Source organism: Marmota flaviventris, chromosome 4 (assembly GCF_047511675.1).
Source record: "Marmota flaviventris isolate mMarFla1 chromosome 4, mMarFla1.hap1, whole genome shotgun sequence".
Taxonomy (NCBI): domain Eukaryota; kingdom Metazoa; phylum Chordata; class Mammalia; order Rodentia; family Sciuridae; genus Marmota; species Marmota flaviventris.
In genome coordinates, this window is record NC_092501.1 from 39,939,421 (window position 1) to 40,197,293 (window position 257,873).

General features: G+C 35.8%; 1 protein-coding gene and 1 pseudogene across 6 annotated transcripts; both read right to left on the reverse strand.

The window, feature by feature from the left end:
• Positions 1–46,032: 46,032 nt before the first annotated feature.
• Positions 46,033–47,087, reverse strand: LOC114096390 (ribonucleoside-diphosphate reductase subunit M2 B pseudogene; annotated as a pseudogene).
• Positions 47,088–55,105: 8,018 nt separating this feature from the next.
• Positions 55,106–204,672, reverse strand: Ccser2 (coiled-coil serine rich protein 2). 6 transcript variants are annotated; one of them, XM_027939968.2, is made up of 11 exons: positions 204,450–204,672; positions 174,410–175,859; positions 172,730–172,926; positions 135,098–135,188; positions 128,398–128,560; positions 118,117–118,312; positions 96,699–96,782; positions 86,987–87,073; positions 81,072–81,161; positions 71,741–71,822; positions 59,701–59,889 (listed from the first exon to the last, which is right to left on the reverse strand). In XM_027939968.2, the coding sequence occupies exons 2-11, from the start codon at positions 175,818–175,820 to the stop codon at positions 59,795–59,797; spliced, it is 2,496 nt and encodes an 831-aa protein (XP_027795769.2). In that variant the 5' UTR covers positions 175,821–175,859; positions 204,450–204,672; the 3' UTR covers positions 59,701–59,794. The 6 variants fall into 6 exon arrangements, with proteins under 6 accessions (XP_027795768.2, XP_071467223.1, XP_071467222.1 ...); XM_071611123.1 differs by having other exon boundaries at positions 71,693–71,822; XM_027939967.2 differs by lacking the exon at positions 71,741–71,822 and having other exon boundaries at positions 55,106–59,889.
• Between the last annotated feature and the right edge of the window lie 53,201 nt (positions 204,673–257,873).

The following is a 257,873-nucleotide window of genomic DNA, read 5'->3' on the forward strand; positions in this document are numbered from 1 at the left end:
GGCCCATCTCACTGGGCAGGCAGAGGCAGGGAGGGGAGCGAGGAGTGGATCCTGGCCTGCCCCTGGGCTGAATGCAGCTCTGCTCAAGGCTGCATCCTGACCCTCAGGGATGGTGCTCAGGGGAAGGCCTGGCCCCAGGCAGTCTCCTCAAAGAGACAAAGCTCAGCGAGATCACCCTGTGAGAACCCTCTTCCCCAAAACATAGTTGGGCTTCCCCCAAAAGGTGGAGGCACAGCCTCTGAGGCTCTCACTGCCTCTCCCACTTGTGCATTTTCCAGTTCACTCAAGTTCACACTTCCCCTTTCTCCTCTGGACCTTGGGCTGGGACTGGACTGTGGCCAAGGGATGAACAGGGCATCTGCAGGAGCTGCCTCGGTCATTCTCGGCATGGTGCTACGTCACAATAAGGCCATTGCCTACCCTGGTCCTGTTAATCCTTTTGATTCATCATCCTCCAGGGAGTCCCTTGGGGTTCTGTGTAAAACCTCGAATGGACTCAGACAGGTCTGGGTTTGACCATGTCCCCGCTCCACAAGGGACATCAGCAACCCCTCTCAGAGTGCTGGTACTTAGACTTTCAAATTCAGCTGAGTTATTTGAGCAAAGAAAAATAAAATTAAAAACAATTCACAAGCCGGGAAGCCCCCAGAACCAAAACAGGACGCCAGCCAACAACGTGATCTGACAATATTTATGGGAAATGGAAATGAGGCACAAACACAGCTTAAATGGTCCCAGCTTAATTGGTTAATTGGTTACAGAGCCCCCTACAATTAACTAACTCTCAGCTACTGTGATTAAATTCTATATTGGTTAGGTCTGCTGGGCTTAGTGCAAGCTCTTAGTCCAAGTCAATGGTCACTTATACAATTTTATTTAACAGTCCCAACCTCACCTTGCTCCCAAGAACCAGACAAGATGGTGCACAGTGTTGTCCTTGTCCACGTTTGAGGGTTTTTCAGGGACAGAGGATTGCTTTGAGGTTTCTTGGTGGGGGCTGAGGTCTGAGAATCAGGGCAGCCACCTTCTTCAGGGCCAGGTAAGAAGCCTCAGAGTTGCTGCCTGGGACAAGATGTCCTGGTGTCACTAGAGGTCGAAGGCAGACTCCCTCGCCCTTGTCCTGCCTGGCACAGGGATGGGTGGTGTAGACTCAGACTCTCAGCATGTGTTGTTCTTTTCTTCTTCTCCTTTGCTTCCAGCTTAGTCTGGGAGCCAGTTGGGAGCCCATGCTGCATAATGGAATGCAAAAGTGGGTCAGCTCGGCCTTGAACACTTGGCTCCACCCCCTCTACCCTGGTCTCTGACATGACAGTAGTGGAGGAGGGGGAGGCCACCATCGGAGTCAGGGCCCAGGCTGGGCACCCAATGCCAATTCTGCTGCATCTTCAGACAGGGATCCCTGGAGACGCACATGACCCAAAGCTCCATCTACTCATCTCCGCAGTCTAGGAGCCTCAGTCTGGCCACATCTAACAACACACTCAGGCCCTGCCGCGCTTGTGGGCCCCAGATGAATCATAATGACCATCAGAATGTAGCAAAGGACTTCTGAGTGGGGAAGCTGGCCACTGCCCCTAACCACCAGGGTCTGTGCCCTGTTTCCAGGGTGGCAGGCAGTGAGGTGGGGAGGCCTTTGATGGAGGAAATTCCAGGAGTTTCTCGGTCATACAGAGCTGGAGGAAGATTGCCCTGCACAAATTTGTGCAGGGGCGAAAGGGAGCAGAAGCCATTGGAGACACAGAAACCTCGCAGTGTGGATGCTGGAGGGAAACATCCTCCTAGAGCTCACAGGGTGCGGGGACAAGCTCGGAGCCCAGTGCCCTGAATGCAGTGTGGCGAGAGCCAGGGGCAAACCCAGGGCTCTGTCAGAGAGCATGGCTCAAGATACACTCCCTGGAGGGCTGGGGTTGTGGCTCGCCTTGCACGCCTTGAGACCCTGGGTTCGATCCTCAGCACCACATAAAAATAAATAAACAAAATAAAGATATTGTGCCCATATATAACTAATATATATATTTTTAAAACGATACACTTCCTGGAGGAGATGATGCCCAAGCAGACTGAGAAGGATGCCTCAGAGGACAAGGTCCTGGAGGAGAAGGGGGTAAAAGTAACTTGCAAGAGCAACAGAGCAGAGGTGTTCCCAGGAAGACAGGCCAGCACATCCTGATGCACTTTATCATCATGAGAATCTTGAGGCTCAGAGAAGTGAAGTCACTTCCAGAAGATCACACAATAGTTTTGAACTGAGATTTGTCAGTCTACAAAATCACCCCCAAATCAATCCAGGAGTGGGGCTTGCTTTCAGCTGAGTACAGCCTACTGCATGGCCCTTGCAGAAACACAGCATCCAACTGAGTGTTCTCAGGGGTTGTGCACAGGCTACATATAGGGAGGCAGGCAGGGGCCCAGGCCAGGAGGTTGGTCACCTCAGGGTCCCCCCAAGATCACCAAGCAACAGGCAACCAACATTCCATGTTTCCCCGGGACTGAGGAGCTGCCTGGACATGGAACTTCCAGTGATAGAACAAGGAAAAATGGGGCCAAATTGGAACAAAATGGTCCACCTCCAGGTGCTTAATGGAGGCCTAATCTGGGCTGCTGGATCTGATCACGCAATCAGACACTTGTGCTTGTAAGGCATCAGAGCAGACAGTGAGAGCCATCCTGGCTGGGAGCCCTGACTTTCAGGGATGTCCAGGGTGCTGCTTCAGGTCCAACTAGGGGACAGCTAACAGGTTCTTGCAGCAGGAATTCCAGGTGGGACCCTGTGGTGCACCTGGGGACATCATGGTCCTGGCCTCCTCAGCTGACGAAACTCCTCAAGCTTTTAAATGAAACACTATTTGAAGTTCAAGTTTATTTCTGCCTGCTCTCCAGACTTTTAGATTCTGGGTGCCATCTTGTCAAATATATTATTATTGTAACCCGCAGTTCCTCCTGAAGACATTCGCCTTTCTGTAGCTGCTCATCTCCATGCAAGGTTGACCTTGGTTTTATAGGAATCTCTGCCCTAAACCTTTGAGAGGCATTTTTCTGCTGATGCCAGCTATGAGAACTATGAGGACCCCAGCTACACCATCACCTGTAAGTGTGCTTGTCCAGCCCTGGCTACGACAGATCACAGGGGCGACCTCAGGAATCCAATGCAATGGCACCTTCTCCCTGAGGGCTATCCTGGCCCCTGGATCACAGACAGAATCTTTGCACAGACACACATGCAGACACACACACACACACACACACACACACACACACACACACACACTACTTCTCTCCTGTTTGGGGTTTTATTTTTTGGATAGCTCCCATTACCGTTTAACAATCCATCTACTTAACACATTCATCTTATTCTCTGTACCAATGCAAGTTTCATGGAGGTAGGGATTGGTGTCCTTTTCCTCCCTGACCCCTTTCCTGCTGCCAGCATATCCCTAGCACTGGAATGGGGTCTGATACTGAGCAAGTGCTTTATAAAATAATTGTTGATTATGTAAACAACAGAACTTCACCTTCACTTATAAAACAGAAAAATCCCCCATGTAGCTGCAAGACTCCTGCCCCTCTGGCCCCTCACTGGCCCTTCCTAACTGGAACCCCAAGCACTGGGTCTGCAAGCCTTTGTCAGCAGCCTGTAGTTTCTGGACAGTGAGGGGAAGGGAAAGGAAGCCTATTTCCTGAGACCCCTTTGAGCCTGCCCTGCCCTGGGTGCCTTGAAAGAAGCTCACGCCACCCAGCAATGCTGCCAGGCCTAGGTGACATGGAAGACAAAGATATGGAACTGAGACAAGAAATCAGAGAGGCTGCAGCTTCTCAGAGAGCTGGACCTTTGAGCCTCTAGGTCCCAGAGCTGCAGAAGGGCAGCACTGTGGTGGTCCCAGACTTACAGCAAGCTGCTCCTGGGCTCCAGAGCCTGCTCTGCCCCCTTCAGCTGGTAGTGAAGGCATCTTCCCCAAGTGTCCAGTTTCCTCACCTGCAAAATGAGAGACAGGCAAGCACATGTGTCCCTGAGTTAGTTGGGTCAGAGGAGGCATCATGTGAAGCAAGGAGAATGCCCATCAAGATTAAATCAAGGGCTGTGGGTCCTTTCATTGTCCAAGACCCATGAGCCTGCCAACGGCCCTTAGTCCCAAAGTCACCTGTTAAAGCCCTAGCCTTTACTGTGAGATGTCTGGAAGCAGGTTCCCTTCCCTGTGACGACCAGGACAAAATGGAGGCTTAGCGATCCTTGCTTCCAATAGAAATGCTTCCTTCCAAAAGACAGGTGAAAAGTAAAACTGTTGGGACAGGAACACTGGGAGAATGTGGCTAGTCCATCACTCTGGCGCCAGCTGGGGCAAATTTGGAGCCCCCCCTCATTCCAGAAGATACTCCAAAGACCCCTGCTTTGGAGAAGGACTAAGAGGGGCATGTTCAGTGCTGGAATCTTCAGCATCTCCACAGCCCTACAAGGAGGGTAGTGGTTTTTTTTTAGATGATCGGCTGGAATCAGGATGAGCTACTGATCAGGAGGATGAGCTGTCCACACTGGGGCGACCTTAGAAACAAAGCCATGAGTTGGGGAACAGGGATGGGGATAGGAGATAGGAGTACTCTGCTCAGGCAGCCTTCCAGGGAGGAAAGCCCAGGAATCACACAACTCTAAGGAACCATCAAATCTGCCTGCCTCTCTCCCATGTCTCTGACCCTGACCCAAGAGCAGGAGCCAGATGCCCCCGTGTGGCCGTTTCTGGGAATGCAGGTCCTGAAAAAAAACGTGGCCCACCCTGGGCTCTGGGATGACTAGGGACCACCCTAGGACAGGAGGACTCCAGAAGGAGAGAGCAAGGCCCCGGAGCCCCTGGACAGTCTTTCCTAAAACTCTGCATAATTGGAACTCATGATGGCCACGCCTCCTAGGGGAGAGCTGCAAATGTCACAACTTCCACTCTAGTAACCCAAGGTTCCCCTTCCTTTGGGAGGTTTGTAGAGCACCTAGTAACTCAGAGGCTTTGCTCTCCCATGAGACTGTGGCCAGATGTAAGGCCCTTTGGGGGCTTCCCTGAAGATTTGGGGACAGCCCAAGGTAACAGGGAACAAGACAGAGCCAGCCCATTCTGCTGGATTCATTCATTTATTCACAGACTTGAGGAGAGTACCCGGCCCTGGCCCGCCCAGTCCCTGGCCCGGCCAGTTACCCTGGGAGGTTTCAGGGGCTGTGTCCTCTGCACCTAAAGGAGACTTTCAAATTCAACCACTGAAATTCAGATCTGCCACAGGGCCAGACCCCACAGTGAGCCCTACGGGCCTCAGTGAGGTGCTTTATATTGTTCCCTTCCCTGTTTTGAGCCCCAGGAAAAGATCTCACCTGGCTCTGACCCTCAAATGCCTCTGTTATGATAGCTCATATTGAAAAAGAGGTACAGTGTGGGAGGCCCACAGGCACCTCTGATTTTTTTGGAGGGGGGAGGGGATGGACACTGATGGGACCTAATCTTACCCAAGAATTGGAGTATATCCTCAGATGCATTAAGAATAAACTGGAAGGTCGGTATGTAGCTCAGCAGCAGAGCATTTGCTAGCATATGCAAGGCCCTGAGTTGAATCTCAAGCACCACAAATAATAATAATATTAATAATTAATTAAAGATAAAAACCGGAAAATGAAGAAGCCCATCCGGTCAAGTTCCTTCATGTTTTGGCCAGCTGCAGAGGAGCTTGATGTTTTGCTTCTTTTGGACTTAGCCAAAGATTCTTAAACTTGTGATCTGTTATACTCCAAGGAGTTTCTAAAGGAATTTTGCTTCACTTAGTCATTATGCAGAGTATGTCACACTGGGATCGTTGACATTCATTTGATGTGATTGTGAGAGTTTGTTATTGATATAATTGGTGCAGCCAGAGAAAAGCAGCCAAAACTCCTGGGAAATCGACCCGTGATATTGTAACACATGATGCAGGGAGAAAATATGAAATCCCAGGAACGATGAGCTCAGTTAACGTGATTGGGGGCTTGTGGTTTCTGTGTGCTTGAAAACGTATGTGCTTGGGATTTGGGTAATTTACAAAAAGCTCTATGCTCTAATCTCCCTGCCTCTAGGCTTTTCAAGTCCAAAAGGAAATCTGCAAAGATTGGCCTGTGAAAGCTTAGGGCCTGAAACAGCAAAGCAGAGCCTGCCTCAGTGAATAAAGTGCAACTCTGGCACCAGATCCAACCCCCTGATGCAGTGTTAGTCCACACCCAGAGACTGGAGAGCCCTTTTCAAAAGACAGACCCACTTCAGGCAGCTGGAGTGGCTCATTCTGGACTCCAGAAATACAAACTTGTGTTCTCTTTCCCCCTCTCACATTTTGACTCCCTCTCTGTTAACTCTTTCACCTCTGCACTGTTTATACAGAGAACAATGTTTGAACTGACAGAGAAAGGTTGTTTGGGACACTGAGCATTTTATCCAAGTTTTCCCAAGGGTAACCCAGGTTTGATGTAGTTCCTATCACACTTGAACCCACCCCCACCAGTCCCCCAAGCCAGCCTGATTCTGGAGGACAGACCAAGGTCCTCCCATGGATAGCACAGAAGATTATTGGGGTTCCTGGGCTTTGCACATGGTGACCACAGTGCCCCTCTCTGAGGCCAGAAAGAGGTAGGTAAATGGCCTGAACTAGCACTCTCTTATAGAAATTCAGGGCCAGCCACATATACAATTTTATATTCTTTAGAATTCACATTTTAAAACATCAAAAGAAATTAGCAAAAATGATTTTTAATAACACTTTATTTAATCCATCAGGAAATAAACTGTCAAAATATCATGAGTACAAAAATAATAAAGGAGATGTTTTAATTTTATTTTTATATGAAATCTGGTGTGGATTTCACCCCTCCAGAACATCTTAGCTGCAGACCAGCTATGCAATTCGAGTGCTCAGCAGTCACATGTGGCTTTTGGCTACTTTATTGTGCAGCACAGGTTTGGGGTTCATCTCTGGAATTCACCCCACAATAGAGCACCATTGTTGTCACCCCCAGAATCCGAGCCAAAGAATCACCTTATACGCTGTCTCTGAAACATAACTGAGCCAAAAATACCTTAAATGTGGATGCCTGGGCCTGAAGAGCCTGATGGATAGTTTGCAGAAGCCTGGACAGGGGATTCCCATCTTGGAAAGGACCGTGCAGGGAGAGGACAAGGCGGACACAGGGCTCCTATATAAATAGCAGAGGGCACCTCCAGTGTTTTCAATGCTGTTGTTAAATTATTAATGAATTTCAAAACCAGGAAAAGTACTGTGATGAATCAACATAGTTTATGTTGGGCTTTAAGATCAAGAGGACAGGTAAGTTTTCCTCTTTGACTTGGCTGCCAGGAAACTCAGAGCTCAGTCTTTTCTCACTTAAAATATCTTTCCTTGGACACACTTCAATTATTATCTAGATATTTTCTTTTCACTCTTATTTTAATATTTTGGGGATTTTCTGGGGGAAAACTGAAATTTTAAGAAACCACAAATCACTTTTGGAAACAGGTTATGGATGTGTAAGGACATATACAGATTTAGCCACCAGGTGGCAGCATTATATAATAGAAGACACTTAAACCCCATCAGTGCTTTCTTTTGCTATTTGATAGTTGTGTGACTTAGGGCTGCTGACCTTTAGCACCCTGAGACTTAGTTTTCAGTGAGAAAAAAAGAAGAGCTATTGTAAAAATGAACTGAGATTAAATATACCTTCAGAAGTGGCAACAGCCTTGTGATCAAGTGCATGGATTGGCGCAGATGGCCTTGTTTCAAACTCTGTCATGTTAGACAGGTGATTTAACTTCTGTGAGCCTTAGCTGCTTCCTTGCAAAATGGAGATGCCATTGCCTGTTCTGTAGGATTGTTGCAAGAATTAGGGCTGGGGTTGTGGATCCTCAGCACCACACAAAAATGAATAAATAAAGATACGTGTCCATCTACAACTAAAAAAAGTATTTTTAAAAAAAAGAATTAGAAAATGGTATATAAAGCGCTTAGAACAATGCTTGGCACCCACAGAACCTCCAGGGTGATTAGCTGTTGGCATCCCAAGGAACACATAAGGCGCTCATCACAGTTCACAGTTGCATGTACATCAGATACTGTATTTTCTAATGTGCCTGTGAGGTGTTTGAAATGGGGCATCCACATGGCCCAGGGGCTCTTCAGTGTGCTAAGGTGACAGGGTTGACTCCTGGCCTGCTGATCCCTGGGATGAGAGACTGGGTGGGGAAAGAAGAAAAGTATCTGAACAGGGAAAAAAGATGCCTCCCAGCAGGCTGCTCTCTGACTTCTCCCCAGATCCCATGTGATCTTTATCAAAGTTCCAGCATTTTTTTTTTTTTAAACCAGGGATGAACCCTGGGGTGCTTTTCAATTTTTTTTTCATTTGAGACCAAGTCTTGATAAGTTGCTTAGGGCCTCACTAAGTGGCTCAGACTCACCTCAAACCTGTGATGCTCCTGCCTCAGTCTCCCAAGCTGCTGGGATTACAGGCATGGGCCATCACACCTGGTCCAGCATGCTTTCTTGTAGTAGTTGACAAAATAATCCTACCATGTATATGGAGTTAGATTTTGAGAAAAGCCAAAATAATTTTTGAAAATTTTTTTTCAGAAGTAAGCTACAGAATGAAACAGATGTCTCTATGAACAACACTTTGTGGACTGTGCTTTTGGATCTATCAAAGTTTTTGACAAAGCAAATAAAGGATTTACACTATTTTGAAATTACTTTTGGCTGCCAGCCATTTTTTTTTTCTTTTTTGTCTCCAGTGAACCCTGCATCAACATTGAACAAGATGGGTCCTTCATTTCCAATGTTTGCATTCACAAGCAAACATTTAATTCTGTCCTGGGCAAATAGACCTCAGTGGACACGGACAGTTAGGTAGCGAAGCTCTGCCATTAAGCTACAACCTGGGCCATCACAGTGGTATTTCTCCAGTGCAGTCTCCATCCACAGGACTGTAGAATACCCCCAAGGTCACATTTCCTTTGAGACTCACTGTATTTACTGAAGTTTTCAACAATAAAGATGACTTTGTTGAATTTAATTGTTTAACTTATATTGCAACAAAAGAAGTTCAGGGTTGGAAAACAAAATTAAAATTACAGTATCGAATAGTCTTTCTTTAAACTCCACTTCCTCAGATATTCTAATTCATCCCAGTGAAGGCAACTTAGCCTTGGTTCCCATGAAAAATCATTCCCTCTCATCCCTAAATCTCTTTCTGTGCTAAAAATAAGAAGTATCAGACAGGAGGCCCTGAACTCTGTTTGAGGAAACATTTATCTAAAGCCACAAGCCTTGCAGTCTGTTATTCTGAGCTCCCCCAAAGCCTCTGTGCTGTGTTCTAAGATTTCCACTAATTCTCTCAGTGTTAAGGAATAACAAACCATGAATTTATTAAAACAATTTGGGACCACCATTTGGAGCACAGCAGTCAGCTCCTGCTGGAATCAATATGTGCTTGGAGAAACAAGGTAGTGAGAGCAAGATATTAAATTCTTCAGCAAGATCCTGAGAACTAGGGGATCCCCAACTAGGTTCCCGAGACCTCACGGGATGCCCCTGACCACAGAGATGGGCCTCTGTCAGTGAACTTGGCTTTTCCTTCCCCGCCCTTTAGCTGGAAGGCTGCTTTGGCTCAGTGTGGTATCCTCCTGAGCCACCGAAGGACACAATAGGGGTCCATGGCCAGAGGTAGTTGGTCCCAAAGGGTATTCAGCTTCAGCAGCATCAGCCTTGGGATAAAAATGGGGCTATGCAATCAGACAAGTAAAAGGAACAAGGCGGCAGGTGTCCAGGTTGGAAAGGAAAAGCCTGTCTTTATTTGAAGGTATCATGTTCCTTCATAACAAAACTCCCAGAAATCCATGAAAGCACTATAAAAACTGATTAGTAAACACAATCCCAGAATATATTGTATTTCTATATACAAATGCTGAATGATCTAAAAAAATAAATTTAAAATAGGATTCCCTTCACATTAGCATCAAAAAGAATGAATGCTTAGGAATAAATTTAACAAGTATAAGATTTATACACCAATTAGGTAGAGGGGCGTGAAGAGAGGGGAGGGGTATGGGGGCAGGAAGAATAGTAGAATTAGTCAGACATTATTACCCTATGTATATATATGACTACACAACTGGTGGGAATAGCTAAAATAATTTTAAAAAATAAGAGCAGAGATGGAGGACTTTACCTTAACTTCAAAACTTACCATAACACTACGATTATGAATGAAGTTTGGTACCAACACTGGGGTCCTATAACAGAAAAGACTCTCCAGAAAAGAGAAGAAATCTTGTATTTGCAGTCAATTTATTTATTTTCAACAAAAGTGCTAAGACAATTATCTTTCTATCAAATGGTATTGGGACAACTGGATATTCATATGCAAAATGGACTTAAACCATCACCTTACACACACACACACACACACACACACACAAAATAACTCAAAATGGATCACAGACTTAAATTTGAGAAATATAGTCATACAACTACTAGAAGATGACATAGGAGAAAAACTTTAAGACTTTGGGCGTGGCAAAGATTTCTTAGATATGACATCAAAAGCACAACATAAAATGTAAAAATTTTAAAAAGCTATTAAATTTACCTCATCAAAATTGAAAACAAGTTTCAAGTTCCTTAAGATATGAAGCCAATCGACAGACCAGGAGAAAATAACTGCCAAACACAATCTGGTAAGTAACTTGTATCTAAAATGTACAAAGAATCCTCACACCTCAGTAAGAGAAGTAAGCCCATCCCAAAACATGGATGACCATCTGAATGGACATTTCACCAATATGAGTAGCTAATAAGCACACAAAAAGATGCTCACCATCGTTTTGGAAAATTCAAAGCAAAAACCACAATAAAATACTATTCCACACCCAGTAGAATGGCTGTAATAAAAAAAGAGTAACAGAGTAACAAATACTGGCAAGGATATAGAGAAATGAGGACCATGATATATTGCTGGTTAGAAACATCAAATAGTTCAGATTCCTTGGGAAACAGTTTGGCAGCTTCTTGAAAAGTTAAACAAGTTTGTCATATAATGGAATGATTCTACTCTTAGCTATCTGCCCAAAAGACTTACACATGGCTGTTGTTAGCTCTATTCCACAATAGCCAAAAGTGAATGCAACTAAATGTCTGTCAACTGATGAATGATAAGGAAAATGTTGGATGTCCATACAGTGGAATACTATTCAGCAATAAAAGGAATGAACAGATTCGTGCTATGACTTGGGGAAACCTTGAAACAATGTGGTAAGTGGAAGAAATTGGATATAAGAGGCTATAGCTTGCATGATGCAATCCACATGAAAAGACCAGAAAAGGCAAATTTACAGAGACAAAAGGAGATTCATGATGCCTGGCACAGTTGGGAGTGAGCAGGGATTCACAGTAAATGAGGTAGAGTGCTGAGGTAGAGCTCAGTGGCAGAGTGCTTGCCTGACGTATGAAGCACTGGGTTTGATCCTTAGCACCACATAAAAATAAATAAATAAAATAAAGGTAGTGTGTTCCATCTACAACTCTAAATATTTTTCAAAAATCAGTAAATGAGCATATGGATTCTTACTGCAGGGGATAGAAATGTTCACAAACTGATTGATGCTGCTGGTTGCATACCTGGCAAATTTACTAAAAACAACCTTTGAACTGCACGCTCAGACTGCTAAATTACACATAAAATAGGCCCCAATAAAGTTCAGTCATCCTTCAGTTTCCACAAGAAATTGGTTCTAGGAGCCCCACACATACCAAAATCTGCAGATGCTCAAGTGTTTTATATAAAATAACATAATATTTGCATATTCCCTACCCACAAGTACAATAAAAATGCTGTATAAATAACTCACAGTATTAGGAAATAATGACAAGAAAAAAAAAAAAGTCTGCTCATGTTCAGTGCAAACCTCTTCTCTCTGGTCCAGCTGAGAACCAGACAGTGAATGTGCACGGTGCAGAGGTACTTCTTGCTTTTGACAGATTCTCAACTTGTCCCATTTGATTTCCAAGGGTTGAGAGGCGGAAAAGAAAAATGGTTAAGTATGTGGGGCTTAGAACAAAGGGAAATCTTCAGAACAAAGGGAAAACTCCCCTTTTCTCAGGCAGAGAAAAATAACCACCTGTGTTTGTGTCTTTCTTTAAAACTATTAGAAAAGTGGTGGTAAGGTTTGGCCACTAGTCAGTAATTACAGAAAACTAAACATTGATAAGAAAAGAAATACAGCTGTCATGGGAAAAATTTTATTTCTTTGTACAAAATAAGTCAATAGCTGCTTGAATTTTAATAAGATTGCTTGCCTTAGGATTCTTTCCCATTTATTTCCTTATAATCCACAGACCGTGTGTCTGGTCCTTAGGGGAGGAAGCTCTAGCCAGGCTTGGGCTGTTGAGATCCAGACAGTTGACTCTAGTCAGTAATCTCCCCTCACCCCAAACCAGAGTATCATTAGCTTAGCATGAAGGAAACCCTATGAAGTATAGTGAAAGGCTGGGCTCACCCACCTTGGCTCAAAACCAGGCAGCAGAATTGAGTGGACTGTTCTTCAGCTCATTCAACCTGCAGAGGCCCCAGAGCAGCCACTGAACAAATCAGAGGATCTTCGAGTCTGGAGCCAAAGAGAGGGTGAGCAAAAGCTCTCAGGATTGGCCTGTTTTGGTTTCTAGAACCTAAAAAATCCATTCTATTGCCAGGTATAGAGGTGCACACCTATGATCCCAGCTACTCCAGAGGCTGAGGCAGGAGGATTTTAAGTTCCAAGCCTCCTGAGCAACTTAGACACTGTCTCAAAATAAAAATATCAGAAGGACTGGGGATGTAGCTCCGTGGTACAGAACCCCTGGGTTCAACCCAAAGGAAGGAAAGTAGGAAGGAGGGAGGGAGGGAAGGGAGGGAAGAAGGAAAATTTTAAAGAAAAAAAAAATCTACTCAATCTCATGATGCATTCTTCCATCATGCTAGGCACCAAGGTGTAGTTAATATAAAAGAGTTGACATCCCACAGCAAGGAGCCCTCCTGCAATAGGACCCAAGAAAGGATTGTTCAATTAAGTAAAGATTTTCCTTTTTGCTACTCCTGATTGGGAGGGTGTAAGCGGAATCAACAACAAATAAGAAACTACTATGTGGAGAACAAGGAGAAGGTCTAGCACAGTTAAAAAGAATCTTTCCAGGCATGGCTAGTACATGATAAGGGCACAAACTATTCAGGTTTAGGAGAAATTGATTTTGTCCCCAATGGTTGATCAGTTGTACAAGGTAGTAAAGTCCTAATGGGGGCTTTGCCTAAATGAAAACTAGAGTGAATGTGAGGCAGTAGTGTTAGATTTGAGGTGAGGGGATATGCCATTAGCTGTGTCTTTGCATAAGTGACAAAATATCCCGAAACATCATCCTATGATGGGACATTAGGACAGAGACCACTGGGGAGATCAATTATCGAGTGCCTGCGTGCCGAGGAGTGCTTTACAAATGTTGCCTAGGCAACAGAAATGGCCCAATTATTAAAAAAAAACAACTAACTTTCTGCTGTGAGAATACAGCCCACAATTTTTAAAAACAGAAAAGGTGAATTTAGGAAAAAAAAAAAACCACCTAGAATACCAGCATTATCAACATGTCATTCTTTTATATAAGTATTTCTAAGTACATGCATACTGAGGTTGTGCTGCAATCATGGCTTTGTTGTTTTGCTTTTGTTCCCACTTATAATATGAATATTTTTGAATAAATATTTTTATAATGTGAATAGTCTGAGTAAAATATTCAAGAGCCCTAGCTGACTATAGAATTGTTTTGTTATAAGGACGAAATAATTTTATCATCCTTCCACTGTCAAACATTTGGGTCGTTCCTAATTTTCCACTCTTTTAAATAGTTCTTGGCCTATAAATGTATGTAATAAATAGCAGGTTATTCTGTTGTGTGGCTCTTTGACAACTAGTAATGGTCAATATTTTTTCACATTTTATTGACCCTTTTGTACTTCCGTGGTCAATTCATTCTGTGAGTTAAGTAATGCAGTATTCACCGATGATTCTCCTTTACTTCCCCCTTAAATTCCTGAGGAGCTCTGAAAGGCTCAGAATACAATACTCTGCTTCCTCTCAGCCCACGTTCCCTTGTTACAGTTTAGATATGAAATATTCTCTCAGTGACTCATGTGTTGAGGTTTTGGTACCAAAGGCAAAATTATTATGAGGTGGGGCTTTGGGGAAATGATTCTATTATGAGGGATCTGACTTCATGGTAGATTAATCCATTGATAGCTGAATGGATTCTGGTAGGTGGTGGAAACTGTAGGCAGGTGGGGCATGGTTGAGAAAGTAGGTCATGGTGGGGGCATGCCCTTGGGAACTCTATCTTGTTCTTGCCCCTCTGCCCCAACCCCCCTCTCCTTCCTGGCTGTCATGAGGTGAAGAGATGAATAGCTTTCCTCTGTTACACCCTTCTGACCAGATGTTCTGCCCTACCTCAGGCCCAGAGCAATGGACTCAGCTGACCATGGACTAAATCCTGAAACCATGACTCAAAATAAATCTTTCCTTCTCTAAACTGTTTCTCCCAGGTATTTGTCACAGGGACAAAAAGTTGACTAATCCACTTCCTTTAGAATGAAAAGTGGTCAGACCAAGATCCAGGGTTCTCAGAGTGCCCAAGCTGGTCCATCCCCTTTCCTGAGCACCTCTTCCTAAGCTCTGTCTAGCTCTAGACCTTTGAACTTACTTGAGGCAGCCCTCAGGCAGCCAAGAACTTGGAAGGCCTGTATTTATACCTCACTATTAGGGATATAATTTAAGAAACAACTTGTATTAATAATTCATCACAGATCCTATTTTCTTCTTGCAATTCACATTTGCACTTGACCTTCCTTTAATTTATGTTATATAAGGACAAAAACCTCAGATAACATTTGTCATGGAAACTTTTTAAAAAGTTCCCCATAACTCAGATACAGCCTGAACTTGATCTGTGCAAACAAAGGTCTCAGGTTGGTTAATGGTTTGTTAGGTGATACATTATCTAATTTTTATTTAGCTGTAATGTTCTTATCTTAATAGAAATGCACATTTGCCAGACAACAACTGGTTTGGAAGTGAGTTCACCTGTGATCCCATACACTGTTTTATTTTTCACTTGCCCACTTATGGACCTTTGGGGATTTGTCTTTCCTGTTGGCATTTGATCTCTTCCATCACAGGGACTCTGTCTTGCTCATCTTCTACCACAAGATCAAATAGGGCTTGGTTCACAGTGAGCAGTTCAATGAGGACATTTCTTGTGGGGAATGAAAGAAGTACAGTTAACCTTTCACTTTAGCAAATTGACATTTTCAGATGTGCTTTTGCTACAGAAGATATCCATTCTGTACTCACTTAAAATATTACCTACCAAAGAACTCCCATACTCATAATGGGTGTGTGAATGAACCTAGATGAGGGTGAAATAACAGGTCGTGTTTTGGGGGTCTGGAAAATAGCAATACCCCTTTTATGAGAAATCAGAGAAGTACCTATGGGGAAGTTTCTCTGTGTGTGTGTCTCTCATTTTTGCACAGAATAGATGCCAACATGAGGGTTGTGGAGGCGGTGGTTTATGTGGGGGGGGATACTCTCCAATAAAGGGAAGGCTCCTGTGCATGACCTAAGTCTCTCTTCTGAGACCTAATGGCATAAAATAGCAAATATTCCAAAATTTCTGGGTTTTTTTTCTATAGAAGAGAATGGGGTAGAAAGAAACAAAGCTTGGAAATAAATCTGAATGTTAAAGGTAGATTTCAGGAAGTAAGAACATATGAGCTAAGACTGTAAAAGGGAAGGTGGCTTAGCATAGTTGAGAATCCTCAAATTAAATTCTAAGAACCTAAAGTAGAAAGCAGATTTAATAATATCTTATATGGCTAGAGGAGTTCTTGCATAAAATTAGATTACAGAAGGCCAGGTTTTCAGAGGAAGATGAAGGCATGCAACCAACCAAGAATAAACACTGTAAAACCAAAGATGAGAAAAGCACAAGGGAATTCAAGCCTAAAATAAAATGAAAATGAATGCAGAAAGTTAGCAAAAGAGTTTTACTGTTGCATTCAAAGGAAAATGATGAGCAGGGAACACATGGGAAAGGCTAGGTTCTGAAGAAAATGGTGTCTTTTAAAACCAGTTGTGGGGCTGGTATGTTTCCCAGTGATAGAGAGCTCCCCTAGCATGGGCCGGCCCTCACTCCATCTCTAGCACTACAACAACCAAAACCAATCAAACAAAAACACTAGTGGTTCATAAGCTCCAAGGCCAGGACTCCACCATTTTCACTTCTATACACCCCTGAGTGGCATACATAAGCCATCTCACCGAAACTACTTACACCCAATTAGCAAAGGAAGAAGCCAGAATTATTAACTTTTGCTCAACTGACTTTTCTGTGGGGGAAAAGATTTTCAGGATGAAAAATGTGGAATTAACAGCATATGAAGAAATGAAAATGATTGCACTCGGTGAACAAATAAAAAGGGAAAACGTAGATCACTAAAAAGGTTAGGCTTAAAAGGAATTGTGAAAAAGAAAACTTGATGAATTAGAGTTAGGATTCCTAAATCAGTTTGAGTAAAATGTCCCAAGAATGGTGTGGGGAAGAAAGGTTGAGGGAAAACAAAGTCTGAGTTGATATTATAGTTTCTTCCTCCTCTGGACTTCTCCAGAAATCTCAGATGGATACTAGGCTCCATTTTCCAGAGAAGCTCTGAGAAAAAGCAGGACCCCAAGAGAGAAAAAAAAAAAAACAACAAAAAACCTTCATTTGTAGCTAATCATGCAAAAATTGAGAAAAACTTCAAAGTTCCCCACTCCATATTCTGGTTCAAGATAAGCAGAACCCCCTCTGTGATCCTTAACAGCACATAGCCAGATATGGCCTCACCATTTTTGTGGAGGCCAATATGGATAAGCTCAAGTGCATCCTACACAGTTCTTCAAGCCATGCATTAGTGTAGGAGAAAGAATCCCAGAACAAAATGAGTTGGCAATTAAGATCTGGAGTGATTGAGCCTCACCTGTCCTGGGTGAATACAGTGCAAGTCCAAGATCTGTTCAGGGAAAATGCCTGTCTAGGAGACCTACATGGAAAGAGAGTGGACCAAAGAAAAGACACCTTCCCAGATGTGTTGGCCTGTGTAAGTTCCCATAGTTTAATTGCATAATACCATTATGTGATTGTTATGGTTCAGATCTGGAATGTCCCCCAAAGTCTCATGTGTTGAAGGCTTGGTCCCCAATGCAGCATTGTTCAAAGGTGTTGGCTTTTGGGAAGTGCTTGGATCATGAGAGCTCTGACCTCATCAGTGGGTTAATCCATTGATAATTCATAGCTGAATGGACTACTGGGCAGTGGTAGAAACTATAGGAGGTAGGGGTCTAGATGAAGGGAGAGAATTCTTGGGGGTATGACCTTGGGGAATATACCTGTCCTGGCCCCCTTTCTCTCCATCCCTCTTTCTCTTCTTCCTGACTACCATGAGCTGAGCACCTTTCTTCCAAGATGCCCTTCCACCATTACGGTTTTGCCTCATCTCAGGCTCAGAGCAATGGAGCCAGCTGACCAGGAACTGAAACTGTGAGCCAAAATAAATCTTTCCTCCTTTAAGCTGATTTTATCAGGTATTTTGTCACACCAATGGAAAGCTAATATAATAATAAATATGAAACTGCTATTTCTGTAGGTTAGTAAACAATCAAATATCAGTAATTTCATTTACTGGCATGCTACAGAAAAAAACGCTGTTTTTAAAGATAAAACATCTTTAACTTTTTATTTCACAATAATTATAGATTCACAGGAAGTTGCAGAAGGGTATATGTTTTCATGAATCCTTCACTGGGCTTCTCTCAGGATTAACATGTTATATAATTCTAGTACAATATCAAAACAGGGTTACAAATAATACACTTGGAATAAATTTAAGAGTACATTGTTTTTAAAATAAATTTTAAAACTGTTTTAAGACGTACAGAAAAGTTGCAAAAGTAGTACAGTTTTCATACCCAGGCTTCTCTATTGTTAACATCTCACATTAGCATGGTACATTTGTCACAAATAATTGATACTGGTACAATGTGTTTATTAATGCTCATACTTTGTACAGATTTTCTTACCTTTCGCCAATGTCCTTTTCCCTTTTCAGAATTTCATCCAGGACACTGTATTGTGTTTAGTCCTCATTTCTTAGGCTCTTCTGGATTGTGACTGTTTCTCAGACTTTCCTTGTTTTTCTTGAACTTAGAAATTTACAGAGTACTGGTCACATATTTTATAAAAAGTCCCTCAATTTGGGTTTGTGTTAAGGTTTTATCCCAACTATAGTGAGGTAATGGACTCTTTAGAAAAAAAGATCGCAGTGGTGCCATTGCAAGATGCAGATTTGGGAGTAGGCAGGGACCACAGAACCATAGCATCATTCTCATCATGCACTCAGCGAGTGTATCAGGGCACATACTGTGGACATGCTCATCAATGTTAATGTTAACTCTGATCTTCTGGAAAAAAACAATATTTGCCATGTTTTTCCACCATAAAGTTGCTCTTCTCCCCAATTTTCCTAATGTAGCTTTTGAAGAGACATTACAATGTGGAGCCTACAGTTTAGGGGAATCATGCCCTATCTCTTTTAAGACCAAGTGTCTGCATAAATTATTTGGACTGTCTCTACACAAGAAATGGAAAATTTGTTCATTCCCTCCTACTTAGTTCTTTATTCATTCATTTACAACAATGTGGATGAATGTATTTATTTTATACTCTGAGTCTATTATCCAATACTACTATATTTATTTTGATTCTCAAATTGTTCCATCTTTGGTCATGAGAAGCTCTTATATTTAGCTCCTGTATATTTTAACAGAGTCCTATCATCATGGAATTCCTAAAGCACTTCTTTAGTTTTTTTCTAAAAAAAATGTATAAGATTCTCTGGACTCATTTAGTTTATGTTTTTGCCCTAGCCCTAGAATGCTTCTTCATTTCTTCAAGAAATTCTGATTCTTTTACTGAAAAACAATGTTAGAAACTAAGGTGCTGGGTGTGCTAGTTGTTAGCAGGTTGTCGTTGTTTCTAAGACCTCTCACCTCACAGAGCAAGAAAATATACGTGTGTGTGTGTGTGTGTGAGAGAGAGAGAGAGAGAGAGAGAGAGAGAGAGAGAGAGGGTGTGTGTGTTCTGATTGCCTCTATTCATTCCATTAGTGATAGGGATCTCCCAACCATAAATAGTGTGATATGTCCAATATGTGAGACTCCACACTGAACAAATGTCATTGGTGGGCATTTATTATTTGCATATGATAGTCTGGAGGAGGAGGACAGTGTACAGAATTCAGGGCCACCCAGCAATGGCACTCAGGAGCAGTGAAGAAGCAGGGGCTGTGGGAAGCAGGCTTTGCAGGGTTAAGAAGGTTGGATGCTCACTGTCCCTGAAGGAGCTTTGTTTAAATCATTCCATAAGCTGGTCAGCAGATAAAAACTGTTACATAGAACAGGGAGATGAGGAGGAGGGGAGGGAAAGAACAAGTTACAGGGGATGGAAATTGAGCAAATTTTATTCAGTGCATATATGATTATGTAAAAATGAACCCCACTACCATGTACAACTATAATACACTAATAGTTTAATGTTTTAAAAATATTGAAACGAAACTGTTACATTGAGGACCAGGTGACATACAACTGATCTTACTGATAAAGGAACTAGCCAGTAACCAGGTGAAAAGCATTTCCCTGCCGATGGCAGGTCATACAGGATTGGAACAGAGGGCCTCATAATGAGGCCATTGGGGCTCTGGGAAAGCATCAAAGATGTGAAGAAAGCACTTAAAATTTTAGGTCTTGTAATACAGTGCATCTTTACTAATCAGTGTGTGTACACATATCTACAAAAATCTGAAGTTGTATCACTTGCAAAAATAAAACAATGCATATTATTGAAGATAAATCTACCTTCAAATAATGTAAAATTGTCTCAATAATTTAATAAATATGGAATTGTGGGGTCAACTGAATGTATATCATAAATCATTAGATTCATAATGCCAACTATGTCTCTGAAAAACTTATCCATGTTAACTTTGTTGCTAGAATATCTGACATACACTTTTACAATGTCTTAGAAATATTGTCCATTAAATGTAAATGTTTTAAAATTTTACGCCCTAGATTTTCACTTGAAAATTATAGCATTTGCACTCTTCTGTGATTGTAAAGTGTTTCTGGATAATTTCTAATACAATAATTGTCTTGGAAACTTTTTTTTACTGCAGTAAGAACACTGAACAAGAGATTCACTCTCTTAATCAACATCTTTCATCAATGTTTTGTTCAAGATCCTCTCAATCTGCTGTTGAATGGAGTTTGCTAGAATTTTATTGAGGATTTTTGCATTCATGTTCATCAGTGATATTGATCTATAGTTTTCTTTTAGTGTCTTTGTGTTGCTTTGGTATCAGGGTAATACTGTCTTCATAAAACGAGTTTGAAAGTACATTTGGAAAAAAATTGAAAAGAGAAGTGTTAATTCCTCTTTAAATAGTTGATAGAAACCATTTGGTGTTGACCTTCTTTTATTGTTGGGATTTATGAGTATTAATATTATCAGTAGCAGAGATTTCTCACTTATTACCTTTCACCTAGAACCAAGTATTCAACCAAACAATCTTTTTTTTAATTTTTTTTATTTCTATATGACAGTGGAATGCATTACAATTCTTACTACATATATAGAGCACAATTTTTCATATCTCTGGTTGTATACAAATTCACACCAATTCATGTCTTCATACATAAACTTTGTATAATAATGATCATCACATTCCACCATCATTAATAACCCCATGCCCCCTCCCTTCCCCTCCAACCCCTCTGCCCTATCTAGAGTTCGTCTATACCTCCCATGCTCCCTATCCCTATCCCACTATGAATCAGCCTCCTTATATTAAAGAAAACATTCAGCATTTGTTTTTTGGGGGGATTGGCTAACTCACTTAGCATTATCTTCTCTAACTCCATCCATTTACCTTCTTTTATATTGCTGAGTAATATTCCATTGTGTATATATGCCACATTTTTTTACCCATTTATCTATTGAAGGGCATCTAGGTTGGTTCCACAGTTTAGCTATTGTGAATTGTGCTGGTATAAACATTGATGTGGCTGTGTCCCTGTAGTGTGCTGTTTTTAAGTCCTTTGGGTATAGATCAAGGAGAGGGATAGCTGGGTCAAATGGTGGTTTCATTCCCAATTTTCCTAGAAATCTCCATGTTGCTTTCTATATTGGCTGCACCAATTTGCAGTCCCACCAGCAGTGTATGAGTGTACCTCTTCCCCCACATCCTCACCAACACTTATTGTTGTTTGTATGCATAATAGCTGCCATTCTGACTGGAGTGAGATGAAATCTAGAGTAGTTTTGTTGAATTTCTCTAACTGCTAATGATGATGAACATTTTTTCATGTATTTATACTACAGAGCAATAGCAACAAAAAACAGCATGGTATTGGCACCAAAACAGACTGGCAAACCAATGGTACAGTGTAGAGGACACAAACACTAACACACAAAACTACAATTATCTTATATTAGACAAAGGTGCCAAGAACATGCACTGGAGAAAAGATAGCCTTTTCAACAAATGGTGCTGGGAAAACTGGAAATCCATATGCAACAAAATGAAATTAAACCCCTATCTCTCACCGTGCACAAAACTCAACTCAAAATGGATCAAGGACTTAGGAATACAACCAGAGACCCCGTGTCTAATAGAAGAAAAAGTAGACTCTAATCTCCATCATGTGGAATTAGGCCCCAATTTCCTTAATAAGACTTCCGTGGCGCAAGAATTAAAATCAAGAATCAATAAATGGGATGAACTCAAATTAAAGAGTGTCTTTTCAGCAAAAGAAACAATCTGTGAGGTGATTAGAGAGCCTACATCTTGGGAGCAAATCTTTACCCCTCACAAATCAGATAAAGCACTAATCTGTAGGGTATATAAAGAACTCAAAAAGCTAAGCACCAAAAAAACAAATAACCCAATCAATAAATGGGCCAAGGACCTGAAGAGACACTTCACAGAAAATGATGTACAATCAACTAAACTGTCTTTACTAACTTTTCTTTCAAAGTATATTTGCATCTGATTCGCCTTTCTGTGGTCTTGGTTTTGTGATAGGCATTTCCTTTTAATTATGCCAACTTGGGCTGGGTCCTGGCTTTTCCTGTTTCCTCTGGCCTGCCAAACAGTGGAAACCAAAGCTAAATATTGATCAGATGCACACTTTCCTTCAAGACATGAGTTTTGGTAAGACTTTCCTCTTTAGTTTGGTCATTTCAATTGTAACCTCATAATACCTACAATTCAAGTTTAATTTCTTGGGTTACAAACCAACCCCAGCCTTTGGCTTTGAACAATAAAGAGGGCTCACATGGAAACTTTCTGGTGCTAATTATTCATTAGATGCTCTACTCACTTGGCTTAGAACCTGCATCTGGGAAAACCCCTAGATTCTATGCTGTTTTTAAAAAGGATGTTTTTGTTTATCTCTTCATGGCCTATTGATGTTTTGTTTTCTGTATATTGAGGCCAAATATACATCAGACAGATCTAGGACATATTTTAAATAATATTTTTGTAACTTGATGGCCTAGCTGAAAAGCTAAAATGTATAGCCTAAGAATAAAAAAAAATTAACAACAACAAAAAAGAACTCCAACAACCACCAAAACAACAAAACTCTGTTTTAAAAGTATATTTCAAAATTCTATCACATTATTATTCACATAATTTGAATCATAAAATTCTTATTTAAGTTATAGAAACTTTAAGACAATAACAATACTGAGTAACAATCATTTTAACAATGATTTAAATAAACATTCTTTTTTAGCTCATACGAGGTTTTGTCTTGTGTTCACTGAGAAATAAATATAAAGGGAATCTGTTGATATCCTTTACAGGACTTGAATTAAAATAGGGTAGTATAGGAAATAAGTATTAGGTAGACATGCTGTAAATATTGGTACTATTTCAGAAAGAATGTGTCTTATTAATTTGATAAGCTACATAAATCAAATCAGAAACAGCTCTTACATTCTCTTAGTAGGAACCTTCCTCCTCCACCCTTGTTATCAACCCCAAATTACCACATACACATTTGGAAAAAAATGCATCATGAATATGTTTTGTTCTCCAATAAAGTATAGAGAGTTATGGGCAAGAGATTGGGAGGAAGAAAGTCATGATGCAGGCACATGTGCTAGGGTGAATTACCCAGGAGGATTACAGAGCTTCTCTATGGACACAGCCTTCAATATTCTCTGCCTTTGAGAAAACACTAGTTCTTTTCTGATGGTGTGAACATGGAGCCCACGGATTCCAATCAGTGCTCTGCAGTTGCTGAATACATGCAAAGGAGAAAATAAAAATCCTCACTGCATAATTTATTGCTTGTTTCTTTTGGATTCTGAAAATTATCATCCACAATTGTGACAACATGATTAATAACAAAATATGAAAAATTATTTCTCAATATATGAAAGCTTTGTTATAGAGTTCATTACTATAATTGAAGACAGACAATAACTCTTTAAAAAGTAAGTTGGAAAAATATTGAGTCAGTTAATTTGTCAAAATGTCATCAGCTTTATTACTATATATAGTATATTTGTAAAAGGGTAAACTTTTTATGAAGCTTTTTTCTAAATAAATTGTTAGGGATGAAATAGAACCGGTAAGCAACAACTGAATGGTAAGTGGTTAAAAGACCCAGAAACATTACTTTTTAAAGAGTGTATAAAATATTGAGTTGCTACAAGAATTGTATGTTATGTGTTGGTTTGCAATAATAAAAATATAAATTAAATCCATGTACCACTATGCATTTAAAGAAAATATTTCATTTAAATTAAAGCCATTTTTATGCCCTTATCTTATCTGATGCTAGAGGCACTCCTAGAGGCAAAGCTGCTTTTCTTTGTTTCATGATGTGTATTTGTTCTGCTAAACAATATATTCTTTACATGGCCTCCAAATGGAGTCTTTTGCTCTAACAGTATGTTCTTGAAATTTGTCTATGATGCAACAATTTATTTCCTTTACTTCTTATTGTTTCATTTTTATGAATATAATTTAAACTATCCTTCTTACACTAGGCATTTTCTTGCTTGTAAATATGAGCTATTTTAATCAGTCAAAAAATATATGAAAAAAATGTTCAGCATCACTAGAAATTAGAGAAATACAAATTAAAACTACACTGAGATTTCATCTCACTTTAGTCAGAATGGCAATTATCAAGAATATAAGTAATAATTAATGTAGGCAAGGATATGGGGGGAAAGGTACACTCATACATTGCTGGTGGGACTGCAAGTTGATGCAACCACTCTGGAAAGCAGTACGGAGATTCCTCAGAAAATTTGGAATGACCTAGTTATCCCACTCCTTGGTATATACCCAAAGGACTTAAAATCAGCATACTATAGTGACACAACCACATCAATGTTTGTAGCATCAATTCACAATAGTTAAGCTATGAAACCAATCTACGTGCCCTTCAACAGATGAATGGATAAAAAAAGTGTTACACAAGAGAATATTACTCATCCATAAAAAAGAATCAAATAATGGCAATTACCAGTAAATGGATGAAACTGGAGACTATCATGATGAGTGAAATAAGCCAATCCCCCCAAAACCAAAGGTCAAATGTTCTCTCTGATATGTGGATGCTGACTCACAATTAGGGGAGGTTGGGGTGGGGGGTTCACTGTGGACAGGGTGGAGTGGGGGGAAGGCGGGGGTTGGGAATGGGAAAGACAGTAGAATGAATTAGACATAACTTTCCTATGTTCATGTATGAATATGTGACCAGTATAACTCCACATCATGTTCAACCACAAAAATGGCAAGTTATACTCCATGTATATATGATGTCAAAATAATTCTTCTGTCATGTATATCTAAAAATATACAAAATACATTCTTCTGAAATGTATATCTAAAAATAACAAATTAAAAATACAAAATAAATAAATATGAACTATTAGAAAGTCCTGTTATTACCATGATTATGCATGTTTCTATTTAAAATAAGCAAGTTTCTTTGATGTATATACCTTAAAGAGAAACTGATAGGTCATAGACTACCAACATCTTTATCACCTAATGACAAGGTTGTACCAACTCTAATAATAAAAATTCCATGTGTTTGACAAAATCTACTACAGTCAGCCTTCATATTTATAGTCATGCCTGTGTTTCAATAATGACGTCATAATGTGGCTTTAATTTGCCACCCCCTTAAACCTGTTAGGTTTATCTCTTTTATTGGCCATAGATATTTTCCTATGTAAATTATTTTTAAAATTTCATTCAACTTGTCATTTCATACTAATTTGTATGAGTTTTTATTATTTTTTTAGATCTAGCAAATAAATATCTTTTTGACATTCTTAGTTTTAACATAACCCAGTGTCTCAGTCTTAAAGCTTCCAATAGTCACAATTTGTTCATTTTTTAAGAAAAATTTTAACCATAGAGGTCATGAACAAAGACTTCTACAGTCTTTTCTAGTCAAATTATATTTAAAAGTTAGAGCTACATTCCACTTGAGATAAACTTTTGTGCATGATGTAAGGCAACAGACACATTTTAATTTCTAGATCCTTAATTATACTAATTTTTACAATTGTCCTAGCATTATTTAAAGTGCTATTCTTTTTTCCACTTTCTACAGTATCCAAATGTCGTAAGAGACCCTTTACATAGTGCTTGTTTTTGATGCCCTATTTCTTTCTATTTTTATATGCATCTGTCCTTCCTTCAATAACTTTGTAACTTCTCACCTTGTTATTCTTTGTTGTGCCACTATAATTCCCTATTAAAAAGCTTCCAAATATTCACACCAAAAAAGATACTATAATATTTGAACTGCGATGTCATTAAATATACGAATTAATTTTAAAAGGTGTCCTGTTTAAAATATTTGTCATCAAATCTATGAGCAGTTTTTGTTTTGTATCTTCTTTTCCTGAGAGTCTGGGTAGGTCAACTCCATGAACCTGCTTTTGTTGTCAATGATTATTTTGTTGTTGCCCTCTTTGTGTGTGTGTATATCACTATTCGGCTCTTATTACTACTGTTTCCTCCTTTCTGCTTCTTTTGGGTTTAATTTGCTTTTTTTTTTTTTTTTATAGCTTTTAAAGGTGAAGCTTAGATAATTTATCTGAGGTGTTTCTCCTTTTTCATAAAAAAAAATCAAGGTCTGAATTTCCATCTAAGCATTTCTTTAGCTGCCTTCTGCATTTTATGTTGCACTTTCATGACATTTAGCTCTGTTTCAGAAATTCTCTTGATTTTTTTTTCATGGACTGATGGATTATTTAGAAGTGTCTTGTTTAATTTTCAACTACTGGGGAATTTTCCAAATAGCTTTGTCAAATCTTAATTTAGTTCTGTTCTAGTACCAGAATATGTTAAAATATAACCTTTTAAATTTTATTATATACCGTAATATAGTTTATCTTGATAAATGTTCTGTTTGCAGTTGGAAAGAAAGTTTATTCTGTTATCATGAGGTGGAGATTCCTGAAAATGGCAAGTAGGTCAGACTAGTTGATACTGTTGTCCAAGTCTTCTCCATGTTTCGCTTATTTTGTGTCAACTTCTCATCTGTTAATGAGAGAGGAATGTTGAAGTTTGAACATAGATGCAGATTTTTCTATCATCTGTATCATTTCCTTTAGTTTTTGTTTCATGAATTCTGAAGTTTTATCCTCTTATTGTATTTACTGTGAAATGTATATCTTCGTTCCTGGGAATATGTCTTTTGGTGAAATCTCCTTTGATATTCATTGAGGCATTCCACCTTTATTTTTATTGGTATTTTTATTAGTGATTTCACCTTATGACGGATTTATGCCATTTTGTTTAATGTTTTTGTTGTTGTTGTTATTGTTATTTGGGCATATATGGTAGAGGTCTGCCTTTTAATTGGAATGTTTTCCCATTTTCTTTGACTATGGTTAATTCATATAAATGGCTTTAACCTACCAGCTTGCTATTTGTTTTCTCTTTGCCCCATCTGTTCTTTGCTATTTCTTCTACATTTTATGTCTACTTTTGTATTTTAAAATCGTTTCAACTACATTATTGGCCCATTACATATACTAGCTTGTTCTTCAAAAAAAAAAAAAAAAAAACAACAGTTTCTCTAGTGCCTACATGTTTTGATTATCATGATGTACTTTCAAATAACAATATGAAATAAGAGAATGTTAAAACTATCCAACAATTTCTCTTTTTCCAGCTTTCATGTCAGTTGTATCATATATTTTGTTTCTACATTTTTAAATCTTTTAAAAGATCTAGAAATTTCATACTTGAGTCAATTTCTCTCTTCTAATGTTCTTTTTTTATAATCCAAAATTCATTCTACCGGTATTTTTCTTATACATGAAGAATTTCTTTAACATTTCCTTTAGTAGTAGTTGAACAATGATTAATTTCTTTCAACTTTAGATTATCTAGGAAAAAAGTAATTTTTCTTCACTTTGAAAGTTAATTGTAGGGGGTAGAGAGAGAAGAGGGGAGGGGAGGGGAGGGGAGGGGGATAGTAGAGGATAGGAAAGGCAGCAGAATACAACAGACACTAGTATGGCAACATGTAAATCAATGGATGTGTAACTGATATGATTCTGCAATCTGTATACGGGGTAAAAATGGGAGTTCATAACCCACTTGAATCAAAGTGTGAAATATGATATATCAAGAACTATGTAATGTTTTGAACAACCAACAATAAAAAATTTTAAAAAAAGCTGATGAAAAAAAAATAAAAGTGTATTTTAAAAACACATGGCACACATAAAAAACTATATCCCATGTGTAAGCGCCAAAGCTAAATTTTGCAAAATAAATAAAATAAAAAATAAAAAAAGAAAGTTAATTGTGCTGGTTAATGTGTTCTAGATTTTATTCTCTAATTAGTGAAAGGATCTTAATCTAATTCTTAAAATTGTGTGATTTAAATAATTTTTAAAATAATGTATAGAATAATTGAAAATACAATATAGAATATGTGAATACTATTTTCTATTTTCTGGATAAATTTTTAAAATTAAATTTAAGCTTTGTTCCTCCTGAGAATTCTTAAAAGTATTAAACTGGGGCTGCTGTTTTCTTAGAAGATTTTTAACTTGTAATTTTAAAACACTGTTTGATCAATGCAAAAAGTAAATTCTGAATCCCTTTTATCTGGCACTGTCCTAAATTCTAGATGTATACCAGGTATAGAACAAGAAATCACTGCCCTGAGGAGTTCGTTCCAGTGGAGATATATTCAGATATGAAAACAAAGAGTTCAACAGAGAAGTGAGTTGGACTTTAGAGGAAATGAAATTACTCATGAGTTGATCATTTTTTAATCTATGTGATGAGTACTTGGGATACCTTCTATTATTTCTCTCTTTTTGTTTGTATTTAAAATGGTTAGTTCTCGAAACACTGGCCAGAGCAATTAGACGAAAGAAATTAAAGGCATAAAAATAGGAAAGGAAGAACTTAAATTATCACTATTTGCAGATGACATGATTCTATACCTAGAAGACCAAAAAGGGTCTACAAAAAAACTACTAGAACTAATAAATGAATTCAGCAAAGTGGCAGGATATAAAATCAACATGCATAAATCAAAGGCATTTCTGTATATCAGCGACAAAACTTCTGAAACGGAAATGAGGAAAAACACTCCATTCACAATATCCTCAAAAAAAATAAAATACTTGGGAATCAACCTAACAAAAGAGGTGAAAGATTTATACAATGAAAACTACAAAACCCTAAAAAGAGAAGTAGAAGAAGATCTTAGAAGTTGGAAAAATATACCCTGTTCATGGATAGGCAGAACTAACATCATCAAAATGGCGATATTACCAAAAGTACTCTATAGGTTTAATGCAATGCCAATCAAAATCCCAACGGCATTTCTTGTAGAAATGGATAAAGCAATCATGAAATTCATATGGAAAAATAAAAGACCCAGAATAGCAAAAGCAATTCTAAGCAGGAAGTGCGAATCAGGTGGTATAGCGATACCAGACTTAAAACTATATTACAGAGCAATAGTAACAAAAACAGCATGGTACTGGTACCAAAACAGAAGGGTGGACCAATGGTACAGAATAGAGGACACAGAGACTAATCCACAAAGCTACAACTATCTTATATTTGATAAAGGAGCTAAAAGCATGCAATGGAGGGAGGATAGCATCTTCAACAAATGGTGCTGGAAAAACTGGAAATCCATATGCAACAAAATGAAACTGAATCCCCTCCTCTCGCCATGCACAAAAGTTAACTCAAAGTGGATCAAGGAGCTAGATATCAAATCAGAGACTCTACGTCTGATAGAAGAAAAAGTTGGCTCCGATCTACATATTGTAGGGTCGGGCTCCAAATTCCTTAATAGGACACCCATAGTACAAAAGTTGATAACAAGAATCAACAAATGGGACTTACTTAAACTGAAAAGTTTTCTCTCAGCAAGAGAAACAATAAAAGAGGTAAATAGGGAGCCTACATCATGGGAACAAATTTTTACTCCTCACACTTCAGATAGAGCCCTAATATCCAGAGTATACAAAGAACTCAAAAAATTAAACAATAAGAAAACAAATAACCCAATCAACAAATGGGCCAAGGACCTAAACAGACACTTCTCAGAGGAGGACATACAATCAATCAACAAGTACATGAAAAAATGCTCACCATCTCTAGCAGTCAGAGAAATGCAAATCAAAACCACCCTAAGATACCATCTCACTCCAGTAAGATTGGCAGCCATTATGAAGTCAAACAACAACAAGTGCTGGAGAGGATGTGGGGAAAAGGGTACTCTTGTACATTGCTGGTGGGACTGCAAACTGGTGCGGCCAATCTGGAAAGCAGTATGGAGATTCCTGGGAAAGCTGGGAATGGAACCACCATTTGACCCAGCTATTGCCCTTCTTGGACTATTCCCTGAAGACCTTAAAAGAGCGTACTACAGGGATACTGCTACATCGATGTTCATAGCAGCACAATTCACAATTGCTAGACTGTGGAACCAACCCAGATGCCCTTCAATAGATGAATGGATAAAAAAAAAATGTAGCATTTATACACCATGGAGTATTACGCAGCACTAAAAAATGACAAAATCATAGAATTTGCAGGGGAATGGATGGCACTAGAGCAGATTATGCTTAGTGAAGCTAGCCAATCCCTAAAAAACAAATACCAAATGTCTTCTTTGATATAATGAGAGCAACTAAGAACAGAGCAGGGAGGAAGAGCAGGAAGAAAAGATTAACATTGAACAGATACATGAGGTGGGAGGGAAAGGGAGAGAAAAGGGAAATTGCATGGTAATGGAGGTAGACCCTCATTGTTATACAAAATTACATATAAGAGGTTGTGAGGGGAATGGGAAAATAAACAAGGAGAGAAATGAATTACAGTGGATGGGGTAGAGAGAGAAGATGAGAGGGGAGGGAGGGGGGATAGTAGAGGATAGGAAAGGTAGCAGAATACAACAGTTACTAATATGGCATTATGTAAAAATGTGGATGTGTAACCGATGTGATTCTGCAATCTGTATTTGGGGTAAAATTGGGAGTTCATAACCAACTTGAATCTAATGTATGAAATATGATATGTCAAGAGCTTTATAATGTTTTGAACAACCAATAAAAAAAATAAATTAAAAAAAAAGAAAATAAAAAAAATAAAATGGTCTATGTTATCAATCTTTTTAAGTATCAAAAGAATGAATGCAGAGCTTGAAATTCAATGTTCTGAACATACACATCAAAAATAGTAATCATATGAGGTGATGGATATGCTAATTGTGATGTTTATTTCATAATATATGCATTTTCCAACATTGTACACTCTAAAACATTTTTATGTGTCAAAAATTAGCTTTTTAGGGCTGGGGATGTGGCTCAAGTGGTAGCGCGCTCGCCTGGCATGCGTGCTGCCTGGGTTCGATCCTCAGCACCACACACAAACAAAGATGTTGTGTCCGCCGAGAACTAAAAAATAAATATTAAAAAATTCTGTCTCTCTCTCTCTCTCCCACTCTCTCTTTAACAAAAAAATTAGCTTTTTAATTAAACTGAATGAATTAAACAAAGCTAGGTTGTGATAAAATATTTCAGAAGTGAAAAGTAAACTTAAAAAATTGAGTCACCTAATAGAAAAAAGTCAAGCTTGTTTGGGGCTTCTTGGTTGCACTCTATAAACAGTGGATTTTGCCTAGGAATCTTCAAAAAATAGATGATCAAGATTTTTAAAATGAAACAACTAAACACTCAAGTCTTAATGCTAAACAAGTAATTATTTATCTCCATGAATGTACAGGATATTGTTGTCACAAACTCATCTTAAAAAAATAGTGTAAGGATTTCTTCATCCTCCAAAAGCAAAGAATTGAGGGATTGGATTTTAATATAGAAAATTCAGCTCTAGAATGTATTTTATTGTTGTAGAAATTACATAAATAAGAAAATGGAAAGACAGTGTCATATAATTCAAGTGTACCAATTTATTTTTTATAATGTTCTAAAAATATCAATTGAATATGAAGAAAACATTGTAAAGTAATGTGAGTTTTAAAGTGTTTAAATATTTTAGTGATAAGAGCAAGAATATGTTAAAATGTAATAGAAATTAATAAATTCAGTTAGTGGATGAGAAACATCAGAAATATGTTATCAGAAACAAAAAAAATATACTTAAATTCTAATATTTTTCTTGTTTAAAAATTCACTTTATTTTTTTCTGAAGAAAAAATCTGTAAGAAAAAGTCTGTACATGTTCAATAAAGACAAAATTTTTCCTAATATTTTTGATCCATAGTTGATCAAAACCACAGAAATAGAATCATGAATACAGAAGGCTGACTGGATTCTTGTTAGCCATTTGTATGTATCAAATCTATGTTGATCCTTCTCTTTTTACTTCTGATATTGGTAATAATTAATTTTATATATTTCTTGGATTCTGAATTACCCCAACTTTATTTGTCCCTCTCCCATATAATTATTGACATGTATTTTTACTTCTAATTTAGTCACCACAAAGTATTATTTTTCAATTTTCTGTGAACTTCCATGTAACCATATTCAAATGTCCCAATTATTTTTGGTCTTCATCTCTCTCTCAATTAAGGAAGGGGGGATAATATGGGCTCATTTAAAAAATTTTTGTAATGGGTTAAGTACTGTGCCATTAATATTTGATTCAAATTTATTGCTGCTTTATAGATGATACTCTACCCCTTTTTAAAATTCCTTTTATGGTTTTATAGTTCCTCAGTGATATTTTAACTTTAATTATGGAGAATATTTTCAATGGCCATAGAATTCTAGGTTGAAACATAATATATGCTTTCATCCTCTTAAAGTTGTTTCACCATCATATTATTTTCCTTTCATTCTCTTGACAAGATCTTTTAGTTGAATGTCAGTGTAAACAGTAATTACAGGGCTGGGGTTGTGGCTCAGCAATAGAGCGCTCACCTAGCATGTGTGAGTCTCTGGGTTTGATCCTCAGCACCACATAAAAATAAATAAATAAAGCTATTGTGTCCAACTACAACTAAATATATATATATATATGCAATTACAAGTATTTTAAAGTCCATATCTAATATCTCCAATAACTGGATCATCTAAAGGTATGTTTCTATTGTCTGTTTTTTTCTCTTTCTCTTAATGAGCTATTTTTAATAAGCTCCTATTGCAATATAAGCAACCCCAAAATGAGTTTGTACTATTGTTCTTGAGTCTCTTAATCATCTCATTTGTAGTATTTATCTCAGTTGGGCTCCCACACTCCCACCAGCAGTCAGCTTGTTGTAAGGTTGGTGTTATCTGGTGATTACGGCTTAATTCTTTCATATATTTATAGTAAACCTAACACTAATCTGTATGGCCTTAACCAAGACATATGGTGTATCATTCCCCCAACATTTTAGCCCAGTCTATTCAGTTGGTGCTGACAGAGATCAGAGAGATAGAAAGAGAGAAATGCATAAATTTTCTTGACTTCTAAACTTGTAACAGAAACATCACTTCTGCCATTTTTATCAACTGCATCTATAAACAATGCCAGTCATTGTGTATAAAACAATATGGGGTTATTGATGTTATCTTCTTGCAGAAAGTCTTCTTACAGAAGAAAAGAAGTTAGAAGCCAGTAGAAAATATTTGCATTCATACCTTATAAAGGACTTGTATCCAGAATATACAAAAGAACCCTCAAAACTTAACCATAATAAAAGCAACCCAACCTGTACTCTCAGAAAAATGAGAAATTATACCCCATTTGATTCAAATTGTATTGTCATGTGCAACTAATAAAAAAAGTAAAAATAAATAGATAAATAAATAAATGCAACCCAGTTTTTTGTATTGTTTTGTTTTTAATGAGTGAAAGACTTAAGAAGGAGATGCTTCATCACCAAAGAAGATACTGACATGGTTGGCAGGTAAACAAGCCCTTGAAAAGATGTCAATCACAGCGAGGATAACTCTTCAATTTAACCCTTCGACTCCAGGTTAAATCTTCTGGCTCAAGGTAACCTAGTGCAATCCAAGACTCCCAGGCCCACATCATTCTAGCCCCAAATAATCATTTCCTCCCAAAGGTGCTCAGCAGGAACCTGTAAACAAGGAAGTTCAAGGAGATGAAGCCACTTACAGGTCCATTTCAAAAAGTTGGAAACAAAGATTTCCAAATTGACTAATCACCTGAGGAAAGCAGGACCATCCCACCAATCAGCAGTCAGGTTTTGTTCCAGTCAGCCAATAGAAGTAGAAGTACAGGATGAGAGGCGGTGCCTGTCTGGTCTCCATGGCAATTCCTGGTTGCTGGTGATTGTTGATAATCCAAGAGTCAGTCCCACCAGTAATACTAGAGGTGGACAGGGAGTAGGAGGAAGAGGGGTAGAGGGGAAGTGGTGGGGCACATAGGGTGTCATGGGGGGCAGAGAGGATGCTAACAAGTGGACAGAAAAGTATTTAGAGGGGCACGTGTGTAGGAGAATAGGGAGGCTATTCTAAGTGGACAGAAGAGTTGAAAGAGGTTTGAGGGGTAGAAACAAGGGGTTAGAGGAAGTCATGGTCAGATTTATAAGGAAGCAGAAAAGAGGCTATGGATAGAAAGGGAGAGGAGTCATAGTTTACAGGTGGTTGAGAAATGTCTTAGAGAAGCCAAGTAAGGGGCTTGGTGGGGAGTGGAGGAATTTATGGGTAAACAGTAATGGGTTGGAGCAGAATCGTGACAGATTTATAGGGAAAAGTGGGGGGTGGGTATTATAAGAGAGTCATGAGAGTGTGATTGTGAACTTAGAAGTTTTATAGGGTGAGAATTTCAGAAGGGAAAAATGAGTTTATAATGGAGATTTTTACAGATGAAAAGTGATAATATAAGGGTCTTATTTGTAGGGTGTGTTATGGGGCAAAGAGAAGGCTTTTTTGGGGGGGACAATAGTGGTGTTATAGAAACAAAATTTTTATAAGTGGAGGTTTTAGGGAGTAAGGGTCCTCATAGTCAGAGATTTGGGCAGGGGTAATAGCAGAGGCCATCTAAGAAATGCTGGAGGAGATCTTCAAAGCAATTGCAGAGGACAAGGAGGAAGTCTTAGAATACAGGGAAAGGGTTAAGGGAAAGAGCAGGACTATAGGGCACAGAAGGTGGAGAGTTCTAATGGAGAGGGAGGTTCTAAATGGGATAGAGAAAAGTTGGAGGTGATGTGGTTACAGTTAGATGGAGCCGAAGATTTTAAAGGGAGTCAATGAAGATGGTATAGGAGGCAAGGAAAAATGAGTTAAGGTGAAATGTGAGGGAGCAGGAAGGGGTAGTAGAGTAGAGAAGCCATACTCAACCTAACCCACTCTCTGCTCCCAGGTGTTTGAGCAAATGACTACAAATGAGGCCAATAAAGACAAGGACGAGGAAGAGGAAGAGAGAGAGTCTGACTCCTACATGTGGATGTCCATCTTGTCCCTCTTGTTTTGCCTCCCCTTAGGCGCAGCAGCTGTAATCTCATCTAGGCAGGTGGGAATCTGAATAGTACCAATCCTTATTTTCCCTCTACATCCTGGTCCTGACCCTGACTCAGCTTCTTCCTTGTTTTTCCCTCGTTGCTAGGAGCCTGAGAGATGGCACTTCCTATAGGTTCAGACACCTAGGCTGGGTCCTTACAGACGCACAGCCCACCCCAAACCAGTATCTCTTTTAAACTCATCTTTTCCTGTTTCTTGTCTCCCCTGAAACTCAGGTGAAATGCTACAATCAATTGAGATACTATGACAAGGCAGCGGAGTCCTCCAGTCAAGCCTTTTGTTTGGCTGTCACAGGCATTATTTTGGGTACGTTCCCGATCCCCTTGTTAGTGTTTACACTGCATTTCTTTAATTGACCTCTGTTCCAGTACATGAACAACCAACTAAATACATGCTATATTGTAACTTTGTCCTGGCTGTAAATATCTCTTTGGACAGAGTAGGGCCCCTGCTTCAATGTCCAGAATACCAGGTTATTTGAGATCAGGAAAAAAACAAAAGCTAAGATTTCTATTTTAGTCAGCTTTTCATTGCTGTGACCAAAAGACACAACAAAGAACAACTTAGCAGAGGAAAAGTTTATTTTGCCTCCAGTTTCAGAGGTTCATTTCAACTCTAGAGCTCTGGGCTTGAGGTGAGGCAGAACATCATGATGGAAGGGTGTGGCAAAGAAAAGCAGCTCAGAACATGGCAACCATAAACAAAGTGTATTCTGCTCACCAGGAACAAAATACTAACCACAAAGTCATGCCCTAATGACCTACTTCCCCCAGCCACAACATAATTGCTTATAGTTACCACCCAGTTAATCCTTATCAGTATATTAACCCACTGATTAGGTCACATTTCTCATAATCTAATCATTTCACCTGTGAAAATTCTTGAATGGTCTCATACATGAGTTTTGGGGATACCTCATAGCTAAACCATAATGTTCAACCCCAGGCTTCCAAGACCTCATGCTCATCTTACAATGCAAAATGCATTTAGTCATTTTTCAAGAGTTCCAGCATTACCCAAAACTTTAAATTCAAAAATCTCACCTAAGACTCAAGGCAAATTCATGGATGTTTTTACATATAAAGATCATGTTTTTTCCTGTAGATAGGCAAGTCACATATACCAAATATATACTGGTACAGAGTAAATATTTCCATTCCACAAAGGAGAAACTGAGACATAGAAAGAAGGGATGGGACCAAAGCAAGACACAGATTCAGCTAGGCAAACACATCCCATAGATCAATATACAGCATCTGGGACACATGACATATTCTCCAAAAGGCTTGTGTAACTCTGCCCCTATGACCTTGTTGATTACAGTCCACATGGCCTTGCTCTTGGCTTGCCTGCTCCATTGCTGTAACCATCCTCAGTAGGTGTTCCACATTACTGGCAACTTTTAATCTCAGTGTTCTCCACTGCCACTTTGATTTCCTTTTCATATCTTTATACATCACTCTCTCAGGGGCTTCCTACAGAGATTCTGATCCTGCTACATTTCACCTTGCCACCCAGGCCTTCCTTTGAAATCTTAATGGATGCTTCCATGACCCTCTAACTCCAGCATCCTGCATTCCTGTAAAATCAGAATCATGTGGTCAGTCCCAAGGTCTGCCACCATCATGAGCTGTAGCCAAGCTTCCTTGGATCACAGCTGCAGAAGCCTCTGTGTGATTCCACACAGTGAAACAACGTCCTAGGCACCTGATATGCAAAGAGGGTGCCCCCATGGTCTCTCCTCAACAAAATTTTTACTTTTACACCCTTGAGCCTAAAATAGGCGTGGTCTTGTCAGTTCCTGAGATGCCTTCAAATCATCTTTCCTATTGTCTTTTTATAAAATACTTAGCATCTCTTTAGTCCCTATGATCTCTTTCCAAATATTTCTGGTCTGCGCTTTGCTCCTGATTATCACAACAAACTTGGCAAAAAGCTGACAAGCAATATCCATGCCACCCCTGAATGCTGTGCTATCTTGAAATTTCCTCTGCCAGATTAATCAGTCAATCATTTTTAAATTCAGACTCACAGATATTCTCAGGCCATAGGCAAAATGTAGACAACTTATTTGCCAGATTGGAATATAAATGACCTCTAGTCCAATTTCCAACAGAGTTGTCTTCCTTCTCTGAAACTTCATGAGCCAATCTTTACTGTTCATAGTCCTATCAGTATTTTGGTCTTCTGAGCTCCCATCAGAATTTCCCATTAAGCCCCATTTATAACATCTAAAGCTTTTCCAGCTTGTTTCTCTAAATTTTGAAAAATTCCTGCTAACCAGCTCCAAAAGCTTTTGAGTCACATGATCAGGTTAGTCACAGCAATGATCCCACTTCTCAGTAACAATTTCTGTTTTAGTCACCTTTGCATTGCTGTGACCAAAAGACCTGACAAGAAAAATTAGTGGAGGAAAAGTTTATTTTGGCTCAGAAGTTCAGTCCCTGGTTGGCTGACACCATAGCTCTGGGCCTGAGGTGAGGCAGAATATCGTGGCAGAAGGTAAATGAAAGCAAATCAGGACATGGCAACCAGGAAGTAGAGAGTGAGCTGTACTCACCAGGGACAAAATATAAACCCCAAATGCACACCTCCTAATGACCTACTTCCTCTGGCTACATCATACCTTCCTAAAATTACCATATAATTAATCTATAACAATGAATTAATCCACTCATTAGGTTACATCCTTCACAGTCAAATCATTTCATCTCTGAAGTAAATTCTCTCACACATGAGAGTTTGAGGGACATATCATATCTAAATCATAACATTTTCTAAATTATTAATGAAGAGTCTTCTTAAAACAGAGGGCTTTAATTACTTTTGATTAAATTATTACTTTTGCTTCTAATCATTTCTGTACTAGTTCTCTAAACAGTTGCTAGTGCTTCATTATTATATTGTAGAGAACAGGAAACTGCAGAAAAATAGAAAGTATCTAACTCAAATTTGTGAATGTTTGCAATTATATACTCACATGTTAAAATTTCTGCCAAAGTATATAGAAGATTTTAATTAATGGGAATACATATCATAATAACAGATGATTTGACTTATGATAAACATTATGATGATATCTTAATCTACAGTTCATCATTTTAAAACCTTGTAATTTATGAACCAAATGTAAATTTTTGAAAGAATAATGCATGTGGTTAAGATAATTGGAAAAGGAAGAGTAAAGAGCTAGGATTTGTCCCATCAGATGATACAACTCATTACAGATTATAACCTTACCCTTCCCCCTGAAAAATGTGATTCCATCATTGAAAGGTGCCTAAAATAAATAGTAGGTAGTGTTGAAACAAAATAATCTATGCTAAACATTAGATATATGACAGAAGTTGTAGCAATTATCACTGGAGTAATGTTAGTTTTTTTTACTGTTTTTTTTTAAATTTGGGTCACAATAGAAGAAAAATAGTTATGTTCCCTCATGCTATAGGTAGAAAAAAATGAAAGTTACAACTACAAAGTTAAGAGAAGAAAAACTAGGGAACCACCTTTAAAATACATGGGAAAGAGAAAGCTTTTTTTTAAACAAATAGAATGTTAAATTTAACTACAACAAATTAGAAGCATTTAATTAAATAACAAATTTCTAAAGAGTTAAACATAGAATGATAAATTTAGAGATACCTCCCTAGGTGAAACTAACATGAAACAAAGTAATAAATATTTGATGGCTCTTGACAAAGCAGGCAAAGGTAATAACTGGTAATAAGAATAAAATAAACTATAATAAGACTAATAAGAATAAAAACAAACTCCAAGTGAGGAAGTCCAAAAGCTTATAATCATGTGACTCTTTTGTCTTTATTGGAAGAAACATAAAATAAGAATGAGAATATATAACCTTGGTATTGGCAAAAATTAAAATCAAAATAACATGGTGATTAAAATCAAAATCAAAATACTAAAATTTATTATTCTATAGTTTGATTGGTAAATGTCCCCAAAGGCCCATGTGTTAATGGCTTGGTCCCCAGCTTGCACTTTTGAAAGATGGTGCAACTTTTAAGAGGTAGGGCCTTGAGGGTGGCCATTCAGTCACTGGGTATGTGCTCTCCAAGGAGATAGTACAGTCCTACCTCCTTCTTCCTCTTTTTTAACTTCCTGGCTGTAGGGTGAGTGCTTTTGCTCTAGCGTGTGTTCTGTCTGAGGTGCTGCTTCACTACAGGCCCAGAGCAATGGGGCCAAGTGATCACAGATTGAAACCTCTAAAATTGTGAGTCAACATAAACATTTTATTTTCATAAGTTGATTATCTCAGGTATTTTTTTTTTGCAGTAGCACAAAACTAACACAAATTATTAGTCAAAATGTGAGGAAATAGGAATTCATATGCACCTTGATAGGAGTATACACCAACACAGAGCAGAGCAGTGTTTACTAGTGACAGCTGTCCCAATCCTGTTCTGGGAAGCATTTTAGGCCTAAGAAACTTTCTCAAGGATCCATTAAGGAAGAGGCACCAAGAGGTGAATTGCAGCAAGGTAGTATCTAAAATGTGGTGTGTTTATTCATTATTAAACTACAGAAGATGCAGAGTGGATTTACATTGTTCTATAAAAGCTAAAGTTGAGTTTATCAAAGAAAACAAAAGAAAAATATCTAAAAATTAATACCACTAGTGAAGTTAAACACCTATGGATACATAAAGAACCACCCTAAAAGGGAAAAATAAAACAAAAGCAAATACAAGGAAGTAAATAAATGAAATGAAAATATAAAATCAACATAGGTCAAAGTTGCTTCATTTGAAAAAGCAACAAAATTGGCCAATCTTTAGGCAGATTGACTTAAGGAAAAGAAAAAAAATTCAAATTAGTAAAATAACGACTAAGAAAGGAGCTGCTATAAACAACATTATATAAATAAAAGGATTATAAGGTAATACTATGAACACTTAAATGCTAACAGATTGAGTGATGTGACTACCACAAGTTTAATCACCTGAATATTACGTGACTCTGTTCTTCCAATGAAGAAAGACATATTCCTACAATAATAGAAAACATCAAAATGAACTCACGAGAAAAAAGAAAATCTGAATATACCTAAGACAACAAAAATGTCACTCAAAGTCCAGGACTAGATGGCATCACTGATGAGTTCTACCAAATATTCAAAAATTAAACAAATACTTCACCAGACACTGTAAAACAGAAGAGCAGAAAACACCTTTCAGTTTCTAAGAGACCATTTTTATCCTAAGACTAAAATCAGACTAAATTCATGAAAGGAAAAAAATTTGCAGACAAACATTCATTATGAAAAATCCCAATAAAATACTAGCAAATGGAATGTGACAACAAACCAAAAGGATTGTACACTGTGACCAAGAGGAATATATCCTAGGATTACAACATCCAAAAATCAATCAAGATAGTATCACCTTAATAAAATAAATAATAAATATCTTCACATGACATCTAAGTAGATGCAGAGAAAGCACTTACTAAAATGCTTTCAAGATAAAACCACTTACCAAATTAAGAGAGAACAATGTCTTCAAATTGATAGGGAGGACAATAATTAAAACAAAACAAACAAACAAACAAACAAACAAAAAAAACCCAACGAACAACACTGTCAACATAATTAATGGTGAAAACATCCCAAGATGGAGAATAAGACAAGAATGCCTACTCTTACTACTATATCTATTCATTGTATTGAAGGTTGTATCCAGGGCAATAAATAGAGGGGGAAAAAACAACAACAACAAAGAAACAACAAGCATCCTGAAAAAGTAGCAGTAAAATAATCTGTATTTGCAGATGACATGGTAGTGTATATAGAAAATCTTGAAACATTTTTAAAAGAAACCATTAGAGCTAGCAAATGAGTTCAACAAAGTGGCAAAACACAAAGTCAGTACACAAAAATCAGTTGTATTTCTGTATACTAGTAATAATTCAAAAATGAAATTAACAATGACTAAACTATTGAGGGATAAATTTAACAAAAGAAGTGCAAAACTTGTGCATGAAAAACCATGAGGCAGTGAAGAAAGGGGAGACAGTCTGTTTTCATGGATAAGAGGATGCAATGTGGTTAAGAGAACAATCACACTAAATGGGTCAACAGATGCAACACAATCACAATGACGGTCTCACCTGGTGTTTGTCCAGACATTTGCAAGCTGATCTTAAAATCCATAGGGAAATGCAAGGGTTTAACAACAGGCCAAAATAACTGAACAAACAAGGTTGAAGGGTATATACTTCCTGATTTTAAAAACTTACTACAAGCTACATTAATGAGGACTATGTGGGGATACCATAAGATCAGAAATATGGAATAGAATTTAGAGTTCAGAAATAAACATATCTACTTCTTCACATCTCATGTTCAACAAGGGTATTCAAACAATTCAATGGGAAGAGGAATTTTTTCCATCAAACAGTGTTGAGAAAGCTGGATCTCCAATGCAAATAATAAAGCTGACTTGTTACCCAGCATATGTGCAAGAATAGATTACAAATGAAAATGGTTCATATATCTAAATGTAAGAGTTGCCAATCACCATAACCATTAAGTAAATGAAGAAACTAATTAAAAATAAATGTAAGCGCGAACACTACAAAACTCTTAAACATACATATAAATCTTTGTGATCTTGCTTTAAAACAAAAGAGATAAAAAATTTTGAAAAAAAATATACACATATATCCAGAATATGTAAATAACATTTACAACTTTTGTTTTTTAAAAAAACAAAAATAACCTACTTTAAAAATGGACCAAGAGGCCAGGTGCAGTGGCACACTCCTGTAAATCTGAGGCAGGAGGAGGATCATGAGTTCAAAGCCAGCCTCAGCAATTTAGTGAGTCACTAAGCAACTCAATAAGACCCTGTCTCTAAATATAATACAAAATAGGGCTGGAGATGTGGCTCAGTGGTAGAGTGCACCTGAGTTCAATCCCCAGTATCTCCCATCCCTCCAAAATGGACCAAGAATTTCACTAGACATTTCTCCAAAGAAGATAGAACGATGGCCAATAAGCACTTGAGAGCACTTTACATCATTAGTTATTATGAAAATGCAAATCAAAACCACAATGAGATAATATCTTCCCTCCCACTCACTAGTATGGCTCTAATCAAAAAGACAGACAATAACATGTTGACAAAGTTTGGAGAAATTAGAAGCCTAAGACATTGTTGGTGGGAATGTAAAAATATGCAGCCACTGTGGAAAACAGGCAGTTCCTGAAAAAGTGAAACATACACTTACTATATGACCTGAAACTTCAACTTCTAGGTAGTGTCCAAGAAAATAAAAAACATACGCACATAAAACGTGTGAGCATTTCTAATAGCAGTATCTTATAATAGCCAGAAAGTAGAAATAATCTAAATGTCTATTAAGCGACAAATGGATGAACATGTATAGTACAGCCAACCAATAGAACACGATTCATTCCTAAAAATGAAGAGAGAGATGATACATACAAAGTATGGATGAGTCTTGAAATCATTATGCTAAAATGTTTATGAAAGAGGCCAAGTGCCAACATGCCACTCTAATCTGATTCTATTCGAATAAACTGTTCAGGACAGGCAAACCTGTGGAAACAAAAAGTAAAATAGTGGAAACCCAGATACAAGCAGGAAGGAGAAATACAGAATGACTGCTAACGCCTACAGGATGCTCCTTGGAGGTGCTGATTGAACAACCCTGTGAATATCTTTCAAAACACTCAATAGTGAATTTTTAAAAGAAAGTTCTAAAGTATGTGATGTATATCTGAAGAGATAAAAACAAAACTATATATCTTTTTTTCACACTTTAAACTGGCAGAAGTTAGATTCAAAGTGGAGATAATAAACCACTAGGATGGATACTCATTTGGGGGAAGAGAAATATAGTATGTAGGCAGGAAGTAGAAAATTTTTGCTTTTCAAATGATAATCCCCACATCAGAAAGACTACACAGCCACTTAGGATGCTTTATTCAATTAACCAGTCAATGTTCAGTCTACTTATTTATTTCTGTTTTAATTTTATCACATCTATACTTATTCATAGTAATTTCATTTGTTATCTTCAGCTGCTTTTTAAAAAATTACATTTCCCAATTCTTGGATTTCAACTTTAGCCCATTTATTAAATTTATTTTAATTTATAAAAGAAGAGTTTAATACTATTAGTTTGCCTCATCAAACACTTGGGCTTCATTTAATAATCATCAGCAGTGTCTGTTCTTATAAACCTTTCAATTAAAATTTTTTTGTTATAATCTCCTTGATATGAGTATTATTTTCTAGTTCTGTCATAATCAGTATAATTTTTATATTTTTATTCTATTCTCTTTTTAGCACTATAGTCAGATATGCCTTATAAATTATAGTAATTCAATAGTTATACCTCTACAGTCAGATAATATAGCTTATATACTTTTATTTTTTTTTTTGTACTGGGGATTGAACTCAGGGGCATCGACCACTGAGCCACATCCCCAGCCCTATTTTGTATTTTATTCAGAGACAGGGTCTCACTGAGTTGCTTAATACCTCACTTTTGCTGAGGCTGGTTTCAAACTCACAATCCTCTTGCCTCAGTCTCCTGAGTCACTAGGATTACAGGCATGTGCCACCTTGCCCAGTGCTTATGTGATTTTTTATGTTTTACTTAACAGCTGAATTTTAGAAATCTCTAAATTACTTCATTTTTTGTCTTGAAAATAAGACCTTTTTGGTTCATAGAATCCAAAAATCAATGTTGTAGTAAATAAATCTACTATATTGTTCAGATATCCTTTATTTCTAGTTCATGTTCATGTGTTTGGTCTATTCAACTTGGATGCTGACATTATGACTATATTTAAATCAATTTTTGTATTTTTAATTTCTTATAAAAATATATTTTTTTCAGACAACCAAAAAACTAATGAATTGCTCATTTTACTTGTCAACAGATAGAACACAGACCCACATCCCCCCTCTCTGTTAATTTATGTAATGAATAAGTCCTCTCTTCAGGTCAGGATCAGAGGTCCAACTCCCACTAGCATCTAGATTTGACCACATATACACAAGTATTCATAGTGTTGTCTCTTGACCCACTGAATGAGCCTCTTATATACTCAGCTGTTCATATTTAATAGAAAGTGAAGCACACATAGTGATTCTATTGCTTTACTTTTTAAAAGTGGGACAAAAGCACGGTTTTGTTCATAATCTCTAAATGTGAGTATTCCTGTAAATGTGAATGTTCTATGCAAAACTTGATTTGCTGTACTTCTACTACACCCTGCTATGCACAATAGTGACTTAGCAAACATAAGTAAATTATAAAAACAACAAACCGGAAACACAACTTCCAGCATTCTGGTTTTTAATGAGTTTGGAAGAGATTAATCCTTACATGTACTTAGAATGCCAAGATTGAAAATGCCATTAAATGGGGACATCAAAAGTATAGGTGAGGGTATATCTGCAGGATACACTGCAGGACCTCACAGACTGGAAAAAGCTTACATTAATTCCATTTTATTCTGTATTGAAGCAAATACAAATGACTAATGCAATCTTCACCAAGTTTATCCTAGACTTCACATGGCTCACTTCTATTTATTTTTTTAATAGCATAAAAGAATTTTAAGAATATTAAGAAATGAAGCTGAAATCAGTCTTGGGTACCTTCCTCAGCTTGATACAAATCTGAAATGATTCAATAATCCCTACCAAAATTTCCCTGTCTTAGTCCATTTCCTGTTTGTAGAAATGATTCTAGGCAGCTTTTCCCACGGTATGTTTTGAGGAAAACTAGCTGAGGGGATCTTAACAGGTGAAAAACAGATCTGTGTTGAGTATGTTTGGAATGTACAAGGAGAGATTAGTGTCTGGACTGTAGACTTTCTCAGTCTTTGAGGTACTAAATGCACATTCTAGAAAGATGCAGTGTACAGCATTTCCCAAATTCATCTGACCTCCGAATTCTTTTTTCTTGCGCGCGTGTGTGTGTGTGCGCGCACACACACACACACACATACACACACACACATCTAGAGGGGCTAATGGCTCTGAGAATATTCTTTGGGAAATGCTATTCTAGCCAATACATCCTGGTTCTAAACATTCCAGGACTAAATTTAGCAACAGTTACCATTTTAATTCTGAAGTAGAAGAATCATTTTGCTTATACGGTCAACTGCCATGATAACCTCCAGATTCTACTCCATGAGTATCCTTCCTAAAGCGACTAAGAACTAAATTTCATTTCTACTGAGAAATTCAAGGAAGTTATTCTCATGTGGATGATAATTATGATCTTTCTAAGGTAATTCTTACATTCTTCCCCAAAATAGTAAAAATATAGGGATCTAATTATTTCTAGATCTTAGGATCTAGAATCATAATTATTTGGGGGAGAGGACATGTTATAATATCACTACAATTAACCCTATCAATAACGATAATAATAATGATAGTCGTGGTGGTAGTGGTGGTAGTACTAACTAAGCACTTAATCCTCATATTACTCTATGAATTTAGGATCTATCATTATACCTATTTTTAAAATAAGTACTCTGAGGTTTACAGAGATTAATTGATTTGCCAAGAGTGACAAAAAGGAGTAAGGGTAGAACCTGAAACCCATATCTGGCCCTACATCCCAATATATTCTATTAACAACACAAAAAGCAACTCTTACTGTACAGGAAAATTAGAGTGTATTTATACGAATTCAATGTAATTAAAATTTGTTTTTAGATTTCCTTTTGATAAAATTCCCATGTCTTTAGAGTAAATATGTTGTTGTTGTTTGTAAGTAGAGAAAAATAGACTTTCATTTACCAATTACAGGTTATAAGGCCTTTCAGTGGGGGAGGATTTTAAAAATCTGCATCCAAGGTAAAGACATTCTTTGTAGTTTCTAAACTGCAGAATGCTGATACTCTGAAACTTGTTCTCAAAGAAATTTGTTTTCCCATCTAAAGAAATGTTTTCCATAAAATCAAAGGGATTTTCTGCCTGAAAACCTTTGAGAATCCAAGTTCCACAAGTAATCTTTCAGCTACAAATTCAATATACTGGCTCATCAAAACACAGTTCATCCTAATGAGGCCAACTGGCAAGTCTTCTGTTAAAAACTCCTGCTCAATTTTGACAGCATTAACAATGATCTCCCTCACCCTTTTCTTCTGAAGTCTTATTTACTAAGTACTGAAACATTAGGCAAGCAAAGTCATAGAGAAGTTCTTCATCTCTGTTGATCAGCTCATTGAAAAATGTGAGTCCAGGGATGGGACCTCTCTTCTTTAACCAGAAAATAGCAGCAAAAGATCCTGAGAAGAAAATTCCTTCCACAGCACTGATGGCCACCACTCTTTCCCCAAAAGTAGACTTTCTATCTGCTATCCATCACAGGGCCCAGTCTGCTTTTTTCTTAACATATGGCATTGTTTTAATTGCATTAAATAAAAATTCCCCTTTCTTGGGATCTCTGATTCAAGTATCTATTAGCAAACTGTATATCTTTGAGTGAACATTCTTTATGAGAATTTGAAAACCATAGAAACAGCAAGCCTCTGAAACTTGCACCTCCTGACTAAAGCTCTCCACCAAATTTTCATTTCCATTTCCATCACTGGTTGCAAAAAAAAAAAACTAAGATATGAGAGAGAAAATAATTCTCATCTGATTTAAGCTTGTTCTAGTGAAGGAGATCCTTTGATAAGTCAACCTCTTCTGCTGTCCAGAAGGATGCCTGTGCCTGTTCATACATTTTCCAAATATCGGGGTACTGAATTGGAAATATGACAAATTGGCAAGCACTCTTTCCTAACAACGGCTCTTCATTAGACTTCACTTCCTTTTCGTTGTTATCTGATGGTAACCTCTCATCCTGCTAGGACATGGCTGTTTCCAGTCTTTCCAGGTCGCTCATCGCAGAGCTACTAGAGCGTAGCAGGTCAGCACTCAACTAGGACAGGCTCCAGGTGGCCTCATGGCTCACTTTTAATTTTGAAAAAAAAATAGTTTAACTCGAACCTTTCTCCACTGAGAAAATTAAGTTCGTAAGAAAAAAAAAAAGAAAGTTTTTTTGTTTTTTTTTTCAAATGGACAATGTGGTATAAAAATGTCAGTCCTGCTCTTCTGTATTTACTTAACTAGGCAATTTTTTTTCATAATTTTCTCATTTGCCGTGCTACAAATGTCCCTTCTTGCCCATGACAATGAAGAGAACCCTCTTACTAGAGCTATCTATGCTAGCTAGTTCTTTTATTAACTCCATTCCCTCATATCTTCTCTGGAAGATCCCTGCCTGAAGTAGCCTAACTTTTCAAAGTCTTCTTGATTATTCTATTAGTTGATGTTTTCACAATAGCCTGCAATAGGGTAACTGTATTTTAGAAAAAGAGCAAGACTTTCTCTCTACATGCAATCTGGTGATCTTTCCAGAGTCCTGGAAAAATAGATTTCTTACAAGTTTTATATGCCATTAATGCAAAGTGGCAAAGAAGAAAAAAATCATATATCAATCAATGTTGGAGTCATTTTCCCTATAATTCCCTTAACAATTATCCCCCTTAAGAGAAACATACCCAAGGTACTGCTAAGTTTAGGTTAGACATTACATATATTTTGGGTTAAACTGCACCAAAAATAATTTAAAAATTTACCAATTATTTATGTACAATGTATGTAGATACTAAGTAAAAATATAACTCTTAGATTAATATGCAAAATATACATAGATGTTCAGTGCGCATATACAGTCTGCCCTCCATATCCTTGGTTTCTGCATATGAACATTCAACTACCCTATAATTGAAAATATTAGAGATGTTAGGTTGTTGCTGACTTGTACTGTGTAGTTAGGTTGGCTGGCTGTATCTGTCCTGAACTTGTACAGGTTTTTGTTGTTGTTGTTCATTATTCCCTAAACAATATCATGTAACTACTCTTTCAGTAATGTTTATATAGCATTAGGCATTAGCAATATTGTGTAACTACTTTCGATAACGTTTACATTATTTTAGGTTTTATACATAATCTAGATATGACAACCTACACAGGAACATACATGTAGGTTATATGTAAGTACTATGCCATTTTACATAAAGACTTGGACATCTGAGGATATTGATAGCAATGGGGGTACCGAGATCAATCCCTCATGATATCAAGGGACCATTATGTAGGAACACACATATATCCACATGTGTAGGCAGTATACACAATTTTCAGTACTATCTACTTCTGTTCACTTATTCTTTTAAATATTTACCAAATGTCTTCTATGTGCTATGTGCTATTTCAAGTGAACAAAACTAACAAAAATCCTGCCCTTATAATGCTTATGAATTAATGAAAGAGGAAACATATTAAACATTACACACACTAAATGAATTAATAGTAAGTTAAAAAGAGATAAATTTGGGATAAGCAGAATGGTTTTACAATTTTAAATATGGGAAACAAGGCAGATTTGTTGAGGGGGGTGACATTTGATATAGCTATTATTAGACCCTTAATCTTTGGAGAGAAAAAGGAAATATTAATACAATGAATGATAAAAGTCACTTCCCTCTTTTTCATTCTGTCTCCTTAGGAGTTTATGGATCAGATTGGTATTGTACCCACATTTTAAACATGTAAGTCATTGCCTACCTGTAATTATGTATTCCCTTGTCTTCCATATAAGTGGGATGCTGAGAGTGGCAACTTGATAAGCAGTGACAGGCACACCTGGGTCACTTTTGATTAGCCATACATGAACAAGCTCATCCCGACCCCACTGCTGAGTAGAAGGTCACCTCATATAAGAAGGCTTCTCTGTGTGGACAAAACTGACACTCCTGTTTGAAAACCAAGATTCAGCCAAGGAAGAAACAAGGAAAACAATCCTATTCATAATAATCTCAAAACAAAACAAAAACAACCACCACCAGGGGAATTAATCTAACCAAGGAGGCAAAAGAGCTCTACAATGAAAATTATAGAACATTGAAGAAAAAAATCGAAGAACTTAGAAGATGAAAACATGCCATGTTCTTGGATAGGAAGAATTAAGATTGTCAAAATAGCCATACTACTCAAAAGCAGTATATCTGTATTCCAAGCAATCTGCATCAAAATACCAATGATATTCTTCACGAAATTAGAGAAAATAATTTTTAAATTCGTTTGGAAGAATAAGAGACTCAGAATAGCCAAAGCAATACTAAGAAAGAAAAGCAAAGTAGGAGGTATAATAATACCTGATCTGAAAATCATACTACAGAGCTGTAGTAACAAAAACAGCATAGTATTGACATCAAAATAGACATGAATATTAATGGAACTGAATAGAAGATACAAGAGACAAATCCACATACCTATAGCTATCTGATAATTGACAAAGATGCCAATTTACATTTTGGAGAAAAGACAGCCTTTCAAACAAATGGTGTTGGGAAAATTGGAAAGCTATAGGTAGAAAAATAAAACTAGACCCCTATCTCTCACCCTGCATACAACTCAAATAGAAATGGATCAAAGACTTAGGAATTAGACCAGAAATTTTACTACTACTAGAAGAAAACATAGGGCCAACGCTCCATCATACAGGTTCTGGTGCCAACTTCCTTAACAAGACTCCCAAAACACAAGAAATAAAACCAAGAATCAATGAGTTGGATGTCATCAAACTAAAAAACTTCTGTGCAGCAAAGGAAATGATGAGAGTATGAAGAGAGCGCCTATAGAATGGGAGAAAATCTTGGCCAGCTACTCTCCTGATAGATTAATATCCAGAATACATGAAGAATTCAGAGTTAACACCAAAAAAACAAAAACAAACAAAAAAAAACCCAACAACCCAATAACCCAATCAATAAATGGGCAAACAAACTAAACAGAAACTTCTGAAGAGAAAAAACACAAATGGCCAACAAATATATGAAAAAATGTTCAACATATCTAACAATCAGGGAAATGCAAATCAAAACTACACTAAGATTTCATCTCATCCCAGTCAGAAGGGCAATGACCAAGAGTATGAGTAGTAAATGCTGTACAAGTTCTGGGGGAAAAGGTACATTTATGCATTGTTGGTGGGCCTGAAGAATAGTACAACCACTCTGAAAAGCAGTGTGGAGATTCCTCAAAAAACTAGGGATGAACTACCGTATGACTCAGTTATCCCACTCCTTAGTATTTTCCCCAAAGATCTACAACAAGCATACTATAGCGATATAGCTGCCTCTGTTTATAGCAGCCCAATTCACAATAGCTTAATTATGGAACCAAACCAGATACTTGAACTCATAAGGCCATGTTTTATCTCATATAAGGAAGAAGAGTAAAAGAAAGGAAAGGGAGAGAGAAGGATAGTATGTAGAGATCAAGAGGCAGAGTAAAGCCATGGGTGAGGGAAGAAAATGCAGTATGAACTCTTATAAAATGTTCTGTACATATATGACAGGGAACTTCATCTTTATGCATAGGTAGAAATAACCAAATATAAATTAATAGGCCAGCAGAAGGAAGTCCAGAAGAGTGGAGGAAAGAGAATGGGAAAAAGGAGGGAGGCTGGGAAGAAAAGCAGGGAGGGAAATGAGAGGGTTCATGAACTGAAATCAAACTCCATGCATGTATGAGTTTGTGGAAATGAACCCTACTACTAGGTATAACAATAAAGCTCTAATAAAAAAAAAAATCTGATGTGGTTCCTCCCCAGGATTTCCAAGTGTGGGAAACCTTTCCAATGCCCACCAATCTAGTAAACAGAGTGACTGGCCAGCGCCCAGAGAGAGAAAGGACAAATAATGTCCTCAGTAAGAGACAAGATTCTGGGCTGGGGATGTGGCTCAAGCGGTAGCGCGCTCGCCTGGCATGCGTGCGGCCCGGGTTCGATCCTCAGCACCACATACAAACAAAGATGTTGTGTCCGCCAATAACTAAAAGAAATAAATATTAAAAAAAAAAAGAGAGACAAGATTCTTCCCCCAATCCTGAACCTTAGTCTTGATTGCTTCATGAAACTAAATACTTAAACAAACAAAAAAGCATATTCAAGAAATTCAATATACTTTATTGAGAGAAAATGTAGTCATATAATTCATCCCATCAAAGTGCTAAGGGGCCAGGCGCTGTGGCCCACACCTGAATCCCAGTGGCTTAGGAGGCTGACACAGGAGGATCTCAAGTTCAAAGCCAGCCTCAGCAAAAAGTGAGGCGCTAAACAACTCAGTGAGACCCTGTCTCTAAATAAAATACAAAATAGGGCTGGGGATGTGGCTTAGCGGTTGAGAGCCCCTGAGTTCAATCTCTGGTAACCCCCCAAAAATAATTTTAAAAAGTGCTAAGGTAGGGCTGGGGTTGTGGCTCAGCGGTAGCGCGCTTGCTTAGCATGTGTGACACACTGGCTTCGATTCTCAGCACCACATACAGATGAATAAAATAAAGGTCCAACAACAACTAAAAAATATTTTTTTTAAAAGTGCTAAGGTAAGAAAAACTTATGATCAAAACCATAATATTGTGAAGAGATATGATAAAATTCAACATCCCTTACTAATTTATAACTCTTGTCAATATAGGACATTTAGAAAATTAAATATGGAAGAATTCTTCCATAAAAATAGCTATTTACAAGTAATAACCAATGTCTGTATTTAAAGGAAAGCATGGCTACAACTACCATCATTGAAACATATTTGGAGAATTCTAATTAGTAGGTTAAGAAGAAAAAAATAGAATTTCAATAATTGGTAAAAGTAAATCATAGTGTTTCATAATTGCACGTGATAGTTATATAAAAATGCTCAAATGGCAAAAAGATAAACTAATTAAACTATTAAAATTTTAAGATTGTTATTATATAATCAGTATGCAAAAACAAAATTTGAAATTGTATTTCCCTACATCATCTCTGCTTCTTGTGTCTTTATTCTATATTCTTTCAAATGCCTTAACTTTATTTTCCAGGCTTCTTTGATTGTTGGGAATCAGATGATTAGTTTTATAATTCCTCCCCTTTAAAACCTTTTTTTCCTTTTCAGTCTATCTGCATCTGTTGATTTTCTACAAATACATTGTTATCCTGACCTACCTCTCTTTACGTTTAGAAGAACTAGGCCCTTTAGGTGCATTAGCTCCCTGACATTTTTACTTCTTTGTTTGAATAAGGTCTCTTTTCCAAAACAGTAGTACTCTTTCTTATTGAGAATGTTGGCTGGAACATTCCAGTAGGCAGAAGGATTGCTTTGACTTTCAGGTTTTTGTTTAGAACTCATAGTGGAGGAGCACAAAGACAGAACATCTACACTATGGCATGCCCCACTGCGTGGGCCACATGGGCATGTGCCCGTGTGAACCCCCCCCCCACCACCACCACCATACCCCCCGGTATACTTCATTCATGAAAGGAATTTTGTTCCCTTCATTTACAGGAAGTCTCCCATGTTTGTCTGGGAAAGGTACCTCCCGCAGCATCTGATGAGGGAATAATGGAGGAAAGCACTTGTGGTGTATCTATTCTTTCATTTAATCAAAGTGTGTATTCTACCACTATGAATTCCAAGTCTGTGTGTGTCTAATTTGACTTGTGTTTCAGATGCAATCAGTAGTTTCTAATTTCCACTTCATGCTTTTGGTTCACTTGCTTTCTTGGTTAAAAGGCTGCATCCTCTGAGATTCTTGACTTCAGATATCATTGGTAAACTCACCTACCTATAGTTGTATAGTTTTATAATTCCTGGTCCTCAGTATTTTGTGATGGTGCTTTTCTTTCATTAAACTTTTATGAGCTGTGTCAACATCTATAAACAAGGCAGTGAGTTTCGCCCAATTTGAACACTATATGAAGGGAATAGTCCCTAGTTTTTTTGACTTTCTTTTTGACTCAATATTGATCACACTTTTGATTTTATCTGTTTTTCACTTATTTTACTTGTAGTATTCCACACTCAGCAACTTATTTACACATTTTAACGTGTAGGATACTTTAATTCTTTCTAGTTTGGTGATAAGAGAAATAGTGCTATGGACATTTTCCAGTGAAAATGTGCATGCAGTTTCTTTATAGGATCTGATAGAAATGGCATTAATGACATTTCTTGTGGGAAACGAAAGTAGTACAGTTAACCTTTCTTTCACTTTAGCAGATCGACATTTGAGATGTGCTTTTGCTACAGAAGATATCCATTCTATACTCAAAATATTACCTACCAAAGAATTCACATAGAACAGGTGTGAATTTACCCAGATAAGGGTAAAACAACAGGTCATGTTTTGAGACCTGGAAATTAGCAATATCACTTTTATGAGAAATCAGGAAAGTGCCTACGGGGAAGTTTCTGAGTTCGTCCCATTTTTGCACAGAACAGATGCCAACATGAGGGTTGTGGAGGTGGTAGTATAGGGGGTGGGGATACTCCTCGATAAAGGAAAGCCTCCTGTGCAAGACCTAAGAATCTCTTCAGGGATCCAATGGCACAAAACACCAGATATTTCAAAATATTTGGATTTTGTCTATAGAAGAGAATGGGGTAGAAAGAAACAAAGCTTGGAAGTAAGAACATATGAGCTAAGACTGTAAAAGGGAAGGTGGCTTAGCATAGTTGAGAATCCTCAAATTAAATTCTAAGAACCTAAAGTAGAAAGCAGATTTAATAATATCTTATATGGCTAGAGGAGTTCTTGCATAAAATTAGATTACAGAAGGCCAGGTTTTCAGAGGAAGATGAAGGCATGCAACCAACCAAGAATAAACACTGTAAAACCAAAGATGAGAAAAGCACAAGGGAATTCAAGCCTAAAATAAAATGAAAATGAATGCAGAAAGTTAGCAAAAGAGTTTTACTGTTGCATTCAAAGGAAAATGATGAGCAGGGAACACATGGGAAAGGCTAGGTTCTGAAGAAAATGGTGTCATTTAAAACCAATTGTGGGGCTGGTGTGTTTCCCAGTGATAGAGAGCTCCCCTAGCATGGGCAGGCCCTGGGTTCCATCCGCAGCACTGCAAAAACAACCAAAACCAATCAAACAAAAACACTGGTGGGTTCATAAGCTCCAAGGCCAGGACTCTACCATTTTCACTTCTGTACACCCCCCAAGTGGCACATTTAAGCCATCTCACCCAAACTACTTACACCCAATTAGCAAAGGAAGAAGCCAGAATCATTAACTTTCACTCAACTGACTTTTCTGTGGGGGAAAAAGATTTTCAGAATGTTATATGTAGAATCAATAACAATATGAAGAAACTAAAATGGTCACACTTGATGAGCAAAAAAAAAAAAAAAAAGGAAAAAAATCTGACTCACTATAAGTAAGACTTACTAATAACTTACATGGTCTTAGTTTTGGATATAGATATTTTAAGAGGCAGTTAATGCCATTATGGAATTTATTACTCATGCACGTTCAATCACACTTTTTCCAGCACGTATGTAACCATTTTCCCAGTACACGTGTATCCACCTTTTATATTTTATTATTACATTTGATTAAATAGGAAAATTTAAAAAATAGATTTCCTACCTGCCTCCCCTCCCCAATTATGTAAAACTTCATTAAACACCTTTCTTGCTTCAGGGTATTCTATACATGTGATGTTTAAAAATAGTAAAACAAAATAATTAAAATGAAAATGTTTCCCCCTTTCTACTGCATTCTAATCCAAGGCACTGGTTTTTCAAATATTCAATACCCATTGTCTAAATATTTTCCTAAGATAAAGCAGATATTTTATTAAAGTAAAAACTGAAGCACTAGATCACTGACTGAAACTGTGAAAACAGAAGAAGAAAACGTTCCTCAATTCCTACTCACCCATCAGGGCTGGAGGTGTGGTGTGTATGTGAAGGGGAGTATGTAAAACAAAATTAACTAAATAAACAGTATTTATATCTTTGTGGAAAGAAAACATTGAGAAAATATAAACTAAAGAAGGCAACGTTGAGAAGGACAAGAGAATTTTTATAATTATGAAGTTTATTTTTTATTTACTATGCCAACTTTTTCAGGAAAGGACTTTACATTGGTTTTTATAATCCATTTTACAAGCAAATTCTAATATACAGTATGACTTGAATTGGTTTTTTAAATCAATGGAAACCACAATAGTAGATATTATTTTTGTTTTAGTTAGTCTTGATTTAGAGACTTTAAATTCTCAAGGTCAGTATAATCTTGTTATGGCAATGCTTTACCAAAAAGAAAGTGGGAAGTTTTTTCCCAAATAGGTTAAGACATATATCTTTAATTAATAACATAATTTTAGATTGGTGTCCACCATCATAATCATTTATCCAAATGTATTCTCTCAAATTGCTGCAGCAGAAAACTTTAAGGAACATATGGAAAGACAAAAGCAAAATAGAATTCAAGTGAATCAGAATTAAGAAAAATTGTGAGGCCATCATCCCCAAGGAAAAACATCAGATAATCATTTGTATTACAACTATAAATAATTTTCAGATGTGTGCATAAGCATGCAAACATAACTACCCAAACTAATTTACCAACATGAAAACTACAGTCAGCTGGAATGTAAACTGAAAACTGAAATGGTGCCGCAGTCTTATTGACCCTTCATTGCAGGCCTGATTGGTAATTTGAAAGTGCATCCCTAGGGCCGGGGAGGCCAGGAAACCAGCAGGACAACTGCTTGGAAACTGAGAGTGCACCTCTGTGTCTGTAACACCATCTACTCCACAGGAACTTTTGGAAGTGACAGCTATGGGGGTTATAATCTCTTTGATGCACTGAATAAAATACTAAAAGGGAGAATGGAACATCTGAAGAAAACATAGTGCTTTAATGGGAAAAGTGACATGCTGTGAATATAATTCTGTGAAAGGCTGTAGTGATATCTTCAAACAGCAACAATTACAGAGAGATTCATTTCACTAAACAAAGCCACACCCAAGAGGAGGCATTTTGATATTTCAGGCACAACTCCAAGCAATTAAGCTCATTTAAAGTGCAAATCTGAAATTTAGTTTCATATTCAGATTTTTACTTGTTAAAATACTTAGTAAGTTCCCTAATATCTATATAAACTACAATGAACAGTAGTCTATTTGCCTGGAAATATTGCACAAATGAAAATGAGACTCCAAAAGAAAAATACCAGGTGGTCTCAGTGATTAAGAAACATTCTAAATGATATAACTCTATAATCCTTTGCTTAAAGTCTTAAAATCATCTGCACCTATAACAATAATATACGCTTTATTTTAAAAAAATCAATATGCATCCATTAACAGCCAAATATATAATTCTGCATACTTTTTGCTCTTACACAAATATGATATTTAACCAACCCTACAGAACTTCTTCCACAGGACTCAAAATTCATTACTCCCATCATCTTCACCAATACCAAAAGTAAAAGTGACCTAAGTTCCTTCGAAGGAGTACTTGGCACAGAGTTGATTTACAGAAGCAATAAACAAAGGTCAAGCCAAATCTGAGAAGGTGATCTCTGATTATTCAGTAGAGCTACACTCATTTCCATTTCTGACATAACATTTTCTAAGGAGCAGACAAGCATAATATTCTTGCAGCTTTTAAGGAAAACTGCAGATATATACTTTGTTATTTGTGTAAGCATCCTAGATATTTTTCTCTTAAATGTATTATGCTTCATAATTATATTGATGAGCCTCTTTTGTCAAGATGAAGCTCAACCAAGGTACATAGAAGCTGAACTAGTAAGTTAAGATTATGCAAATACATCAGGGAGGAAGAAAAAAGAGTGGAAAAAATATTAGAATAAACAAATAAGTGGAGTCAACATTTTTATGTATAAAGACATTTCCTTCAGACTACAGCATGAAAAATAAATTAAAAACTTTCCCCCTAGGAATAAGACCAACTTGTAAATAATATTTCATAAGGGTCTTCTAGTAACACCAACTTCTAATAATAAACCAAAAACCTACTAATTCATTAATATGCTTTACTTTAGGGAAATACAGTATGATAGCATCCTATTTGCAATATATGAAATCAGTTTTCTCCTTCAAAATGTGTCCATCTATAGCTGTGGTCATTATAGCTCACCTTCACACAAAAAAAGTACTTTGCTTATATGTAGGATGACTGTGTACCAATAATATCGGGACCATGCAAAGCATTTTCTAAACTCCAGCACTTTTCTGGCAGAAGTGCTGTGGTATAAGAGTATGATACTAGATTTGTGATGCTCAACTGTTATAGATATAATCTCTGTATACTGGAATGGAAAATTCACTTAATGGTTCTCTGATAAGAAAGGGAAGACTGCATCAAATGGTAAGGAACACCTCTTTGGAAATTTCCACTAACGCACTTGCTGTTGTTTCTCTTATAAAGTGGCATATAATTTAACCAAAGTACATTTTTAGAAGGAATCCCTAGAAGTTGAGTGACTTATCTTTTTTGGCCATCATTCCATTTGGTATACTTTTGGTCAGCTGATCAAAATAAAAATTGGCCTTGTAAGGTTATTTGTCTGAAAAGTATTAATTCCAATTAAATTAGCTACACATGACCAGCCTAAAGATGACATGATTTGGGAGAACAGAATGCAAATGAACTGAATTGTCTGACAAGTGGCCTGCAGCATGATTGGGTTCATGCACATGGTTGCTTGGGGGTTTAACAGACACCTTTTGTAGCACATTAAAATAAATAAGCATACTCCCTTTGAAATACTCTTTAACGAAACACTATTTCCCATCTACAATTCTATTTTTCTTCCGAAATCTAACTTTCAAGAAATTGTCAAATGTACAACAACAGAAAAGAGAAACCTAAGAAACTCAGAAATGTGAAACTATTATGAATTCCAACTTTCTCAAGATAGTCTTACTTAAATTTATAACTTTTCTCAAAATATTTAACTTGTTTTGCTATAGAAAATAAGTTTTAAATCCCTATGCATGGGACATTTATATACCATCAAAGTTTTGTGCAAATATTTCAAGTCCACTATTCCAGTCTTCAGATATTAACATAAGTCAATAAATATAAATAATTATAATAAAGACTTACTTAAAATAAATGCTGTGGAACCTTAAAAAAAAGTTATGATGGATCCATAAGTCCTGTGTTATTCAAAACCGAATTGCCAGCAAAATTCTAGCACCAACATATGTTACAAATGGATATACCTTAGGTACAAGTTTCAAGGTATATCTCAAGCTCTTCAAATTTACCAGTAGCAATACAAGCACAAATTATATATGTATGTATGAAAAACAAGATGTTAAAGCAACATATAATTGGTTTATATATAATACTGAACATTTTCAGTCTGGGGAATTTAGTAAACAAATAAACAGTAAGACTAGCTTGCTGATTCCAGTAAGAAAAAAATAAAACTTACATAGTCTTCCCATTAAAAGTCTGATCTCCTTCTCCTTTATTCATCACAAGCTTTTGCATAGACCTTTAAATATATAAAACACTGGCCAGAACTCTACAGATTACCAACTTCCATCATCACCACATCTTGAGTTAAATTAGTAGCCATAGTCACAGGAGGAACAAGTGAAAGGAGCTGGGGTTCGGATAACCACAATTAATACAGATACAACAGGTCTAAATCAGCAAAGCCTACTTCTTGCCTGCTGAGGGAAATATTATTACTTTGCTGATGTGCAGAGGGATGGTTAGCATGATTAGAGTCTTCTGTAGGCTTCTGAGATGGGAAAGCAAACTTCTGTGTTTACCTGAGACGAGTATGCTCAAATGGTATATACTTCAACCAGGATATAAAATGGAAGAGCCAAACTAGTAGAAGCTTCCACGTTTTAATTTTAAGAGTTGCAGGCTTTCAGTGGAACCTCCAACATGGTAGCAAATTGCACATAAAGCTATTACAGAACAGATTGTTTTTTTTTTTTTCTTTAAAAAAAAAAAAAACAAATTGGCAGGTAATGGCTATGTACTTAATGTATCTTTGGTTTAGGAAGACGAGAATATCGATTAGAGGCCAAACAATCCCCAGAATGCAAATTGCCATTTGGATTCTGCATGATTTCTTTTTGTCGTGCTAGTGGCCTTGGGATACTTGTCTTGGACTGGAAGTTTTGAGGTTCTAGTTGGGGGCTGCTTATTTGTTTTTGTTTGAAAGAGCTGGAAGGGGGACGGAGCTTAGATGTTTTCAGATTCAGATTATTTGCCAGATTTGTTTGACTAGATGTTGGCTGAAGTTTTGCTGAATTACATGGTGTGATTGTCGGTGACTTCTTAGAAGTGGGAGTCCTACTTGGAGATGATTCAGAATCTGGAGGGGGTGCCAAAGAACTTAAGGTAGATGGCTTTAACAGCTTTAAGGATTTGGGCTGAGACGGGTAGCCCACCGGTGGAGACTGATCTCTTCCAACTCTCTTAGCTTGGTCTACTATACTTAACTGGGGAGGTGTCTGTAGAGAAGTAGGTATAAACTGCATGTCACTAATCTGATTCTTTGTCAAACGATAAGGCTCTTGAACATTCATGGTCATGTTCAAGTTCGCTTCAGAAGGTGCACTCTTAGTTACATCCATTTTGAACTGTGGGCTTGATGAAGAAGGCCGGTTTTCCAAATCATAATTGTTTTCTTGTTGCAAGCCATGTGTAAAGCCTCCATCTGGAAGGGCACTGCTCTGGTGCATGCCCCAGACTGCACATTCACTGTGGGCCTCGATATGTTGTGGCTTTATTAGTTTTCCCTGGGCGTGGTCTGTGGGTCTGGGCAGGTTGCTGGAAGGCTGTAGTACTTGAGGCTGTTAAAATTAAAAAAACATTAGCAGCAGTTTATCTTAGAAATGTCACACAGAAATAATGCAAGTTAAATTCCAATTAGGGTCTGTAGATATTCATTATGCATTAAAATGGAAAGTATATGTTTTTTTTAAAGTAAAAATGAATTGCAATATTCAAGTGAATTCATAAGACACATATACAAGTGAAAATGGAAACAAAAAAATGATACAGGCAATAAACACTAAACAAGATCCAAAATTAAATGGGGGAAATAAAATTTTAAAGTAGTAAAACTCATTATAGAAAAAAAAAAAACCAAAACTCCTGCCTTAATAGATTAAGGATTTACAACCTTCTCTGCAAGAGAAAATGAGAATGATTTCTATAGCACTTTGGTTTAATCTTCACGAAACACTTAACTATGACCTTCAGAATATTACCCATTTTAAAGGTATTTTTAATGTAAAGTTGTGTATCATGTTACCAAGCACTGTACCATTGTCAAGAATCAAAATTACCAGTAGACAGACAAAATTCAGAATAAAGATTATACTGTCAGCTTATGTGAAATTCTAATTATCTGAACAAAAGTAAGTTAATACACTTAATTATTAATACACTTAATAATGCTAACCTGCTTTTCAATATTCTTTTTGAGAATAAAATGTTTTCATTTTGTTCTGTCTCACTGTCACTATGGCTGACATGTAGAAAGCATATAGACCATATCCAAGAGTGAACATTCATTTAGTAAAATTAAAAATTGTCAGCTTTGTGATTGAAGCTCACGGCAGAGTACTCATCTAGCATATGTGAGGTCCTGGGTTCAATCCCCAGCAACATTAAAAAGAAAAAAACAGGCCTGTGAATGACTGGCTGAGAAAAAAACAAATGTGAAATTGTCTCTGACAGAACTAAAATAACAAGCTGACAATGGCAAAGTTCTTAAGGTTCACATGCCTCATGTGTATTTCTCTGTGCTAACTGCATAGTTACGTTCCAAAAAATCAGAAGAAATGTGCAACTATCATATAAATATGGAAAAAAAATATAAATCTTAACAGTTATCTTTCAATAGCCCAAAATACTTAAAATATATAGAGCAGGACTGCGCCTGCATTTATACAGGGGTGGCTTGTAACAAACTGTCCTTTCTTACATGTACCTCCTATTAAGTAATGTGGGCTAAATGTCAAAATTGTTTGGAAAAAGACTTTGAAACATGAACTTTTTTACTGATGCAATAATTTTTTTACTATGCCAATCTACAAATAATCTACCCAATATATCTAATTTCTCCCATAGAAAGGGGGAACCTACTTCACTACACCATTTGTGCTCTTTTACCTCCCTGACTAGCACTAGACAATAGCTGCCAAGGATCAGTGGTCAGGGATTAGATTATGTCATGGCTGGAAGTGAGTGAGAACAATGATTCAATGAACGAAAGCCAGCCCTGATGATATAGGACTGATGTGCTACTTTAAAATTAAAAAAATCAAGACAATGACTACCTAAATTAATCCATTCAGAGATATGTTTAATCTTACTGCAGAATGTTTAAACAAGCCAATTAGATTGTTGCTAAATATTCCAGACTTTAAAGACATTGGGCATTTTCACAATCACCACAGAGATGGTTAAACTATCTTTCAACATGGAAGGTCCTAAAATCAACAAAAAAGTTAATTCAATAGGTTCTCCTTGAGATTCCCTAGAAAACAACCATCATGTTAAAGTGATTATGAGTCTTATAAATATTAAAGGAAAAATAGAGAAGGACCATATTAAGGAAACCAAACTCTACCAAAAGCAGAAGGTGGGTAGAAAGGAAGAAAGAGAATGGGGCAACAATAAATGGCTGCATGAGGATTTGTTTTCTCTCTTTACCTTCAAACACAAAGTATTTTTGTCTGGAAGTTAAAAATCTTAAAACAATTTCAGGTTTTGAAAATATGAGTGACAATTTAAAAATGACTTTACTGCAATGTCTTTTGTAAAAAGTTATAAACATATACTATCAGCTCAAAGCATAAAAAGGTATGATTTCTAATTAAAGACAAAGTAATAAACTGATTATTAGGAAAACCAAACCTCCAGAAAAGGTATTGTGGATTGTAAATTATGTATTTGAACTGTCCTGATTCCCCAACTGATCATTCCTATCAGAAAAATAAATGGTGACACAATAGAGAGTTAGAGCCGCTTGTATTAAGTGTAATAAAGCACCATTTCAAATATTAAAGAATTAGAAAATGGCCAGGGTTTTAAAGAGTAATAAAATGTCAGGTTTTACTGAGAGGAGTCAGATTGAACAGTTACATAAAGTCTAAATTATCATCTAATTATATTAAATAAATCAGGGATTTTTATATGCTAAAAATAATGCAGGCTTTATATTTTTATTAAAAATAATTTTAGTCATATAATTACCCTATCCCAAAATAAATGTCATGTTTTATTATTTACTTGAAAATTACAATGTGGGAAATCTATTCCACTTGAAGCAAAAAAAAAGTCTTTTTCAAACAGGATAAGAAATGACTATAATATGAGCACTAAGGAGACAACTTGCTCCATGTGTGTGTGTGTGTGTGTGTGTGTGTGTGTGTGTGAGAGAGAGAGAGAGAGAGAGAATGTATATGTACATATGTATGTATGACTGTGGAAATGGTTACCCACTAATGACTGAGTTGATATTAATCACCTGCCAGCAAGCTACTTCTACTACCTCTAGCAAGCAAAAAAGTGTTTTAATGGGTTGGTGTTTACACTATAAGTACCCCAAATTCTAAACATTCATATAAAGGCAAGATATTAACAGTTCATCTTGTGTTTCTATGACCATAAAAGGTACACTTTCATATTTTTCAAATTAATTAAACTATAAAGATCCCACATCCTCATGTAAATGAAGCAGGAATATTAAAGAATATTGTTTTTAAAATGTCTATTATGTACCAGGTAATGTACAAGGTATGGGAAAATCTGGAGCCTATCATTATGTAGTTCTTGTGCTTGATAGACCTTCTGAAATAGTCAGGTAAACAAATGATGAAACCTCTTCTCAAGCATAACATCAAATGGGAGCAAAAAGGTAACATCTATCTAACTGGAAACATTACAAAAGGCATCCCAAAATTGCAAACTATCTATACTGAGTTTTTAAAGGGTTAGTAGGAATTTGCCAAGCAGAAAAGACAGAAAGAAAAGAAAACTCTGATTTTTTTTTTTATTTTGGCACATAGTGGGGATTAAATTTATACTTGCTAGAAAAATAAATAAATAAATGAATGAATGTTAGCTATATGGTCAAGAACTATTTCTTTGGTTGTAAATTATCAAAGTGATATTTTCTGAAAAGGTCAATGATGAAGCATTAATGATTAAAGAAAAACCAATTTTTAAAAGATCATGAGAAAAAGATATCTGATAATAGGAAAAATGGTTTTATTTTCCCCAATTTGGGATTAACTTAATAATTCATGTTTACTAGGCTAGAAGGAAAGATTAATTACATGTTAATTAGAACACAAATGCCTGTCATACTGACCTATAGGCTAAGTCATCAAACTGATCTGAAGACTAGCCATTTCTGGACCAAGAAGGATGGGAACACTAAACATTCAACTGTTTTCTATTTTTAACTCTAACAATTAAATATGACTGCACATGTAAAACAATTAGCATAGCTAACATATAGTAAGTGCTCAATAAATGCCACCCATGATTATTAAAGATACAATAATGATGAATTCAAGTTATGGATTTTAATATAACAGTCTTGATTGAGGGGGAAGCAAGTTCTTTAGAAGGATAATAATAAATTAGTTGCTAAAAAAATGAGGTTTTTACAATAGCAGGTACATCTGATATGGCATGAAACATGATTCCTTTACTGTCTTCCTAGAGATAAGAACTGGAGCTAGGACTGCAAAGCACTTGGAAGTTTAAAAAGAACTTTCATATGGTTCTATGAGGAGCTAGTCACAGAATTGGATCTCTTAGCTTCTGGAGTCAGCCTCATCTCAAGTTTGAGTCCTGAATCTATCCCTTACTATTGGGGAAATACTGGGCAAATGACTTCACTGTCCTGAAATGGAATTCATAATTTATAAAGCAAGGATGTACACCCAGTATATATACCTCCTAAAACTGTTTTAAACAATAAACAGTAAAATGCACAGAAAGTGCTTAAGACAATGTCTGGCACATTACAAATACTTGAGAAATGTTATACTCTGAGCTCTGAAAGATCAGGGTTCCATTCTTCCCAAGGGTAGCAATTCAAACTCCAAGTTTACATGCATAGTCTCTAACTTTCATAAAACTGTAGGTAGAAGGTATTGTCTTTTTCCTTTTGAAATGAGTAACTGAGGTTTAAAGAAGTTGAGTACCATGTCCAAATGTCACACACTTTAGCAAATGGCAAAGCTGAAATCTGAACCATCAGAGAATTAAAAGGTAACACTAGAACTCTGTAATTCTGCTATTTCAAATTTTCATGAGTTCACAGGCTTTTAGAATATCAATACAGCCAGAAGTTCTAATATATTTAAGAACTCTGAAGACAAATTCAATAGTATCATTCAGGTTACTAACTTTACTAGATATACCCTATTTTCTTCTTTGCTGATTTCACTCGTTCAGAATAAGTCTCAGACATCAAAATCAAGCCACATTGTGGAACAGTATTTCTGGAAAGAGGTGGTTCCACAGTGACTCCATGGAGAAATACTGAACACTGAGAAAAGGCAAATCAGCACTCACCACTGAGAAAAATTCTTCACCTTCACTGTCTCATTTTGCCTCAAAGATTTCTAGTATGAGCTGAAGGAAAAGTTATCAAGTTTTGTAAGCATTCTTGTCTAGGTCATTACCAAAAACAAGGTACCTATAAATGTCAAGTCCCCACTGAGCAAAAATATGCCAAAGTGTGCAAAGTAGAAATCAGGAAATGTTCTAAAGTATAAATACTACTATGTAACACACATAGGAATTACCTAAAATTATTTTCTGAATATATACAAATTTATTGTTATTATTAAATATGCTTTAAAGGTTAAAATGGAAATGGAGCCATCTGTAACATGCCTGTAATCTCATGCAGGCTCTGACATGCATCATGCAAACTGGAAAAAAAAAAAAGCAAAAAAAAAATGATTATGAGGGAGGCGGTAGGAAAAAATCTGAAATTGTACTGTACCACGCTTTGTCAGAGAAGTAATGGACTAACTTCTCAACTCCTTGCCAATGGCACAATAGGAGAGCATAGACGAGAAAAAGACAGGACAATGGCGTCAGAGACCACACACAACACCAAGGATTGCAGTGACTGGGTAGCAGCCAAAAGTATTCGCTTTGCTATTGTTGTTTCTCTAGGCATTATTTGTTATTTTACGTACTATATCTGGATCTGATAAAAACATTTCTTAAAGTGAGTTATACCTTCTTACTAAGGTGGTTTGCATGTTAGTACAAATATTCATGTCCATTGACATCTAAAAGTTCTCACACTTATAGGAAACCACATGAACCTTACTAAACAGAACACTAAAGAGAAATCTGACACAAATTAATATTCATACTCCAAAGATCTAAAAAGGTTTGGCCCCATGTAATCCCTCATAAATAAAGTAGAAATTATAACAAAAATATTTTAAGAATTTCTTGCAGATTATAGAACTAAGTAAACTTCAGTATTTGTTAGTTTACATTTACTGCTACTGCACTAAATATCATTAAAGGTATAATCTAATCTTAACATAAATATGAAGTAATAAACTACATATGAGATTCTGCACATCACTATGAAGATGGAAGATTTAACCAGGTCCCTAGTATAACAAGATTCAAAGACTTTTGCTCTAAAGTTCACACAAAGTCAGTTGTGCCTTCTAATTTTTCTGGAAACGAGGAATGCTCTTATTCTTCTAGATCTGACAATGGTGCCTCTACAGCTCAGAAAACTTAAGAGAATAATATTTCGATAAATATAAATTTATAAATTCAGAAATGAAGAGTTCAATGGCTTTTCTAAGTTCACGATTAATTAACTGCTTTAAAAAAGTATCAAAATGATTTAAGAGTGACTTAAAAGTATTTACTATGGGTGGGGCATGGTGGCACTTGCTCGTAATCCCAGCTGCTAGGGAGGTGGAGGCAGGAAGACCATGAGTTCAAAGCCAGACTTAGCAACTGAGTGAGGACCTAAGCAACTCAAATGAGACCCTATTTCTACATTAAATATAAATATATAAATATAATATTTTTAAAGGGCTGGGATATGGCTTAGTGGTTAAGTGCCCCTGGGTTCAATATTCCGGATACCAAAAAAAAAGAAAAGAAAAAAGTATTTACTACAAATGCATAAGTGTGAAATGATTAAAATGGTTAATTTAATGGATCTATATTTTAAAGACACAAAAATACAAAATCCATCAGCATCTAGCTCAGATGCAAATTAGTTCAGGGGCTAAAAAAAAAAAACCTAAATAGTTTCATAATAGTACAAATTCTACTGGTATAACCAATATGCATGGCAGAATACGACACTGAAAGCACTATGGACAGCAGTAAATACTGGCTAAAGAAACAATCCCACTCTAAATAACCAATTATTATAAAAACTTTAATACAGAAACACATAAACACCAATTGCTGTCTTTCCCATAATTGCAAGTACTGAGAGAAACTAATGTATGCTAGGTTTATGGGAAGGCCTATTAGACCATGAATCAGGTACACATTTCTAGTCAATTAATCAATGGCTATACTGGTAGCATTTGAAATTAGCTGCAAAAAATGTATACAATATTTCACATTCTATGTTAACCAGTTTTTTTTTTAAATCAGCTTAATTCCACAATTGAATTAATTCAGTTTCTATCAACTTATATTAGTTTCAATTTCATTCAAAAATATTTTATTTTTGTGAAAAGTCACTCCAAGCTTATTTATCATTAAAGCACTAAGGCTGAAGCAATCTTTACATGTAATATTGATTACAGTCACATGTTGCAGTCAATCCGATTGAACTATGTAAACTTACACCTTATAAGCATGTTTGACAACATCACATACCAAATATCCTTATAAAGTGCATACTCTATAATCAAATAATGTATAAGAAATTTAACTAAGAAAATGTGCCAAAACTGATTTATATATAAAATAGATTGCTCTGCAATAATACATCTGTAACTAGAAACAACAATGTCAAACAATAAGAAAAGATTAAGTTAAATTATATCCACATGATATAGCATTAGCATTCATCAAACAAGGATTTGAAGAAATATTTACTGGGAGAAATATTTTATATAATGATGGTATGTATAAAAAAGCAAACAAAAAAAATGAAAATACATAAGATTCTAACTTTATAAAATAGAATAAAAAAGAGTAAAAGGAAATAAACCAAAATGTGTCTGTTCTTTTAATTCCTCCATACTGAGCCACTGCTATATATAATAAAAAGGGGAAATGTTGATTTTAATAATATAATAAATATATAAGGCTCAGGCTCTGGATGTAGAATTTATTTATTTAATTTAATTCTGGTTTGTTCACTTAACCTGAGCAAACTACTACATTATTCTGATTTATTTGCTTATATTTTCCATATTATAAAATTGGTATAATTGCTTTGACTCTGAGTTATCATAAGAATCAAGTGATAATTTAAATAAAATGACAAGAAAAGTACTTAACACATTAAAAACCAATAACTCAACTAATAATATATAATAACTCAATAACTCAATAATAATAACTAATAATAACTCAATTAATTAATATTAGTCTTTCCTCCTTTCTTAAATATACAGCTAATTTAAAAATATATACATAATAGTTTTTCTACATGAATAATTTGGGAATACGATTTTTAAATAGTTCTTACAAAGACTAACCAGAGGATATGAACCCTAAAGAGAACAATTCTCCAGCCAAAAGGACTGAAAGAATAAATAAAAAGCTAAGGAAAAACTTAAGAGAGGAAGTATATGGGCTGGAGATGTGGCTTAAGCGGTCGCGCGCTCGCCTGGCAAGCGCTCGCCTGGTTCGATCCTCAGCACCACATACAAACAAAGATGTTGTGTCCGCCGAATACTAAAAAATAAATATTAAAAAAATTATCTCTCTCTCTCTCTCTAAAAAAAAAAAAAAGTGTAGTGGAGGACAAGCAGAATTCAATATTACTATTTGGATGAATAGCTGGATTTTGCACAGGGCTTATCATCCACTTAAGCTATTCCATTTTCCAATAACAAAACTTTTTCATGGCATAGACTTAATCCTTTGGAGGCACCATTTAAAAATAAAGATGTTTCTATATAAATAAGAAAGCTTTACTATGATCAGATACACAAAATCTATGCATACTAAGTTATCTAAGCTTTTTCCTTCATATTTGGTTCATTAAAACCAAAATGCTCAGACTTATATGGGCAAAAGAGACCAGTGCTTTTTCTACACACAGGCTGCTGGCTGCATTTTAAAAAATTAAATAAAGAGGAGAAAACATGAGGATATCATATGTCCTAATGAAAAGTACTATTTCATGGATCTTTTATCAAAATTAAAATATATACAAATGTATTGAGTTGTAAATACACACTTTCATTCAATAAATACATAATGGGTGGTGACATAAAATGAATTTAGAATCGCTTGTCAAAATGGTTTGTAAAATATTCCCTGAAGGTTACAAGGAGGAGAAGGATACAAGACAATAAATCTGCAATTCTTAATATAATGCTGGTGAAGACAATTTTATTACAATATAAATTTAGAGATCAGGCAAGGTTTCATCAAGAAACTGCCAGGCTACTAACATATGTATAAATACATTTATGTGAGTTTCATTGTTTTAAAACCATTTTTTGCCCCTTCCCATCTAAGCCTCTAGGCTAAGATAAGAAACAGGTATTCTTTCAGAATATGCTTTTTAAAACAAAGTATTCCTATAAAAATATTCTCTGACAAGAAAGTCTATCTGGAATTAATATTAAATCTTTATACTAGTCAAAAGTAATTTTTAAATTAAAATTTCCTACTATGAGGTAGGTTGTACATTATTCTCAATTTCACACAGTTGGAAGTTAGAGTAGAAAGACTAAATCAATGCCAGTTAAATGAATCTGGACAAAAGCTGAAATCTGGACTGACAGCAGGAAAGAGCTCTATATCTAAATGTAAATTATTTTCTGTTAACTTAGAAAAAATTTAATTTGAAACCAGAAGATAGACATCAGATAAAATAGATACTAGTAAATTAAGTGAAAAGACATTTAAAGTTAAAATCTCTAGAGAAAGAAAGGGGGGAAAAAAAAAAAGCCCACAAACTAGGAACTTCCATTCATCTCCATTTTCCTATTGTTATTCTTAAATTCAACAAGAACATTACTGCCCAGTGCAGCTTTCTGGAGCATGTAGTGCTAAATATTCCTTATAAACTCTATTTCATTTCTGCATATTTAAAACTGCCTACCTTTTTTATACTGAAAGGTCTACTATTCTCATAACTTAAAAAAACAAACAAAAAACCATACTGACATTACTGAAGACTATCAAGGCATTTGCACTGAGATGAATGTAGTATACTCAAGAAAGCATGAAAAAGAATTGTCTAATGAAATAGATTACAATAAATGAGAAATCTCTCAACTAACTTCCATTACACAATTGATTTCTGCAAAGATGGGCACAAGGCACTACATATTGACTATATGTGAACACAAATATTATCTCACAGAATGTAATTTTAGTGTAACAAAAAGTGAGATCTATTCTAAAATCCTTTGGAAAACACTAAATTTACTCCTGTAATTCCATAAATTTCTCTAGTTCTATGTTTTATCACCAGAAAAAAACTTTGTTAATGAACTGTTTCAGCTGTTCTCAGGGTTAATGCTAAAGGGTGTAGCAGTTTAAAAGTGTCAAGCTCAGAAAAGCTATCAAAATTGTAAGAACAAGTCCTCTGATTACTGCTTTATCCAAACAGAATCTCACAAGTATGAAAGATCAAACCCTAGACCAGTACTCTTAGCTGTGTAGGGCCATGAGAACTTTTTAAGGAAAAAATTTCTGTGTGTGTGTGTGTGTGTGTGTGTGTGTGTGTGTGTGTATCTACGTATCTATATCCCTATGTGGATAATATACCCATCCAAACTCTAGAACTAAAACTTTCTTCTTACTAATCTGGAGATGCAGAGAAAGGGGTTTGGTCTAGGAAAATCAAATAGTTGAATCTTGAAGATAGTGTTATAGAAATGCTCCTTATAGCTGGAAATGAAAAAGATAGCTCTGAAGAGCTAAACAAACAAAAACCAAACACTTGAAAATGAAGGGCTAATAACTCAAGGAAAGTATAAGAAAATTCAAAAGCTATACAATAAACTAGTAAATAAATCTAAAATTCTATTTATGATACAGAATATTTAACCCTAAGCTTCAATTCCATATTCTAGCTAGCTGAGGGGAAGGGAAAGGGAGAGGATTCGGGGCAGGGTGAGAGTGGGGAGGTAAATAAAAAGGGTCTTCATTAAGAACAAAGGTAGATGGATTGTTCTGAGCTAAATCTGTCAAACCATGCACATTACTGGCATAAGCCTAATACTACATTATTATTTGTTATAGCTGCCCATTGAAATTTCAGATTAGTTCACATACAATTTAGTATGATTCTTCACATACTAGAATTCTTTAAATGAAAGAGAAAAGGATGCAACTATTTGAAGAGAAGCAAAAAGGAGAGTTTATAAAGATGATTGGTTATTATTCTTCTCGTGACTTCCACTAAATAAATGAGCTTGCTATAAAAGGCTATACAAACTCCTCTATTTTTCATTAAAACAAAAGCATAGAAGAAGTCCCCAAATAAACTTCACATCTTGTTTGAAATTCATGTTGACATCTGCTGATTTTAACTAATTCAAGAAATAAAATTTTGTTGAAGTAAATCATATACTAACTGCTTAAAATTTCCATTTGGGGGCCTTTGATAATTTAAGATAATTAATAAAAAATTGATATGAATCACAAATCATGGGAAATCCATGGAGAAGGCAAAAAAGTGACTGATTGACAATAAATATTTTTCATTAGTATTAGCTTTTTTGGGTGACTTTTCAAAAAAGATAAAATATAACCAACTTACCAGATATACTTAAGTACATAATAGAAAAAGAATAAACACTGTTTTAGAAAGTAGACTTAATATAAATAAAAAACTTTTTAAAGTTAAACAATGACTAATTCATTAGAAATGTTAGTAAACCATGCATATTCAAAAGCCATTTCTTCTGTGTTGTAAAGCAGCTGATAAATTAAAGACATTAGTTGTTAAAAAATAAAAACCTTGGAAATACAATTGAAAAGGTATTTTAGATGATACCAAAACATAATTGAAGCCTTTGATTAGGAAATATTTAAAGAAATGTGCAATGGTCTAGTAAGCCTGCTCCCTAAACAGTATGCATCTGTCCATCAAATCATTGTGGATAGTGTGTACATTTTTAAAATTACTAGATAAAAAAGTAATTTTATTCACATATTTCAAGAACTTGAAAAAAAGAAAATGTATTTAAAGACAGATGCATGTCAGTAGGTCTAGGGTCACTGGCAATAGGTTTAAACAGCATTAGAATGAAATTAACCTCAAGATAGCTTTCAAGAGGTCATTAATGTATAGGTCCATTTACATGCAGTAAAAAGAAATGTTAAGAGAGATCACAGTGCTTATTTAGCATATGCCTGCAGATCACTCAGGATGGGAAACGGAGGTACTGGGGAAGGAAAGATCATGCAGAAGGGAAATACCATGAAGGGGAAGCCAGAGCAGGATAGGAGTGAGAGACACAGACTCACTCTGTCTGCGGTGCGGTGGAACAGTCCGTGGGATCACCTGGAAGGAGCCCTGCCAAGGAGAGAAGGAGGGAGAATACCCACCCTGTACAGAGAAAGAGATGGGGTAGGGAGGTATAATAAAAAAGGGAACCGAAAAATAAGAAACCAAAGTCATAATTTTTGATTTTTTAAATAACACAAAGCAATAGTGTTAATGAGAAGATAGATTTCACTTTTTTAAACACAGGCAGCTCAAATTACTAATATACATAACAATCCAAATTTAATTTTTTTCAAAATTTTTAAGAAAAAATATTTTCTTTGATATTTGTAGTTAACATACACAATATTATGTATTTTGGGTATACATTAATCATCACATATCTCTTTAAGGTAGCAGATTCCAGTCTTTTATAGAAAAAGGAAATAAGTTAGGGAATATAGAGTTTAAGTATTAAACATATAGATAACGCATTAATTTATGAATCAGGCAATCAAAAAACTCCCACAGGAAAAAAATTTTATTTCTTTTTAAGACAGATTTTCAGAGAATTAGAAAGTAAAAATAAATAACATTAGAAGAAGTCAGCAGAGCCAAAATAGCATTAAAAAACACTCAAAATACTGTGACAACTAAATCCTTTATAAAGAACATGATATTCAGACCCCAGGTTATACACACATGCTTTTTAACCTGAGTAACTTGTAGTTTTTTAACTTTACTTTAATCACTGATTATGAGAATCAGAATACATTTGAAATGTCACTTTATTAATTTCCTCACTTTTCAAATAAAAATGTGTCTTTATGGAAGAAAATAACTGTTCATCGTCACACAATGGAACCAGTTGGGTTTCATGTCTGTTATAACCAGTATCCTCAATGATCAAAAGATCTTTATAAATAAAACTATTAAAACACTCTTAAAATATTATCAAGAAAAATAGCCTGTAAATCATCATCATACCTAGTTAAATTTGCAAAAGAAGGCATGTGCATTTTTCAAACCAATGAATCTGACAGGGTTTTTTTTGTTAGAAATATTATTGTATTAGAAAATTACTAATCTAGCTTGTTGGTGTTTATAAATTTCATGAACATTGTTTCAAATAAATTTTTTTTTTCTCTCCTCTCCATCAATATTCTTTGGCTCAATGAGGTAAAATCATGCATTTCTTTAAATTTAGGAGTAAGCCTATACTGCTGAATATAAAATAAAAAGAAAAGAAGATCCATTTTTCTATGCTGATAAAAGAGAAAAAGAATTACAAGAAGCAAAAGAGAATTAATGATCTTTAGAATATTCTAGTAAATTTAGATCCTGTCTTTTGAATACTGTACTTCCTTTACTAAGAGAGATGTTGGCAAAAACAGCTTAGAAAATATTTAATAGGAAATGATTTCCTATGTGTTCTCCATAGGATTACCTGCTATAACTCTATTTTACTGTTTTGGTTCAAAGGTTTTATACAAAATATTGCCTCAACCAAATTCTCTTTACATGTTTTACCATGTTTCTACCTACTGCACTGAATAAAAAAACTTTCAGATAGCGACTTCGAGATTTGCTCAAAGTGCTATCATAGATTCTTTCATCAAAGAAATTACTTCTCAAAGTCTGCAGAATAACACCAACTGGGAGTCAGGGCCCTGTGCTTTTCTTCTTGGATCTTTCAAAAGCCCTGTAAACTTAAGAAAGTCACTAATCTCTAAACCTGTTTCTTCATTTGTCTTATGCAAGAGTTAGAATGATTCATCTCTAAGAAGTTGCTCACTTTTAGTTCTTATGATGCAGTTACTCACATCTGCTCCTACCTCACTACAGAGTCATTGCTGTCTTTGATTCTATTGATAAAGCATTTTAAACTATCAACTTTGTATTAAATTGTCTCTTCTGTTAAATCATTAATTCATGAAATAATTTCAGTATCTGCAACTTTATAGGATTTTAAAAAGATTAAATATCCCCTCTTCTCTGGCTTAATACTCCTTAGCACACAGCAGATTCTCAATAACTACTGATTTAAACTGAATTAAGTTACTATGTTTATGTAGAGATGGAGCTATCATATCTGTCAATCCTGCCCATACATTATAATCACCTATGAAATCTGAAAAACAAAAACAATGACACCACCTTTATTTCTCTAAGACCAATAAATCATAGTCTCAGGGAAAGGTCTGCATGTGAGAAGGAGAGAAAGACAACCTTGTGAAATAAATACATGAATAATTCTGCCTGCCACAGCCAAGGGGTACTCACCTATTAGCTGACTGGACAGCTGTTTTCTAGCAATAAGCCACCTGAGCTTATGCCCAGAAAAGTAAAGAAAGTAATTAATTTCTAACCCTTAAAAATGTCTTCCTCCACATTCCCTAACCATTCTTTCAAAATTATATCTACTCTCCTTAGCTCATTTCAAAGGAATTTCTTAAAAAATTTATCTGATTTTACCTAAAACAATTATAATAAAACTTATTTTATACTTAGAGCTCTCCACAGATGGGGGAATTTCAGATCCAGGAGAAGATGGAGTAGAAACATTTCTTCCTTTTCCTACTATTAAACACTTCTAAAAATCCTGATCACTATTTATAAAACAAACAAAAAACTCTGAAAGAGAGAAAAATCAGTCCACCTAGGAAGCATGGTACCTGAAGAACAACATGCTAGGGAGTTCCTGCATTTCCTTTTTGCCTAATGTATCCTAAGCTAGGTGATAGATAAGCTAGCATCCAGAAATGCCAAAGAACACAAACAAAAGACCTGCATGTTCTAGCCAAAGGAGTAGCAAAGAGGTAGCCCAGCCATGCATAAATCTTGTACACAATAACCTCCCTAGCATTATAGAGTAGACCCAGAATAGGATAATTGGGTCTTCCATCCTTGCCCGGCTGTGACACTGTCTTATGCAGTTCTTAAAATATATATAAAAAGTATTTTGAAGATACTTAGATGTTGTGGGGATATAGCTCAGTTGATAGAGTGCTTGCCTTAAATGCACAAGGCCCGGGGTTCAATCCCCAGCATCAAAAAAAAAAAAAAAAAGACACTTAGAAATGGTGAAAAGGAAGGGACTTAAAGGAAATAAAGAATAATATTTAATAGACTATGGTTAATGTATATATGTAATGCAATGCCTAAAGCAACAAAAGACCTATATACAAAGAGATACACTCAAAATACTATATACATATATATCAAAATAAAATTCTGAAAAAAATGGTATAAGTAACACATGAAAAAGCAAGAAAAATAAATAAATAAAAGTGAGTAAAATTACAGACTTAACCTGAAATATATCAATTAATAACATGAAATATAAAGGGTTAAAATATAGCAATTAAAAAGACTGGCAGAATATTATATGCAGACTAAACAAAATTAATTTTTTTGTACTTTTATTTTTATTTTTAAGCAGTTTTTATTATACTCAAGGTATTAAGTACAAAATAAGCTCAGTTGATAGAGTGCTTGCCCTCACATGAACAAGGCCCTCGGTTCAATCCCCAGTACCACCACCAAAAAGAAAAAAAAAAAGAAAGAAAATGAAAATCATTTTATATATAACAATGTAAGTATTCTAAAGTAAAAGATGAAAAAGATATACCATATAAAATCTCAAAAGAAAATAGGATTGTAAATAAGCACTGCACTCAACTAATTGAATATGTGTATTCATGGTGGACTTTGGCTGAAGTATATTGACATTCCACTGCTCTGAATGATGAGAACAGCTATATTTATTTAGAAATTTGAGGACTGGCTAAGAGAAATGGTATTATTTTCTGTTGTATCAGAAACATTAATATTATTTATTTATTTATTTAGCTGTGCTGGGATCAAACCCAGGGGCCTTGCACATGCTAGGAGAGCTCTACCACTAAGCTACACCCCCAGCCCTACTGTAACTTTTTGAAGGAAGCCTCTGAGCATAAAACACTAAAGACACATTCTCTAGGGAGAAAAAGTATTATCATCAAGTAAGCACCCTCAACAGTGATACCATTTGACCTTAAAAAAATTTTTTTTCTTTCTAAAGCATCTGTAAAAATATTTTAAACTACTTAAAAAAAGAATAGCCTAAAATTTTTGCACAAATAGAGGCTTAACAAATTACCACTGTTAGCATATATTAAAATAGGGGTAACTTTCACTCTCTGTTGTATTACCTCTTATGGAAGCTGATTAACTTCTTCTAAAAAGATAAGCTTGATCATGTTATTGCTTGGAAAGCTCAACAGAATCATTTTTTATTGACTGCTGCCTAATATTAAAATTTCTCTCCATCCAGCCTAAACCCTCAATAATTAAGTCAGCAAATTAAATTCTACATTATACAAATGAAACAGATCCCACTATTTTCTAATACAGTAAAAACTGTTTATTGTATGCATACCTAAAGCTTCAAAATGTCTTTTAAACTTGTGGTATTTGGTACTGGAGGATACAAATTTAGATAATCTTAAATTTGTGGATAGATTAATCATTTAATTACTATAATATCCTTACTTAATTAGCTCCTAGCCTTGAAAAACATTTGTTTTTTTCGCAGTTATTAGTTTCAGATGCAACTGTGAAATGAGTGATAAATATTTTTTAAAAAAACAGTATAAGACATGCATTCTGTATGAATTTTGCAGTTTTTACAAAAGACATACATTCAGTAAAAAAGACAATTTTTGTATTATCATAAATTCTGCATGACAGAATGCAGTGCATCAGCAGCACCACTAACCCCTGCCAACATTTATAAAACTAAGTGACACAAGGTATACTCAATAGCTACTTTCGTTGACTGACTCAACATTACACAACTAAAAAACGATTGTGTACCCAGACATAAATATTTGTTGTTTAAATACCAATGTGTATGTGTTTGTCACTTAAAATACTTTTAGTGGCATATTTTGAATACAAGTAATAGTGAATATAAATAAATCCTGACAAAGAAATAAATCCCTTAATTTATTTTTTCTATCTCCAAATATGAATATACATATTAAATATGTATGTGAATAACAATATGACATATCTCCAAATGGAGGAAAAATGGCACATCTAAATTTAAAATCAGAAAAATTTTCCCACATAAAAACTAATCTATTCTAAATCAGGAAAGTATATATTCTAAAACAAAAAGGATTTAGAACAGACTACTTACACGAAATATCATTGGGCTACCTTGTTCCCTTTAGTTAGCGTGCTATCCTATTTCCCAGGTAATAAAAATAAAAATAAGGACTTCTTGCTATTAAAATTATCACAATTGCTAGGAAGCAAGTAAACTCTTTTTCCTCTGGAAATTATAAATATAATATGGTTTTTGTGATACATCTGTAATAATTTTCTGATTTTATCTTTTCTTTTATAAAGTTATAATGAAAATATACTTGACTCAATAGATCTGAGGCATGAGAACCCAACCCTAAGCACAAATAATTTTTTATAATACTCACCATACTTCAACTGTTGAATTGATATAAATTACATGTATATATCTATCATATGATCTAATGTTTGATACAATACTAGAAACTATTTCCAACACAGTATTTTGAAATGTATATAAATCATCTGTCCTTGTCTCTTTGCTACACATAATAGAGTTAGTTCTTAAAACACAAGAAAAAAGTAGTATTAGATCCAATTGCACATTCTGAGTTTTAATTGGTGGGCACTTTTTCACACCCATACTAATAGTTTGTTAATTCCTATACTAAATTTTCACAGTCATGCAAGCCAGGGTTTTCATTCCTTTAAGAAAAGTCATTGAAGTTCATCATTATTTCCACTGAGAAAATGATATACAATCTATTTTGTGAATAAATTGTTTTGTTACTAACACTGGATTGGATTTTGTGGGAGATTTTTCTTTTACCCTCTTACTGAAAATATGTCTTCTCAACCATGAATAGTTTTCTCCCAGAAAATTTAAATACTATAAGAATGTTTCTATGGATCATTATAATAGAGAGTTAAGACCTCTAACACACAGGGCAAACCAGGTAACAAGCTTTTCTCTCTCTCAGGGAAGTCCTTACTGTGATCTCTCACTGATATCAAGCCTCTGTCCTTCCTTCCCAGAGCTATGACCTTATTCTCGCTATTCCTTTTAACCTCACCTCCTGTAGCTACTGAACAGGAAGGGGAATAAGATGCTACCCATACGTTTGAAAATCTTGATTTTCATATAATACAGCTGTATAAAAGTTGTTCAAGTACTTGCACAGGTCTTTTCTTAGTGTTATGTTCTTCATGTAGGAAAAGAGCAAAATTAATGCCATTTTAGGCATACTAGAAGTTTCCATAAGCATCTTGAGGATTGGGCCTGTATTTTCTTCACACTCACACTCCCATATTAAGACACTGCTTGGCTTTGAGAAGCACACAAATATCTGCTCAAGGAGTAAGTGAAAATCTGCTTTTCTTCCTTTCCTCTATTCTAATGCTTTCTTTCCTATTAATTTTCTATTTTAGAGATCTTATTTGTAGTCATTAGAGAGTATCAAAATTCCTCTGAATAAATCTGTAATGGAAATTTACATTGTATTCAATACATCTAAATTTCTATTGTTTTGCTGCCATTGGTGGACAATCACTCTCCCTCCTCAAGCAGGTTCTGACTGAGGTTCTGGCTTATTTTCTTTTTTTATTTCTTTCTACTTCCCAAATGGCTGCCAGTAAGTCCTACAAGCAGCAACCCTCTCTCCTTCAACATTTCTTTCCACCTTCCATTTGCATCCTTTGACATTAAAAAAATATATATCATCTTCACCTCATGGCATCTTTTACTTTCTATGATTCAAACGCTACCTTGATCTTCTTCCCCAACCTTCTGCAGCCAGATTTCTTCCTTCATATATAGAAAACATTCAGAGGAAATCCTCACAAGTCCCTCATCAATCTCTGACAGGTTCTATATCAAATGACTAAGACAATGCTGAGAAGCACATTTAAATTTCCTTAGAAATCATAAGAAAGGGTGAAGATTATAACTTGTAACCTTCTCAAAGTCTTAGACAGATTTAAAAAAATAGTTTTACTAAGCTTGAGGACTTTTAAATAACATGTTTTCATTCCAAAAATTATCGCCTAACAAACTAAAAGTTGCCAAAGAAGACCCACATTGCATCTCCATATCTCCATTACCAAAATCTTATGTAAATATGTTGGGTAATTGCTAAAGAAAACATTTAAAGTATAACTTTTTAAGAAAATAAAATATTATAATTATAGTAAATGGTTTCCAATGCTGCCCAAAGAGCACAAGAAAAATCAGATAGACAATATTTAATAGTTAAAAATTACTACTTCAGTAAATATAATTTTTATTTGGCTAAATATTTATTTATTTAATAAAATAAATAAAGCTCAGTAAAACTACATTTAAAGTAATTTCTGGATTAAAATTTTCCATTCTATACTAAAATAAGCTTTTAACAAATTTTCATTATTTCCTCAAACATACACTTCTATACTAACTATTGCCTAACTATTCCTTTCTACCTCTTTGCCTTTACTTTTACTATTCATTTTGCTAGATATTTCTACCATTTTAATCTGTAAAATCTCTCACCCTCTAGGGCTCCTCAGTGTGCATTTATTAAAAGGAACCTTGGACTAGCAGTCAGGATTCCTGAATTATAGTACTAGTTCAGCACTTTATTTACTACAGAATCTTTAGTAGGGCATTTAATCTCCCTGGAGTCTGTTACATTATCCATAGACAAAACAAAGTATTTAGCTAGGTGATTCTTTACATAATAGATAATAGAGAAAACTGAAGTCTGGGTTTTTTAAGAGTATTAATTTGGAAAACTGACTTTCATTTCAACCAAGATCATGGTAAAACTGGGTTGGTATACACCAATTACTTTTGTCTAGTGAGGAGGCTGACAAATATCCAGTTTCTAGAACTCAAGCCAGGGGTTGAGGGAGCCAGGCAAAATAATATAAAGAACTTCCGTAAAAGGGAACTTCTCATGCTTAATGGAATTGCCACTTTATTTAGTAACACGTCAGAAGACATAAACCTCCCTTTGGGGTAACTGGAGAAACCTAAGCAAGGGGCACAATCTTTTATTTTTACAATTGCCTCCAAACAATAAGTTTCCATATCCTTTGACATTAAAAAAAATATATCATCTTCACCTCATGGCATCTTTTACTTTCTATGATTCAAACGCTACCTTGATCTTCTTCCCCAACCTTTTTGATTCTTCCACTAAGACATTCCCAATCCTCTGCCATCATAGAACGTACAGCAGTTTGAATCAGTATATCACTAGTTCCTTTTAAAAAGTACTTATAAATGGAATAATACCTATGTATCTGTGTACTTCCTTCCCCTATTCCCCATTTCTACTTTAAGAGCTTAATATCTAGAATAAGAGATGATTACAAAACTTTGCCAAATAAATTAATTCTTCCACTATACCTTATACAGAGCACACAAAAATAATTACTTGTTAGATGAAAAGAAAATAACTATTTTATAAAAAAAGTTACGAATTCTAAATTGAATTGTTGATTACAATAACCATTATCTATCCCTATTCATTTGTGTTACCAGGATTCTGCTGCTAAATATAAGGCAAAATAAAAATCAAGGCTGGTGTATCAGGTGTTCTATTAATAAGAAATGTCTATTACCTGGCATCATACAGAGGATAATGATGACTGATGGTCATGTAATAATTCTCTGGCTCAAGAACATCCTCAACTAAGTTAAGGGATGGTCAGGATATTTTTAGCAATGAATATGTTTTGAGATATAACATTTTTGAAAAAATAATAAATAAGGAAGATGGTTACTTCCTATTGTTAGGAATCTAGACCGTAACTCTGCCTGAAACTTCACTTTTACTAGTTATGTCTTCATGCATTAAATTTCCTAATACCCTCAATATTTTTTCAGTAATTACAATAAATTTGTAAAAGTTTCAAGAACAACAACAACAAAAGGAATATGTTACATCATATATCCTCAAAGTGTCATATGCTGCTCAAAAAATTTAAATGCATATTAGACTTCTGTTTTTCTTTTTTTTTGGCCATGTGAAAATACTACTCTCATAAAAACATGCAATGAAAGGAGAATAGACACTCAAATTAAATGAGCTACAATATGCAGAATGGAAAAGCTATTAAATGCACATTCGCTTATATAGGACACACAAGAGAAGCTTTAGAAAGCACATAAACATCTAAGAGACAAGAAAAAAACTTACCTAAGAAAGAAAATTAGCCATGGCATTTCAAAATTATTAGTGATTAGAGTAAAAAAGAGCAGGAGGGGACATCAAAATAACAAATGACATGAGAGAAGATTAACAGCATGTCACTTACAGGAATTCTTCTCCAGGGTGTTTGGGTATATTTATCAGCATATGAGCATTTTTCCTCTTTAGATTTTTGGTGGCAGTTACACCGGGTTGCCTGAACAAAACCAAAAATTTTTACAATGGTTTAATGCATATACACACAAATAAGTAATCACTCTACAGGATATCAAATGTCAACAGCCCACATGTCAGACTGTCTACTCATTACTTACACTGCTTAAAGCCCCCCAAATGATGTATCATCTTTACTGAACAAGAATATTTTAAAGGATTCCACCCTGTGACAAGATACCCTGATGTTCTCAATTCATAAATAAATTCTCTACATGATTCCACTTAAAGCACTCACTTATATGATAGGACATACCTCTTGTGTATTTTTAGGTCTCTCAAATTATCATCAAATTCAAAAAAATAAATAAAAAGATGATAATGAAAATTTCCCCTTAATTGTGAAGCTGTAACATACCTACATTATTTGTTAAAACAATCCCATTCAAAGTAAATATATTTTCTCATAGGAAAACCTAAGAAATTCTAGATTACTGTATCAAGGTAAACTTGTTTCTACTTAAAAACAAAATCTTCTATAGGACATGCTTATTTTCCATTCCCCCCAAAATGGGATAGTGATTGAAACAAAATGTAGTATAAAATTCACTATAATAGGACTTAACTTTTAACATATCTGGCAGGTATGCAAAAAAAAACAAAGACAATATAATATAAAACACTTATTATAATGCAAGTACATTACTTAATTCACCTTGACAACAGCAATTCCAGAAATATCCTTTCAGTGGTTTATCTACTAACACATGAAAAATAATGCTTGGCAAATATTAAATTTTCCATAATTCGGAAAGCCTAGTTTTTAGTGACATTTTAACAGATACAAAATGACTACCTAAATAATTCCCTCTTCATCTGCCTCCTTTATTGCTGACAGATCTTAATTTGTGTTCAGAGTCGCACCTCCTGTGTGATCCTTTATTTGCAGAGGTGTGCCTTATCTCTTGCTCCAAAGAGCCACATCTTGGTAAGTATGAACCAAAATAGTTAATCCATTTGTTCTACGCTTAGGAAGGGACAAGTAACTAAAATCTAGCCAAAAAGCCTGGTGGTATTTCTGAGAAAGTGTTTCCTGATTTAAAAAATACATATGCTAGAGAAAACAGGCCTTTACCCACAATTGGGTATTACTGTGTGAAAGAGTGACATAAAAGGCTACTGTAAAAATCTTTTATCCATGAAGGGGCAGACAAGAGTATTCCAGAAAAACTAACCTAGACTTCATTATTAACCAAATGACCAATAAACAACCACGAAAATGGATGGGACCCATACATTTTTTTGTTATTTGAGTTTACAAATTTAATTATTTTTTAAAGCTGCTTTTAGTTGGGGGCTTTTACTGCAAACTTGAAACATCATAAGATATGCATTGATTTATGCCAAGTAGTTTGCAGCAAGTCATTTGGTAAGAGTTAATCTTTATCATACACCCATGGGCCAGGCATTAGTTTACATATGTAGTTAATTTAACAATCCAAACTTATGTGTCTGTACGACTTCTATTATCCCCACTTACAGATGAGGCTTAGGAAAGATTATATAACTTCCTGAAGAGAACATAGCTATCAAATTTCAAAGCTAGGATATGAATCTGGGTCTATCATGGTTTTTAAAAAATACTGTTAACCCATTTAACCTGAGTACCACTTTCTGTGTCTCCATAAAGAAAGAAAATTCAATATTAGCAATTTCACAAGATTATTATGAAAGTTCAATGAGCATATATATCTAAATTATCTACTATTTAACTAGTGTTCTGAGGTGAAAATAAACTGGTAATTCTTGACATTTTAAAATTAGATTTAAACAGACAATCTTCTATACATTTTTGTTATATTCTCAGAGCACTGCAAATCTGATTTTACATCAGCATATTTCACATAAAATATGAATTCAACACTTCATACTGTCATTATATGCTTCTGAAAATCTTCATGCAAACATAGGTTAGAGTTGAATACATTTTTTTTCAAAACCAAAAAAGCACAGAATGCTAGAAATGGAAGGGGACTTTTGAAACTAACAAGAAAAATCTTCACATTCTAAATAAAGAGCTACAGAACCAAGGGAAACTGCCTGTCATACAGCTGATTCATATTAGAGCTAAAAAAAAGTCCTCTAATTCCTCTCTATAGCTTTTTTGATCACTTTTTATCCTATTTTTAAAAAAGCTATTTAGAGATATAAAGAAAGAAAACAATAAAGAAATATAAATAGAAGACCATTTTAACTTTGATAATGTGAAATGTACCACTTCCTATATCTACTTTGAGTTTATAAATGTTTTTGTTTTTAACAAGGTCCATAACTAAACCATGTTATTCTATTGGTAATTTTTCTGAATGACTTCTCATTTCTTACTAACAAACAGATGGCGGTGGGTGAGACACTTAGCCCCTTAAAACTCAATTAGTAAGACATTCAATTCACAGAGCATTGCTGCTTGCAATAAGAAGCAAAGAATCCATTCAGTTGGCTAAATTTATATATTGAGAAAACACTAACATTGTCTCTATATTCAAGAACAGGAACTGTCAAGTAAGTTTCACAAAGTTCTCTTGATATAGGCCACAATTCCCCTAAAATTTGAAAATGGGCTGATGTGATTCTGATGTGTTTATAAGGGGGAGTTTTTAGCTGAATGCACACAGTCTCTGGAGTAATCTATATTTAAAAAAAAAAAAAAAACTGTGTACAATACTTAGCTGATTCACAATAAACGTGATTTCTAGGTTCAATATATCAAAATGAGAATTCAATGGTATATATTGCTAAAGTCTAATGCTTTCACTTTTCTTGTGTTCTTTCTTTGAGATTCTCTTACATATTTCTGAAATCTTTATACAATTATTTTCAGGTGAGATATTGTTCAGGCCAGCTGGTTCTTTTCTCTTCACAAGTATAACAAAAACAATGGTTCTAAATTAAAAGAGATTTAAAAGATATAATAATCAGTTGTCATACATGGTCCTAGAATTGATTTTAGTTTGGACAAATCAAATGTACTGGATATTTTGGGAAGAAGTAGGAAAATATGAACATGAACTAGATGCTAGAAAATATTAAGGAATTTTTATTAATTGTTTAAAGATGATAGATAATATTGTTTCAACTATAAAGAGACCTGGTCATTTTTCTTAAAGATGCATATTAAAGTTAAGAACTTTAAAAAAAATTTTATATGGTTTTAATTAGTTATACATGACAGTAGAATGCATTTATGTACTTTGATATACATAGATGGGATATAATTTCTCATTTTTCTGAGTGTACATGCTGCAGAATCATATTGGTCATGTAGTCACATACTTACATACAGTAATAATGTCTGTTTCATTCTACTATCTTTCCTATCCCCACATATTCTTCCCTCTCCTCCCATCATTTCCCTTTACCTAATCTAAGGTAACACTATTCTTCCCTAGTTCCCCCCCTCCTTATTGTGAATTAGCATCTGCATATTAGAGAAAACATTAGGCTTTTGGTTTTGTGAGATTGGCTTATTTCACTTAGCATGATATTCTCCAACTATTTACTGGCAAATGCCATAATTTCACTCTTCTTTAAAGCTGAGTAATATTCCATTGAGTATATACCACATTTTCTTTATCCATTCATCTACTGAGGGACACCTAGGTTGGTTCCATAGTCTAGCTTGTGAATTGAGCTGCTATAAATACTGATGTGACGGTAGTATGCTGATTTTAAGTCCTTTGGGTATATAAACCAAGGAGTGGATAAGAGAATACTTTTAAAAAACTAAACAGCATAAGAAGATTTGTCCTATTATTTATTAATCATAAATCAAGATAAAGTGTTATTTTTCCATTATTAAACTTACTTTTCTAATTTTAATACTGCACTTTTGGGTGAGGATAATTTTATTCTGTCTCCCAACCTTTTATATTCAGCCTTATCAATGTCAAAAATTTACCTAAATTTCCTGTATATAAAGCAAGTTACTACACACTTTGCTTTAAATCCTCAATGTAACTCTTTTCATGAAGTAAAACCATTTGTACTTAAAATCATATTTTTTTGGTCTAATTACTATTGCCTTAGTTTTGCAGATCTGAGATTTTCTTTATATCCCTTTTAATTTCATCACTTTCTGTACACTATTCCAACCTATTAACTGTCTCAAACTATGTCACAAACATTAGAACTGAAGTACAGTAAAATAAAATAAAGAATAACTTGGGCACTCATTTGTAGAAGTACAAAATTCAGTATGTCTGACTTCTTTCCCTATCTCTTTCTAATTTCCTTCCCTTATCTCTTTCCTGAAACTTATTTATCTAAATCTCTTCAAAAATCATTAGTAATTTACAATTTTTAGAATTTAAAATTATTTTAATTTCACAAAAATCAAAGATTTATAAATTCAAGCAATTTCCAACACTGAAATGATGTACAATATGTAAAATAAAATAATGAGCACTAAGCTTCTTCAATAAAAGGTTCAGAAGTTTGTAAAACTCAGTTTCTCTAAAGATGATTTCCATTTCCCTGTTCATTCATTTTAATCTTTATCTCCTTATTCTTGAGTTATTTTTCAGTTTCTCGCTCAAGTATTTGGAGTACACTATAAGTAAGCCTATAAAGATGACTTGGTGACTTATTTTTCAAGACATTAAAGTTATGAAAGTTTACCTTTATGTATAAATAAAAACTGTCCAGATATATTTAAAATAGTAGGTACACAACCTGTTCTCTGGAGCGTACTAGACACAACAATTTCTTGTACTCTGTAATAAATTTTTGCAAAAATTGATGTTTAATCTGAGTGCCTTCTTTTTTCTCCTTCCCTGAAAGTTAGCCGATACTTGTCTTTGAAATTTAAATATTAGGTCTTATTGTTCTTTCTACTTTCATATTTGGGAGAACTTAAGTTTGAATTATTAGGTTATTCTTTATTCAGATTCATAAATTTTCTTTGTACGTTTAATCATAGTATTTTATCTGTATATTCTAGTCACTCATAAATTTTTATCTCTGTAACCTGACCTCAGTGGCTCAGAGTTCAGTACATTATATCTTTTATATACTTAGAGATTAATATTTCATATTGCTCAAATGCTTTGCTATACCCAAAATACATATTTTTTCCCTTCCAATTAATATTTCCATTTTGTTTTGGCTTTTATGCATTATGTTATTTTTATCCTGGTCTTTTACATTATATAAGTTGTATTATAATTGCATTCAAGGTGCCATAGATATTGTTTAAAAAAATTTTTTAGTTGTACTTGGAAGTTTATTTTTATTTTTATGTGGTGCTAAGGATTGAACCCAGTGCCTCGCACATGCCAGAAAAGCACTCTACCGCTGAGCCACAACCCCAGCTCCTAAATACTGTTTTTATATGGGATTAACATTTGAAATTATTAACAATTATATAAGTATACAGAAAGTATAAACATGACTCTGAGGGATCACTCATCATCCATAGAGAAGAAACACTGTCTTGAAATCTCCTTCACTCTAATACTTAAGCTTAAATAACCAGTGTCATTCCGCTCAGAGAGAAAGTTCTTATTCTCAACTTCAAGTACTTACTTCTTGAAATGAATCAATAAATGAATATAAACTGGTGCATCTTAAATCCCAGAAACAGAGGCCACCAAAAATGGATCAAGGAAGAATTTTTCAGATAGCATACTTCATATTTAGAGAAAATTTAACATTATATTTTCATTAAAGCATATATAATCTAAACATAATGCAATTATATAAGTTTGAAAGCCCAAAATAAAGTGAAACTCTAATTCTGGCTGTCTTATAAAAGACACATATTGTCCAATTTGGAAGTCTCCATTTTAAATTCTATACTATAATACTTACAAGTTGATGTTCTAATAGTTGTATTTTTTCATCTTTTTTCCTTATTTCTTCTTTAAGTTGTTTCATTTCATTTAATAAATCTTCATTCTGCAATGTTAAAAGAATTAAATGAGTCATTTAAAATACCCCTAATGAGAAGCACTAAATCAATGATGAAGACCCAGTAGTGAATGAACTATTTCTTCATTTAAAGAAACACTTTTGTATTAAAAATCAAAAACTTCTAAGATTTCACAATGGATTCTGACATGTAAACAATGAACAATAACAGAAGCAACAGTTAACATTTATTAAGCACATTTATTAGGTGTTAGAAACTAAACACTTTCAGGTATTTCAGCTTTTGATCCTGACCATTCTGAGGAACATACCATTATTCCCTTTAAGCCAGCAGTAAAGTAAATCACACATAAAACAGAAACTTACATTAGATTTCAAGGGATGCAAATGAGTTTCCTGCCAAAGAAAAGAGGGGTGTGTGACAAGCAGAGGAACTAGTATAATTAAAGCTGCAAAAGGAATTTAACGGCTGGTTCAAAAATCGGCAAGAAGATAAATGTGTCTGAAGAAGCCCAACACGGAAGATTTTTTATCAAGGAACCACTTTACTGAGCAGCACTGCTTGAATCAAAGAGAAAACAACCAACCAATTTCATTGATAAGGACTACTTAATGCTATTAAATGGAACATACCATCAAGTCAAGCAGCAATCTGGTTATATTTCCAAAATATCAAATATCATTAACCTAGTGTTAGCCCATTTTATGTAAATCCATTCAATCACACAGAAATATAGCTAAAAAATAATATAAGCAAAGAACTTAGAATATACACATGGATGATATATCTTTCCAAAAAGATAATATGTAAGCAAATTTTAATAATACAGCGGTATCCCAAACAATGGAGAATACAAGACAATGGGAAAAATGGGAAAAGTTATTACACACAATGAATGATCTTTATTTAAACATAAAAAGAGAATAGGAATTTTTAAAATTCATAAATTAACCAGAAAAAGATGGATTATAGAATATCAAAGATACATTTCTATGGATAAATTTTGACACATTGCTAGGCTCTGTAGCAAATAAAATCATTGAGAGTTGATAAATACACAATGGAGTTCTACTTAGTCAAAAAGAAGAATGAAATTATGTCATTTGCTAGTAAATGGATGGAACTGGAGAACATTATTCTAAATGAAATAAGCCAGACTCAGAAAACCAAAAGTGTGGAATGTTTTCTCTCATATGTGGAAGCTTGGGAGAAAAAAATTAATCAAAAATAGGGATCTGGAGAACACAGAAGGGAGATCAGTAGAGTAGAAACTAGGGACCAAGGAGGAAGCAGGAAGGGAAGGAAGACGACAGGAAAAGGGAAAGAACTGGGGAATGGAATGAAGTTGACAAAAATCATACTAGGCTCATGTATGACTATATCACAATACATTCTAATTTTATATAAGACTATAATGCATCAATTAAATTAATTAAATATCTAGAAGGACCCAATGCAGTAAAGGAAGAGGGAGGAGGGAAGTGAAGTGGGTAGTACTGAGGATTGCAATGGAGAAAACTATGTTATATGCATTTATAATTAAGTCAAAATGAACCCTACTATTATGTATAATTATAATGCACTAAAAAATGTTTCCAAAGGAGTTTTAAATGAATTTTCATCAAATTATTTTAATATACAGATATAATAAAATACCTTTTTTTTTAATGGCTGGGGATGTAGCTCAAAAGTCAAGTGCCCCTAGGTTCAATCCCCAGCACTACCAAACAACAACAATAAACACCCCATCAGCTCTACAAAGAGATGGATGTATCTGTAGTTTTAAGTAATGATGATGGGAAAATATTATAAGTGCGAAATAATCCTTTTCATTTTTGAAAGCACCCCTATTTAATTAAAAAAATTTTAATCACCTAGGTTTTCTTAACAGAGCTACCATTTGTTTATTGGATGGGTAGAGAGCTTTATGAATTCATTATCTTTTAGCTCTGAAAAGATGCTTTTAAAATGCTGATGGGTGTTAAACTTTTTATTTCTACTTTAGCTTAAATTAGTTTTCTATATTTTCTATTAAATAAAAGCATGTTTGTGAACTGTGCTGCTATGAACATCGATGTAGCAGTGTCCCTGTAGCATGTGGAACCAACCTAGATGCCCTTCAATAGACGAATGGATAAAAAAAATGTGGCATTTATACACAATGGAGTATTACTCTGCATTAAAAAATGACAAAATCATAGAATTTACAGGGAAATGGATGGCATTAGAGCAGATTATTCTAAGTGAAGCTAGCCAATCCCTAAAAAACAAATGCCAAATGTCTTCTTTGATATAAGGAGAGTAACTAAGAACAGTGTAGGGACGAAGAACAGGAGAAGATTAACATTTAACAGGGATGAGAGGTGGGAGGGAAAGGGAGAGAGAAGGGAAATTGCATGGTAATGGAAGGAGACCCTCAGGGTTATACAGTGGAGGAGGTAGAGAGAGAGGAGGGGAGGGGAGGGGAGAGGTGGGGAGGGGGGAGGGTGGAGGATGGGAAAGGCAGCGGAGCACAACAGACACTAGTATGGCAATTTGTAAATCAATGGAGGTGTAACTGATGTGATTCTGCAATCTGTGTATGGGGTGAAGGTGGGAGTTCATAACCCACTTGAATCAAAGTGTGGAATATGATATGTCAAGAAATTTGTAATGTTTTGAACAACCCACAATAAAAATTAAAAAAAAAAAAATAAATAAAAGCATGTTTGTGTGTTTTGAAAAGAGATGATAAATATATTTTATTATATAAAATTTTAAGGCATCTATCTATACAATTAACATTAAAGCTTGGTAAGAACCTATGTAAATTTGACAAAGGATTTGTATCTCAAGGACATATGAGTCTATTCAAGTATATTAGATCATTTTCAAGTCCCCCAAGACAAATAGCTGGCTCTCATAAACAAATATATAACTGGTAAAATCTTCTATTTGGCTTGTTGAAGAAATGTAAAGTAATGAAGGTATTGTTCTAAAGATATCAAATTATGGAGAAAATATTCAATGTGACTAACCAAGATTAGAAAAAAAGCATTTATCAGACTTAGCAAGTAAGGTTTCTGGATGAACATGACTCTGTATAAAAATCATAAAAGTACTTGTATTCTTTGATTCAGTTACATAATTCCTAAAAAAATCATAGCAAAGAAATTATGAGAAAATATACAAGGTAGGATCTGCAAGTTTACAAATTTACAATTGTCTTATAAGGGGACAATGGAAATATTGTGTAGCAACTTGATGGAACATTACATAGCCATCACAAGGGAGCAAAATATGAACATTATGACAATTTACTGCAAGTGAGAAAAGGGCACAGAGGAGTAGTAAAGAGTAACATCACATTTCTAGTTTGAGTGACATGATGAATGATTGTGCCATCAAAAGAGAAGCATGTGTGAGTTTTATATATGTTAGAGGCACCTGTGGATAGTGCAGAAATGTCTAGTAGGCAACTGAACCACCAAATATGAAAAATATTTACTTTATCATTATATACAAAAAATGATAAAATCATGAGAATAAAAAGCTGAAAGAGGACAGAGCTAAATATGTAAATCTAACATTTAAAGAAAAATCCTACAATGGAAGTGGGAAAATGGCAGAGAGGTATGAGAGATTCCAAGGAAATATTATAAAAGCCAAGGGATAAACTTTTCAGAAAAAGGCCGTGTCAAAAATTAATGGGTATTTTTCAAGGTTTCCACATTAACTGGAAAGGGGTTTAAGTAAAGTTGGAAAAGCTATTTCCTGAATTTAAGATAGTAAAATATACAAATTTATAAGCTGACAATGAATAAGAGAAAGTACACTGAAGACATAGGAGGAGCAAGGAGAAGAAGAATCTTATTAGATAATTAAGCAGCACTGGGACATAGAGTTAAGAACACAGAAAAGGTAGTTTCTAAAAGTATAGTTACCTCTTTTCTCCTATATCTGGAACAAAGTAAGTGAAAATAAGAGAGTTTAGCAAGTTAGAAGGCAGGAAGGAGGGAAGCAGAACATCTGTATTTGATTAGCACAAAACTACCTGAAGAGGTTGAAAGTATGGCTGAGCATCATGCTTGAGCATGATTAATGTCTGGAACAGTTCATCAGAAGAATGGGAAGGAGCTATCCTATCATAAATATAAGAACAGATTGGAAGCACTGCAGGTCTAGTGAAAAATTTAGACCCTGAATTTGTAATAGCATAAATCACCATATTTGTGCATTTGAAGTTGTGCTGCTAAAAGCATCTTTGATGAGACAATAACACAGTTAGGGATTTGCTGTTCAAAGTTCAAGAGAGACTACAGATATGGAGAGAAGAGAGTGAGCTATTGCATGTCAGCTTGGATAAGAGGGAAGAAAAGACCAAGAATTATCTGCCGGGAAGAAAAGGTAATAGGGACAAGAAATAAGCACCATGTAACAATATGTCTTCCATGTAGTATCAAATATATAGACATACCAGAAAGAAATACAGAAAACAATGATGAAATTAGCTAAGTAAAACGAGTTAGAATTAAATTTTCTCCAAAAAAAATTTCTTTACCTGTAAAAAATGCATTCACAAGAAGAAACTTAGAGAAAAAAAGAATAACTTAAAAAAAAATAAAACCAGTCACAAAACTTAAAAGTATTTGAAAAATTCTAAGGGACTGAGTTACTGGTTCTCACCTGTGTGTTTATGTGAAACTGTTTTAAAAAGAGATGGTCTGTGGCAGACCTGCTAGATGTAGATTATTATTTACAACAATTGGGTGGAAGCCTAAAGATGGTAGGCAAGTGAAAAAGCCAAGTTTAGATAAAAAGATGTGACTCCTATGCTACATTCTTGATTTTGGTTGTTTTATATAGAATCTTGTTCCCAATAAATCACTCAGCATTCTGAGAAAATTAAGGTCTTCTGTCCAATTAATGTCAGGTTGAAACACTGGAATTGTTTTGGAAGTGACATATATATACTCCATCAAAGTAGAATTCTTATGTGGTTTGACAAAGCTCTTTTCCCTCTGCACAGAGACATGTTCTACCCCAGAGGCCGATCCCTCAGTTAGGTTCTCAAATGTAAGAGATACATGAAGCAGAATCCCAGCTGATCTATAGTCAACAGATCAGTATAGTGTAATATAAGTGAAATATCAACTTTTGTTGTATTAAGCTACTGGTGTTATTGTAGATGATTATCAAACAATGGCTACTACATCCTGAAAACATGATGTAAAAGTAATCAATAATTTTACATATAAATATTATATTAATCACTGATATCTGTGTGTACTTAAGAAATATAGACTTGAGAAACAGATGAAAAATAAAGAGCTTTCAACTAAATATAGATCAAAAGACAATGAGAATTTTAAAAACTACTTTCAATCACTCGCTAAAATACATCGGCATTCCATAATTATGTTTTTTTAAAAATATTTACTTTTTCATTATAGGTGGACACACAATGTCTTTATTTTATATTTATGTGGTGCTGAGGATCCAACCCAGTGCCTCACACATGCTAGGCGAGTGCTGTACCACTGAGCCACAATCCCAGTCCCCATAATTATGTTTTTATACATGAAAAAATAAAAGTTAACCTCATCACCAGTATATTTCTTCAGTGCTGCGATTAGATATAACAAGTACCCATTAACATTTTAACCTCACTAGTAAATATTTTAAAAATTGCTATTCATAATTAAAACCAATGCAACTGTCTTTTTATTTTTTTAAATGTAGTTGAGTTGTATACAACACCAGGACAAACCTTGACATAATCACAGAAGCATGGAACACAACCCCCTCCAATTCAATCCCTAGCACTTCCTCTCTTCCACCCCACTCCACAGATCCCTCTTCAATCCATCTACAGTTTACTTTTTTGTTTGTTTGTTTGTTTAATTCTTGACCTACTGATACACCTGATGCCAGAACCCACCGGGCCGCATCCATGCATGCACATATGAAAGTTGGGCATGTTCATTCAACTGTTTTTCCCTACCCCATCTTTCTTCCTTCCCTTATTCCCCTTAGTCTACTACACACATCTATTGTTTTCTATCCCCTACCCTTTATTTTGGATTACCTTCTGCATTTTCAGAGAAAACATTTGATCTTTGACTTTTGAGGACTGGCTTACTTCAGTTAGCTTGATAGTCTGCAGTTTCATCCATTTACTGGCAAATGCCATAAAGTCATTCTTCTTTATGGCTGAGTAATAGTCCATCGTGTGTGTGTGTGTGTGTGTGTGTGTGTATCACATTTTCTTTATCCATTCATCTGTGGAAGGGAACCTAAGCTGGCTCCATAGCTTATTGTGAATTATGCTGCTATAAACACTGATGGGCTGTATAACTGTAGTATGTAATATTTTAAGTCTTTTGGATATACATGGAGGAGTGGAATAGCTAGTCATATGGTAGTTCTATTCCTAGTTTTTTGATGAATTTCCATACCAATTTCCAGAGTGGCTGCACTAATTTACAGTCCTACCAACAATGTAAGAGTGTACATTTTCCCCTATATCCTTGTCAACATTTATTGTTGTCTGTATCCTTGCTAATTGCCATTCTGACCAGAATGAGATGAAATCTCAATATAGTTTTAATTTATATTTTCCTAATTGCTAGAGATGTTGAATATTTTTTTCATATACTTCTTGATCATTTGTATTTCTTCTTTAGAGAAATGTCTGTTTAGTTCTTTGGCCCATTTATTGATTGGGTTATTTGTGTTTTTATGATGTTAAGGTTTTAGAGTTCTTTGTATATTCTGGATATTAATTGCCTATGTGAGGAGCAGGTGCAAAGACCTTCTTCCATTCTGTAGGCTCTATATTTATGCTTTTAATTTGTTCTTGCTGTGCAGAAACTTTTTAGTTTGATGCCATTACACTTAATGATTTTTTATCTTATTTCTTGCACTTTAGTAGTCCTATTAAGAAATTCAGTTCCTGTGCTGATAAGCTAGAGTATTGGACCTACAATTTCTTCTAGCAGTGGCAGCGTTTCTGGCCTAAGTCCTAGGTCTTTGATCTACTTTGAGTTCATTTTCTAAAAGGTGAGTTTTAAGAGTTAAATTTCATTTTTCTACAAATAGATTTCCAGTTTGCCCAGCACCATGTTAAAAAGGCTATCTTTAGAGCTGGGGCAGTGACTCAGTGGTAGAGCCCTTGCCTAGCATGTGTGAGGCACTGGGAGCAATTCTCAGCACCACATACAAATAAGTAAAATAAAGATATATATATTAAAACAGTATTTTATATATAAAAAAAGGCCAGTGGCTGGGGATGTGGCTCAAGCGGTAGTACGCTCGCCTGGCATGCATGCAGCTGGGTTCAATCCTCAGCACCACATACAAACAAAGATGTTGTGTCCGCCAAAAACTAAAAAATAAATATTAAAACATTCTCTCTCTCTCTCTCTTTAAAAAAAAAAAAAAGGCCAATGTGTTTTTGGCACCTTGTCTAGTGTCAGATAACTGTATTTATGTGGATTTGTCTCTGTGTCTTCTATTCTAGTACATTCACCTTCATGACTGTTTTGATGCCAGTACCATGCTGTTTTTGTTACTATAGCTCTGTAGTATAATTTGAGATCTGGTATTAGGATGCTTTCTGTTTCGCTCTTCTCACTATGGATTGCTCTGACTATTCTGGGTCTCTTATTTTCCCAAATTAATTTCAGAAATGCCTTTTCTAGTTCAGTGAAGAATGTCACTAAAATTTTGATGGGGACTACACTGAATCCATATAGTTCTTTTGGTGGTATGGCCATTTTGACATTGTTAATTTTGCCTATCCAAGAACAAGGGAGGTCTTTTCATCTTCTAACGTCTTTAATTTCGTTCTTTTAGTGTTCTATGGTTTTCACTGCAGAGATCTTTCACCTCTTTTTGTTAGACTGATTCCCAAGGTTTTCGCTTTTTTTCTTTCTTTTGAGGCTATTATAAATGGGATACTCCTAATTTGTTTTTTGGCAGACTCATCACTGGAGTATAGGAATGCAATTGATTTATGAGGGTTGATCTCGTATCCTGCTACCTTGTTAAAATCATTTATGAGCTCTAGAAGTCTTCTGGTAAGAGTTTTTGGGATCTTCTAAATATGGGGTCATGTCATTAGCAAACAAAGATAATTTGAGTTCTTCTTTTCTTACTTGTTTCCCATTAACTTCCTTCTTTTGCCTGATTTATCTGACTAGAGTTTCAAGGACTATGCTTAATAGGTTTGGTGAAAGTGGGCATCTTTAGCTTCTTCCTATTTTTAGAGATAATGCTTTCAGTTTTTCTCCATTCAGAATGATGTTGGCCTTGGGAGTATCATATATACTCTTTACAATGCTGAGGTAAGCTCCACTATCCCTAGGTTTTCTAGTGTTTTAAGCATAAATGGGTGCTGCATTTTGACAAATGAATTTTCTATATCTATTGAGATAATAATATGCTTCTTTAACTTAACCCTGTTTATGTGGTGAATTGCATTTCTTGATTTCTGTATGTTGAACCAACCTTGCATCCCTAGGATCTTTTTAAATCTGTTTTTGTATGCTGTTTGCCAATATTTCATTAAGATTTTTTTTAATCTATGTTAATTAAGGATATTTGGCCTGAAGTTTTCTTGATTTTTCTTTGTCTGATTTTGTATTCAGAATGACGATAAAGGCTTCATAGAATGAGATTGGCAGTCTTCCCTCCTTTTCTATTTCATGGAATAATCTGAGGAGAGCAGGTATTAGAGTTCTTCTATCTTTAAAGAGTTTTGGTAGAATTTGGCTGAAAATCCATGCAGTTCTGAGCTTTTCTGTGTTGGAAGGCTTTTGATGGCTGCTTCGATTTTATTACTTGATACTGATCTGTTTAAGTTTTCTATATCCTAATGGTTTAATTCAGGTAGGTCATAGATCTCTAGGAATTTTTCCATATCTTTAAGATTTTCTAGTTTATTGGAAGATAAATTTTCAAAATGGTTTCTGATGATCCTCTGGATTTTAGTAGTATCCTATAGTGATATTTCCTTTTTCATCTTGAATTTTGAATTTGAATGTTTTCTCTCTTTGTTTTGGTTAGTTTGGCTAAGGGTTATCAAACTTGTTTACCCTTACAAAAAAACAACTCTTTGTTTCTCTTTTGTATTTTTTTTTAATCCACAATTTCATTGATTTCGGCTCTGATTTTGATTATTCCCTGACTTCTTCTGATTTTGGTGTTGGTTTGTTCTTCTTTTCTAGGGCCTTGAGATGTAATGTTAGATTATTTATTTGGTATCTCTATTCTTTTGATGTATGAACGCAATGCTATATATTTTCCTCTTAGAAATGCCTTCATACTTTCCTAGAAATTCTGATAAATTGTTATCAGTATTCTAATTTACTTCCCTGATTTCTTATACTATCCATTCACCATTCAAAGATGTATAATTTAGTCTCCAGATATTTGAGATGTTATTGTTTTTATCTTATTGTTGATTTCTAATTTCGTTCCATTATGATCTGATAAAATGGGATATTATTATTTTAACAAAGCAGCAAAATTTAAGAACAAACAATTATTTCACAAGATAGCAAGTTCTAGGTTTCTAGTAATTCTTATTATTCAAAATTTTAATTGGTTCTGCTTTATTATTTTAGTAATAAGAATTCTGAAATCTTCAGCATGATTATCTAGTCATACCTTATATATCTGATCACCTTCTTCTGGTTCTGGACTAGATGGCAATGATAGCTGAATATCATGCAATGACCCACTTCCATCATGCTGTCAGAAAGAACAAAAGAGAAGATTAATACAATAAATGCAGATAATCACTTCAATTTGAATTCACCTAAATCATATCCTAGAAGAAAAATGGGAGATAAGATTTTAGAAACCTCCTTTTTCATTTCTGTACCAACAGAAGGGGAAAAAAAATGAACCTAGCTAGAGCAAGAATAACCTGTGGAAATAAATAACAGATACAATATAAATGATAAAGCAGAAAACCACTGAATGCTTTAGAGCTACAATTGGAGTATGTAAAATTTCCTAAAGAATTTTGAGATTACCAAAGCAAAGAAACAGCGTAAAAGTCAATTGATTCTTCCCTCTTTAAATGTGTTTTGGTATAAAGGAGTCAGAAATAATAATATTAAGTAACTCAAAAAAGCTTACCTATAAAAATCATTCAATTAAAGAATACTAGATATATGAGAATACCTATTCATGACTCCCATTTATGACAAAACTAAGTAGTCTATGTCTTGCCTCTGTGGTTTTTATATAAACATACATATGAAAAATTCAAGCTGTACAATTAAGGTTGGTACATCTTAAGTACTTTACTTGATTGTATGTTGTACTTCAATAAAAAAAGGTGAACAAATTAAACACTTTGACCTTAAACATGATAAAGAAAATGAAATGAAAATATTAATTTCCAATCCTCACTGAACTGGTTTATGAATAAGAAATCAGTTGTTCAATGATTCAAATAGATAAACTCAAAAAAGATTCAGATTATGCTTAGACTGATGGTGAGAGATTATGACCTGATAAAACACAACAGTGACACCCACTCAGCAACTTTCAAGGAGCATTAACATCACAAATTTTTCTCAGACGTATCTGTTCTGATTTCCCAGGGTGTAGATAATGATGACCTGTATTGAAAAGGAGTGTTCTAGTAGGGGAGATGAGTATTTAAGTTATTATCTTCCTTACCTATTATACTACATAACTCTCTGAATCAGAATCTCTAGGGATTAGGCCCAGGAATATATATGTAGAAAAGTTCAACAGACAATGCTGATCAACAATAAGGACTAAGCATTTGTCAAAATTTCAGCATGAATAAATTATATTTGCATTAGTGATGTCATATGGCTCAACACCCCTAAGAAGCAATAACCTGACAAAATGCACATATGTTGTCAGAACATCACATTTTTTAAAAATGTATAAAAGAGGAAAAGAAGGAAGAAACATTTTACAATAATCATTTCAATAAAATTTCATCTGTTTTTAATGACTTTACATGTAAAAATAGAGTCAGTCCTATACACAAGTTATGTAAGAAAAGACAGACCATAAAAATTTTGACTTTTTTCCAAATATCAAAATATCTTCCTGCCAACTGCAAAGCAGGAACCCCAATGAATGAGAGAATACTCAAGTATACACTACTTTACAATGGATATGGGTGAAGTGGTGGGAAATATGCAGCAGAGCCAAAAAAAAAAAAAAAAAGAAAGAATGAAAAAAAGAAACAAAAAACATCAGTTTTCAGGGTGGAGAAAAAAAGGGAAATCCTAGCAAAAACAGAAAACACATGGGAGATTGCAAAATATCAAAAACTTAGGAAGTAACTTGATAAAGTTAAATATGAATTACTAAGTTCACCCCAGAGAAGCACCTGTTTACAACTGATCCTTAATAGCACATCAAAGGGTGAAAAATAAACCTAGAAATAAACTAAGACCATTATCCAGGTCCCAAACCAGCCTCTGGTATACAGTCAAGAACAGATCTGGAGAGCATGACAAAAACTTTGAAAATAACTGACTCTGAAACCACACTCCAAATGACACTGAAACCTTACAAACCAAAATGCCAAAATAATAACTCCAAGGTTTACTAGTTAGAATCTGTAGCCTGAACAAAATTAAATTGTGTACTAATGTTTAAAAAATAAAAACAATATTATTTATAGAATTTAAATAAGATCAAGAATCTCATAACACAATGTTCAAATATTTAAGATAATCCAAAATTATTCAATATAAACAAAGGGGAAAATCTCAACTCACGCAGATGACAATGCCAAAATGACACAGAAGGTAGGAATTGATTGAAAAAGATATTAATAAAGCTGTTATAAAAACTTCCCAAAAGTAAAGGTGAACTGTTGAAGTAAACAGAAGAGAAAGTTTCAGCAAAGAAAAAGAGTTTATAAAGCGGAAACAACTGGAAATGTTAGGCCTGGTACAATTCAAACATTAAAAATTTTAAATGCACTCAAAGGGCTAAATATCAGCATTTGAGATGACAGAGTGACCTGAAGATAGCCCAACAGAAATTATGCACTCTGACCAATGAAGAGAAAAAGGATTGGCAAAGGGGAAAAAAAATAAACAGAGCCTGTGCAAGGAACTAGAGGAACAATTGTAAATGATCTAACATTAATGTCTTTGAAATCACAGAAGGGAGAATGGGAGGCAGAAATAATGGATGAACAGTGAAAGATATGAACTTAAAGAATTGAGAAGCTCAATTTAAAAGAAACCAAATATATACTAAATATGCTTTCAAGAACACAAAGGTAACTAGAAATCAAATCAGAAAATCAAAAAATCCTAACAGAGGATAATCCCCTAGTAATTGAAAGAAAATAACTTAATACAAAAAGTTGTCAAATCAGTCCCTGAAATAAAACAAGCCTAAAACAAATAGAAGAAAACAATAAAATACAGAAATTAATGAAATAAAATTTTAAAAAATCAAGAAAATTAAAAACCAGTTTTGTGGAAGATGCTAAAAAATAAAATCAAACAAAACTGTCAAACAGGAAAATAATATAAAAGGTACAAATCAAGGCTCCAATATTGTATTGAAGTTTTCAGTCAGTACAAGGGGCAAGCAAACAACAAGAACTAAAAAAGAAAGGATCCATTAAGATAATGTAATTTTGGGTGTAGAAAATCCTAGAGTATGTACAATAAAACTACCAGAACTAACACATAAATTTAGGAAAATAACAAGTTTACAAGGTTAATATTAAAAAAAAACAACTATTTTGTGGCAAAGAACAAATGGAAATTGATTTCATTAAAACAATAACAAAAAACAAAAAAAAAACCCTTACAAGCCAAAATAATAAAAATATAAAAACCAAGAAAAAGAAACAAACAAACAAAAAAACTTGTAGAGAAATACTTCAAAGTATCGATAAACTCTGCATATTAAAAAACAATGTGTGTATGTGTGTTAAGAAATCAGGGAGAAATAAATGAAGAGATGACCTCGTTTGGTAAACTAAGAGACTCAATGTTACCAGATTGAAAGATTCAATATTGTTGATATATAAATTCTCTTCCAAATTCAACTTATAGATTCAAAAATTCCCTGAATCAAAAATCCCAAAAGAATATTTTTTTGGAGAAAGAGAATTGTTTCCACTTTGAAAAGAACAAAAAAGGAGAAGTTACACTATATCATTTAAAAAGTACTAAAAATGAATAGAGTGTGGTACTAGTATAAGGACCAACACAGATCAAGGAAATTTAAAAAGTCCAGAAATAGCCCCACACATTTATGGTTAAAGGTATTCTTGAGAAAACTACCAAGAAAATTTAATAGAGAAAAAAAATATTATTTCCAAGAAATGGTGGTAAAATTGAAAATCCATATTCTGTAAAATGAACTTTACCCATAACTCACACCATATACAAAAAAACTCTCAGAACAGATTGTAGACCTAAATTTTAAGCTTAAAACTAAAAAACTTCTCCAAATGAACAGAAAATATTTTTAAGACCTTTGGTTGAGAAAGCTTCTTAAATTTAAATACTAAAAACATAATCCATTTAAAAATGTTAATAAAATCAAAATAGAAACTATGGATGGGGGAAAAATATTTGGAATGATTCAGGTAATAATACTGACCATAGTGCCTAATTCATGGAAAGCATTTAAAAACTTTTACTATTTTTTAAACAATAGCCATAACAAAAATGATAATGTCGTAGGTCTAGAGTTTCTAACTAATTGCATTAACTCACAAATCTGACTCACAACTCTCACAAAAATTAATCATCTTCTTGAGGAGGGGCTAACAAATTGTGATCTGAAAGAAAAATGTAACCTCTTTATTATAGTTCACAAGTTGAAATTGGTTTTTATATTATTAAATGGTTGCATATGGAATATTTTATAAATATTTACATAACAGCATCAATTTTAGCTCTTGCCCCAAAAGGTTAAAATATTTATTATGTAGTTCACACTAAGGAGAAGTTATCTAACCTCTATGCAAGGCCACAAAGGAATATCAATGTTTTATAAAGAATTCATGCCATACAGATATTATTCATTATAACAATTTTTAAAAGTGCAAAATTTACTCTAAATAGTAAAAAGATAGCCCAAGACGAGAAATTATTGATATTTTAAGTTATTGCTATGCTTCAAATAAGAAAAATCTTGCCTTCTTCTATTTTTAAAAGTCTGGCAATCTAAATTTAGGAGATCAAAGAAGAAAAAAGACTTTCATTTTCATCAAAGCCCAAGAGCCATAAAGACCATAAATATCATCTCCAACTTTAGTAATTAATAAAAAAATCCCTCTGCAAATAACACTGAGACTTAACAATGGTAGTACTCTCTATTAAACTTTGACTAAGATGAAAGTGTCCAGGTCAAAATTAGAAAACATTTTCAGAAAAGTTCCTTTAAGCATTACAGGGGAAAACATTATAAAAGGGACAGAAAATATATTCCTTCTTTAAAGAATACCAAAGAAATAATTTCATGCATGCAATTTTCATGCTTCATATTATACAAACAAAAAAGTTAACTTTCACTAACATGCACCAGGCACTGTTCTGAGTGTTTTGCATAAACAAATGTAATAAATAAGAGCAAAAATAATACAAAGAACCTCCACGCCAACTGAACAAAACACATGCAATTTATAGTTAAATGACTATCCAAGTACTCTGTGCTGCTTTACTGTGTGAAGTGTCAGCAGTTTTTATGGACTCTAGTTAGGATTTTTAAATTCTAAATGCAATTAGAATGCTATTAATCAGCAATTGTTAAATATAGATAAACCCTCTTCTTGTGTAAGAGCATTAGAAGACTAAAGACAGTACAAAGGTAGACTCTGCCCTAATATTACAACTCTTTCATATATTAATGTGTTCAAAAACCTGATCACAAATTCCATCTTACCCAGGTGGTTCTTCCATGTGTTTGCAAAAACTGGGATCTTCCTATGAATTCCAGAGCAGCTGCAACGGACATGGATACTTGAAATGATTAACAAAAGTTTGGCAGCACTGACCAGTCCCTGCTGACAGCATCATCAGTGATGTCAACAAACATGCCTTGTGTTTCAGATATGCTATAACATAATCACAAAAGGCATCCTGGGAAAGGCAGCAGAGGAAGAAGAGAAGTTTTCCTTCTTTCTCTTTCTGAAAGGTTTTTTTCTTCCTTTTTAAAACTCACAGATGAATGATTAATCACTTCACACTGCACACATATTAAAGACCACTTTTTGAGTATATTGTAATTTACCTACTGGATTTACAATCCGATGATTCAAGCTACATTTGAAAGTGTTTTAAAAATTAGGGCTTATAAATCGTGATTTTTCAACGAGTGCTTGGAAGATGAGGTGATCCTAACAGTGCCTAGCATTTTAAAACAAAGGGGGGGGGCATTCAAAAACAGGCTAAAAAGTTTCTATATATGGGTAACCCTTTATAATATTGTAAGCAAACAGTATTTATAAAATTATTTAAATTTATATTTTACCAAAGCTAAGTGTTTAATATGTATGTATGAATCTAGATATCTCTTCTACAGGTATTTTCTCACTTAAAATATTACTTTTGATTTCTTCTAATTTTCCCACATTTTGATTTTTTAATACTATTCAACTTTTCAAGACCTATAAATTTACCATAGCCATAAGTATATAATTTGTTCCATACCACTAATGAGAATCCCTTAACATTTACTTTAAAATCTTTCTTTATCCAGTGTTCTTTTAAGTGAATAAAAGATATACTTCTGGGTTTCCTTTATTCATTCTATGTTTTAGTACTATATCCTGTTCTAAAGAATGGTAGTCACCAGAGGCTGGTGAGATAGGTATGGAGAGGGCTGGGAAGAGGTTGATCAGTGGATACTAAGTTATAGTCAGAGAACAACCCAATTTAAAAATGGACAATAGACTTTAATAGACATTTCTTCAAAGAAGAAATAAATGGACAATGCTACATGAAAAAAACATTTAACATCACTAATCATTAAAGAAATTCAAATCAAAACCATAATGAGGTATCACCTCATTCCAGTGAGAATGCTTATGATCAAAAGATAAGACAAAGGCACTGGCAAGGATGTGGAGAAAAGGGAACCCTTATAAACTGTTAGTGGGAAAGTAAATAGTATCCAAACATATGAAAGACAGAATGGAGGTTCCTTAAAATATTAAACATAGAACTACCATATGTTCCAGCAATCCCACTTCTGGGTATATATATATCCAAAGCAAATAAAATCAGTATGTTGAAGAGACATCTGTATTCCCATGTTTATTGTGGCAATATTCACAACAGTCAAGAAATGGAAATGAGTGAAGTATCCACCAATTGATAAAAGCATAAAGAAAATGTACACATACACAATGCAATACCATTCATCCATTTAAAAAAAATAAAATCTTAACTATCATGATGACATATGCCTGTAGTTACAGTTACTCAGGATGCTAAGTTAGGAAGATCACTTGGGCCCACAAGCTGGAGAACAGTTGGGGCAACACAGCAACATCCTGTAGGAAAGAAAAGGGTGGGGAAGGGAAAGAGAAAGAGGAGGGAAGAAAAGAAAAGGAATGGAATGGAATGGAATGGAAAACCTTGTCATTTGCAAGATCATGGATAGAACTTGAGATCATTGTGTCAACTGAAGTAAGACAGACTCAGAAAGACAAGTACGGTATGGTTAACTCATATGTGGAATCTAAAACAGTTGATCTTATAGAAACAGACAGTAGAATCAAAGAGGTATGAATCAAAACTACCTCACTATGGTTTTGATTTGAATTTCTTTAATGATTAGTGATGTTAAGTGTTTTTTTCATATATCCATTGGCCATTTATATATTTTTTAGAGAAATATCTATTAAGATCTATAGATTACCAGAGGCTGAGGAGGGTGGGTAGTGGAAGGAAGGGGTAAAGAAAGGTTCATCGATAGAACCTAAATTACAGTCAGCAAAAAAAAAAGTTTTGGTGTGGCACTGCATGGCAAGGTGACTGCAAATAACAATGTATATTTCCAAAAGTTAGAAGAAAAGATCCTGAATATTTTCACCATACAGAAATGAAAATGTTTGAGGAGATAGATATGTTTAACCTAATTTAAACATTAATATATATATATATATATATATATATATATACACACACACACATACATACATACATACACACACACACATACCAATATCTCAAATGGTACCCATAAATATGTATTATTTTATGCTTTTTACATATCAGTTTAAAATAATTTTAGATTAAAATTAAAAATAATAAAAAGCAATAAAAAACCCTCAAGTTTGAGGCCAAAATAACTTTGAAAGTAAAGATATCACTGCCAGATAAAAGGCATTAAACAAAGTATCCTATGGTGGACAGACGTTCTAAGATATCACTTTCTGATATTTCTACCTTTATGTAATTCTTTTCTCTTGAATGTGGGCTGGTCCTAATCAAGAGGTAAGAGTAGAATTTGCATGATTAGATTTCAAGAGATTCTAACTTCTGACTTGGTAGAGGAAGATCTCACATGCTTGATCTGATAAATTAAGCTGCCACATTGTGAGCTGCATTATAGAGGTCCACATAGCAAGCAAATAGTTGAAAGGGACCCTTATTTGACAGGCAAAGAACCATGAAGCCCTCTGCTCAACAGCTCAATTACCTGAATCCTGACCACAACCATGTGAGCTCAGAAGTAAATTCTCCAGTGGAGTGTTTACATGAGCCCCCAACCCTGGCCAATGATGTTACTGCAGGCTTTGTGAGATACCCTAAAGAAAGGAACCTAGTTGAGGGGTGCCAAAATTTCAGAACCACAGAAGTGCTAAGATAATAAATGTGTGATGTTTTAAGACCCCTCCAAATCTTTAACTTTGACATTGTTACTGCCATTGACATTAGCTATTAATATAACAGCTAATAAATATTAATTGCCTTACATGTATTAGGTATTATGCTTAGCAGTTTATCTGAATAACCTCATGCAATCTTTGCAACAGTCCTTAACACAGGTTCTCATTATAATTTTGATTATTTATTATAAGGAAATTGTAGCACAGAGAGTTAAAGTACTTATCTAAGATCATTTAACAAAGAAATGGAAAAACTGGCTTGAGCCCAATCTGTGCTCTGGTATTGGCTATTCAGATTTTTAAAAAATTACTTGTTCCAGGCTGGGGATGTGGCTCAAGTGGTAGCGTGCTCGCCTGGCATGCGAACGGCGCTGGGTTCGATCTTCAGCACCACATACAAATAAAGATGTTGTGTCTGCCAAAAACTAAAAAATAAATATTAAAAAAATTCTCTCTCTCTTTAAAAAAAATTACTTGTTCCTATTAACTTTCATAATTAATATCCAAAGATTCAGAAACATCCAAATTGTTCCAGCACTGAAAACAATTCAAATTTCAATCAACAGGTAAATGGATAGCATAATTTAAACAGGTAAATGGATAAAAAAAATTAGAGTGGGTGTGTATACGTGTGTGTGTGTGTGTGTGTGTGTGTGTGTGTATGTATGTAACATGGAATGGTATCTTAAAATAAAAAGGAATAAACTGATACAAAACACAGATGAATATCAAAAATCATTAAGGTGAGTTGAAGACTCCAGAAACAAAAAGAGCACATACCAGATAGTTTCATTTAGGAGAAACTGTAAGAAACATAAAACTTTCTTAATAGAGAACAGGGTAGTGGTTGCCAGAGCCAGCTCTGAGAGAAACCAACTACAAAGGGAAATGAATAAACATTAACAGGTGCAGAAATGCTCTATTTCTTGATTGTGGTAGTAACTGAACAATTGCATATAGCCAAAAAACTCGAATGATGTACTTAAAATGGGAACATTTCATTTGACTGTAAATTCTATCTTGATAAAGTCATTGAGAAAAATATTTTTCATTTTCCTTTAGCTTCCTTTCCTGAACAAGCTACTAGGCAAGACACAAAGATAGGTACCCACCAAAAAGGGACAGCCAGCAAAGACTTTCAAAGCCTAGGCAGGTAAAGATACATGTCCACACAAGGGGACAGCTTACCATTTCATGTCAGAAATGATGAGTTGGAAAAAGTCTGATAGGAGAATCAAGTCTAAGTGAATAGAAGGTATATACATTTGAGTAGCCTGACACTTGCTGTAAGAGCCCAAGCAGAGCAAAACTGGCATTTACACATGAAATGGCCTGGCAAGGAATGACAGAGTTTAAAAAGGAAAGGGAAAAGTGCCAGGCGTCAGTGTCAAGTAGGGTGAGGGTAAACCTTGTGTGGTATCAACTGGCATATGGTGTCAGAGCCCAAGCAGAGTGAGTAGGCAAATATGGAAAGGAGGATTAGTATGAGCTGACAAGGAGTCATAATCTGAGTAACGTAAGGAAGGTGTAACACAGGATACGCAGCCATGCAAGGGGATTCAGAACCTTAGTGAGTTGAGGAAAACACCCTAAATATGCAGGGCCTAGCACAACCTAGTAAAGCCCAAATGGGCTGAAAAAGGCAACTTGAAGAAAGGGGAAGTGACTGTGGTAGTAGGAGATTAGTTATATCAGGAGGACTGATCAAATGAGTAAAAAAATTAAGGAAAATGGAAATCAGTTTTTTTCATTGTGAGAGAATTATAAATATGGAAAAGCAGAGAAATGCTGCATTTAGACTACAATAAAAGTTCTGAGTATAATGTCATAGTTTTCAATAGATACAGAAACACAGTCAAAAGTATGTGTACAGGGCTGGGGTTGTAGCTAAGTGGTAAAGCACTTGCCTCACACATGTGAGGCACTGGGTTTGATCCTCAGCACCATATAAAAATTAAAAAATAAAGATACTGTGTTCATCTACAACTAAAAAATATTTTTAAAAAAAGTATGTGTACAAATACCCACAAACGCACATACATACACAAGCACAGACAGAAACAAATACCCTAAAACCACCTGCCACCTGACTGGATGCAATGAGAACAACACAGCATTGCTACAGTAACATTTCTGTCAAAGGTACATAACTTGAATCCAATCATGTGGCTATAGCAGAGAAAACCAAATTGAGAGGTGTTAAAGTGTTGAGGTCATCAAAATCAAGGAAAGACTGAGGAATACTATAAAGCCATGATAATTAAATTCAATATGTTACCCTGACATCTTTTGCTAATAAATAAGACAAATGAAAAAACCTCAATAGTCTCTGATGATTATATGGTACTAATGTATTATTGCTGAGTTCTGGATTTTGATGACGGAACTGGGATTATATCAGAAAATATCCTTAGTTATAGGAAATACACTAAGGCACATGGGAGTGAGGGGATGTAGGCAATTTATTCAAAGCTTAAGAAAAAAGGTTCTGAAACCTGAAAAAAAAGTAAAAGTGCTTTTTAAAGAGTGCCTCAAAACTTTAAAAATTAAAAAATTCATCTTATTAAGGAGATCCACAAAAATGATACAGGAGATATCACATTTACTAGTCAAAACACTGAAAGCATTCTTGTTAAGCTTAAGAGCAAAACAAGACTGATTCAACACTTTCCTTCAGTTTCTATCCCAATGGATAAATGAGGCACAATACAAACACTGGAAAGGAAAAACACAACTCATTATTGCAGATAATATATTTATCTAGATAAAAAATTCCTCCAAAACCTATGAATAATTATTAGAATTCATAATAATTGCATCAAAATTGCTAAATATGAACTCATTTCATTTCTGTAAACCAACAATAATACATTAGAAAATGATAGCACTTACAGTAGCAACAAAACACTTTAGGCATTAGAAGTAAATATAATAAAAGTGTGTAAGATTTTTATGCAAAGAATATAAAACCTTAACGAAAAAAATTAAAGCGATGGACCAATAAATATACATCATGTTCTTGGATACAAAGTCTAAATAGTATAAGCTGTCCCTCTGAAATTGATCTGTCCATTCAATATTATTCCATCAAAATCCTGTAGAACAACAACAAAAAACCAAATCGTAACATTTTATGAAAAAACAGAAGACTAAGATAGTTAAGGTGTTTTCAAAGAAAGGTAAGACAGGGAAGTATATTGATATAATACTAAGTAACAAGTTGTAGAATCTGAAACTGGGATAGTATCACATATAATGCACATTTAGTATTTTAAAGAGCAGACATTGCATACCGAAGGAGAAAGAACAGACTCTTAATATTTTCAGTGATGAACCTACTGATTATTCAGATGAAAGTGGATCTCTCAGAAAAAAGAGAAATTATATCTCATCTGATTCAAATGTATGGTATGTCAAGGTCATTGTACTGTCATGTGTAACTAATTAAAACAAATAAATTTTTTTAAAAAAGAAAGTGGATCTCTAACTCACATCTTTCATATACCAAATCAATTCCCAGGTATTTGAGATTTAATTGTGAACATAGAAACTTTCAAGGTTTTAGAAAAGAATATAATATTTTTATGACTACAGAGCAAGGAAGAACTTCTTACACAAGGATTTTTAAAACCACAAACCACAAAGAGAAAGTTTGATTAATTCACCTTCACCAGAATTAAGAACCTTTGTTCATCAAAGGATACCAGAAAATGAAAAAGCAGTCCACTGAATGGAAGAAAATATTTCCAATACATATTACCAACAAAGCACTTATATCTAGAACACACACACACACACACCTCTAAATCTCACACAAAGACACAACAAGAAAACAAAAATTCCACACAGATTTAATTCTATTAGTAATCAGAAATGCAAATTGAAGTGAGTCTCTTGGAGACAGCGTTCACCATTAAAAACCCCTATATTCTACCCTTATGACAAAAATTAAAAGCTGAATAACATTAAGTTTGCACAGATATGGAAGAATACAAAACAGGATGGGGGGTAAAAAAAAAATTGAACAACTTTGGAAAATAGTTTGGTATTTACAGAGCAGAATATTTTTTGTGCCTCATGATTAAGAAACTCCACTCCTAATTAAATACACCTGAGTAACTTTTATATATGTATACTAGGAAAATGTTCATAGTAGTAATGATTGTCAGAGGAAAAAAGCTGGAAACAAAATTAGCATCAAGAGGAAGCTGGACAATGACAGTCTTGTTCATAGAATGAAACATCAACAGTGAAATGAAAATCAATGAAACATAAACATGAAAGAACCTTTAAAAATGTTGAGTGAATGAAGTCACACAGAAATACTTAAGAGTGCAATTATACTTATTAAAAATTTAAAGAGGGAAAACTAAATACTCATATGGATACAAATATATATGTAATACTTGAAGGGAATACAAAGGGAAGCTGTAAACTCTGGAAAGGAAGGCACTGCAATTAGGAAGGAGCACACATGAAGATTATTAATGTTTCATTTTTTTTTAAATGTGGTTAGAGAATACACAATTGTTTCACATTATTCATCATACTGAACTCTTGTGCTTATACACACTCTTTTTATATATATTTCATATACTCTGTTTTTCCTAGAGTGACAAGAAAATTGGGAGATAGAAGAACAAGAGTATCCTAGCTTTTATATGGTTCTCTGCCACAAAGTGACAGTAACTCTTACTCTGCTGCTTTCAATATTATGTCCACCTAACACTACACACACATGTGCATACATGTATGTGATAATATAAATACAAACAAACACACAGAAAGAGAACATAACTATGTGATAAAAAAAATTACTAGTTTTTATTCTCAACATTGGAATAAGGGAATAAACAAAACAGTTATAGATCATATTAATATTTTAAAAATACTATATGTGCTTTTAAATTTTTATTCCCAAAATAAGCATCCTCAATAGGACATGTATCACAGAGTTCAAATATTTTATAAACCAAATAAAACATCAGAAAGAGATATCATCATGTTTTTCCAATACTCCATCTAAGATTCTTCGTTCTTACACCAAGGTCAAAACAGATGCTGGTGATAATATGATAAAAGCTTCAGGGAAACTAATGAAAAGAAATCATAGAAAAAAGAGGTTTGGAAAATTGCTTTATGTATGTACTAATGCTGAATATCTACATATCTTATGACAGACCAGAACATAGGTAGATACCCAATACAAATGCATAAATATATTGACCAAAAGACATAAGCTAGAATACTGTAGTGGCACTATTCATAACCAAAAAGTGGAAACATACCCAAGTGCCTATCAACTGTAGAACAAATTAAATACATTGTGGTATAATTATAAAATGAAATATATTACAATAAGAATGCAAAAGAATGGATGACATTTATAAATATAATGTCAAGCAAAATAAGGTACATATATTATATGACTTCATTTCATTTCATTTTAAAGTTCAAATACAGGCAACACTCATCTATGATTTCAGAAACCAAGTGGTTACCAGTAGAAGAATGGTAGTAAAAGTAACCAGAGGATTCTGTTCTGTTAATGTTCACCTTGTTGGGTACTAATCACACAGATATTTTTTTTGTGAAAAATTCACTGAGATAGACCTTCTGTATGAATATTATGCTTCAATAAAAAGTTTTTTTTTTAAGAGAGAGAGAGAGAGAGAGAGAGAGAGAGAGAGAATTTTTATTTATTTATTTATTTTAGTTCTCGGCAGACACAACATCTTTGTATGTGGTGCTGAGGATCAAACCCGGGCCGCACGCATGCCAGGCGAGCGCGCTTTTGCTTGAGCCACATTCCCAGCCCAATAAAAAGTTTTTAAAAGAGGGTACAGGGAATTAAAAGTAAGGAGATGAGACGCCACTAAAGAATTACTTTTTTGCTAACGAAGAGAAGAAGAGAGAGAACTCAAATTACTAGCATACGGGATGAAAAAGGCAATATCACAACAGACACTTCAGAAATACAGAAGATAATCAAAAATTATTTTGAATCCTTATACTCCAATAAATTAGAAGATAGTGAAGGCATAGATAAATTTCTTAAGTCATATGATCTGCCCAGATTGAGTCAGGAGGATATAGACAACCTAAACAGACCAATATCAATTGAGGAAATAGAAGAAACCATCAAAAGACTACCAACTAAGAAAAGCCCAGGACCGGATGGGTATACAGCAGAGTTTTACAAAACCTTTAAAGAGGAACTAATACCAATACTTTTCAAGCTACTTCAGGAAATAGAAAAAGAGGGAGAACTTCCAAATTCATTCTATGAGGCCAACATCACCCTGATACCTAAACCAGACAAAGACACTTCAAAGAAAGAAAACTACAGACCAATATCTCTAATGAACCTAGATGCAAAAATCCTCAATAAAATTCTGGCGAATCGGATACAAAAACATATCAAAAAAATTGTGCACCATGATCAAGTAGGATTCATCCCTGGGATGCAAGGCTGGTTCAATATACGGAAATCAATAAATGTTATTCACCACATCAATAGACTTAAAAATAAGAACCATATGATCATCTCGATAGATGCGGAAAAAGCATTCGACAAAGTACAGCATCCCTTTATGTTCAAAACTCTAGAAAAACTAGGGATAACAGGAACATACCTCAATATTGTAAAAGCAATCTATGCTAAGCCTCAGGCTAGCATCATTCTGAATGGAGAAAAATTGAAGGCATTCCCTCTAAAATCTGGAACAAGACAGGGATGCCCTCTCTCTCCACTTCTGTTCAACATAGTTCTCGAAACACTGGCCAGAGCAATTAGACAGACGAAAGAAATTAAAGGCACAAAAATAGGAAAAGAAGAACTTAAATTATCCCTATTTGCAGATGACATGATTCTATACCTAGCAGACCCAAAAGGGTCTACAAAGAAACTATTAGAGCTAATAAATGAATTCAGCAAAGTGGCAGGATATAAAATCAACATGCATAAATCAAAGGCATTCCTGTATATCAGCGACAAATCCTCTGAAATGGAAATGAGGACAACCACTCCATTCACAATATCCTCAAAAAAAATACAATACTTGGGAATCAACCTAACAAAAGAGGTGAAAGAATTATACAATGAAAACTACAGAACCCTAAAGAGAGAAATAGAAGAAGATCTTAGAAGATGGAAAAATATACCCTGTTCATGGATAGGCAGAACTAACATCATCAAAATGGCGATATTACCAAAAGTTCTCTATAGGTTTAATGCAATGCCAATCAAAATCCCAACGGCATTTCTTGTAGAAATAGAGAAAGCAATCACGAAATTCATATGGAAAAATAAAAGACCCAGAATAGCAAAAACAATGCTAAGCAGGAAGTGTGAATCAGGCGGTATAGCGATACCAGACTTCAAACTATACTACAGAGCAATAGTAACAAAAACAGCATGGTACTGGTACCAAAACAGGCGGGTGGACCAATGGTACAGAATAGAGGACACAGAAACCAATCCACAAAACTACAACTATCTTATATTTGATAAAGGGGCTAAAAGCATGCAATGGAGGAAGGATAGCATCTTCAACAAATGGTGCTGGGAAAACTGGAAATCCATATGCAACAAAATGAAACTGAATCCCTTTCTCTCGCCATGCACAAAAGTGAATTCAAAATGGATCAAGGAGCTTGATATCAAATTAGAGACATGCCGTCTGATAGAAGAAAAAGTTGGCTACGATCTACATACTGTGGGGTCGGGCTCCAAATTCCTCAATAGGACACCCATAGCACAAAAGTTAATAACTAGAATCAACAAATGGGACTTACTCAAACTAAAAAGTTTTTTCTCAGCTAAAGAAACAATAAGAGAGGTAAATAGGGAGCCTACATCCTGGGAACAAATCTTTCTTTACTCCTCACACTTCAGATAGAGCCCTAATATCCAGAGTATACAAAGAACTCAAAAAATTAGACAATAAGATAACAAATAACCCAATCAACAAATGGGCCAAGGACCTGAACAGACACTTCTCAGAGGAGGACATACAATCAATCAACAAGTACACGAAAAAATGCTCACCATCTCTAGCAGTCAGACAAATGCAAATCAAAACCACCCTAAGATACCATCTCACTCCAGTAAGATTGGCAGCCATTATGAAGTCAAACAACAACAAGTGCTGGCGAGGATGTGGGGAAAAGGGTACACTTGTACATTGCTGGTGGGACTGCAAATCGGTGCAGCCAATTTGGAAAGCAGTATGGAGATTTCTTGGAAAGCTGGGAATGGAACCACCGTTTGACCCAGCTATTCCCCTTCTCGGTCTATTCCCTAAAGACCTAAAAAGAGCATGCTACAGGGACACTGCTACATCGATGTTCATAGCAGCACAATTCACAATAGCTAGACTGTGGAACCAACCTAGATGCCCTTCAATAGACGAATGGATAAAAAAAATGTGGCATTTATACACAATGGAGTATTACTCTGCATTAAAAAATGACAAAAATCATAGAATTTGCAGGGAAATGGATGGCATGAGAGCAGATTACGCTAAGTGAAGCTAGCCAATCCCTAAAAAACAAATGCCGAATGTCTTCTTTGATATAAGGAGAGTAACTAAGAACAGAGTAGGGACGAAGAGCATGAGAAGAAGATTAACATTAAATAGGGATGAGAGGTGGGAGGGAAAGGGAGAGAGAAGGGAAATTGCATGGAAATGGAAGGAGACCCTCAGGGTTATACAAAAGTACATACAAGAGGAAGTGAGGGGAAAGGGAAAAATAATACAAGGGGGAGAAATGAATGACAGTAGAGGGGGTAGAGAGAGAAGAGGAGAGGGGAGGGGAGGGGGGATAGTAGAGGATAGGAAAGGCAGCAGAATACAACAGACACTAGTATGGCAACATGTAAATCAATGGATGTGTAACTGATATGATTCTGCAATCTGTATATGGGGTAAAAATGGGAGTTCATAACCCACTTGAATCAAAGTGTGAAATATGATATATCAAGAACTATGTAATGTTTTGAACAACCAACAATAAAAAATTTAAAAAAAAAGAATTACTTTTTTGCTGAGAATAGTGACTCAACACCTACAACCTCAGGTACAAAGGAGGCTAAGGCAGGAGGACTGCAAGTCTGAGGCCAGCCTGGGCAGTTTAGAACATCTGTCTGAAACACAAAAATAATAAAAGAGCTGGGGGAAAAATTCATTGGCAGAGCTTTTGCCTAGTGTTCATGAGACACTGGGTTCAATCCCTAATACTGAGAAAAAAATAATTTTCATTATTTTCCCATATTCTTTGGATCAGGATTAAAATTCTTATCAAAATTCTATAAATTGGGTAATAAAATATACAGAGGTATATAAAATAGTTCAAAAGCCATGGGTTTAAAATGCATTCTACATTAATATGCAACTGGGTAACCTTGGGAAACACAACTAAATATCAAAATCTCAGTTTTTTCAGTATGAAAATGATATTACTACTGTTTTTCTTCCATACTTGTGATATAAAAAGTGAAAGAGATACACAAAGTCCTGTTGAAACTGTAAAGTAACTCTGGGTTGAGTATATAATAGCAAATAAAAAGCAAATCAAAGGCCAAATACAACAGTTTACAATTTTTAAATTTTGTGAACAGGGAGAACTTTGTTCAAATGAACATTCATAGAGAATGATTTAAAAAAATAATGGTTCTATCGCCTAGATTTGGCAAAAGGATGTGTAGTGATAGTAAGGAGTTGACGATGGTAAGAATGTTGAAGGCTACTTTCACACTCCCCTCTGTATGTTGTCCCTCAAGGTCAACAACTATCCCTCAAGGTGTGCAACTTGCCTTGGAATCAAATAGATTGGGGTTAAAAAACCAAACACTGATTTTTTAAAAATTATCATTGATTAGCTTTCTGAGGCTTACTTTCTTTAATTGATATGAAGCCAACATCACATACTTTTCAAGGACTAGAGACGTGTATTACAGGCACCTACAAGAATGTCCAGTATGCCATTCATGATTACTATATAAAAGTTTTATCTGTCAGAGAGATGCTTGAAAGAGCACTAAAATTCAAATACTTCAAAGCAATTAAATGTAACAATCATTGAGCAATGTCTTTTAACTACCAATATGGCCACGTCAGTCTTCTGGCTACCACCATCAATAGAATAAATCCAAACTGCTCCTCCTGCCCCACTGGTTCTTTTTAGTTATACATGACAGTAGAATTCATTTTGATTTAATTATACAAGCATGGGATATACCTTATTCTAATTAAGAGTCCCATTCTTACGGATGTACATGGTAGTATGATTCACTGTGTTGTTTTCATATAAGTGTATGGGAAAACTATGTAAGATTCTTTCCACTGTCCTTCCTTTGCTTATCCCCATTCCCTTCTCTTCATTCTCCACTGTCTAATCTACTGCTTTTGTGGTGCTTGGGCCCTTTACAATCTGCCCTAACCCTAGCTATCACTCTTGCTTGCTGTCTAGAATCCTACACATTTTAACCACAACCAATTATTAACTGATCTTTGACTAAGACACATAGTTTTAAAATAACCTTTTATTTTTCAGAAAGAATGAATTAGGAAATTCACTATAGTTTCTAATAAAAATTAGAAAATATGGATTAAAATAATTTTTAAAAACTCACATTATCACCATTCAGGTTATTATCATTAAAAATTTACAGCATATCCTTCTGAAGATACAAAGATATGTGATCATAATGTACATACTACTTTATAATCTGCTTTCTTCAATCAACACTTCATCTCCACCCTTTCATTTTAGTAAATTTCCACCTTGTCATTTATATAGGCCAAGTTTATTTTCTCCAACTGACCCAAATGTCCTTTATAGCTGCTCTGTCCAAATCAATAACAAATTCAGAATCTTACACTGTATCTAATTGTACCTTACATTTCTTTTAATGTAACAGTCACTTTGCCCCCACCATCTTTTCAGGATACTAACAAGCTAAAGAGATCTCACTACTTTTCCTAAGAATGTCCAAATTTTTATTTTTCTGGTTCAATTCTCTCTCTTATTCTTCTTTTCCCTGTTTTGTCAGATAAAGAAAAAAGAATAACTACATGACTGCTTAAGGTTAAAACTATGGATGAAAAGCTGTATAAGGAATTACTATATTCATAGGCTTCTATCTTTATTCCAAGCAAAAAATCAAAGGTTTCTTCCACAGAGAAACTACACCTCCTTAGAAAGAAAATTCCTTCATTTAGTAGGTGCTGGGAGCCCACTGACATTCATCCATCACCATAAAATGAAACTGGTCAGTTGACAAGTATGATCCATGTGCAAAAACTTCTGAATCAACATTTCAGTTCCTCACTCTTAAATATTAGTAAACATCAGAAAATCATTATATATTTGAACAAAGATTCAAAAAAAAAAGTCAAATAAAAATAAAGAAAAACTGACCACTTAATAGGGGCTGGGGATGTAGCTTAGTGTTAGAGTACTTGCCTAGCACATGTGATGCCATAGCTTGATCCTAGCAACCGAAGAGAAAGAGTGAGGGGCAAGGGGATATGTTAAAAAAAACAAAAACAGAGAATTCTTAATAAAACAAAACAAAGTCTCTACTTACTATAGAGGGGAATATGATTAATATGAATTATATGAATTATGAATATGCCACAATGAAACCCATTATTTTATATAATTCATGTGCACTAATAATAACACATGGCTTTATATAAAGTACACTGAAAACCATTTTTTAATTTCTTTCGTACTAGTAATTGGTTATCAATCCACCTAAGCCCTCCTCAATTTTGTTTCCTCTCATTATTAGTGGTGGCCTAATATTATCAGGTGATATTTAATCGGGTTAATGATTCATGGCAATGTACCCAGACATAGAAGAGGACACGAGGTATAGGTAGTATAATGACTAGCTTACAGTAGATATTTTGGCTATTTCCCATCCTTTCCTACCATCTTTTTCTACAGGCTATATTTTTCTATGGCTATATTTTCTGATCAGAAAATCTTTTCCTCAAACTAGCAGCAGAGAAACACTATAAATCAAACCGTATTCCCTGGTTATAGCTAAACTAATTTATAAATTCTGTACCTGGATACCTCAATCATGGACTTTCTTTCTGCCTTGGAAGAAGTCCAAGAACCGTAGACCAAAAAGAATCCTCCATTCTTGTTCCCAGCTTTAGCACAGAAAGGTTCCTTCTTAAAAGTTAAGTCAAATATCCATAAGAATGGAGAGGAATAGTCTGGAAAAATCCCATCCTAGCAATATGAAACAATTTACAAAACTCTTTAACAGAATGCATATATTCATCACCATCATTATTGGCTTAGGAGGCATATTTCACTTCAAATGGCAGATACCATGAGTCTGGTTTCGATGGCCACTAGGAATTCTAAGATTTGGTCCTTGCTCATTTGAAGTTAAAACATACAACACTGAAGAAAGTGACCCATAAAGAAAACTAAGCAGTGGAGAGAAGTCAGTCTGTTCTTTCTCAATCACAGTTTTAAGTTAAAAGCTAGTATATAAAACACAAATAGATTTAAAAACAAACAAAACATATCCTTTATTTAAAATTACTATTTGATTCATTGGTTCCCTGGTTCTCTACTATGCCTCTAGCCTTGTCTATAAACACTAAGTGCTTAAAATAAAGTATTGTTAAACCAGAATCCAAACTCTACCATCAACTCATCCCATGACTCTGGACAAATCATATCACTGCTAGGAGTCTCGACTTTCTCAAAAGAAACGATAGAACCAAATAGGTTAAACTTAAAGGTCTCAAACAAAAAAAATATGTAATTATTTAAATAAAAAACTTTTTTATTTCCCACTTATCTGAAATTATAGTAACAGACACAGAATGTTCAATGCCTACAATGCTTACAGTATTAAGTTGTTCAATTTACAACTATTATTGCTAATTTTCTCAACAACCTTCCAATGTAGGTACTATAAAAATGAGGGAACAGAAACAGAGACTGGCTTACAAAATATTGCATAGCTCATAAATGCTAAGATAACAAATAAGACCATCACACAACACTCTCAGCTGTCTTCTCTGACTAAAGTGTTTACTATGTACTATTTATAGACATTCTACAGAAATAAAGACAGACATTTAGAAACCCAAGCAACTTTATTTTCAAAAAAAGAAGTCAATCCATTTTTCAATTCAAAATATTAAGAGCTAAAAATGTTCAATATGTACTTACCTGATGCAGCAGACGTTTGAGTTTGAGTAACTGAGTTTTTACAGCAGTGCAATCCTGGACCATGTGTCGGAGAGTCATCTCATCCAGTATCACTGTATTTTCCGGTACATCTGCAAACATCTTCTGGGCCTGGAAAAAGGGGGTCCCTCCATAGCTTTCAAAATGACCCAAAGGAGATTCTCTATAAGGAGAGCCTCTGGAAGGGCAGGGGAAGAAGGTGGGGGGAAAAGACATAAATTTCAGAAAGAAAGATAATGAAATTATTGCAGTGATCTTTATAAATCATTTATCATTACTAGAAAGTCTCTCACTTGTACTCATATCAGTCATTGAATGTACTTCCACTGAAATGTGCAATCAGTCTACACGTCATTAAAATAATTATCTTCTGAAGCCCTCTTACCCTATCTTTATTGTGTTTTACACACTGGCTGAATAACTTTCTTTCCTAAGAACTGGAATAAAAACAAAGTAATGAAATGGCTTCAGCTGGAAAAATTATACTTATTCCTCCTACATTCTTTATTCCTTCTACATTTATTGCCTATTTGTTAGCTTTTGGCTTTGCTTAGCATCTTAAACTGCACACCTTTTTTAGCCCCATAACTATCTTATCCATATTAATTCCATTTGGACACACCTTCGACTACCATTTCATGAAAGTTCTAGCAAGCAGTTAAGACATAAGAAATGTTATTTCTTTATTCTTTTGTTTTTATGTTGTTGATAAATCATCTTTTCCAATTAAGATTAACCAAAGTTTTTAAAGTCTTATATATATACATCATATAGTTTCATAAACTTAAACTGGAGTAAAAATAAGTCTACTCTTAAAAAACTTATACTTCTCTTCAGTTTCATACCATAATATTCATGAAAAAAAAAGAGAAAGAAAATTAGGGACAATGTGTTTCATGGAAGTACAAAACAACATTTTAAACAGAAGTCATAGCTACAGCAATTTAAAAATTGCTGCATACGTTTTACATATAATTCTAGTTAGTTCTTAAATTATGACAAGAACTGAATAAGTCTCAATATTTAAAATAATACTGAAAAAGTATTCTCTTATTAGAAATAAGGTTCAATTTATAATGCATTAAATTTGTAAGTCAAAATGCATTAGATTTCGACCACGCTGAAAATGTAAAAATGTAGTAACTACTAATTTTTTTTACCTTTCAACAAATATTCCCAAATCTCTGAACTCTGAAATATTCAATATGAAGCTGATTTCTATATGATTATTTTTCTCTGAAACTATTTCTTGTAAATATTTTAGGCCTTCCTTTTTAACCCAAGAAAATTATTTTTATACATTTTTATATTGTTGATACAGAAGTAAGATTCTACTTTGATCTTATAATTTGACCCTTATACTTCTACTTTCTTTTACTGGTTCAAAATATGATTGAATTTGTGAATCTCAAATACTGATCAATTAATTAGTATGAATTTACCTATCCATGACTGAACAGATATACCATCTATACATGGGAGTGAATGTAAAACATATAGTTGTAAAAAGTTAGGAAGTGTTATTGACAAAAATATGGAATAACCTGACAAATGAAAAGAAGATATAAAAAGAGCTATATTTTTAGAGGAAAAAAAGTTGATATACTTTGGGAAATTGTCTGAGGCAGCAATGAATCTGGGATGAATTATACATTATGAGGTTTTAGTCTACCAGAAATGAAAGGTTAAGACTTTGGGCAGGGCAAGGGAGTAATGATACAAAGAACAAGACATATTTTTCAGGGACTAGGTAATCTTAAAAATGGCTCTGACACCACAGAAGCTTGAATCTAACTTATTCTTTGGTTTATTCCCACAACACCTGTGTTCCTGAGAATAACTTCTTAATCAATCACTAATTAGCTGAGATCCCCAAAGCAAGTCAAAATCTCCCTCATCTCTGAACCCAAATCCTCACCTTCTCAATGGTCCTGTCAGTCTACTCATGTTGCCCTCTACTGCATACTCAGTCTGGAGAACTCTTCATTTTAAGTTAGTTGGCACTTCTTCAGGGAAAGTTTCCTTAATTCCCAAGCAGGACTTGATACCTCCACTGAAGACCCCTTATAATATATATCACAGTATACTGTGTTTGTTAGCAACAAATGCCAAATTATAAACACTGTGAAGAAACAGATTGCTTATTCTTTTTCATTTGTATCTAAATTTTGTTTGTTTTTGCTGTTATTGTTTTTGCACTGAATAACAAGAATAATTTTAATCACTGAGTTTTTTTATGAAGCTTTCATCTCTGAGATTCTAAAATCCTGTTGATGTGACATCACAAAAATACCAATTAATAACCAAATTAATATTTACTTTTTATTCTGCCAAGTGAGTAAAAGAATGATTACAGAAGAAAGACACTAAAAGAGATTGGCCTATAGTCTACAGCATGAGAATCAGGTATAGAATACAGGCTTACATTAGGAGAACCAAATGCAAGGGACTAATGAATTAAAATTTTTTCAAACAAGTCTTGATTACTAACTGAATACAGGAATTAAGAATTTTGTCATCTAAAAAAGTCACAGATTAAAGAGCCAATTCTGGCATTGAATTTAGGCTTAAATTCATACCAGCTGTTGAAGATACTAATTGGATTGCAAGTCCTTTGAAAACAGCCATATCTTACTGATTTTTAAATTTCCAGATCTTCTGAATTTAAATCTCAGCTCTCATTTATTAGCTATGTAATATTCAAGGAATGTTATATATTCTATGTTTTTAATTTTTCTCATCTATACATTAATGGGGATAATAACTTTGGTTGATAAAAAGATTAAATGAGCTATCATAAATTAAAGTGCTTGAAACAGTGCATAATATATACTAAATGTAAATAAAAACAAACTACTATTTGTATGGTTATTATTAATTTCCACCTCTACAATTTTTTCAAACAAAAATGTCAAAGGAATACTACAAAGAACTACATATACCCTTCACCTTTATTTACCAATTGTTAAAATATTAACACATTTGCCTGCTATTTGTTGCTAAACTGATAGTAAGTTAAAAATAACAAAACCTCAGAGGAAACACTGAAGCATAGTGAGAAGGCTAGGAGGCAGACAGAAACAAAGATGGAAGAAAATGCAAATATTTAACAGATCATTTTCAGAAAATGAAAGAAGACTATTAAGATGGGGGGTGCACACAGGACAGAAAGACAATGAAGATCATGAACTTCTAGATCCTTAGAAGATGATGCAGTTCACACATGATAAACTGAATCTTAGAAACAGAATGGAAAGCAAAATCATTTTCCAAGATTAAAGACACAAATCCAGGTGCAAAAGCATAAAGAAGATGGGAAAAAAATGAAACTCCTAGTCATATCATCCCCTATTAAGTTGAGAGGTATAAATTTGTACTTCTGAACAATTATTAACAATTATAGACTTGTAGCAGAAAAGTTAGGTGGTGAAAGCAATGGAAGGCTGCAAGCTGTTGTAAAGTGAATATACTAGAAGGTTAACAGTGTGTAAGTGAAGGAGAACCTATGTGGGTGGTCACAGTCCAGGATAGCTGGCAGATAAGCATGAGAAAGAAATGTCCACTATCACTAATATTACTTAATATTATTCAGCAAAGAGGCAAAAAAATCAATAAAATGAAAAACAGGATACCTTAATTACATAAAGGTATAGTAATCAATACAATGGAATATTACTGAAAGACAAAAAAAAAAAAAATAACAGAATGGAGAGCTCAGAAAAGGACCCACAAAGTCAACTGACAGTACCTCATTTAAAATGAATCCATGTACAGTAGTTGCACTTGACATTCAACCCACAAGCATAAAAACCACATTTCTGAATAATTATTTATTTATAGTATTAAAGAAAACTCCCCAAGTTATATGATTATTCCCATAACTTTATTCTATTCTTCCCCATTTCCAACAGAGCTTCTTGATTACTAAAATGTGTGATCTGGGGACTAAGTTTAATGTTTTTGATTCACAGGTTAGAACAGGAAGTGCAGATGTCCATGTGCACATGTCTGGGGGGGAAACAGAAGAGACTTTCCTTATTAATTTCTTACCTAATCTGAGTCACAATTTTGCCTTCAAAAACTCTTTAGTATTTCTTTCCTCACCTTCAATAAAACCTCTGTATAAAAGTTAAATGTATAAATAGAAAAAAGATGCCAACTTTGCAATCTCCAAGACTATGGACTCTGGTTTGAAATATCGGATTTGGAATGCCCACCTCCCAAAAGTTAAGTGTACATATTCTGGTGTTTCACAGTTGTATTTGTTATTAAAATTAATTAAATGAGCTATCATAAGTTAAAGTGCTTGAAAGATTCAACAAGATCACAATCAAAGTTCTGGGGTATAATTTTGTAGACAGTGACAAAGTAATTCTGTAAAAAAGCAAAAGAAACAGAATAGTCAACAATATTCAAGAAGGCAAGTCAGAGCACTGGTACTACCTAAACTTGAGACTTACTATATTGAAGCCACAGTAATCAAGACAATGTGTTACTGGTGAAAGAACAGACCAAAAAAAAAAAAAAAATCAATAGAGTATAATAGAGAGCTTTTAAATGAAACCACATAAATATAGTCAACTGATACTTGAAAAAGAAGTAAGAGCAATTCAATAGACAAAAAGACAGTCTTTTCAACTCATGAGGCTGGAACAGCCACGCATCTACACGAAAAAGAAAAAGATCTTAAATCTTCCACAAAAATTAACTCAAATGGATCAAAGACCCAAATGTAAAATGCACAACTATACCTATGAGGCAAAAAGGGAGAAAATCTAGGTAACCTTGGGTTTGGTAATGAATTTTTAGAACACAAAAACTGCAATCCAAGAAGAAAAATAGATGCTAAACTTAATAAAATTTTGTTTTTAAATTTGCTCTGTGAAAAACAACATGAAGAGAAGAAACTCAGCTCAATAGCACAGACCTAATCCCAGCAACATGAGGCTAAGGCAGGAGGATCTCAAGTTGGAAGCTAAGTGCTACAACTTAGTGAGAGATCCCATCTCAAAATTTAAAAAAAAATAAATTTAAATTAAAACAAAAAAAGAACTGAAGATATAGCTCAGTGGTAAATTGCCCCAGGCTCAATCCCTAGGACCACATACACAACAGAAAGCAACAATAAGAAAAACCACAGACTGAGAGAACACTTACCAGACATGTTTCTGGTAAAGGGTTAATATCTAAAATATACAAAAAACTGTTGGAACTCAACAAGAGAAAAAAAATAACCGAATTTAAAAGTGGGCTAATATCTTAATAGACATCTCACAAAGAAGATAACACAGATGGCAAATAAAATGTGGGGGAAAAACATTTGACAATATATCATTAGAGATTTACAAATTCAAACAATGAGATACTATTACATACCTAATATTTCTTAAGAATATATATATAAACATCCTCAAAAATACTAGAATATTGAACCAGACAACCTAAAAAAGAAATATATACCAAGAGCAATTGAGATTTATCCAAGAAAAAGCTGGTTCAACATGTGAAAAAAAATCAATGTTATATGTCACATTCAGTAGAATGAAACTGGGGGGGGGGGTGGTTATCTCAATAGAGAAAAAAAGCATTTGACAAAATCCAATACTCTTTGATGATAGAAGCCCTCAACAAACTATGAATGAAGGGAATTCCTCTAACTGATAATGTGTGAAAAACCCACAACTAATATCTTACGTAACAGTGAAAGACTGAAGTGTTTTCCTCTTAATATCAGAAATGAGATAACTGTTGGCTCTCACCACTTCTATTCAATATTGTACCACAGAGTCTAGCCATAGTAACTGTGCAAACCATCCATTCTCTACTGACATACCTTATGTATAAAGAACCCTAAGGACCTAAAGAGACAGAGAGAAAAATGAATCACTTGCATTACACTTTAGCTACTCAGAATTGTAGCAAAGTTTATAATGAAGGAGGAAAGTAAGCCAAGGGGCTATGATTTTTGTAAAGTACGGGTAGGTACCAGTAAAGAAGAATTAATTCAATCAAATGCCCTGAGTCTCAAAGAAAAGGCATTTAAGAATACTTCATTTAGAAGTGACAATGAAGAATGAAGACAAAGACTATCTCAAAACAGTAAAGAAATAGCAAGAAATCTTGGCCAGCTACTCCTCTGACAGGAGATTAATATCCAGAATATACAAAGAACTCAAAATTATACTAAAAAAACATTTGACCCAGTCAATAAATGAGCAAAAGAACTAAACAGAAACTTCTCAAAAGAAGAAACACAAATGAGGTTGAAAAATATTTAGCATTTTTAGCAATCAGGGAAATGCTAATAAAAACTACCCTAAAATTTCATCTTACTCCAGTCAGAATGACAACAATCTGGAATACAAACAATAATAATGTCACTGAGATTACGGGGGAAAAGGTACATTTGAACACCACTGTTAGGACTACAGACTAGTATACCCACTCTGAAAAGCAGTATGGAGATCCTCAAAAGACTAGGAATGGAACCACCATATGACCCATTCCACTCACTCCTTGGTATTTATCAGAAAGGACTAAATATCATCATACCATAGTAACATCATACCATAGTAACAGATGCTCATCAATAGATAAATGGATCAAGAAATTATGATACACACACACACACACACACACACACACAAAATGGAGTTCTAGTCATCCATAAAAAAATTAATTATGAGATTTGCCAGTAAATGAATGGAAATTGAGAATACAATGCTAAGAGAAATAAGCCAAACTCAAAAAATTAAGGTAGAATGTTTTCTCTCAAATCCAGAAGCTAGAGTAAAGGAAAGGAAAGGGAGAGAGATGACAGGATATACTAAAAATAAATGGAAGAACAGTAATATAGAAATATAGAAAATCAAGAGCTAAAGAAATTGGTAAGGGGAGGCAATGCAGAATTCTTAAAACATCATGTTATGTGCATATGTAAATATACCACAGGGAATTTCATCTTTATACATAAGTAAAAAGAACCAATTAAGTATAAATAAATAGATGAGTGTAGGAAGTCTAGTAGAGGAAGGAGAACAAAGGAAGGAGGGAGGTTGGGAGGGAAAAGGGGGAGAAAAGGAGAGATCATGAACCAAAATCAAATTCCATGCATGTATGAGTTTGTTGCGATAAACCCAATTACTATATATACTATAAAGATCTTAAAAACAAAAAATAAAACTAGGCTGATTAGAAAAGAAGAATCCACTACTAGGGAAAAGGTAATTTAAGAAAGAGCTAGAATTCAGTTACAGTTAGGACAATGTAGACAAAGAAGTCAAGGGAATAAGTTCCTTAGGATGTGAGTTGAAGTTGTTGAAAAGGGGGAACTGTAAGGAAAAAAGGGAGTGGAAGATTAGGCCAGGTTAAGAGAGCAGTACTATGAAGAGAAGGAGAGAATACAGTTCTCAACACTCAATCTTCCCAATATCTCTGAGTTATGGATAAGACATTATCCTATAATTAACTATGTGAAATATGGGAATTGCGAGACAGAAGAAAAGAAAGCAGTGCTCCAAGTCAAGAGGGAATTTTGTACATGTAATATTAAAAAATCCCTTGGGTTAATAAATCCAAACTCTTAAGAGAAAATATTAGTTTTAAAGTATGCTTGGGTATGGTTCATTTGGGAGAATTTTTTTTTTTTTTTTTTTTGGTATTGCCCATCCTTACAAATGGCTCTGGGGGATCCAAAACTCAGCACAGCCCCAGAAAGCTTGAGGGGAAATCAATAAACTGGTTAGCCTATAACCATTCAACAAATCAGTGTGCCTCAGCCCATTTGTTATAAAGCTCTGTACTAAATTAGATCACAACCCTTAAGAATGCTATGCATTTCTCTCTTCTAATAATCACTGGTGCAAATACAAATTGTAAATCCATTAAAATACAGTCTGTAAAAGGAATCTGTGATATGTTTTGAGGAATGACTACATATTATCTTTTGCCGTCATTTCCAAAATCACATTACATATTTATACTTATGGGCCCAATGGAGTTCACCATTTAAAAATTCTTAACTTTAATTTGTCCATTCTCATGCTCATTTGACCAGAGAACTTACACTTTCTACATCTGTTGATATCCAAGAATTATAATTTTTTTTGAAAACGTTGCTTAACTTTTCTGTCAGATGATTATACTCAACCTTAGCTTGATCATTCCTAAGGATAGAGATAACTACCTCCAGGTAATTCACTTCTGGTTAAGTAATTCACAGTCTGATTAAGTCTCACTTTAAGGTAAACTTTCCCGTCCTTTATCTTAAACTGCATAATACAATGGTTTTGTTATTTAGAGTTAGATCATATTTCTCCAAATAATAAAGCAATCCAGCCACGCTAAACTTAAGAGATACTCTCTGAAAATGCCATACCCTATCACATGTTTTCCATGTGGAATACGTACCCTGCTCCTGTAGAACCTACTATTCTGTAATCTCTATATAGTCATACTTTTAGAATCAGTTCAGTAATTATAACATTTATCCTGTGTTATCTTAAAACAAAAACCAGTTGCTGCATGCTCTTGGAGTCCTTTATATATCACCTTATCAAGGCACCCAACATCACTGCACTCTGTCTATGTGCCTATCTTTCCTATGGACTCTGAGCATCTTGGCAACATGAAGTAAACACTACTCATTTTTACCAATTCTTTTTACCATCTTCAGTCCAATGTTCTATGAAGTCACTGCCAATCCACAGCTTTTACATCTCATACTATCTCCACATTCATCCCAATGGAATTCAAGATAGATTCTCAATGAATATTTGTTAGTAGATGAACAAATAAACAATGATTCATGTTTAAGTTGGGCTTATCAAGTTATGTAAGTTGGCCTTAAATTTACCTTCTTATAAACTTACTATCAAAGATTAGGGAATCATAACCTTCATTATTAGCAATAAACATCTTCACATCACATTCTTCCCTGATAATACCCACTCTCTATGTCCATTCCTTATCAAAAACCTAGATGTGAGAAACAGAACAGCCATAATAATTCCTGGAATAATGTTTTCCAGACATTCCTCCAGATCTTCTCAATTATATCCTTTTATTGAATTACACAAACAAAAGGATTTTTAGTTGAATGATGTCATAGTTTTAGGATTCACTAAAAAAATTGTTTTGTTTGAATTGGACTATTATCTTTTGTAGCTTGCATTAAAGAATGTAACTAAGAAACAGAGCTAAGAAAATTATCATTTATTCCTATTATGGGAAGATCTCTGTGCCCTGTCCACCATATTCCAAGATATTCTCCTCCAAAGAAATCATGCTAAGAAAACTCTCTCAAGGTTTTTATTTCATAAGAGCAAATAAATTCAGGAAAAACATAACCTTCATCTTCTGCACACTACATATGTTGCAACAGATCAAGTTTAGTTCTTGGCTTTTGCTACAAAGAATCTTAGAAACAGTTTTGTTTCCTACTTTGGGAGTATACAAGGCTATTATGGTTTCCTTTCATTATTTCTTCACCCAAATTTTATTATTTGTATTATAAACATGTTCCAGAATGACCTCAAATCCCTTGGAGAATGAGATGAGGCAATAAAAAGGAAACATTTAATAACAATGGCCACTGGGTGCCTACTCTTTACCAGACACTGTTCCAGGCACTTTTATTCTTGATCCTCAAATACTAAGAAAAAGGTATTATTGAGTACATTTTGCAGATGGTAAACTGAAATAGAGAGGGGTTAAATAAATGATGTAAACTTGCAAAGCTAATCGGTGCCAGGGAAATCTTTGATCCCAGTCTTAGATGACTACAGAAACCCGTTAAATATTAGGTATGATCAAATTAAAGATTATTCTACATTTCAAAAAGGAAAATACTTCTAGCATTATACAGTATTTTCTTTTGTTTCTAAAAGTACTTGTGAAAATTTTAAATTTGGGCTTATTATATAAATGAAAAACAAATCACTTGGCACCAATTTTACACATCATTATTTAGAATTATAAATGTTAACAAGTCAACATTAAATCATCTCCTAATGAGATCTATAAAAAAAAAAATCCAAATAGTAGAAACACAAAATTCCAAATAGTAGATACAGATACACTATTTATATGTATAATAAAGTTAATATTGGGGTCACAAAATAATAATTGTTAATTTTAATTAGTGTCACACATAACTAGAAATATTTTTTGGTTTAAACATTACGCAAGATCAGTTTGGTGAGGAGAATTATTATTTAAACAAAAGTTTGAAAATAAAATCTAGGTTAAAATAATAGTACTCACCTGCTCAAGTCACTTTTTCCATGGTGATGATAGTGGTCAGGATGGCTAAGGTGGTAATGTTCCTGTCCACTCCACCTCTGGGGTGGTCTTTTCCAAAATCCTTCCTGAGACTGCCGAACATTTCTGTCTGGTCGGTCAAAGCGGTTCATATTGTCACACTCCACTAAACAAATTCAAAAGCAAAGACTATAAACATGTACACACTTAAAAGTTGGCTACTTAAGGCTGTTGAAAATACAAAAGTAATATTCTAAAAATACCAGCCACATATGTTAGCTAATCACAAAATAAAGATTTCCAGAAGAACAATAACCAGTTCTTTTGGTAAAAACTAAACTTCATATTATTCAAATTAAAGTGAATTAGAAACTTTTACATCTCAGTCACTTAGTGAATAATTAACTGCCACACCATTTGTAAAGCAAGCAAATCCTTCTTGAAATCAAGATTATACATTTCAAATACCAACAATCGGTTATAAGTAGTGCTCATAACTATCACAAATTGGTTCTGATTTCAGAAGGAAAAAATCACAGGAAAAAGTAGATTTTAAGCCCAGTAGAGAATTCATTCCTAAAAACAAATGCAACAATTAATTTCCTCTGGTTTCAGGAAGCACAAACTTTTCATCACAAATTACTTCTTAAATTTAGCTCACATTTTTAGAAAGTAAAATGCTTCAATCTGCCTGTGGTAGAGCTTGTTCAAAAAGTCTAAAATGCCACTGAAAACAAAGCCAGTACTTTGCAACAACAAATAGTACACTCCCTGAAATCCAAATACCACAAAAACACGAAAAGAATCTCTTTGAAACACCCCAAGCTTCTTCACTTACCCAAACACTTTTTCCTGACATATCTGAGCACTCACTAAGAGAGTTACTTTGTACAAGGGAGACATTGTGTTTTGCCCGCTGCCTACTCAGACATAGTTGCACACAAGACACTGCTGAACAGGCCTTCCTTCCTGCTCAACTCCCGGCCCTCCCTGTGGGAAGCAAGCCCAGTCTGCCCTGTGACTCCATCTTCGCTCAGTGCTTACATAGCTACTGAGTTAGGAGTGTTACTAAAAATACTGCTAAACACTAACCCAAGCAACAGAACAGGAAGGATTTCTCCAGTCTAAGAACTATTACATGAGAAAGTTCAATTCTCCATGTTTAAAATTCCATGTGATTAAAAAGCTTTAGAAATCAACATAATTCCCCATTTTTTTTAAAAGTACTTGTCTAAATGACTACTTAATGAAAAACCTGAATCTGAAATACACCAAGTATCTTGTTACAACATAGCAGATAAAAACAAACTTCCCATTTCTAAAAAAGATAATATAGAGAAAATAAAATATAGATGTTCAATCCTCTTATATACAGAACTCATTTCTTCTAAATGCATAATAACTTAAATAAGCTTTTGCACAGGATATCGACATTCTGTTTGCCTCACTACAGGAGTCAATATGGAGAGAAGTGGAAATATATGTTTTCATAGGTTTTTTAAATTTTAAAGAGACATTTTTAAAAATAATCTTATATTTGAAATTATTTCCAATAACTTATTGACACTTACCAGGATAAATCAGCATGTATCTTTTTAAGTTCAATTATAGAAAACATAAAGATAATAAAGGGTATGTTGATCATTATGTTAAAAAAAATCAGTAGAAAATTAGATTGCTGAAGAAAAAGAATTCTTTTTAAATCTTAAGATTTAAAACTACATTTAGCAATGTCATTTATAAACTCACACTTGTGTTATACTCATAGATTCTATTAAGTTCCATACTGACATTAAGATGTTACTTTAGACGAGGCACTGTGGCACACGCCTGTAATCCCAGAGGCTTGGGAGGCTGAGACAGGAGGATCTCAAATTCAAAGCCAGCCTCAGCAACTTAGCGAGGCCCAAAGCAACTCAGAGAGGCCCAAAGCAACTCAGCGAGATCCTGTCTCTAAATAAAATATTAAAAAAGGACTGGGGATGTGGCTCAGTGGTTAAGTGTTTCTGGGTTCAATCCTAAGTAATCAATTTTAGATAGTTGAGGCATAGTACACATCTACTTTTAAATGTTTTGGATTTATATTTTTCCTTTGTTCAGGCAGAAAAAAACTCTACTCACTCCACAAAGAAGATATCTTGTCATCAGAATCACCTGATATAATCTTAAAATGGTATCAACACAGTAAACACAGAGTAACAAGAAGCAAACAAACTAGGCAAATAGGCCAGGAGATGAGTTAAATATTGTGGGCAATTACAATGCAAAAATTTATGTGATACATCTGTGTCTGCTAGCGGCTGTGTTATCATATACAAACTCCAAATTAGGAGCCTTTACTGAAATTTTAACCTAATCATGGGCATAATGGCAAATAAGCACTGGAAACAAATATTTAGCATAACTACAGAGGACAAATGCTCAAATTATGACATAGTGGTTTAACCTCTAAAAGAAATTCTGCAGGGAGTCCCCTGGCTATAGCCCTGAGACAACCATGGATTACACACTTATATACTTTAAAATGTGGCCATGAAAGTAATGTGAAATAACATTAGTGGTGGTTTCTTAGAAAAGATTCATTACCTGACAGAATGAAAGAAATAATATAGAAAAGAAAATGCAAAGCAAACAAAATTTTAAGATGAAGATAAATTAAAACCAGTTTCCAGAGCCTGACAAATGAAGACCAGGACAATTAAGACCAAGAAAGAAAATAAATTCCTCTGAATGTATAATGCCAGAAGGTAAGGTGGTGCCTGCAGTTAACTACAGAAAGTGTAAGGTGAATCTAAAGGCATTCCAATTAAAAAATGTTTAAGCCACTATTTTGATCAAAACCATCTGTTGGCCAGATGTGGTTCTATGAACTGAGGGACCCTATTAGAGAATAAATATAAATCTTTGAAAGGTAGTCTCCAGCTCAAAAAAAAAAAAAAAGCAGATTTTACTATGAGAAAGAGATAATATCAGGATTTTACCCCATGGAGCTTGAAAGAGGATCTAATATAGTCAACTGAAAGGTGTACGGTATGAAGATGCCTATGTCTAATTCTCATAATACCTATCTTTTTCTGATTTGACAAAGGAACAAAATATGATACCAAAAGAATCCTAGATTGCTGCTTTTATAACTTTAATATCCCAAGAAAATAAAGGATGGCATAGAAGAATTTCTACCTGTGATTAATAATTAGCTAAGAACACTGCAGAAGAAGTTATATATCTCAAAGCTTGAGAAGAATCTACTTTACAGGTCTTATAATCTGATTTTAAAAAATTTTCAATTGCAATTTGATTTAAAAGCAGAACAGCTCACATACAAAAAAAATTAAAATAAAACATAAACTTTATTATTACTGAATACAATTAGTACTGAAATGTAAAGATAAATTTCCAGAAGATAATTGCCAGTAGTCAACAAAAAGTTTAGCAAGAATACAGCCTTAGAGCATTTAACATGAAATATGTGCAGTTAAGTATGCATGGTAACTTCTGTGGGGTTCAGGAGATGATTAGAAAGACACCTTTTTCAACAAAGAATAGTTTAAACAGAAAGGATAAAAAAATTAACAGCATACCTAAGAAGGTACATACTATGAAAATTCATGAACCTGAGAATTATACTATGATGTGCCAAATATCAGGGTTTAGTCTGTAGGCAACAAGTGGTCATTAAAAGTTCCCAGGCAAGAAAATGAAGCAACATAACTATGCTTCTGACATAACACAAGTATTCATTTAGAAAATACCTTAGAATAAGAAAGGAGCAAATCTCAAACACCCAATGGTCTTCCAAACAAAATTCAATTCTAAAATTGTTCCTTAAAATAGTCTTTAGCTAAGGTAAAAAGAAAAACATTAAAAAAAATTAAAATAAAGTCTCATTAAGGTCCTTCCAAATCACAACACAAACCTAAGCTCCTTTCTTTTATTATTACTCTTCCCTCATTCTATCCTTCCTGACTTTCCTCTAAGACATCTCTCCCTCTGACCTTTGGCCTGATCAAAAAGTTCAGTTTCTCTTAAAGATAAACTTTCTTCAGAATAGGAAAAACCACAAAAGGTTGATTTTAAGACCTGTCTTATTCTGAACTAAGGATCCAGGGTCACATACTCTAAAGTCTAAACAAGACTGGGAGAAATTTGTTTTAGGAACTGATAATTTAGTGCTCCTGACTCCATAACTCTATACCAAACAAGTTCACAAAAAGAAACCCTAGACACAATTAATTAGGAAAGGAAAAGCACAGTAAAGAGCGTGAAAATGATGTAAGAACCAATGACTGTTGCATGAGAAACTAGAGGGTTTAGAAAAGCAAAGGCTGTCGACAAAGTCCTATAAACACATACTCAGTTGATTCACTCCTATAAGAAAAAAAGGGTACTAAAATCCACTGCAGACACCAGGAACAAACTAGTACTTTCATATAGCCTTCAGGAGAAGATTCTAAAGAATGTGATCCATCTTTCCTGATGTTCCATGAAAGAAGAAATAAACAGCTTCATCATCAGACAACAACGCTAGAACAGTTTGGAGTCTTGGTGGCGGGGGTGCAGGCAGAAACAACAACAGAATAAGGCTCAGAATAAAATAATATCCTTCACATAAAACAACAAGATGCCTCCACACCAGTTAAATAAACACTGGAGATTGAAGTCTCTTAATATACTTTGTTTTCCAAAGGCACTGGAAAAACAATTGCCTTGCATCAGTTAACAAACTGATGGAGAAAAAATTAACTGGTGATTAATAAAAAAGGTTGGAGGGGGAAATCAAGTGTTCAATTTCCTGTTTTACTCTTAAATTCAAAGATAAATTTCTCTAAATGTTAAAATACAAACTTGCAAATGTTTTATTGATATGAAAACTATATTATCAACGTTAAACCCTCCTGGCGTTACATGGTCTCCCCTTTAGGGTCACCAACACTCAGGTGTCGATGACACCCATATCCCAGCCTATAAGTGTCCAAGAAATCTCTGACCAATAAACACTTTTTTCCTCTAACACAAGTGTTACCTTAAAAGTGAAAGACATTTGTACAAATGCAATTGCCAGATAAAACTCTTTTCATGTCTTCCTCCTTGAAAACTCTAAAAAGTACGTCTCTTCACAATGAGTTCACAGCAACTCTGTATCCAAATCAAACCCAAACTGAAGATCTCAATCAGGTGTTAGTCAGTCTTCTTTTGGCCAAAATACCAGTGATACTGGCAAAACTAGTGATGCTGAATCCATGAAGGTTCAGAATGATCAATCAAAACCTCTTTCCAAACTTACATAACAACCTTAAAAACCAGAACATAAAAGGAAAAACCAATAATTAAATAAACATTAGAAGATCCTTTAAACTTCTACCAGTCCTGATGACATTACTATCCTCCCCAACCAAAGAGCTTAATGGGTGAGTATGGTTATTTCAGGTTCTGAGACATATAAAGAGCACAGTCATTTTCTTATAGTATTAAACCTAAATACTATTTTATCTTTGGTGCCTCCAGAAACTGCATATTTTAGATTCATGTTCAGCTTTCTTTAGTGTTTCTTTAGCATAAAAGAGCCAGTACTTATCTTCTCCTAGGGAAAATCTATAATCCAGTAAATAGAGTAATGTATAATATAATAAATATAAGTAAGAACTATAGTAATCTGTAATATAATAAATATATAACATAGTAAAGATAGTTCTAGGAGTTCCCTCCTATTTCTTGTAAGACCCCAATCAAGACCTCAAAGATTTTCAATTTCCTTTCTTCCATTTTATCTACAATGAGGTTAATTTGTATTGTGCGCTAAAGATAAGGCAAACTCTAATACTGATTCCAGCCATATTTCTACTTTAGCTCAGAAAGAATATAAGGTTTCCAAAGAGAAGTTGCTATAATTCTGTCAAAGTAAAATGCATTATATAAAATGTGATGTATTCCAAGGAGGTAAATCCTTCACTTCTCAAAAATCAGTCTTAAAAATTCACAGTAAATTCTTGGATCATCAAATCTCATTATTGTTTCCCCTGTGATTTTCAACACTTTATATTTTTCTTCTTATGTTATACAACATTTTTCCACTTGATCTTTCGGGTCACTAACTTGGATTTCAACAGCAGCATGATTTGTGTCAACTACTGACTGCTTTGCTGGGAAATCTTGTTTTATAGCTCCACATAGCATTGTGCTGCAAGTGAATTTCCCTATGTGTTCTCATGATTACCTTTTGGGGCTACTATAATCCTGGGAGTTCTGCTGCTTTCCCTGTTCTTCTTGGGTATTGGCTGTGATTTTTCTTTATTAGTACTGGAACTTGACTCTGACTGCAGGAGTGTCCCAAGTGACAAAAGAGGCACAGGAAGGTACAATATTCTCCATCCTGAAGATAGAGTGCATAATGTCCTCCGCTCCTCACTCTTCTTAACAAAATTATACATCCAAAGTCCTATGTCATGTGACTGCAGAGATTCTAACAAAAATCCTAGTGTTGTTAGGCTAGCCATGGGACTTGATTTGGGCCAACTGAATGTGGTTAGAAGTAATTGAGTACTGGTTCTAAATCAAGACATAAAATACGCAGGTTTCTTCTTGTATTATTGCACTTCTACCACCAGTTAAGAAGTCTGAAAGCAATAAATATAAAATTAGCTATAGATAAGTACCTCAAGTATATATAATATGCCTTTGGAGGCTCAATATTGTCTCAACTTACCATTGTCAAGAGGTGCATCCTCAGGCAGATCCACATCAAGCATAAGATCATCATCCTCAAGGTCACATGATTCAAGATTATTAAGAATATCCTGTGAATAAAAGCAGTAAAAAAACACTGTAGCTTAGTTCAAAGGATGTGTATCACTATTATTTTTGAAAATATCATCATATGAATTTACCAATGTTTACATAGCAAAAACAAAATAGATTTTTAAAAAATTTAAAGTCGTCACATGCAGTGGTATATGCCTGTAATCCCAACAACTTGAGAGGCTGAGGCAGGAGAATCATAAATTTAAGACCAGCCTCAACAACTGGGCAAGTTCCTGTCTCAAAAATAAAATAAAAAAGAATAGACACTTCTCAGAAGATGATATACAATCACTCAACAAATTTATAAAAAAATGTTCATCATCGCTAGCAATTAGAGAAATGCAAATCAAAACTATTCTCAGATTTCATCTCACTCCAGTCAGAATGGCAGCTATTATGAAGACAAACAACAATAAGTGTTGGCAAGGATGTGGAGAGAAAAGGTACACTCATACACTGCTGGTGGGACTGCAAATTGGTGCAGCCAATATGGAAAGCAGTATGGAGATTTCTTGAAAAATTGGGAATGGAACCACCATTTGACCCAGCTAACCCTCTCCTCGGACTATACCCAAAGGACTTAAAAACTGCATACTATGGGGACACAGCCACATCAATGTTTATAGCAGCACAATTCACAATAGCTAAACTGTGGAACCAACCTAGATGCTCTCCAATAGATGAATGGATTAAAAAAATGTGGCATATATACAAAATGGAAAATTACTCAGCAATAAAAAAGAATAAAACCATGGCATTTGCAGGTAAATGGATGGAGTTAGAAAAGATAATGCTAAGTGAAGTTAGCCAATCCCAAAAAACCAAATGCCAAATGTTTTCTCTGATATAAGGAGGCTGATTCATAATGGGGTAGGGAGAGGGAGCATGGGAGGAATAGACGAACTCTAGATAGGGCAGGGGGTAGAAGGAGAAGGGAGGGGGCATGGGGTTAGAAATGATGGTGGAATGTGATGGACATTATTATCCAAAGTACATGTATGAAGACATGAATTGGTGTGAATACACTTTGTATACAACCAGAGATATAAAAAGTAGTGCTCTATATGTGTAATAAGAATTATAATGCATTCTGTTATCACATATAAATAAAAAAAGTTAATTAAAATTTTTTTTAAAAAAGAAAAAAAGAGAGATGGGGATGTAGCTCATTGGTAGAGTACCCCAAGGTTCAATCCCCAGTACTACTCAGTAAATATATGAATGAAAAAAATGAATGAATGAATGCATGAATGAGTGAATGAATGAATAAATAAATAAATTTTTAAAGGTTTTAAAAGCCCAAATTCAATGATGCTACAATTTGGATTTTGAATGGCCCCCCAAATCCCATGTGTTAAAGGCTTGGTTCCCAGGGGATGCTGTTTAAGAGGTGCTGGAACCTTTAAAAGGCTGAGCCTAGTAGGAGATCCTAGGTTCCTAAGGTTATGCCTTTTGAAGAGGATAGTAGGACCCTGACCCCTTCTTCTTTCTCTCTCTACTTTCCTGATTATGAGATGGGCAGTTTTGCTCTGGCATGCATTTGCACCACATGTGCTATCTTGTTACAAGCCTGACCTAAAAGGCTTGGACTGGAAACTACAAAATGGAAAAATGGACTGGAAACTACAATCATGGACTGGAAACTACAAAACTGTAAGCCAAAATAAGTCTTTTCTCCTTATAAGTTGATTATCACAGGTATTTTGTTACAATAAGAGAAAGCTAAAAAACACAAGCTGGTTTATTTCATTAAACAATTTGTAACATCATTCCCTAGTCTTCCTCCTTCCTATAATTCTTCCCAATGGATTTTAATTTTCATTATACAAAACTTAACAGTGCTACTCATGTGCCAGATATTGTTCTAAGCACTTTATAAATATTAATTCCTTTATGTAATATTCAAAATAACCCAATGAACTGGTGATTAATGTGATTCCTATATTATCTGTGATCAAACTAATACACAGGAGCCTTAAACACCTAGCCAAAATAGGACTGGTACACAGAAGTCTAACTCCTGTGTCCATACTTTTAACAAGTTCCTTAATTACATGAATGATAGAATTAGCAAAGAATCTCCCCCATTCACATTTACATTTGGTATGGGAGGTTGATTTTATTATTTCTAACGATTAGAGACTTATGAAAAATAATGCAATAAGCCATTAATGAGATTAATATCCTCATTTCCTTTTTTATACCAAACCCACCTTTTGCTGACTACCATCAGCACCCACCGCCTCACTAGTTTAATTCAATCTGTTGTTTTCTATGATAAGATCAGACTACACAAAAAATGGTATAAGCAGAAGCAGTCCTACAGGGTTCTATTTGAAACTTTACTAGCAACTCTATTGAGACAAATAGTTTTGTTTCAATGTCTCTTGTTTGAAAGCCCAAAGAACTGAATAATCATCCTTAAAGGAAAACATTTCTTCAACTGAAGACACTAGATATTAATTGAAAAAAAAAATTTAAGCATATAAATCAGCATATACAAACTTATTCATTTATGAAAACATGGCATGATATCCATTCAAAAAATTGGAAGGAACCAAAATATACATTAACTCTATTTTAAAATTATAAGGTTTTCTTCTTTTTTTTTTAGAGTACTTGTGGTTTTTTTTTTTAATTTCTGCAACAAGCATTATGACATGTGTAATTTTACACACACATAAAATTTGAAAATCCTCTATATACATTTGACTATTTGTGAATGTATGTTTGAGTATGTATGGAAAAAGATGGTATTGGGTGTTCCAGGCCAGAACTGATAACTAAGGCCAGGACAAAGAATCAAAAGCAATAAACTCTGTCTCAGAGTAGGGATGGCTAAGTCACATAGCCAGCAAAAGCAGCACTCTGACCAATGCAAAAAAGGGGTCTAATTTTCAAATCTAACAAAACTATACAATTTGTTTTGGTACATGGGTTTCTGTACTGTTCACTTTATAATTTTTTGTTTTTAAAAAATAACCTTAAAGAATAGGAATGAGCTTGTTTTAATGAATGTAAAAGTGAAAAAATAATTATGATACAACTTTGAGAAGTTAACAAGAAAACCTAGCAGAAAAGGAAGCAAAACACAGAATTTTAGGGAGAGAGGGAAAAACATCAGTATCAAGTGCTTATCAATAAATAATTACATATGGAAGATGTTCTATAAAATGAAAACAGTAGAGAAGAAGGAGATTTACATACACATAATATGACTACATCTTTAATGACTAAAGATACATTTAAATATCTGGAAAGTAATAAACCAAAGATTGGTATTATCTTCCCTTATGTCAGATAATGTGTTTACATTCTTCTGTAATACAATCAAAGTGATTTTATTAGTTTTATTTAATAGTAAAAATTCATGTTGGGGGCTGGGGTTGTGGCTCAGTGGTGTAGTACTCGCCTAGCATGAATGAGGACTGGGTTTGATCCTCACCACCACATAAAAATGAAATAAAGATATTGTATCCACTACAACTAAAAAATAAAAATAAAATTTTAAAAAATTCATGTCGGATAGTTTTCCTCCCTTGACAACAGCAGGAAAATTCAACTCATGCAACCCCATTGTGCAAGTGGGAACCCTCAACCTGGTCCACCCCTATCCACAATAAAAACCAGAGCCACCCATGCCCCTCCCTCACACAAGCCATTCTAGATCAACTTGGGTGCTTGCCCTGTTCTTCCTAGAAACTGAGAAAAATAAATCTCTTCAGATACTCTCTTGACATCATGATTCAGCACTAGTCTAGATATCAAATCAATGTTAGAAAGAGTTGGGATTGATTCTGCTAATCAAACACAAAAAAATCCTCTCGAAATTTTGACAAATAAAACACCAATATATAAAAAACAATATTCTGGGATATTGGATATACCCAGGTAAACAAGACTGAAGACTTTTAAGTAGTGACAAATTGAGATTTATATTAAATTAATATAAATATAAATATAAATTTGAGATTTATATTTATATTAAAGAAATATCATTCTAGCTGCAGTGCAGAGAATGAATTTAAGTTGAACAGAAAAAAAATAGTTTTGTGGCCATTCTAGAATCCATGTGACATGATGATTTAATCAGTGCTGATAAGAATAAAAAATAAGAATCTGTTCTGAAACATACTAAGGAGTTAGAATCTATAGGACAAGAGTTACTGAGAAGTAAGCAAGAGTCATTGACAATTTCTTAGTTCCTGGCTTGAGAAACAGATACATGATGCATGTTAACTGAAATAAAGCTGAAAAAAGGAAGTCTAAATTAAATAAAGTTGAAAAAAATGAAATAAAACAAATAAATATACAATGATGGGAACTAAAAAATAATAAAAAAAGGTCAGATCTGGTAGAAAAATGTTAACATACAGTTTTGGAACCCAATTATCAGCTGACAGCATGACAATGAAAACTGAAGTGTATATTCTCTGGCTTCTAGAGGCTCCCATCAGCCTCAATGGAATTAATCAACTGAGCATTTACTAGCAGAATTACCATAGAATTCCCTTGGTCTGAGAATGTTTTTCTATTCAAATATAGTAAACTATGAGATGGTTCATCAGTGCTTCAGACATTTCTCCTACACTTTACTTTGCAGAAAGCCTATATGTTTTGGCAAATGAATGACACCACCACTAGTTTAATGATACCATAAAAGCAATTTTTAGGTACACTTTATTAATTTTAATTAATTATAGATCTATGTAAATACCAAGACAATTCGGATTACAGAACAGTTTCTTCACTCAAAAAGTCCCCCATAATAGTCAGTTATAGTTATACCCTCTTCTATAACCTCTATGAAACACTAATTAAAGAATGTCATATAAGGGGCTGGGGCTATGGCTCAGCAGTAGAGCACTTGCCTTGCACATATGAGGCACTGGGTTCTATCCTCAGCACCACAAAAAATAAATGAACAAAATAAAGGTATTGTGTCCACCCATAACTAAAAAAGAAAATAAAAAGATAAAAAGAATGTCATATAAACAGAATCATACAGTGTGCAACCTTATGCATAGCTTCTTTCACTCAGTATAATGACTTTAAGATGCATCTAAATTGTTTAAAATATCAACAATTGGTTCCTTTCTAAGTAGTATTCTACTTCATAGGATACATCAGTCTATGTATCCATTTACTCACTTAAGGACACTTTGATTCTTTCTCCATTTTTAGCTATTGTAAATCAAACTATTAGCTGTGCAACTGGCATACACTTGGAGTCGCAGCCATTTGGGAGGTTGAGGCAAGAGGATTGCAAGTTCAAAGCTAGCCTCAGCAACTCAGCAAGACCATGTCTCAAAGTAAAATAAAAAATTAAATTAAAAACGGATGAATGAATGCACAAATGAATAAATAAATCTACTAAAAATATTTATGTACAAGTTTTTGTGTAAATCTAAGTTCTCTTTTCTCTAGGATAAATACTACTGGATAATATAATGAGTGTGTATTTACATCTTAAGAAACTTCCAGGCCATTTCTCAGAGTTGCTGTAACATTTTGCATGCCAGTCAGCAAAGAATGAGATATCCAGTTGCTCAACATCCTCACCAAAACTTAATATTTAATTTTTACTTTAGTTATTCTAATAATTGTTCAGATGTGTCTCAGTGTGGTCTGAATTTGCTAATGATGTTTGAGCAAATTTTGACACACTTATTTCTCATCCTTACATCCTTTTTAGTGAACTATCTGTTCAAACTTGTAGATACATTTTTATTTGTATTGTCTATTTATATAGTGTTTACTTTTAAGAACCTTTTAAACATTCTGAGTAAGTCTTTTGGTAGGTATATGATTCCCAAATATTTCCTCCCAGTTTGTAGTTTTCTTAAAATTTTCCTTGACGGTGTCTTTGGTAAAGCAAATGTTATTAATTTGATGACATCCAATTACCTTTTTAATAACTAGGCTTTTTGGTATAATATCTAATAACTTTCCATCTAACCTCCAGGTTATAAAGATTTTTTATGTTTTCTCCTAAGTACTCTAGTTTTATACTTCACAATTACATCTCAGATTCGTTTGGGGATAATCTTTGTATAACATGTAAAGCTCTAGTCAAGATTCTTTCTTTACTGTTTGTTTTAACATGTCAATAGTTCCAACATCACTTGTTGAAATCTTTCTCCACTGAATTGCTTTTGCAACTCAGGCAAAGATGAGCCAGCTATATTTGTATGATTCCCTTTCTTTTCTAGAGTCTCTAATATGTCCCAATGATTTGCCTGACCATCCCTTTGCCTATACTGCATGTCTTCATTTGCTATAGCTTTAAAATGAAGTAGGGTAATTCCTTCAACTTTGTTCCATTTTTTACAAAATGTTTATTCTAATTTGTTTGTCTTTTATATTTTAGAATTTGTCTATAAACACAAAATTAAAAATGCTGCTGGGATTTTGATGACTAATGAATTAAATATATAAATTACATTAGGTTGGAATGATAGCATCACTACATGTTCCAATCCACAAACACCGCATGATCCATTTAGTTCTCCTTTAATTACTACCATCAGCTCCTTATAGTCTTCAATATATCCTACATATGTTAAGATTTATACCTAAGTAATACTGAAGATATTATAAACAATATTATTTTATGAATCCAGTTTCTAACTAGTTATATAGAGAGAAATAAAAATTTTGTGTATTCACTTTGTATCTTGTGAAACTGCTCAACTCACTTATTAGTTATGGGAATATTCTTGTAGGTTCCACAGGATTTATTATGTAGATCATATTGTATTTGAAAATAAATATGCCTTTCATTTCTTTCTCTTGACTTACTGAATTGTTTTACAGGCATGTGCTACATAAGACATTTTGGTTCACACAAAGCCTATATGCAAATTGTGGTCCCATAAGATAGTATTGCCTGGTAACATTGTAGCCATCCTTATTTGTATAAACACACTCTATGTATGATGTCTACCCCAAAATAACAACAAAATCACCTAACAATGCATTTCTCAGGACATGTCCCCCTGATTAAGAAATACAAAACTATGTTAAAAGTGGAGTGAATATGTTTGCTTTGTTCCCAAATTTAGGAGGAAAAAGCATTTAACATTTCCACATCAAGTACAATAACAATTGTAGGGGGTTTGGAGATGTCCTTTAACAAGGTTGAGAAAGTTCTCTTCCACTGGTAGTTTGGGTTAAGCCAAGACCAGATGTTATTTTGCCAATTATCTGTTGATAGAATGTGTTTTTTTTTTTCCTACTGCTAACGTGGTGGGTTATACTAACTGATATTTAAATACTGAGCCAGTTTTATATTTCCAGGAAAAATATATATGTGAAAACAGTCTTTCTAATTCACTTTGTTTTTATATATTCTTGATTTCAATGTGCAAAGATTAGGTTTAATGTTTACATTAATGAGGAATATTGGTCATTACTCCCCCCACACCAATCACCCATATAATATCTTTCTCTCGTTCAAGTATCAGGTAAATACTGGCTTTGTAAAGCAAGTTGAGAATATTTTTGCCTTTTCTATTTTCTGGGAAAGACTGTAGAATTGACATTATTTTTTCATTAACTATTAAATAGTGAAACCAGGTGAACAAGGAAAAAACTTTTTTCTGCAGTGCCATTTATTTAATGGTTATATGGCTATTTATCTATTTTTTCCTTGGTAAAGTTTAATAGAATGGGTGTTTAAAGAATTGGTCTGTTCACATTAAGTCAAATGTACTTAGAGTTGCTCAAAATTCTCTTATTTTCAATATATGAGAGGTCTACAGAAATATCCTTCTCCTTCAATCTTGTAATCTGTGTTTCACTCTGCTTTCGTCAGTCTTGCTAAAGGTTTATTAATTTTACTGAACTTTTCAAATAAAAAGAATTATAACTTCTTATTGTTTTTATTAATTAAGACTAAAATACATATCCTTAAATTTTTATGCTGTTTTAAATTAAACTTTTGGGATACAATCAATTATACTAACATGCATAAAGAGAATTTCAGAAGGAGGGAAGAATGAGAAAGGGTTAGAAAGAATACTTAAAGAAATAATAGTTCAAAACTCCCCAACCTTGAAAACAAGGGAATGAATGTACACATTGAAAAAGCTCAAAAAAAATGATACTGATATAAAGACAGCAACACCAAGACATTATTCAAATTGCCAAAGTGAAAACACTGAAAGGGAGAAGCAATGTATCATGTGCAAGGGATCCATAGTAACAGCTAAGTTGTCATCAGAAAAGTCCAGAAGGCAGTGCAACAGCATTTTTTTTTTTTTAATTACGGAAAGAAAAAAACTGTCAACCAATGACAAAAGAATGCAGTTACATCATCTTACACCATACACAAAAACATAAAATGAATGTAAAAACTAAAACACGAGGGCTGGGGATGTGGCTCAAGCGGTAACGCGCTCGCCTGGCATGCGTGCAGCCCCTGTTCGATCCTCAGCACCACATACAAAAAAACATGTTGTATCTGCCGAAAACTAAAAGTAATTAAATAAATATTTTAAAAAATAAATAAATAAATAAATAAATAAAACACGAAACTCTTAGAAGAAAATATAAGGGTAAATCTTCATGACCTTAGATTTGATAATTAATTCTCAGACATGAAATCAGGAGCATAAATAATCAAAGAAATAATAAAGTAGACTTTTTGAAAATTAAAAACTTTTGTGTACTTTCTTGACATTATTAAGAAAAATCCTACAGACGGCAGAAGATATTTGCAAATAATATCACTTGATAGTCTAATATCCACAAAATATAAAGAACTCTCACAACTCAACAACAAAAATATGAACAATCCAACTTAAAAACAGACGAAGTACTTGAACAGACATTTCTCTGAAGAAGACATACAAATGAGCAAAAAGCACATGAAAATAATGCCTGACACTATTGTTAAACTGGGAAATAAAATTCAAGCCCACAACAAAATACCACTTAGCATCCAGTAAGATAACTAATTAAAAAGGTGGGGGGAACATTGTCTAGGATATGGGGAAATGTGAATGTTTATATATTGTGGGTAGAAATGGAAAGTGATTCAACTCTTGTGGAAAACACTTTGGCAACTCCTCAAAAAGTTGAACACAGAATTACAATATGTCTCAGCAGTCTTATTTCTAAATACATACTCCTGCTCCAATTTAAAATAAGATAGTCAAACAAATGAATGTACATGCATGTTCCTAGCAACACTATTCACAATAGCTAAAAGGTAGAAACAACTCATATGCCCATAAAAAGTTTAGGTATGTACATATAATAGGATATTATTCAGCTTTAGACAGAACTGTTGACACATGCTACAATCTGGATAAATTTCAAAAACCTTATTATAAGCAAAATAAGCCAGATACAACAGATCACACATTGCATTATTCCATTTTTATAAAATATTCAAAATATGTAAATCCATAGGGGCAGAAAGCAGACTGGTGGTTTCCAAAAGCTTGGGGATGTGGGCAAGGGTCGTACTGGAGGAAGCAATTAATGAAGATGAGGTTTACTTTGTAGTGATGAAAATGTTATGGACTAGATAGGGATTATGGTTATACAATATTGGGGATGTATAAAATGACACTATAATGTTCACTTTTATATGGGTGATTTTTATGTTATATAAATTTCATTCAAACATAAAAACTTAAACTTGTGAAAATTAATTAGTACTTATTTTGTTTGAAGGTATTGTAATTCTGCAATTTTACAGAATGATAATTTCATCAACCTTAATATTCCAAACAGTAGTCTGTATTAACACCTCACCAACAGGTTTTGGTTTTACAACGCTGGGTTGTAGATTATTTCCCAATCAGCTATAACATACTTTTCCATAGAACATTTTTAAGTAAAGGAAACCAACCACTTCATATGAAGCCTGTTTAAACATTTCAATTTTCATCCCAACTTTCATTTTAACCCCATCACCACATCACCTTCTACATTTTTGCCATTATTATTTTGGGTGGGGAAGGTACTAGGGATTGAATCCAGGGGTGCTTAACCATTGAGCTACATCCCATCCCTTTTTTGATTTTGAGACAGGGTCTCACTAAGTTGCTTAAGGCCTTCCTAAATTGCTGAGTCTGGCTTTGAGCTTGTGATCCTCCTGCCTCAGATTACCAATTATCTGGAATTATAGGCTTGCGTCACCATCCCTGGTTCTACTATTCTTTCAGACTACTAGTTTCCCTAGTTAAACCTTCACCAACAGGTTTGATACCAAAGTATATGGAGCTCCTCTATCATGGAGTCTCAGAAATGGCTATCTATATCCCATGACCATATTACCCACCCATGTACTTAAGCCTTAGAGTGGGAGAGGTAAAAGTCACAGACTCGGGTCCTTCTGTCTATCTTCATTTTAATTAATTTACTGATCACTGTTCCCAGGTGATCCCACATCAGATTTCTCATTTTCATCTTTTCCTTCAAGCTTTTACAATTCCTCCAAACAGAACTGACTTATTTATGCCCTCTCATGTTCAGGACCAGCAGAGATTCCCACTGGTTTATCCAACATTGCTGCATTAAGACCTTTGTTTCAACCCTATCAGTGTCTGACACATCCATTCCTTTTCTTTAACATCACTCCCTGATGAATTCATTGGCTCTCCCACTTCTGTCTCCCCCAGCCCTTCCCCATCACTTGTTTTTCTTATCAATAACTCTAATTTATTTTTAGCATAATTATGACCCATAAGGGAAGCCAGACAGAAAATCTGATAAGGTTTCTCAGATTGCTTGATTTTACAGCAGTATGATTACAGGAGGCACCTATAAAAAAAATGAGGCCCCAAAATCACAATATTTACCAAAACCTGGTCATCAAATTAATATAAACTAGCAGAATTCCCCATCCCAACCCCCAAAGACAGAATTCCCCCCACTCCAGAATTCCAAAGATGTAGAGGCTCCCACACATGAACTGGGAGGGGAAGTATGTTAACTGAGTTCTTTATTACACAACAGAATACATTCTATAAGATAAAATAAGACAGTAATCAAGACACCACATTATTGGCAAAAAGAAAAGATGCCCAGATCAATGAAAGAGAAAACAGAGCTCAGAAATAGACCCACATAAATACACTTAATACATAAATTTTGACAAAGGAACATAGATAATTCACTACAGAAAGGTTAGTCTTTTCAACAAATACACTTGGAACTCAGACAAAAATATGTGCAAAAAAGATACCCCCCCAAACACAAAACACAGTCATTACACAAAAATTAACTCTGTGTGTCACCAACAAAAATGTAAAATTCGCTACTACAAAACTTCTTAAATAGGAGAAAAGCTATGTTACCTTTGTGAATAAGATAGGATAGGTAATGGGCCCCATTTAGAACTTTTTAAATGTAAAGGCCACTCCATGAAGTTAACCTGTAGAAACATTCCAAACATGTCAGTCAATTCCTTTGTCCCAGGGAGGCAGGAAAAAGTGAGGAGACATGGAACTGAGTGAAGGCTATAGACTCATAGATACTGATGAATGCCTCTAGACTAGCATACTTGAGTGGCAATCCCTATCAGATCCCCTCTCACCCTGTAGGAACTGTCTCTTTTCTTTTCACTTGTATAAATCCTACTCTAATTCAAAAACTGTTATAAAATCAAAGCTTACTTTAAAAAAACTCCTTACTAGGTTATCAAGAAATTATTGTCCATTTTTTATAGGTACAATAATGGAACTGTAGTTATGTCTCAACAAGAGTAATCTATTAATAAGACATGCAAAATATTTAAAATATTTACATATAAATTTATATGTACACATATATAAATATTTTATGCTACATATATGATGATAAGGACATTTACAAATTGCTCAAATTAATCCCAGTTGAAGGAAAGGAGTGAATAAATAAGGATATAAATTTTATGAGACCATGATTTGATCATTATCAAAGCTGGGGAATTGGTACAGCACAGCCCCATGACTTTCCTCTCTAGGTCTGCCTATATCTGAAACTATTCTGAGGTTGGCAGGTTCTGAAATTTAACAAAAAAATTGTCGGTGGGGGGGGACTCTAAAGACTCTTTCAATGAAACAAAAATCAAAAAAAAATTTAAGGTTTTTTAAAACAATGGGAGAGAAAAGAGAAGACTCAATGGAGATTTAATAAGTAATAACTATGAGAAATTTTAGAAAAAGGGCATAAAAAATGGAGAAGATATAATAATTAAATATAAACTTTTCCAGATTTGAAAAGGATAACAGAACAAATTTCCTACTTAAAAAGAGTTAGAAAACACTATTATCTTACTTAATAATCATTACTTGGTTGGTATCCAAAACATATTTTAATGAATACAAATAAATAAATACAGACTAACACACTTCCCCAGTGACATCTAATCCAATATTCTTATTTGTCTCCTGCTCCTACCGTGACAGCTAAAACTTTCTCCCCGAGAGACTGCATTTATAGTATTACTTTAAAACTCTTCCTGAAAAATAGGTTGAAACAGTTGATCTAACACTAAAGAAAACTCAAATGGTCAGATGTGGTTAGAGTGAACAATTTTAAAGCAGCTTATAAAATGCCTCAATTCAGGCATCATACAGAAAAAATTTCCTTATCAAAGAACATGTTTTCAGGCCAACAAACAGAACAAAAAGGCTCCTTAATGTGTCTACACAATTTTTTTTTTACAAAGAATACCCAATGAAACAAAATATTCATTTTAAAAAAGTCATTACTGTATTCTCTGTGAATTATTAACTACAAAGGGAAGATTTCAGCTATAACTCAGTTCTTTGCAAATTTATCTTCTGCTCTAAAGAAATGCTCTTAGATGGACTCCCATTCTTTCTAAGAACAAACCTACCTGAAACACCCAGGAATCCCATAAATAAGATTTAAAAGCTGCATATAAATTTTAGGAAAATTTGAGCCCTTAAGGGAAGAAATTAATAGGAAAGAGTGGAAACCTGAGTCCAAAATACTTCTTTGAAAAGACAGGAAGAAATAATACTTCATTTTGGAATTTACATGATAAAATTATAATTTCCAACAAAATATATTTAAAATTCTACTATAATAAAAACATTAAGAGTTCCACAGAAATGAAAGTAATTTTCCTGATAAGCAAAATAATCCCTGGAATCTATAAATATATTCAGTTGCATGGAAATGGGAAATTAAGTTTGCAGATGTAATATTGGTTCCCTGTCAGCTACCTTTAAAATAGGAATATTATCCTGGTTCATCTGGGCAGGTTATGAAGAGGGAGGCAGAAAAGTCCGGAGAAAGTGAAAGAGATGCTGTGTTGTGTCTCTGATGCTGGAAAAAGGAGGCCAAGAGCCAAATTTAAGTCAATGGATTCTCCCCTAGAGGCTCCAGGACTATACATACTATGACCTGTGTTTAACTACTACAGATAATAAGATAAACAAGTTTGTGTTATTTTAAATCAGTATATTTGTGGTAATTCGTTATAATAGCAAGAGAAAATGTATACTGTTCCTCAAATTCTTTAATAAAAAAGCTTATTTCTGTTTGTACTGCTTTAGATTCAGTACCATTCCCATTGCCTATACTTCTTATAGTTTAAAAATTAGTTTCCTTATTTTATTGGTGTGTCCCAGGAGGTTGGAAGAAAAACAGGCCAACATGTAAGCACCAGTAACACCTGAAAAGGAAAGAGAAGAGTTGGGGTATAACTGGTGGGACTTCTAATGGCTGTCAGTCATTATGTTGTGGACTGAGCAATAAGCCCAATCAAATTCTGTTTGAACTGTACTTAAGCCTTTTTAAAATTTACTTTACAGGGGAGGGTAATAAGCTTCAAAAGTCTGAGGGCAGTCTCGGCAACTTAGCAAGACCTTATCCCAAAAAATAAAAAAGGCGGCTGTGATGTAGCTCAGTGGGGAAATGCTTCTGGGTTCAATCCCTAGTACCATCCCCTCCTCTCCGCCCCAAAAAAGCTTCACTTCACTGAAGCCTTTACAAGTTACAAATTAATGATTTTAGCCACACTGAGTGACTATAATAGTAAGTGATTTAGAGTTAACAAGAGTGAGAAATAAAAAATCTGAGGGCCCATTTTTCAGAATATAGTATTTAGCTTTAAATATAAAACTACTGGGAATATATGACAAAATCATGGCATTTGCAGGGAAATGGATGGCACTAGAGCAGATTATGCTAAGTGAAGCTAGCCAATCCCTAAAAAAAAAAATACCAAATGTCATCTTTGATATAAGGAGAGTAACTAAGAACAGTGTAGGGAAGAAGAACAGGAGAAGAAGATTAACATTTAACAGGGATGAGAGGTGGGAGGGAAAGGGAGAGAGAAGGGAAATTGCATGGTAATGGAAGGAGACCCTCAGGGTTATACAGTAGAGGAGGTAGAGAGAGAGGAGGGGAGGGGAGGGGAGAGGTGGGGAGGGGGGAGGGTGGAGGATGGGAAAGGCAGTGGAGCACAACAGACACTAGTATGGCAATTTGTAAATCAATGGATGTGTAACTGATGTGATTCTGCAATCTGTGTATGGGGTGAAGGTGGGAGTTCATAACCCACTTGAATCAAAGTGTGGAATATGATATGTCAAGAAATTTGTAATGTTTTGAACAACCCACAATAAAAAATTTAAAAAAAAAAGAAAAAAAAAAAAAAAAGAACAGAGCAGGGAGGAAGAGCATGAGAAGATTAACATTAAACAGAGGTGGGAGGGAAAGGGAGAGAGAAGGGAAACTGCATGGAAATGGAAAGAGACCCTCATTGTTATACAAAATTACATATAAGAGGAAGTGAGGGGAAAGTGGAAAAAAAAAAAAACAAGGGAGAGAAATGAAATACAGTAGATGGGGTAGAGAGAGAAGATGGGAGGGGAGGGGAGGAGAGAGGGGATAGTAGAGGATAGGAAAGGCAGCAGAATACAACAGACATTAGTATGGCAGTATGTAAAAACGTGGATGTGTAACCGATGTGATTCTGCAATCTGTATACGGGGGGAAAAACGGGAGTTCACAACCCACTTGAATCAAATGTATGAAATATGATATGTCAAGAGCTATGTAATGTTTTGAACAACTAATAATAAAAAAAGAAGAAAAAAAAGAAAAGCAGCCAGAGGAGAAATAAAGCACAGTGGAAAATTACAAGCAGTTAATTCACACAATAGCACCATAGCCTGCAGATGTGCAGATTCAAAGTCCATGCACCTGAACAGACCCTTGACAAACAAGAGATGGGGAACAGGTCAGTCTAATCAACAGAGATAGAAATATCTGTTATAAATAGTAACCAAGGTAAAGAATAACTGCATATGTGCCAAAATGCACTCATTCCAAGAAGGGCTTTCTGCCACAAGAGAACAAAAGGAGGTGAAAACAATTAAAGGTTTGTTAGTTGTTCATTTGTTTGATCCAACAGGAGATAGTAAGACCTAGATGATATCTGGGAAGATGGTGTACCCCATAATATTCAGCCAATGAGGAACCAGGGGAGGGATCTTGTACAATAGGGGATAAAATTCTGATCACTCTAGGTATGCCTGACCACCACACACCTGTTCACATCCACTGTTTCTCATGTCTCCATACCCATCCTTTGGATTTGGGTATGTGAGCATGTTTCTCACACAAGTATGTTTAACAAATGGAAATGCCAAGTGTATTAGTGTTATACCATGGTCCTTTTGCTGGAAAATAGAAAATGAATGTATTAAGTGGCCCTGATTCCTTCAGCAGCTAGAATTTCCTTCTTTTTAATTCAATTTTCTGTCCTTAAACCAGTTACTTACATACATCAGTGAGTGCCCACTTAAAACTGAGCACAGTCTCACCAGACTCATTGTTTATCAAACAGAGTTTCAGAAATACATTTAAACAAGCATTACTTTTGTTCTGTTACACTGCAGAGTTTTACATCTTTTAGGGACATTATACATTTGGGGGGTGAAGGAGGAATGGTAATAAAACTATAATGAGGCAAAATTTATGTGTAGATTAAAGTAATCCCAGAAATATATTAATTATAGCCCCCTAAAATTTGTCAGTAAATTATGGATGAGTTGAAGGTGATTGGTATGTTCTAAGAAACAGAATATCAGGGGTAACAACCATCATATTGTAATACTGATTAGCACTTTGATATGTGTAAGTTTCTCAACAATCGAATAGTAGAAGCAGGTATGATACAAGTTAACAAAAGAGTTTCTTTATCTAAATTATAGAATTAAATATGTATTAGGATAATCATTGCAGCAGTTTTTATTATCAAAATATTGGAAATAATCCTGATGTTCATTGTTAGGCAAGTAACTGAATAAACAATGTATATCTACAAAATAAGGCAGTAAACAGCTGTGTGAGAAGATTAAGATCTCTATGAAATGATATGAACTTAATATATACTCAAAATGAATCCTGATGTGAAGGGAAACAAAAATAAAATATAAGCAGAAAAAAATGAAACTTTTATTACAAATGAATAGCAACCACACTTAAGGGGATGAAAACTAAAAGAATGTGAATAAACTTGGAAAACAGTACTTCAACTGTATACCGTAAGGTTAATGTTTAAAAATGATAGCCAGGCACTGTGTTGTACAACAGTAACTCGAGGGGCTTGGGAGGCTGAGGGAGGAGGGTCACTAATTCAAGGCCATACTCAGGAATTTAGCAAGTCCCTAAGAAACTTAGTGAGACCCTGTCTCAAAAAAAAAAAAAAAATGGGGAGAGGGGTACTAGGGATGTGGTTCAGTGGTTCAGCATCCATGGGTTCAATCCCCAGTACCCCCCCAAAAAAAATGATAAATAAATCATGTTAATAAATTTATTTTTCATGTGGTATTAAATTAACAAACTGACCCTAAAACTGTGTGTAAATGTATACTATAATCCTAATATATATGCACGTATATAATACACATCATTATATATTTTATTCTATAATTCACATACACACACACACACACACAGTAAAATATTGTGGTTGATAACCAGGTGTCTCATTTTTCTGAGAAAAGGGTTATAAATAAGGAAAGAGAAAAGGCTAAAACAAACACTCTGGTGTTGAACTGGAGTCAAAGGCCTCAGTATAAACTATTTAGATCTTCAGTGTATACATTCAGATGGATACAGAAACAAATATAGATTAAATTCTTAGCCCTGTCTGCCATTAATATTAAAAGTAATTACATCCTAGAAGCAACAAGCACACCTATCCCCTAGATTTTGATTTCTAAATCTCATTCTCTAACAAAATTCTTCCTTGAAGAAATAATGCTTCAAGAGCTGAGGCAGCAACAACACAAGATGAGTCTGTAATATCTTGTGCATGAAAATAAGAGAGTGTTTAAAAAATAATGGGCCAAGCCAGAAAGATACAGAAGCCAATACTAATAGCCAAATTTGGAATAATCTCAGCAATAAAATAAATAATAATGATTGATAATATGTACAAACTAATATCAATGAACCCATATACTGATATAACCCATTTTTGATGGATAAATGGAAGAAAGGAAGGAGAGAAAGAGTGGGAGGGACAACCCTTCTTTAATAAAGATTCAATAAATGCTAAAATGGGCACAACTGTGAAAAACAGAATATGTAGTCTCAAAGTATCTGCTCTCAAGATACTTACTAGTTAATAAGGGCAAAATAACAGCAATAAAGAAACCCACCAGACACCACCTTCATCAAGTGAACAAAATTAACATCAATGGTGGAACAAACTAAAATCATGCACTTCCTAAAAGGATGCACTTGAAAATATCATTTCTATTGTATTACTGCCAAAAATGTATAATTACAATGCACATTCACACAAAACCATTGAAGGTCATTCTAAAACACAGTGGATCTGTACTCTTGTATCAAGGTTGTGAAAGAACAAGAAAGAGAATTGTTAGAGGAATTGCTAGAGGAATAAGGGAACAGGATATCCAAACACAAGTGGGGGTCCTGGATTAGATTATGGACCATATTTTAAAAAGACCATAGAGGGAAACTGGCAAAATTTAAATAAAGTTTCCATATAACTTAGTATTATATTTACTTAATATAATTACTTACTTAATTTCCTGAGTTTGATCACTGTATTATGGTTATGTAACATACTAACATTAGGAGATGAATGAGTGAAAGGTACACTGGAATTCTATTTTTTGAAATATTTAAGTATAAAATTAGTTCAAAATAAAAAGCTAAACAAAACAAAAATTCATGATATACCATATATTCAACCTTTTGGACAAAAACAAGAGTTCTTATTTATCACCTTCAGGTTAGCAAAAAAGCTTATTAAGCACTAATAAAGAGCTCAAAAATAAATACGTGTTAATCAAATGATTTAATTAATTGATCGAACTAATTCCTAATTTTAGGAAATTAAAAATTTTCAAGAGGGAATTTATTTTTAAAACAAATATCCTCATTTCTTCCAGGGATAAAAACAAGAAAATAGACACTATGTCAAACTCCAGAACAAATAAGGAAAAAAAATAAATAGAACATCAGAGCTGGGAAGTCTCCACTCACTTGATGTAACTTCTCATGAGGAAAGAACATATGAAACACCAATTAAAGAGTAAAGGCTAAAATCTGGGTTTCCTGATGGCTGGTCTAATGCTCTCATGCTGTTTCCTAGCACATCATATACTTATTGACAAAGAGCTTCCACAGATCAGCTTTCCATCTATGCCTTCATGCAACCCAACTTAAACTACCAAGTTGGCAGTTTCTGCGTACTGTCACTAAAAATTTAAAGAGAGGGCTAGGGATGCGGCTCAAGTGGTAGCATGCTCGCCTAGCATGTGCGGGGCGCTGGGTTCGATCCTCAGTACCACATAAAAATAAAATAAAGACATTGTGTCCACCTAAAACTAAAAAATAAGTATTTAAAAAAAATTAAGAGACTGAAAGCAATACATTCTGGGTTTTGCTTTCATCAACATAAGAGAGTAAACTAGAAGAGCCTGAGTTGAAATGTTTAATTATTCATTCAGGCTAGAATAGCAATCCCACTAACTCCTAAAAATTAATCCAAATAATTAAAAACATTTAGCTTCTAGCTTAAGTATCCTCATTAACAAGTTATACTATTTATTTTAATCCAACTCATAGAATTCAAATTATTTCCACAAATATTACTAATACACATCTACTCTATTCCAGGTACTGTGCTATTAAAAAGGGAGAGGATAATAAACAAATTATTCTTTTTGTTCAAATTACTTTTAAGGTAATGATATTTTCAAGTGCATCCTGTTAGGAAGTGCATGATTTTAGTTTGTTCCACCACTGATGTTAATTTTGTTCACTTGATTAGGGTGTTGTCTGGTAGGTTTCTTTAATGCAGTTATTTTTCCCTTAATAATTAGTAAGTATCTTGAGAGCAGATACTTTGAGACTACATAATAGGGACATGATAATAAACAAATTACTCTTTTTGTTCAAATTACTTTTAAGTTCATTAACTTTTTTTTCTGAAACACAGGCTAGCAGAAAACTCTCTAATCAACTCCATATTCATGAAAGAAAATAGTGTGGTCTCACAAGTTACTGGAAGTATGTGTGAAGATTCGAAACAGTAATATCAATATAATTTAATACTGTATCAGTCTTTTATATTATTTTAAAAATCTGATTTGTATCATTTGTCCTTTCAATTTGAGATACTAGATTGTCCTTCCTTTCCACCATAGCTTTATTCCAAAGACTTTCTGCCTCTTTATACACTCAGTGATGCTTACATTCCTCCCAAACATTGTGCTACTCTGCATGCTGTTCCCTATGGTTAAATGTTCTCCTTCTCATTTCCTTGGCCATTAAGTCGTTTTGTATTCATAATTCAAATGTCATTTTCTCTTTGACATCTTCTGAGCTCTCACTTTCCCTCCTTCCCTTTCTCACTCACTCTCTGTCACACACACCACAATTTCAAGACTGCATGCATACTAATCATAACATACCAGTAACAAATCCACTCTATGATCATCTGTTTATGTCTGCTTATCATACTACACTTTGAGCTCATTAATGATAAAGAGAGCTTTCTCTTAGCCTCCTTGTAAACAGCAAAACTGAAACACAGTAAAAGCTTAAAAAGTAATTACTGAATTGAACTGCATATTGTAATATATTTAATCTATAAAATACATTAATATTAAATGAAAAGATAAATAATTAGGCTTAAAGGGTCATGACAACTATATTTCATAAATTTTAAACTTTTTTAAACATTAAATTATATAACAGGACAAAGTAAACCCATACTGATAATCACATATACATTGACAATCACTAGTCTGGCCAAAAAAAAAATGTGTTCAGAAAGACTTGGTTTCCTCATCTCATTGGATTCCTTTATCTGAAACAACTGAGTTCAAGTAGATCCCTTCTATTCTTTCAAGTTCTGTGATTCTTTGTTAAAGCATAGCTGGAAGTACTGATATCAGTTTGAGATTTTAATTTACCTATATTAGTACCGTCTCAACTTTCTGTAAGCCGTCCCTCCACTAACCCATCTACGCTAACATCACATTTTTAGTTACTTGCAGCTTGCTATTATGACATGTGATATCTTAGGAACTTACTATGTAAAGAGGCTATGTCACAATATGTATGGAATATATTGGACAGCAATAAACACTATCTCTAGTTTAAATGTTTCTATTTATTTATCAGGTCTTAAAGGCACCCACTTCAACAAGTATTAACTGAGATCTTAGTGACAGAAACCTAAATAGGTGCAAGGAGAGAGACAAGAATGTTCCAACTATATTCAAGACATGCAATAGGAGCTAGAGATTAAAAATGACTAGATTAACTGTGAGAACAGTGGAGAAAAGAAAGCCAAACTCAAGATGTGGGGAGGGAAATAGAATAGGAAATCTAACAGAATAGTAACAAGTCAAACTGGCAATTTAGGAAAATTAAGCACAATGAATCACAGCAGAAACACTGGTATAACTTCTAAAAGTGAGGACCTGGATTTTTTTTTCCCACAGTCAATCAAGTATAGAATTTAGTAAATTGTACCCTCCTCTAACCATTTTCATAACTGCCCTCTCCTCTAGATGTCCACTGCCATTACCTTGGCATTAGCCCCTCACCTGAAAAGTAGCTTCCAGCATCCTGTCTACCTTCCCTCTAATTCTGTCTTTCACACAGATCATTTTAAACATGTAAACCAAATTATTACATCCCTTCCTCCCCCGAACATCCTTTAATAACTTGCCCTCAGTTTACAGGACAAAGATCCAAAACTTGACAACTCTGTAAAAGCTGTGTCTGACAGCTCCTAACCTGCCACCCATCTCTTGTATCAGTGCTCAGACTATCCTGGCCTTCTCATAGTTCCTCAAATACTGAACAATTCTTACTACCCTTTCCTAAAACATACAACATTCTTCCAACTGCATGCATCTTTTCTAACCTAATTTATCCCTCAGCTAACTTAGCCCAAATATCATTTCCTGTTGAAAAAGGCTTAACTAATATCCACACTAGACCAGGCCTTCCATTAATACATTTTCAATTTGTAATTATCCTCTGTAGCACTTTTTCCTGTAATCAACTAATGATACTGAATATTTCAGCTATATCTGCCCTACACACAGACATTAGCATGTAAATATCACTAGAAAAGAACCTATAGCTTTTTTGGTCACTGTATCTATCCTCAGGGCCTTCCACATATCAGACCCTTAAGTAAGCTGACTGGATTGATGAATGTCTTTTGATGGGGGCCAAAAGAATGGTTCCAAGAATGACTTAACAAAGAAAATGGAGACCTGGAAAATTTACAAAGGCTTAATTTCCCAGCCTTTAAAATTTTCTGCACTGTTCTAATATAGTAGTCCATCAGATGGTAAGTATTTCAGGTTTGTGGTCACTGTGGTCTCTATGGTGTCTGCTGTAATTATTCCACCCTGTCACAACAGCATGAAAGCATCCATAGACCATACATACAAATTAAAGGGTATGGGTTTTGTTCCAACAAAACTTTATTTACAAAAGCAAATGGGTAATCTGCAGGCAGTAGCTTGCTGGGGCCTGGTGCTATATCCTGACAAAATAGGAAAGAAAAACTAAACAAATTTCCTATAGCCTCAGTTACACAGAAGACAGAGGTGGGAAGATTACTTGGGCCCACAAGTTTGAGACCAGACTGGGCAACATAGCAAATAAGACAGTTCAAAACCAAAATCAAAAACAAAACACCTATCCTTTCATTCTAAGCTCATAAAGAAGTCTTCCCTGAAATATTGATAGTAAACACCTCCCAAACTTTGAACTCGTTTGGTATATACTGTTAATTAAAAATACACAGGGATCCTAACTTTAATGGTCAGAATTAAGTATGTCTTCCTTTTAACTGGATCACAAGTTTCTGTGGGGGTAGCAAAAAACTCTTCATGTGCATTTCTCAGTAACTAGAATGGAATTTTTTTTTAATTGTTACATAAAAATATAAAAATCATACATGTTAATGTACATAAGAATTTTAAAACTCAAATGAAAAAATGAATGAAGCAAAAAGAATAGAGAAAGTTCTCCAATAAGAGGAAACTAATACATCAACAGATTTATAGACATAAGTCTGACTCAATAAAAACAGTAAATCTCAATCCTTAAATAAGATCCTTTCTGATTAAAGGACAATAAATCCCTGAATCTCTACAAAACTCACAATATAGTGTTATATGTGCTACACTTTTTTTCAAATTAAAAAATGTATATTTCCCCTTTGAAACAATTTTAAAGTAGATGTCTCTCAAATCTTTAAAGACTGAGCTCATACCAGGATTCTTGCAAATCCTTCCAACAAGAGACTGTGCACCTTTCCCGATTATAATGAAATATGTTTATGTAAAATGAACATTAAGATAATGAAACAATCAGACAAGCTTACATGAAAAATTTTAATTGAACCTATTTTTGAAGAAATGAACTTTTTAGTGCTCTGCACATTTCTAAACCCAAGCTTCTACATTAATGGTCCAGGCCCTCAGAAGCATTTTTCATGATTTATGTCATTCATTTGGATAATACAACAGATGTATATTGATGTCTTAGAATAATTGTAGTATATGTGCTTTATTAAGATTAAGGTTTCCCCCATTAATATGAATGATTTTTATGTTTTTCTGATTCAGTTAATGTATTTTTCAGAAGTTTAAGACATTTAAGAACATCTTCATAAGCATTATGTCAGATTTGCAGGTGTGGGAAACAGGAGTCTGGGTGAGGAAGGCATATACAAAGAGGAGCAGCTGAATATGGGGAGTAAGACCCATGTAACATGAGTCCATGCACGAATTAACCTAACATATGAGTCTTGAGAGCATCAGAGGTAGACAGAAAAGATTAGAAGGGGGGCACGCAGGGGGAGGGCTGGTATTGTGTATGGATGTTTAGAACATCTGTGGAAAACAATATAATGTGGAAAGTCAGAGCCTAAAAAGGACTGACAGGTCATTCACAGGTGGGGGGGTGGCCCACTTCAGGGACTTTAGAACTTGACTAGGATGAGAAAGACATCAACATGAAAGAGGAGATGGTAGCAAACAAGGGAAATTGGTTGCTCAGGGAAAAATTGATCAAATAAGTAAATATTTGAAAGATAATGAAAGTCTGGTTTGTCACCATCAGAGATGGGAGTTACAGATACAGAAAGAGAGAAAACCAGAATTGAATCTGTGGTATCAAATAGAAATTGGAGGTTTCAGTGTGAATTCATGGTTTTCAACATATACAAAAAATGTAGAAATTAATATTTATATATGTGTACTTACATATATATGCTAGGTACATATATATTCCCTAGCTCTGTCCACTGATATGTTGGGGACCAGTAACTTTTCAATAGTGGTGAGCCACCTAACCCTTGAAACTTGGCTTTGAAACAGTTTTTTTCCATGAAAAAGAATCAGGGCTCTTAGAGAAATGGCTAATTCCAGGGCTAGTGCAAAAAGAGTACTAAATAAATTATATCCTTGTACAAGATAAACTATATTTTGTCTCTCATCAAAGAATGATGAGACATAAAAGAACAGGACGCAGAAGACAGTTAGAAGAGGCAGTCACTGGTCAGGAGACTAAAAGAACTAAAGACCATGATAACCAAAATAAATATGATTCAAATATTATTGGTCAAATAGAGGAAACTAAATGAAGTCAGAGGTTAAATAACAGTAATGTATCCATGTTAGTAATGTTATCCTATAGTTAGATAGGACAATGATCCTGTATCTAAGAAATATACACTAGCATCTGAAAGTCATGGGTCCTCAGATAAGGAACTTACTCTCAAATGGCTCAAGTACAGAAGAAATCATCCGTCTGTATGTTGTCACGTTTTAATAGGTACAACATTAATCTTTGCATCACTTTGTAGACAGTATCAATATCTCCTATTCTATCCTTCTCACCATGATTTCACAAGTATAAATGAACAAGGAAAATAATACTATCTTCACAGTAGCCTTAGAAGAAAAGCTCATAAGGAAACTATTAATTCACAGAAGAGCAAACACATATAAGAAAGTTCAGCCACAAAAATAGCTTATGGACAACAAATCAAAATTTGGAAATTTTATTCTAAACCAAAGCAACAGAATTTAAACATAAAAACAGGAAATGACACTGAGGTGGACTTTATTGTAAAGTATGGGGTAAAAAAGAAAAAAGCACCAGAAAATGAGAATTTTTTCATCAAATCAAAAGGTTGGTTCTTTGAAACAATAAAATTGATAAACTCTTAGCCAAGCTAATGAAAAGAAAAAGAGAGAAAATTCAAAGTACTAAAATACAAGATGAAAAAGGAAATATCACATGGACACTAACGAAATACATATAATAATCAGAAAATATTTTGAAAATTTATACTCTAATAAAATAAAAAATCTTGAAGACATTACAAATTTCTAAAGACATGTGACCCAACCGAATTGAATCAGGATGACACAGAAAATTTAAACAGATGGATTTCAAGCAAGGAAATTGAAGATGCCATCAAAAGCCCACCAAGAAAGAAAAGTCCAGGACCAGAAGGATTCTTCTACCAGACTTTCAAAGAAAAACTAATAGCAAAACACCTCAAATTATTCCATAAAATAGAAAAGGAGGGAACACTTCCAAACTCATTCTATGAAGCTAATATCACCCTGATATCAAAACCAAAGACACACCAGGAAAGAAATTTTACACCAATATTCTTGATGTAGATAGATGCAAAACTTCTTAATAAAATACTGGCAAATCACCTACAAAAACATATTAAAAAGACAGTGTACCATGATCAGGTGTGGTTCACCCCAGGGGTTGATTCAATATACAGAAATCAATAAATGTAATTCATCACATCAATAGACTTAAATACAAGAATCACACAAGTATTTAAAGAGATGTAGAAAAAGCATTTGACAAAATATGGTATTCATTCGTGTTCAAAACTCTAGAAAAATCAGGGATGTAGGAACATATCTCAACATTGTAAAAGCTATAGCTGATAAACCAAAAGTCAACATCGTTCTAAATGGAGAAAAATTGAAAGCATTCCCTCGAAAAACTGGAACAAGACAAGCGTGCCCTCTTTGACCACTTCTATTCAATATAGTCCTAGAAACTTTAGCCAGAGCAATTAGACATAAGAAAGAAATTAAAGGGATACAGACAGGAAAAGAAGTATTCAAACTATCCCTATGTGCCAACATCATGATTCTATATTTAGAAGACCCAAAACACTCCACTAGAAAACTTCTAGAACTCATAAATAAATTTATCAAAGTAGCAGGATTTAAATTAGCACCTATAAACCAAATGCATTCCTATACATCAGTGATAAATCAACTAAAAGAGAAACTAGGGAAACTATGCCAATCACAATAGCTCAAAAAAATAATATTTGGGAATCAACTTAACAAAAGACCTCTAAAATAGAAACTACAGAACTCTAAAGAAAGAAATTGCAGGAGACCTTAGAAGATAGAAAAATCCCCCATGTTCTCATACAGGCAGAATTAATACTGTCAAAATAAATACTACCAAAAGAGCTATAGAGATTTAATGCAATTCCTATTAAAGTTCTGAAGAAATGAAAAAATACAGTCATGAAATTCTTTTGGAAAAATAAGAACCCCAGAATAGCCAAAGCAATCCTAAGTGAGAAAAATAAAGCAGGAAGCATCAAAATATCAGACTTACACTACAGAGATACAGTAACAAAAATGGCATGGTATTACACCAAAACAGACACGAAGACCAATGGTACAAAAGATACAGACACAAACCCACATAAATCCAGTCATCTCATACTAGACAAAAGCACCATAAACATACATTGAGAGAAAAGATAGCCTCTTCAACAAATGCTGGGAAAACTGGAAATCCATATTTGACAAAATAAAATTTTAGACCCCTATCTCTCACCCTGCACAAATCTCAACATAAAGTGAATCAAGAACCTAGGCATTAGGCCAGAAACTCTGCACCTACTAGAAGAAAAAGTAGGACCAATTCTTCATCATATTGGCTTAGGAACTGAATTCCTCAACAAGACTCCTAAAGTACAAGAAGTAAACTCAAGAATCAATAAATGAGATGATATAAGACTAAAAAGCTTCTTCACAGCAAAGGGAAAAAATCAAGAGAGTGAAGAGAGAGAATACAGAATGGAAGAAAATCTTTCCCACCTGCACCTCCCATAGAGTAAGTAGTTTGAGTAAGTCCCATTTGTTGATTCTAGTTATTAACTTTTGTGCTATGGGTGTCCTATTGAGGAATTTGGAGCCCGACCCCACCGAATGTAGATCGTAGCCAACTTTTTCTTCTATCAGACACCGTGTGTCTGATTTGATATCAAGCTCCTTGATCCATTTTGAGTTAACTTTTGTGCATGGCGAGAGAAAGGGATTCAGTTTCATTTTGTTGCATATGGATTTCCAGTTTTCCCAGCACCATTTGTTGAAGATGCTATCCTTCCTCCATTGCATGCTTTTAGACCCTTTATCAAATATAAGATAGTTGTAGTTTTGTGGATTGGTTTCTGTGTCCTCTATTCTGTACCATTGGTCCACCCGCCTGTTTTGGTACCAGTACCATGCTGTTTTTGTTACTATTGCTCTGTAATATAGTTTGAAGTCTGGTATCGCTATACCGCCTGATTCACACTTCCTGCTTAGCATTGTTTTTGCTATTCTGGGTCTTTTATTTTTCCATATGAATTTCATGATTGCTTTCTCTATTTCTACAAGAAATGCTGTTGGGATTTTGATTGGCATTGCATTAAACCTATAGAGAACTTTTGGTAATATCGCCATTTTGATGATGTTAGTTCTGCCTATCCATGAACAGGGTATATTTTTCCATCTTCTAAGATCTTCTTCTATTTCTCTCTTTAGGGTTCTGTAGTTTTCATTGTATAAGTCTTTCACCTCTTTTGTTAGGTTGATTCCCAAGTATTTTATTTTTTTTGAAGATATTGTGAATGGAGTGGTTGTCCTCATTTCCATTTCAGAGGATTTGTCGCTGATATACAGGAATGCCTTTGATTTATGCATGTTGATTTTATATCCTGCCACTTTGCTGAATTCATTTATTAGCTCTAACAGTTTCTTTGTAGAGCCTTTTGGGTCTGCTAGGTATAGAATCATATCATCTGCAAATAGTGATAATTTAAGTTCTTCTTTTCCTATTTTTATGCCTTTAATTTCTTTCGTCTAATTGCTCTGGCCAGTGTTTCGAGAACTATGTTGAACAGAAGTGGAGAGAGAGGGCATCCCTGTCTTGTTCCAGATTTTAGAGGGAATGCCTTCAGTTTTTCTCCATTCAGAATGATGCTAGCCTGAGGCTTAGCATAGATTGCTTTTACAATATTGAGGTATGTTCCTGTTATCCCTAGTTTTTCTAGAGTTTTGAACATAAAGGGATGCTGTATTTTGTCGAATGCTTTTTCTGCATCTATCGAGATGATCATATGGTTCTTATTTTTAAGTCTATTGATGTGGTGAATAACATTTATTGATTTCCGTATATTGAACCAGCCTTGCATCCCAGGGATGAATCCTACTTGATCATGGTGTACAATTTTTTTGATATGTTTTTGTATCCGATTCGCCAGAATTTTATTGAGGATTTTTGCATCTAGGTTCATTAGAGATATTGGTCTGTAGTTTTCTTTCTTTGAAGTGTCTTTGTCTGGTTTAGGTATCAGGGTGATGTTGGCCTCATAGAATGAATTTGGAAGTTCTCCCTCCTTTTCTATTTCCTGAAGTAGCTTGCTAAGTATTGGTATTAGTTCTTCTTTAAAGGTTTTGTAAAATTCTGCTGTATACCCATCCGGTCCTGGGCTTTTCTTAGTTGGTAGTCTTTTTATGGTTTCTTCTATTTCCTCAATTGATATTGGTCTGTTTAGGTTGTCTATATCCTCCTGACTCAATCTGGGCAGATCATATGACTTAAGAAATTTATCTATGCCTTCACTATCTTCTAATTTATTGGAGTATAAGGATTCAAAATAGTTTTTTAATATCTTCTGTATTTCTGAAGTGTCACACACAAAAGTTAATAACTACAATCAACAAATGGGACTTACTCAAACTAAAAAGTTTTTTCTCAGCAAAAGAAACAATAAGAGAGGTAAATAGGGAGCCTACACCCTGGGAACAAATCTTTACTCCTCACACTTCAGATAGAGCCCTAATATCCAGAGTATACAAAGAACTCAAAAAATTAGACAATAAGAGAACAAACAACCCAATCAACAAATGGGCCAAGGACCTGAACAGACACTTCTCAGAGGAGGACATACAGTCAATCAACAAGTACATGAAAAAATGCTCACCATCTCTAGCTGTCAGAGAAATGCAAATCAAAACCACCCTAAGATACCATCTCACTCCAGTAAGATTGGCAGCCATTATGAAGTCAAACAACAACAAGTGCTGGCGAGGATGTGGGGAAAAGGGTACACTTGTACATTGCTGGTGGGACTGCAGATTGGTGCAGCCAATTTGGAAAGCAGTATGGAGATTTCTTGGAAAGCTGGGAATGGAGCCACCATTTGACCCAGCTATTCCCCTTCTTGGTCTATTCCCTAAAGACCTAAAAAGAGCATGCTACAGGGACACTGCTACATCGATGTTCATAGCAGCACAGTTCACAATAGCAAGACTGTGGAACCAACCTAGATGCCCTTCAATAGACGAATGGATAAAAAAAATGTGGCATTTATACACAATGGAGTATTACTCTGCATTAAAAAATGACAAAATCATAGAATTTACAGGGAAATGGATGGCATTAGAGCAGATTATGCTAAGTGAAGCTAGCCAATCCCTAAAAAACGAATGCCAAATGTTTTCTTTGATATAAGGAGAGTAACTAAGATCATAGTAGGGACGAAGAGCAGGAGAAGAAGATTAACATTTAACAGGGATGAGAGGTGGGAGGGAAAGGGAGAGAGAAGGGAAATTGCATGGTAATGGAAGGAGACCCTCAGGGTTATACAGTGGAGGGGGTAGAGAGAGAGGAGGGGAGGGGAGGGGAGAGGTGGGGAGGGGAGGGGAGAGGTGGGGAGGGGGGAGGGGGGAGGATGGGAAAGGCAGCGGAGCACAACAGACACTAGTATGGCAATATGTAAATCAATGGATGTGTAACTGATGTGATTCTGCAATCTGTGTATGGGGTGAAGGTGGGAGTTCATAACCCACTTGAATCAAAGTGTGGAATATGATATGTCAAGAAATTTGTAATGTTTTGAACAACCCACAATAAAAAATTAAAAAAAAAAAAAACCAAAGGCCAAATATTCTTTCTCTGATATGTGGATGCTGATTCATTGGGGGGCATGGGGGGGCGGCGGAGACAGGACAGACAGTAGAATGAATCAGACATAACTTTCCTGTGTTCATGCATGAATACATGACCAGTGTAACTCCACCTCATGCACAACCACAAAAATGGGAAGTTTTATTCCATGTATATATGATGTGTCAAAAAATATTCCACTGTCATATGTAACCAAAAATAACAATTTTTTAAAAAAAAATTTAAATGAGACTTACAAAAGAAAATTTAAAATTTTAAATAAAATTCACTGAACTAGAACCTCTCTAAGCTACTAATTTCATTTCAAATAATCTATAGGTTCTACCTTGGTAAAGAAAAAAAGATGAATAAAACACAATCTGGTCCTTACCTTCAAAATACATGAGTGTATGTTGGGAGAACAATATAAAGCAGTACTGGGGCTGGGGTCGTGGCTCAGTGGCAGAGCACTTGCCTCACACATGTGAGGCACTGGGTTTGATCCTCAACACCACATAAAAATAAATAAACAAAATAAAAATATTGTGTCCATATATAAATAAAATATTTTAAAAAAATAAAGCAGTACTGTTCCACAAGGTAAAAAATGTACTAAAACTAGGAGAAGAAAGGAATATGGTTAGAGACAAAGGGGAAGGAATAATTAATTCTAACTGAAAGGAATCATTTTTTACTATCTTCACACACTGAGTCAGTATGGGGGGAGAGGCATGAAAAGTGGCAATATTCACAATCTAGGAGGAAAAAGCAAGGCGGAAAACCAGGGTATGATTTAGGAGTGCTAAGTGTAATAAATTTCTGTTACTCCAGAGGCTGAGACAGGAGGATAGCAAGTTCAAGGCCAGCCTGGGCAATTGAGCAAGACTCTGCCTCAAAATAAAATTTAAAAAGGGACTTAGCTCAGTGGTAGAGTGCTTGCCTAGCATATACAAAGCCCTGAATAAAATCTCTAGTTCTGAAAAATAAATATAGGGGTGGAGGTTTGGGAGGTCTCATCATTGAATAGTAACCCTTAAGAGAAAGGAAGAAAAATCTGAGGATAAGCTTAGAGGATGAATGAATTTTTGATAGAAAGAGGAATGATGGGAAGAAGGCTGCTATTTGGCTAAAGTAAAGATACAGAATAGGAGAATTTAAAGACATATAAATAATTTCTTTTTTTAACATCTGTAATACACATACTTGTTTACAAAATATACAAAGACTGAAAAACACAACAATCAGCAAATAATGCAATTAAAAATTAATAAAGACCATAAACAGGTATTTCACTGAAGAGGATAATCAAATGGCAAATAAACATATGAAAAAATACCCAGAATTTGAATGAATAATTGCAAGCATTCCAACAATCTTCTGAGCCTGACACCAGACCATTCAACCCATTTTCCAAAATATTAGATCATCAGGGGCTGGGGATATAACTCAGTTGTTAGAGTTCTTGCCTTACATGCACAAGGCCCTGGGTTCAATCCCAACACCCGCCACCCACCCACCCACCCACACACACACACACACACACACACAAACACACACACAATAAAAATATTACATCATTAAATCTATCATTTACCCAGTTTTCCACTGACCTTTAGGTCAGGTGTTCTTTTTTTCCCAATAATATCAATAACTAATTTAAATATGAATGATCTAGATATTATAATTAAAAGGTATAAATGTTCAACATGTATAAAAAGCAAAAAATAACTAAATGCTCTATACATAAGTCACACTTTAAATATCAATAGGTTAAAAACAAAAGAAGGGGAAAATAAGCATGAGAGATCTGAAGTAGGGCTGTTAATATAAAATAAGTTTCAAGAAAAATTATTTCCAGGGATAAAGTGGAATGTTTTATAACCATAATTGAGTAACTCTGTTAAGAAAATATAATAATCCTAAATGTGTATGTACCTAATAACAAAATTTCAAAATACATGAAGTAAAAATTAATAAAACTAGAAAGACAAATCCACAAACAGAGAAATATAAACAATTTCAAATGGTCTTGACACAGGATATAGGTGAAGTATAGTGGAATGATAAAAGGGCCCTAAACACAGATACAGGTATAAAGAAACATCATGATTTCACTAAAGTATAATCAAAACAATTACAGTAGAATGAAGGACTGATAAATGGGGTAAAAAGCTAGAAGAATGAAGACAAGTTGCTACTATCTCTGAAATAACTTAGGTTCTAACATATTTTTTTAAAAAATTAAAGCATCTTTGGTCTTTTCCTTAAAGTAAAATACCAAGGCTAACTTAAATGACAGTAAGATAAGAAGCCCCAGAAATCCTCACTCACTACTGGAAGTATAAAATGATAGAATAATTTTAGGGAGAAATTTGGCCATACCTAGTAAAGTTGTAGATACAGATATCCTATGATACAATAATACTATTCCTAGTTTTATATTCTAGAGAAACTCTTGACAGATCATCAAAGATATTCAAATAAGAATGTTTATTCTTGTACTATACAGATATTATTAATAAATGCTAATTAATAGGGGAACATTGTTATATCCAAATAAAAATAAAATAAAATAGATTATAGTATAAATACATATCACAAAAATATGAAAATGAATTTTAAAATTGAGAACATCATGTATCATTTATACAAGGAATAAAACACATAAAATAATATTAAGTATTATTCATGAGTACTTAAATGTATTAAAGTTTAAAAAATGAGAATGGCCTACACCGTTTACCTACATCCTTTTAAATGTGGTGCATTAAAGGAAATTCACTGCTATATTTACTACAAGGGTGTTTACTGAATGTATTGTATACTATATAATAAAGCCTTCTCCTTAAGAGAATCCATGCCTACATTAGAGGTGGAGAAAAGGCTAAAATCAATAAATTAGTTTCCATATCATGAATTTTAGAAAGGAAAAAACAAAGAAAACTGAAGGAAGGAAATAAAGTTGTGAAACCAAATCTATAAAACAGAAAACAAGCAAAAATCAGCAAAGCCCAAATTTGGTTCTTTAAAATGAAGAAAACAAGAGGAAATGCTACTTACCAGTATTAGGAATGAAATACTATACATCACTTTAAAACAAATTATACCCTAGATGAAACGGACAAATTCTAGAAAGCAACGTAAGAAAAAATACACACGTAAGTCTGAGTGGGCCAATATCTATTTTTAAAAACCTCACAAAGAAAATTGCAGGTCCAAAAGGTTGAATTCTGATGAATTCTTTTAAATACTGAATGAAAATGTTAATATCAATTATATACAAACTCAGTAGGCAGAAAAATAGGAAATAACTTAACTCCTAATAAAGTTAACATGTACCTTGATATCAAATGACAGAAAAAAGAAGAAAATTACAAGGCAAAACAATGTTGCTTATGAACACACACACACACACAAAAATTAAATATTAGCAAATCAATACTAACAATAATTTAAAGGATAATATATCACAACCAAGTGAATGTAAGCAAAGGTAGTTTAATATCTGAAAACAATGCAATCCACCACACTAACAGCTAAAATGATTTAATTATCTCTAATGGATGTAAAGAAGGCATTTGGTAAACATTAATACACTCATAATAAAAATTCAACAAACAAAAGAGAATTTCCAATCTGGGCACTGGCATATGCACCTATAGTCCCAATTACTCAGGAGGCTAAGGTGAGAGGATCACTTGAAACTGAGGGTTCAAGACCAACCTGGGCAACATAGCAAGAACCTATCTCAAAAAAAGAAAGAAAGAAAGAAAGAAACTTTCACAACCTGATAATATTTTCTTTCCTTGTGCCCCCCCCCCCACAGCTTTAATAGTAAACTATCAAAATGTTCCCCCTGAAATTGGGAGGTCAGAGACAATATTGCAAATGCTATGATTGTACAGTATATATATAGAAATTCTTAAACTATCCATGGGCAAATTATTAGATACCATAAGAGAATAGATTTACCAGAATTCTTAAAAAAAAAATAGGTCAACAGGCAAACATAAAGCATATCTGTAATATTTACAACAATAAAAACTTTGAAAATAAAATTTTAAAAGTAGTGTCATTCATAGTAGCAAAGACTTAAAATTAAATCATATATATATATATATATATATATATATATAACATTTACAGAAAAGTACAAAATATTAGCAAGAAATTTTTCTAAATTCCAAATAAATGGTGGAATATACTATAAGAACTGGAAAACCATCATAAATTTATCAAGTCTCTCCAAAATGACCTATAAATTTAATGTATTCAAAATCCTTCCAGGTCTTCTACAGAAATTGACAAGTTTGTTCCAATATTTAAATGGAAATATGCAAGGCTAACAAGACATAGGGAAATAGTAGAAAACAAAAAAGATGAAAGATTTATACTACCAGATATCAAAACATTTAAAGCTACAATAATTAAAAGAAGGTGGTACAGACACAAGGCTAGACAAAGAGATAGATGAACTAAAAGAGTCAAGAAATATTTATGTACATAGTCACTAATTTTATGACAAAGATGAGCCTGTAGTAGAATAGGGAAAAGAGCTTTTTAAAAAATAAAACTGCTGGGTATGATAGCACACCACCTATAATGCCAGTGACTCAGGAGTCTGAGGCAGGAAGACTTCAAGTTTATGGCCAGCCCTGGCAAATTAACAAGACCCTTTCTTAAAATAAAAAACAAAAAAGTTCTGGGATATAGTTCAGTGATAAAGTACCCCTGAGTTCAATCCCCAGTACCAAAAAAATAAATTAATTCATCTTGACCTCACACAAAAATAATTTCCAGATTATAGACCTAAGTGTCAAAAGTTAAATATAAATCAATAAGCAAAGTCTTTGTTAGTACATACCTTCATAACTTTAGGGTAGACAAAGATTTCACAACAGTTCAAAACCATGGCAATAATTAAGAAAAGAAATATATATTGGACAATATTAAAATTGGTGAGTTTTATTATCAAAAGACACTATTAGATCTGAAAGTCAATCTACAGAGTAGAAAATATATGCAAAACATATTTTACATACATATATTATGTACTTACATATACATAAGATTTATATCCAAAATATATATAATTTTTTTTACAATCTAATAAGAAAAAATATAACCCAATACAAGGCACTTCACAAGAGGATAGCCTAAGGACCAATAAATATATGTGAAAGTGTTCAGTGGGTACTTACCATTAAATATAAAAGACAAAATCTCAATGCACTACTCTACTATATCCCCACGAGAATATTAAACATACAAAAAGATGCAGACAAGAAAGTAGAATTTCCAGAATATTCATTTACTGCTGTAGGAGTTGTAAACAGGTACTATCACTTTGTAAAGTTTACAACACCTATGTAAGTGTACATAATATATAAGTATACCCTATAGCCAAAAGATTCCTCTCCTACATATTTTACCAACACAAATAAATAAATGTTCATAAAAAATACAATAAAATATGCACAATAGTGCAATTCACTAATAGCCAAAAACTGGAAGCAGCCTAACTAAATGCCTTCAACAACAGTATAAAATAAGCTGTACTATACATTAACTCATTAACTTATCTTGACCTGGCCTGGAAATAAACATTATTGTACAGGCTGAGAAAAGTGAGAACATGTTAGTTAGAGGTATTAATTTGAACTACTTTAAAAAAAATGAAAAAATACTCTTTAAGTAAAAAATATTAAGATGGTAGAATCTAGTCCCAAAACATCAATAAATGCAAACACAAATGACTAAGCTTACTAATTAAAAGGACAAACTGAATTTTTTAAAATAATACATTATTATTATTGCCAGGCACATTGACACATGTCTATAATCCCTACTACTCAAGAGGCTAAGGCAAGAAAATTGCAAGTTTGAGGTTGGCCTGAACAACTTAACAAGATCCTGTCTCAAAAATAAGAGGGGGACTTGAGGATGTAGCTCAGTTATTAAAGCACCCCCAGGTTCAATTCCAAGTACTACTACTACTACTAATAATAATAATAATAATAATAATAAAGTATTTTCCATGTATCAAAAAGGCTGATTCTAAAAGGAAGGAAAATACATAAGTAAAAGCGGTAAAGTATACTAATATCTAAGAGGGAAAAAAGATCTTATGATAAAGTGCATTAACAAGGAAAGAGAAGATATAAGACTAAATAACTGAAAGAATAATTCACCAAAAAAAAATTCTAAATAGGTACACATCTAACAAAATAAACAGGATACTCAAAGCAAAAACCTGAGAGAACTTCTGAGCAAAAATTATGAACAACACACTTCCCAACTTTTCTATTCATTCTCCATCCTTTCTCAGACTTGTCTTCTGCCTTAAATGAGAAGACACAGGTGACTTCTTGTTCCAAAACACAGAATGAACACTTTTGTTTGTTCCCATTCCATCACACACAAGCCTACTGATCAGTGAGAAAATCCATGCATCTAAAGAACTAATTCTCAAATTGAACTGTTTCAGAGAAGGCTACTTTATCATTTGTTACAGGAACAATGAGCTGGGTTGCTCTGAAAATACTAGGTAATAAGTAGCTTATTGCTGCCATCTTCTGGACACAATGTTCATCTCTACATCAATTATTCTTTTAAAAAATCCTATTATAAAAAGAACAAAAGGCCCTGGAGTGTAACCTTTATTTACAACCTTTCTCTAAAAAGATGAAGATACTCTTTCTAAATTAAATGCATATCCTCTCTGTTTGTGCAACCTAAAAAGTCTCTGGTAATAATGTCTTTTTTGTTCCACATCACAGGCTTATATGAGTATAGAAAATCATATTGTTTAAAATCCATTTGTAATATAATATAGCCACAAAGACTACCCACTTGATTTTCTGGAAAAATCATATTTTATATGCTGAATAATTACAGTTAATTATTTTAAACACTCCAGGTACACTTTATTCATATGGCATATTTTCCATATTACTTACAATGTTTCTGAAAAAAAAAAAAATATATATATATATAATTACATGGTATGTCTTCTAATACTCACCCATACCTAGTTCTCTTGTCTTCCAGACATATAGGAAAACTACACTTCCTATCTTCTCAGTAGTTTTGTGGGGCCATATAATCAGTTCTGGTCAATAGATTGTGAGTGAAAATGCCAAGTACCACTTGCAGGACAAAGCAAATAAAAATGAGTTAAGACTTTCTAGCACTCCTTCCCTCTGCCACAAGAAAGAGCCTCAAAAGATGGGCCCCAAGTTCAAAACAGCTGAAATCACTAAAGACAGCTGCTTAGCGAGCTGCTCAGAACTACAATACATTTTCTAAGAATAAAAACTAAAACTTTTATTGTATTAAGCCACTCAGAGGTGGTACTTGAATAGTACCTCAGAACAGCCTAACCCAGGGTTTTTCAACAGCAGCATTACTGCTGTCTTAGGCTGGATAATTCTTTCCTGCACACTGTAGGATGTGAAGCAACATTTCTGGCCTCCACTCACCAAATGGGACAAACTATTGCCTTCTTCTACCTCCATGAGAACCTATGGTCTAGATTAGCTTGACCAATATAGTATGTACATATTTATGTATGATGAATATGTTCATATATAAGTACATTTAAGTCAAATGTCATATACTCTTCATACTTTAACTGATGACTTCCCATGTCTCACAAACTAGAAAAAGGAATTTGTAAACTAAAAATAAAAAAGTCAGTGTCATAAGTCTCACTACAGTAAGTAAATAAAGATTCTAAAAGGGCATATAAATCCATACATACAATGCTATTCATTTCAGAAGAATCGTAGCTGCCAACTGGATGGACATTTCCAATGGGTTCCAAGCCCTCTTCATCCCACATGTATGTTCCATCAGAGCTATCAGATGGAGAAAGTTCAAATGAAGAACCAGCTCTATAATCCGTATCTGGTGAAATCAAATTAGTTCCAGAAGGATGTTTTGTACATTCACTCCTGTCTTCAATTGATTTAAAAAGAGAGAGAAAAAGTTACTAATTCACAAAAATAAAATTATTCTCATGCTCTAAAAATATAAGTTCTAAGAATTTAATATATAATAGCAAAAAAGTAGGTAAAAACTATATTACTATCATTTTGCAATTGCTAAATTATAAATAAAAGAGACAGTCTTAAAAATAACCTACTGAAATATTTTCTAATAAACAAAAAAAATTAATTTAACCGCCTTTTACTTCTGCAACATTTCTTACATGTTCATATTCCTTTAATATTTCCTAAGATATTTACTTTTAACCACTGGCCAGGAAACTCCCTTCCTTTGTGTACATTACTTACCCTCAGAGCAGCTTCCTTATAAGGAAAAAAAAACTTGTTCTGGCAGTATCTTCTGTAAGACCCACAAGAGACCAAGAGTTTATGTGCATCTCTAGGCATGACTTAGTCCCTTGTTTAGCCCATATGCCTTTGTAATTCCCTCTGTTTGTTCTTTTTTCAGGACATATGAACACACAGAAATACTTTCCTCCAGTATTTAGTGCCAATATACCCAAATATAAGAGGCAATGCTTAATAGAGGCTATCCCACATTCTTCAATTAAAAAACAAAATAAAGCTCTTCTGGTATGACTATAAAGATTGCTAAATAAGAAAATTTCCTAGCATTTAAAAAAAACAGATTGTACATAACTTGTATTATTTCATTTGTCCTCATTTGGTACAGCTTTACTCTTAAAAAAAAAAAAGCAACGATCTGTTACCCTAAATAAAGAGTTTGTTTAATGGTATACTAATGCTTGGGGAAAGTGAGAAAAAAAAAATCCTTTGGAAAGCACTGCTTATGCTAAGTAAGAACATGCCTGTGTATGACAGGCAAAGAAGAACAAAGAGTGCTTTTACTGATTTTGTTTTAGATAGGGTAAAAAACAGGATAGGTAGCAAAAGTCACAAGGAAGATAAATGTTGCCCTACTCCAGTTGTATCTAGATCCATCACTGTATGAAATTGCTAGTAACTTGGCATATATCAGAAAATAATCCTCCATTCCTCCCATGTTCCACCCCCACATCACCATTATGAGTCAACATCCTCATATCAAAGAAAACATTCGGCCTTTGGTTTTTTGGGATTGGCTTGATTCACCTAGCATTATATTCTTCAACTTCAATGGAGGAACTTTAGATAGGGCAAAGGGGACAGAGGAAAAAGGAGGGGGCAAGGAGGTAGAAATGATGATGGAATGAGTTAGACATCATTACTCTAAGTACATGTATGAAGACCCAAATGGTGTGAAAATACTTTGTATACCATCAGTGACTTGAAAAATTGTGCTCTATATGTGTAATATGAAATGAATTGCATTCTGCCATCATTTATAACAAATTAGAATAAATAATTTAATAAAAAAAGAAAAGAATCCTAAATGTAAGATCAGTTATATTATCTTTAAAAAGCAAATAATTTAAGGATATTATAATATTTACCAGAGACACTTATATCGATCCATTCATCAGTTTTAATGAAAGTTTTTTCATTTTCCTTAGGAGAATCAAATATATCCTTTGATGGTACATTTTCATGCTTTTCTTTGAGAGAAATTTCCTCCGGAGTTATTCTAGTTCTATGAGAGTCTTCTATATCTATAAAATCATCACTAAAGTCTTCACTTAAATCATTCTTATCAGAAGATGACAAAGACGACAAGGAAATATCATCCACATCATCACTCAGGTACCTAATTTTAGCATCATGCTTCATGGTCTGGTTGTTTTCTGTTCTATAACTTTCATTTTCAATTAGCTCTTGGTCCTTATTAGTAACACTGTCCTTAGCCAAAACTGAAGCCTCTTCCTCTACACAAGTGTTAGCAGGTGCATTTTTATTATTATCAACTGCGATAGTCCCAGAAAATGGAGGTCGACTAGATTTCAGTAGAGTGGGATGAACCATCCTATAACCCAAAGCGGAAGTTACACCTGAACCATTTGGTAAAGCCAACTTCTTTCCACCAGCAGCATAAGGCCTATTAAATCCATAGCCCAAGTGTTCATTCCCATTGAGTACTTCTGATTGTCGGGAATTTCTTGTCAGCATATTTGATCGTAGTGGCATTCTGATAGGTAACTGTTGGTTCTGATAAGGCTTTGTAAGATCAACAGCTCTGTTGAAGGAATGTGACCTTGTTATAGATGAAGGTGGAAGGAATGGATTCTGAATGGAATGTGAAAAACTCTGAGACCTTACCATTTTTTCACAAGTAATAGATTTAATATTGTCTGGGGACTGTGCTAAGCTTTCTCCAGAACTGCTTCTGGTGGCAAAGGAATTTGCTCTAGGCCTTTGCATGCTACCAGTTGATCGGTTTCCATAAAATCCATTTAATTGCGATTTTGGAGCACTGACTGCAGAATATGAAGTCCTTCCTAATAATGTACCTTTGGTGAATTTACCCAAATTAGATGGTCCAGAAAAAGACTTTTGATTTAACTCTTCTGTGGATGACACGAACATAGTGGATGGCTTTGCCAACTTTGATGTGAATAAAGATACACTTTTCAAACCTCCCTTTATCCCATTTTTTTCAAACATTCCTTGAGTGGAAGCATGTTTTTCAGGATCAATTAATTTATCAAGTGAACTCTGAGAACTGCTAGGCTCTTCAGTATTTTGTGCAGTAAGTTGGTACTTATTTGTTTTTCTCCAATTAAATGAATGGGACAATGAACAATCAGAGCCATTATTTTTTATGTAACTTTTGACATTACTACTCTTGGAAGTTCCTAATAAATTAACAGCTGTCCCGTTTGGCATTGGCTGTGTATTTCTTACAGATTTTGTTCCATACTTTGGCAATTTGGAACCCAAAAATGTCTTGATTTGTGTTTTTTCTTCCATGAGCTATAAGGTACATTTGTCCTTAAAGTTTGACAGAATCTGAAAAAAAGACAAAGAAGAGAGATTAAACATGTTTAAATAAGGATAATTACATGAACACATGAATGAATATACTTAAATAATTACATGCAGAAAAACTCAAAAGCTATTCATCAATCCTACAGAACGCTTAGCAAACATTAAATATACTAATTAAATCAATAACTTTATGCTGAAACTATTTCATTTTTATAATTACTTTTATTACCTTAAGCTATAGATAACAACAGAAAAGTCCATAAGAAATAAAATTAGATCTCCAAGCGAGTGTATATGAAAAAAATACTTCTCTAGTGCATCTTTCAAATTACAAACAAAATAATTTTTTTTTCATTTTGCATTATATTCTCCTTTTTCTAAAATAAGAATATAGAGTTTTTTTTTAAAAAAAAGGTCACACATGACCTTATCAATTGGGATATTTTAATAATTAATGGCATTAATTATTTAAGTCATGGAAGGATAAAGATACAACATTCAAAAAAACAATTCTTCTGGGAGTAAGGACTGAGACAGCTGTTATTTTAAGCAACTATCTCAAAAGAATTTTCATCCAATAACAAACAGACACTACAGTCAATGACAGGATGAGAAGAATGAAGACTTTATTAAGTTGATCCATCTATTAATCTCAATCCCTCAGATTTATTTTAAAGATAATGCAAAACTATAAGACAAAAAGGTTCAATACACATACAAAAACATAAAATTAGAAACAACCAAAGTCCTTTCAATGAGCAACTGCTTCATACATCCTGAAACATTCTTATAAGATCATAAAGATAGAGAGCAAAGTATAAAATGTTTGTCCTAACTGTAAGGGAAATATAATATGGTCACTATCTTTTCACTATACTTATATAAAATTCTGTAAAAACAATAAAAAAATGCAAATAAAAGAAAAATACATGCCTTTGAATCATTTACTGATTTTTTAAAATGTACCTTATGACATTGCCTTTAATTTGTTAACTTTTAATTTAAAAAGCTCAATGCCAAGCCAACTCCGGCCTTAGAATTAGAGCTCCCAGAGTACAAAAGTTTTTATTAATTATGTCAAAAGTAAATATTTATAGACATCCTAGTAAACATGATAAAATGATAACAGAATGTCCTGCCCCCAATAATTAATAAAAGAATATATACACAAATGAGTGTGAATTTTAAGTCAAAATCTACCAGCTACAATCAAATAAGAAACTGTTTAAACTAAAAATCTATTAACTTTAAAAAGCAATGGGCAGAAAGATGACTCTATACTACACAAAATGTCTCCTAGCTTGATTATATTGTCTGGGACGCAGTAATGAGAAAGGTAAGTGAGCTAATAAGTTTTCTGTCTTATAAAAGGAATCCATAGCTAGGTAAGGAAGGAAAAGAAACACAAAATTTGAGCATTTACAGAATAGGAACCAGACTTGGCATTTTATCCTTATTATTAATCTTTATAACTTTATGTGATGATAAATTTCATTCCATCTTACATAGATGAACCAAAATTCAGAAATACTAACATACTTGTCCAAACTCACAAGTTTATAAACTGCCAAGGAGGATTTAGGTTCAAGTCTACCTGATTCCAGGGCCAATGCTGGTTGTCTTCATGACAAGGAATGAAATATTCTAAGAGGCTTACTAATAGCAAGGGATAAGAGTGAAAGAAGGGGGCTGGGGTTGTGGCTCAGTGGTAGAGTGCTTGCCTAGTATGTGTGAGGCACTGGGTTCAATTCTCAGCACCACATAAAAAAATAAATAAAGATATTTTAAAAAAAAGAATGAAGGAAGGAACTGGATAGCTAATGTTAGAGTAGATGTATAGATGTAGAAAGACTTTGAAGGACCCAGGTATTAATTAAAGAAGTTTTTCAGTGGAACAGTAAGAGCTGTCACTTTTTCAAACTCCTTTCATATCCATTACCTTATTATCTGAGGAACCACCTTCTCACTTTCTTTATTTAGTTTTTCACATAGCTTTTCAGAAGGTTATGAATTGCCTGTATTTTAGGGATTTAAATAGGCATAAATTCACCACTGAATCCAAGAGCAATTAACTGAACAAAAATGCTGGTGACTACACAGGCATAAGTAGTCACTTCTGAAACTTACTTTCATATTCAGGTAACTACATTAAAATTTTAAATGATTTGTTATTTGTTTACCTTGTGTTACCCAGTCAATTCCCCATGTCTCTTTTCCCCCTATTTTTTCTAGCTGTCATCTATGGATAAACTAATACAAAGGCTTGATTATGTCAATTAAATAAGTAAGAAGGATACTTCTGGCCACAGTAAACTGCAACTTCATTCCGGAGTTTTCATAGTTTTAAAAAGGACACACTAAGTTCACAACAAAGACCCATTATTTTATCCATTTGACCTTTCTCTCCTCTTGTTACAACTTCATTTTTACTAAGATAAAGATCAAAGAACTTGTGAAAGTTAGACTCAAAAGGACACTATGAACATTAAATAATGCTATTAAGTGCAAATTCAAAGCATGTTACTTTCTGATTTTTAATTTAAAGAACAGGGAGAGTACCAGCAGATAAAGAACCAGAAGCCATGTTAGGGTTTAGATGTGGTGTCCCCCAAAAGCTCATAGGTGAGACAATGAAAAAATGACTGGGTTATGAGAGCCTTGAGCCAATCAGTGATTTAATCCCCTGATTGGGATTAACTGAGTGGTAATTGAGGTGATAGGGTGTGGGCTAAAGGAGGTGGGAACTAGGTGGGAACTGGCTTTGGGGTATATACTTGTATCTGGCAAGTAAAGTCTCTCTGTTTCCTGATCACCATGATATGAGCTGCTTCCCTGTCACACTCTCCAGCCATGATGAACTGACTCACCTTGAGCCCTGAGGAATGGAGCCCTCTGTCAACCTCTGAAACTTCGAGCTCTCCAATAAACTTTTCCTCTATAATTGTGCTGATTGGGTCTTTAAGTCACAGCAGCGAGAAAGCTGACTAAACCAAGCTATCCTAAGCAAAACCGTAAAGATTTTTCCTTCCAAATATTACCATTTAGTTTAGGAACACAAGCTCAAATAACTGTGGGGCATCAAAACGTCATTAAAATGCAGAGAGCTAGGAAAAGATGCTGATACCAAACTGCATGAATAATGAGCAAACCTAACGCCTGAGTAGTTGCACTGCCTTTTCAAACAGCAAACAGACATTTTACAAACTCTGAGTGCTTGTAAAACATTCAACAATGTAACATTTCAGTTTATATGGTGCCTGATATAGCAAAGTTCCCTAAATTAAATGGGCAATCAGAATGACATTGGGAGCCAAGTGTGAGAGAGAAGAAAAACATGAGGAATATTAACATGGATGGATTATTGGTAGGCTGTGAACTCACTAATTAAACATAGTGAATATGACTTACCAGTATACATTACCCAGCATCAAACTTGCTCTCTATATTAGACAATAAAATACCTAAACATCAAACATTTTATAAAGATGTGCATGCTTTGAAATTATACTTTCAGAGAATCTCAGCCTCTGGATAGGAGTCCCTGTGTTTCTCTTCTGCTAGTAAAAAAACATAACTTCTTTTTCCTTTTCCTCAAAACCGTGTCCTTGTACTGGACGGACATAGGGACAAGAACTGGACTTTCGGTAACAAATTTGGCACCATGGGGCAGCTCCTGCTCCACCTTACTTTATTAGGCGTGACTCTCCAAGTAACCCCACTTCCACGCTGAGGATGCAAGGTGGCTGGAGAACTTGTTGACAGCCAGTTGCTGGAGAGTTAGGAGATGAATTGAGTTTGCCTTGGGTCAAACCAGAGGAGCTATTCCTTTGAGTAAAGAGAGGGACTGAGGGATCATCCCAGCAGCTGCCAAAGCTCCTTTTGCTTCCTGGAACTCCCAGAAAAGCTGCCTGGGCTGTAGAAAAATGGACAAAGAGCAGGAGGGGCGGGGGGGGGGGGGGGGGGGTTGCTGCTGGCCACAAAGGATGTGGCAGTAGATTCTAGCACTGTTAGTTTATTACCTGAGGATAGGAATCATTTCCCCTTTTAAGATCTGACACACCACTTAGCCAGAGAAGATCCATCACTGGGGCAAAGCAATTCTTGCCATAACAGTATCCCATCAAACTAAATGCATAGGGAAATTAACAGAATAAACTATTGCACCCAGAAAAGAAAAAAACAGAAAGGCCAACCCCTGTTTTGCTGGCAGCCTTTGCAAAGGGATCTTCAAGGAAAAAGCCTGCATATCAATACATCTAATGTAAGAAAAAGGCCCAAAGGAGCCTCTGGGCACAACTGACAGTGGGGAACTCACAGTTACTGGCATTGTGATAATGATAAGGGAGACAGGTCAGGCTCAAAAATATCCTGTGCTCCAACCCCTTGCATGCAACCTAGAATTGGTTGATCCTGGACTGTCCAACCCTCTCCTGGGATGAAATTTGTGTAAATTAATTCACAGATAACATTAATAAGCATTATTTCAGAATATGAATTTAAGAAAGGGTCCAAGGCTAGAAAAAATAAACGAAAGTTATAGTTATGGAAATATATTTCAGTATGGAAAATCAGAAGATAAAAGAAATGTTTCTGGATGAGAACATATTTTGTCTGGTAAAGTAATATTTTTGTAAAATCCAAGATGAAAGAGGGGACAAAACTACAGATGTAGTAAAAAAGTTGTGATGTCTAAGTAAGTTGCAGAAGGTTTGCGTAAGGTAAATCTCAAAAAGTTTTGTTCTGTGAGTAAATTGGCTATAATTACCACAGTAAAAGTTATTTGAACTTTAATGTACTGATATGAAGAAAAGTCTGAAATGTTTATCTGTTTTTATCTATCAATATAATTTTCTTTTATCTGTTAGGCTTTCATACTTGGGGAAACTAAGTCTAAAAGGAATTAGGATTTGTACCTGTTTTAAAGTCTTTTAAATGATTACTTTGTAACTGGTTAAAAATAAACAACTATTATTTGAGGTTATAACAATATAGGTGACACCCTAAATATATGCAACTAGATATATGTGTACATCTGAGAACTATATCTATCTGAGCCTTGTCTAAGTGTGATATAAAAGTTTATAAAATGAAAGTTTATCTAAGTTTACTGACAAGGTAACCAATAAGTGCAATTCTTTTATTCATTATATCTGACATAGAAGGGCCACAGTGTCATTGAAGACCTGACTTACATCTGTTTGCTTTGACTAAGTCAATTTCTGGTCATTATTAATACTGTTTCCTAAATGTATAAGAGATTTAAGGCTATCTTTTGATTTTTGCTATTACTGCTAACCCATGCGGACCTATGATTATTTTTACCCTACACCATAGATTCTAAATTGTACTTCAAAAGTTAAGCCTAGGGCCAGGCACAGTGGCACACGCCTATAATCCCTGTGGTTGGGGAGGCTGAGACAGGAGGATTGAGTGTTCAAAGCCAGATTCAGCAATAGTGAGGCACTGAGCAATTCAGTGAGGCCCTGTCTATGAATAAAATACAAAATAGAGCTGGGGGGATGTGACTTAATGGCTGAGTGCTCCTGAGTTCGATTCCCAGTTCCAAATAAATAAATATATGTATGTATGTATGTATGTACGTATGTTAAGCTTAGTTGAATGTAAAGCTTAAGGACAGCATTTTATCAAGGTGGTATTCTCCAAACTAAAATTGTCTGTAGCAATAGTTTCCTTCAGATTTATACAGAAATGACAAATTTTGTAGGTACTTATTCATGTCATTTGATGTTTTATAGCTGGATAAAAGTAACCTGCTGTTGCTGGGCATGGTGGTGCTCGCCTGTAAACCCAGCGACTCAGGAGGCTGAGGCAGGAGAATCATGAGTTCAAAGCCAGCCTCAGCAATGGTGAGGTGCTGAGCAACTCAGTGAGACCCTATCTCTAAATAAAATACAAAATAAGGCTGGGGATGTGGCTTAGTGGTTGAATGCCCCTAAGTTCAATCCAAGTACCAAAAGCAAAGATAACCTATTGTCAATAAGTTATATAAATAATGTTGTGTTCCTCTTTGCACTGGATTAGAAATTTAAATGTATTTTTGGAAGGTAATAAGGAAAGTCTGATTTGTTTAAAGGTGAAACTGTAAAACATGGAACCATTTTGTTACTTTTTCCACAAAAAGAAAGTTAAAAGCTCTCTTAGCCTTTGTTTGATTTGTGTTTCAGATGTAATGTTGTACTGTATTATTTTTCCAAGAGTCCTGCCTTACAATAAGGCTCTGCCTCTTGCCTTACTCTATGTTATAATGGCTACAAAATAGGCTCGACTTGAGTTCACTTAAAATTGTGTTTCAAAAGATAGATTTTTATTGTAAAGATTACTCTGTGATCTCAAAAGAAACAAAGCATAATACATAACTAAGTACAGGTTTAAGATTATAAAAATCATTTTTCTTTCTTGGGTCTAGCTATTACACAAACAGAATGTTTTTGCCCTGTTAATTTCATTTTGTATTTTCCTTATAAACTTTATAACCGTTACTGTTTTGCAGAGGTATTACTTCTAATAAAACAACCTGAATTAATTTAAGATAATAAGCCAAGACAGATAAGACATAATGCTGACTTCCAGTATTAATACTGACCCCAATTAAATGAAAGGTGTAAAATTACAGATATTGAAATTATAATCTGTTACTCCCAGTTTAAGACTGGTGAAACTGGTCTCCTGGATGTTTAAAACTAAAAAATTGGAGACGTAAGTCAAGGAAGTAAAGGGACAAGGAAAAAGCAGCCAACATTTTGGCTCTTGTCCTTTTACATCAGCTAGGACCTAGAAAACAATAAGATCCCTCTCTGGGTCCTGCAACTCCGTGAGTCACCAATCTGCCGATCAGAAAGCTCAAGAGGACCCTAGTGCTCATCAGAAAGCCAAACAGTGCACAACCAGTGCAAAGATAAAGGTCACTAGAGAGGGAAATGTCTCTGACAGCTTCCATAATAAGCCACATATGGTAAGCGATCCTGACCCACCCTGACAGATGGCACTACTAGTAGAGAAAAGCTAAGGGAGCCAAGAGGCTTCACACATGTTCCCAAGAGTGAACTCTGAGGAATCTCAGCTGACTCTTAATAGTAGCTAGGAACAAGGTCAGTTTTGACAAACTTGGTCTTAAACATCTGGCAGGAAAGCACAGCCTAAGCACAGTCCTACATGGATATTTAAAAGGAAAAACAATTGTTGTTTTTTTGTTTTTAATGCAACTTAGGATGTCTACTTGTGTAAGCCCTACCAAAAGTAAATAAAGCTAAAGGTTATAAAGGAAGAGTTCTTGTGTGGGAGTGCCTGATAATAATGATCACAAAGAACTCAAGTTTGTCCTGAGTTAATTTGAACCTGATCTCATAGACCTACAAATCTTCTTAACTGCCTATATTGATAAACTCTATCTGATTTCACTGATATGATTTTGAGGCTGAAATACTAATTGCTTTGTGCTAATTGTTTACAAAAAAAGTAATGCTTTGCTTTGTTTACTGTTGTCTTAGCATGATCCCTGCCCCAAGATATGTCTTGTCCTGTCATCTGCCACTTTGGACCTCTGGACCGCCCTGATGCTGAATACCCTTAACTGTCCACACCCCACCTGATAAGAAAATAGGACTTTGGGTTATTTCTCCCAACTTCACCCTCTTTTAGCAGGAAGCAGCTAAGAGATGTCATTGCCCATTTTTTCATAGAAATGGAATTTAGAAATTGACGGTGGAGAAATGTAACAATGGTCTACTTTATACTTGGAATATAGCCCTTGCTGCTCTGCCACTGCAACTTATTTTTTAAGTGGACAAGTTTCTTTCTCCTCTCCCGACTCCTCCTTAATCTCTCCCCAGTCCCTAACCTCAGAGGACACATGACTACCTTTCTTCCCCATCCTAGGCAGACTCATCTGTCCTTAACTACCCACCCACCTTAGGAAAAAAGAAATTCAGACTTTGGGGATGCCACCAGAAGAGCTCAGAAAAGACTCTCCCCCAAATTAAAAAGTGAATTATAACTCCTGGACAGAACATCTGAAATGTAGCCTTTAAATCAGTTCTTTACAAGCTCTCTACTCCCCTTTTTGAGCAAAATCACAGCCTCTGGGATAGGAATCCACTGTGGTTTCTTCTTTGCTAGCAAAGCAATAAAATCCAACCTCCCCATAAAACCTAGAAAAAAGAAAAAGAATTATAGTTTAATTTTTCTATTGTTTTGGCCCAGTAGAATACAACATGGTAATAAAGAAATAATATTTACAACATCATAGAGAAAATTAACAGGGTTTTTTGAACAAAAGAACACAGTACTTAAAGAGTACATATAGTTTGGTTCTATTAATATCAAAATAGGGCTTCCACTTTCACTTAACACATGGGGGTGGAAAGAAAGTTGCAATGAAGATCATTCCTACATAACAACCTGGAAAAGGCAGATAACCTTCAAAATCATAACCTTTTTGAGCCCATCAGAGTAAGACAACTAGGTAAACCAAATAGAGACAAGCACCTCCAAAGAAACACAGGACATTTGAATAGTTTTGATGTGGCCATGGCATACGCGAAAGAGGTAGCCACCATAAAAAGAAGCAATTAACTAAAATTTTAAAGATGTTTAAAATCCAAATGTGGATTAGCATATCAGAAGAGCAATGTCTTCTCCATGGACCTTAACCTAGTGTTTAAGAGAAAGGTACCCCTCTCCACGGTGCAGGCATACAGTACATGATCAGAGGCTACCCAGGGACAAACATATAGTTCTTTGTTTTCCTATATCCTCCTTTGAAGCAAAGGCCTTAAAACTGCTGAGAAAGAGACGGCAGATCACATAAGATTCACTGCATCTGCAGAAAACAGAATGGAATGTGAGAAATGTTCACTTGGTCCATTTATGTAAGGGCAAAGTAAAGATATATGAATCTCATTATGACAACAACGGTTAGAACAGAGCAGTGGTTCAACACTATATCAGAAGCCCTGGAGGACTTCCTCAAAACAAATTACTGGTTTTATCCCCAGTTTCTGAGTCAATGTCTAGGATAGGGCCTTAGAGAATGAATTTCTAACAAGTTCCCAGCAGCAAATGCTGCTGATCTGGATTCACATGTTAAGAACTCCTGGGCCAGGGATTAACTCCACTGGAGGAAATTAGCCAAAAGGGGTTGAATGAGGTGTTGGTAAGAATCCATAACTTGAGCAGGATGGCACAAAATTCACCAGGAGGTATATCACTGAAGAATTATGCACTGTACTGTAAGTTATACCTCAATATCTCTAAAAAAGGTTCTCTAAAAAATTAAAAATCTTCACGTTGTTTATAATAATCTTATCAATACTAAAAATAAATCTCATTATTCTGACAACTTAACCTACAAAGTGATAAAAATTAAGCATCAATCCTGCCTTTATTGTATTTCAAGGTAATCAAATAGTTGGTGATGGGGCTGGGAATGTGACTCAGTGGTAGAAGTTTGTCTAGTATGTTCAAGTACCTAGATTCAATCATCAGTACCATAAAAAATTTAAAAAAAGAAAAATGGTGATGAAAATTTTTCTTTATAGAATAATCACAACTGGTAAGTGCAGGAAAACAGACTCACAAAATAAAAAATATCATCATTTTGCACACCCTAGTGAATACATCCAAGTAGCAATCATCAATTACTGCCAAATCCATTAGATAAAAAGACTAAAGCTAAATCTTCCTCAACAAAAAAAAAATAAGAAAGGAATATTATAAAGTTTAAGAAATACATAAGCCTAGTGCAATAGCACACACCTGTAATCCCAGCTAGTCAGGAGGTGGAAGCGGGAAGATCCCAAGTTCAATGCATGCCTGAGCAATTTACTAAGACCCTGTCTCATAAAAATAAAAAGCAAAAAGAACTGGAGATGTAGCTTAGTATCAGAGTGCCCCTGGGCTCAATTCCAAGTATAGAAAGAAAGAAAGAGAGAGAGAGAGAGAAAGAAAGAATGAACCAAACAAACACAATGTGTGGACTTTATATATGGATCCTAATTTGAACAAATTGCCAATAATAAAGACTTTTTTTTGAGACAATTCAAAAAAATTGAATATGTAATAGGAACTGGACCATACCAAGGATTGGGGAGGAATGAAGAGTAATAAGTATAATTTTCCCACTTTTTAAAAATGAAGTCTGTTTTATTTTAGAACTACAAATACCAAAGCAATTAAATAGGAAATTACAGGGGCTAGGGTTGTAGCTCAGCAGTAAAGTGCTCGCCTAGCATATGCGAGACCCCGAGTTCGATCCTCTGCACCATATAAAAATAAATAAAATAAAGGTATTGTGTCCAACTACAACTAAAAAGTAAAATATTTTAAAAAATAAAAATTGTTAGAATTTTCCTTATGTACTCCATTAAATATCAAAAACTCCTTCAAAAATAAGGAGATTTGAGTGACAAAGCTGATAACTGTTAAAAGCTAAGTGACAGATACACTAGAGGTTAATCCGTACTGCTTTTTTCTATTCATTATGATTTTCAGAGTCCGTATATAATTTTCATTTTAAAAAGTAAGTTCCTACTAAGAATGCTTTCATCAGAAGAAGCAATACACTACTAACACATTCTACATTATCTTCTTCCTCTTAGCATTCATTTTCATCTCTCTCTCCCTCCCTCCCTGCTCCCTCCCTCTCCCCTTCTGTCTCTAACTTTGGAGGTGGTAAAGAAAAAGGGTTTAAGGGCTAAAGGAGTTGTGTGGTTGCTCAGGTTTGGAATCTCATACTCACCACCTTCCTGGTACTATGGCTTAAAACAAGTTATTTGGTCTCTCATTAAATCTGTTTTCTCATCTGTAACTGAGGACACATAAGAGTTCCCAGTCATTGCTTTTAAGAAGCACTGTTTAGACATGTACCAAGGGATATTTGGTGAAAACACTACCAACAAGTATATCAAGGTCAATGGGTATCCTTGACCCCTGAGAGACAGACCCCAATTGAAGAATAGAGAAAGCTCAAAGATGATACAAAGGCTGTGTCACTGATTATTTTGTAGTGTATCACAATAGAAAATTTTAAAAGTTAGTATTTAAGAACAACAAAACGTTCCCCTCAAAGTGGCCAGGTCACAATGCCATATACCTAGACAAGTCACCATGTGATGGATTTCCAGTTTTATGTCAGCTTCCCACAGGGCTTAACACCCGCAGTTTTTTTGTTTGTTTGTTTTTTGATTTTGGTACTGGGGTTTGAACCTAGGGGAGCTTTACCATTAAGCTACATCCCCAGTCCTTTTTATTTTTTAGAGACAGAATCTCACTAAGTTGCTAAGGGTCTTGCTAAATTGCTGAGGCTGGTCTTGAACTTATGATACTCCTAGCTCACAGGCATGCACTACTACACCCTATATAAGCTTTACAAGAACAACATTTAAAAGTTAAAATACTAAATTACAAAACTCATATTTTAATATTAATCTCAACTATTACTTCACAACAAATGTTTAAACATATAAGTCAACCAGGCAAGATTAGGGAACAAATTGTGCTTATAATCAAATACTAATATTTAGAATTCAATATACACATGGTGCCGAAACTATACTAGCATCAAATATACTCTTTTTCTGATGATTTGGAATGTACCTCAAAATCATTACAGTAACTGTCTCAGCATCACTAATGACTCAGTTATTTCACTGAAAAACTGATTAGATATTTATTTCCAGCTCAAAGAACAGCTTGTCTACAGTCCCCCATTCTTACAGAATTTCGAGAAAAGAAGGAAAATTCATTCTGTCCTGGGCCCTTCAGTGTTGCAGGTATCCCAGGAGCAGATAAATCAGGTTCCCCACCAATCCTACAATTATATAAAGTATTATTAGTCCATTTAAAAATGTAGTCTATTTTATATGGGGGGAGGGGGTTTCTACCTGTATTGAGAGTTAGATGTTTCCATAGCCTTGAATGAGTAAGAGTGGAAAAAGGTTACAGGGGTTCTTCTGAAGTACAAAATAAGCAAAGCAAATCAGGGTCCCAGAACCATAGGAGACCACAAATTCCAGGGTTCACAGGTCCACATACAGAAGCGACTCTATTCATTTTCGATTCATAAGCTTTTATATCATGAATAAAACAACCAAAATAAAAGTTTCAGCAACGCCTTCCACCAAAGGAGGATATTAGCAATTATTTACAAAAATACTTATGAACAGCCTTTCAGAAGTTAAATTATTTATAAGTAAATAAGTGTTTGTCCCTGAATAGAGTAGACGTAAGGGTAGCAGATGGAGATGGAAGAAGCAATCACATCACATGTGTATTTTAATTTAGACAAAGTAAGATTACTCTTCAAAGGGAAACATTAATGATGTAAGTGATTCTCCTCACCTTTCATTCAGTAAGATTAAATTACAAGGAGCTGGGGTTGTAGCTCAGTGGTAGAGCACTTACCTAGCACGTGTGAGGCACTGGGTTCGATCCTCAGCACCACATAAAAATAAATAGATAAAACAAAGGTTTTGTGTCCATCTACAGCTTAAATAAATAAATAAATAACAAAGCGAATATATGAGGGAAGATCTGAATCTTCTCTCAGTAACTCTGTATAGGCCTGTCATAGCATAAGTACACTATCAAAAGTAAGATAATATTATTTGAGCAACTATACAAACTGGCACTCAATGAAAGCTGAAAGAAAAACTGACCAAGTTAAACTTAGATTACTAGCTGAATTGTCAAGGATAGTTTTGACTATACATGGTTTTTAACCTCCATGCTAGGTGTAGAACCTAACCTCAGACAAAATATCCCATTTTGTAGTAATAATTTTTTTTAAGTATCAGTGACGGGACCCAGGGTCTTACACATACTAGGATATAGCTCTACCACAGAGCTATATCCTCACCCCCTTTTTGAATCTTATTTTGAGACACATCTCACTAAATTGCTCAGGCTGACCTTGAAGTTGCAATCCTCCTACCTCATCCTCCTGAATAACTGGAATTACAGCTGCTGTGCCCAGCTTCCCTATCTTGTGGTTATTTATATGTCCTACAAATCATTGGATACAGGGGAAACAAAACTCAAGAAGTGTGTCCTTGATGAAATCTAAAGGGCTAAATTCCAATTAATGAGAAAGGGAAGAAAACCTATGTTGAAAATAGAAGGAAAGAACCCATACCTAAAAACATGCATTAAACCACATTCTCTTCTCCAACAAAATTATTACTATATGCTCTCCATAACACCAATATAAAGTTACCCATAACACCATTTATTTGTTTACTAAGTATTTAGTAAACACTGGGCCAGTCACTGTATAAAATATAGACAAGAACCTTGTACTCACATTATTAATGGTCCTGCAGAGATCATACATTAAAACACACATGAAAATATAATTAATGTTATAAAAAGAAGGTATGAGGACATACAGTAAATACCAAGTCCAATGGGTGAAAAAGAGGCCAGGAAATTTTCAAGCGATATTCTAGCTAATCATCAGCCTAAGATTATTCCACTAATTACTTATAAAGGCTTACATCTGACTTGTTGAGGAGTTGTGGGACTCGTATACTATCTCTAGTACCTGGAATGCATAATCCTTCATTATTCTCACATTCTGCATAGCATCAAGCCACTTTAGCAGAAGTCAAGCCCACCACTCTAGGTTGTAGGCTCCTGTTTCATTTCAACATGCCAAGAAATACTCCACAGATCCCTCAAGAATTTTGTTCCCTCTACTGTACACTAATGTCCTTGAGAACAGTTTATGGGACTTTCTTCCAACTATTTCCTCACTCAAGCCCTAGGACATATCCTGGCACATACTGGTGTTTTATAAATGTACAGTAAAGTGAAGAATACCTCTTAATATCTTCTTGCTGAGAATTTTATTAATTTTTACTTTAAAGCTACTATATCCACATGTATGCACACACATACATACACACAAAAAAAAGCCTAACACAATTGGCAATATATTTCAAATAATATCTGAGATCCTACAGAACTGGCTTATAGATTCCTGTTTATCAGTTTCTGTTTACCTAAGTAAAACAAGCACTAATTCATGATACTGATTTTTTTCCCACCTCTCCAGAAATCACATTGGGTTATTAACCCTAATAAAGAAAACAATCTCTCTGTGAAAGCTCCCTTCTTGCTTAATAATTTATTCTAATCTTAATATCAATTTCCACTCATATCTACGGTACCAAATTTCCATTTTTCTGAGAAGAAACTTAAAACTTTTGGCATAAAACATTATTGAAAAAAAATACTAAATTACAAGAGAAATGGAGTATGACACAAATCTTAGGCTCAGTATTATTATGATCTCTAAATGCTACCTCCCTGTGTGATTTCATTAAAGTATTTTAGATACTGACTCATACAATTCTTAATAGCAACTAGGACACCCATACTTTAACATTTTTAATTAGTAAAACCCTTCAAACTAGTTAAAAGAAATTAATCCCAAGAGTACTGCCACTGAGAATCTTCTCAATTTATTAAATATCAAATCAACTAAAGTTAGGTGCAGAACAATAAAATGTAAGTTTGGTTTAGTTTTGCAATGACTATGGGAGAGACTAATCAAATTTACTAGTGTAAAATATTCAAGAATTTATTTGTGGAGCACAAAATTAGAAAACTTGTTTCTTCTGAAAAAGTAAAAGTTGTATATTACAGAGAAAACATTTAAGAATTACTCAAAGCAAATGTAGAGCTTGTTTCAATTAAAAAAAAAAAACCCTAAGAAGAATCAATTTCCTGAAGAAATCAACACTTCAGGGAAGCTAAGCGTTTAAGGAAAGGCAGGTTAGTGAAGGGACAGAAACCTAAAGAAAATGCTGAGTTTAACTTAATAAACCAAAAAATGTACCCACCACACAAAGCATGCAAAAATAGAATGGAAAAAAATGATATTACCAGAGTCCCCTAAAGAATTGGAAATAAACAATACATAAGTTGTGGTTTTCCTAAAAACACCACAATAAGAGGGAAAAAGCACTGATAAGTAATGAGTATTATTGTTTAAAATAACTCTTCAGGGCTGGGGTTGTGACTCAGCAGTAGGTAGGGCGCTGGGTTCGCACCACATAAAAATAAATAAATAAAATAAAGGTATTGGGTCCAACTACCACTAAAAAATAAAAATTTAAAATAAATTTAAAAAACTAAAATAACTCTTCATATGAACATAGCTAAATACAAGAAAATGGAATAGGGAAAGCAAACCAATCAACTACCACCAAAAAAAAAAAAAACTGTTAAAGTTTCTTATACATTAAGCCTTAAAAAATACTGTCACCACCTCAAGATGTTAGAGGTGACTAAAAAATCAACCGAGGAAAATAAAAAATAATGTTCTAAATAGATGACATAAAAACACTAGAAGTATAACTGGATGGTATAGGCAGATGTTTTTAAAAACAGCCTGAGGAAAAAACATTAGAGGTAGAGCTTCCCAATTGAAAGCCAGTCAGCCCTGATCATTAAAAGGAAGTTAAGGAACAAACACATATTTTATAAATAAATGAGTTGATAAACAATTAGACTATAAAATGGTGAACTTTATTGTACAGACTCCATCTTCTCATGTGAAACAATTCCATTTGTGTGTGACAATGGTCTCATTTGTCAGACCACATGAACTAGGTAGGTCATATTCCTTGGACCTTAGAGACAGAGTAAGACACTTGCCTGGAATGGTTTTTTAAAACCTTTAATAGGCTAGGGATGCAGCTCTGTGGTAGAGTGCTTGCCTAGTATGCATGAGGCCCTGAATCTGATCCCCAGCACTATAAAAAATTGAACTAAAATTAAATTTTTTTAAATATAAAACCTTAAACAGTACTCGTATGTTGCAGTCTGTTTATGGCTCCACAAAATTTGATTGTTGAAACCCCAATGCAATTATTATCAAAAGGTGAGATGTTTAGGAGGTGATTGGGTCATAAGGCAAAACCTTCATGAATGATAAGTGCCTTTACAAAAGAGGCCCAAGGGAACTGATTTTTCCCCATCTACCATGTGAGTACAGTTAAAGGTCTCTGAAGAAAAGAGCCCTCACCAGAGAGCAAACCTGCTGGTGGTGCCCTCATCTTAAAATTACAGCCCCCAGAACTGCAAACAGTAAGAGAGAGAGAGAGAAAGACAGAAAGAGAGAGAGAGAGAGAGAGAGACTGTGTGTGTGTGTGTGTGTGTGTGTGTGTGTGTGTGTGTCTGTTTGCAGTGCTGGTATCAAATCCAGAGCCTCACTCAAGCCAGGCAAGTGCTCTACCACTGAACATTCACTGGAGAAAAGATAGCCTATTCAACAAATGGTCTGGCAAAACTGGAAATCCATATGTAGCAAGATGAAATTAAACCTCTATCTCTCACCCTGCACAAAAGCCAACTCAAAGAGGATCAAAGTCTTAGGCACTAGAACAGAGACCCTGCGCCTAACCGAAGAAAAAAATAGGCCCAAATCTTCACCATGTCAGCCTAGGATCTGACTTCCTTAACAAGACTTCTAAAGTGTAAGAAGTAAAATCAAGAATCAATAAATGGGATGGATTCAAATTTAAAAGATTCTTCTCCGCAAAAGAAACAATCAATAAATAACGTGAGGAGAGAGCCTACAGATTGGGAGAAAATCTTTTTATCACATGCACCTCCAGTAAAGCATTAATCTATCTATTGGTTCCTTAAAATTAATTTTGCATATTCTAAAGCAATCTTGTCCCACTTAATAATGGGGCGTATTCTTGCTACAATAGGAATAAAATAGAAAATATCTCAAGGCATAATATATAGTGAGGATAAATGTTTCATAACACTTGTTTCAGTTATATGTCTACTTTGTGTGTGCACTGTATAAAATATATTTCTACTGACAGTCACTACAGTTTAAAAAAAAAAAAAAAAAGCTTGAAGAGCACAACATCATAATATGAAATTTGGAAATTTTCCCACATGAAGTGATCAAAAAGCACCTGAGATTCCATGTTAGGAACCAGAACCACACAGGGTGCATCAAAGCATGTTTGCAAGTATGGCAGGTAGGACTCTGCTCTTCTGCTCTCTTGCAAACACAACTCTCCATAGAGTCACTTGGTTAACTATAGTAAAAACAGAAACAGCTGGCAGTCTACGGATAAAGACTAATTGCTGTTCTATCAAGAGTTCTTTCCAAAATGAGGCTCTTTTTTAACATCTTCAGCTCTTAAGATTTAAATGCACATTGGAAAAATCTTCTTGTGCAAATTGTCTAAGAAACTTTTTCTGCATAAGTACTGCTTGAAATATAAAGACCCAACCACAAACTTGCTTCTCCAAAACCCACTAGCCTGAGCTGACACTGCCACCTTTTGGCAAGTGCAAAGAACTGTTCATCTTTGTGGCTTTGTTCATATACCTCCACTCTTTACCCACCTTCAGGATTTAGCCTCTTAGCCTCAAAAGGATTGTACACAATGTCACCACTTTGCCTGCCTTTGCTCTTAAGAATAATGTCACTGGTGTTTCATGCCATGTCTCTCCTCACTCAAGAGAGCTTCCTGACACTTGGAATTCCTCAGTACTACCCAAAGTTACTACTCTGGACTCATTATCTAGAGCTGTCCTAAGTTTCAACCCCATCTAGAGAAAGACAGTCAGCCAAGTTAAACTACAAGTCCTTGTACAACAGTGAGCTGGGAGCCTCTAACCATCCTCTTTAGCCCTCTCCAATCATGAACAGGAGAATACAAAGTACAATGTTTCTTACTCAGCTGGGTACTCTGTTTATATCCTTGATGTTAATTCTCCCAGCTCCCTCTAGATTTCCCCAACTTCTGGGTTACAATGCACCTGACAATATGCAAAAATTCTCAAACCCATCCTGCCCTCTTCAACACTGTCTCATTTCTTGATTAAGAATCTTTATCATCTCTAACCAGTATTCCAGCCCAAGCCACCTTAATTCCCTTTGATCCATTCTTTAAACTTTTCCCCAAATATTCAAAATTATAAGTCTGATCATGTCACTGTTACACTTAAAATCACTGTGTGGCTTCACAAGGTATAAATGCCTTATACCACAACTAATAGCAGCCGCTGATATTTACTGAGTAGTTGTGTGTCGTGTTCATCTATTACCTCACTTAAATCTCACAATCCTATATACTGATTTTTTTAATTTTTATTTTGTAGATTTAAGGAAATCGAAACTTGAAGAAACACATCCTCTGCCCAAACAGAGCTAGTGAGGGCAAATAAGATTACAATAACCTTTGAAATCTGGTTTGGGGTCTCCTTTTTAGCCACTCACCACCACCACTACCCAACAAACCTGCCTTTCAACCACACCAAACACTAAAGGACCGCTGACCATCTGATGCCCTTTCAGAACTCCTTACCAAAACACACACACTGTTCTCTTGGTTCAAGGTATCCTTTACCCGCCTTGAGACTTCTCTCTAAATCCTTTTTTCTTTCTTTTCCACCCTCTCCAGTGGGAAGATTAATATAAACCAAACAGATACAGGCATTCTACTCTGTACTTCAAAACACTATAATACAAAGTGCACAAATAGATTTTCCAAACTACCATACAGGTGAGAATCTAGAACACAGAAGGATTAGTATATGGTTAAAGTACTACCTTAAGGTGATTGACCCACAACTATTTTGCCTTTGGCATTCCTAACACGACTACAACGACTACAACCAATAAGCATTTATACAGAATAATGAGGATCAGGCAGAAGAATTAGTGTAAAGGGGTGTTTTATGATAGTCTACTCAGAATATTAGATTTATTCTAAGAGAATGAAGAGTGAACAGAACATCAGTAAGACTTAAAAAATAATGGAAAATAGAGAACACAAATTAGGATGACTCCCAGGTTTATAGTTTGGGTAGCTGAATTACTGGCACCATCATTTACCAAGACACAAAAAATGAGGTAAATACATAAATTTTGTACTTGTTCTTTCTCAGTAAAGAAAGCTGAGAAAGAACAAGTACAAAAGAGAAACAGGAATGAATGATATCTTGGAAGGAAAATGAATAAAAGGTGTTTAAAACATAGGGATGAGCTGTTCATGACACCACACATCTATACTCCTGGAGACAGGAGGCTGAGGCAGGGTGAGTGAAGGTTTAAGGTAGGTTCCACAACTTTAGCAAGATTTTTAGGAACTCAGAAAGACTCTAACTCAAATTTTTAAAAAATTAAAAGGGTTCATGTAGTAAAGTGCCCCTGGGTTCAATCACCAATACTGCAAGAAAACAAACCAACCATAGGCATGATCACATAGAAGGTTCATAGTGGACTTAACAATTAGGAACTATGTCAAAGGCCAGATACAATTTCAGTAAATAAGTAGAGAAAATATGAGTAAAACATTGTTGGTGTAGGGAGGATGACTCAAACAATCAAGAAAAAAAGGAAGAGTGCAAAATATGTTTGAAATTGAGAAGAATTTTATTGGATGGACAATCATGTAGCAGAACACATAAATTAGAAGTCTAAGTTAAAGACTCTGAATTCCAGATTTTATTTTATTTTTGGAATTTATTCTCTGAATAGAGAGAGTAAAGACATACAGCTTTTTTTTCTTTTTTAAGACAACTATTCTGAGAACAAGGTATAGGATGAATTGGAATGATAAGGAGTTAAGGCAGGAGAAGCTATTAGGAGGCCTTTAAATGACCTAAACATAATAATGAAGACCAGAAAGAGAATGGTGGTAGCCAAAATAAAATTAAAGGGATATATGAAAGCAAGAACTTTCACTCCAAGATATCTATGATATAATGATAAAAGAAATATACATTTGGTTTCTACCCAATTCTAGGCAGAGAGCTCCTAAAATCCTTGGAATCTCCAGAGTGATAAGTGTCTTCTGTATGATAATGAAATGATTGGTAGCTAGGTATCCTAGCTACCAATCTGATGGCTTCAAGATAGGGACTGGTCAACAAAATGACCAAGGAAAGGTTAGAGGGTTGAGAGTTTCAGCCCTACCCCCAACCTTCAGGGAGGGAAGAAGAGATGAAGGTAAAACAAATCACTGTGACCACTGATGTAATCAATCAGAGCCACATTATGATGCCTCTATAAAAACCCAAAGGACAGGGTTCAGAGAGCATCTGGATTGCTGAACATGTGGAGGTGCCTGAAAAGTAACACACACAAATAGGGTATAAAACTCAGTGCCCCTTCCCACATACCTTGCCCTATTCATCTCTTTCATCCAACTATTCAATTAAATCCTTTGCAGTAGTCTTTATAATAAATCAGTAAACCTAAGTGGTTCCCAGAGTTCTATGAAATGCTACAGCAAATTAATTGAACCCAAGGAGAGAGTTGTATGAACCCTGATTTATAGCCAGTCAGTCATCAGTACAGGTCATAATCTGGAGTTTGCCACTGGCATCTGAAGTTGTGGGAGTCTTATAGGACTCAGCCTTTATCCTACAGGATCTGATGCTACTTCAGGTAGACAGTGTCAGACATAAGATAAACCATAGGAGATTCATTGTCAGAAGTGTGGTGTTGAGTGGTATATAAGAACTTTGGATTTCTTCCTATCTATTAATACTGACCCAGATATTCCACTATTACTGTATTACTACGCCCATTACACTGTATCATAATCATTTTACAGACTGTGATCTTCTCTTATTCAGCCTCTCATTGCTAATACTAACAAGTCAGGAACATGGGAAACAGCCAAAAAAGGGTCTGTTGAATTATAAAAGAACTTATGAATTGACGAAATATAGAAGTGAGACAAAGATTTCAGAGAAACCTGAGTAACTCACAAGTAGAGGTAGAGAAAACACTGTGGAGAAGTTAGGAGTGGGATCAAGCTTAAGGAATGAGTTTTAAGACATGCTGTTTTGTGTGGAGGGTAGCTAAGGACAACATACAAATAGAAATGTCAGGGGAAAAAAAATACTGGTGAGGAAAAATCCAGACAAAAATAAAGACTTGGGAAATATAATAAATTATCAACAAATCTTATTATTTGCTAATGAGAATAAATATTCAATAAATTTCCTAAGATTCTTTGTGGTATGACTCTGTCTGTAAGAATGTTATTTGATTGCTCATGTGTATATCCTGTACAAATTGAAGGATGTAAATACCCAATCAAATGGGTCAATCAAAACTGGGTCAACACTAAGTAACTATTTGCTTGACTCAATCATTCATTCAACAAAAATTTACAGGGGTAAGGAAATCCAGCCATGAAAGCAAACTAAAATATAGTAAATATGGAAAATGTCACAGGAACACAAACAGAGAATATAAGGAGGAATGGGTAAAAGAGCCAGGACAAAAAAAATGCCCACAAGCTTTGCTAGAAGAGGAAACACAAAAAAGATAAACTGATTTAATGAGATAACTAAGATGATGAGTAAATTCTAGAAAAAAAAAAAAAGCATTATATGTGCAAAACAAGACATGCACAGTTTCTCATCTTCATGAAACCATAGCAAAAGATGACAGCAAGGCAGCTCATGGCGGACTTTCTATACACTGATAAGGAATTTAACCTTTATCCTATAGTCCTACAATAAAAAACACTGATAAAAAAAAAATCAGATACACGTTAGAATCCCTGAAAAAGCAATCCATATTCCCTAAAGCAGAATGCTTGTAGGAATAGGTGGATAAGAGGCAAAAAAAAAAAAAGAAGGGGAACTAACTTCTGTAGACAACAGGAACTTTTTCAGCAATAATAGAACCTGACAAGATCTATCTTTCAGAAGTCTAGCCACAGATCTGAGGCTAGGGGAAGAAAATGTGGAAAGAGATGAAAGAAGAGGATTAAGAAACAATTGCAAAGATGCTATAGCCCAAAATGTAGACTACTATTTACTCAAAAATGAACCACAGAAAGAGGCACATAAAGTGCTGCAACTAATATGTGCTTTCACCATTTCCTGAATTTACATCATATTTCAACTCAATCATAAGCAATTACAGTAAAATTGTGGTCAAGTATAATAGAAAAAAAGAAGGGGGTGGTGAAAAGTAGCTATAAAAATTTCCCCTGAAAAGCAGTTCATACAAACTTCAAATAAAAGTTTTTTTAAGGATTTTAATTTCTATTTAAAAAAAAAAGAAAAGGATTTCATAAAACTACCATATTGACAGATTACCATATCAATGTATCTAATAAAGCTGATCATTCCTTCTTTCTTAACACAGTTCACTTGACTTCATGGATACAACTTACTCTTAATTCTCCTCCTTCATACTGTACTTCTTATTCTCCTTTGCTAGTGTCTCAGCCTCTCTCTGTAAATAGTATAGGTTTTCAAGGGAAGTTTTTGGACTTCTCCTGACACACTCCCTAAACTATCTTACTTAGTTTTCATGACACTGAAGTGCCATCTGCCAATCACCAGAAATTTATGTTTCCAGTCCAGACTTCTGCCCTGAACTGCAGACTAATGTATATCCAGCTGTCTATACAATATCTCCACTTAGACTGCTAACTTGGCATGTTCAAAACTGGACTCATTATTTCCCCCTAAAATCTGCTTCTTCTGCAGTCTTTCTCATCTCAGTAAATATTAACTTTATTCTTCCAGTTTTTCAGGCCAAACCCCAGAGGCCACATCTAATCCATCATCAAATTGTTGGCTCTGCATTCAAAATGTATACAGAGTGGGAATGCTTTTCCCAATCATGATTAAAATCAATATCATCACCCACCCAGGATTACTGTTTGAGTGTGCTAAATAATCTCATTATGCCCTGCCCATGACATAACTCTATATGGCAGCAGAGAAGACCATTTAAAACAAGTCAAGACTCTCCAGTGACTTCCCATCTTCAAAGTAAAAGCCAAAGTCCCACTGGCCTACATTGCCATATATGATCTGACCTTACTCTACCCAACTCACCTCTCAGACTCCATCTTCTACCAATCATTTCCCTCAAAACCACCATTGATGTACATGTCACTCCTTGAACATAACAAGCATACTGTGACTCAGGATATTTACACTTCTGTTCCACCTTTATCAAATGTTTCTCCCCTACAACCTCCCTCATATCTGCACAGATTGCTCTCATTTCAAGATCTCTATACTCAAATACCTTTCCTAACCATCTTGTATAAATTGACAATCCCCCCCCCAAAATGCTCTTTTCACCTTATTCTGCTTTATTTTTCTCCATGAACTATAAAATCTGAGACACCACATATGTATTTATTTATTTTATGTATCATTAATTAGAAAGTAAGCTCAACAAAAGCAGATAATTTGTTCACTGTACTATTCCTAACAAATGCTCATCCATCTGGAATGGAAGGATGAATGAAGAAAGGAAAATCCAGTCAGGATCTAGTATAAAAGTATGGATTGAAGGAATTTTCAGTGTAAAGTTCTCCAGCCCTTAGAGAAACAATGACTACAAGAATTGTCCAATAATAGCCAGATCTACAACCCCAGCTAGTGCCAATAATAAACAAGGGTTGACACATCCCTACTATGGGGAAAAACTACAGAGAGGAGAGGGAGAAGATGGTCATCCCTGCTTTCCTTGAAAAGAAACATCATTTAGACGTTTCCTGTAAACGTGCCTACCAACTCTGACCAAAACAACATTAAGCTCATTCTACACACTTAATAGCTGTTATGAATAGTTCCTGCTTTGCTAAGCTATGGTCTTCTGAGAAAATTGTAACTCCCAATCCTAAAACTGGCTGCCAAGACATAATGGTCAGAGAAAGCTCTCAAATTTCCCCAAAGCACTCAGGCTGCAACCAAATATCATTAACATGATAACAACAACTTAGAGAACCTTCTGGTGTCTGCCTCTCTTTGTTGTCCCTGGTGTATATACCAGTGGCCTAGTCATCAAAAAAAAAAAAGATTTTGCTATATTAGTGTGGAGGGAAGGGGAGGTGGGAGAATTCAAAGAGTGTGTGTGTGTGTGTGTGTGTAGACATATTTATATTTCCACTTTAAAGAAAGGTTGAATGGTGAGGAATAAAAAACATATCTGCTAAAATATGAGTTATCACCTGGGCTTTTCAATACCAGACACCAAAAGAGATTGTGGTCCCTGAGATACTCAGTATTCCTTAGCTAAAAATACCATGTCTTGCATCCCCCATTCAGAATGAAGATATGGGACAGGAGTCCCTCCCAAATTGAATGGCTGAGAGCAGTGTCACATCAGTCATCTCTCAAAAAGAAATAACATGTCATATCATCTCCTTGCTTTGAAACATCTAGTATCTTTCAAATGCCCAAGTCCAAATTCTTAGCACAGCAAATAATTCATCTTTAAATCTACTAAATATGTACACATATAAAAAAAAAAAAAACAGTGCCTAGTGAAAGCAAACTGGCTGTCCACTCCTTCCTAGCCATGTTACCTTTAACAGATCACTCTTCATCTATAAGTTTTCTCCTGCACAAAAGGAGAATACTAAAAGACCTATCTTTTAGAGTTGCTATGAGGACTAAGTAAGAAACTGCATGCCAAATCCTTGCACAGTATATCTTCTAACTAATGTCCTGGACTATCTCATCTATCTAGAATGCATCACTTCCCAAAGACAGCAGATAACCAAAGTTTAGCTTCCATGTATTTCAGAATAATTAACAATAAGAGCCCAGTTAGAAACAACGTTCCAATTAATCCTGAATCAACAAAACCTTCAATTAACCAATATATTGTTTTCATGATAATTTATTTTTAAAAAGCAAGAATCCAAAAAAAAAAAAGAAAGAAAGAAAATATTCATGTATTTAAAAAAAAAAAAAACTAGGTTCTTTTACTTTGTCTCCCTGTTCAAACTCAGGAAGAAAAAAATGAAAATTAATAAGAATGTGGTTTTCTATAATGTAAAATCCACATGAATAAAATTTCAATCCCAATTGCATACGTAATCTACTAAATACATACCCATATAACAAAACAAACTCTAGAAACTTAATAAAAGTATGCATCAGGTAGCAGAATAATTTCATTCTAAGACTTCACAATTAAAACACAAAAATCACAAAACTTTTTTAAAAAGTCAGTAATTCTAGTAATACTAAAAAATACTACAAACTCTTCAATACTAAAAATAACAAAAATAAAGCAGATCAGAAACACTTTTCAAAAGATTAAATACTTATGGTGTCAGTGCTACTGAAAATGATGATAGGATTTCAGTAAATTTATAACTGAAAGACAAACAATTCATAGAAAGGAGAAAACAGAACTAGAAAAACACTGCATTTGCTTTTCTACTATGGCCTGTGATGTTAGACGGCAAGTACTTTAATACCCATTTTTAAAAACAAAAGATTATAAAAATGTATGATAGAATTGGTCAGCTAAATTCTGCTAGAGGCAGTGTATAGCAATACCTATCTACAGTAAATCTGGCATCTTTTTTGAAATTGATAAAACCTTCAAACCATCTGACCTTGAAATCCCTCTCCTTGGCCTTTAACCTAAAGGAAAGAAGTAAAATGATGAACTATATTAAATGCACTTACAAAATAAGCAACCTAGATGTCGAGCTACTAAAAAATAAGTAATTCAACTCACTGTAACATTATATAATAATCTAAAGGTATAAAAACTATAGCAAAAAGAAAATAAGTATGAAAGTGTTAAACATTATATTTATGATTTGATTACAGTATAAAACCAAATAGGTATGACCAAAAATTAAAAGCTTATTCTGATTTTTTAAAAAATTCTTTAACATTATGTTGTTCCAATAAAAAGCCTATTGGAATTGATCAGGCCCATCAAACTAAATACACACTTCAAAACTGACTTTTCAGAGGCATGAAACAACAATAAACAATTTTTTACCCTAAAAACCTATCACACAGGAGTAAATGGATTAGCTCTTCTCACATAAAGACAAACCATACATGCAATTTTAGCCATGCTATTAGCCAACTGTAACCTCATTATATTAAAATCTCTTTTACCATCAAAATTTAACTGGGGATCTCCATCTGGTGATCAGAGGCCACTTATTACAAAGCATCTGGAGAGAGGACCTCAAACACCAAAATTAAAACTATCTGGCCAAACAGAATGGTGAAGGTTCAGTTTCCCTTATGTTCCCAGATGAATTATTATGTTTCTCAACCATTTCAGGGCTCTAAAGCCCTAAGAGTGGCAGCTAAGAATTTAAGAAGAAAATGACGCAGATTTGCACTCTGTGAAAATTTGTTGACTTCCTCATTTTTCTATACCTCCACCATGAAGCAGTGGAAAATATACAAACATGAGGTCAGAAGATGTGAGACAGAGATGACACTATGCAATCTCAGGCATGTTACCTGTCTTTTCAAGCTTTAATTATTTAATAGTAAAATTTTCAAATCGAACCAAATAATCTGTAAATTCTTTCAAGTTCAATACCTGTTAAAGTAACGGACCCCTTTCCCAAACACACCAAAGTCTCTCATTACCGTTACTCAGATGGTAAAACAATTACTAAAGTTTAGAATTAGGAGACTAGAGGCAAAGGTGAAATACAAAGATGATCAAAACACTTGGACAGTCATCTGAGCTCTGGCCCTGTCTACCCATGTGACCCCTAAGCAAACTACTGCACTCAAAATAAAGTTCTAGGACTAGTAAAGCAACAATCCTTATTGGTCATGCCCTTCTTATTCCTGCATCATAAAATGGACTGTTTTTATCTGTCAGAACTAGGATTTCATTCCTAATCAGCAATGATTTTCACTTTGTTCTTGGGTTTTTAAAAGCACCTTGTACATTCATCTTTTCTAAATTTTCTGATACTGAAAAATACAGTCTAACATATTCTGCCTATTTTAAAGCTGTATTTAAGCCTGAAGCCATTCCTCCAGAACACATACAGCTAATAGTTTTGATACCTGTGCCACAAAACATTATGTGCTTAAGTTGCAAACTTAAAAAGAAACTCAAAAGCCTGGTTAAGAGAGACATATAAACAAATCATTAACTACCAATTGGCAAATGCTATCTGCATAATGTATTGTATCTTATTGGATCAGAGAAGACAAAAGGGATAAGACTTCCAGAGAAGACTCAGGTGTTATTTTAGTAAGGTTGTGAATGGCAAGTTGTTTACTAGGAAGAGAAAAATTTTCAACAGAGGGAACAGTGTAAAACCACAAAGGAAGATGTCATCTTTTGAGAGCTACAAATAGTCTTAAATGGAAAGGGCAGGCATCATGGTAGAAGAGAAACTAAAATGTAGACAAACACCAGAAATTATGAAAGCCTCAATTTATTCAAATGGATTATGAAATGTCATCAATGGGCTTCTAAACCCGAAATCAAAGTCCTCATCTTTCTCCATAAAATAAAAAGCATTGAGTTAAGGCAACAAGAAAAAAATTCTACCTGTAGAAAGGTAGAATAAAAAATTAATGAATTCCTGCTCTCAAGATGGCTTCTAGCATTATATTACTATGGGATAGTAATATAACACTGAAATAAGACATTATTAATTGTGGCTAAAAAGTTGAAGAAAGTTGTATTTTTAACCCAAAGATTATTTGAGGTCAATGTCGCTGAGAACACTAAAGAAAACAACCAAATCAGAAAATAGCAAAGCAAACAATAAAGTCTGAAAAAAACTGACTTCGAGCAAAACATTTAGCAATGTTTATATACTTATCATATATTACAGACTATAAGTCTGATTACAGCCTATAAGATATGTTTTGTACCTATCTATCTTTTGCAGAAGGAGAGTATCTTAGATTTCGGTAAACTAAAGTCTCCTTAAATTAAAGTCTCTTTTGAAAATGATGTTTTAAAACACCTCTGGCCAAATGAATAGGTTCCATAATAGTTTGATGTTCAGGAGAAAACAGCTACTTTGAAAAGGCTAAAGTTCATGTTCTCTCTCCTTTAAGAGTGAAAACCTACATATCAATCTCAGACTACAAAAAGTCCGTGCATCAGTAATTTCCACACTGCTAAGGCCTAGTTAGGAACAGCAAGTCTAATTGGCTGGATAGCCTACAAAGATGAATTTGCAATTATTGAAATTCAAACTTAAGCTTAGCCACAAACGACCACATCAACGGAGTAATTCCTCCTCTTACTGTATCAAGAAACACGGTGCATTATACAAATGGATAAAAATAGCAGACGTCTAAAGAAGAGAAAGCAACAGCATCTGAACTCACAGCAACGGTGTGATCCACCAAAGTTTTATTCAGGATGTATTTTTAGGGGGGTCTTTGTTTTGGCCCAGTAATTTAAAAAAAAAAAATCCACTCATTCAGAGCACCTCGGTACTTTTCCCTATCAACCCTCACGAGCATCCCGGCTCTGAAATCACTGGGCATCTCAGCCTCGCCCAGATTTCCCCTGAGCAAAAGAGGGCCGCCGCTGTGGCCAGTGCCAGTGGCCCACGGCCCCCGACCCCCTGCGCCTGTCACAGCCCGAGGGGCAAGGGGGTCCGGCCTCCTGGCTCCACACCCGCCCACCTCAGGCGGCTCGAAGGGCGCTCGCTGGGCCGCCTTGGAAGGCTGCCTCTCTAGGGCCTCTGCTTCTCCCCCGACGCCCAAGCCTCCGCCCCGCCCTGGACCGCGCCCCCATTACGGGCTACCCGGGGCACTCGCCGCGACCCCGGCGCCAGCACCCGCTCCGGCCCTGACCCCAGCTCTCACCGTGCGGAGGTCGCACAGCCTCCTCTCGGCCGTGGCCCGGTTGCGGGTCGCCCAGCGACCTGCGGGCCCCAAGACCGAAGGCTAGTCGAGGGGCCGCCGTCACATTCCGGTCGGCCCGGGAACACGACAGGACACAGCCAGCATCGCGTCCACGGCCTCAGGGAGCGCCGGACTCCAGAGCCACCGCGCCCCCTCCCTTGGCCGGCGCCTGCCTGGACTCCGCCCTCCAGGGCCCGCTCAAGGCGCGCGCGCAGGCCCTCCCAGGGACGCCCGTGCGCAGGCGCGAGACTCACGCGGCAAGGCCCCGCCTTTAGGTCCGCCCCCTCCTCCTGACTCCAGCTCGGCCCACTTCGCCCCCGCCCTCTCTCCAGGCTCCGCCCCAACTCCGAGAACCACCCCTCTCTGTTGACCTTGCTTCTCTGCCCCCTGACAGGTTGTTGTTCTGCCCAACCAGTGATGCCAAGTCTGCGTGATCCCAGGACGAACCCCTGGACTAACACTTACTTGCTCCTTGACCTTAGTCAAACCTGTCACCTCCTCCAGACTGAAAAGTTATTAGTGGTCTCAGCACCGGGCCTGACAGAGTTCCTCCAACATTTTGTGTTTCCAAGTCCATACTGCTTCCTATATGCTCTGGGGCATTCCTGAAACACAGCGCCATGCCTACCTCACAAGAACACTGGATCTGACTGGGACTGAGGGAAAATACCATACACAGTGCTAAGATTCAAAGCTGTCCTATGGTGATATTCATCTGAGATCCTTTTACCAGGAACCAGATTATCCTTCTCTTTAGGGCTTCCATCACTGAGGCCATCTTCCAGTCCTTCTGTCCTAGAGGGCTGGACCAGCCCTTGAGACTCCTCCTTCTCTTGATCTGGCCAACAGTTGAAACACTGGAGCTGCCCTTATCAGGTGCTCTTTGAAATCCTGCTGGCCCAAACAGCTCAATTACAATAAATAAAATTTAAGAAGAATATCTTGAAAAGTATTCATTTCTTCCATGTCTCCAGATCTGTGACACTCAAAGGAGAAACGCGAGGAAAAGGGGGTAGATGCTTGGTTTCTAAAACTCAGATTTTATTTATTTATATTTTATTTATATTAGTAATACATTTTTATATTTTAAAAATAACCCATCATTTTTAATATCTAAACATGTAGATTGAATTTCTTGAGTGATAATGTGTGTGTTTAAAATATTGAGAAAGACAGGATATAGATATTCTACAATTTCTTTTTGGATTAAGTAAAATCATTAGAAAAACAAACACCAGACTGAACTCTTGGACACACCCCTTATTATGATTTGGATCTGGAATGTCTCCCCAAAGCTCCTATGTGGAAAGCATGGTCCTCAAAGCAGCACGGTTGAGAGGTGAAGCTTTTAGGCAATAATTGGATCATAAGGGCTCTGACCTTATCAGTGGGCTAATACTTTTCCTGGATTATTCCATTGCTAGCTACTGGCAGGTGGGACCTAGATGGATGAAGTAGGTCACTAGGGATGTACACTGGAAAGATTTATCATCACCCCCCCTTGCCCTGCTCTCTCCCTGCTTCTATGAGCAGCTTTCCTCTGCCACTTTCACCATGAGGTTCTGCCTCACTTCAGACCCAAAGCAATGGAGCCACCCAATCATGGACTGAAACCTCATAAACTTGAGCCAAAATAAATCTTTCCTCCTCTAAGTTGCTCTTGTCAGATATTTTAGACACAGTAAGGAAAGGCTGACTAAAGCATATCACTCAAAATATGTAGTTACTAAAATGTGCTTTGGGATTTATGCCCTCAGTTAAAATTGAGAAATGGTAAAGATTATCCTTGGGGGTTGGACAAAATACTACATTCTTAGCAATTTCCATATGAGGGTCTAGGAAGAAAAATCAGAGTTCCCAAAATCAGGAAGAATTTTGTTTCTCTACACTGCTGGATTGTTATCTTGAGATTTCCTAAATATTTGAGGTGATCATATGTTCTCTTTTCGTCAGCAATTGTGAAGTACTAAGTCACCCTGCCCTTCCTTTTCTACAAAGATAGAAGTCTTACTGGATGTTTGCTCTATATGAATATTTCCCAGCTTCAACTAATTTTTTCTATTCCTATTTTGTCTTTGTCCCAACTTCTTCATTTCCTTGGTTGTCATTATGTCACATTGATTATTTTTCTATTAGCCATTTGTTTCAATGTGTACCCTTAGGGTTTTAATTCATGAGATGACTATAATGGCACACATAAGTCAATGCATTGGAAGAAAATGTTTATTGCTTACATTTCCTGAGAGCTAGGAACACTACATGCCATTTGGGACCATTTGGAGAAGCACCAGGTTTGGTAAGAAAGCAGAATCAGTGTGAGGGAAAAGTCCATGCCAGAGCTTTCATTGTTGGTTGTTTTTTTGTTTGTTTGTTTGTTTTTGGTTTTGTTTTTTTGGTGGGTTTGTGTGTGTGTGTGTGTGTGTGTGTGTGTGAGTGTGTGTGAAATGCAAGACAGGAAACAGGGAAGAGAAAACAGCCTGGGATTGACTGATCTGAATAATGTCAGAGGACTCTAGGGTATAGGGGTGGTTTCTAGTTGCCTGATACCTGGCCCTGAGAGATTTAGAGCAATGGAAATATTGGCATGGTGTATGAAAGTTAGATAAAGGGGGTGGTTGAGAGTATGGATTTAGCATTGTTTGGAAGGTATATAATAGAATTTTTTTTTTTTTTTTGGTATTGGGATTTGAAGCAGGGAACACCGCCATTGAGTTATATCTCCTGCTCTTTTTATTTTTTATTTTGAGACAGGTTCTCACTAAGTGCTTAGGGCTTCATTATGTTGATGAGGTTGGCCTTAAACTTGTAATCCTCTTGCCTCAGGATACAGTTGTAACAGAATTTTCATACTCTCATAAAAGCTATATTGCAGGGAAGGTTTAAAAAACTTTGGCCATGATTTAGAAGCTAGCCATGCTCACCATTATACCACCAAACACCTCTCTTGGCTATTCATTTGAATTCAAATTAGACAAATGTATTTAGAATATCACTTTAAATTATATGTAGGAAAAAAGTGGTAATTAATATGAAAGTCACATAATATAATAATAATTATGTTATTACATTATATTATAATTTATATTACCTTTTAAAAAGAAGTTTGAACCTGAGGATCTGAAACCTATTCATACATTTTTACTATAAAGGTTTTTGTCAGTTTGAAAAATGTGTCTACATATCTCCAAATCCATATTGAAACCCTAACCCCCAACACGATGCTATTTGGAGGAAAGGACTAAAGGAAGTAACAAGGACTAGATAATCATGAGAGTGGGGCCCTCATCATATGGGATTAGCATTCTTATTTTTTTAAAAAAAGAAGGAAGAAAAAGGAGGAGACATAGGCTCTCGGTCTCTGCTCGCTGTAAAGAGAGGATCCAACAAGAAGGCAGCCATCTAGAAACCAGGAAGTGGACCTCACCCAACATGGGGTCAATCTATACTTGATCTTGAATTTTTATCCTCCAGAATGTGAGAAATAAATAGACACAGTTTAAGCCACCCAGTCTCTGGTAATTTGTTACCAGCCCAAACTGACTAAGATATAACTGTATAAACACAATGGGGAAAAAAAAACAGAAGACTTAACCCATAAGTCTAGTATATACACAAACTTAGTACAATTACAGTAGCATTAGTGAATTTTCCTAATTTTACACATATACTTTTTATGCTTTATTTTTTTTGAGTTAATGTTCATACTCCCCTTTTTTTTCCTTAAACAATTCAAATTTATAATTTTATAATTCTGATGGATAGAAATGGGGCTTCATTAGGCGAAAATCAGGGTATTGGTAGGACTAGATCCTTCTGCAAGTCCTGGGGCAGAATCTGTTTCTTCAGTTTTTCCAGCTTCTAGAAGCCACCCATATTCTTTGGCTCCTGGCACCCTGATCCACCTTCAAAGCCAATGCTGTAGTTTGAGTCCCTCTCACATTGCATCATTCTGAACTTTTCTTCCTCAGTCTTTTATTTACAGGTCATTATGATTATGTTGGGTACAACTGGATGATCCAGAATAATATCCCTATTTTAAAATAAGCTAAAATTTGCAGTCTTAATTTCATCTGCAATCTAAATTCTCTTTTTCTAGGGTCCTCTAGATATAAGAGACAATTTGGAAAGAGGACTTTTTGAAGTGTCATGACAAAAATCTATGAAACAGTTAGTTGGAGCCCCAGTAGAAAGTGGTTCTTGTGGCTATCCAAAACACATCAGACAAGAGTCTGGTGAAATCTTCCTTCTCCCACAAGCACCTACTTTGTCCTAGGATTAGATGCCTTGGATTAAGTCATGAACCAGGACAGGTGTCACTGGCATTGATTTCCTATAAGGAATCACCAGTTTTCCCCACAGAGCAGTGTGATAGGAATTATTGACTCCTACAGGCACAGAAGGGTTTCTTTGTTGGTCCAAATCTCTCTGCCTTTGGATGCCCAAATACCTTTTAATACCTAGAATATGGTAATAAGCATTTCTAGTGTTAGTAAAGGACAAAGTATCTAAAACCTGTTTGAAGATGGAGAAAATCTGCTCTTCAGCCATGAAGATGACAAAAGGAACAGAGTATGATCAATCTTTCTTTTAATCTTTTAAGATGTCTGCTCCCATCCCGGGACAGTGAGGGGTACCATAGTAGGCATGATGCCTATAAAGGTCATTCTTTCTCCTAGTCCTTTTGCAGAGTTTATAAACTAACAGGTGTAGATCAAATTTGGCCAACAAGTACATTTCATTTGGCCCACACTATGATTCAAAAAAAATTTTTAATTAGTTACCAACTTTTAAAAATCAATAAATTTAACATAAAGTTCATATTTCTAGTTCCTCCAGTTGTCTAGAATAGCATCAGACCCTTTCATCTTTTGATGACTCTGTCTTTCACTAGATTTTTTTTCCTGCACTTTTTTACTGTGGTAAAATATACATAACAAAATTTATCCCCCATTTTGTATAGCTCTGTGGTATTAAGTACAACCATATTGTCATGCAACCACTACCACCACTTCATCTTACAAAACTAAAACTATATACCTATTTAAAAGAATTTTCCATTCTACCTCTTTCCAACCACTGGCACACTGCTCTCTGTCTTTGTGAATTTGACTACTCTAGGTACCTCATATAAAGTGGAATTGTATAGTATTTATCTTTTTGTGACTAGCTTGTTTCACTTAGCATAAAGTCTTCAAGGTCCACACTGTGGTGTGTGTAGAATTTCTTTTCCTTTTAAGGCTGAATGATAGGTCTCTATGTGTATAAACCACATTTTATTTATCCATTCTTCCCTTGATGGACACTTGTGTTGCTTCCAGCTTTTGGCTATTGTGAAAAATGGTGCTGCAAACACGGGTATGAAAATAATTCTTCAAGACTGTTTTTTTCAATTCTCTTGGGTATTTTTTTCATCAGCTTTTTCATCACTGTGACCAAAATACCTGAAAAGAATAATTAGAGGAGGGAAAGTTTGTTTTGGCTCACTGCTTCAGAGAATCTCAGTCCATAGATGGATGTCTTCATAGTTCTGGGCCCAAGATGAAGCAGAACATCATGAAAAGGGCATGGCAGAGAAAAGCAGCTCTGGACATGATAACAAAGAAGCAGAGAGAGCTCTAGTTACCTGGGACAAAATATAAACTCCAATGTCACTCCTCTAGTGACCTACCTCCACCACCAAGCATACCCTACCTGCCTAGAGTTACTACCCACTTGATCCAGATCAGTGGGTTAATCCGCTGATTTGGTTACAAATCTCATAATCATTTCGCCTCTGAATATTATCACACTGTGTCACACATAGGTTTTGGGGGGACGTCACCTATCCATTTCATAAAAGGTATATATCTACAAGTAGAATTTCTGGATCATGAGTAATTATATTTTTAATTTTTTGAAGAAAATGATACCTATTTTCCACAGCCGTTTGGATTTTTGTGCTGAATGCAGTCACATATATTAAACTGCTTAATCCTGATAAAGGTGAATTTTTTCTCTTGTGAAAATTAAACTATTTAAATATCACATAATAAGAAGTAACTGAAGTTAATCATCATGACTATAATGTGAACTAACAACAGACCAGTAAGAGACTTAATTGTTAGAAAATTCTGTGTGTGCTAGCTCCATAGTTACACATTTTAAATCTCCATGAAAGAAAAATTTCCCCAAAATTACCAAATTCACTGCAAGGTGGAAGAAATCTGGAAAGAATTCTAAAAGAATTCAAAGAAATTGTTCAAAAAGTTGATAAAAGATACTTCACTTTGAATACTTTTTTGTTGTTGTTGTTGTTGTTGGTGGTGGTGGTGGTAGTGGTGGTGTAAGAGATTGAACTCAGGGCCTCACACATGTCAGGAAAGCACTCTATTGAATATTTTAAAGTAAGTTATGTTATGTTTTCAAGGAAAAACACATTACCACAAGAAAAATGTGAATCTTAAAAATAACTTGTGCTAAGAACTTACTCAAATCAATGATAAAAAAACAAATGGTCCAAATCCTAAAATGGTCAACAGCCTTAAATAGATACACCAGAAAAGAAGATCCATAAATGAACACATGAAAAGGTGATTAACATTATCAGTTACCTGGGAAATACAAATAATTAAAATCCAATGGCATAGTTCTTCCTACCTTCTATAATGGCTGCTACAGTTTGAATTCTCTTAGACTCATGTTGAAATATGAATGCCATTGCAACCTAGTAAGAGATTGGCCTTTATGAGCCAATTAGGCCATAAGGTTTCCACACTCGTGAATGGATTAAAGTCATTATTCCAGGAGAGGATTCCTGGAAAAAGAATGAATTCTGCATGACTTCCTCCTTTCTCTGTTTTACCCATGCTCACTTGCCCTTCCACCATTTTTATGATACAGCAAGAAAGCCCTCACCAGATGTGGGCCCTTGACCTTGGACTTCTCAGTCTGCAGAACTGTGAGAAAAAAAATTTTCTTTATAAATTATCCAGTCTGTGGTGTTCTGCTACAGCCACAGGAAAGGGTCTAAGACAATGACTAAGAAAACTTTTAGACAACCATAAATGTTGGGAAGAATATGGAGTGACTAGAAACCTAATATACTGAGATATTTAAATGGTTAAACTATTTTGAAGTTCACTTTGGCAGTTTCTCATAAAGTCAAACATACCCCTGCCTGAAAATCTAGCTACTCCTCCTACAACACTACTTTTAGGCATTTATTCAAGAAAAATGAAAATTTATGGCCATAAAATGACTTGAATAAGAATGTTCACAGTTGCCCATACTGGAAATAATCACATATCCATGAGCAGATGTGTTAGTCACTTTCTGTCACTATGACAAAATACCTAAAATAAATCAACTTAATTCAGGAAAAGTCTTTTATGGCTTACAAAATTCAGAGGTTTCAGTGTATAGTTGCTTGATCCTGCTGCCTTTGGGTCTGAGGCAACACAGTGCACCATGGCAGGAGAGAGTGGTGGAGAAGACTGCTCATCTCATGGCTGATGGGAAGCAGATCGACAGATGGGAAAGACCTAGGTTCTCAGTATTTACTTCAAGAACACATTCCCAATGACAACCATAGGCTTATGATCAAACGTTTAGCACCTGGGATCCTGGGGAATATTTCAGATCCAAACCATAGTAACAAGTAAATATATAAACAAATTGTGGTATATTCACACAAGGAAATACTAGGTCAGTATTAAAAAGGAGCAAATTATTGATACATGCAAAAGAAGCCAGATACAAAAGAGTACATACTATGTGATTTTATATATATGAGACTCTAGAACAGAAACAATTAGCCTATGATAATAGAGGTTAGAACAGTGGTCTCCTTCAGGGCAAACGGGGGGATGGGAAGTTTTAAGTTGTGCAAAAACTTTGCAGGTCTTAGAAATGCTTTATACTTTGGTATGGTGGTTTCGGTAGCGTATAAATTTGTCAAAATTCATTAAACTATATAAATAAAAGTTGAGCATTTTTGTATAGTAATTACATCTGAATTAAAAGGAGTATTACAGAAAGACCATCATTCCTTCACTGATTTGAAATGCTGCCTTGTCATTTGTTACTTTTCCAAATGCAATTGAGTCTATCCTAGACTATTAAGTTCTGCTCCCACTGATTTTTTCTTTATACTAACAGGCCATTACCAAAATGTTTTAAACATAGAAACTAAAATTAGTATATTTTAATACATTTATAAGATATTTTTCTATCTTTTTATCTTGCCCCACAGTTATTTCACCTTTCCTCTTTCTGATTTTTTCTGTGGCTTACTGATTTTTTTCTCTTCACTGTTCTTCCAAATAAATTTTATAATAAAATTTTCTAGTTCCAGGAAAAAAATCAGATGGCACATTTAAATTGCTTTGGAGTTCTAAATTAGATCTATAATTCCTCATATAAAACCTCATCTTTATGAGGTTGAATTGTCCTATTCCACAATGATGCCTATCTTTCCATTTTTTCAAGTCCATTTTTATGAATTCATAATTATTTTATGTTTTCATCTTTTGGACATTATCTCTTAGTTATATGCCTTTGTATTTTGTGTGCAGTAATAAATGGGGTCTTCTTTTCCATTGTGTCTTTGCACATAAAGTTTAAGCCCAAATGCTTAACACTTATTTTCAAGTAAGGTCAGCAAATTAAAATATGTGTGTGTGTGTGTGTGTGTGTGTGTGTATTGTACTACTTTTCTACTTTTTTGTAGGTTTGAGACTGTTTTCAAAATAAAAGATAGGAGAGAGTTTAAAAAATCAGACAAAGTGAATTTAAATTGTTTAAAAGTACAAAATGGGTAATAAAACAATAAAGCAAATAATGATCAAAATTCAGGTAAGTGCCAACTCTGGGAAGAAAGATGAACTTGTGATGAGGGAGAGCTTCACGGAAGGCTCTAGATACTGGCAGCTTTTCATCGAGATGTAAATGTATGAACTTTCCTTTATAATTATTCATTAAACTTCACATATAAATTCTATGCATTTTAATGCATGTGTATTTCACAAGAAAAAAAAGATACAACAGTTTGATGAGGTATATAAAAATACTTTCAAAGAAAAATGGTATACACTTTCTAAATATTATTATTTTTTAAAAAAACTGCTTTTGCTTTGTAATAAGCAAAAATAAGTAAGGAGGCTTTTGTAAGCTGTTTACTTGAGATCAATCTATCAAAAGGAACTTACCATGGACTAATTTTTAATAATTACTATAATAATGACAACTTATTTTTACATGACACAGTTCTTATATAACCACCAATTCTGAGTCTTGTTTATTTCCATACTAGGTACATTCTTTTAAATAATTCTCATGAACTGCAATAAGATTCCCCAATATCATTTTGGCAGATATTCTAGTATATGCAACCTAAAAATTTGTTATAAGAAAACTCTGGGGGCTGGAATTGTGGCTCAGTGATAGCGCACTTGCAAGTGTTCTACCACTGTGTGAGGCACTAGGTTCGATCCTCAGCATTACTTATAAATAAATGAATAAAATAAAGGTCCATCAACATCTAAAAAAAAATTTAAGGAAAGAAAACTCTGAATGAAAGTCTTATAATTATTCAAATATTTTACATAATTTGTAATTTTACCTATTTTCTATAGTTTTTAAAATTTCCTTAATAAGGTTTCACAATATGTTTTGTGAAGCCCTCAAAGGCAATAGTTGGTCAGAATTTCACCTTCTCTAACTTTTAATATAGTCATTAAACCACTTGATTGTTATCTGTGTCATCAAAATCTAAATCATCTCTTTCTTCATTTCTTTTGCAGCTTCTCCTATGGTTGGAACTTGATATTTCCAGTATTTTCTGGTTCTTCATTAAATGGAATGACAATGTTTTCTTTCTTTTCACATTTTGCACAAATTTCAAGTTCAAAGGCATATGGTCTACATCTTATGTGGTAAGAATTTTTTTGTAAACGTTCAACACATTTTTCAGATTTTGATAATGGTTTGTATTTGCTGTACACGCCATTCCAGAACTTTTCTACAGGGCTGACATACTTACTCCATCATGAAGTTTGGGGTTGATTTTTTGGGGGGTCTGAGCATACTTATCAAACTTGTCATTTTTGAAGCTAAATGAATTCTGGCACTCTGAGACCTGGAACCAGCTACATTGTTCTTCTGGAGCTCATCCCCCAAATCACAACCACTTTGTGAAGATTATAGCTAAAAAGTTGCAGGAAAGACCAGAGATCCTCCCCAGGTGCCGATGCTTCTCTCAGTGATCTAAAGACATTTTTTTTTTTTTGTAATTATTTCTGTCTCTTATGTATTTGAGCTTTCTTGTTTTTTAAAGTTTAAATTTAGGTAATAGTTTGAATATCTTCGTTTTTTTTTTTCATATCCAGTTTTCTTTTTTATTTCTACTCTCTTCTTATTTCTAAATCATTAGTTATAATTTCATTTGATTAAATCTTTCCTTCTTTTGGTTTAATTTGATATTTTGTTTACTATATTGAATATTAAATTCACTTATATTTATATTTTCATTTTTTATGGCCTCAGGTATTTAAAACCACAAAATTTCCTATGATAATTGTTTTAGCAGTGTTACTGATTCTGTTTTGTTTTCATTATTATTTGCAGGGGATTCTACAATTTAACATTTTACTTTTCCTTTATTCTAACAAGTTATTTAATAAACTGGTTTAAAATTACTAGGAATAAATGAATTTTTAGATTTTTTTTAAAGTCTGTTATTAATTCCTAGTTTTACTGCATTATAATCAAAGAATGGCATTTGTGTATTTTTGTCCTTTGGAATTACTTGAGGTTTTTTTTTTAGTGGCCAAATATTTGGCCAAGTTTCATGAATGTTCACTTGAAAAGAAGGTAAATTCTCTTTTATATCAATATAGAATTCAATATTGCTTTATAGAATGTATTCGTTTTCCCTCCCCATTTACCAAAGAATGAAACACTCAAATTGTCAGACAGTAGAGGACAATCTCTAGCATAGAAGATAGAGCCCCAAATAAAGATATCTGAAAGGATCCACAAATTCTACAGGAAGAATAAAACTATTTGCATACACTGGCTTCCCAAAAAACTGTAGATAATATCTTCAGGGAAATAAGAAAGAAATGTGTTTCTGAGACAAGAATAGATGTCATAAAAAATAAATGTTCTGAAAAACACCAAAGAGCCCTTCAAATGAAAAAAGATAACAGCAGTGATGAAAACTGAATAGATGGGATGGAAAATAAAGTCAAAGAAATTTGCAAATCAAAACAGAGATCAAGAATAGGAGGGGGGAAACCCCAACAGATATAAGTGGCTCTCCTGAGAGCTTGCAAAATTCCTGAGGTATTAAAAAGAAGCCCCTCACTGGCAGAAGGTTACAGGGCAAGGGCCTGCCATGGAGCTGACATAGCCACAGAAGTCCTCTCTCAGCAGTTCTTCTAATCACACTAGAAAGATTTAGACATGTCACTCATAGTAGCAGGCAAGAGTTTATTGAAGGGATAGGAAAGGAAAAAAGAGACACTCTCAAGGGAGAGAGTGGGTCCTCTCAGAAAATAGAAGAGTGGTGCATCCTTCCTGCCGTCTAGTTTTATTAAAGGTCCTAGGGAAGTTTCCAGAGAGTTATGCCTGATCCACCTCTTGGCTTTTGACTGACAGCAAGATGACATCAGACATCTAAGTCCCCACTGCACCTGGTAAAGGTCCAGGGCAACTCTAGGTCACTTTGGCCTAGGCTGACCAGCTCTAATTGGAACTTGTTCAGATACATTTTATGGTTAGGGGGAATTATCCTTATCTCCCTGAGTTCTGGAACCTGGTCTATGTAAGAGTCATGAAAGTCTACCCCTTCAGGTAATTTGTGTTCTTATTCACATTCTATGGCCTACATTTCTCTTACAGGTAACAGGTAGTTTGATGAGGAATACAACATATCCTATTGACTTAAGCTAAGCAGGGCTTGCAGGTAAATTGCTTTTTAAAAGAAAGCATGTGGGGGTTTACACAATCTATAAATAAACTGATTTATAGATTTATTTCCTTAACTTTCTATCCTTGCTGCTCACATCTGTCTGTTCCATATCAGAATGAGTTGTTACAAAGATTCACAATGGGACAGGGTTTACTGGGGCTCTCCAGGGAGGCTAGGCAGGTAGAGAACATGCACCCTGATGCAGTCTCCTCTTCTACAGTTCTGCCTGCCTGGGGTGCATTTCCTCTGTGTGCAGGACAGCCCTTCTTTGGTCTGGTATCCCTCTGGGCACTCTTTCAGAAGCACCACCCCACTCCCTTTTTACCATTAAGACCTATTTCAGGCTACTACCACAGCTAGGATTGCTCAAGGATGCTCCAAGTTCCTAGTCTTGAAACCAAGACCTTCATCTTATTCCCTATCCCCAGCCATTTCTTAGAGTGCCAGCTCCCAATCTTTCCAGTACCACCCATACAAACATTCACTTTGTTTATTTTCTCTCATAATATGACTTAAAGTCCTTTTAGACAAAGTTTCTCAAAAAGGAACTATAACTGTGAGCAAAGCTTTAGAAGTTGTTTTCTCTAGGTTAAGAAAGCCCACCAATACTTAGAAATACAAAGGCCAACCTCTCCTTCTGTTGGAGAGAGAGAAAATGCCTTCATTTTTTCAGATGAGTCACTGTTCTTGAGGAACAGTCAGAGGTTACTTGCTACAGCAGCAAGGATACCAATGCAGGTTTAGTTTTTACAGCCTAGAATAAGATATGGAATTCCATGTGGCTCTTAAAATAAATGCAGTAGAAAACTACTAGGATGTATTTTTAAGTGAAACTCCAGGTTTTGCTGTGCTGGAGAAGAGTGTGGCCATGAAGTCTGACTGCTTTGCTCAGAGTCCTGGCTCTGTCACTTGTCATTTGTGCTTTGTGAGTGTTTGGGCATGTTACTTTATTTTTCAGTTGCCCAGTTTTCATACCTGCAGAAGGGGATTAGATGAGGTTCCTCTACAAATGCAATGAGTTCATGTGTTTAAGTCCTGAGAATAATGTGTGGCATATAGGAAGGGCTAAATAACCAGATATTATTATAATATGCTCCCATTTCTGTGAAAAATGTAAGATGTAATAAGGATATAAATTTATTCACACTATTATTCAGAAATAAGATGCTTTAATTTGCCATTGCTGCTGTTATATCATGGACCGCAGACTGAAAGGCTTAAACAACAGAACTTTATTTTCTCATAGTTCTGGAGGTTGGAAGTCTGAGATGAAGATGTCAGCAGGATTAGTCTCATTCTGAAGACTTTCTCCTTGGCTCGCAGATACTGTCTTCTCCCTGTGTTTTCACATGGTCTTTCTCCTGTGTATGTTTGTGTTCTAATCTCTTTTTATAAGGACACCAGGCACAGAGCTAGGGCCCACACTAAAGACCTCATTTTAAAATTTATTACCTTGAAATACAGTCACATTGTGAGCTAGCAGAGCTTAGAACATTAACATGAATTTTAGCAGGACACAATTGAGCTCATAATAACAGAGAAATATAAATTTCCTTATTTGTTAGAGCCAGTCTGTTTTTTTTAAACCCTGAGTTTCTTCCTAGTGTTTGTTTGTTTGTTTTAAGAATTACTAAAATACCAGTCTTCTGTACAATGATCTTTTAAGCAATATCATTTAGGAAGCCTTGAATCATTTTTGGATAATAAGGCCAAATGTCTTCACAGCTTCTCCCATTTCCTGATTCTGTCTCTAATATAGTGACTAAGTATATAGGGTGAGGACTGTAGCTTTCAGATCCTTATGGTGGGGAAATATTGAGGTGCTCAAGCATGATGCCTTCTACTTCCTGTGGTAGTAGAAGGACACGTCCATGCACTTGGACATGGAAGACTTCAACCAAGGTTATAAAAGATAAAGTTCTCTTGGGTTTTTCAGGGTTCAGTAGCTCTCCCTGGATGGCTAGGCCTCATCTCAACTCTTGAAAACCTAACAAACCCCTCTGAAACTCTGTCTTCCTCCTCAGTCCCATTCTGGACAGTTGGCTTAATAATGGAACAGGTAGGAAAGGGATGGTAGATGATTCCACGACTAGGGGAACCAAGAACTGAGGAGTCAGGGATTCCAAATTAGTATGCAGAGAGCATAGTAAACATGAGTTCCTGAGCTGGCATTCATCAACCTGATGGGACTCAGAAGCACCTTCTCTAAAAAGTATGAACACTCCAAGTCAATCAGCAGTAGCTGAGCACTGCCAAGTAACTCACCTGGCATAATGCTGAGAAGAGAGCAGGGAGTCAGTTACTTAAAAACTACAAGAATTACTTTGACCTTTAAACTGGGTAAACATGTCTGAGAACCATGGAATAATATGATGCCAGAGATAGGGAGTCATCTGTGCAGTCAGCAATGAGCCTCACTTACCAACGGGCTCCTTTGCTAATTCTGCTTCCAATTCCCCTACTGTTTGGAACCAGTTGTGTAGACTCCCCATCCCAGGCCTTTGACCACTAATCAAAACTGGGATCAGAAAGGTATATGTGCCTCTGAGGAGCAAGTAGCCTGGCCATATATATAGAGAAAGGCAAGAAGTCTGTTTCTGACACTGAGCATCAAGTAGATATGGGGCTGAAGTTCAGATACCCAGGGTATCACCATTTGAAATCCAATTTCCTGAAAGATTTCAAACTCCTTTTATCTCTCTGCCCAGCACCCCCCACCTAATGCCACTCAACCTCCCGGCCCCACCCCCCATCCCAGCGAGGCTCACATACTGACTAGTGCAGAAGTTTCAAGCTGAAGGATTTGAAGGATTTACCAGATGGGTTGGAAAGGCAGGGGCACTGATAGCTTTTAAATCAACATCCATGAATTAATCATTACTATTGCTAGCAACAGAGATTTAAAAACACAAGCATTAAAATCTATTTGAGAATTTTGAGTGGATAATAGTTACTGCTTAGGATTTAAAAAAGAAAAGAAAAATTCAACATACCAGAGTCTGCAACTACATTGAAATTGATTTCTCTCCCAGGGAGAAGTCAGAATGTTTGTGGTCCAGTGTTGATCTACAGGCATCAAATTCCCCTGACTTCCTCTCTACTTTCCTTATAGTATGGCCCTTGATAAAGATTCTCTCCTTGACTAAATTCTACTCAAATTTCTCTGAGTTCTTTCTTAACAAAGTCTGATGTGAACTTTTGTGTTTGTCTTTACATTGTTCAATTTTAGCAAAAATCCTGCTAAGATGGTTTGGATAGACTACCCCACTCTCCATATATGACTGATCACCCTCAGTATCAAATTAGCTTCCTCAGCCTGTACCCTTCCCCAGGTAATGTCTGATCACCCTGGCCTACCCACAGTAAGAATCCTGTTAGTTCAGGTTAGCCAGACTCTCCCATTATTCTCTCTGTGTTCTCATGGCAATTTCCCATCCCCTAAGCCCAACCCCAATTTTTGGCTACAAATTCCCAATTGTCCTTGTTGTTTCCTACACCTGCTACGATGTGTCAAATTAAGTCTCTTACATTTAACGAGTGTTACTGAATAACTTTTTTCTCTTATACCTTCATCTGTGAGGTCTAAGTCAGCAACTGTGTTTCTAGGCAGCTGATGCAGAAAGGAAGGAAGAAAAAGCCAAAGGCATGCTGTGAGTTTCTTCAGGAAGGTTCCTGAATGTGACCATAGGACATTTCCTCTTATATTTCTTCAGCCAAACTTTTGTTCATAATCACACATCATCATAAGGAGGCTCAGAAATATGTTCTTTAATTTCTCCAGCCCGGTGCCCAGATACAAAAACCCACTACTATTGGAGAAAGGGAAAATGGATGTTAGGGATAGTTTCTGCTGAAGAAATTTCAATGCAATGTCTAATTCCTTTCCCTGCCTCTTCCTCCTTTGCATTAAACCAGGGGGAAAAAAAATCCCATGTTTGGGGCTCACATACCTGATCAAGGTGTAAGGAGATGGGGGTATTATATAGCCCTGGCCCCGGAGGAGGATGCTGACTCTTCCTTGTAAAGTGACCCCTTGTTTATCCAAAAGGAGAAACACGCACATAAAGCAAGCCAATTTGATATTGCTGAGCCTTGCCCTAATGGTACAAATGCCATTTGTCTGATACAGCTGAGAAGGTTTTGTGAATCTGGGCTTCTTGCCAGACATCAGCATGTAGTTGTTGAAGGTCCACAGATTTCCTTCCAGAAAGAGTCATTTCCCTTTTCAGCTAAGCTGTTCTGTGGGAGAAATAAAGTTCTGTGGCTAACACTGCTTCATTCCTCTCCACCACTGCGGGTTGGTGCAAGTCCCTGAAGTTGAGATGGACAGCAGGGGACGTCCCTTAATGGAAGCTTCAGTATGGGGAGTGGAGGGCAGATTTGGGTGGGGAGGGGGGCATTCCCAGAATGACTCACGACATTTTTCCAGGAGTTAAAGCCAGAGAAATAAATGTAATGCCCTGAACTATAATGAACAGCTCTCTGTGTGTTGAGATAGAGCTCTCTCCAAGTCACCATGTCAAGAGGGAAAAGCTAGAGACAGAGAAAGCAGTATGTGTTGTATGCTACAATTTGTTCAGGGGAAAAGAAATATGTGAATATACATAAATATTTATAAATTTGAAGGCCATCTCTGGGAAGACACACAAACTGTTAATCATAGTTGTTTTCACAGAAGGGGTTCTGTTACTGTGAAATGTTGAATGAAAAGAAAACTTAATTTCCACTGTACATATAACCTTGTGTGGCTTTTCATGTGCACAGAATACCAATGCAATATACAAATAAGTAAAAATCAGGAGATAATAATAATAAAACACAAATAAAAAGAAAAATACTAGAATTACTTCTTGAAATAAGCAGGCTTGAAGGAAGAAGTGGCAGATAGGATTGCAAGCCAAGGGTATGAGATGCAGACAAACCAGAAGCAGAACTACAGTGCAATGTGAGCAAGCCACAAAAGCAGGTGGATGGGTATGTCAGAGAGGGGGAGCTATTCTGTAAGGCCTGGAGTTCAAGGGCAAAGAGCATGGATGGGATCAGAGTCAGGTGTAATTCAATCCACAGTGAAACCCCACTATCACTCACTCAAAAGGGTCTAAAAAAATGGAGTCATGTCATTAGGAGATTAATGGAATATAAAACTGTGGGAAAAGTTCTTATTGTGAGGAGCTCTCCAAATCTTGACAGTATTTAGTGCTACCTATGACAAAGACTCCCTTTGATCAAACCTGGTTCATGCTCCCCTTTTCCCACTTTTTGACTAGGTCCCCTCTTGGGACTCTACCTTCAGCTTATTTATCTTAGTTTGAACAAGAATCATGCCAAGTCAATTTAATGAGAATGTCTCATCCTTAGTATCGGATCACTCTCAATATGTGATAAAATTTCTCATTCCTTCCCTCAGCATCTTATCATGCTGGCCTGGATCAGCAAGCACAGGAGGGCACACGTGGGGTTCTACACATGCTCCATCTCCTGATTACACCTGCCTACCTGTGGTGATGCCTCTTCCTTACACCTCCACCCACCTTTAAGGCAACACAGTTTCCACCTGAAGAGCAAGATCTCACTCCCCACACTATCCCTTTTTATGGCTCTAGTACATTTCCCAATGTACCCGAACAGCCCCTCAGACTTCAACAGGATGGTGGTGAAGCTCCCAGTGATGAAGCCCTGATCCAGGAGGGACACTGGCATTCAGATGGATGCTGCCACTGGGTCAGGCTTTATTTGCAACATCCCCACCCAAGACCTTCTGTTCCCTTCAATTATGCACCTGTTAAATCAGACATCAACACCCATGTGTCCCAAGGACAAACACTAATTGTCAGGGACCGTGCCCAAACCCACAGCAAGCAAGAAGCTCCCTCCTTTGCAGCCTCGTAATTAGTAGCATGCATCCTTTTTTCCTGGGAGCCAGTATGCTGCATTGCTGTGCCCTGTCATGTTCAGTTTATTTCCTGCTGCTCCTTGGGGGCTGTTCTGAAAAATAAAGGAACCACAGTACTAGTTTCTTAGCTTTCATTTCTCCATCCCTCTGGGGGGGAACACTTTCCCTCACGCATGCGGGATGTGCACAAGATGCAGAGATGATTCTGAGTTCTGAGGCTAGATTATGGAGAAATAATCACAGGAATCTCTTGACTCATTGGAATCCAACTGACCTGGGGAGAATGGCCAAGAAAATCTCAGGAGTTAGTGGCCATGTACTCTTCATTTCACTGCCCAGTCTCATTAGCTCTCAACATCTCTCTTAACTGAGGAAGATAAAAACTAGAGCGAGTCCCAGTGGAAAAGGAAGAAGAGATCTAAGAAGGGTGAAATAAAGAACCAATCTCATAGATTTAAATGTGTGTTATGTCCAAATTCATATTATTTATGGAACAAACCATAGCAGGACTTCAATGTCTTCAGACATTAAAGGCAGTGAGAATGCTACATATTAAACTAACAGAAGACAGTTAAACAACATAACGAAACAAAATTTGAGCCTCAGAAATTGTTATAGAAGAAGCAAGATGGAAGGGGCGATGCTGGCATAAGGGGATACACAAGTGTAGAGGGTGTAGAAGAACATTCCCAATAAAAACAGCAATGTGGCATGATCTCATGTCTGTACCATCATATATTTCTATATTATCATGAAATATATTTTTAAAGTCCAAATGCTACAAACCAAGAAAATGCTGCATTCAAGATGTTAGAAAAAAGAAAAAAATCCAAAAATGAAGGACATAGTTGTAGAAGACCAAAATATGCCACCCTAATTATGCCTCTTTAGCATAAGGATTATTTTGAGTTAATCAATCTGAGAATCATCAGTCAAAGGAGAAGCTCTGAAACAATGAAAGTTTCTAAGGTAAATTTAGATTTATAAAAGAAATCTCCATTTCTCTTTAACCCAGGGGCATTCTCCAGTGAACTATACCCAGAGCCCTTTCTAACTTTTACTTGTTTATTTATTTATTTATTTATTGGCAGTCAAGTTTGCCCTTTCTTTAAGTTCCCACACTAAAAAGAAAAAAAAAAGTAATAAAAGTGTATCTTATGAATTTACCATTTCATCACTATTTTTATTTATTTATTCATTTTAATTAGAGATGACAGCAGAATGCATTTTGATTCAATGTATACAACTGCAGCAAAACTTTACATTTCTATGGTTGTACAGGATGTAGCATCGCACCATATGTGCAGTCATACATGTACATAGGATAATGGTTTCTATCTCAATCCACCATCTTTCCTACCCCCATTTCCCCTCCCCATCTCTCCCTCCCCTTTACCACATCAAAGTTCCTCCATTTTTCCCATGTCCCCTCCATTATGGATCAGCCTCTACTTAGCAGAGAGAACATTCGGCCTTTGGTATTTTGGGATTGGTTTATTTCACTTAGAATTATATTCTCCAACTCCATCCATTTACCTGAAAATACCATAATTTTATTCTCTTTTAATGCTGAGTAATATTAATATTCTATTGTGTGTGTGTATATACATATGTGAATACACACACACACACACACACACACACACACACACATATATATATATATATATATATATATATATATATATATCACAGTTTATTTATCCATTTGTCTAATGAAGGGCATTTAGGTTGCTTCCACAGTTTAGCTATTGTGAATTGACCTGCTATAAACATTGATGTGGCGGCATTATTATAGTATGCTGATTTTAAGTCCTTTGAGTATAGACCGAGGAGTCGGATAGCTGGGTCAAATGGTGGTTCCATTCCAAGTTTTCTAGGAAATTTCCATACCGCTTTCCAAATTGGTTGCACCAATTTGCAGTCCCACCAGCAATGAATGAGGGTGCCTTTCCCCCCACATCCTTGCCAACTTTTATTGTTTTCTGTATTCTTGATAACTGCCATTCTTATTGGTGTGAGATGAAATCTTAGAGTAGTTTTGATTTACATTTCTCTAATTACTAGAGATGTTGAACATTTTTCATATATTTGTTGATTGAATGTATATCTTCTTCTGAGAAGTGTCTGTTCAGTCCATTTATTGATTGGGTTTTTTTTTTTTTTTTTTGGTGTTAAGCTTATGGAGTTCTGTATGGATCCTGGAGATTAGTGCTCTATCTGACATGTGTATGGCAAAAATTTGCTCTCAAAATGTAGGCTCTCTCTTCACCTCATTGATTATTTCTTTTGTTGAGAAGAAGCTTTTTATTTTGAGCCAGAGAATCACTAAGTCTTTGAGGCTGGCCTCAAATTTGCAATCCTCCTGCCTTAGACTTCTGAGTTACTGGGATTATAGGTAAAATCTTCATTTGTGATGGTCTTCCCATTTTTGTGTATATATATATATATATATATATATATATATATATATATATATATACACACACACATTTATATATGCAAACAAAAAATCTGTCTTTTGTTATAGAGCCCCCAGAGAAAAACTAGGAGAGACAAAAATGATTTTTCCATCCCGTATATAACAAAAGTAAAAAATACTGAACCTGAAAATAGAAGTAAAAAAAATATATAAAGCCCAACAAAGAAGCATAAACAAATAGGCAAATGTAATGAAGAAAGAAGATAACACAATTACTACATGTAACAGGGACAATTTTCAAAATATTAAACTACATATTTTTAATATTCTCTAAATTATGTCTCTCAGAAGCAAACTTGCCATTATGGCCCCAGAGAACCAGATTAAATGTCCACCCACAGGAAGAGGAAGCATGAACAATGGATAGGTAACAAGAAGTGAAATAAAGAGTCTCTGATTCTGAGAGGAAAGAGATTAGATAGGATGTTAGATGCCAGTATTGTGTTTATCCCTCTCTACCTTTGGGTTTTTAATGCTTAGAGGAAAATTATCCCTCAAAGCCTGAAACAAATGAAGTTGGCTTGTTTCTCTTTCCATATGGTGCCTTGGAAAGAGTTCTCCTGCAGGGAGCTCTCCATTAGCTTGGAGGAGAGGAGTCTGCATGGGATGTCCTCATGCACATGGAGGGAAGGCTAGAGAAAGCACTGCTCCCTTCCCCTTACTCTGTGGATAACAAGGACTCTAGAAGATTCTTAAGCCCCCAGTGATGTATGGTGGGGTAGGCAGTTAAACTAAGAATCAATGAGCCAAATATGGTTCCTCATGGTGAGAGCAAAGTGACTCCAGAGTGATTATGGAGGTGTAGATTAGGGTACTCAGAGTATAGACTTTGGACCTGCCTCACCTGTGAACATGTCTCAGCTCCACCTGAGACCTATGAAATAGAATCTCTAGGTGCGGTCCCCAGGAGTCTGTTCTGACAAGCCCTCCAACTGATTTCTATGCTTGCTGAAGTCTGAAGAGTCTGTTATAGACAGCCTGGCTAGGACGCTGATGGAGAAGGAATCTAGACCTGCTTGGAGGGCTTGAAGGAGAGTTGCCATGAAACCTCAGATACCTGCTCTACCCCATGACAAACAAGATGCATCAGGACACATAGCCAGAGCCCACCAGAGAATGGCATCTCCAGGCTGCCAGGACATACTCTACTCCCATTAGCCCAGATACAGATTTCTAAAGTAAGAGACTGAATTATAACAGAATATTTATATCAAGTAAGAGACATAAGCCAGAAGCAATAGCTACACTTTTAACTGGTAGATTTTTTTCTCTTTATTGTATACAATAGAGACTACATTATGATCATTACAAAATACGAATTTGAAAGCTGTACTCTTTTGTATCTGAGTAGACTATGCAAACTTTTTACCTCCCCCCTAACACACAAAATTTACAATTATGAAATACTGTTTGGAATTGACTCTAGGTACCAAAAATAATGATACAAACATGAAAAGGAGTACTAGGCAGCTACTAACATTTATTATTAATGATTTATTTTCCACACAAGTATTTATGGCTTATTCTTAACTGGTAAGAAGAAAAATAAAATTATGAAGCATTATCAAAAAATTCATTTTTGCAGAGCACTGTATGCATATAATATATATATATGTATATGTGTATATATATATATGTATATGTGTATATATATATATATATATATATATACACACACACACACACACACACACATACACATTTATATTGTATATTTTGTTTATATATACGGGAAAAAGGTTTTAAAAATATACACCAAGTGTATCATGTTTATCTTTGGGGGCAATATTACAACTAGCTTTTATTTTCTTTTTTGTCTCATATGAATTGTCTATTTTTTCTTTAATGAATATAAATTGTTTATGAAAAAAATTTTGCATTTTTTCTTTTTGGTGGTGGTGGTGGTGTGTGTGTGTGTGTGTGTGTGTGTGCGCGCGCGCACGCGCGAACCTAGGGCCTCAGGCATGCTAAGCATATTGTGCTCTACCACTGATCTTACACCCCCTGCATGAATAATTAAGTTTTATAAAAATTTGTTTAAAGATGTTCATTAAAGTTAACTTCAGAAAAAAAACTATATTTAAAATAAGGATGGCTAAATCAAAAACATTAACAGCTGAAATTTATTGCATGCTTACTAAGAAGCTTACTGAGTGGCAGGTCCTGCTTTAAGCACTTTGCATGCATTCATTTATTTAAATCTCACAACTGCCTGTGAAGTAGGTATTTGTATTACCTTATTTTCAGCTTCTATTTCTATTTGAAACTGTGTCCCTAAGGTCTCATAGTTGGAAAGAAGCAGGGTCAAGATTCTGGCCCAGTAAATGGGGTTGATATGCCTGCACTCTTAGCCAGCAGACTGGATTTGCCATTAACATAGGATAGACCAGATACCATTAAGATCAAATTTCCAGAAGGTACACATTGCATTAAAATGTCTGTAAGATAATGTTAAGTGAAAAAAGCATTAGGCAGAGCTGTGCAGACATGCATGTCTACTTTGCTTTCTCCAGTCAGGGCCAGCTTTCTCTCACTTATGAAAGTGGAGAAAAGTTGCTGACCAGTCTCACCCAGGAAGTGGTGAGCATCAGAAGCTCTTCCTTGGCCATGACCTGCTGGACAACTGGTCTTTGCCAAGTTACCTGGGCCCTGTCTGCTGCCCATCCTTCAGCACAGGGATGGTGGGTAGTGCAGGAGACCCCTCTCCTCCAATCCCTCTGCAAATCCCAGGACACATTCTTCAAACAACAGCCTTATAGAAAGGCACACTTCCATCTGGCAAATGATTGGGGCAGTTTTCTTCACTGACTAAAAATTTTTAGTAAAAATTACACACAAACATGATTAAAAGTACTAAGGGAATATATAATGATGATGATAAAGCTGTACCATGTACCACCTCTGATCACACCCCATCTCTTCTAGGTGATCAATTATAATAATTGTATTAATTTTAAACTTTATCTCTTTACCTCCTGCCATGGTGTGGATGTGGATTGTCTACACCAAAATTCATGTTAAAACTTAATTGCACAAAAATTCATGTTAAAACTTAATTCATGTTAAAACTTAATTGCCAATGTAATGGTATGGAGGAGTGGGTCAGCTTTTCTTTGCAACCTGCTCACCAGTGTGAGCCCCAGACTTTTCTACTGGTTTTCATCAATCAGAATGTGTAACGTTTCACCCATTTTTGAGGTCATGGGGGCACCATCTTCATGAGCAGACTGGAGGAGTTCTCTTGCTTGGGGAGCTGAATTACTTACTGTGAGAATGGGTTGCTAAAAAACAAGGGCATCCCTTGTGCTTTGCCTCTTTGCATTTGCCCTTCCTCTGTCCTCTGCGAGTTGAAGCATCTGCCCTTGCCAGATGCAGCTGGTTGAACTTGGATGTCCCAGTCTCAACAACCATGAGCCAAAATAACTCCTTTCCTTTTAAAAATTACCCAGTCCACGGTGCTTTTTGTAGCAACAGAAAAGGACTAAGACACCTTCTGTAGCTCATGATCGAATACTCTTACATCACTGTCTCCTCCCTTCATTTTACCCAATATAGCATTTTTACTCTTTTTGGTTAAATCAATAAACAGAAGCTGTTTTATTGTAGCTACATAAACAATGTTCTCTGTAGAACTAGGAAGTGTGTTTTGACTCCATTTCCTTTCTTATATAGCTTTGTCTTTCTTTCCTAGAGTCCTAACCTTCCCCTCTCCCTCCCTCCCTCCCTCCCTTCCTTCTTTTTCTTTGTGCTGGGATTTGAATCCAGGGACTGAGCTACATCCCCAGCTTGCCTGCCTATCTATTAATTGATCAATTGATTTATCATCTATCAATCTTTTGAGACAGGGTCTCATAAGTGCCCAGGCTGGCTCAAACTTGCAACCTCCAACTTCAGCCTCCAAAATAGCTGGGATTACAGGTGTGCACCCTCACACCTGGCCTAATGTTCTTTTCAACCACAAAAACAAGTTCTATGGTATCAGGTATAGAGTTAAGTACTTTTTTTCTGAGGAGATGAAGTCCCTTCCTGTGGCATCTATCTGCCTCCTCTGATCTGGGCCTGCTCCTCTGCTATAAGTCAAGGGTTTTGATTAAGGCAATTGAGGAAGAATGTTTGCCTCATAGAGCATAATACGTAGCACTTCTCCCAGTAATCCAAAGAGATTGCATGAGAAAGATTAGGACCTCATGAAGAAAGCACGGGAGGTCACACATGAAGTTCTACACACACTCCTTCTCCTGATTACACCGGCCTACCTGTGGTGATGCCTCTTCCTTACACCTCCACCCACCTTTGAGGCAACACAGTTTCCACCTGAGGAGCAGGATCTCACCCCCCACACTATCCTTTTGTATAGCTCCAGTACATTTCCCAATGTACCCCAGAAGCCCCTCAGACTTTAGCAGGATAGTGGTAAAGCTCCCAGTGATGAAGCCCTGATCCAGGAGGGACACTGGAATTCAGATGGATGCTGCCACTGGGTCAGGCTTTTTTTGCAACATCCCCACCCAAGATCTTCTGTTCCCTTCAATTATGCACCTGTTAAATCAGACATCAACACCCATGTGTCCCAAGGACAAACACTAATTGTCAGGGACTGTGCCCAAACCCACAGCAAGCAAGAAGCTCCCTCCTTTGTAGCCTCATAATTAGTAGCATGCCTCCTTTTTTCCTGGGAGCCAGAATGCTGCATTGCTATGCCCTGTCATGTTTGGTTTATTTCCTGCTGCTCCTTGGGGCTGGCCTAAAAAATAAAAGAGCCACACATTATGCTTCAAGGAGGCTCCTTTAGTTATCCTAAGAGGGCCTGCAAGAAATGACTCTTCTAGGAAGGCCTTCATTTCATTCCCAGTCAAAAGCCTTTGTTCTCACATCTCTTTCTGAAGGAAAAAAATAAAATAAAATGATGGTAAGTTTCCAATTTCATATATTGATGAATAAGAAGCTGGAAGGAAATATACCAGTATGTTAGCAGCTCTTATCTCTGGACATAGATGAAAAAATGATATTTTTTCTTTTAAAAACTCTTCTGCATTTTCTTATATTTGAATCTGTATCTACCATGAGATGGTATTTAACAGATGTTTTGAAATACTTAAACATTTGAGAGAAGAGAGCCCATCTTGAGCCTTTTTGGACACATCTGACCACTGGAGTGGTGGGGGCACTGCTCTCCTTTGCAAGGATGGGCACACCAGGATGGCAGAAACTGCACTGTCACAGCTGTCTCTCCAGCACTGCAGCTGTGTCTGGTGCATAACAGGCACTCAGAATATGTTTTGAAAATACACTAACGACTGAATGAGCAGGAAGAAATTCCTGAAGCCTGAGTTGATCCAACCAGCAACTTGGTCATTAGGGAGGAGGCCAGACCAGGCATCTCTCAGCCCAGCCTTCAATGTCTGAGTCCTGAGAGAACAGGATGTTGTAAGTAACAGCGGAAAGAGCTGTCATTCTAACAACAAAGAACTTTGCTTTAGAACTGCACCAAGAATATGCATCAAAGAAAGCAGAGAAAGTGTATTTACTCCCTTGTTCCTTTGTAGACCACCCGTACACTTTGACTAAAGGGGTTTATCCATGAAACACAAGCAAAGCCCGCCCAACTGGAACTGAAGTGCTTTGTGAAGCAAGAGCATCAGCCAGCAGTTTCAACTTGTTTCTGAGCATATTAGTGGCAGCTTAGTTCTCACTACATAGATTGTTCTTATTAAAATTCATCAAGGCACAAGTTGTTTTCTTAAAACATCCTATTTGGGTGGGGCAGGACGGTGGTCATTTCTATCTGTGCTTTTCTCAAGTTCAAAGCTCATCCCTGAGAGTCAGGTGACAGAAGCACAATGGGAAGTGAGGCTTCTCACTGCAGCCATCCTTGAGTGTTAGGTCTCAGGCTTTATTTATCCTTCCTTCTTCTTAATTCCAAATTAACATTGCACAGCTAGGAATGGTGATGCATGCCTGTAATCCCAGAGACTAAGGCAGGAGGACCACAAGTTCAAGATCAGCCTCAGGAAGTTGGCAAGACCCTGTCTGAAAATTTAACAAGGGAGGGAGGTCCTGGGGATGTAGCTCAATGATAGAATGCCCCTGGGCTCAATCCCCTGTACCAACCAACCAACAAAAAGCACTGCAATGCTTTATGTCAGTGTTCCTAGAATTTTTACTAAACTCCAGTTTCTCTGGGATTGGTAGGTGCTTCTCAGAAGTGAAGGTGGACCCAGCAAGGTTTCCACATAATGTTCCACAGACCCTGTAATGGTTCATTGGATGTGTCAATGTGGTTAGGCTGTGCTGGCTAGTTGTTTGGTCAAACACTAGTCTAGATGTTGCCAGGAAAGCATTTTGTCAATGTCATTAGCATTTAAATCAGCAGACTTTAAATAGAGCAGATTACCCTCCATGATGTGGGTGGTTCTTGTCCAATCAGTGTTAGACCTTAAGAACAAAGAAGACATTCTACCTCAAGACTATAACATAGAAATTCAGCCTGGGTTTCCAGTCTGCTGGCCTGCCCTTCAGTTTTTGGACTCAAGACTAAAACTTTAATTCTTGTCTGCATTTTCAGCTAACTGACTGACCTTAAGGATTTCAGACTTGCCAACTTCCAAAGTTACATGAGTCAGTTTCTAAAAATAAATATCAGTCTGTCAGTCTTCTCTCTCTCTCTCTTTAACTCTCTCTCTCTCTCTCTCTCTCTCTCTCTCCCTCTCTCTCTCTCCCCCTCTTAAACACACACATACACACACACACACACACACACACACACACGTCCTGGTGGTTCTGTGTCTCTGGAGAACTATAACAGACACTGACAATGACTCTATCCTTGACCAAACTTTAGTCAGGCTTCTCTGAACACTCCTCTCAACTAGGCCTCATATTTGGCCTAGTGATCCTGGTTTTAGCAAAAACTATTGCTGAAGTTTATCATGAATTCCCCCCCTACTCCGGATATCTAATCAATGTCCCCCCATATCTCAACCTAACCAAGTTTCTCTTAGTAATTATCTATCTTCTCCCTCACCCTGCTCACGGGCTATAAATCACCACTTGTTCTTGTTTGTATTTGATTTCAATCTCTCTCCTTATCTTTGTGCCTTTATTTGTATGTTATAACAAATACCATCTGTAAGGTTCAGGCATGGTGATCAAAAGAAGGCAGATTAAAAGCTGCTGAATAAGGCTTTATTGAGATTCAATCCTGGGCGAGATCCTCCAGTCCAACAGAGTGGGTCGGGGGAGTCGCACCCAGGCTCAGCTGGATTGTAATTTTATCTTTTAGGGCAGGAAGGGAGGGCTTGGGACAGGAAAAGGAGGTTTTTAGAGTCCCTTGTCCTCCTGGGGTTGGTCAAGGGATCTTGCTGAGCTCCATGTCCTTCCAGGATCAGTCAGGAGACCCCGCTGAGTGACAGGTGGTTATCACTGCTTGTTGGTGCCTGATTGGTTGTTGCCTGGTGCTTTGTTCTCTTAGCCACCTCAACCGACCTAACATCATCAATTGGGTAGTTTATAAACAGAAATTTACTTCCTTCAGTACAGAAGTCTAGGAAGTGCAAGATCAAATTTCAGCTGATTCAGTATCTGGTGAGGGCCAATTTTCTGGTTTATGGAAGGCCCCCCTAGTTGTGTCCTTACTTGGTGGAAGAGGTGAAGGTTTTCTCTCATCCCTCTTTAATAATCTAATTCTAGTCATGAGAGTTCTGCCTCATGATCTAATCACCTTCCACAGCTCTCAACTGTTAATAATATTGCATTAAGAGTTAGGTTTCAACATATGAAATTTGAGGGGACATAAACACTCAGACCATAGCACTTCCATATCATTACAGTCTTGAATAAAATCTATCTTGCCATTTTTAACAGGTGTCTGATAAATAACAATAAAGATCCTAAACCTAAAGCCAATAATAATATACTTAATACTGTTCTGGAGTCAAACTCAATTTCTCATGTGGTTTCTATTTCTTGTAATAATCAGAAATACTGAAAGTTTAAAAAGCACATGGGTTTACCTGGGGTATAGCCAGCAGGAGGTAGGGAGAGACTATTTTCATGTGTTCCACTTGGGGAAACCAGAAAGGTAGCAGCAATCTGTGGTGAGGTGGGACCCAGGAGTTGAAGAGCAGGATGGTTTCATTAGGGCAAGCTTCTCTCTCTTGTGGATAGGATGACCTTGGTAAATTCATCTGTATGATCCACAGGGACCTCAGCAATATCAAACTGTAGGGTTGATTGGAAAGCCAGATTAGGTCATTGCAGGTCTGAAGTGTCTAAGAAGCAGCTGGTGATCCACAGGGATGCCACAAGTACTCATTTGGGTTGAGGGAGTCACAGTGACAACTGGCACATTAGACGGATTGTGCCATCGTTCTCCTGACAGTCAACACACTCACATAGGACTGAGCCTCAGATGTTGTCTTAGGGCACAGAAGCAGCTTCCCCACAACTCCTGGGCAAGAGGCCACAAGACCCAGGTGGGACTCCATTCGTAGACAAGGGTCCAGCAGTCAGTCAGAAACCAGGTCAGGTGGAGCGAGGCAACAGGGAGGGCAGAGAAGGGGAAGTCCAAGACTTGCTAGGTGTCTGAAAAGTGACTTAACTATGGCACACTGATGGATTGAGGCCATGGTGTCCTCCTGTCCCGCTTAGAAATGATTCTGGACATGGGTGGGGCTGCTTTCACAGAGGAATGTCACAGAGACTCAGCAGGGAGGGCCTGGAACAGTGAGACCAAGCCTACCCTGTCTTTCCAGCTCCCCTTGAGGAAACTGCAAACATGCTAAGGAGTGTCTCCCCCTGCAGGGTGGGCAGTTCCAGGAAGCAAACCTTGGGCCTTGCACACACGAAACCCAATGTTCTACCTCTGAGCTATATTCCCAAATCCTTCTCCCTTTTATTGCTGGAATCTGTACCTTTTCCTTCAGTGACCTATATCACTGCTTAGTAATGATAATAATTATAAATGCAGCTAAATTTTATTGAAACTTCCCTTATGCCAAGCACATGACATACATAATTGCATACAACCAATGTTATTATTTCATGTTTTAAAGATGGGAAAGCTGAGACATATGGAATTAACCAAATGCTCCCAATTACACAGCTAGAAAAAACAATGAGACTGCAAAGAATCTGAGTTGACACTTAACCACCAGGCTATTATTTTAGCAGAAAAGTTTATCCCAAAGTATAGTTATTGTTGCCCTGACCACATTAGACATGGCCTCAAGACAGCTCCTTGTGAGGATGGGAGGATCATTCTCTTAACTATGGACCTAATTACACATCAGGACATCTCTCTGTTGCTAACAATCTTTGGTATTCTTTGGCCCAAAGGCATTGCCAGCCCAAGTTCTCATCTTGTGGGACGGTCTCACTTGCTCCCACTGAGTAGAAATATAGTTACATGCAGTCTTCTTCCAGTACGAAGAGGAGCTCCCCTGAATGCTGAGAAGTAGGTAGGGAGGGGGGAACAGTATCCTTTGTGTTTAAGAGGAGCACTGGGAATAATAAATTATTAGCAGTTTATTATCTATCTCAAATGCTCCTTAGTTATTAGACAGATTGAGGGTCTATTGTATTTTTGCTTTTTGGAAATAGTGGCATCCAAATTATAAGTATCTGTGGCTTTGGATGAAAAGATCTGGCATTAGATTCTTTCCCCACTGTAGATTAGCTGGGTGACCTTCATTCAGTTTCTTAAATTCTCTATCTCAGGTCCTTAATCAGTAGGGAAAATGCCATATAGGGTTGTGAGGATGGAATGGAATATTTATAAAACAACTAGCTTGGGGATGAACATAGTACATAGGTTTTCTCAGTGTTTGTTCTTCTCTTCCTCCTTGTTAAAAAGGTATATTCACAAAAAGGGAACTTGAATCACGCTAAAAGTTCTCAGCTGATTCAGGTTTCATTTAATTTTTTTTTTCAGAGACTTCTTGTTACTAGGGATCCCCATTCTGATAGGTTCTACTCCATGTGGTCCCTAGGAGGGATTTGAGTTAGATCTCCTTTAAGGGGACCACTGAAATCATTCAGCACTGAGGACAGGGACAACACCTACTCACTGTGCTTGTTCCCTTTTTCCAATTCTAGGGCACAATTTCTGGCCATGGTGCTGAAGGAGGCTTTGAGGGATTCTTTGACTGCTCTTTCTTGAATTCACTTCCTTGGATCACAGGGTGATTCACAGGTCTTGTGGGTGGCCTGGGCCTAGATTCTGGTCAGTCTCTACAGTTTAGCTCTGCAGCTCTTCTCTGGAGTCCTTTGTCCAATTCAGGAAGATACTGTATCAGTTTGGACAAGGGGAAACAGGCCAGTTTTGACAACTTCTGATTCAGCATTTATCCCAATGGCTGGCTCCCTATTCAAGAATGTAATAAAATAGAAATGCTGATAGCTAGTATTAATTGAGCCCCTACTATCTACCTGTATATTAAATTAAGTAATAACATCTAATAAGCTCAGACTCTGACTTGATATACAGTAAGCACTTAATAACTTGCTTTTGTTATTGCTATTTTTATTCAATATTCTTAAAACTCTGATGAATAGATGCTGCCATCTTTATTTTACAGATGAAGAATCTGACAACTGTTAGCAATAAATAGTATATACTGAGGCCCCTCAGCCAAAAGACAGCAGGACAAAATTAGACCCTAGGTTGTTTGATTGCTAGAGCTATTGTCAAAACATTATGCTACTTCTTAAGATGCTACTGGCCACATGAGCAGAGGGCAGCATGACTACTTGACCTCATCTATTTCTTCTTAGCTCAATCCAGTAATTCATAGGAACTTGCTCACATGGGCTTGCAAGAGCAGAGTGTTTGCCTCTCTTTTCAATTATGTGTTCAGTGACACAGCATTTGTAGCATGAGATTATCCATGATGGGAATATTTATACCATAGAACTAGGTGAATACTACAAATCAGGCCTTTCTAAATTTTTCTGGAGATATGGCTTACTAGTACACTACTGGTCAAGTCTATTAGAATAAGTCATGAACAATGTCAAGGACTTTCCTTTATGCCTTTGATTTTTAGGATGTGGTTTTCTGACTACATATATACCATGAAAGGGAAATGGGAATTAACATGATTGATGTATTAGTTATCCACTGCTGCATAGCAAATTACCCTGAAATTTCCCTGACTTAAAATAATGATGAATATATATCACCTCTTATAGTATTGGGGGTCAAGATTTGAGAGACACTTTGTTGATTTGCTCTGACTTGCAATTTCTTGTGAAATTGCAGACAAGGTACCAGCTGGACCTCTGGGCATCTGAGCAAATTTGTCTCACCCACATGATTGGTAAAGACACACTGGAAGTTGTCTGGAAGCCTCAGGTCCTATTCACTAGGACTTCACCAGTGACTAGACTGCGTGAGTGTTTTCATGACATGACAGCAGGCCTCCTTCAGGATGAGAACTCAATAGAACAAGGGAGCTGGGTGTGAGGGCACATGCCTGTAATCCCAGCGACTCAGGAGACCGAGGCAGGAAGATCACAAGTTTGAAACCAGTCTCAGCAACTTAATGAGGCCCTAAGCAAGTTATTGAGACCCTGTCTCAAAATAAAAAATAAAAAAAGGGCTGGGGATATAGTTCAGTGGTCAAGTGCCCTTGGGTTCAATCTCCAGCATTAAACAAATGGGGGAAGGGGAACAAGGTAAGAAAGGTAAGAGTTGCAAAGTCTTTGATAGCCCAGCTTCCAAAATCAAATTCAGCCATTTCTGCTGTATCCTGTTAGTTACAGATCACCCTCTGTTCAGTGTAGGAAAAGACTACACAAGGGCATGACTATTAGGAGGCAAGAATTGCTGGAGGGATCTCGTAGGTTGGCATCACAAAACATATAGAGAAACTGTACACTGTACATCCTCCAGGGATGATAGCAAATCATTTCTCTCCTGAATCCCATGGCCACCTGCCTGATATCTGTAGCAAATAGTGTTTTCTAAGCAATAAAGGAGGAGGGCTGTTGGCTAGGCAAACAAATGATAGTGTCTGCTATGACATTATACACTCCCCAGAAAGAAACTCTTCTTGTTCTCAGCAGACAATTGGCCTCTACATGTTTTCTCCCAGCTTATTAACCAGCATAAATCACTCTTGTGTCTTTTCTACTTGGTTTGCACAAGCCAACTTTGTGTCTCTCTAATTGAATAGGCAGCCTTTTCATGGGGGCGGGGCTGGAACCAAGAATGGATCTCTGAGCAGTGAATAAGGGAAAAAAAATGAGACATGTGGAAAATAGAGTTTGTTTCTTTGGCTCGGAGGAGACGAGGTAGATAATTGCCTCTACCGGATTTGGTCTGATCACAGTTGCGTAATTCTGAAGTTGCTGCTTGCTGGGTTAATGTCCAGGATGACGGAGGATGTTGTGAGACTACTGCCAATGGAGTTGTCTTTAGAAGTATTTGAAACATTTTCAGAGCAGTATACAATGTAGGAAAGGGAAGGGAATGTAGTTTTTATATCAAAGTATGGATGATGATTATTAACATTTGATTCTTTCACAACATAAATCTCACAAATGAACTCCGAGGAAGGCAAATATTGTCACCCCGACATCATAGATTCTGCTTTTCACTCAGAACTTTAATATGAAGAACTAAGTATACAAGCAGTTAATAACTATTTACCTTGTAAAAAGGTAAATATAAAGCAGATATAAAGGTCAATATAAAACAGATAAAGAAGACATCACAATCTCCCCCTCTTTATTTCCTCCAAACCTCAAATTAAATGTTTAAATCCAAAGGTTCTCATACAGAAAATATATTTTCCTCCTGAGATAGCTGGATGTGGGACAGAATGTTTGGAATGTAGCTTTCCTCATTCATTTGATTAATTGTACCATCCACTTATAATATGTGTTCTGTATAGAAAATCACACCAGCACCATGTGTATGCCAGACCCTTATTACCATGAGGACAGATATGAGGGATGGGTGCTGGATGGCAATTTCGTGGAAAGAGTCATAATTATTTTGGAAAGTTCTCAAATAGCAATCTCTTTTGACCTGAAGTGAGGTTCCCTTTATTTTTTATCTTCCTAGAAACTGTTAAATATATTCTTGTCAAAATTCCCACTCAGTCAGAATTCAATGAAAGCAATAGATCACTAGGATATTATATGTCATCATGATTTTATTACAAGGATTTGACTTTACACACTTTTTGAAAGGTCGTCACCTACTTTCTAGAGGCTGTCATCTTCATCTCTGATACTGAAGCTTGTATTCCTCAGAGCAGGTTGGGTTGGGAAAGGAAGGGAAAGGAGGAGAAGAGAGGATGGATGTACATCAGAGGAGAACAAGGACATGCTGGAGCCTGGGGGTGACTTGGAGTGTACACAGAGGGCCTGGACCCTATGATACCATACCACAGCCTAGAACTTTGAATACGTGGTGTCCTGGAAACACTGGTGCATTTCTTCATGGAGCTAAGCATACACCTGACCCATGAGCATTAAGCTGAAATCAGATTCAAGAAAGGATGGAGTACATGTGCAGCCCTGGTTGGTGTTCCATGTCAACAAGATGACCCATAGATGACCAAGTGTACCAACTGCCGGGTGTCCTGCATAGACCTTCTAAGTGCCAGAGAACTACGGCTATTATTTTGTTCCTACTCTCCAAATGCCTTGCAAATTATCTCTGGTGGCCCATCCTGGCTGAAGGTGAACAGGGAAGGGAACATACGGATGCACGGCTAAGTTGACACATTACAAAGCTGTCACACCACTCCATTCCTGGTCTGCAGTCCTGCTTTTCATCCTGTCAGCTAACCATAACTGATGATTTCAGCATTCACTATCCAGGATCCTCATTTTTTTGACTTCCTGTTACCAATGAACTTCTTGTCCACTCCACTTCATCCATGATTCTCACGGTCACCCTTGACCTTCCTTCCCCTCCGAACTGTCCATCTGCATAGTCTCTAATTAAAGCATCCTTCTCTCAACTGCTCCTCCCCATCCAACCTGAGTTCTTACAAACCACACTGTGATCTTTGACCTCAGTAAGATTGTTAGTCTGTTGGCTCCTTTGCTTTCACCTAAAGCATCACCCTCTTTTTCTTTGTTATCCTTATTCTTGTTAAATTCTCTGGACCATCATGGCTCTAAACCTCCTTACCTTTCTGTCTTTTTCTCAGTGTCATCAATGAAACCCCAGTGTAGATGGATACAAACAGCTTCCTTCTCAGGGCCTCCTCTGAGCACCATGTGCTTGCTGCTAGAGCAAGTTAAACAACAGGTCTAAGATTGCTGATCTCATTGGGTCTTCACTCAACTCTTCCCCCTCTGTCTCCAGTCTGGATAGACAGACAGACATAGCAACATGTATTCTATAATGTTATCAATTTATATAGGTAAATAGTAGATAGATACATTAAAGTATAGATTCACATACAGTTCTAAGAAATCATACAGAAGTCTTTCCCATACTTTGACCGGTTTCCTCCAATGGTGGTATTTTGCGGAATGATAGCATAACATCACAAGTATATTATTAACAATGATGTAATTCAGATTTTAAATTTACTTCTCCTCATTGTGTGTAACTTCTTTATAATTTATCCCCGTGGAGGGCTGCGCATCCCCCAATACTGTCAAGATGCTAAACAGTTCCAACACCACACAGACATCACCAGGAGCCTTCCGGTTGTCCTTTTGTATCACCCCCTCCTTCTTCCTGCTCCCAGTCCTCATCCCTAACTCTCGACAACTAGTAATCTGTCCTGCATCTCTAAAATTTTGTCATTTGAAAGATGTTATGGAAGTGGGGTCAAATATTATGTAACTCTTTGTGACAGGGATTTTGCACTTGGCAGAATACTCTGAAGATTTATCCAGGTAGTATCAATAGTTCATTCTTCTATTTTTAAAATTACATTACTGAACAGTATTCTTTGGATGCATGTGCCACAGTTTTTTAAACCATTATCCTATTGAAAGATAGTTGTAGGGATTCCACCTTGAGACTAATTTAAGAAAAGTCACCTGTGAATATTTGTGTATAGGTGTGTGTGTGTGTGTGTGTGTGTGCGCGCGCGCATATGAATAGTTCTCTAAGATAAATGCTTAGGATGTAGTTTCTGCTGGTTGCAGGTTCAGTATTTTTTTTTTTTTAGTTGTCAATGGATCTTTATTTTATTTATTTATATGTGGTGAATCAAACCCGGTGCCTCACACATGCTAAGCAATTACTCTGCCACTGAGCCACAAACCCAGTATATTTTTAATGACTTGGAGGTCTTGAACTCACAATCTTCTCACCTCAGCCTCCTGAGTAGCTGGGATAATAAACATTTGCCACCACGACTGGCACACATTCATTTTTTAAAGGAATTTCCAAGCTGTTTTCCAGAGTGGCAGTACCATTTACATATACTCTTTATATGTATATACAGTTGACATTCCCACTAGCAATGTGTGAGTGATGAAGTTTATTTGTATCTTCGCCAGCATTTAGTGTTGGCTCTATTTTTAATTTTAGTCATTTTAGTAGCTGTGTGGGACTATATCTTTATTGTTTTCATTAGCATTTTGTTTTTTTAAAAAATGTTTGTAGTTGTAGATAAGCAGCATGCCTTAATTTTCTTTGTTTATATGTGGTGCTAAGGATTGAACCCAGTGCTGCACACATGATAGGCAGTGCTCTGTCACTGAGCTATAGCCCCAGCCTCTAATTAGCATTTTCTTAATGGTTAATGAAGTCAAACATCTTTTCATGTGCTTATTTGCCATCTGTGTATTCTATTCAATAAAATGTGTCCTCTTATTTGCCCACTTTCTAGTTGCATGTGTTTTTGTTTGTTGGCTTCCATTCTGGATCTTTTCCTTTCATCTCTTAACAAGGCCTTTTTACAGAACAACAGATTTTAACCTGATTAAGTTCAATTTCTTAGGTTTTCCTTTTATTTTGCTATCAAGTATGGCCTTGTATCCATTGATTTTCTCCTAAGTGTTTTTTTTTAAAGATTTTATAGTTTTACATTTTATATTTATATCCACGATCCTTTTGAGTTCATTTTTCTCTAATGTGAGACAGGTCAAGATTCATTTTTATTTGTTTGTGTATTTATTTTGCTTATGGGAATTCATACACCATTTGTTCAAAAGACTATCCTTCTTCCACTGAGTTTCCTCTAAACATTTGTCCACAAATTCAGTGGAATAAATCCTTCTAATTTATTTATTATTATTTTTTTAATTTAAAAAGATATTCTAGCTCCTTTGCCTTTTTGTATAAATTTGAGAATAATCTAAAATTGCTAGGACTTTAATAGCCATTGTGTTACACTTGTATATCAATTTGGGGGAAATTGACATCTCCGCCATGTTGGCTCTTCTGGTCCATGAACCCAATGTGTCTCCTATTTCTTTAGTGTTCTCCCAGCAGCATTGAATATTGTTCAGCATACAAGTCCTGTATGTGTTTTGTTTTCAAATTTATACCTAAGTATTTATTTTTCTGAGAAATTATAAACGGCGTTGCATTTCAACTGCCTATCAAGCAAGTGCAATTGTTTGTATGTATCGTGCATTGATACTGAGCTGTCATTATTTATACGAGTTTATTTCAGATTACTTGAGATTTGCTATGTAAACAACCATGTCAGCTGCACACAGAGTCAGTGTATTCCTTCCTTTTCCATCTGTATGACTTTTATTTACTTTTCTTACCTTAATTGTACTAGCTAGGATTTCTAGAACGTACAGTAAGATGGGTGAGAGACGAAATCATTTCTCCCTCCTGAGCTTAGGAGGAAACCATTCAGCTGACAACTGAATGATTTTTCTTACTGCCAGGAAGAGGTAGAAGCCCAAACTCCCCACCTGATGACAATCTTAGGTGGGCTCCTTACTGCCTGTTGAGGAGGAGTGTCTCAGGTTCCTGCCATCTCATCAGGGTCTTGGGTGTCTTGCTACCACCTTGCAAGAGTAGGAATCTAGGCTCCTTCCACACTCGCTGATGCTGCTATGGGTGGGGACGGGAATCACAGTCTTTTTCATGATGTTTGGCTGGGGTGGGGGAAATTCTCCTGCTTTTCTGGACTTTCTTTTTTTCTATTCATTTGACTAAAGATTTGAGGCTTTTTCTTGGGGATGCTTTTTCTTTCTTTCTTTCTTTCTTTTTTTTTTTGTTTAACATCAAGTGTCTTGATGTGGCTACTGGATTATTTGATTTCAAATTTGGGATATATAAGGCAGAAAGAAATCCCGAGGAATTTACCACTATGTCATTCCTCCATCCTGAGGTCTCCAGGCACTTCCCCTTCTCTCATCTTTCCCTCTTCCTATGTTTTATAAGATAAAATGTGTAGAGATTTTAGTTGTATTCAGCAGGAGGAATGGAGAAACGTACACCTATTCCATTCTCTTGAAAGCAGTTCTCTCATTGTGGTTTTGACTTGTACTTCCCTAATGCCTAAGAATGTTAACATCTTTTCATGTTCTCCTATGCCACTCTTCAGTGGAACCTAACTATTATTTAAATTCTTCTCAACTTTCTGATGATCGTATGTCCTCCCTTATTAACTACAGATTTCTTCCTTCTCTAAGAAAATTGAAGTCATCACATGGAAATTCCCACCAATTTCTGCCGCCAATTCCATAAACTCATCCCAAACAGCCCCCTTCTACCTGTTCTTCTGCACGGGGTCCTATCTCTTTCTCAGAGCTCTGCACAACTAATTATTGCTTATCTTTTTCACTAATTACTCCTTCTCAGTCAGTTTTTTGCATTAACATTTAAATTTGTTCAATTCTTTCCTTGCTAAACAAAGCACACAAAACTCCCACTTTCCTTCATCTTACCTTATTTCTTTCTTCTATCTCTTCTAAAATTCTTAAAATAATCATCTTTTTTTCCAGTCTGCCTTCTTTTCTCTTCCTCTCACTCAAACAGCTCTTGCTCAGATCAACAGTTACCAAATGCAGTGGACATGTGGACATTTTTTAGTCCTTACCTTTACCTGACCATTCTTTCCTTCCGGAAATCCCCTCCTCCCACACTCCTGAGCACCCCGACTCCAGGTTTTCCTCCCACTATTTTTGGATCCTCATTCTGTCTCCTCTGCAGATACTTCCTCTCTTAACAGGCTGTTAAATATATTGGAGTTATTCAAGATTTGGTCCAGTCTCCTTTCTGTTCAGTTATAATCACTCTAAAAAGTCTCACACAGAACCACAGCTTTGGTTATCGACCTTATAGCAAAGACTGAAGCATCTATATTCTATCCAGACTTCATTGAGCTCCAAATTTGTATATTCAATTGCTTTCTCTACTTCCCCATTCGCCGTCACCATGGTACATCAAACACAGCAAAACCAGGCTGAACGCATGATCTTTCCCCATAAACAGAGTCACCTTCCAGTATTCTTTTTTCCTTTTCACTGACACTATCACAGTCCAAGTGATCACCATCTACCACCTGGATGTCCATCAATAGTTTTTAATTGGTCTCTCTGCATCCACTCTTTCTACTAAAGACTGTTCTTTATGCCAGAATGCTGAAGCATATAGTAGATTATACTAGCCTTTGCCAGTGTCTTTCCATTGCACAAGGCCCCAAATCCTTTACCAGGCATATAATGGATTATATGGTCTGGTCTCTTCTTCCTGTCCAGCCGCCTCCCATACCCCTCCTTCTTTTTCATTTATGGCTGGATGTGGTAGCACATACCTGTAATCCCAGTAACTTGAGAGATCCAGGCAGGAGGATTTGAGGCCAGCCTCAGCAACTTAAGGAAACTCTATCTAAAAATAAAAAATAAAAAGGGCTGAATATGTAACTTGGTGGCAGAGTGACCCTGGGTTCAATTTCCAGTGATTGTCAATTAGTGCCTCTCTCATCAAAGACCTAGGAATTAGACAGGAAACCCTGCATCTGTAGAAGAAAATGTAGGCCCAACACTCATAGGGATCAGCTCAGGAACTGACTTCCTTAACAAGACTCCTAAGGTGCAAGAAGTAAAATAAAAAATCAATAAATGGGGGGCTGGGGATGTGGCTCAAGCGGTAACGTGCTCGCCTGGCATATGCAGGGCGCTGGGTTCCATCTTCAGCACCACATAAAATAAAATAAAGATGTTGTGTCTGCCAAAAACTGAAAAATAAATATTTAAAAATTCAAAAAAATCAATAAATGGGATGGCATCAAATTAAAAAGCTTCTTCATAGGAAAGGAAACAAAATATATCAATTAGAAAGGTGTGATTTTCTTCAACCTCAGCAATACTAAGGAGCAGAGAACTGGAGGAAAGGCTACCTCCTACTCTAAAGATGAACATGCCCTGCTCCAGGACCTGGAGTTAGAGTTAGGATACCACTCAGCCCATAACTCTCATTTCCAAATCTGTCCCTCATCCAAGGTGTTCCTTGGATACTTCTACTACTGCTTGTCTGATGATTCTGTCCTCTGTCTCCTATTCAGATCAATGAGCAACCTAATGGACCCTGGCATTAGGCCATGAATTCCTTATCAGCATTGCTTCTGTGGCACAATCACACTGAAGTATACTGCTTGGTGAATGCAAGACACAAGTCACAGGATAATGTCCCCCTACACCCTGACACTCAGCCCCTAGAATCTCCTCTTCTTCTGCCTCCCCACCTTTCTATTATCTAGTTGGTTTATGGTATTGTCAAAATAACCATTTCATTGTGGATATTCTCTATTTTTGTATTCAATGTTAAATTGTCTATTTCTCTTTTCAATTCTGTCAGTGTTTGCTGCATCGGCTTTGGGGTTGTGTTGTTAGGTGTATGTATTTTTACAATGAGTATATCTTCTTGATGGATTGATGCTTTTATCACTACATGATTCTCTTTGTGTCTGTTAAGGCTTTTTAATTATTATTTGTTATTTTTAGATATATACATAACAGTGGAGTATATTTTGACATATTATACATACATGGAGTATAACTTCCCACTCTTGTGGTTATGCATGATATGGATTTTACACCGGTCATGTATTCATATCTAAACATAGGAAAGTTAAATCCAATTTATTCTACTATTTATTTTTGCCACCAAGTCTAGTTTATCTGATATTAGTATAGCCATTCCAATTTTTTTGGTTACTGTTTTTATGGTATATTTTTTCCCATCTTTTTAACTTCAACCCTCAACTTAAAATATGTCTCTTTTAGATATCATATGACTGTATCATGTTTTAAAGTCCATTCTAGCAATCTCTGCTTTATATTGAGAGTATTTAATTCATTTACATTTAATATAATTACGGATAATATAGGATTCATGCCTTCTATTTTGCTATTTGTTTTCTATATATTCTGTGTCTTTTTTGTTTCTCTATTTCCCCATTACTGATTTTCTTTTATACAAAATATATATTTTCTGATGTGCCATTTTAATTTCCTTATCATTTCTTTTACTATACATTTGCTTTGGGGTTTCCCTAGCCATTACAATTGACATCTAATTTATAACAAGTACTTCAGATAATACCAACTTAATTTTAACACTTTACAAAATCTTTGTCTTTATAGATCTCAAATTACCCCTTCCCTATCCATACTTTTGTGGTATTATTGCTGTACAAATTGCACACTTTGGATACCCACCAATGTAGGTTTGTTATGGCTTTATCAGTTGCTTTTGAAATCAACTAGAGTAAAAAGTTACATAGAAAATATACATGGAACACTGTCTTTTATATTTATCTATGTAGTTTCCTTTGCTTGTTTTTATGGACTGAATTATATATCTCCCCTGCTCCCCAAATTCATATATTAAAACTGTAATCCCCAATATGATTATATTTGGAGAATATTATGAATTCTATCACATAATTAAGGTTAAGTGATGTCATAACTCTGAAGTCTTAGTCTGATAGAATTGGTGGCCTTATGAGAAGAGTTGCAGGGGGATGTTATTCTTTGTTTCTGTTAGGTGAGGACACAGCAAGAAGCAACCATTTGTAAGCCAAAAAGAGAGTCTTTACCCAAAACCACTCTAACTATGTTGGCACCCTGAAATGTCTACATTCCAGAACTGTAAAAAAAATTAATTTTCATTGTTTAAGCACCTAGTATGTGATAGTTTTTTTGCAGCCCAAGTTAGATACAATCTTAGATACCCAAGTTTGTTCCTGGAGATTCTAGTTAATACACAGATGACCCTTCATTTCTGCCTTGGAGAACTCCTTTAATATTTCTTTGTAGGGAACTGGCAATGACTTCTCTGGTATTTTTGTTATTTGTTTTGCTGTTGTTGTTAATTTCTTTCTAATTTTGGAATGTCTTAATTTCTCTTTTGGTTTTGAAGGATAATTTATCTTTTTTATCTTTCATCATGTTGAATATGTTATTTCGTTGATTCCTGCTTCCATGACTTTTGTTGAAAAATTAACTATTAATCTAACTGAGGATACTATTTATGTGATGAGTTGCTTCTTTAAAGAGTCTCTCTTTTTCTTTATCTTTTAACAGCTTGATTGTGATTTAATCTCTCAGCTTTTCCTACTTGAAGTTCATTGGGGTTTTTGGATGTGCAGATTAATTTTTTTATCAAAGTTGTCAAAATTTTGACCATCATTTATTCAAATATTCTTTATTCCCTTCCTCTCTCTTTTCTCTTTTTGGAACCCTCATTATGTTCATGTTGGTATCCTCAATGGTGTCTCAGATCAAAATCTTTCTTCTTTCTGTTCATTACACAAAAATTATCCGATGACCTATCTTCAGGTTCCTTTATCCATCCTGCTCAAGTATTCTATTGAGCTACAGCTTTCATTTCTGCTATTGCATTTTTTAACTTTATAATTTCTATTTTTTAAAAAATAATTTCTCTTTATTGATATTCTATACTTGTTGAGTCATTAGTCCTCTAGTTTTCTTTAGTTCTTTGGATGATTTCCTTCAGTTATTTGAATATTATTAAATGACTGATTTAAAGTCTCTGTTTAGCAAACCAATGTCTGAGGCTGTTATTATCTCCTCCTCCTTCTTCTTCTTCTTCTTCTCCTCTTCCTCCTCCTCCTCTTTCTTCTCCTCCTCATTATTACTATTATTATCATTATTATTTTGGACTGTGGATTGAACCCAGGAGGCACTTTACACATTGAGCTACATCCACAGCTTTTTTTCTTTTAAGACAAGCTATCACTAAGTTGCTGAGGCTAGCCTTGAACTTGTGATTCAGCCTCCCAAGTAGGATTATAGTTGTCTGAAGCTTCTTAAAGCACAGTTTCTGCTAACTATGATTTTTTTTATGTATGAGACATATTTTTTGTTTCTTTCTTCTTTGCACATATCATAGTTTTTTATTTAAAATGAGATTCAGCAATTGTCTTTCTTTTCTTTTTTTCCTTTATTCTATCTATCTATTTATCTATCTATCTATCTATCACTGGGCATTGAACCCACAGCTTCATGCATGTTCGGCAAGCACTCTATCACTGAACTGTATCACAAGCTGTTTTTATTTTTATTTTTGAGACAGAGTCTCAAAAAAAAAAAAAAAGTTGTTCAGACTAGCCTAGAACTAGATCCTCCTGCCTTAGCCTTCCAAGTAGCTGGGATTACAAGCATGCATAACCATGCCTGACAGCAATTTTCTTGAATAAATACTTCCCAGAGAGTTGCAGAATTTTGACAGGGTTATGAAAACATTTATTTTTGTTGATTTTTTGCCAACATTATCATGATTTTGTGGAACAGAAGATTTTCAGAGGTTCTTACTCCAAATCATCTCTGCTGACACCACATGGTAGTTTGAACTAACTTCCACCATAGCACTTGTCACAAGTGGCAGTTCATGACCTATATTATTCCCCTACTAGGCTATGAGCTCCTCTAGGGTAGGGACTGCGTCTTGTTTACTCCTTATCCTCCCCTCTAGTACGAAGAACTGTGCTTGAAAAACAGCAAGATGCTGTTGGAAGAAGGAATAACTGAACCTCCAAAGAAGGTAATCATTGAGCAGTTTGTATGTGGTGGAGAATCCTAGAAAAAGCTATTCTTGCATTTCTATCTAGATTGTTCTGGGCACTTCTATTCTGTTATGTCACTTATAATTGGGTGCCTTGAGGCAGTTTTCATAATCATTCGGAGCCTCAGATTTTTTATATATGCAATGCAGATAATAAAACTGAAGATCATAATATTGTGATCCTAGTATTTCTCAGAGGATCAGATGTGTTGACACATGTAAAACCCATAACAAAGTGTCAGCCACTGCTGCTTTATAATTATGAGTGTTTCGTCTTCTTGATTTTCCTAACTTCAGGGAATCCTTTAGTCACTTTCTGTTTAACTTGAGCAAGGGTTTGGAAATGCACCTGCCAATAACAACTGATGAACAATGGTCTCTGTAGCTTACTAATGAGTGGGAGCTTCCATGAAGGCCTTTTGTAAAACTCGGGCGGACTGAACAACCAAGGTTTTCCATCCCTGGGGCTCATGCTTAGATAGTTCTATGAACAGAAAACACCTGCTCTCTAGTGATACTGGCCACGTGTAGAGAGAGGGGTTGGAAGGTGATTTTCCCATGGTAATTGGGGCATTAGAACTAAGGGTAAGGGTGCAATCCTGAGATTTATCTAGAGAGAAGCAACCCACAGATTTATAAAGCAAAGCAGAGGGGATCTGAGACCTTCTGGGATGGGAATTCTGGGGAGAGAGGCTTATCTCCATGTCCTACTTTAAACATTTGATAGGGAAAATTATGCTGGGATCTCTCTAATTTATACCTTTTGGTGTGGTTTTTCTCAAAGAAAATTCTTCAGGATTTTTTTTTAAGTTTAAAAGCAACTGATCTAATTCAATTCATAATTAGATAAATGAAAATGCAGCCTAGAAAATTTTGCTGACGTACCCACAGTCATACAGAAAGGGAGTAGCAAAGCTGGGGCTCGCTCCACAGTAGGTGTCTGTTGTGACTGGGAGTCCAGGGTTCTTTCCACCTCATCTGCCACCTCCCTGCTAAGCCACCTCCCATAGCACCTGAAAAAAAAAAAAAAAAAAAAACTCGCTGATTTGAATCATAGGATATCCTTACTTTGTAGATATGTTGTTTCCAAGAATAGACTTATCTGCCATATGCAGGATAAAGAGGGTGTGTTTCCAACTCAGGCTCTGGGTTGAACCGAGGCACCACTTAACCTGTGCATTTCTCAGTTTTTCCATCTGAAAAATGAGACTCTGAATCCACTTTCTCCTTGCCTCCTTTGGTTTTTCTGGGGATGACTACAACAAAGGGTGTGAAGAATTTTTCATTGTAATTTTCCTCAGTTCACATGTCCATTAAGATCCTTGTCAATTGCAGATGTTCATGGACTTATTTGGTTTAGATAACCACAGCCCTAACTCTCTGGTCAGAGGTTTATCCTCATTCTGATTCTTGAACTGTCAAAGAAAGATTGTGCTGGAATGACAGGAAGTTTGTCACTCTCTTCCACTCCTAGAGGATAGACATCATGTGATGTGGATGTCTCCACCTAGGATAACTCTCTTCATCTCCTGCCAATGTTTCCAAATACTCACTGGATTCAGAAATCTAAGAGGCATCTATAATAACTCCTACCAAAGACTGGTTTGTCTTCCTCATCTTAGCATATGGTAATTCCAAAAACCTAGATGCCATTCTTATGGTCTTCCATGCCTTCAAACCTCATGCAGTTTACAGGTAGAAATTGTATTCTTCTTCTCAATATCCATACTGCCCTCCTCCACTATTTAGCACCTATGCCACTTGGTGGTTAAGACTGACTATGTCTCTACCTTCATTTGCCCATGCAAATTACAGTCTTCAGGTTGCCTGGTTCAAATTGCTCCTGAAACCTTTCTGACATTTGCACATGTAGGCTTCTTATAGGGACTATATCCAGGGGTATGGAAAACAAGAATCTGAACATGATTCTTAAAAGCTTTGTCATCCACAATACTCTTCCAATGAGTGTAATTCAGTAAAATTGATGAGATTAGGAAGCTTTCATCTTTGTCTCTGTGTGATTGTTCCAGTAACTTCCATTTAAGCTAATGAATCCATCAGCAACTGGGGATTAATGAGGGTACGAAGACAACAATCAGATCCACTTTCCGGGCATCAGGAATTCGTCTAGACATCATCCAATGAAGTCCAAGCTCAAGATTTTTGTGTTATGACTATTGGGAATGATACTTGTTCTCCTCCACGTGAAAGAAATTAAACTCACAGTCATATCTGTACCTTGTTCTTGAAGTTATCTGGTAGTCATTAACCAAGTCAGCATTAGGGTAAACTGGCACCTAGAAGGTGGAAGAGACAAGGGCCAGGACCTAGAATCATAGAAAAGACGCCTAGAGTCCTGATCGAACCTCACCTAAAGCCTGGCTTCCACCACACTTCTCATTTGAGTAAGTCTATTAATTTCCTTTATTTAAAAAGACAATTAAAACACTGGTTTTTCTGTGAACTAAAAAAAAGCATCCAAAATGAATGAAAAATTATTTAAACCATTAGCTAGTCATGTAATGTTTCCAAAATCTTATAATAAATCTGTTAGCATCTCACCATTACCATCACTGCCAGCTAGTCCAAGGCAGCTGTGTGTCTGGTCTGGACTATGGTACAGCCCCCATTTTACCTTCTTACCTCTGCTGTTGGGCCCTTTAATGTCCCTCCACACAGCAGCCCATTGATAGTTAAAAAAGGAAACCAGTTCTGGGTACTTTCCTGGCAGAACTTTTCTAAGTCTTTTGCTTGCTCTTAAAATGAACCCAATTTCCCTTCTCTGTTCTCCCTGTCCCTGCTCTGGCCCTGGTGGGTAGACATGGCACCTGTGTCTCCTGTTGCTTCCTTTATTCTCTCTTCCCCAGCCTCATGCCTCCTTATGTTCCCTGAGCAGCAAGGTCTTTTCCCCTTGCTGTTCCTGCTGACTGGAACACCGTCCCTCTCACCCTTCACCCAACTACTTTATTTCAGCCTTTAAGTCACAGCTCAAAGTCACCTTCTCAAAGAAATCTTTCCTGACCCCTCTCCCAGTTACTCTTTGTCCTCTGCACTGCTTATCTCAATTTGTTATGACCTTTCTTATGCATTGACTTGTTTATTGTCAGTATGTAAGCCCAGAGGCCCTTGGCTGTCTTGTTTAAACTGTGTCCCTGTCTTAGAGCTAGGCTTAACAAATATTTGTTGCACAATGTTGTTGGACACCTGTAGCAAGGTGCTCCCAGAGCAACACCCAGTGATGGGACAAGGCTTGATGTGGAGATCTGCTGGTCCAAGTCCAGTGATAAAGCTGGAAACCTTGGTGTGAGTCATCTGGGAGGTGAGTCAGGTGCTTGGGAGTGCAGGACGGCAGCTAGCAGTTGCTTTGGCCAAACAGACCATGACTTCAGCAGCATTATCCTCACTGGGGAACTTTTAGAACTGCAGACTCTTGGTTCCCGCCCCACACCCAAGCAACCACAGTCTGCATTGAGCAAGAACTCCCATGCAGTTTTGGTTTGTGAAGTGCTGCTCTTTACGCCCTCGGACATGTACAGCCAGCACTGTTATCTGAAAATCCCTGGGCCAGGAGTCAGGAGCCATGCTTTCACATTTACTGTATGACCTTGAGCAGTATTTTTATTCCCTTTCTGTTTTAATCCCTCTATTACAAGACCTGGACCTATTATTTTGTAAATGATGTCATGGTGATAAAGTAGGATGCCTTGGGCTGAGGCTCTCCTGCTGGTCTGTGGCCTTTGGAATTGGGACAAAGCCAGAGGACAAATGAGGGTGGTTGAAGAAGAAATTAATGTGTGTGTAGGTGTGGGTGTGTGTATGTATGTATATACATACATAGTCTCATAGACGACTCAGAGTAAATCTCAGCTAACTTACCTTAATGAAATGGAAGTGTTTGTAATACCCCCCTAATGGAATGGTTTTCGATTCTAGCTGTTCCCCAGGAGTTTAAAAAATTCCTACACCCAGTCAGTCCTCCATACCTGCTATAACAGAATCTCTGTGGGAGGGACCTGGACACTTGTCATCTACATCTTTGTGCTGCTCAAGTTTTAAGGACCACACAAATTAACTGGGGAGGGGGATGCTTAAAATGCAAATTCAGATTCAGGTCTAGAGAGTCCTCTTTTTTTGTGGGAGTGGAACAAACTCAGAGATAAGAAATTTGCTCAAAAACACATTTGCTAAAGAATAAGTTATTCAATGACACTTTTGAAATCAAGTAAGGAATGTTAGGAAGATGTAACTTAAACTGGACCATTGCTGTAAATACAGTTAAAGGTTCTCCTACCTTCTAATAGTACCACAGACTGGGAATCATACTTTTAATGCAAGTGCCTTTGGAAGATATTCCAGATCCAAAAGATTTCACTGACCTAACAGGATTTTCACTGGAGACAGACCAGGGTGATGAGACATTGCCTGGGGGATGGTGGAGGATGAGGAATCCCATCAGATAGTGAGGGAGGGGACAGGGGTTATGCGGAACTAACTTGGTAGCATTCTGTAAAAACTGGAGTTTACAAGGAAGTACACTGAGGGGCCTAGGAAAAGGTTCAGGAGCCCGACTACAGTTTGGCGAATCAGAAACTTGTCATATACAGTAAGTGGCAAATCTTGGACTCGTGCCCAGGTTTTTCCCGGCACCAGAACCTAAGTGCTTCCCAAGCTGCCTCCTGCCTCTTACCCAGAAGGGCAAGGGAGTTGCGAGTGTTCAACAGCTGCAGAGGGAAGGGCAGCTGAGCCCAGGGTGCTGCAGGGAGACACAATGGAGGCCATTGTCAGAGAGCTGGATGAACAGAGGGAAGAACAGGTGTGTGGTGTTGGAGTCAGGGAGCTTCAGAGGGGAGCAGCCAAGTTCTCACAATGAAGGGGAAAGGGAAGATTTAGGAATTGTGTGTCTTTGGCCTTCACTCAGGGCGTTTCCAGCACTCGTTGCCTTAGAAACGTTGCTCACCATCACTAAGTGCCATTTATTGTACTTCTGGCCAAGGCACAGAGTGCTTCTCTGGGCACAGTACCTGAAATGACCTCCAGCCCCACAACCCAGAGTTTAAAGTATGGTTCCCACATGTAACCTCAGCATAGGGCATAATCATTCCTAGTTTCCTGATAATTAATCCAAGGTCAGAGAAATCCAAGGAGTGTGCCCACGTCTCACATTTAAACAAAGAAAAAACTCCGACCCAGATCTCCCAAACAAATCCTGGGGTGTGTGGGGAGGCTTTGGAGGTTTGCACTGGCTCGACTTTCAATGGCTGTTTCATAGGCAGAGAAAAGGGCACTCGATGGGTGCCTGTCTGGGACCCTTCTGGACAATGGGCTTGCAATGTCGTTTCTTTCAAGGAGAGATGCAGAATTCTGTCTTGCGCTTGAGGTAGAAAAAGCTAGACGTGAGGCTTCCTCGCTAAGAGCAGACAAGATCCCGCAGGAATCAACAGCCCCACCCGCGGCGCCAGCCAGCAGCTCTACCAGGAGGCTCTTCTGAGTGCTGGGAGTTTCTCTCGTAGGCACCTCCAGGGCTGGTGACTCAGGATGAATCTATCCTTGAGAGGGCACTGCCACCTTGTGGTATCTGCTAAGCACTGCACTTCCTTGACCTGCCAGGGAAGTATATATAGGTCTTAGATCTTTGCTTTCTTCCTCTCCTGTTCTTTTAATTTGACAGGACAGATAGTAAGAATATTTACTCTGGGAACATCAGAAGCGAGGCACTTGTGGTGAGAAGGAGAGCAAGCTTGTATTTGAGCAAAATCTCATCACTTTTGTGACAACCAAAATATATAAATAAATTAGGTCAATCTTCTTGCTGTTGAATTTATTTATATATGTGGAAAATTTTCAGAATCTCTTTTACCTTTAAGAAGGAATACAGATATGGTTTAGACAGTATCTGATATTTATTTTTTTTGCTACCCAATTAGATGTATAGCCCCTTTCCTCCTAGGGAAAAATGTCCCAGCAAGAAGATGAGGTGTCTTGGGGGATATTAGTCTACTGTATTTATATTTCTTTGCTAAAATACTTAAATACATTCTAGAATCAACTACTTAGAACATGAGAAGGTCTTAGGAGTCTAATTTCACACCTTTTAAGTTGGAGTTTGTACAACCCTGCTGGTCTGTGACTTTTGGAATTGGGATGAACCCCCTGGAACACCCAGTGCCACTGGCACTGGGTGTTCCAGGGGTTGAAGGGCACCCGCCATGCTCTTGCCTTCCCCCCATAGTCAACTGTTTTAAACAATGAGCTTTAACAGAACGTTGCATTAATTTCCTAGCATTGCTATAAGAAAATACAATAGACGGGGGTGGGGGGCTTAAACAACAAAAAAGTATTTTCTCCACAATCTTAGAGGATGAAAGGGTGAGGTGAAGGAGCTGACAAGGTTGGTGTCAAGGAGGCTCCCTCCTGGGGTTGCATTCCGCAGCCTTTTCACTGTCTACTTATGAGGTCTTTGGGAAAGGGGGAGGAAGAGAGTTCCCTTCTGTGGTGTCTCTTAAGGACACTCTCCTGTAAGATCAGGGCTCCACCCTCTGACCTCCTTTAACTTTACTTGTTAGAGACCTCAAACCAGCATACAGCTACACTGGGGATCAGGGCTTCCACTGGTGGGAATTCTGGGGGCATATAAATATTCTAGTCATAACAAACACCTTGTTCAAAAAGACAATTTTGATATTTTAGAACCTTTGTCCTTGTCAGAGCCCACTGAGACTGGGGAGACAGGATGGGTCAAAGAGGGTCCTCAGCTCCCAAAGCCACCCAGCCAGGGGACAACAGGGCCAGAGCTTGGTCACAACAGGAGAGTGCATGCATGTGGCCTTTTTCTGGTAGGAGAAAGAATCTAGGAAAAATTGTTCTTAGAAATAATGGTGGTTATTTAAGCCAGCCTCAGCAAAAGCAAGGTGCTAAGCAACTCAGTGAGACCCTGTCTTTAAATAAAATACAAAATAGGACTGGGGATGTGGTTCAGTGGCCAAGTGCCCCTGATTCAATCCCTGGTAAAGAAAGAAAGAGAGAGAGAGAGAGAGAGAGAGAGAGAGAGAGAGAGAGAGAGAGAAAGAGAGAGAAGGGAAAGGAAAGAAAAGGAAATAAAAGAAAAGAAATAATGGTGGCATTTAAGTTCTCAGGTCAAATCCCATAACTATTATTATCGTTGTTATTTGTGGTACTGCGGATTGAATCCAGGGGTGCTCTACAACTAAACTATATTTCCAGCCCTTTAAATTTTTTTTTTTTTTTTATCTTGAGACAGGGTTTCACTAAGTTGCCCAAACTAACCTCGACCTCAGCTTCCTCAGCTGACTTCTCCCACTCCCCAAATAACTGGAATTACAGGTGTGGACCACTGAGTCCTGCTCCAAACCCCAGAATTTTTTTTTGTACTATGGATTGAATCCAAGGGTGCTTTCCCACTGAGCTACGTCTCCAGCTCTTTTTATTTATTTTAAGACAAGTTCTCACTAAATTGCCAAGGCTGGCCTCAAACTTGGGATCCTCCTGCTTTAGCCTTCTGACTCTCCAGCATTGCAGGCGTGTGCCACCATGCCCAGTCAAACCCCAGAAAATTTTAAAAATCCAGAATGGCCCTGAAAGGGGCTATGCATTGAAAGTCAGGACAATTCTTGTGGACCAAGTACACAGTGAAGCTCAGTGTTCATGTTTCATTTATCTGGAAAGAAGGGAAAAAGTTTAGTTTTGAGGTAAGGACTTGCAGAGATTCTGAAAGAAACTTTGGATTATCTTGAAGACTCTTATTATTATGCCTGATTTCACTTCGTTGGACACAATTGCACCATAATTCCTATTTTTGACTTCCTACCCATTTAGCACATTTTTTTTTTTTTTCAGATGCCATGACAAGGTAAAGAGGTGACGGACGTTTTCCTGAGGTAACTGGCAAGGATCTTCCCAGGGTCTCATCCTATCGCCCACTGTGTCAGGCTAACAGCAGCTGTTCACTAAATAGGTATTGGATGAATCCATGAACAAGAGCTAAGTGACAGAGACAGGGATAATGGGGTCACATGGATACTGTTTTTACAAATGAGGAAGTGATTGCTGACGGTGGCATTTGCTGGAGCCTGGCTTGCCTGGTTCGGGTAACCCACCTCTCCCTGTGGCCTTTTCCAAAAACATTCTGGAGGTCTGTGTATAAGCACTTTCTTTCAGTAGAGCAGGATGGGCTGAGCTAATGGGCCTGGAGTGTGGTGAGGCCTCAGGGGGCAAGTCTGGAACGGCTCCTCAGGGCTCTGTGACGATGCCCGGAGCCCTCAGGTTCTGACGATGAGGCTCCAGCACAGCTTCTGTTGCTTTCATCCTTCCTGACTTCTCGGGGCTCAGGTCTCTCTCCTCTTCCTTGTTCTCCTTTCCATGATGTGGCCGCAGTTCTCCTGGGGTGCAGGGACTTGGGAAAACACAGTGGTGCCAGTGGCTGATAGTGTGTGTTGGGGGGACCATGCTGGTGTGCTCCCTCCAAACCCAATGTGTCTGTGTGTGGGGACAGGACACCCTGCTAGCAGGTGGCATTAAGGAGACACATGAGTGAAAGGAGGAAAGAGACTTAGGGGTTCCCAAGAAAGGATCCTGAATTGCTTCACAGGAGCCTGAGGGGGAGACAAGAAAGCAAAGGAAATGGTGGTGGTGGGCTTTCTTCAAATCAGATGCAGGCTAGTGGCCAGGAAAGGAACACTCCACAGAGGGAGTAATGCATTTTTTCTTTATGTTTTTCTGATTGTAGAAGTGATTTACGTTCATTAAAAATAACAACAACAACAACAAAACAATAACAGAGTCTGAGGGTTGTGAATCTGCCCTGGGGGTTGGTAGAATACAGTGGGCCTGAGGAGGTTCTAGGTCTTTGGAGGCTGTGGCCTAATATCTATCAGGTCCTGGCCAAGTGCCAGCCATGGGCAGGAGGCTTTGATTCCTGTCCAAGCTCAGCATCTGTGCCAAGGGCCTGCAGGGAGGTGGACCTCCAGTGGGACTCAGCCACTTCCTTTGTCCCACTTGCCTCAGAGCGAGCTGAGTTCTGCATGCACAGCAGGGTAGGGTGCTAGAGGTGGCAGGAAGGAGGGCACAGGAGAGGCCCTACATGCAGTGTCCGTTCCACAGGGAACACAAGATCCCAAAAATGCTTTGGGACCTGCTCTAGAGGTATCAAGCTTCCCTAAAGTCATTTCATGCCTGATGTTTGGACTTGTGGGCAGACTAGGGGCTTTGAAAGTAAAATGCTTCAGTAGGGCTTTGGTCATCTCCATGGGCTGCTGCTAAGCCCTTCCCACCTCCTCCAACCCAGGCCAGGGTACAGAGAGGCCTCAGCCCACCCTTCCTCTTCCAGCAAGCCTCCAGGTGGGCATGGCTTGAGCTGAAAGTGTCCCTGGCTTCAGCCTGGCCAACCTGCCTTCCTCCCCACTTCTTCTCTGAGCACAGGTGAGGATTTTGATCTGTTTGCTCTTTTCCCTTCTCTTGGGGACCGAGGCCTGGCCTTTGAAAAACGCTGACACTGTCTACTTTTGCTGTGTCTTCAGCACCCTCTTGTCTACGCCCCTTCTCTGGAAAGGGTCATCTCACCCTCTTCTCTCATCCATGCTGTGGGGGTTAGTGTCTCCAGGGGTGGAATGAATGGCAGGTCCCCAGCAAAGACTGATTGGCTGTGGGAGGTGGGTCAACATCTCAGGCCCTGGACCCCATCACTTTCCTGGGAATCTGTTCAGCCAGTGTGAATTCAACTCTGGTTTAGACACTGGGAGTTTCCTTTCCTGCCATCATTCCAGAGCCTAGGACAAAAATGCTTTGGGGATCCTGGAGTGTGCCAGGGACATTTTATCTCCATAGCATCTGGCACAGGGCATGGTGGAGGAAACGGTGCTTTGGAGAGACTGCCACTTCTCCTCTCCCCATCTGGTTTTGCAAAATAAAAGGATGATCCCCTGTTTTGTGAAAACTTCCTTTCAGTTATGGATATGTGGTCTGATTTTCTGGATGTGCAAAGCTGAGAGGCAGATCTTGGTCCACAGGGACCCCGAATGCTGTTCACATGACCACTCCCACTCGCATCCCTGTGCACTTATCTATTT

Bases quoted from the DNA above. Each gene is read 5' to 3' on its own strand.
- Ccser2 (XM_027939967.2), bottom strand. From the start codon at position 175,820: ATGGAAGAAAAAACACAAATCAAGACATTTTTGGGTTCCAAATTGCCA. The intron at 135,189-172,729 runs GTATGTATGGAT...TTTTATTCACAG, and splicing joins CTTCTGAAATGAATAGCATT to GATATTCTTAATAATCTTGA. The intron at 96,783-118,116 runs GTAAGTACATAT...TCTTTCTGACAG, and splicing joins TCAAACGTCTGCTGCATCAG to CATGATGGAAGTGGGTCATT.